General features: G+C 43.8%; 9 protein-coding genes and 1 long non-coding RNA gene across 17 annotated transcripts in view; 3 read left to right on the top strand and 7 right to left on the bottom strand.

Moving 5' to 3' along the window:
- Window positions 1–8,782: 8,782 nt before the first annotated feature.
- vasna (vasorin a) lies at window positions 8,783–35,120 on the bottom strand. The gene is made up of 2 exons (XM_080755730.1): window positions 34,866–35,120; window positions 8,783–11,024 (listed from the first exon to the last, which is right to left on the bottom strand). The coding sequence occupies exon 2, from the start codon at window positions 10,997–10,999 to the stop codon at window positions 8,852–8,854; it is 2,148 nt and encodes a 715-aa protein (XP_080611856.1). The 5' UTR covers window positions 11,000–11,024; window positions 34,866–35,120; the 3' UTR covers window positions 8,783–8,851.
- A 19,640-nt stretch (window positions 35,121–54,760) lies between these two features.
- LOC308336799 (beta-1,3-galactosyltransferase 5-like) lies at window positions 54,761–57,317 on the bottom strand. Of its 2 annotated transcripts, XM_080794354.1 has the most exons (3): window positions 57,155–57,317; window positions 56,304–56,392; window positions 54,761–56,062 (listed from the first exon to the last, which is right to left on the bottom strand). In XM_080794354.1, the coding sequence occupies exon 3, from the start codon at window positions 56,055–56,057 to the stop codon at window positions 55,041–55,043; it is 1,017 nt and encodes a 338-aa protein (XP_080650480.1). In that variant the 5' UTR covers window positions 56,058–56,062; window positions 56,304–56,392; window positions 57,155–57,317; the 3' UTR covers window positions 54,761–55,040. The 2 variants fall into 2 exon arrangements, with proteins under 2 accessions (XP_080650480.1, XP_080650479.1); XM_080794353.1 differs by lacking the exon at window positions 56,304–56,392.
- Window positions 57,318–75,234: 17,917 nt separating this feature from the next.
- On the bottom strand, window positions 75,235–82,163 carry LOC308336788 (beta-1,3-galactosyltransferase 5-like). Its single transcript, XM_080794344.1, has 2 exons — window positions 82,096–82,163; window positions 75,235–76,706 (listed from the first exon to the last, which is right to left on the bottom strand). Exons 1-2 carry the CDS (start codon window positions 82,140–82,142, stop codon window positions 75,545–75,547), a joined length of 1,209 nt encoding a protein of 402 aa, XP_080650470.1. The 5' UTR covers window positions 82,143–82,163; the 3' UTR covers window positions 75,235–75,544.
- Window positions 82,164–89,783: 7,620 nt separating this feature from the next.
- On the bottom strand, window positions 89,784–93,046 carry LOC308312487 (beta-1,3-galactosyltransferase 5-like; the record flags this gene model as incomplete). Its single annotated transcript, XM_080759095.1, has 2 exons — window positions 89,784–91,080; window positions 93,000–93,046. 2 exons carry the CDS (start codon window positions 93,044–93,046, stop codon window positions 89,928–89,930), a joined length of 1,200 nt encoding a protein of 399 aa, XP_080615221.1. The 3' UTR covers window positions 89,784–89,927.
- A 381-nt stretch (window positions 93,047–93,427) lies between these two features.
- On the bottom strand, window positions 93,428–94,330 carry LOC308309605. Its single transcript, XR_013963421.1, has 2 exons — window positions 94,152–94,330; window positions 93,428–94,120 (listed from the first exon to the last, which is right to left on the bottom strand). It is a non-coding gene; the product is annotated as an uncharacterized lncRNA (long non-coding RNA).
- A 5,901-nt stretch (window positions 94,331–100,231) lies between these two features.
- LOC308312486 (beta-1,3-galactosyltransferase 5-like) lies at window positions 100,232–103,861 on the bottom strand (the record flags this gene model as incomplete). Its single annotated transcript, XM_080759094.1, has 2 exons — window positions 100,232–101,507; window positions 103,815–103,861. The coding sequence occupies 2 exons, from the start codon at window positions 103,859–103,861 to the stop codon at window positions 100,232–100,234; spliced, it is 1,323 nt and encodes a 440-aa protein (XP_080615220.1).
- A 293-nt stretch (window positions 103,862–104,154) lies between these two features.
- On the bottom strand, window positions 104,155–139,247 carry glis2a (GLIS family zinc finger 2a). 2 transcript variants are annotated; one of them, XR_013963861.1, is made up of 8 exons: window positions 138,767–139,247; window positions 119,869–120,058; window positions 117,887–118,074; window positions 114,067–114,252; window positions 112,593–112,726; window positions 111,823–111,941; window positions 104,967–107,078; window positions 104,155–104,935 (listed from the first exon to the last, which is right to left on the bottom strand). XR_013963861.1 is itself a non-coding variant. In XM_080760153.1 (7 exons), exons 2-7 carry the CDS (start codon window positions 120,032–120,034, stop codon window positions 106,393–106,395), a joined length of 1,479 nt encoding a protein of 492 aa, XP_080616279.1. In that variant the 5' UTR covers window positions 120,035–120,058; window positions 138,767–139,247; the 3' UTR covers window positions 104,155–106,392. The 2 variants fall into 2 exon arrangements, 1 of the variants encoding a protein (XP_080616279.1); XM_080760153.1 differs by having other exon boundaries at window positions 104,155–107,078.
- A 23,278-nt stretch (window positions 139,248–162,525) lies between these two features.
- Window positions 162,526–170,146, top strand: LOC308313306 (transcription factor AP-4-like). 5 transcript variants are annotated; one of them, XM_080760373.1, is made up of 8 exons: window positions 162,526–162,887; window positions 165,499–165,664; window positions 166,048–166,146; window positions 166,508–166,678; window positions 167,101–167,256; window positions 167,960–167,989; window positions 168,408–168,569; window positions 169,243–170,146. In XM_080760373.1, the coding sequence occupies exons 1-8, from the start codon at window positions 162,799–162,801 to the stop codon at window positions 169,396–169,398; spliced, it is 1,029 nt and encodes a 342-aa protein (XP_080616499.1). In that variant the 5' UTR covers window positions 162,526–162,798; the 3' UTR covers window positions 169,399–170,146. The 5 variants fall into 5 exon arrangements, with proteins under 5 accessions (XP_080616499.1, XP_080616497.1, XP_080616496.1 ...); XM_080760371.1 differs by having other exon boundaries at window positions 165,499–165,703; window positions 167,963–167,989; XM_080760370.1 differs by having other exon boundaries at window positions 165,499–165,703.
- A 4,616-nt stretch (window positions 170,147–174,762) lies between these two features.
- On the top strand, window positions 174,763–197,709 carry LOC308313333 (sarcalumenin). 2 transcript variants are annotated; one of them, XM_080760416.1, is made up of 8 exons: window positions 174,763–174,843; window positions 184,888–185,910; window positions 187,478–187,579; window positions 189,481–189,576; window positions 191,376–191,492; window positions 192,462–192,695; window positions 194,672–195,021; window positions 195,545–197,709. In XM_080760416.1, the coding sequence occupies exons 1-8, from the start codon at window positions 174,783–174,785 to the stop codon at window positions 196,016–196,018; spliced, it is 2,457 nt and encodes an 818-aa protein (XP_080616542.1). In that variant the 5' UTR covers window positions 174,763–174,782; the 3' UTR covers window positions 196,019–197,709. The 2 variants fall into 2 exon arrangements, with proteins under 2 accessions (XP_080616542.1, XP_080616541.1); XM_080760415.1 differs by having other exon boundaries at window positions 187,445–187,579.
- Window positions 197,710–202,874: 5,165 nt separating this feature from the next.
- LOC308313330 (apolipoprotein(a)-like) overlaps window positions 202,875–227,500 on the top strand; it is a 114,210-nt gene continuing 89,584 nt past the window's right edge. Inside the window, exons 1-2 of the mRNA XM_080760412.1 lie at window positions 202,875–203,014; window positions 218,553–218,664. Of these exons, the coding sequence (XP_080616538.1) occupies window positions 218,592–218,664 (73 nt within the window). The 5' untranslated portion in view covers window positions 202,875–203,014; window positions 218,553–218,591. The remainder of the gene's footprint in view (window positions 203,015–218,552; window positions 218,665–227,500) is intronic.

Genomic DNA, 227,500 nt, shown 5'->3' with positions numbered 1-227,500 from the left:
AAGCAGCTGGTGATGAGTGTCATGTCGTCTTGTCTGTCTGTCCTCCAGGTGACGGGGACTGGGGACAGTGGACCAACTGGACAGACTGCACCAAGTCGTGTGGCGGAGGCGTCCGAATCCGTAGGAGAGAGTGTGAGCGTCCCATTCCGGAGGGGGACGGGAATTACTGCGAAGGCCTGGGGACTGAGGTCGTAGCCTGTAACATCGACCACTGCCCAGGTATGCAAAGACTGAATCAATCAATGAATGTATGAATGAGTGTTCAGATGCGAGAAGGCTAGTCAGAAGTTAAAGGCAGAGACGCTGGCGGTGGAAGTGTGGTGTTGGGCCGGACCATTCTGATGCACTATAAGTTCATTACTTTGGACATAAAAGGAAAAATCCTCTTTAGCATAGGTATGTATGTCACCCCTTTTCATGTGGGAGGAGTATAGGCTGCGACCGAGGCTAGTACCTGGCTGCATTCTGACCTAAAGAGTCCTGTGACAGGCCTGGACGGTTGGCTCCGCCTCCGTCTGGGCACCTAGGCTGCTGAGCCAGCCTGACGGCGTGCCGTGGGTTCGACTCCCCATCCCGATGGCCTTTGCCGCGTGTCTTCCCCCCCAATGCCCCATCTCTCTCCCCATTTCCTGTCAGTCTACTTCAACCTATAAATAAAGGCAGAAAAGGCCAAAAGAAAAATCTTACAAATAAAGGGGGGGAAAAAAAGAGTCCTGACAGGCTAAAAGAACAGCAAGCCCAGTTAAACCGGACCCGGATAACATATAGCAGAGATATGTTTTGCTGAATTACGATGAATGTACACATGCTACAGTACATTAAATAGTATATTGACCATGTTTTAAGACATACAGTATGAACTCGTATTGGCCGGCTCCTGTGTCCGGAAAATATGTATATCTCCACGATGATATTTTCTTGGTAGGAAAAGGAGCTCATTGTCTTTCTAGAAAATAACGGATACATACGGTATAGAGTTCTAAACATTTCAACCAATAGACCATAATGTTTGGGAGTAAAGCCTGGGTAGCAGCTTTGGTTTTTACTGCCTGTTGTTGTCATCAGGGGAAAATGGGCCAACATATCTGAACCATGAGCCTTCACACAATCCGGCTTTGTGATCCGGCTATTTGGTTACTGTGGAAACTACTGACTACTAACAGTGCATTTCAAAGCCAAGACTACTGGCAACGAACTGAAGACAAACTAGATAAAGTACCCCTCGGGGAAGGTCAGGTTGTTCCAAAAATGTGTTTTGCAAAAATCCACCTGTTGGTGGCGCTATAACAGGCCAATGTGAAAAGGATGGGATATATTCCTCAGCGTAGTAGGAAAGTCCATGAAAGATTTCATGTAAATTGCATGCTGCGTTCATGATTTGAGGCTTTTTGTTCCAAACGGGCCAATCCTGAAAAACTTTGAAAGCCAATGTTAGCCAATTAGGATGTAATATGAAATATCGGACAGATCCGGCTTGAACACATGACTATAGAGATAGTGTGTAACGATTTGCGGGATTTTTGGAGTAATATCAACAAATGTGTTTTTCAAAAGGCAGCCGGCCTCCTGGTGGCGCTATAACAGGCCGTTCTGGAAAGTTTGGGGCAGAGGTTCATGTTGGCATCCAGGGAGAGTGTGTGCAAAATTTGTCATTGACCGGGCTAACGGTGCCGGAGTTTAGCTGTACACAGACGGACGGACAGACACACACACATACCGGTACACACACAGACGGATGGACGGACCCACACACACACACACACACGGACGGAGTGCAAAACATACTCTCTCCCCATGCCTTCGGCCTGGGGAGACACTAAGGTGAACAACTTTAGTGGCTGAGTGGCAGTGGCTCAGGAGGTCCCCAGTTCCATCTCCTCCAGGCCTAGTGTTAAGACACTGATCCACAACCATCCCTGGGTGCTGTTCAATCGTTGCCTTTTGCTCCTAATAGTTAAGATGGGTTAAATGCACACAATCAATTCCAGGCATGTACAGTACTCCACCACTTAACGTTTTAGCGAATAACTCTTGGCTTGTATGATAAAAAATATTTTAGTCCCTGGACATTTACCGCATTAAAGCCATAGACATACTGTAGTCCTCAACATAAAACAGTTTCTCAATACATAACCAATTTAGTGACATTGTAACTCCACCCACCCAAGGTTCTTTCTTTGGGTCTTTCACCCTCATGTGACGAGAGGAAATCAATCATCTTGCATGATTACTGTACATGATACTGACCAGGATACTGACATAGTGACTTTTACTTTTATTGTGTACAGTATGTAATCACACAAAGCACAATTTGTGTTATATATTTTTTTATCAGTCACAATATTGGGAAGTTTAAAGGCAGATGAAAAACAAGCAGACAATTGTAAGGTTTGTCACCTGAAAGTTTTAATTCAAATTGCGGTAATTATTCCAAACCAAATGGTCAGTATGCAATGTGTACTGTGGGCTACACATGCCCAGACCACTGGTATGGTCCTTTAATACATTTGTACTGTTTGTTTTGTAGCCTAATGTGATGTGACCCACAATGTAAGTTAACTTATAATGGGCGCCCGGCCCAGCCGCCCACTGGCCTAGTTGTCCAGGCGCATGCAGCCACATATAGGCTCTGGCCTGACAGCACGTCGCGTGTTCAAGTCCCGTTTAACCCATTCTGACCGGGCACCCATTTTGGTGTTAGCATCATGTTATGCTTTAGCTATTGAAAAATAGCAGATCTACAAGCTCATAGCGCGCCACCGAGTGGCGCGCTACGAGCTTGTAGGTCTGCTATTTTTGAAAAATTCGAAGAACGACTGACATTTTTAGAATCTGATCTCAGGTCAGAATGGGTTCATCAGACCAGTGTGTGTCCCGTGGAAACCTCGTATGAATCTGATCTCAGGTCAGAATGGGTTAAGTAGCCAGAGGAAAAAATACAGTAATCTTGTCCTTTGGAAAGTGTAGTGAGTAAGATTTTCCACTGGCTATTCTTGTCTATATATAAAATACAGCAAATTCACCTTTTCCACAAACCCATATGACGTCACAAAGTCATCATTGTGTGTGAGGTTTTTGTGTGATGGGAGGTACTGAAGGATAATCAACTCTTGTTGTTGTTGGAGGTCATGTGCCTCTATGACTAAACTTTCGTAACGGCACATTAGCCCTGATTCCTCAAGTCCAAAAGTAAGATGACATGTTGTTTTTTTTACTGACCGACCGTGTCGGATCATTTGTGGTTTAATGTCATGTCGTTTATATATATATTACTGTACCGGTCCAGGGATATGAGCACCCAAAGTACAGTATGTGCAGAGTTTGGGTTATGCACTGCAGCACAGTTAAGTATATCAGGGATTGAAAGTATTTACTTTAGCGTGTAATTGGGGGGTAGTGGAAAAACGGTTGTCGCTGTTGGCAATGGCATAATTAGCATAATTATGCTAATGTCAAATGTCCGTGTGCAAATTCAGATCAATTAGCCCTTCAGTAAATCCCACCCCCAAAAAGCGATTGTCCAATCAATGCCAATCCAAATAGTTTAGCAACGGTTGCTATGCTGGTCAAGCTGGTTCTTCGCTGCTAACGTGCCTATTGGACAAGGATGGGTTGTGTGGGAGGGACTTAGTGAAGGGCTGCCACTGAGGAGAAATCAGGACAGAGATAATATTGGGTGCGTTTGGAAATGCGCACCGGGAGGCGGGAGCGCACTCGCCTATATAGTTTGCATTGCACAGTGCGTTCAGTGAGCTATTTCTGAACGCGCCCATTATTTAAAAAACAATTGAATTGGATCTTTGGATTCCAGATCCATATAAGAACGGCGTGGCTCCAATGAAGATGTTAAACTTCAGTGATCTATGAAGTCTGACTTTCAAAAAAGAATGCATGGAGGTGATTTTTTGGGGGCTGCCCTAAGGTTCGACCTCCTGTTAGTTCGACCGCGTTGCTCCCGTGCTTGCGGTTAGGTTTAGGCGTTGCTCCCGTGCTTGCGGTTAGGGTTAGGGTTAGGGTTAGAGATATGGTTAGTAATGGTCGATCTAACGGGAGGTCGAACCAATGACATGTTACCGATTCTTTGCCGTGCTGGGCTGGCAGTGTACACAACAAATCTGACACTTTATCGGTCAGGTGGTTTGCGAGATAACACCTGGGCAATCACACGAAGACACACACACACCCAACCCTCAGAGAGTAGAATATCAGGGGTAGAGAAAGTGAAGATAAAAAGTGAGAAATAGCAGATCTACAAGATCACTATTTCTTAAAGTTTATTTTCCCCCTAATTTATTAAATGTATTTAATTTTATGAATTTATTTATGTAATGTCAAACATTAGAAAAAAAAAAGTTCTAATTTTATTTAAATTTATGAAACATATTTTGTATACTAATGATTCAAAACAAAATGTAGGAAACAAAAAATAAAGGGATTTACTCACGACCCATAAAAATGGGTCTTGATCCCCTGAATATAGTAATGTTTTTAAAAAATAATACATTTTTAAAACAGTATGCACACATTTTCACATTGGGTCTTTTAATACTCATTTTCAACTCAGCATCAATCATACACGAGTACACATAAACAACTGACTTCTTAAACAAACAAGAACATAAAAAAGACAAAAGGTTTCCCAAAATAAACAGGGGAAGGTAATAAGTATATTGAAAATATTTCAAATATTTCCTGTCCCTCTAGCTCTCCAAAGCTGTGCAGGAAGTCTTCCAGTTGATATATAGAGTGAGAGCAGATCAATGAACATCTGGAATCTATGTTGTTTATACTGGAACATTGACAGAAAAGTACAAAATAATGAAGCCAGCAAAAGAACGATGAACAGTTGATATTGGCCTGTAGTGCATTCAATTATAAAACGAATAATAATATACTGTCAAGATAGACAAACACACCCCTGTCCACACACAGCACGCACGCACGCAGTAAAATACTGAGTTTTTTCTTTTTCTTTTCTGTTTAGTTTTTTTTACTCTGTGTACAAATGTGACCAAATAGACCCGTTGGTTCCATTTGTACCTCAGAGTTATACATTTATACACTCATTTAACACTGATACTTTTACTGTGTACTGCACATACACACACACACACACACACACACACACATGCACGCTCAATCATGCATACCTGTACATCCGTAGACACATGGCACACAACTTTTTGCCTGTAAGATAAGAGAACTGCAACCGTGTTAATTTTTGTTAGGAACACTGTCAAAGTTCATATTGCATCATGTATTACTTTCTTTTCACTCGTCGTCTCAAGTGGCTCTGTGGTTTTCTCCTGCCAAACCAAAGAGGCTCTATTGTCCTTTTATTTATGTCATACTGTGAAACGTGAAAAAATAAACTGTCTTATGTACCAATTTCACCGACATGGATTTGTGCGCATATATCGTGCTTGATTAGAACCACTGTCATTTATGTGATAAGAAAAAGAAGCACAAAGTAAACACTAACATTTTGTGACTTTCCCAGCCCCAGGCAGGAACGGTGGATAATTACAACTGAACAACAGAGCATTACGTCTGTGTGCTTTTCATAGTCTGGTTGGTTGCAAGCAAGCAAAACCGTCCACAAACACACAGCCAAGAATCCGTACACAATAGCCTACACTGAGGTAGGATGCATGAATTGGATGAAAACAAATCACTTAAGGGAAAGCGCACGCATGAGCCAGAACAGGACAGAGAGAGGAAAAAGCGAACATGATAAACTACTGGGACTGTTGCTTACGGACGCCTCTGGTCAGGGTTTGATTTGCTGAGTGAGCTGGGGATCCATGCCTCTGCTTTCGATATCCCACCGTCTGGTCGTTCATTTTTTATCACCAGTGGGGATAGGTTTTAACCCTGCTTGTGGTCGGACTGAATTGCTTTACCTTTTGGGAAATGTACAGCTTGTCTGATGTGTTTGATAATATCACAATTTAACATTTGAATGAACCCATTTAGGACGGGAAGCCCTTTTGGGGTTTTTACCCTGCAAAACAGGAACCCATTTTTGTGTTCTTGTTGCTATGGCTACGGTGTAATTTCTTAAATACGTTTTTCAGAAAACACAGTCAGGATTTAGAAGGCGTTTTTGCATCGACCTCAGTCCTAAATGGGTTAAGAATAAATTATGTTAACCTCGTTAACGCTGACATCCCAATTTTGTATAGTATAGTGAAAATAGCCGCTCTACAAGCTCACAACTTCAGCTAATCAGCTAATTTTGTGTCAAACAAGTAGCCTATTAATTAAGTGGTGTATGCCCCCCGTTTTTTCTTACTTTGTTTACAAATGGAACGCTGGTTGTGGTCTGCAGTGGCTGGAGGAAATGACTGCCTGCAAGTCACTAACACATAGAGTACATTTACTTTGAAGCTTTTTGAACTTGCTTGAACTTTGACATAAGTTGTGTGCTGCTTTAATGCCTCTGGTTTGGTGGCGACGGGTCTTTGAGTTTGAGCACCGTTTTAGAGCTCTGGTGCTAAAAAAACCCCACGTCTGAGGTTTGTCTTAACCATGCCCTTATGCAGCTCTGTCTGGGAGGTTATAGAGCCCATTGTCTTAACCATGCCCTTATGCAGCTCTGTCTGGGAGGTTATAGAGCCCATTGTCTTAACCATGCCCTTATGCAGCTCTGTCTGGGAGGTTGGAGCCCATTGTCTTAACCATGCCCTTATGCAGCTCTGTCTACTCTGGGAGGTTAGAGCCCATTGTCTTAACCATGCCCTTATGCAGCTCTGTCTGGGAGGTTAGAGCCCATTGTCTTAACCATGCCCTTATGCAGCTCTGTCTACTCTGGGAGGTTAGAGCCCATTGTCTTTAACCATGCCCCTATGCAGCTCTGTCTACTCTGGGAGGTTAGAGGCCAGTCTCTGCATGATTGTGTTCACTTAGTCTTAGTGGCTTGATTGGCATCTTCAAGCAGTTTGGACTAAAGGTAGATACATGAATGAAGAAAGAAGTCTGCACACAGGCTCTGCTCCGTGAATGGCCTTCATCAGGTGATGTAGGCCGTTCACGGCCGAAACGTGTTTTAAATAAAACAAAACACCACTGGAGCAGAGCCTGTGTGCGGACTTCTTTCATGTGTTGAAGGCACCCAATTTCCTATTTGACATGGAGCACCGAAGTCTGACGTCCATATTGGTAGAGGTCACTAAGTCCACAGGTTCATGTACTTTTTATTTGCATTGTAATAATCTCCATAGGGGGATTTTTAGATCGCCTCATATAAGAACTGCGTTTGAAAAGGAAACAAATCTGCCTCACTCATATGGATATTAAGTATCACCAGACTTAGAGAAAAAGCTAATGTTACTGCTGCTGAATTAGTCACATTTTCGCTAGAAACAGACTGTATCAAATAATATGTCGGACTGAGTGCCGTGAACGATACAGAGACACCTCCCTGACAATATCGCAGAGACAGATCATTTATTTTTGGACCACAATTCTTATATGAGACGATTTTAAGATGACCCCATGTTATTCTCCATGGAGAAAAACGTCCATGGACCAGGGGATGAGCGAGTGACTTTGACTTCGGCGCTCCATAGAAGACATTTGTTTTGACCCTTTCTCTCTGTGCAATGAAATTAAAATGAGACTTTTCTGAATGGATCTAATGGATATATTTACAACAATCCATTCAATGGTGACTTAGTTTGAACGAGGGAACAACAATTCATAACACATCCACATTAGTAACAATAACAACACTGAAAATAGAGCGAATACCATATACATGATAAAAAAAGAAATACAGAAAGTCATCACAGATATGTCATATCATAACACAGCCTGCACGTACTGTAGTATCACAGCAAAACAAGAAAGGAAAAAGACACTATGCAAGCCAAAGGTATAGAGTCCATTCTCAATGTCTCTTCATTAAGTTCATTTCATTCATTTATCTTTCACAGCAAATGTATCTTCCATAATGGTTTGTGATAAATTTTACACATCCCCCCCCCTATCTTGGTGCCGAGCCAAAGTGCAAAGCACAGTTCAGTTTAAGAAAGGAAAGCATGCAACTCTTGTTGTAATACTCCGTACAAAGGTTTTTACGATATGCTGTACCTGTGTTGCATGGCCAATGATTAGTAAAATAACCAGTTGCAGGGTTTTGTATCTTGTTGTAGCTTCTCACAGAACCATTATAACCATTTTTATAACAGTTATTGATTCAGACTCTGAAGAAAATAATCTCTTTTTCAGTGCAGTTTTCCCCCATTTGGACAGTTGAGAAAACGTGTTTTGTACCAAGACATGTGGCACAGTTGGATCTACGCACATGTCCTTTCATGTCACTGTTTTCATTTATTTCACTGCCATCCCCTCCAGCTTCATAGTCCAGCCTCTAAGTCTAAGACACACACACGCACGCACGCACGCACACGGACACACACACACACACACACACACACACACACACACACACACACACACACACACACACACACACACACACACTCTGTCTCTCCCAAATCCTGCGAACAGGATTGCAGCTCATTCAAATGCAGTTCATCGACGAAGTAACTTAAAAAAAAAAAGTTGAGAATTACATGTCAATGCAAAAAGGCACTTCCATTTTGCTGCTACTTAGACCCTTGTTGATGATTGCACTTAGTTTAAATACTTGGTTGGGATGTTCCCCCCCAATGCCCCCATCAGATTCATCTGGACGACTTCAAAAAAGCATCACTTTATTATCCGATTATATGAACCTTTGGGTGGCAGGGGCGGGGGGGGGGGGGGGGGGGGGGGGTTGTCTGTGACCTCGGCTCCAACATGAGAGTCCACTCGACCACATCTTTCAAAGTTAGTGCATGGAGTCTTAGAAATAAGAAGGTTTCAAGGCCCCTACGTTATTATTCGATGTCGAATGTTCTTGCATAAGCGGAACCTCATATTCTAAGCCCCCGTTGGGTTGAGAGGGGAGGGGCGCTGCCTGGGGCGTGTGACAGCGCTCGATGTCTTTCTGCTTGTGGGGTAGAGTCCCGTTCCCTCCGTTCTCCATGCTGGCCTTGACTCCCTCCAGCTCCATGGGGTCCGGCTCGGCCGGGCCCAGCTCCAGCTCCATGTCCGCTTTGGCCCGCCTTCTCCTCCGCAGGCAGACGACCGCCCCGGCGACCACCGCCACGCCCAGCACCAGGGCCAGCGCGGCCAGCGCAGGGACCAGGGTGTAGTTCAGCTGGCCCGGGTCGTCGATGGCCCAGGGCTCCGAAGACGTGGCCTGGACCCCTGCGGTGCGAGCCTCCGTACACGACCCCGCTTCCACGGAGCCGTTGTTAGCCCGGGAGTTGATTCGCTCGCCCAGCGGACTGGCGCAGACGGAGTACGTGCAATTGGGTCGCAGGCCTCGCAGGGTGTACTCTGGGTAGGACGCCGGGACACTGAGGAACATGGGCCGGCGGTCGGGCCCCGAGAGGTTGCGGTACGTCAGCCTGATGCCGCGTATGTGGGGTCTCGTCTCGATGAAGCGGTGCAGGTCGAGGAGGATGGAAGTGGAGGTCACCTGGCGAGAGCTGATGGCGTCGGGTTCCAGCGTCGTCATCAGGGAAACCTCAGAGAGTTCTGTCGCGGATGGTTTTGGCGGCTCAGGGATGTCCTCCACATTCTCACAGTAGAGGCCAGAGGTCCTCGGATCACACATGCAGACCAGCTGACCCAGGGGGTCGAAGCGGCACGTGCCACCATTGAGACAGATGTTTGGCGGGCACATATATTCCTCATGCTCTCTGTTGGTGGAGCTAGGGGAGGCTGGTGGCATTGGTGGAAGTGGGTGGTTGTCTGCTTTGGAAGGAGGGTTGTCACTGGGCGGAGGGATGGCATTCGTACGGGTGGTCTCTGGGGAGGTGGTGGGCTGTGGGGGCACAGGAGTGCTCTCCTCCCCATGAGAGCTGCTCAGCACCGTTGTTGTAGGCGGGCACCCAAAGTCCTTTTGCTCCAATTCCGCCAGCATCTTGCCAGCGTTGACTGGGGGGAAGTGGCATCTGGTTTCCTCAGGTCTCCCAAGATCCACAGTCTTGTCCTTCAGCCAGACGGGAAACCAGGCCAGAGAACACAGGCAGTTGAAGGGATTCTCGGCTGCTGTCAGGTGTCCCAACTTGGGGAAGGTCTGGAAGAAACCTTGGGGAAATCCTTGGAGGTTTAGTCCACTCAGGTCCAACTCCTGGAGTCCCACCAGCTTCTGGAAGTCCTCTGTCCTGAGCTCCCCAAGGGGGTTGGCAGCGAGGCTGAGCCTGATCAGGCCCTTCACGGCTCCATGTTTCAGAGCCTGGGGGATCTCCACCAGCTGGTTTTGGGAAATATCCAGATCATGGAGGTTCCCCAGGGAAGCCATCAGATCTTCATCCAAGTAGGTGAGCCCCAGAGAGGCCACTTTGAGGGACTCGAGGTGGGGGGTCTGGAGGTCGGACGGGCCTAGGGCTGGCAGGTTGTTGGAGCTGAGGTCCAGAAGTAGAAGCTTGGGGAGCTGGAGGGCTGGCAGTGAGGTCAGCTGGTTCTGTTGGAGCTTGAGCTCCAGCAGCATGTCCAGACTCTCGAAAGCCTCCGAATGGATGCTCTGGATGCGGTTGGCGTGAAGATACAACCTCTCCAGCTGCACCAGCCCCGAGAAACAGTCCTTGGAAACATGGGTGATGTAGTTCGAAGACAAGTCCAAGTTCTTCAGCGTGGACAGCGTCTCGAACACGCCGTCCGGAACCTCCGTCAGTTCGTTCTGACTCAGGTCCAGCAGCTCCAGCTCCTCCAGGCCCGTGAAGTCGTCTCTCACCAGCGTGTCGATGCCGTTCTGGAACACGTAGAGCTGGCGGGTGGCGGCGGGGAGGCCGCGGGGAACCGTGGGGGAGCGCCGCTGGATGCAGAAGATGGAGTCCTGGGCCATGCAGGAGCAGTCCGCCGGGCAGTCACTGGACCACACCACGCCCGAGGAGAGGAGCAGCAGGAGGAGGATGGGAGGGAGCAGAACAAAGGGTGGCATGGTGGTGGTCTCAGCCTGGAAGCCTCTGAAAGTGAAAGAAAAGAGGGAAACGGTGAATATTAACCATTGCAATGTTAAATTTCAATTACTTTATACTTTATGGTATGCACCATAGTGTCCCATAGCTCTGCACTGTGGGAGTTGCTACTTTTCTTGAAACTTTGAAACATTTAGAATAATCTTTTAAGAATTAACGTCATTAAAAGGAAATCATTAAATGTATAGGGACAGTAGGGATTATGATTGAACAGTTCGTAAAATCATGATTTATTCACTTTTCGAATTGGATTTTATTGATTGATTGATTTATTGCCCACTCAAACATTGTAAACGTTCTAAACGAGCACACACCTCCGCTCTCTGCTTGGCAAAGGCACAACAGCAGAGCCCACCCAGTATGACCTAATCTGGGGTAAGTGAGAAGCGTGTTCTGCCTCTTCCCTGTGTTTATGGCACAGTCTCCAGCCCGTGAAACCCAGTCTCAGTTAAAATGGCTGGACACCCACAGCCACACAGTTACTACATACAAACATTGTGTACACACACACACACACACACACACACACACACACACACACACACACACACACACTCAATCACATCCGCAGTCACATTTACTCGCCCACACACGTTAGCAAACACATGGGCGCCATATACAGGAAATTAGAGAAAGGGGGAGAGAGGGAGAGCAAGAAAGAAAGAAAGAAAGAGGAAATTAAGTAAGTTAACAAAGTGTTTACATTCGATTGATCTCTATGGACTTGCGTACATCCAATGGCTTATATCTGGCACTATGAAGAATTCATAACACTCAACTCAAAAGAAAACAGTGTGAAAGGCTTTAGCCCGCTCTTAAACTCAGCGATAGCGAATCAGTGTTGGAATAATAAACAGGCCTTGCATGAGGACTTTTACTTCTGACTCTTACCCAGACTCGACGTTTCCAAACAGCACTGGACATATTTAGGCTAAACTGAAGCTAGCTTTGATCACACCTCATTTGAGGAGCGCCTGCAGGTCGATCTCCTTCCAGTTTCTCATCTCAATAACTGGCGACATTAAGAAAAGTCTCTCTTAGTGATGCACCGAATATTCGGCCGCAGAAAATATTCGGCAGAAAATGGCTAAAAATGCATTTTCGGCCTATTCGGTTTCGGCCCGAATAGGCAGAAAATATATCACCGAATAGTGTATGCAATTAATGCATTCAAAAGAGCTGAATAAATGTTTTATGGACCCATAATAGTGATTATTATTTAAGTTAAGTTTTGCCATAACCATTTATTTTGCCATAAATCAGGTAGCTTTAAGGTACGGCCATGACAGCAATGGTAGGAAAAAAGATATATAATATTAATCATATTCGGATATTCGGTATTCGGTTTTCGGCCAACTGTTTCCTATATTCGGTATTCGGTTTCGGCCAAGAATTTCCCTTTCGGTGCATCCCTCGAGGCGTCACCTAAATATCTACGTTGTAATGTTATATTATGGGACCAACTGGAGTGTACAAGTGTAACCCAATGGACCAGGTCTACCGGTATTTGGTTACAACTGTAGAATGTTGGAGTTACCAGTGGATAAGTGAACAATGCGTTACAGTTCCACGTGAATGCAGACAGAGGTAATTCTAAACGGTTCAAATGAGGTTTTGTATATATCTGATGGAAAGCAATGGATTCAGGTCAAGAAACCCTTTGAATGTAATTGGCGAGGCAAACTTCTACCCTATCTCCTCTCCACGGAAAGACTCGAGGTCTCGTCCTATCGGGACCGCATCTCATTTCTGATTAAGACCTGGTTGTGGACACTCACTCCTATTCTGGAGATGGGTTGAAATTTCACTTGGACAAGGCTGTGGTTTAGTCTTGGCCTAATGTGCAACACATTTATGCACGCATGCACAAACACGCAAGCACACAAATGCCCACACATGTATAAAGGTCAGCAATGGCTCAGGAGGAGGTAGAGGAGGTAGCTTCTTCTAGTGAATACACGTTTCTTTAATGGTATATGTTATATGTTCATACGATAGCTAACAGTTATACTGATGTGGTTGTAGTTGGTCTACCTGCTTTATTGAGAAATGTACCTGTGGTCGGGGAGGACCACTACTGGTTGACCACAGGAGTCTCAAAAGGCAATAATACCCTCTAGGCCTAAATGGCCTTTCCGTATAAGATCACCAGGCATAGCGGGACATGGGTTCGAATCCTAACAGAAATATATGTACACAGTAAAATCCTAAGAGTTGATTTATCCGTTTGTAACTCTAAATGTGAACAAATGTAACCTCCATTTGGTTACATTTGTTCACTCTCGAGTTAAATGAACACTGCGAATTTGAATGCGTGTACAGATACTAAGTGATTTGAATTACAAGCATGACAGCGCTCTGTCACTCAGCCTCTCCTCTCTCCCTTTCATTCCACTGTCTTCCTCCTCTCTCTCTCTCTCTCTCTCTCTCTCTCTCTGACCTGCTCTGTGTCCATATGAACCCTGTGCTCCAGCTCTCCCCCTGTTGCCCTTTCCAAGACTCCCGGGGTGGAAGTTGAAGAGAGAAACCCGAGATGTTTCATTAAAGCCAGGAGCGTACCTCCGGCCCCATGCCTCCTAAACCCCCCCCACCACCCACCCCTTTCCTTCTCCCCTGTCTCCTCCATTCATCTCCCTCTCCCTCATAACCCACAGAGAGCCTGATCTGAGCTGGCCCAGCATGGCTGGAATTTGCAATATCCCTCGAAAATCCATCTTCATCAAGAGCAAGAAAAAAAAGAGTATAGGGGAAGCTGGGGCCAGGTGATGTGTGTGTGTGTGTGTGTGTGTGTGTGTGTGTGTGTGTGTGTGTGTGTGTGTGTGTGTGTGTGTGTGTGTGTGTGTGTGTGTGTGTGTGTGTGTGTGTGTGTGTGTGTGTGTGTGTGTGTGTGTGTGTGTGTGTGTGTGTGTGTGTGTGTGTGTGTGTGTGTGTGTGTGTGTGTGTGTGTGTGTGTGTGTGTGTGTGTGTGTGTGTGTGTGTGTGTGTGTGTGTGTGTGTGTGTGTGTGTGTGTGTGTGTGTGTGTGTGTGTGTGTGTGTGTGTGTGTGTGTGTGTGTGTGTGTGTGTGTGTGTGTGTGTGTGTGTGTGTGTGTGTGTGTGTGTGTGTGTGTGTGTGTGTGTGTGTGTGTGTGTGTGTGTGTGTGTGTGTGTGTGTGTGTGTGTGTGTGTGTGTGTGTGTGTGTGTGTGTGTGTGTGTGTGTGTGTGTGTGTGTGTGTGTGTGTGTGTGTGTGTGTGTGTGTGCGTGCGCGCGCGCTGATCATCAGGTTACATGCTGTAGCCATGACATGTTACGGAACAGATTTAAAGGACCAGACCATTGATATGTGCTTATACATTGTCACATAGCTTACAGTACATATACATCTTGACCATTTCTCTCAAAATTGATATTTAAATGACTTAATTGTTTTAGAGTAATGCAGTAATTTTAGATAAAATAAACAGCATAGTAGTGATTACCTATACCGTATAGCGCTAACTATAACTAATGTCTTATAGCATGTTTTTCCACACTGTTTCAAGGTGTTACAGGTGTTACAGTACATGTGTCGGTACAGTAGTGTGTCTGTGGAAGTGTGTCGGAGTGTTTCTGAGTGTGCGCGGTTACTTCCAGGTGCCGCCTATAGCCACTACGCTGATTGCTGGGTGGCAATCCTCGACCCTTCCCATGATTGGTTGGGGTTTCTTACTTAAGGCCTCTACATAGTCCGTTTTGTTCCTTGCGTGGGGGAGTCAAACGGATTACGTTCGACTCTGCAAGGCACTTTAAGGGCACCAAACACCTTTGTTAGTACTTTGTTAGTACTTGGATATGGTGTCCCCTATAGCTGCTCGCTTGCCATGATTGACTTGTTCCATTTCTGATTTTTTATACTTTGCCATTCCCTCCTTCAGTTACCATTTCTGAAGGTATACAATGTTGTCATGCTGATGTTGATAAGTTGATTGTTTGACTTGCTACCAAGAAGTTTGACTCACCTTGATTCCCAACCACAACTCTGTTGTGGGTATTGTTTAGACTAGAGCTACTGGTGCCAGGTTTTTGTAAAAGCAACCTTTTGATGTAGTTTAGATTAGAGCAGTTATAGATTAGATTAGAGTTCTATTTTTTTATTTGGTGAATCGTGATGTAGTTTAGATTAGATTAAAGTTCTATAGTTTTTTATTTTGTGTTGGTTAGAGGTTTAGAAGAAGGTACCGGTATATCGCTTTGGTTTAAAATCATGTTTAAATTAATTGAAAATTATTTATTTGTAAAAGCAAAAAAGAAACAAGTCAATACGAGACAGACTTGTCAAAACAATCTCTTTATGATGGTGCGATTCTGTTTTCTTGTTCTTTTGTTTGTTTTGTTCATTTGAGAAATGGTAATACCAGTTTCAGATTGTCAATTACTTTTGGATTAACAGCCGAGTGTTAAAAGCCAGCAGGCATACACCTGTGGCGTTGAACTTAACAAAGGCAACACAACCTCAGAGTCACCGAGCCAGTTTGTCTGATCAGCTAGAAGGACATTTGTACAAGTAATCTCAGTTTTTATCATCACTATTATTCTCACAAAGCCAAACACACACATGTGTGCGTGCACAGTGCACACACACACACCCACAGCCGGCTCGAGCGCGAGCACACACACACACACACGCACACGCACACGCACACACAAACAGCTTGTTTGCAGCATGTGAGTCAGAGAATTCTGGTTATGATTGATAGGGAATTCAAAGGAGACACATGGCGTCTTTTGTTTGGAGCACGTCTTGGTTTAAAGGCACACTTACGCCCTGAAGGGCATCCGGAATACTGTTTGTACGAAGTCCAAATAATAGGCAAACTTGTTTATTCTTTCGTTATTCTCTTTATTATTGGTTTTAGGGTGTCTTTGTTGGCATGTCACTGTAGACTGGCAGTGAATAGAATCAGTATAGTATGAACAAATGGGCTGTGTTTCAGAAAAGAAAGAAGATGAAAGAAAGAATAGTGGGAATGACAGGAAGAATGAGTGAAATGAAAAAAAGGGGGAGAAAAAGAGAGATACACAAGAGTTAAAAAGGAAATGATTCACCATACGTAGATAGCTGCAAAGTTTCCGTTTGTGAATTTCCACAGGCAATTTGGCTTCGCTTTAGACATATTTTTCCCGTACAAGCCTAAGATTAACGTGAAGTGATGACAGATTTAATTTCTGCTTGACAGGCCAACTGCTCTTTTGGACTGCGTGAGCATACTGCAGTCTGCTCTGCAACTGTTACTTCAGAAACACGTGCCGCAAGAGTTGGATTGTGCACGGTAAGATTAGTTCTTTAACGGTTTGGAACAGGCAAACACAAGGGCATCCTGGAGGCATGGCAGGCCAAATGCAGTGCCTGCGTAGCCAATATGACGGCAATTTCTTCACCCACTCATCTGTGTGCATCCCAGATTTTAACAACCTGACGGGTACAGTTATGGTACTGACTGTACAGTACACTGACTGTACATGCGCTAGAAAAGAGAAATAGGTTGAGATCCATTGCTAAATTGAAGGGATGTTTGTTGGCTGTACAACAAACATACGCAACAGAATGAAGACCTGAATAAAAAATACTTCTGGAACTTTGGTGAGGGAAGTTATTATTACAATTCCTTAGGTCTTCAGAGGATAACTGAAAAGCGTGGAAATAATTAACACACGATAGAGGAAAAATAGACCAGTAAACCGCTATAGTTATTAGGTTACGCCTCACCCTCATAATGAGGCGAGCCTGTGTTGTTCTTGAGCATGTGCTCATCTGCAGACAACAAATCATAGTATCATGCCTACGTGTACGCAGCTAACATAATCATTCAATTTAGGGCCAATCAGGCCAATTTCACAAGCTCTGTCCCTTTTTTTGTTTGTTATTAGATTCTATATTTGCTCTCTCCTTTGTATTATGGGTGCCCCGGTCTGCCCACAATGCCTATCTGGGACAGATCAGTCTACTCTGCACCCGTGCATATTAGTCTGGTGTAAATGTCGGCGATTGACAAGAGAGCCTCTGGTCAGTCTAATGACATGTGGAGCCATTACATTTGATATGGATTTATAGTCCCAAGTTATGCTGAGGACACATCAAGAGGAGCTGTTAAATACAGTATGGGTGCCTTGGCTCTTCTACAAAGACACAAACATCTGGAATACTTCAGTTATTTGTATGAATATAGATAAGGCCATGTGATGACAGAAAAACTCTGTCGACACACTGGTGATATGAAACAGGTACTGTGCAGTGTACTGTACACTGCAACAGCCCAAAGAAATGCTAAGCACAGCACATGTGCATTTCCACACACACACGCACATGCATGTACAACGTTGCACACGCGCACACATTCGTGCACAGATTCTTCTGCGGTCAAAATGTATGCGCAGTTAATACTTCCACAACACAGCTGGATTCTGTTACCCACAATTCTCTGCAGCCATCTCTCACCATGACATGGGGAGCCCCACATAAACTTTTGTCCTCTTTCTTGATAGTAGAGAGAGAGAGAGAGAGAGGGAGAGGCTGAGGGAGCAACAGAGAGTGAAGTGTCACAAATTAAGTCACAAATTAGCTGAGGACTACCTCCATTCAACCAAACCAGTGTACAGTAAGCCAGTGATGATCCTGGGACATGACAGACGTGTGAAGTGAAACTCACACAATCACAGTAACTATAGAGGACCAATGCAAGTAGCAACATGACATAAAAGACTGTCTCATACTGTACACTCTCAAAGACATATGTCAATTTCAATACAACCGTTTGTATAGTTTGTATCAAAGAGCCTAAGTTGAGTCTACAGTATATGTAATATATCTTTTTAACACACAGAAAGAACTGTAGAAAACGGTGTTAAATTAATCATCTAGCCTGCCAGACACGTAGCTACATTATCCAGGGGTTTATATTCTTTAATCCATGTTTTGATCCGATCGTATCGTTTAGCCACCGTTCGTTGGCACAACAGTCCAAGTGGGACAGTGGCCGGCCGTGGCCATTTTGAAGATGCACGCGCATTCACTTGCATTCAATGGTCCGCGTTCAAATGCCTGTATCTCCAAATCGGCGCAATGAATGTCGTTTTCAACGGCCGACAGCAGGCGCTGTGATACTTGTGGCCGGGTTAGAGCGCACCGAGCGAGAGAACATGCAGTTACAGATATTTGGCTCTTCAAAATAAGTGTTAAGCGCGATAAAACCTTGGCAATGCGCGATTTAATGCTGGTGGCAAGACTGTTAAGATTGTTAGATGCTTACATGGTGAGGTGTGCATGGGGATGTGAAAATCCCCTGCTTGGAGAAAATGGTCCTTCATCAGAGCTACAACAACACAGGGGAATACCACAAACCTTCAACATTTTACTATGTCATTAATATACCTTAGTTGTTGTGTGGAAATAATAAAAAGCCCCCCCCCCCATTTTGTGTTGCCTAGAACTGGTCTGAAACGTGCAGTAACATTATGAAGTACATCTTTATGTACTTCATAATGTTACTGCACGCTTCAGACCTCCAGTTCTAGGCCCCTTTTCCCCCTTTTATCTCATCACATATCTCAGGGCTGAGTTTTGAAACTTCAAAACAACTCCTACTCTTGGAAGGAAAAGAAAGAGAATGAGGTGTGAGCGGAGTACTGTATGTCAGGAGATGGAGTGCATCTCAATGGTTGGTTGCATGGGTCTCACTCATGGCGCTTGTAAGACACTTTGGAATGGATAAAAGCATGCTGGAAATGGTGGAGGAAAGTCTGGTGAGAGAGCGGAGCAAACGTGTGAGTTGATGGAGGAGGAAGGTAGTGGTGGGGAGAATTTATTGTATATAGGAGGGAGGGCAGAGAGAAAAGATATGGAGGTTTGAGCAGCGCAAAGAGAAAGGGTCGTAAATCGTGTCGGAAAGTGGGTCTATAAGGAGATTACTTCACTTTTATGCAGAGCAACGGGGACATGATTCACTGGTACAACCGCCACTGCACCCCCAGCCGCCCGTCAAACTCCCCAAAGTGGAATATCCCATTACGCCTTGCCTATGAAGATTAGCTCGTACAAACACTTTAACAACTTAAACCTGCATTAAGAAGAGTTTAACCCCAAAAAACCTAGAGCTATAAGATTCTGCGAGCAAAGCTTGCAATCTGATATTTAGAGCCGTTGCCGTTGAGTGGCAAGAACTGAGTAAGTACAGGCATGGGCAGATTCACAGCACACGCACAAACGCACGCACACGTGCACAGTATACACACATGCATAAACAAGAACACACACGCACAAGCACCCCCTCCACACACACACACACACACACACACACACACACACACACAGTAAAGACATTCTCCAAGGCCTTGCGACAACTATTGACCTTTATTCTTGGGGCCCTGCAGCAAATCCATCAACAACACATTCCACACTATTACCACAGCAGTACAACTCTGACACGCTCCGGCAGAAACCTAACTCGGCAAGGCAGACGCTAAGCTGCTCCGCGCCACACGCCCAGAACCCTGTATCCTACGGTTAGGGTGACATGCACACGCACGCACGCACGCACGCACGCACGCACACAGCAATGTACAGGTATAATATAAACACCAACGGCATCATGACACAAACACATACAGCACAGGCATATCATCAAAACCAGATTCAAGGATTTCAGACAAGTGTTTTACAAGTTAACCACTTATGTATAAGCTCTGTATTCTTTTTTTTAGCTACAATGACATCACAGCCCTATGTGCGAATAGGGGAAGGAAATAAATGTCAAATGGAGGTGTATTTCTGGCTCTCTATTTGGCTCAGGAGCTTCATGTGAAATGGATTGTTGGGAGATCCCGTCTTCATTTGTCATGTTGCTGACAGCCGAGTGGTTAAGGAACGTATCACATAGGCTCTGGAAAAAGAAAAGCATGGCAGTGCAGGGCCCTGCAACATGAAAAATGAAGACCGGATCTCCCAACAATCCATTTTACAAGCTCTTGAGCCAAATAAAAAGCCAGAAATCCATCTCCATTTAACGTTGATTTCCTTCCCCTATTCTCACGTACTAGGGCTGTGACTGTATACAATCCGTTTTCCTGGGCGTCTTTATGTATACTAATGTGTGGTTTTAGTGATATTTTAGATTTTAGCAGCTCACTTTCTTCCTGGACTACATGTTGTCCCTGTAAGACAGCCCTCCCCCTATCCACAAGGAGGAGCAGTGCACCAAAGCCAGGGCTCAAGATTAACGGCGTCCCGACGTCCCGGGGACTGTAAAATATCTATTTGGGACGTAAATGTATCTCATCCGGGACGGTTTCGGGACGAGAGGAGTTTTTACACTGAAAATGCGCATTTCGTGTGCAGCCATGAGCAGCATGAGAATTTGCCGTGCCGTCAAACAAAGCTCTGTCGGACCAAACTAGTATGCCTCAGGCTCCCGTTGACAACAACAACAACGCACACACTACATTCACCCAACGGAATCATAGGAATTATATTGCTTTTGCCCCGTGGATGAGACATTTAGATTGAAAAACTATCGGTTGGAAGCGTGGATAAGACCATGGTTGTGTGCCACAGAAAGGTCCCATGGGGCTACACTACACCAACGTTTAACGTTAGCTTCCATGCTAGGCTTGCTAGCTGGCATCGACATTAAATAATATGTTGGTATAATCATCTGAAGCAACAGATGTTTTATAATGCTCAGATTGTTCTGGAATTGCTGCCCCAACACTGTGGAGTGCACACCCCAAAACCAAAACGCTCTCATTCCACAGTTTTTATTGATTGTATTTATTATTATTATTTATTGATCCTTCGTCTTAGTATTCCTCCTAATAAAGTTGTTTTTATTTGTTTTCTCATGCCAACCATGTAATAGACATTTGAGTATTCATATACCTGCATTGCTGCACGTTATCTGTTGGTCTTGATCAATAGCCTACACCAAAATAACAAAATCCATTTGAAAATAAAAATCACTGTTCTCAGGTCGAATATTGATATGCGATTAAAATGTGATTAATTTAGATTAATTAATTACAAGGCCTCTGATTAATTCGATTAACATTTTTAACCAAGCCCTATTTTTCATCTGGGAGCATTTTGACTAAATCAGTCTATCTACAGAAGAAACATGAAGCCAAACAATTAATGTACTGCATGTATTCAATACATGCAGTACATTATTTGTTTGGCTTAATTGTATTTCTATTACAATAGGAATACTGTAACTGCCGGGGACACTTGTTGGTTTTAACTTCAATTATTTTGTTTGAAGTTGATTTGTTTTATTTACTTTACTTTGGTATATACTTATTTTTGACACTTGTATGTTTGGTTTACCTTTATTTTATTAATTTCACAATTTGAGTGGTGCTTTTTGTAAAAAAAAATCCCGGGACGGTATACATTTACTTCGGGACGGTTCAAATAGTATTTTGGGACGGTTCCGGGACGGTGGTGAAAAAAGTTAGTCTTGAGCCCTGACCAAAGCATTATGGGAATTGTAGTTCAGGAAAGAAGTGAGCTAAAATCTAAATTATCTAAAACCACATATTACCCACATAAAGACCCCAGTAAAGTGTTCTAAATCTTCTAAACGTCATCTTTTTTTTTCTAAAAGGATGAAGTGTGGTTAATGTGGTTAAGTGTCAGTGTTTGGAGATGTCAGAACGAGGCAGGCGGGGACAAAGGCTTCAGAGGAGCCAAGCACGTCGAACCGTAAATTAGGCTTCGCGGAGTGCGAGTCGCACACACACCTGGCTCACGTTACCCCGTCTGTCTGCACTCTGCGGGCCCCCTCCTCCAGGAATGGAAACATGCAGAAGGAGGGAGAGGAGGGGGCGAAGGAGGGCACCGGGGCGGTAGTGCAGGGAAATGGTAATAGCTGAAGGGAGAAGGGAGGAGAGCAGTGGAATAAAAGCAGAAGGAAAAGTAGAGCAATGGGAGTTAAACATAGGAGGCGGACAGAGGGGAAATGAGGAATGGATGATGGGGGGGGAAACTGAGTCAAAGGAGGGAAGTTGTGGGGGTTGTGTGTGTGATGTCAGTCAGACTGTCAGACCAGAGCTTGATCAGCGAGAGAGGAGGTGGAGGGAGGGAAAGGAAAAGGATGGGATATAGTGAGCAATAACCTGAACACACTGATCGATGCGTACGCTGACACGTTGTCAGCGCAACAATGGCAAGCACATAGCACAACACAAAGGGCTGCGTCATCAGCTTGCCTTTTACTAAATATATGTCGTGAATCAAATAGAAACACTCATGCTATAAATATGTGAGTGTATTGTACTTATTGCGCACACACGCACACTCGGTACTACATACTGTACATAACCTAGCCCGTTGTATCATTACATTTCGTAGGCAAGTCAAAGACGAACTAATCATATGGTGCCAGACAGTGTGTCTCTGCATTCCACACTGCAGTGTGGCATTAAATATGTTTAATCCTTTCTGAGGTATCTGAAGAATCTTCATTTGAGACTTATAGCATTTCTTAATTTCACTTCCCTCTTCCCCTTCTTTACGCATCTCCTCTCTTAACCCTTCCTCCCTCCCTCCCACCCCCTCCTCATCCTCTCCCTCTCCTGTAGTGTTGACAGCTTTCGCCTGGGGCTCACTGCTCAGTGCTCATCTCTGTCAGCTTTTTGACAGTCAAGAGAGACAGATCGGGTCTTTTATCTGCCAGGGGCACGAATAACACAACCTGTACATTCATGGTCTTTAGGTGCACCAGACAGACGGGGGAGGATACGGGAGAGAGACAACAAATATAAAAGTGTGTGACATAATGTGACACTTTCGCAGCAAAGGAACTCATCAAATACAGCAACTGCCGAGTGGAGCATCAGTTCAGATAAACAAGATGTATTAAAATAAATAGTCTAAAAGCCTCAATAACATAAGGCAATGCTGCTCCTTATTCTCACATTGATATTACATCTTAAAAGCCCCCAAATGATGTAAAAATGTTACTTAAAACACATACTGTACTGTACTGTATTGTGAAATAACAAAGTACCATTGTTTTCAAACAGAAAGCAAGTGGAAAATGTGGCCTAATGGTGGCACTAGACTAGAGGAATAGCCATAGATGGAGTCCCCAACATCATCCGAGAAGGATGAAGGTGCACAGCGAATTCCCTTTTTTTTTTAAAGATAATCTATCTTGTTGGTAGTACTAAAGTGTTGCACAGACAGACAGACAGACGCCTGTCATGATTTAACACCAGGGCAGATTAAGTGAACACTTTTGGCCCGCATGGCAGTCCTGTAGACGCCTGAGTTGTTTTAGTGAATGGCTCTGGTATGATAGAGATGCCAGCTATGTTGGCACTGAATGTGGAAATTCAGCATTTAATTCATATCAAGTATCTCACGATTGCGCTCAGACGTTTTTACTGAGTTAGTACATTTCTTACGGGTCGATTTGTAGAGTTCGCTGAGGATGTAAATGCCAGTGTGTGTGCGCGTAATAATGCGCGTTTAGTTTAACCATGATCATCCCACAATAATTATTCATGAAGCTCCATGCAGATGCACAACATATGAAGATGAAATACACTACAGAATACCATGCATGACACTGTGATGAAGATGAGGTGCTGTTTTTGAATGGTTCATTAGTGTAACATGTAAGTACATGTTTTAAGCGAAGATTGTGTTTGTGTTCGTCTGAGTGTGTGTGCCCACGCCCCCTTGTGTGTGTGTGTGTGTGTGTGTGTGTGTGTGTGTGTGTGTGTGTTTTCGCGTGTGTGTGCATGTGCACCCACAGCTGTGTGGCATTTAGAATTACCTGTTTATCAACTCGAAGTGATAAAAGACATGTTGACAACAGTGAAGCGACATGAACTTTAGTGTGTGTGTGTGTGTGTGTGTGTGTGTGTGTGTGTGTGTGTGTGTGTGTGTGTGTGTGTGTGTGTGTGTGTGTGTGTGTGTGTGTGTGTGTGTGTGTGTGTGTGTGTGTGTGTGTGTGTGTGTGTGTGTGTGTGTGTGTGTGTGTGTGTGTGTGTGTGTGTGTGTGTGTGTGTGTGTGTTCGTGTTCTGAGCTACAGGCCAGTTCTGTCTTTCATCAGTTGGAAATGAGCATGTCTCCTCCATTCAGCTACAGGTGTGCCAGCAGCAGATTGCCACACACACACACACACTTCCCCGATAATTTCTATTCTGTCAGGACTAGATTGGGTAGTCCTAGTGAGTAAGAACAACAAACAAAACATTCTAATAGATGTTTTTATAATCGACTATAATCGATTAGTCTGACTAACCACTTAAGCCCTGTATTATACTTTGTTGCACAATGGTGCCGTGCAAAAAGAGTACTACTAAACTAAAAGCTCACAACCCGTTGCATCACAACGTGTTCTGAGCTTGTAGATCTTCCATTTTCACAATTTCTTTAAAATACTCATTTATTCATCGTAATTGACAAAGTATATGGTGACTCTGATTTGATGTCATTGCCCAGCCCAAGTAAGAAGTAAGGACTACATTGCCCAGCCCAAGTAATAAGGAAGGACTACATGAAGGAGCTTACAGTGTAAAGGAAGGTACCTGTAAGGGCTCAACTGCATACCATGTACATCCCATCTTAGTTGTAAGACTAAGGTGTGTCTGAACGAGTTCCTAAGTGAGCTCAAGTTTAAAAACGAGCAACGCGGCAGCAGTCAAAGTCATTCTCCTTATTGCGTCTGCACTGGGCCCAGTATTAAAGCCTAATGTAGCCTTGTTCTGCATACTCAGACACACACACACGTGTTGTGAGCTTGTAGATCAGAATATCCTCCTATTATGACATGGCCAGAATAGAGATGCTATAGGGTTAACCCGGCATTGGGCTAGACGCTATAGACAGTGTGGAGAGATTTACTGCACAGACCTGGCAGGAAGACACACACACACACACCTCTTATCAATAACAAATGAGTTAGCCATCAGTAAAGTTTAGTGACTTTCCTGTGTGTGTGTGTGTGTGTGTGTGTGTGTGTGTGTGTGTGTGTGTGTGTGTGTGTGTGTGTGTGTGTGTGTGTGTGCATGTGATGGACGAGGAGAGGGGAGGTGAGAGGCGAGTGGCTTACTGAGCCTCTACTGTTTACTCTATCACATATCTGTTTACTTAAACTCCTGACAGACCCCTGAAAGTAAACACACACACACACACACACACACACACACACACACACACACACACACACACACACACATTTGTCTCTGTTAGAAGAAGAATCAATTAGTTGAAACTGAACTGGAGCTTTGTGTTTTGGTTGGTAAATCCAATGATCTGTACTGGGTTTGTTCCAAAAACAAACAGGCTTTGTCCAGAGACAAAGGCCTCATTGAGCTATAGGACCAGAGGACCTGACATTGAGCTGTTTGTGGTGCCGATACCATCATTCATCTCCTGTCTTTCTGAATATTATGGAGACACCACCACATGCATGCAAACACATTTTCTTTCCTGTTCAGACACACTGAAGAACAGACTTGTGGCATGCAGAGGTAAAAATCACATCTTTTTCTAATTAGAACTGGTTCCGTTCTAGATTATTTATTGGAACCTTGGTGCTTTCACGGAACCAGCCTTTTTGGTTCCAGTTCCGAACCAACATCTATACACAAAACGTCTCGTTGCACTGCTGCACAGACGTGCCTATGATGACACTGACAGTTGTAAGTCAACACATGCAGCAAAAAGTACATATTCACTTTCACATCTTTGTTGAAAATGTAGGTTATATATTTGAACTCAAAACGGTTTTGAGTTGACTTTAACTCAAAATTAGCTTCAGCGACGTCCAGCCAATTTCAGCAGAGCCGTATAGCTAGGTCGCGTCACGCTGTTGAGTGAGCGTAAAATGTATCACGTTGTGACCAATGCCAATGTTATGTTGCAGGAGAAGCGGCTCACGTTACCCTTTAACAAAGCCCTTAGCATCATCGCCAGTTCGAACGAGGGTCAAGGGTCACATTTAAACACCAAGAAAGCGTGGTTTCATGGCAGATCAGCAGCAGGGCAGAACAAGGCTCCGTGGAGTGTAACTGGACACTGAGGGTGGAAGACGGAGAGGCCATCACACGCTTCACTGGAGACTAGGTGTTGACACACGGCTAAGGAACGAGCCACAGGCTCCTCTGGGTGTTTGGGAAGGAACTGATGTTGTTGTGTTTTTGTAAGGGTGGTGGAGGGTGGGTGTACAGCACGCACGCACGCACCACACACACTCACACACACAAGGACATTCCTACTGAATGAGCCCATTAGATTGTGTGCAGATAACTTGATTAAAGTGGTTTTGTCTTGGAAGATAAATATAGATATTTTACAGAAATAGAGCAGCCTGCTGACATCATTACAACATGGAACTGAACGTTAGGTGTGCAACAGTTAATCAACCTATATTCAATAATGTAATCAGTTCATTTAAAATGTAATAGATTTAAATTAAATCGCTAATGGACAATTATTTTACAAATCAAAACTTTTCAGTATATTTATGAATACAATAGCCTGAAGCTAACGTGTTACGTTTCTGGTCTAGAGGGGCAGGTCGCGCATGAGTTTTGCTCACGCCCTGACTGGTTCACCGATCTGTCCGTCAGCCCCGGCCCCTCCTCTCCCCCCTAGTGCAGCGCTACTATACGTCACATAATTTGGAGCGACCTTCCAACCTGGAAGGGTTGACTCCCACTTCTAGACCAGAGCGGCCAATGCGTTTCCCCAGGCTTTCATTTTTTGCACGGACGAAAATGAAAGCCTGGGTACCGAGGCTATGAATACAGTAGATGGTCCTCAGATACCGAAAGCTACTACAAGTTGTGTGAATGATTGTGAACATTTCAATTATTCTACAAATGTACTGTTGCTCGAACCAACCATGTGTAGTTTGTACGAGTTACATTTAAATGATTCTAAGAATATTGCTGGCACCAACCATGTACTGTACATTAAGGTACATTCATAATCACATAGCCCACAAGTCCTTCCTGCAGCCATTCAAATGATATTGTATAATATTATAACAATGGCAAATATTAAATCCAGAAACGCATGCATGATTGTTAATGCAATCTTCAATCCTCATATCAATCATATTACTTGCAAATTATGAAAATTCAGCATGTGTTCCTGATACATCAGTTTGGTCCATATATCTGCCATTATTTAACTTTTTTTGGATCTGCATCAGACCCAAGAATCTGGCTTTGGTTATAGGCTCTGTAAAGATTTCATTCAAAACACTAACCATCTTGTCTAGATGGCCAAATGTGTTCAAATGACTGGATAATTGCCCACTATAGTCTGACTAGTCTAGCCTTTATCAGAGGGCTTGTCCGCCATTCCTCCAGCTGACTGGCCCGGGGCAGGCTATGGGCTGCATGCTTGTCTTGGCTCAGGAGAGTGGCTGTCTGTGTTGTTGGAATGTCTTGGTTTAGCGGAGCGCCATTGCTAATGTAGTGCGCCATCACTGTATAGACATGAGGAAATGAATACTGCTTTTTCTCTAAAGCTGCGCCCTTTTTTATATCATTCATATTGCTTTATTAATGTCTTGCGGCCATGGTCTATCTTGCTTGCTCTTGCTCTCTCTCTCTCTCTCTCTCTCTCTCTCTCTCTCTCTCTCTCTCTCTAAAGCATACACAAGCAACCCCCCCTCCCCACACACACACAAACACACACACACGCGTGTGCGCGTGCCAACACACACACGCACAATCTCCCACGCGCAATCTCACGCCTGATTCCTTCCTCCCCCGCTGTTGCGTTTAAAATGCTGTGGCAGCAGAACTTTGATCCCTCTGCCATCTCTTTGAAGTGGCTGTTGAGTTTCATCTGTGAACAAGATGTCCAAATTAAAAAGACCACAAGCTCGCCCACAGCCACGCTTTGCTTTAGCCCCGACCAGGGAGTGGATTCAGTGGGCAGAGGAAGTGAAAATGTGCCGAGTCAAGTGTAGGGGAAATTAAAACGCAGGAAGAATTGAAGTCTCTACGGTGTGACATTAGTGTAGTATAGGTTCTAAACGGATTGCTAAAGCTTGATGTTTATACATCTCTTATGTTTTGAATGATTGTACTGATTGTACTGTGTGTGTATAGTGGCCTTTACCTTCCCCTGTGCACCTTCAAATCACAGGTTTATCTAAGTTGTCCATTCACTTGACTGGCCTCCCTTTTCTGCGGCCAATATTCAGCAAAAAAAAATTGCAGACCTACGCGTAGCATTTTGTGAGCTTTTAGAACGGCTATTATCAGTTAATATAGTGTGAAAACGGGAGAGGGGAGGGTCTAGTATAAATCCCTGGGGGACTCACCTATGGTTACATTGATTCTAGTTTGATTCTAGTTTAAAAGATGACAGTGAAACTCCTGAACACGCTGCAGCACGTTGGCTTCGCTAGAGGCCTGTCGTGTGTGTTTGGGTTGTTGTGGTCTAAAAACATGGTCAGACGGTTGCTGTCATCAGGCTGAGTGTCTCATGTGACATGCCTGGGGATTGGATGTTTACAGCTATAGACCCCAACTGATTTATTAGTCTGACAATTTTAGTGGCTGATATCCTTATCACAGTTATATCGGTACTGGCATACACACCATTACACCATGCTGCCAAACATGAAAACTTTCAGCTTGGGGTCATTTAGAAATTGCTCTCTCTCTCTGTGTGTGTGTGTGTGTGTGTGTGTGTGTGTGTGTGTGTGTGTGTGTGTGTGTGTGTGCGCGTGCATGCGTGTGTGCATGGTAGTGAAGGAGCAACTGAGCACTCAGCTTGCCACTGCTTCATCTTCTGCTGCCGTTCATCCACTGCAGGAATCCATACGAGGTCCACTAGTATTTCCCTCGACACCAAATATCTTTGCCAAACATAGCGGATCTACAAGCTCACAAAGCGTTGTGTTGCAATGCGTTGTGAGCTTGTGAATTGGCTACTGTATGTTCACCCCAGAATAGGGACGTCAGTGTTCACGTTGCAAGTCTAGAGATCATCAGCACAATAAATAAATCTGTATGTCTAGATAGGAGTATGGGCCGATGTTGGTGTGGGTCAGGTTCTAAAACTATATAAAGGTCATGTTTGCTGTATTAGGGTTCAAGTCAGGCCAGGCCAGGGTCGTGAAGGAGCAACTGAGCACTCAGCTTGCCACTGACTTTATCTTCTGCTGCCGTTCATTATAGAGACCACGCTAGCAAAATCCACACTGTCACTTTAACTCTGAAAGACTCTCCGTACTTAACTGCATTCATCTCTAAGCTGCGTGAGCCAAAACCACAGCAAAACAGCTCCACCTCTACTGTAGATGTCTCTCCCTCCCTGACCCCCCCTCCTCTCTCTCTCTCTCTCTCTCTCTCTCTCTCTCTCCTGGTCACTGTTCCTTCTGCCTCATCACTTCCTATAGCCTCCAGATTGACTGGTCGTGTGAACACCCCACCACCCCTCCTCCCCCCCTTTGACTTCTGACCTCTTAATCCCCTGCCAACTGCAGGGAGGCCTCCAGTCCAGAGGTGACTCTAAGCGTGTGTGTGTGTGTGTGTGTGTGTGTGTGTGTGTGTGTGTGTGTGTGTGTGTGTGTGTGTGTGTGTGTGTGTGTGTGTGTGTGTGTGTGTGTGTGTGTGTGTGTGTGTGTGTGTGTGTGTGTGTGTGTGTGTGTGCGCGCGGTACATCATGCTGCACATATTATCTAACTACATTGGTAGAAGAAAAGCATGCCAGGCTACACATTGGCTACCAATAAAAACAAAATAAGCAATTAAAAGGACGCTGATATCGATGATTAGCACGAACATCTGTACTGTACTGATACAAACCACCATGCACACACATACAAACTTAAACAGAGTGTGTGTGTGTGTGTGTGTGTGCGTGCGTGCGTGCACTTGTAAAAGGAACACGATCTGATGCCGACGACACACAGCTAGTATGTAAAGTAGCGCCTCAGGCCAGTAACCTGTCTTCCATCCAGATGCATAAATTCACAATACGTTGTACACGAGCTGGAACTCGGTGCACGTGTGCGTCCATTGTAACCCTTAGGCCTGGATCCCTTCAGTCAGTCAAATGGCTGCTCTCATCTTCTTTTGTACAACAGATCTGAAGCCCAAACGTTGGCCCTTTGAAGTCAGTCTGTCTGTCTGTATGTCTGTCTGTCTCAACCTCTGGTGTGTGTGTGTGTGTGTGGGGGGGGGTGTGTGTGTGTGTGTGTGTGTGTGTGTGTGTGTGTGTGTGTGTGTGTGTGTGTGTGTGTGTGTGTGTGTGTGTGTGTGTGTGTGTGTGTGTGTGAGAGTATGGCCTAGCCCTAGAATATGTGCCCTGGGGGGGGGGGGGGGAGAGAGGTGTGGGCACTGTGGGGGCCTCTAATAGATGTAGTTTAGGGAGGTGGGGTTTCCTTAATCTGATAAATCCTCCCTCCCATTGCCTCAGGTAAAGATTACGGCTGACTGCTTTAGGGAGAGGATGGGAGGGGGCTTCAGCTATCCACTGCATAGCATACAGCTCAGGTGTCAATACATGAAAGCATGCATTATAAACCTTTATACTCTCTATTGTTTGGGTAGAACAAACACTGTAAATACTTGAGAAAACATGAGGCTACCACTTATGTTATCTTGGATAGATTATCAAGAGATAATGTGTAAAGGGAAAAGGGCATTTATAGACCCCTGAGGTCCCAGGTCAACTAAGCATAGGGTTTAAGTGCTTTTGAGTGATATATCTACATTTTTAGGACGTTCAATAATAATAATAAATACATAACTATAAAGATGCAATCCTGGGGAATTGCGAGTAAGCTAAGGCTGCACAATATATCGCTGTTGTATCGTTATAGAGGTATATGAACATGCACAATGTCAGTATCGCAAAAAGGCATGGGTATATCGCAATATGATATACCATCAATATATCGTTGACATGTCGTGGTGATATTGACTTGTTATTATGCAGTTTTTTGAATAATGTTTGGTTTTAATGTTGCAGCACTTAAAATATAGATGATGACATTTTAAGGGTAATATCGTGTATCGATATCGCAAATATTTGGCAATTTCCATAAATACTGAGATATGAAATGTTTTCCATATCGTGCGGCCTTCTAGTTCATAGTTCACATATGTGATGTCACCGTATATTGTCCAATCATAGGGGGCAAAAAGGTGCCTTCAATTAGGTAGGTCAGAGGAGAGGAAAATAGACCAATAACAATAGCCTGTTTGGCAGACGACACTAATAATAATAATTATAATAACATGTACCTCTAGAGTATTTCTCTAGTCTAGAGTCTAGACTAGAGAAATTGTGTATGAAGAGGTTACGTCTGGAATAAGGTCATCTTTCCCATATCGAGACCTGGAATTTGCCTCATGAAATCTGATCACAGGTCTGCTATTAAGACACTTCCTCTGCTCCCACGTCTCCTGCTAGAACAGAGGAATGTTATGAAGAGTCTATATGTGTCACGCTCTATGCCTTCCTACCGAAGCGCTGTGTTTATACAACACATTCAGGGAGGGGGGGTTATTTAACAACCCCCTGCATGGGCTAGCCGAGGGGTCCGTCTGTAAACGGCTCCCTCGGGATCCTCGTTGACAAAACGTGGGTTCACGAGCATGCTAACTCATTTAGTTAGTTGTGTATATTTTAGGCAAGAGTGTCGATAAACCCCATAACATTTTTTACGGTAACTTCGAAAACAGACACCAACCCAGTGAATTCACATTTTAGAGATACTTCTCCTCTTCAGTCATTACCATAGATTGAATGCTGTTCACCCACGACACACCCACGACGTCCATACATTCGCTAACATCAGCCAAATTCACAATCTAGTCACCGCAAACCTATAAGACCTACAATTAGACAGCAGGGCCATCAAAGAAGCACGACTTTTTACACGATAACAGGCAGCTTAAAAGCAGGGCACCACTAACAAACCAGAGGAAATACTATTGCCGTTTAGTAGTTATCATGTAGTTAGTATAGGCCATGTTGTACAGGGTTACAGTGACCCTGTTTTGTCTGGAGGGGTCCAAATACTGTGGATCTGGTCACGGGTGAGTCAGCTCTGTGCAGCCTAAACCTAGAGTTATTGTTATACTTTGTCTATCTACAAGTTCCCAACGTGTGGCAGACTCGCAGATGTGACGCTTTGTGAGCTTTTGTGTCGGCTATTAGGGCACGTATAGCGCCGTCATACGCGGAGCACAAATGGGGCATAATCATGAGTGTACGCTGCAGAATGATTTAGCAGCAGCAGTCAGAGGCTGGACACTGGGCGTCTGCACATCTGCAAGCTCCCCACTTCCTTAAATGTTCCCGATTCAGCCCTGTATCCCCCCTACACACACACACACACTACACATGCAGCTGCAACACAGCCACAGTCATGACGAGAGAGAGAGAGAGATATTGGGGAAATATTGGGAGAGAGAGGGACAAAGGGGAGAGCAGTGGAAAAACAGCAGAGCCAGAGGAGCTAATCAGAGGAGGTCTAACAGCAAACCAAGGAGGGCTGAGAGAAGAATAGGAATATGGCGCAACGGTCCATCACAGAAAAGTGGGCCGGAAAATAAGTTGAACAGACACACCTTAACAGAGAGAGAGAGAGGACAGCAATTGGTGCAATGGTTAAACACTTTTGCTTTAGGCTATTTCTGCACTTTTCCAAAATGTCAAAATGATAAGGTCGTGGTGAAGGATAAAGGACTCAAAACGGGGAAAACAAAAGGAAAACTTAACTGGCCCAGGGCCCTCAGGTCTCCTCCTTTCCCCACCCCTAAACTGAATCTCTTTGAGTTTGTAGATTGTCTATGAGTTTGCAGATAGACTATGAGTTTGTAGATTGACTATGAGTTTGTAGATTGTCTATGAGTTTGTAGATTGTCTATGAGTTTGTAGATTGACTATGAGTTTGTAGATTGTCTATGAGTTTGTAGATTGACTATGAGTTTGTAGATTGACTATGAGTTTGTAGATTGACTATGAGTTTGTAGATAGACTATGAGTTTGTAGATTGTCTATGAGTTTGTAGATTGTCTATGAGTTTGTAGATTGTCTATGATTCACCTACTGTATGACATAGCCAGAAGGGTTCATGCATCGTGCTATATGGAAATCTGAATATATGCACACACACACACGCACACGCACACACACACACACACACACACACACACACACACACACACAGAGAGAGGAAGGGAGGGAAAGGGGGGGTGGTATAGAGGAGAGTAAACACCACAGGGCTAAGCCCTACTAAGAGGAAGGGTCTTTACCTATCGTCGCTGATAACAACTGAAATCTCTCTTACTCACACACACACACATGCAGGCACTCACACACGCACACATGCACGCCACGCATGCAAACACACACACACACACACACACACACACATACACATGCATATACGCTCACAACACACACTGATACAATCCTCTTCACTGTGCACCTCTTAACTTCCTTCAGAGGGTTATTAACTCCTTGATTGGGGAGCTCTGCTGCTTCGGGGTCCAACCCTCATTTAGTTGTCATGGTGGCATGACCCAAACACTTATTAGATGACCCTTGGGATTAGTCCAAGCTGGAAACGGGGGGAGCCGGGGTCAGGCCTTGATCTGGGAGTGCTCGCTACGCTGCAGCATCTCACCCAACCTTAATTAAATTGCTGAGACACCGAGTCAGGAATGTTTGCTTTGCTCTCTTGTACACAGGCCATCCTTCTGAATCTCTTTGCTTTTCCCATACATACACCGTCAAATCATTTACTGTCTGGGTTACAGATGGATAAATGAATGGTCCGTGACATTCAGCATGCAGTGTTTTGATATAGCTAGCCATTTGATAACAAAAATGAATACTTTATAAATATATTTACGTTACAATAAAACGTATAGGCTATAATAGGAGCCGATCCTTTCATTTTGCTTTGAATCATTTTTGTTATAAAAACATGGTGATATCTCAACTTAAGTTCAACTATGTGTGCCCATGATTATTTTTTGAATAGTTGTATAGCCAACTTTGAATAAGCTTTTCCAAAAGATAAACCCTCAAAGAGCAAGGCAAACAAACCCCGTTTTCTATCGGTGAGATAGCTGCCTCTAATCCGATACAAACTCGGGATAAAGCAATTGGCAACAACAACAACGATAAGATCTAATCCTATATTTCCACATATCTTCTGCACTCGTCTCGAACCACTACCTATCTCTCTCTTTCTCTTTCTCTTTGCACCCCCTGTGTCCTGTCCTGTCGCCGGTAAACTGTGACCAGTGACCCACTGCTATATATTTCGCCAGCAGGGTAAAAGGAATGCAAGAAAAAGACGAATAATCAACCAACCACTGTAAGATCTCCACACTATAGATACAGCAAGCTTTCATCCGATCATCAGGGAAGTTTATAGCGCTGACTAAAATATGATTGATCAAAATCTATTAAGGCTGTATTATGCTCTAAAGATCCATGCGTCTCTAAGGACTAAGGAGCATTATCATTGCCAGTTAATTAATTAGGCTAATTTATAGACCAATTAATAGATCATTACTGACACGCTTTACATTGATAATCTCTCATAATTCCAGGCTTCTCCGGCGGCAGATGACTCTGTCTACTGTTACTGCACAGCCTATAGTTTATTGAACTTGTTACTTGTCAATTTCATTATGTTATAATAGGCCTATATGGCTTTAAAACGGTTATTGGCGCGCTGAGCAACCTGTAGTGCAGGTCTCGTATGTGACCATGCTTGCACTTCATGCAGTCTGAGAATAAAACCCTTCGCTAATGAAACAGATCAGATGCATTGGTAGGTTAAAGTCATACTCTTGTTTAACTTACCCTGGCAAAGTAAACCCAAGTCGCGCTCTGTCTCCCTTATCCGCTCTTTTATCCACTTTATTGGCGTGTCGCGGAGCCCAAGTCTTTCAGCTTGTTGCAGTAGTGCATCCACAAAGTGTAGTCAAGGTATGTTTCAACGCAAAGCAATGCATGCATTCACTCCGCCGTTCTGTCTCTGTCTGCCAGCGAGCGAACGAAGAGGCGAGACGTGTGCGTAAGTAAGGTCTGAGCCACCGAGGCGCGCATGGATAGACTTTCAACAATAGCGCTTTTTGAAGGACAGGAGGAGGCTTGCCCTTTAAAAAAGTTCACAAGTGGGAGGTGCGAGGCGCGCGCGAGAGCGCGGAGCTGTGCGCGTGACCGTAGCTTACTGCACCTGCAAAAATATATGACTAGGGAATATTATATTATCATTGTGTATCATCACTGCAGGAAAGATGGAGTCATCACTGTTTCTTTCTTGAGTTAATATTAATTACTTTTGCACCTATACTATGACTGACAGTGTCAGTTCTGAAAATAATTGTATGTGTGTATCTTATTGCCAGCTACTTCATGGATACCTGCTATAGCCTTGTTCGGATTTTGCTTCTAAAATTGTTCTAGAATACATAGGCCTAGTAGGCCTATACATAATGCATATAGGCTACAGTGACATATACATAAAAGCTTGACAATTAACTGCTATATCCCACAATTATCCCAGAATGCTGTGATTTGAAATGAATGGGAGCCAGAAGGACGCATTGATTTAATTGTGGTTTGAAAATCATAACTTGCAGAGATTTGAAGCTTGCCTGAGATGGGCAATGCAAAACATAACTTCATGGCACAATTACTATTTTTTTTCCTGTGTTGCATTGTTGCATTTTCACTCATTTTAAACTACAGATTGATTTGACACAAAAATAGCCCCTGAGGCAATTAGTGATTTATGAATGAAATTCAAACATCCAACTCCATGACTTCTCAATGATGTTTAGCCAACACTGACTAAATTATTTTAATATGGATAAAATATAAAGAAACGCAAAACGAATAAAGCCAGTTTATGCAGTATTGTAGAAAAATATATGCAATGACATGCATGGTCATAAAAATACCACCACTTAACCACTTAATCATCACCTATTTTCCCTCTATACACCAAATCTCTTCTACAAACTACAATCTACAAACTGCTATATAGCTTATAGTACTCACGCCAGAGTAGGTAATTCATGACCATTGTTCATATGGTATCAATCATTGAGTATAGCCTATACCGGTACTTAAAATGACAAAGAAATAAAAGTTTATGTAACTCCAAACGTGGACAAGAAATAAAAAAATAATTGCTCCAGTGATTAGAAATTGATTATTCAAAATATGCTCCTCACTGACTTAACATTGTACGCTGAAAAAAGCTCTCGAAGTCACTCTTTTAGTAGGGCCTACATAAACAAACACAAACAAAGTTGATTCAGACAAAAACTCTGGCTTTAGAGCTGTTTCAGCGTATACAATGTGGTCTTGCACTTAAGCTGCTAGGATTTCGTTTTCAATGTAACATTTAGGCTTATATACAGTCTTGAGAAGGGAGATGTGAAATTAAACCGTGGACATACGTGTCTTCAAAAACCACACTGAAACCTGATATTCACAGGTTAGTCTCTCTAGGTCGTCCTCAGACGAGCCCTCCATCGTCGTTTCCAGTCATCCCGGTTCTCCATACATCTGGCCAGTTCGTTGGTACTTTGCGCTCCTGCGTCGTTCTTGAGTACATCCACGTATGTTAGCGTTGGACGTCCTCGTGACCGGTGCCCGTGTGTTGGTTCCCACAGCACTAGTTTACTGGCTGGCAGCTCTTGGTGTCTTTGGCAGTGTCCTGCTAGTCTCATTCTCCTGGCTGCTATTTTCTGGGTCACCCTTGGCATTCCATCATACAGAGTTGTGTTTGTAACATGTGTGCTCTTATTGATGTTGAGTACTGCCCGCAACATTCTGGTGTAGCACCCATCGAGAGACTTCTGCAGGGTTGGCTTCAAGGTCCAGCATTCACTGCCATATAGGAGGACGGACTCTACCGTTGCGTAGAAGAAGCTGAGTTTGGTTTGACAGGGGAGGTTGGAGTTCCATACGCTGGCCATGCCGTTTAGGGCCCTCCATGCAAGGGCCTTCCTCACTTTCAGGTCTTGTTCGGTGGAGTTGACCCATGAGCCCAGGTACTTGAAGTCATTGACTTCCTTCAAAGCAGTGCCTTCTGTTGTTGTTAGAGGTGGATGCTCTGATGGGATGTTATAAGTGATAACTTGAGTTTTCTTGGCATTCAGCCGGAGGCCAACCTTGGCACATTCTGACTCCACCCTGGTCAGGAGCTCCTGCGCTTGTTCCACGTGGTCAGAGAGCAGGCTGATGTCGTCCGCGTAGTCCAAGTCTGTCAGGACTACTGTTGGGTGTCGCCTCGACCTCCTTGGTGTTATGGTGAGGCCAAGGTCCTGCTCTCGTCCATTGATGGCCTTCCTCAACGCGTAGTCCAGGACTATGACGAAGAGGAAGGGGGCTAGGGTGTCTCCTTGCAGTACTCCAGCCACGATGTTAAACTCCTCACTGTTGCCATCTGGAGTCAACACCTTGGCCCTTGTTCCTGCGTACATGGTTTCTATTGCCCGGAGTAAGTTGGGAGGGACACCGTAGGCCTTAAGGATCTTCATCATCGTTCCTCTGTGTATCGAGTCAAATGCTTTCTTGAAGTCGATAAAACACAACACGGCAGTCAGGTTGTTCCTTTTGACCTCCTCAATGATTCTCCTTAGGGCCAAGATCTGGGCCACGGTAGTTCTCCCTTCTCGAAAACCGTTTTGGTTCTCCCTCAGATGAGGGTCGATGGCATGCCTTATCCGGTTCAGGATCATACGGTTGTAGACCTTTGCGGTGATGCATGTCAGGCTGATGCCTCGGTAGTTGTCTGGCTTCGAGAGGTCCCCAGCCTTAGGCACAGGGATGATGTTGGACAGAGACCAAATGTCAGGCTGCTTGCCGTTTAGCAAGGCGAGGTTACAGAACTGTAGGATGTCAGTCAGTCCCCCCCCCCCCCACACACACACACACACACACGCACACGCACACGCACACGCACACGCACACGCACACGCACACACACACACACGCGCACACACACATCTATATCAGTATAGTATTGTGGGCAGTCAGACAGGCCGTTGCATGTGCCTAATAAAGTCCTATAAAGGCCTGTCCTGTTGCTATATCTATATTCTGCATTGCTTAAGGTCTGCTGTTGCTATCTATTCTCACACACCATAAACCCACAGAGAACAGGTTCACTGATGAGTGTCGATGGGTGAATAGAGAGATAGGAAGGGATTCTAACTATTAGCACCTGACCTGCAACGTCGTGCTAACTAAAGACTCTACCATGTGCTCTTTTTATTAGGGCAGGAAGTCAGGGATAAATTATTAAGCAGCACACCTGCATATTAATTGATACCTTATACCACCACCATTACATGTCTTTCTCTCTCTCTCACAGAGAATAAAAGCAGTTGAGAGGAGTTGACACAAATGGATTTGGGATCATATGTTCACAAATATATGTCACATGCACGTACATACATTCACTGCACATGTACTGCACACTAATGTTGCTACACGACTCCACTGTCTGCTTGCTATAACAACCAACCACTATTACTACTATACTACTACACAGTCAAATCCTAAAATCCCCAGGATTAAATTAATTCAGCTCTGAGACAAATTTGTACAATCTCTGACAAACCAGTAAGACGCCATGAGGGCGAGAAGCGCTATAACAACAGAGCTTCTTAATACGGCACAGTTGAGAAGCTGGAGTTAAACTATTTATCTGGTGTCAGTGAGGTCAGATGTAGAGTTGTTGGCCGGCTCCATACATTCAGATCTAGTATGTCAAACCATGTATGGATATCCAGGGTTTGATCAGGTCAGTGTTCTGATCTTCATAATTATGGAGACCCAGGTGACGATAGTCAGCTCCACATAATATGTGGAGCTGACTATCGTCACCTGGGTCAAGTTGGTACAACACATGGATCTCCATATTATGGAGATCCATGTGTCGTACCAACTTGGTTCATTTGCAAGTCTGACTCGCGTATAGCGGCAACCACAGTGGTCGGACTGACAACCAATAAGATCTAAGGGTCTCCATGATGTCACGAGTTGTGATCATATATGGGGGCGTGATGTCACGAGGTGTGACCATATATATGGTCCTTGGAATTGTGATGTCATGAGGCATGACATCACATGTCATGAGGCATGACATCACCCATGCATGGGTGACGCAAAGAACGAGAACGGGAAATGCAGGTTTTCATAGTAAATGCGACCTACACCTACTGTGTGTGTGTGTGTGTGTGTGTGTGTGTGTGTGTGTGTGTGTGTTTATGTGCGTTTATGTGTGTGTACATGCGTGCGCATGCATACGTGCGTGCAGTGTGCACATGTGTGTATGGCTTATTTAAAAATGCAGTATTCAGTACATAGCCTACTTAGTTGCCTTCTATTAATTAGTTGCCTTCTATTACTGCAAGTGTGTATCGCATTTCTGTAGGTATTATTTGGGTGTGTTTGGGTGCATATATGTGCATGTGTGTTTGTGAGAGTGTGTATGGAACGTTGTTCCACACGTTGTGTGGAACTTGTGGAAGATAAAGACAGCTGCGCACCTCAATGTAGTTGGACATTGAGATTATGATGGATCTCAACCTTTTCTGGATCAGGGCCAAGTTAAAAATCTCAGAAGTGTCCACCCATCTGAAGTTCCTATTTATCGCATGTGAATTTATTTTACAGGGGCCCACTTAACATATCCCTACAGTCCACCAGTGGGCCCTGGCCCACAGGTAGGTGCGGCAGTGGCTCAGGGGTAGAGTGACCGGATAGGCAACCGCAAGGTTCCCAGTTCAAACCCGGGCTCCCCCAGAGTTGTGTCCTTGAGCAAGACTCTGAACCCCTAATTGCTCCCGATGTGCAGATTGATGCCTTGCATGGTTTCCTCTGGCATCGGTGGTGTGCGAATGGGTGAATGTAATGCACAGTCTCTGTAAAGCGCCTTGGATAAAGGCACTATATAAATGTACCATTTTAAGGAATCACTGTTCTAGATGAACAGAAGTGGTGTTTTGACAAGCCTTTAAATTCTTCATAATTATTGTTTTTTGTCATGTTCTCCTTACGGCGGGGCTCCACCGGGCGCGTGTGACGCACGTCAAAAAACGAACCGGGGCAATTTTAAAGCGGTCACCGAACGCAACGCATCGCAGGCAGTGGAGCCACCCTTCATCGATTAAAAAGGGAACATTCAGTGACGGTGACGGAGACGCAACGCTGGCGCGTCCAGTGGAGCCCGGCGTTAGACTGAAAGCAGTAAAACTAAACTGAATTATGTGGAAAAATCTTGGAATCAGTGGACAGCCTAAATCAGTCATTTATGACATCGTCGGTTGTCTGTGAGGTGTCGATGATGTTCTTCAACATTACAAAATTGTAATAAATATATATTTTTTGGGAAACAAATAGAGGAAGTAGCCCATACAGTATGTCTGTGACGGTGACCTAACGGTGATGTTGTGTACTGTGTGTACGCATGCATTTAGTTCAATTACATATGACACTCTTTCATACAGAGCATCGTAACAATACAATGCAACAGCAAAGTGAGCTTATTATTCAAAACAACATTAGCTGTAATATTGAAATTGTGAAGGGTTAAGATTGTTAGGGTTACTGTGTGTGTGTGTGTGTGTGTGTGTGTGTGTGTGTGTGTGTGTGCATGCGCGCAAATCGATTTTATTGCCACATCACAGGTTTGCAGGTGTATAAGCCTGTTAACATGCAAACAGGTAAGTGTTTGCAGTGTCAGTGTGTACACTGACAGTGTGTATGTTGTGTGTGATCTGGGGTTAAAAAAGAGGAACAGATTCTGACAGGAGTGCGGGAAGCTAACAGAGACCCAGCTGGGCTCGATCGCCATGTTTAAACTTCTCCTTTACAATCGGGTGTTAACGTAGGACTTTCTCACAGAGGCGTGGTGTGAAACTGAAAGCCTTCACTTTGGAGTGCCTTTGGCTTAAACCACTTGAACCCAGGCACCCCTATTCTGGGGGGAGATTAGCAGAAATTAGGTAAACTTGTAGATTCGGTGATGAGAGATAAACGACGAGTGGGCAAAGTACAGAGTCAATTCAGGTCAACTTTACTAAGTAGGCTACCTGTATAAGTATTAGTACAATAGTACAACTTATTGGAGGACAATGTGTTCATTGCCCGCATAGTTCACATGAATCCTGTGACGTCCTGTGTAAATGACACAACCACTTTCCAACGTGTTCTGTATATGCGATCGAGGAATTGTGGTTATTAAACCACCGACTGACTGTCAATGCAGAACCAACAGTGATGACTTAGCACTATCCAGAAGGCCTATAGAGCGCCGCACTCCTGTCCCGCCCCCTTTCACCACGACGCCAGGCCCAGGGAATAGTTCCCAATGCATTTTTCCCATAGAAATTTAAAAACGTATTTATTTACACCAACAAACACAATATTTTGGACCAAACAAATAATTACAAAGAAGAAAAACAAACAAAAAACAAAAAGTTGTTGTAACCTGCTGTTTTCTTCTTCTTTCTAATTATTTGTTCAGCCCGTAAGATTGTGTTTGTTGTTGTCATGATTTGTCACGACGTGCAGGCGTAAACGTCTTTAAATAAATACTTTCTGAAAATTCTATGAGGAAAATGAACGGGGATTTCTTTTCCGGGTCTCTCTCTCTCGGGGCGGGACGCTCTATAGGGTGCAATCAGGATTCGAACCTGGGCCTGCCACATGACGCGGGAAACATCTATATACCGCTCAACCAAAAGGGAATCCACTGTAGGCCAGCGGAGATAGTAGGTTTATGAAGTTATGGCAGGGCTGCTCTGTTACAGTCGCCCCCTTTGACCTCAGGCCACCGGGGAAACCCGGTCCGGGTCACGGCACCAATGTATCACCCAGAATTTAAACGTGGGTCGTTTCCCTACGTGGGAAACCAAAACATCTATACCGCTCATGCAAAGGGAAACCTATCGTCAGCCAGCGGAAATATTAGGCTTATGAATTAGAGTCGCTCTATTACGGTTCTCAAAGTGGGGTTAGGTTTAAATATAATCCCTATTCTTGAAAATAGCTGTAATTTTAAAATATGTTCACAACAAGACCATGCGACACATTGTCATTGTGATTTTATAGATTGATTATTTTCATAAAATGTTGAAATATCTAGACAAATCTTCTGGTGTTCCCCCCTGGCACAAAATCTTTCCAAATGGGGGTGCGTGGCCAAATACATACTGTATCAATGTTGGGGGTCTCAATGTTTGAGAACCACAGCACTACATGTGTCATGTTGTTGCGACAACAGTGAACATGCATGGAACCCATGTGTTTACATAATTTGCAAGCACCGCAGAAATGCACAACACATACTGATTGAAAATAGATGGGCTGAGGGCTAAGCATGGCTCCCCAGAACTTGACCACCAAAGGAGGGCTGTAGTTTGAAGTGGGAATGCTTCACAGTCTGAGTGTTTATGTGAATCACACAGCCGGGGCTGGGGAAGAGGTTGACCCCTCACAGACCTCCCCAACATAACGGAAATGGCTTTCCTCCAAGACTTTTCCCCTCCTCTCTTCGCATATATCCCCTACTCCCCCCCCCCCCGGCCCTCCCTCACTTGTTGTTTCACAGGAACGTAAACACCACAGAAACTTAAATGGAGCGAATGTTTGCGTCCATGTGCATTTATACCTGTAAACCCTGCAGCATATATACGCTGTGTACGCGCGTGCATATTTGTCTGCATGCGTCCTGGTGCATCTGCATGAGTCCATGTGTTTTACATGTGTACTGTACACCACATGCATTTTACAACATTAAGGCCCTTGCCAAGGTTCCTTTAATGATGTTTGGGAGACCGTGGACTAAGAGCTAAATTGCCCCGGTGCAGGGGAAAACATGAAACAGCACATTGGAATTCAGGACTGGAGTTATTCTCCCCAGGGGAGGAGGCAGTAAGACACAGCGTTTGGTCCTGAGCCAGGAACATTATAGTCTACAAGACCATCTTTATTCACTCTCTATATCTCTACCCCTGTGTGTGTGTGTGTGTGTGTGTGTGTGTGTGTGTGTGTGTGTGTGTGTGTGCGCGCCTCTTTCTATTTATCTATACATCTGTTTTATGACAACGAATGCAATGGAGGAAAAAGTACTCCAAAATAAATGTCCTTTACTTAAATAAATAATAAATAATAAATAATAATAGTACAAAAAATGTACCATTGTCAACAAAATATACTTATATTATATACTATTTTAGTTGTTATGCAGAATGTCCCATTAAAAAAAGTGTAAGTCTTTTAAAGATCGCAACTGCACAATGTGTTGTGAGGTTTTGGATCAACTGTTTTCAAACCAACAAAGTATAAAATAAGTAAAATAATGTTGTAATATCTGCAAAGTAACTTGCAACTCAAGTTTTCAAATAATTATAGTGATTTTTTTAAAGTACAATATTTACCTCTGAGATGTAGTGGAGTATATAAGTATAAAGCATTTGACAATGGACATGACCATGCATTTGTATTTACGTACAGTACTTAGTAAATGTACATACCGGTAGTTACATTCCGCAGACAATGAGATGAAGCATTCTAGAAGCCCTTCTTGACCTCTGACCTTCCCTTCATCGTCTTCTCTCTCCTGCTGTATGCATCATCTGTCTCATGTTAGTATATATACAGTACACGCTCTGTGTCTGTTGATCCCATCATCTTTACACCTCTGTGTGTGTGTGTGTGTGTGTGTGTGTGTGTGTGTGTGTGTGTGTGTGCGTGTGCGTGTGCGGAGTGCCTCCCCTCAGTAACAGTAGTATTAATAGAACTGCGCTGGTAATGAAGTTACCACCTGCACCCTGTCACAGCCGGAACTAATACATTTTCACACACACACACACACACACACACACACACACACACACACACAAACCCACGCACACACACACACACAGAGGACACAGATATTCACACACAAGGCCAGAAAGGGCACGTACAGCTGCAGTAATGTGTGTGTGACAGCGTGGGAGAGGCAGCTCTAGAGAGCAGAAGGGAAGAAGGGTGTAGGCGTGAGGGGTCGTCTCTCTGGTCTTTATGTCCTCATGCCAGAGCCCCACTCACACCTCCACACCACCCCGTGCTCTCTAGTCTAACCTAACGTGCCCAGGGGAGAGAGAGAGCCCATGCAGCAGACGGAAGTCAGAATTAAGAATAACTTTTATTATTGTCACATCACAGGTTTAAAGGTGGTTGCACAGCGGCCGCGTTTTTCGGAAAACCCGATGAAGAAACGAGGCAGCGGTGGCCGAACGGTTTGCGGAGCGGTCTTGATATCGTGAAGGTCGCTATAGTTCGTATCCCCGGACCGGCACGTTAAAATTACCACCGCTGAAGTGCCCTTGAGCAAGGCATTGAACCTCTACCAAAAAAGCCCACTGTTTTCTTTTTCTTTCTTTTTTCAAACATTAAAAGTCCATAGACTTCGTCATTTCTGAAAGCCAGACGTTGGAGTAGCGACCCTCAAAAAAAATAAGAGGGGGAGGTACAGTATTTACACATAGATAGGCACACAGTGTACAGAAACAATGACGCATCAAAGGCATGGTTCTTCAACAGGGGGTCAGGGACCCCCCAAGTGGGTCCTCAGAGCTACTAAAGAGGGACAGTCCTTTTTTTCCCTTTAACCACTTGAACCTTAGGACCCTTTTTGTGGGCCGGGGAACATTGCAAATAGCCGATTCACATGTTCACAACGTGCCGAGCTGTGACGCCTTGTGAGCTTGTATATTGGCTATTCAACAAAAAACATGAATTTACACAACAGTGATGATTGTTATTAAGCTATGAAATCAATGGAAAAAGTTGCATATAATTTAAATATAATTAATATTATGTATATTGTCGTATAACAAGGAATAGGCTACAGTAAGTTTAGGCTTGAGATAAATTTATGCAAAGTATCATTGTTGTCCTTCAGAAATCTTGTGTCTCCCTATTTTTTATTTATTAATACATTAATTCTATTGGTCATTACTACTTAAGCTCTATTTTGATTTGATATTTAATTGTATGAAAAGTAGCAAAGATAGCCGAGCTACAAGCTCATATTGCGCGTCGACAAGTTGTGAGCTTTTGCAAAAGGTTGGCTATTTTTGCTGTTTTGTATAAAATCCTGGTGGTGCAGACAGAAAAAGGGAGTAAAGAATGGGGAACGTGAGAGGGAGGAGAAGGACAACAGAAACAAGAGAAAGTGAGAGGATAGGGAACTTGACAGAATGAGAGAGGGGAGGTGGTACATGTCAATGTGACCACCATGGGAAACCATGTTCGGCCTGGGATACAGACACTGTAGTTGTTAGCCTGCATCACAGTGTTGTTGTTTTGTTTTCACACGGCCTTCAACCTCACTGTGTGTGAACTACAAACGAAACGTCATCATGTTAATGACCTTTCTGTACGCAGTCAGCAGCACCTGCGATGGACCTCCCAATGTATCCATGAATGGACCATTGTGTAAAGCGCTTTGAGTAGGCAGTGGCACGTATTATAGTGCATAGAAAAGCACTATAAAAATGCAATCCATTATTATTATTATTATTATTATTATTATGGACTGCAGTCTGTGAGTGAGTGAGAGAATGAGAAAGTGAGCAAACAAAAACATGAATGAATGAATGAGAATCCCACCTGCTAAATGAACAAATGAATGTTGATGGTATAGGATTCGCAACATTTTACCACCTGTGTCCAGTTGATTCACCAATCACCACCGCGAACAAACAACAAGGTGGAATTGGGAAAGAACCCAATGTTCCACGGGATCCAGTGTAATTGTTACACTGGAACTACGAGCTATAGTTAATCATACTTCTCATTGGTTAAATATTCAGAGACACACCACTCAGTTCACACGGGTGTGATTTTTTCCTATGGATCTGTGTGATAAAAACAGACAGCTTTCTCACTTTTCCTCTTGAGCCACACAGGTTTAATTGTTTTTAATTTTCTGTTTATCATAACCTCATTTCTTTATCATAACCTCATTTCATACTCAACATTCCCTCCGTATTCAGTCATTATCCAACAGTTTGCGGTTTAACTATGCCGGCTAAGTTAGTGTTGGGATATTTCGCACCTCTTAAATAAGCACCATTACTTTAAGAGTGTGCAGGGGCTGTGCTCATGCAGCAAGGTCACGGAGTGACAAGTAAGATTGTTAGTATATAGTGTGGGGAAAAAGAGTGCCAGGTCAGAATTCTCCAGGGACGACACGCGTCGGCACTGTGCTTCGAGGGGCCCTTCGATCTGCGGACTGATATGATCGAATCTGATTCGTGATGTATACAGGTCGTATCTGCTTTCATATGTGTATTTGCTGTTCATATGTATATCACATGACCATTCAATTTGAGATAATTATGGGCAATCAATAAATGCCAGATCGTGTGAATCCATGATTTTGAGTGTACAGCCTGTTTATTGGACTATTAGATAACCCTCTCACAGGATGGCGCAACATTAGCAATCAGTTGATCTTGGCTTGTTCTACAGTTATATTCATTCATTTCAGTTCATAATTTGGACAGAGACAATGGGTTGGTCAAACATACTTTTATTCCTTTCAAAGTCCAACAGTTTGACAACATAGTAATGATAACTCAAACACCCACTACTCACACCATCCTCATTTCCTGGTCAAAGTTTCACAAAAGAGTCACTACTGAATCCACTGCTCCTTTTATAGGTGGAGGATTAAATTGGGTTGCACCATGTTGCAGGGGTGCATGGGTCTGGTAATACATACTCATTTAGTATGATTACAATGAAAGGGTTGTTTAAGACCTGGTTTGTTGATTACTTTGGTATTGACAAATATACTGTAAATGTTGGGAAATGTTTTCTGTGTTGCATGTTCACTAGATTTGTAAGTGAATGCTTTGGGGAAACCTGTCTCTAGACAGATGGTATGGGCCAATAGTCAGAGGCCTGGGTTTGAGTTGATGTAGTCAGTCCATGGTGAGACATGGAGGGAGAGAGGGGCACAGAGAAGCTCTGCCCTAGGACAGTGTATAGGGACTGGTAATGTCCACACTGGATGCTTGAATTTAAGCATGTCATTTAAGTTTGTTATGTTCATTTTATTTGGAAGTTATCTTTTATTTTTGTGAAAAATATTTTCCTGAGGCATTTCTTTGGAACATTCTTTTTGGAAACCTTTGAAGAAATAAACCTTTGGCAACGATGGAGATCTTTTGGTATGTCATCTTTCTGTGCACCTAGCCCTCATCAAACAGACTCATTTACAATCTGACCTCTGGATCCCCTCCATTATCTCTCTCTTATCAGTATGTCAGTGTCTTCCTGCCCTCTTTGAACCATATAGTGCCACTACACTGCACTTAAGTCTTTAATCTTGTACTCAGCCGTTACATTTTTGTCCTAAATCGTGTTGGGGAGAAATATTTGGGCTGAATATGAAATAAAAAATCACACCCGTGTGAAGTGAGTGGTGCAACTCCATGTGGGGGGGTCATCCAGACCCTCAGGAACGCGCCCAGGGGGCCAGGCCGGTTCCGGCGTGCCACCCCACGTCCAAAACGGTTGAGAAATGACAGTTACCGTGTGGGGGTCCCTATACTGTACTGTACTGTCTGGCACACCCAAAATCATCATATACAGTTAATATGTGCGTGTATGTTTGTGTGTGTGTGTTAGGTTGCGCACAGGTGGTGGAAAAACAACCATGCTGTTTTCATGCTCAGACCCAGCCAGCCACCCACACACATAGCTCCGTAAGGGAGTGGATGCAACACTCAAAAATAATACTGGCACTGCAGAGCAGTAAATGGTATCCTATAACAATAATAATTGCCCTACAAAGTAATGTGGTGTCAGCACAAATGTTCAAGATTCAAAGGTTTTATTTGTCTGTCTCTGGTTTTATAAATATTGAACCAGTTAAACATCAAGCTTGTGATCTAATAACTACACTACATCCAATCGTAAGACATATAAGTTATAGTGCTGCACGATTCTTGCTCAAATATGAATCTCAATTTTCCTCCACAAGAATTGAGGTCATGCAAATGTGTATTGTCTGTCTGTAGTTGAAGAACATTACTACATTCACAGTGTGGAACCTGGAGGCAACTACTGTGGCTTTAAACAGACATCAAAGCAGGAGGGCTTAAAGTCTCTGTCTGGTAGCAAAAACATAAGAGTATTACTACAATGAATTGGACAGCCAGCTGGTGCTGCACCATTCTGGCTCAACTTTAGAAATGAGATTACAAAGGTGTCTGAATCTATAGATCTCTGTCTTTTTGTGATTCATTGTGCAGCACTAATAAGTTATAGTAATAATGTTTCACAATATTTGAACATCAAAGGCTACAAGAACTAACTTCAATGTATGTACTAACAATAGGCCTATCTTTGGTTAGGAATAGGATTTTTAACTTTCAGGGCTCAGGGCAGTTGGTCTTTGTCTTTGTTGGCCCAGAATAAGTTCTGGCCCTGGTCAGACCTGGCTCAAACATACGTAAAATGCTAAATGTCTGAACACTGTAAGTGTTAAGTCCCACCTAACTGGGGCTTAGTAAGTTTAAAACTATCTAGCTGACTGTACAGCATAGGCAATTGTATACACTGTAAATCCCTGGAACATGTGACGCGTTTAAACCTAAACACCATGTGTTTAATAATAAAATGCCAAGTGTTTATTAATATTCATACAATACAGTAGAACACGAGTTCACTCAAACACCTCACGAGAACACCTAGTGTTCAAATTCTAAACACCTATATGACTGACTTTGATTGTAAAAACTAAACACGTTTATGTGTTTAAAAAGTGTTACAGGGATTAAACATGTTCTTCTGTTTATAATCTAAACACTGTGACACGTTTAAAAAGTGTTACAAATTATGTGTTTAAAACTGTTTAAAACCTAAACGCTTGGGTTTAGTATATGTTATCAGACTAACCCACTCCACTGTCTTCTTTTTCTCATGTCTGTAAACTCAGCCTTCATCAAATCCACCCGTCTTACCTCTCCTTCTTTCTGTACCTCCTCTTCCACTGCTTGTCTCATGTGTGTGTGGCTGTGTGAATATTTATGGGCTGGTGAATGGAGAGAGATAAGATGAAACCCAGAGCCTGCCCTCTAGTTCTCCCAGCGTCTGCAACCCTTAAATCACTAGTGTGCGTGCGTTCGCAATTTGAGTTGACTGCAGTTTAACATGGTGGGGGTTAAGATTAGTGTTAGACAGGCACTTTCAACCTGGTGTCCCTATTTTCGACAAATGACGATCAACAATCTCACGTACGCTTGAAATTTGGCTATTTTCACTGTGCTACACCATCATCATACGACATTTATAAATGTATGTTAAGGATAGGGGGTGGGGAAAGTGTGCAAGTCAAACATGTCTCCAAATAGTGAGTGCGTGCGTGCGTGTGCGTGTGTGTGTGTGTGTGTGTGTGTGTGTGTGTGTGTGTGTGTGTGTGTGTGTGTGTGTGTGTGTGTGTGTGTGTGTGTGTGTGTGTGTGTGTGTGCTCGTGCGTGCGACCGTGCATGTGACAGCCTCCTCTCCTAGGCTCTGACCGTGCTATTGCATATCTTCCACCAGTTGCTCCATCATTGCTGGAGACACAATAAAAGTATATGAAAGAAAACATGAAACGACAATTAATGGTCATTTCATTTTCTCTGCCACTTCCCACTTCTCTCCCCCTCTGTCTTACCAGACTTTCCCCCGTAGTTTTCCCATATCATCCATCAACTGGTCACGGTTTCTATCCTCTAATAGACCATTGATGGTGAGGTTGTGCAGAACCACAGAGTCTGTTGTGTCTACATGGTGACCTATAGACGGGGTGGGGTGCAGGGTGTGCTGTAGACTGGCTCTGTGTCTCCGTCTCTGTACATGTCACGAAGACGCGGCCGCACAATGTTTATGAATCCGCGGAGGGTGACAGAGAGGACAGCCGGGCTGCAGGAGAGAGAGGAGGCTGATGGAAAAGGGGAGTGTGGGCCGGTGGTGTGTAGTTAGTAGAGGATGCCATATAGGGCAACACCTGGTCTGAATTTTTGTGCGTGCGTGCGTGCGTGCGTGCGTGCGTGGCCGTGAAATTAGCCATGATAATAACTAATGGAGCACTCCCAAATCACATCTCCCAAATTAAGTAGTTAGCTCCATGAAAGAAGTACCATATGAGGTTAAGTAGATTGGATGTTTACTGTATGTTCCTGCTAGATACAGTACTACTGTATGACTCTGGCCACCCATGTCCTCGAAACAGGCGTTGTGCTTTCATGGTGGAACAAAATATGATTATTATACAATTATTTTTATTTCCATGGTATATTTGCACATGCAAAGAATTTGTTGCATACTAGGTATGTCCTGATGTCTGAAGTCAGATTTAATCTTAAATCACACACTTTGGAGTTACAGCACACTTTCTCTGCCCCACACAGAACACCAAGTAAGAAGACGCATCCCACCTGACAGCTTGGCGTACGGACGGTACGGCTTAATATGTGGCACCTGCAGCCTGGGAGTGGAGTAGGATGAAGGCTCTCTGACGTCCTCCCGGTGGGGGCTCCTCACTGGTGGTAGGTGAGTCAGTTGCCAGTAGGATATACATAACAGCAGTGCCAGGCCAGCACACAATATGTGTGGGGAGGAATCAATTGGCATAATGACAAAATTATGGGAGAAAATGTGGTAAAAAGGAAAAACAAAACCTTTAGACCAGCCCCAGGCAGACAGGGCACGGGAAGTGGGGTGCTGAGTGCGCTGCAACAGAGGTCTGGTGAAAACTTTAGGTGATTGTTTGTTTTGAGTAATATGGCTGTCTGTTTGGAACCTTTGTAACAGGTACGGTGTGACACAGGTGTGTTCACATTTGAGAGCATGTTGCAAACTCATTTAATAAACTATTGCCCGGTTGGATAAATTCATGGAGAAAGGGAAGGCACTTTCTCCCAAATATGTTTATTGCTGCTGCTGCCTTGCAGAAATGGGTTGTGTATGTGTAATCATGGACCATCTAGCCTCTGTGATTTGCATAATACATAGGCTCTTTAATTACAATACAAAGTAGCTGTAAAATCCAACACTGTTGGTGAGCTTGTGTGTGTGTGTGTGTGTGTGTGTGTGTGTGTGTGTGTGTGTGTGTGTGTGTGTGTGTGTGTGTGTGTGTGTGTGTGTGTGTGTGTGTGTGTGTGTGTGTGTGTGTGTGTGTGTGTGTGTCAGAGAGAGAGGGTCAGAGGGAGAGAGAGAGTAGAGTGGGGCAAATACACCATCTGGTGGTCACAGACGGTACAGACTGTTGTGTTGGAATGTTGGTGTTCACCGCCACTTAAAATCCAATCCATAATAGAATTTATAGAACAAGACACAATCAAATAATTCTAACAGTCAACTTCATCGTATCATTTCTTTAGAAATCCAAATGTTTAATGATGGTTCAAAGATGGTCAAATTAAGTAGTAGGCCTATAGACAAATTTACATAAAAGCACAATAAAATAGCATTCAGTAGGCATAGTCAAGTAAAATTCAGAGACATGAATCTGATGGACAGACTGACAGGTTTTGCAGATTTTCATAGTAATCTGCGACCTGGGTCGTAATAATTTACAAAAACCTTAAAACATTTTCGCTTACAGTTACAGTACGACATGCCTAAAATAGTGAATTCGGCTAAAAAGCATGACACTGATACTGAACATTTTTTAAAGGTAAAAAGGAAGTAACAACATATCCATTTAAATCAAACAGACATTCCTGTGGAGTGCACAGGCAAATTAAATGTATATTGGCTGTTTGCATGTGGCAATCTTATCTGGCGATTTTGGATCAATGAGCTCAGGTTGTGAGCTTATCTTAGACTTTAGCTGATGTTAGATCGCCCTCTTGAGGAGAGAAGACCAAATCAACAACTGCAGGGGAGAATCTGGATTTGGACTACCCCGTTTTGTTAGAATAAGCACATTTTTGGTAACAAGAAAATATCTAACATCTTCTCTTACCCAATAATATTTCAAATGAAAGCAATGCTAATTAATTATGGAAAGGTTTGAAGTTATTTTAGGCCATTTGAATGTAAAGGACCACTTTTCAACCTCATATAATTGGTCCTCACTAATAATCATGATAAAATAGCACAATTTCTGTGTCTATGTCTCCTGTGGGCAGTTCAGAAACCCGTCCACCAGTGGCATCATCGATGGGAAACTGCAGGCTTTCTATTCCTGAAAAGTTGCAATGCGAAAATGGAAGCCATCGTGCTCACGATGATAAAAATCTAAATAAAATAAGAAATCTGCCTATCACTGGTGGACAGGTTTCTGAACTGCCCACAGGCCTCCTATGAGACACAGAGTGGTCCATTGCCTACTTATGCCTACAATTCCATTCTATTCAGACCCAGGGAGATGCAAAACACATCATTTGTTTTTGACATTTAAACAGTATTCAGTCTGTATACAATCAATCTTATTAAAATAAATATATACCGGTAATTAATAACGTTTTGTATAGTTGCATATGACAATATAATAATGTCCTTATGGCCACAAGAACAAACAACTGCAGAGAATACAATTAGACATTTTCAGTCTCAACCATTAGATAAGGTAAATCATTAACCGTCCCCATATTTCATCAAACATCTTTTGTTTATTCTTGTATAAGTACATTTTGTTTCCAGAGGAAGGCACATGGATATCTCCCTAAACCACTGAGCAATACTAGGTTTGCCTATCTTTTAAGCTATAGCCCTTTTGGCTTGTAGTAAGCGTAAATCTATAAATCTTTGTTCACTAAGCTGTATCTTATGGCCATGTGGGTAAAGACCTAATAGAAACAGTTTAGGGTCAAGCTCAACAATATCTCAAGGTTCAAGGTTCAACTTTATTGTCAACAATACCAGTTACAGGGTAAAAGGCATGTGGAATTAATTGTGCGTTAAAAGACCATACAACAGCTCCAGTCTAGTGTCAAATACTAAGTGCAGGTTAAAACTAACATCTCTAAACAACTACTGAAACTACTTTTCGAAAGTGATATCTTCTGAATCTCCCTCCTTACTTCTTCCCAGAATTCTTTCACTCATGGGCAGACAATTGAAAAGTGTACCTTTGTTATTACCACATCTGATACAAGTATCTGGAATATCTACACTAAATTTATTTAATTTCTCTGGCGTGATATAGACCCTCGTCAGCCAATTATATTGCAATAGTTTTAACCGAGTGTTACCTGTCTGAGATTGAGTCTCCATACAGGCTGAGCTCCACTCTTCCAATGTCAATTCCTCTTGTAAATCAGCCTTCCATGCGTTACATTTTGATTCTGAGGTTTCAGGAGAGAATTCTACTAACATAAAAAAAAATCAGATATGATGCCCCTATTAAAGTGATTTCGGATAAGCTCTTTCTCTATTATTGTCAGAGGAGAGAGTGTCAAAGAGTTCACCTGTTTAACCCTTATAAAGCTTCTGAGTTGTAAATACTTAAAGAAGTGTGTACGAGGTAAATTGTATTTAACAACTAATTCATCAAAAGAGAGTAGATTCCCCCTTTTGTCAAAAACATTCTTCCATCTCTTTTTCGTCCCATATCTTAAAGCCCCCATCCGCCCTACCTGGGGTGAAATATCCATTTCCCCAAATTGGGTTGAATCGAAAACTGGGTTTAATCATGTTTTTAACAATAGGATTAGCTGTATATCTTTTCAGTTTTTTTACACGAATTGGAGTAAAGATATTCGGGCAGCGCGCGGGAGCTTCAAAGAGTAGGATTCAATATTTCTCCATGTAGGAGATCCCTCCTCTGTATGATAGAAAATTATAGTTCTCAACTGAGCCGCCCAATAGTACCATAACATTATTAGGGCACTTTAGCCCTCCCCTATCGTTTAGTTTTAGTTTAGTTTATTCGCACAATAAAAACAGTACAAAATAAATCTTTAAACAAAGGAGCAGCTCAGCAGATGGAGCCAAATAGTGAGAAGAGCTAGCTATTCTTATAAATTTATTTTGAATAATTAATAATTTGTGTAAATTGGATGGATATGTACTTGCCCAAACAATATAGCAATACATGAGATATGGATAAATCAAACTGTAATAAAGGGTTGAGACAAGCCTGATGAACCAGGCCCCTAATTATTCTGATGATACCAAATGATCTTGAAACTGTGTTGTTTACTGTATGTATGTGTTCTTTCCAAGACAATTTTTCATCCACCAGGATTCCTAGGAACTTGGTGAATGAAACTTTTTGAAAATGTCTATCTCACCAATAGATCTCTATGATGACAGTATTTTTAGTTTTTTTCTCACAAAAACTATAACATTTATCGCAAGGTAAATATAACGGAGATAAACGGAGCCCGATTATTCCAAATAAAATTACGAAACAAAATGTCCATTTTAGTAAAGAAACCGTCAGTAGGCGACAAGGGGATATTCTTAAACAAATACCAAACAGTTTAGGGAGTGTGTTCATTTTGAGGATATTTATTCTACATACAAGTGAAATTGGAAGGCTTGACCATCTGTCCAACGCTTCAGTCAGAGATTAAAATAGGGTAAAATAGGGTAAAATAGAGTTTATAGTTAAGGGACGCAATAAAACAACGACCTCTGCATTCACAGGATGCACTACTGTACTGTTTTTTATTCTAGTTTATTTTTTATAAAAAAAGAATATAACCACATTATAACCATATAAAATGCTAGTTTAGGGACAATCTGAATACCCAAATAGGTCAATTTGTCTACCGTTAATTCTAAAGTGACTTGTCTACCGTTCTAAAGCAAGTGAATTGCTTAAGCTCCATAAGCCCTGGTATTGACTGTTCCAATTTTTTTTAGAAAAAGAATAAACAATAAAAACAAGAGGGGATAAAGTAAAGTCTTTGTGACTTTTCTGGTTTCATCCTCTAAGTAACGTTTGTATTGACCTGTACCTTCCTTGGACTGTACCCATTCTGCAATCTGTTAATACAATCAATCAATCAATCAAAAGTAACAGGGGGCACCAGACTCCCTGTTCTTCTCCCAATAACCCATCATCTGTGGGATGCTCGTTGTTGTGACAGCAATCACTTTTGAAAGAGTACATCGGCTCAGGGCAAAGATAGGGTTGACAATGAACATAGACTTATTGGGGGGGTCCGTGGGGGAGATCCCCAGTCTTTTCAGGCACATCCCAAGGTAGGCATCTTCAATGTAGATGGGCTTCATTTGAGGGGCGACCCCCAGAATCTTTCCAGGGAGGTCAAGAGACATGACATAGCTCATACCCAGAGGATAGGGGGGATACTCTGACTCTGGGAACACCTCTTCTGGCAGGTAGAACTTATTGTTGGGGTTTCTCAGAACCGGACTGTGCCACCACACCAAGCCGGTCATGTAATTCTGTTGGGGAGTGCCGGGGTCCGCCAGCAGCTTCACTAAGTTCTGGGCATTAAGGAACATGTCCGAGTCGATTTTCATGACGAAGGCGGCGCGGGAACAGCGCGCGGTCAGCCACTCCAGCATCACCATGGTCTTGATGGTCAGGTTGTGGTAGCTGTCCTGGAAGTCACTCTGGATCAGGTCGTGGTGCAGGAGGCTCTCTTGCTTGAGGTTCTCCTGCTGCTGCGGTGCTCCTGCTCCACTGGGGAGGCCAGTCAGGAAGACGGTCTGAACAAGTTTACCTTCAACCGTTGTCTCTTTGCCCCATGTCTTCCGGACTGCGTCCCGAGCTGCCGTGTTGCTAGGCGCCACCGGAACTATCAGGATAACAAACGGGGTCTTGGTCTTGCATACCTCTGTGTCGTCCATGCTGAATTTGTAGTCACGTGGATAAGCTACGTGATACGGACCAGGAGTGGCGAGACTGCCAGGGGACGTGTCCTGTTCCTTATTGGGCCCTACTACCCTGGTGTCTTTTGGTTTGGCATGGTTGACATAGGCGAGGAAGAAGATGACCACTGCAACCAGGAGGCACAACATTCTACGTCTTGTAAAAAGGTGTTTCCTCCACGTGTCCATGGGATCTGAATTGAACGATATAAAAAAAAGTCATAATCTAAAACTAGATACTTCCATGTTCCTTTTTCAATAATGCAGTTTAAAGGACCTATATAACATAAAATCTAATTTTTTCTATTTTTTTGGTGAGCTTCCCTGTGTATTTTCCATCCCCACAAATATGCAATTTTGAACAATCAGGATTTCTCATCATATTGGGGTTTTTATGGAACTGCTCAACTGATGTAGTCGTATTTGTCACCCTACTTTGTATAATTCCTCCCTCTCTTCAGTCTTCAGTTCCAAATTTGCATTTCCACTTTGTTTACAATGTCCGCCATTGTTGATCTTCCAAGCTGGCATGGAATGGAAACAAGCCTGTGTTTATCTAGCGTCAGTATTATAATGACTCAAATATTAAATAAGTTGGTTATATCAGAGTGGTGATTGAGGCTCAAACCATTAGAAATAAGTTTGAAGGACATAGACAATATGTTTTTAAATATGAAAAACTGTTTTAAAATTCATGTTATAGCTGCTTTAAATAGACAAGCGCAACACATACAATATAATTATAGAATTATAAATGCAATATGATGCAATGATGCAGGGTCATAAATAATCAAGTTCATGTCTGTCCTACAAATTCTGATTAGAAACATAGCGAATCAGGGAAAAGGAAAACGCTAGCCCCCTCCCACACCTTTGCCCTTCTCGCACTAAGCTTGAATTGCACCTTTCTATAAAACTAAATTTGTTGTATATTTATGGAACATAACCTACTGTGAAGTGGTTCACACAAAGTTCACCTAACTTTGCTACTACAGGGAAAACATGCACATGTACTCTTTTTTCACTCTATAGTCTATCCCTTTGTTTGCTGTGTTTGCTGTTTGATGTTAATCGAACTAAGCAATTTGACTGATTTTAAAGCAGGCTGAAGCGCAAGTTTAGTCTCTTTAGTCCTAGGCTACATCCACATTGACTATTTAAGCATGAATCAACTTCTCTTAATAGTGTAGGCTAAGGCTTTCTCCTGCCACCAGAACAGAGAAGAGATTAGCTATTTCATTTGACAAAGGAAATCATAGGTAGGAATTGGAAACCTTTCTGCTTACCTGGCTGCCTGCCTGTCACCTTTGTGGTGCTGTCATTCACGCTGTTTAAAAAGGAGCTTCATTATTCATTGTCCAGATAGATAGACATACAATGCATAGACATTAGCTTAGCTAGCTAGTAATACTACACACACAGCCTTTACGTAGAACAGCCATTGTCCACACTTCCCACCTGTAACCACCCACAGGTTGAGCACTCCCTTTTCTCCATGGCAACCGTGTGTGTGTGTGTGTGTGTGTGTGTGTGTGTGTGTGTGTGTGTGTGTGTGTGTGTGGCCTGCATGCCTGTACGAGCGCATTTGTGTGTAAATACCCACATTGGGTGGGCTCTAGATCAGATACAGATCAGGCATTCAAATGCTAATCTGGTGGTTTCTTTTCACCTGCCAGGTAGGGTATGCATAGTACTGTACTCTGCAATAGGCTACTTGTTCACAATGAGAAAGAGTAGCCAGATGACATGCGCTTCTGTTTATAATCTAAAAAACACTGACACGTTTTAAAAAGTGTTACAAAAAGTTGGAGACGGAAGCATTCTGACATGCTCACAGTATTTCAGCTGGGGTCTTCATGTGTAAGCAGCTGGTTAAACAGGTTTTCTGCACTTACCGTATCTGAAGTCAGTTTCAGGAAGGAAGCAAAGCACACACACAAGAAGCCCCAGTACCTCAATAGTGTCAAACGTTGATAGATTCTCTGTTTGTGCTAACATCCCATTAGCCTTTGGGCCTACGGCACAAGAAACCAGCCAAACCAGATCAGCTTTGCAACTGCTCGTTTGTTTTAAGTTAATAATTTCAAGTGGTTTTCAGGCACGTCTTAAAAAGTATGGTATTCCAAATAATAGCTTACACTCTGTCTTATCTCTCCAAAGCCTGATTTCTACACAGTGTCTGTACTGTGACTGCAAGTTCTCTGCTCTTCTGGTAAAAGGTTTAAAAACGACCTTCTGCTTTTGCTGTAGTCGGTTGTTTAAGTTTTCCTTTTCTTTTCTTTGCAACACTATTTTGAACAAGGAGATTGCCCGCTAAATAGTGCAACACATATAAATATTTTAGGGTGGTTGACACAATGACACAGTAGGCCTTTAGGTGCTCACTGGCTAGAGTCAATCACTGATGAAAACATAGATGTCTCTTGGGTGACAGTAGCCCAGGGCCGACTGTAGTCTGGCCCACTAGGGTGGTGACAGTAGCCCAGGGCCGGTTGTAGTCTGGCCCACTAGGGTGGTGACAGTAGCCCAGGGCCGACTGTAGCCTGGCCCACTAGGGTGGTGACAGTAGCCCAGGGCTGGCTGTATAGGCCCACTAGGGTGGTGACAGTAGCCCAGGGCCGACTGTAGCCTGGCCCACTAGGGTGGTGACAGTAGCCCAGGGCCGGCTGTAGCCTGGCCCACTAGGGTGACAGTAGCCCAGGGCCGGCTGTAGCCTGGCCCACTAGGGTGGTGACAGTAGCCCAGGGCCGACTGTAGTCTGGCCCACTAGGGTGGTGACAGTAGCCCAGGGCCGGTTGTAGTCTGGCCCACTATGGTGGTGACAGTAGCCCAGGGCCGACTGTAGCCTGGCCCACTAGGGTGGTGACAGTAGCCCAGGGCCGACTGTAGCCTGGCCCACTAGGGTGGTGACAGTAGCCCAGGGCCGACTGTAGCCTGGCCCACTAGGGTGGTGACAGTAGCCCAGGGCCGGCTGTAGCCTGGCCCACTAGGGTGACAGTAGCCCAGGGCCGGCTGTAGCCTGGCCCACTAGGGTGGTGACAGTAGCCCAGGGCCGACTGTAGTCTGGCCCACTAGGGTGGTGACAGTAGCCCAGGGCCGGTTGTAGTCTGGCCCACTAGGGTGGTGACAGTAGCCCAGGGCCGACTGTAGCCTGGCCCACTAGGGTGGTGACAGTAGCCCAGGGCCGACTGTAGCCTGGCCCACTAGGGTGGTGACAGTAGCCCAGGGCCGACTGTAGTCTGGCCCACTAGGGTGGTGACAGTAGCCCAGGGCCGGCTGTAGCCTGGCCCACTAGGGTGGTGACAGTAGCCCAGGGCCGGCTGTAGTCTGGCCCACTAGGGTGACAGTAGCCCAGGGCCGGCTGTAGTCTGGCCCACTAGGATGGTGACAGTAGCCCAGGGCCGGCTGTATAGGCCCACTAGGGTGGTGACAGTAGCCCAGGGCCGACTGTAGCCTGGCCCACTAGGGTGGTGACAGTAGCCCAGGGCCGACTGTAGTCTGGCCCACTAGGGTGGTGACAGTAGCCCAGGGCCGGCTGTAGTCTGGCCCACTAGGGTGGTGACAGTAGCCCAAGGCCGGCTGTAGTGTGGCCCACTGGGGTGACAGTAGCCCAGGGCCGGCTGTATAGGCCCACTAGGGTGGTGACAGTAGCCCAGGGCCGACTGTAGTCTGGCCCACTAGGGTGGTGACAGTAGCCCAGGGCCGGCTGTATAGGCCCACTAGGGTGACAGTAGCCCAGGGCCGGCTGTAGCCTGGCCCACTAGGGTGACAGTAGCCCAGGGCCGACTGTAGCCTGGCCCACTAGGGTGGTGACAGTAGCCCAGGGCCGGCTGTATAGGCCCACTAGGGTGGTGACAGTAGCCCAGGGCCGGCTGTAGCCTGGCCCACTAGGGTGGTGACAGTAGCCCAGGGCCGGCTGTATAGGCCCACTAGGGTGGTGACAGTAGCCCAGGGCCGGCTGTAGCCTGGCCCACTAGGGTGGTGACAGTAGCCCAGGGCCGGCTGTATAGGCCCACTAGGGTGGTGACAGTAGCCCAGGGCCGGCTGTAGCCTGGCCCACTAGGGTGACAGTAGCCCAGGGCCGACTGTAGCCTGGCCCACTAGGGTGGTGACAGTAGCCCAGGGCCGACTGTAGCCTGGCCCACTAGGGTGGTGACAGTAGCCCAGGGCCGGCTGTAGTCTGGCCCACTAGGGTGGTGACAGTAGCCCAGGGCCAGCTGTAGCCTGGCCCACTAGGGTGGTGACAGTAGCCCAGGGCCGGCTGTAGCCTGGCCCAATAGGGTGACAGTAGCCCAGGGCCGGCTGTAGCCTGGCCCACTAGGGTGGTGACAGTAGCCCAGGGCCGGGCTTTTAATGCAGATGATTAAAGTACAGTGTCCTTTGTCCTTTATGCTTTTATATTGTTTATGCAGTACATATTAATCTGTCCAACAGCAACACAGTTACCTAAAAGATGATCGTCCGTGCGAACTTCATTCCATTCACTGCAATAAAAGTCTTGCTTCTCTGCCGTCCTTTGACCATGCACTGATATTCACAGTTTGACGTATGACAGTTAATACAATTAACAATTACTTTATTACAGTAGTTTGGCCACATACACACACACACACACACACACACACACACACACACACACACACACACACACCATAACCTTTGATTGGGTGGGCAGGACACACAGAGTCTGTACAAACATATAGACTCTGTCACACATACTCCCTAATTAGAAGACAACCATGTCAGATGTCGGAGATAAGCAAATAGTTACAACCCTCAGCCTGACACAATCTATCATGAATGAAAATATATTGACAGGATACATGAATTTATCAGGAGGATGCATGGATGCTTTGCAGCGTTTACTCAGAATGAGTTGTCACTGAAATAGCGGCTTCATATCAATGAATGAGGTTAGTCGAGGTTAGTCGTGGCCGGTTTAACCCATTTAGGCCTGATAGTGTGGTACGAGGTGTATTTCCGTAGGATTTTTTTGCTAAAAGTGATTTTTTTGCCTTTTTGGCTTTCATAGGGACCAAACTGTCAGAAAATGATGGGGTTCAAATTTTCCCGACCCCCACCCCTTATTTGGGGGGTCATATATTTTGGGACCTCCCATAATATTACGCCAGACAATTAATGTCCGATTTTCATAATATTAGGGTTGTTTTATAGGTTTTTAAATATTCTGAGTTGATTTATTATTATTACACTTTGAAAGTAGCCAGAATAATCTTTTCTGACTTTAGGTTGGGGTCTTTCTTCACCGGGACCCCCCGGACTCATCTCAGTACTCATTACATTCCTCGCTCTGCTCCTGTTCCAGAACAATGTCAAATTAGATAATACTTAAAGCATTAAAAGCTTTTGTAGCTGGGCACTGATTACAAAAATGAGTAGTAGTTGTTGTATTATAGTGTTCTGATACTTGGTGCTGTGTTCGGATACTGTTAGAGCACGCTGAAGGCCGCTGCTGGCAGGCAATGATTGTGATGTCTAGTCTGTGACGTCATTAGGACATGAAGTATCCAAACTATATATGCTGCTGTAAGGGTAATAAACCTTGTGAACGTTTTGATGTGACCAAGTCTCGTGTCATGTTAATCTTCTCCCGGGCCGGCCTGTCTGTCTGTCCGCCGCCGAACCATGGAAATGCCAACCGGGTCGTCACACACCAGAACCAGACGAGGGTCCAATACGTAAAATACAGTTGATCATAACAGTAGTTAATACAGGGGGTCTTCCACAGGGGGCCGGGACTAGTTTTTCCCCTATTCTTGCACCCATATATACAGATTTGCAAGTATTTCGAATAGTATTAGAATATCTTGCGTTTATGTAAAGTACTTTGATAGTTTATTAGTACTAGTCCATACCCGGGGATATGCACACTTAAAGTATTTGCAGACTTTGGGTTATGTGCTGTGTATACTGTATGCATTACATTTGTATTTCTGAACATCCAGAGAAAGAAGAAAGTAGTAGTAGAAACACACCATTTAGGTGAATGAGTTTCACGGAGCTTTATGAGTCACTGAACGGTATGTTGCCATCACTGTCTCTCTGTAAGGGAATGTACAGGGGTAGTGCGTGCGTGAAGTAAATTAAACTTCACAGGCAATGAGGCAACGTGAGACGGAATGCTTACCTGTTGCGTTAGTGGTGGACTGTTTGTTGCACGGGCAGCAACGCAAGTGCGACGCTTACGCTTTGTATCGCAGCTCCCAGAAAGTGATGGTCGTTTTCTTCGTGGCATGTTGTTTGTTGTATCTATGTAGTCATTGTGTGGAATGTCGATGGGTAGGCTACTGTTAGGTGGAATGTCCGTGCGAAGGACAGCAGCCAGAGGGGAGGGGCGTGACTCCTGAGGTGGTGTGAAGCAGATCAGCGAGTTTGGACATCCAACAGGGGGTTGGATGCGCGCGCGCACCCACACTGTGAAGGCCATAGTACTGTAAATATGACATGAATATGAATGCAAAGTAGCGGTCCATGTGTGGACAGGCTACCTGTCGCCGCGGTGCATGGTGAGATGTGTGCAAACCGTGTAGTTTATCAGGAGAAGACTACCAAACGATGCAACACGCACACACACAGTCAGCGGCGCCAAATTGTATAGGGCACAATTTGTTGTGTTGCAGCGCTAGCTAGAGGAAGCATGCCAGTGGGGTACCGGTGAGAACGGTGGCCTGTGATGCAGGTGTCGCCAAGGGACGCAGGTGTGTGAGGGTGCGAGGTGAATTCACTAATAAATGAATGTTGCATCCTTTGGTATTCTTCTCCTGATAAACTACACGGTTTGCACACATCTCACCATGCACAACGGCGACAGGTAGCCTGTCCACACATGGACCGCTACTTTGCATTCATATTCATGTCATATTGACAGTACAATACCCATTTGTGCATTTTTTAATCCACTAATAAATTCATTATAAATCATTAATGTGCGAAATTGGAAAAAGGGCTCCATTAAGACCTCCATATAATTATGGTCCATGCCTGTGTGAAAAGTGGGAGTGATTGGGCCAGCCAATGTTGAGATAAAGTGCTTATAGCGCTGGCAGGGACATTCAGACAGACATTCAGACATTCGCTGAATTTTAGTATGATTAGTATGATGATGATGATGATGATGATGATGATGATTCTACCATTATTGTTGACAGATGTTACTGCAGGTAATAAAGGTATTGCAACTTCTCACTTTGGGCACGCAGAATGTGTCCATTTATTTCACACACTGCACTCACACTAACAACACACACACACACACACACACACACACACACACACACACACACACACACATACATACACATACACATACACATACACACACACACACCTATCCTCTTAAAGAGCCCATGGTCAATTATGCCTACAATACATTATTTGCAGGATCTATTCATCTTCGTCATCATCATCTTGAATGTCCTCCCTAATAGTGTTGGGACCGTACCCAAGTTCCCTCAGCCCTATGTTCCCTCAGGCCTATGTTCCCTCAGCCCTATATGTTCCCTCAGCCCTATATGTTCCCTCAGCCCTATGTTCCCTCATTCCAAAACAGAGGGGGGGGGGGGGGGGGGGGGGGGGGGGCTGTAAGGCATCGATTATACTATAATGCTACCCATACAGTAGTTCACCCTGCAGCAACAGAACACATTACAGATACCAAGTTACAGCAATGACACTACATGGGGTCTAGTCTATCTACTTTGTTATAGCAAATGCTCCACAACAACACAGTGAAACAGTGAACAGTGAAACATTCCTTACACAGTACTTAATTATCTGTTTTGAATCTCAGGTATGTTTCCATTGCATAGTTGTCTCATCAACCTAGAGTACACACCTTAATGAACTGACACCAACTATTTAAGCTACGTTGACAAACACAAAACTAGTTTAGCTTGTAGAACATCCTGTCTCCTCATGTCCCCAAGTAACACTGTCCTCTGAAAGGCCATCTGCAATAACCTAATATTAAGTATACTGCGCACCCATTCACCTTTGCAGCTAAGTGTCCCTTTCTCGGACTGCAACTGTAGCCTACTTACTGTATAAGACAGAAGACCCATTTATTGAAATCCCAAACATGGAATATACTTGGACCATGCATTATGCCACATATAATGCCTGTCTGGACGGCCACCTGCCAGTATACAGTGGATAACTTCCCAGTCTTTCTGGGTAAGTTGGGTGACTATATATCTATTTTTACCCTGAAATCCCAATTTTGGGCCTGTCATTATAGGCTAAGAAGAAAGGACAATTGCTGATCTACAAGGTCACAACATGCCGTAATGTGTTGTGAGCTTGTAGATCAGCTTTTCCCCAAAAATAAGTTTTGATAAATGACTTATTTTAAAATGTGTAGCGCAGTGGAATAGAGTAGACACTATGACACGTCAAGAGTCAATTAGTACTATAGGCTATACATTTGTGTTCTGGTAATATCATTGATCACTTGTTTTGCATGTCCGTGGCAAAAATAAAATATTAATGGAAATGTCCATCACATTCACAAGCTGGCAAGGTGATTTCCCCGGGTGCAGATAGCTGCTGTATTATCATGGTTATTGGTGGTGGTGGTGGCAATATTAATAATTTTAGTCTGAATATATCAAATCCTGTTTTGAGGATCACACAAGAATAGCATCACTTTATGGACAAAATAACACCCAAAAGGGTTCATAATTTCAGTCTGCTTGAGGTGTAATGCAGCTTTAAACAAAATAGCAGACAGTGGCACTGGTACATATCTGAACTCATCTTCTCACAGTGCGTGTCAACCACATAGCCGACATTTCTCAGCTTCAATTATGTTTTTCATACCAATTGTTGCACAGAAGCATCATGGTTTTGTTATGCGTACACACCCATGGTACTGTGCCAAGAGAACTCATAAATCAAACGCATGCAGTACACGCAGTCAAGTTGTCTACAGTCTACCGATGTTAACCATCTCAAACCCACACCCTAACCTCCCACGGGGAAGCACACCTAAACTGCGGTCATCCTGTTCAAGAGCGTTCATTTGGGCAAGATAGTCGAGCATATTTAAGGAGATCACGAGCAAAGAAATACTTGATGAGTTCCTCTAAGGATGACAAGTAGCCCTCCCAGTCACCTGACCGACAACAGAAAGACAAAGAGAAAAGAGAAAGACAGCAGCAGCCTGGCTGATCTTTATTTAGCAGCAATATTTGCTACACTTGGGTCTGAGGCACCTTACTTTGAAAATAGCTGATCTACAAGCTCAAACTACAACCTTGTAGATCAGCTATTGTTGGCTAAAGTTCTCCTTGGAAAAGGGATGCTATGGTTCAAGTGGTTTAATGTAAAAAAAAGAAAAAAAGTTCCTATCCCACAATGATTTGGTGGGCCCCTGTATAGTAACTCTGAGGACCCCCTAGGGGTCATGGGCCCCCTGTGGAAGACCCCTGGTATTGGCTACTACCATTTTTTTTATATCAGAGCCCAGCTACAAATACTTTTATGCTTAATTTATGATCTAATTTGATAATATTCTGGAGCAGGAGCAGAGCGAGGAATGTAATGAGAACTGGAATAGGCCCAGGGGTCAGTCCGGGAGGTCCCAGGTGAGGAAACACCCCTACCAAAAGTAAAAAAAAGATTCTTCTGATCACTTTAAAAGTTTAAGAAATCAACTCAGAATGTTTTAAAACATACAAAATAATTCTAATATTATGAAAATCGGACATTAACTGGCTGGCATACTGTTCTGGGAGGTCCCAAATAGATGACCCCCCCAGAAACGGGGTGGGGGTCGGGAAAATTTGAACCCCATCATTTTCTCATAGTTTGGACTCTATAGAACCAAGATCTGTAAAAAAAAAAATCAATTTTAGCACAAAAATCCTACGGGAGCTGTTTTTTTGACGCCTCGTACCACACTAATAGGCTACTTGTTCACAATGAGAAGGAGTAGCCAGATGACTCAGTGCAATCATGGCATGTAAACATGCGCTTCTGTTTATAATCTAAAAAACACTGACACGTTTAAAAAGTGTTACAAATAAGTTGGAGACGGAAGCATTCCGACATGCTCACAGTATTTCAGCTGGGGTCTTCATGTGTAAGCAGCTGGTTAAACAGGTTTTCTGCACTTACCTTATCTGAAGTCAGTTTCAGGAAGTTTGGCTAAATACAAGCACATCTACAAGCTCATCTAATATTTATTATTATTATGCTGTTAGTTATTATTATTATTAGTAGCTGTCACGTTTTATACTGTGTGTACAGGCCCAGGTTGCCTATATATATTTTTATATAAGTATTACTGCGTGTGTTTCTATTCTATAGTGAAACCCTTTTCCGGTGGTCTTGAGACCTGAACCAATTTTGTGTTTTAATGTTTATATTTAGTTATTATTTTCTATTTAGAGCGAGTGCATGTGTTCATATCCCGTTATGATTGAACATAACTTGATTTAAGAGGAGTGTTTACAGCTAGGCTCCAAGGCGCATGCGCGAACTGCGTGGAACAAGGGTCAGTACCGTCAGTGGTCAGTTTCCGAGTGTATTTCGTCTGATCTGGATGCCTTTTGTTTTAATTACCTGCTGCTGCTTTAACTGCTTTTTAACTGCTACCACTGCTTTTGCTGCTACCGGGTTTGGCTTATTTACGTCACTAAACAAAGTTCAGTTTAATTTAGCTCATGTGTGTTTATGTTGTGAATGTGTGAGTGAAATAAATGTAACAAAACTAGTGATTGAGTTGCCTCGGTGGTGTTGCTTGCTAGCCTGCGGTGTAGAGTATTTGCCGAGTAGTTTAACATTGTCCCAGACAGATGATCGCCTCGACGGAGGGCTAAAATTATTAGATTACGATTGAGTCTAGTGATTTCCGTACAGTAATTAAAACAGTGGCCAGCCCGTGTGAAGAGAGCGCACGGCAGGACAGTGTTTAGCATCATCTCGCCGCCATTAGCCTCTTATCGGAGAGAGAGGATTGCGGTCGAGACAAAGGAAGGTGCTATCAGCTTTGCCCGGAGGAGCGAGGCCAGGTCGTGTTTTCCAACAAACCACGAGGAGCGCGTGGAGTTGGAACGCAACAGCGACGTTGGTACGGAGTGAAGCGCGGATCACGTCAACGGAGCCAACGGCAGCCCTTGTCGGACTAGTGGACGGGAGTCGGGAGTGAACGGAGCCGCTACCGTTTCAAACAACCCCAGTCAACTGGCTGATCGACGGCGCTCAAAAGCAACAAAGCATTCATCAAAAATAAAGTTCATGGTTGTTGTGCTTGTGACTGTTAGGCGATCGGCATAGGATAAGCCGTTTGCTGTTTGTTCTTTGCCAAAGCTAACGTTGCTATGCTAGAAGCTATCCAATACATTGACATTGCTACCTTGATGAAGCTAACTTTGCTATGCTACGAAGCTAACGCCGCTACGTTGTGATGGATCTAAGCTAACCTGCTAAAGTGCATTTTTCTACCGTGGAAGTTGTCGGTGCATTGACTTTTATTAGTGTATCATGCCGGGTTGCACAGCTCATTGACTTTTCTTGATACCGTGCCAAGTTAGACGTACTGCTTGTCACTAAAGCTACTGCTAGATAGGCCTACTAGGTAGCTGCTTTGCATGTAAACAAGTCCGCGAACCGGAAACGCCGACCGGATACGGAGCCGCAAACCGGAAGCAGCGATTGGGAACCCGGATACAACGGTAAGACAACGGGAGTACGTGTGCCGTCCAAATAGGTCCGTCGTGCAACTACTACCAATTGACTAGGGTTCCTACCAACGTTTGATTTTGGTTCCTACCAACGTTTTTCATCTTTTTTGTTCCTATTAAAAGCCTCATCATGTTGATGGATGTGTTGGGGGACCTTAAAGACAGCCGAGCGCAGGCAGAGGCAATGTTTAACAAGAGGGCTGATGCTGTTTCACATATGATGAAGAGACTAAGTGTGAACGATTTAAAGGCTGAACATTATGCACTTAAGCATGATTATGAAGAATTCATGCATGCCAGTTTCAAATGCTGTGCTTCAATGGAGGACTCTCCTGTTTCATCTCAGGACATTGGGGAGGAGAGGGCTAGGTTGGATGACAGAACCTCAAAGTTTTTTGACATTGACTTTAAAATCAAGGAAACTTTGTGGAACAAGCATGTCTCCAACCAATTCTATTCCCATGGAGACAATGTCAGGAGCTTTGTTGAGCTGCTCGAGCAGCAGTGCGCCCAGGGAGGAGGAGTCTCTTCTGGGGAGTATGCATCATTGCGGAATCAAATGGAGTGCAAGGTAGCATGTCTGGAGGAGTTTGGACTAACTTGGGCACCTTTGGTTCATGATGACAATGTTGTTGACTTGGACAGATGCTGCATGGAGTACAAGGAGAGGGCAGAGGTGGCTTTACGAGCGTTGGGGAAGAGGATTGTCGTGAACCCCTCTGGTCAGTGGGAGAGCAATGTGAGTGTTGGGGACAGCTATGAGTCATGTGGCGACAATGAGAGTCGTGTTACCATGGTCCGGGAGACAGACGGCTCGAGATCATCTAGTCCCCAAGGCAAGCAGGCTGATTTAGCCATGGGAGCAAGTGGAGGCGGACTAGCTACTGGGACAACGCAGAGCGGTCCAGACCCGCCATCTCAAGCACTGAAGCGAGAGCCGTCTCCGCCGCCGGGGCTAGACACTAGCACCCTGCTGCATCGGCCGCTTCCGGACCTGCCATCTCAAGCACCGAAGCGAGAGCCGTTCTCGGGGCTAGACACAAGTACCCCACTGCATCGGCCGCTTCCTCCATCGCTAGGCTACGGCGACCATCGGTCTCAGCAGCAGCAAGGAGCGTCGGTTTCATATCCAGGCTACGCTGACTCACATCCAACGCAGCAGAGAGCAGCGTTTGCTACAAGACAAGAGCAGCATGGAGCGCCTGCTTTGAGACAAGACTACGGTGACCTTCGTGTTCAGCAGCAGCATGGAGTGTTTGCTTCATCACGAGACTACGGTGACCGTCGTTCTCAAGAGCAACATGGAGCGCCTGCTTCGAGACAAGACTACGGTGACCTTCGTGTTCAGCAGCAGCATGGAGTGCTTGCTTCATCACGAGACTACGGTGACCGTCGTTCTCAGCAGCAGCATGGAGCGCCCACGTCGTTGCAAGCCTACGGTGGGGCTCGTTCGAAGCTACTATCAAGAGCGTTTGTGGGGCAACCGGACAGTAACCCTCATGGGTCTAATTCTCCGTTTGTCGCGCCACCAAGGGATGGCGGAGTGAGGCAGTCTACCACTGCGTCCATGAACGTTTCAGGTGCTTCTTCCCGTTCGATGGGGGCAGTAGCGCCGAGGTTAGCGCTTGCACCACTGAGTTTGCCCAAGTTCAGTGGGGACAGAAGGAGCTACTACCGCTGGAAGGATAACTGGAATAACCTGCAGTCCTTGGCTGAGCCATCGGGCTCTCGTGAGTTACGGTTGTTTCACCTGCTGGACAGTATCGCCGATGCAGTGAAGAACGAGCTCAGACTGTTTTATTGTCGTGATGCAGAAGATGTTTTCCGTGCTCTGGAGGATAGGTATGGAGACGTTTCGCATATCGCTGATGACATCATTATGGAGTTACAAGAATTGCCAGTGGTGCGCAGCAACCAGCCAAGGGAGGCATTACAACTAATCCAGACCGTGGAGAGGGCGTTGTGTGACCTCACAGACTTGCGTTGTGAAGATGCGATTAACAACCAGTTGGTGGTCCGAGCACTCGAGGGGAAGTTACCGCCCAGTATGCAGGAGCGGTGGCTCTTATTTCGGTGCGACGCAATTAACAATGTCACCACACGGAATCGGTTTGATAAACTATTGCGATTCCTGCGTGATCAGAAGACCGTTTTGACACAACAGGAGCAGTTGCAGGCCATGAGACCGGCATCCACCAGGGGGGGTGAGCCGCAGGGCCGCAGCAAGCCGGGTGATAAAGCAGGGGACAGAGGGCAAGAGAGGCGTGCATTCACTAAAGCAACGGTGAACGAGACCAGGAGCAACTCTTCTCAGGTTCTTTGCGACATGTGTGGAAAGGCCGGCCATACTGGACTATATCGCTGCAAGTCGTTTCGAGATGCCAGTGCGGTGGATAAGAGGGCCCAGGCAAAAAAGGCAAAAGCTTGTTTTAAATGTCTGGATATCCATGACGGGCTGTGCAAGAGAGACTTTTTGTGTCGTAAGGACGATTGCAAGAGGGGTAATACTCCCGTGGACCACCACTACATGTTGTGCCTTAAGCCACGGGCAGATAGGAGCTCTGCACCTGAAGACACTGCAAAGGTCGGGGTTGAGGGGGATCAAGGGAGAGATCCTCGGGGACCGACAAGGCAGCAGGAGGCCATCTTTGCGAAGTTGGGCCTTACACCAGAGCAGATGGCTGGAGTTCGTGAGGCGGTGACGAACAGGGTGTCTACTGCAGTATGTGCGGGAACAGGACTCGTGGACAGTAGTGGGCTAAAAGAGCACCCAGTACTCATGATGATGGTTGATGTCACGACCAAGAGAGGGGACTGGCTGGGTGCCCTAATTGATCTTGCCTCCGACACCAATTATGTAACTCACCAGGCAGCAGAGAAGCTGGGGCTATTGGGTGAGCCCGTCACACTGATCGTGCGTGGTGTGGGTGGAATGGAGTCAAAGGTTGACACAAAGAGATACATTGTGAGCCTGAAAGTGGAGATGAAGAAGGGTTCTTTGCAGGCTCACGAGATGATCTGCTATGGGCTTGACGAAATCGCCAGAATAGACTATACAGTGGACTCTGAGCGCTTGGAGAAGTTCTTTCCGGCTGTAGTCAAGCCGGGGGAACTGAGACGTCCGCAGGAAGTGCAGCTGCTGATTAGTGCCCGGGAAGGTCGTCTGGTGCCTCAACGGTTGAAGAGGTGTGGTGACCTGGTCCTCTGGGACGGTCCGTTGGGAAAGACTGTCAGCGGCGTGCATCCTGAACTGTCCGAGGGCGTGGAGGTGACTGCACGACAGGCATCGACTCATTTTGCTTGGTCTATGCGGGCAGAGGCTGTGAGAGTCGAGGCCCGGAGCAGAGTCAACCTCCCTGAGCAGAGCTGTGTGGAGGTTAAGACTGCTGCAAGCAACGCTGAGGTCATCAAGTGGCTGCAACGGGACAGTATCGACGTGGCCTGTGATCCTGTGTGCGGTCGTTGCAGGAGGTGCGCTCTTGGAGGGAAAGAGATGTCCCTGGCAGACGAGAAGGAGCTCGAGATCATTGGATTGACCGTCATAACAAGCAACGCTCACAGCGACAAGTCCCACCGGGGACTGGGATGCGAAATATCCGTGGATCTGGTCATGAGAGGAGCTTCTCCTGTAGAGCTGGATGGAGTTTCGATGTGGCGGAGAGGCCCCAGGTTCCTGTCCCTGCCAGTGGAGAGTTGGCCCATAAAGTCAGCGACGGAGGTTGCCTCCGAGTCTAGGGAGAGCGCCAGTGTGCTGCAGAGGAAGGCGTTCACTGCTGTCGTGACTAGAGAGCAGGCATTGATGTTGGTTGCACCATCTTCCCCGGTTGGTGGCGTGGAGTTGTCACCAGGGACAACTACAGGGTCTTCTTCTGCAAATTCCAGTGTTGGTGTGGGAAGACTTTGGGGGGCGCTTCTCGTGGATCGGATGGACCTGACGAGATGCAATACCAAACTTTGTGACGTGGTGGGTTACGTCTGCAGAGCAGTACAGATCTGGTTACACAGCAGGACCGGCAATCACGAGCGGTGGGAGGCGAGGCTCACAATCCAGGAGGGTAAGATGGCGTACCAAGACTTATGCCGTGCTGCCCAAACTGGCATGTCCTTCCCCACAACTACTCTGAACCTGCTCAGTGTGTGTAAGCAGGTGATCGACTCATGTCTGCACTGCTGGAAGAGGGCAGACAAGCGGTCGACTCAGGTGATGGGCGTTCTTCCTACGGTGCGTACAAATCTGGCGGTTCCTTTCCAGTACACCACACTGGATTTGTTTGGGCCTTATATGGTCAGGGACGTGGTGAAGCGACGCGCCAAGGAGATGGTCTGGGGCGACCAGGGAGTCGTCCAAAGGAAGGCGGCAGAGGCTGGGACTGACTGGGCCGGGGAGTTCAGCCCAGCAGACTCACCCCATCAGTTGGTCTCAGGTGAAGAAGGACGGGGGGTCATGTTCATCTACCATCCTCCATAGGGACGTGAGGAGGCTGGTAGTACTGATACCAGTGGAGGATCAACCGTAGTTGAGTCCTCACGAGGGTGCCCAAAAGACTTTCGCTGCTAAAAAACTTTCAGCTGTTTACTTTTTTACCTTTTTTACCCAAATGGATTTACGTTCAGCTGTTCTCTTTTTTACCTTTTTTACCCAAACAGACTTTTGAGTGTCTTTGTTTTGAGTTTGTTTAAAATGTGTGTATGACCTAAGTGGGAGGTTGTGTCTAAGTGGGAGGTTGTGTAGCCTACTTGGATCACGTGATCCGTAGCCTAAGTGGGAGGTGTCACGTTTTATACTGTGTGTACAGGCCCAGGTTGCCTATATATATTTTTATATAAGTATTACTGCGTGTGTTTCTATTCTATAGTGAAACCCTTTTCCGGTGGTCTTGAGACCTGAACCAATTTTGTGTTTTAATGTTTATATTTAGTTATTATTTTCTATTTAGATGCATGTGTTCATATCCCGTTATGATTGAACATAACTTGATTTAAGAGGAGTGTTTACAGCTAGGCTCCAAGGCGCATGCGCGAACTGCGTGGAACAAGGGTCAGTACCGTCAGTGGTCAGTTTCCGAGTGTACTTCGTCTGATCTGGATGCCTTTTGTTTTAATTACCTGCTGCTGCTTTAACTGCTTTTTAACTGCTACCACTGCTTTTGCTGCTACCGGGTTTGGCTTATTTACGTCACTAAACAAAGTTCAGTTTAATTTAGCTCATGTGTGTTTATGTTGTGAATGTGTGAGTGAAATAAATGTAACAAAACTAGTGATTGAGTTGCCTCGGTGGTGTTGCTTGCTAGCCTGCGGTGTAGAGTATTTGCCGAGTAGTTTAACATTGTCCCAGACAGATGATCGCCTCGACGGAGGGCTAAAATTATTAGATTACGATTGAGTCTAGTGATTTCCGTACAGTAGCCTAGTAGTAGTAGTAACATACAGTTGAGAAGAAGTTCACATGCTTGATCAACAATATTAAGTTTGACACTCACCGACTGTATATTGACCTTTTTCTTACAGCCCATAGTGCATTGCGTTTGCAAACTGGCAACATACAAACTTATGCATGCACACAGTGTGCATAAGTTCATCTTTCTCTTGCTGTGTTGCCAGTTTTGCAAGAGAAACAAGTGGCCAGGTCTATGAAAACAAGCACAAATGAAAATAGCTGATCTAAAAGCTCACAGCGACACATTGTGAGGTTGTACATCCGTTATTTAAAAACACATTGAGAATAAATCGAAATATTTTGAATATTTTTAAAACATGAAAAAAAAAGGCACAAAAGATGTATATAATATAATATATATTAATCTGGGGTTCCTTGATATGAAGAAATGTGGAAGCAAGCCCAAATACGGTAAGCAACTACTGTACACTTTAGAATCAAGCCCAAAAAAAAACATTCACCACTACCAATAATGTATTTGCAAGTGACTTTACAGAAATAACAAGTCAAAGGTTGCTTATAATAAGCAGACATGGCAACACGGCCTGAAGGAAGCAAAGCACACACACAAGAAGCCCCAGTACCTTGGCGGGGGAAAAGGTGGATAGATTCTCTGTTTGTGCTAACATCCCATTAGCCTTTGGGCCTCCGGCTCAAGAAACCAGACAAACCAGATCAGCTTTGCAACTGCTCGTTTGTGGAGAACAAACATATGGACATATCCACATACTAGTGAAACTACTGCTGCCGATGTGAAAACATCGTAAAACTGAATTACATGGCCGTTTAAGACTGATATGAGGTTAGTCGAGGTTAGTCGTGGCCGGTTTAACCCATTTAGGCCTGACCTCGAAATGTAATAAAATTCTTCTAAATCCTCCAGTTTTCTGAAGAAAAAAAATAGTAGACCTACAATCTCATAGCGCGCCACCGAGTGGAGCCCTATGAGATTGTAGAGAGACTGTAGAGCTTGTAGATCTGCTATTTTTCAATAGCTAAATTATAACATAATGTTTAAAACACACCCAAAATGGGGTAAACTGTGAACGAGAATAAATAAAGATCAAATTGACACGTGATTGAAACGTACACGTGATACAGAATTATAACAAAGTATAATACAAAATTGTCACATTAAAAAAACAATTCCATTCAACATCATTTTATTGCAAAACATTGTGCCCACTTGTTCACAGGTCATACATAAAAATAAAATCCCACAATTCATGGGAAAGTGCACGCAGATATAAACTTTGGTTTAATATACAATGTGCATCCATCAGTCAGACAGACACCATATTGTAGAGGACTCTACAATGTGGGTATTTAGGTATGTACTTATTTCAAGCAGGATTCCTTCATTAGCCACGTTCAGTAGTTTGCAACTTCTCTGAACATTTGTTAATAAATACCAATATTCAGATTCAGATTCAAAACATAAATAAATTAAAGACAAATGTTTTGAGCTAACAATCCAGCTTCCTGGAATATCCCTGAGTCTTGAGTTGTAAATATGAAATAATAGTTGTAAACAGTGGTCAGGGGGAGGTCAAAGGCAGTCGGGCTGGTTAGAGAAGCAATGATAAAATAAATAAAAACAAACAGTCCTTTTATCACACAAATTGTAATGTCAGTTAACTACAGAAAAACTGACACAAAATAAATACTTGAATGTAGTTGAACCCAAACAAATATTAAAGTCCATAGACTTGGTTGGCACAAATTACATCTTACTTTACCCTAAACAAACATTAAAGTCCATAGACTTTGGCTGGGAAAGGAAATTAGGCTCTCAACAAACATTAAAAGTCCATAGACTTGGCTGGCCTATGACGTAAGTTCAGAAAGCCATGCTTTGTCAGAAATGTACTTAAAGCATGTATAGTTCACAACTCTCCAACACTGCCAGGTGTGAACTATGAAAGTAGGTCTGTAATGTTCTGTTTTGTGTCACCAAACCTGTTCTCAGACCAGCCATTTGCCCTACAACTCGTAGTGACTTGTGCACAGTGGTGTTTTAGGTCTCAGCTGCGTTCGCTTCCCGCGTTTGCGCGTCTTACTGGTATACTTACTGAAACCAAGTGTAAAATGACTTATACTGGATCTCTTGTCCCTTCCTAACATTAGTTTTTATTTGTTGATGAAATTGTCAATATATTTAGTCTCAGTTTTTGTCAGTGGAAACAGGTAGTCGACGAACATTTTTCCTTACTTCCTTCCTCTCACACATTACCGATTCTAGCTGTACAATAGACCTTTAAAAACAAGATAAAATATAAAAAATACTATACTACAATTCTGGCCTGGCCACCTGTACCTGGACTGACTGTGTTAGCATAATGCAGTATGCGTAATGTAGTTTGAACTATATGTCTGCTTGTCCTTTGCCCATATTAGATCCCTGACCTGTCATCAATTAGAAATCATAGTGCTGATGTCATAGACTGGCCTCCAACTAAGTACTTTGGTAAATCATGAACAACCTCTCACTAGTAAATATGTCATATGTATCTCACCCATGAATGCATGCACCGTTAGCAAGGTGGTCCAGGTTTCTTCAAGTCTGTCCAGTAGTTCAACAGCTGCTCTGGGGTGTTAAGAATGTAGGTAATGATTTTGGAGAATTCACAACGATTGTAGGCTATAGTAGTATCGTTATAAACCTTAAACTGCCAGGGTTCTGGAGGAGAGGTCAGTGAAAGTCCCAGCTTTTTCATGCACACGCCAATATAGGCATCCTCTATATTAAAGAACTTTATTTCCTTTGAGATCTCCACATATTTCGCAGGGAGGTCGTTGGAGAACACGTAGCCCATACCCATCGCGTAGGTTGGGTAGGTGTCATCTGGGTACATCTCCTTTGGGACGTACCACTTGGAGTCCCTGGAGCGCACGACCGGTCTGTTCCACATCATGTATCCTGTCAGGTAGTTCCGCTTGGGGAAACCAGGCGTTTGCAACATGCTCACCAGGTTGCCAATGTTCAGGAACATGTCTGAGTCTATCTTCATAGCATATTCTGCCATGGGGCAGCGCGTGGCTAGCCAGTCCATTATCACCATGGTCTTGATGGTTAAATTGATGTAAGTGTCCATGAAGTCACTCTGGATCAGGTCATGGTGCTGCAGGTTCTCCTGTCTGACTTTGTCCTGCTGCTGCTCGGCGTTCGCTCCCCCTGGTAGACCGAGCACGAAAATAGTCTTAACCATTGCGCCGAGAACTGGGGACTCACTAGCCCATGTCTTCCGGATGGCATCCCGCGCTGCCACGTCAGCGGGTGCAACCGGCACCATCAGCACCAGGAAAGGGGGCTCGGTCTCACAGGCCGTTGTATCGTCCATGATGTAACGGTAGTTGGGGGCATAGGCTAAGTGGTACTGAAACGGTCGCACAGTAGTCCTCCTGTCAATGTCTGTGCTGGTCAGGGGAGCCTCCGTCACTACATGAGTGGTCAGGGGAGCCTCCATCACTACATGAGTTTCATCATGATAAGTAGCATTTGGATTTTGTGAATTGTTTCTATTGACCAACCTGTGGTACAGCACATGGGATGGAAAGCTCTGCCACCAGGTCAAAGAGCTGCTGTATCCAGCGTAGTAGATGATCAACATGGAAAGCGTCCCGAGGAGGAGCAGGAGTTTGAACCCAGTACGATACGAACGTCTCCTCTGGCGGTGTAGGGACTCCACACCATGACTGAATCATGAAACACAAGGAGAACATGTCATTATGGCATTATAACAAACATAGTCCGTGAGCCATGTAGCGTTGGTTGGTAGTGGTATATACCATCTTCTGAGGGGCTCATAGTGATTTTTGGCCAGGTGCATCTCTAGAGTTAGAAGATATGTGATAGCATTGCACCAGTGCTAGCTATTGGTGTGTTGTCTTGCATTATAACACTACCAGAAAATGATACTAGTTCAATAGCCTACATGAAAATAATATTACTTACTGGTTTGGGATAGTGAGTATAGTGAATTAGTTTGGCACAAGGGGAAAGTGGGAAAGTGAATGGGTTAGCCATAGACGTGCTTACGTGCTTTGCATGTAAACAACTGTTTACTGCTGCAATGGTGATATTCATGTAGGACAAGGGGTAATTGGGTCAGTTTACTCTTTACCATTACCTACATTGTAGGTAATGGTACAATTAAACGTGTAATGACAAAGAGGGTGACCATCTCTAAGGCCTCTAGAAGTCTCCATCTAATCCCTTGGGCTGGTGGGTGAAGATCCATCGAGTCGCAGGCGATGATTGATTGATTGGTTATTAATATGCTTATGCAGATAAATGTGTCGTCTGAGTCAGGCAGCTGAGGCTTTATCATTACACTATGCATTACTTACACACACTAAATGTAGTTTATTGAATTTCACAATCCATTTAACATCCAGTGCCACCTGGTGGACACCAGTTTTGGTCCTCGATGCCACGAAGCCCATTATAAGTAAAAGAAAGAATTTGTAATTCTATTGTGCATGTAATGTGCATTGTGCATATCATCACCTGAACACCAGATTAGAGGAAATGACTTTGACTCTGTGGTATATTAATGTTCATAATGGTGGAGGATATACCAGGCAGGTTGTATAAAAAAGAGAGGGTCCAGGCAGTGTCCTTTTCTTTCTCATGTTGAGTTTATTTGAGAACACCAATGAGCTTGCCACAATCATGACCAAACAGGACCCAATATTCTCTGAGAAGCCCCGTTCGTCCTACCACGAGGCTCCTATATACTGAGTCTCACACATCCAATCCCGTGCATGTGTATAGATTTGTATAGGTGTCAGATGTATTACCCAGGCCTTTGTTCTAAACACCTCCTGGCTCCCTGACCTGCTTGACTCTCGTCCGGCCAGATGCCATATTAATATATAGACCTTCTGCCCTGGGTCACTATTTGGAACATAGCCTGTGTCATAATTCACCAACCCAACAAAAGGTCTTTGTTCTAGTGATCCTCCGGACTCTCTGTTCGTATGTCAGTAAACTCCCTAGTATCAGCTTCTCACATCATGGCTTATTTAATGTGACATACCTATATCCTTCACCTAACCGACAATTTCTACTAGATGTGAACTACATGTCATATCAATCAGGTCTTATGTTGTGGATGTAAGTACAGGTGTCCTATATGTGTATTCATGACTTGATCAAACAATTATAACATACTAAAGATGAAAGGCTCTCTCTCTCTCTCCAAAGGGGAAAAGCCTAGGGCAGGGGGTGGTTATGGTCTCTTCTGCATACCCACTTTGAGTTCCTCCCGCTGTTTTAGTTGGAGGCAGTCAGATTACTGGGTCTCTCCCCATATCTATCCCAGAGTGTGTCCCCAACTCTATTTATCTATATATATATGTGCCTACTGTATAATGCCTATATGTCTGGGCGCCAATACACAACAACTCTCTCTCTTGTTGTAGCTGCAGGGCACAATTGATACTGTATAGCCTTTCCTCCACTGCTCATTCAGCCACTATCCATGTACAGTACCTGAAAAACCAGTTAGTAGCCTAGCTAATAGTATAAGCATGCCTATATAGTTATCCAGGCATTCATAAAAAATAATCACATCAGACAATGTTAGTTATCCAGGCATTCATCCAAAAGAATCACATCAGACAATGTTAGTTATCCAGGCATTCATCAAAATAATCACATCAGACAATGTTAGTTATCCAGGCATTCATCCAAAAGAATCACATCAGACAATGTTGTCTGCTCTCTCTACTTTTTAATGTTTTTAAAAGGCTTATTTGCCTCTTTTTAATATGTCTATTGTTTTAAACCGTGAAGCACCTCCATGAGTTGTGGAGAACAGGATTTTTCTCCCCCGTATGCCTAGTGTAAATTGTAAAGTATATTGTGGAAGACAATAAAAGTGGATTCTGAAATGAGCCTATCCAGTGGCCTCGTAGTAAGCTTGTAGCCTATAGTTCTTCTATTATCTGACTTCAGCGACATGATATCAGAAGTGCATTAGTCGGCCTGTTTTGTTTAGTTTGTTTTTGTGGGATACACAAATGAAATGAAGGAAACAACTTCATAGGATAATTAGGCCTATAATTTTTTGACAGGTGCATAGGCTATATAGGCAATTGCAAGTTAAACTTAAGAAATTAAATACAGTTGCTATAGGGCTATATAGGGCCCTATAGCAAATGTAATTTAACAATTTAAATATTTTAACAGCACAATAACACACGGCATGATCACATGACCAGATAGGCTATTCTAACTTCTGGTTAATCTTATCTGCGAGTAGCCGTTTGTTGTTGTCAACATTATACAGTTACACGCCTTGTGAAGCAAGTCAAAGTCCTCACCTTTTCTTTTCCGTCCCACCACCAGAACCGTTCCCTTCCTCCTCCATTGCTATTGTTCCTGCCCCCAGCAGACGCTATAGGTCTTTAACCTAGAACTGGAGAGACTGGATTGGTCCGATGTGCTCAGGAGCTCACTAGTCGAAGAAGCATGGCTTGGCTTTAAAACCAAATTTACAACAGTACTAAACAACATGGCTCCTCTGAGAACCATCAGGGTCAAAACCCGCTCGGAGCCATGGATGAATTCGGACATACTGACTGCAATGAAAGCCAGAGACAACAAATGCTCTGAACTTCTTAAATGCAAGTCCAAGCTAGCCAAGCGCTTCGACAGTGATCTCCAAACCAAACTGTGCATCCTTAAAACCCAATGTAACAAGCTAAGAAACGGTGTAATTGCCATGACCAAATCAGCCAAAAGTAACTTTATCAATGATAAAGCCGAGGAAATCAAAAACAATCCTCGGGAGCTCTGGAAGCTACTAAACAACCAACTAGGCTGTGGTCAGAAACTTAAAACCAGGTTTACTAACATAAACATCAAATCAAATAACACCCTCATCACTGACAAGGTTGATGTAGCCAATCACTTGAACATCTTCTTTACAAACATTGCAACAATGCTGGTTAACAAACTGCCCTCCCACTCTGGGCGTTTTGGTGTAGAGCACATCAAAGGCTTCTACAAAAACCTAGGTGTTTGTAAAGATGATTTTAAAATGACAATGGTAACAACTGAGGAGGTACTTAAGAAACTGAGTGCCCTCCAACCCCACAAGGCCACTGGCCATGACAATATTCCCTCCAAATTTCTCAGAGACTCAGCCATTTCCATAGCTCCAGTCATCACCCACATAGTTAACCTCTCCATCAAACAAGGACAGGTCCCCAGAGATTTTAAACTGGCCAAAGTAACCCCCCTGTACAAAAAAGGGAGTAAATTAGAACCCGGCAACTACCGCCCTATTTCTATTCTAAGCTCCATCTCGAAAGTGATGGAAAAAATAGTCTATGAACAGGTTGAAAAGTATCTTGCCACTAATAAATTGTTGTACGAGTTCCAATCTGGTTTCAGAACATCCCACTCCACTGACACATGCCTTCTCTATTTGAGCGACCACATCAAACACGAGGTGGATGCTGGAAAATACTGCGGCATGGTCATGCTGGACCTCCAAAAGGCTTTTGACACCGTGAACCACTCCATACTGGTTAACAAGCTTAAAGCTATTGGTTTTGATAGCACATCAGTGAGCTGGATGCAATCCTACCTGGAGGGGAGAGAACAGATGGTGGAAGTGAACGGAACACTGTCCCCCCCCCCCTCCCAGTGAGCTGTGGCGTCCCACAAGGAAGCATACTAGGGCCTTTACTGTTCCTAATATATGTAAACGACATGACTTCAGCTTGTGACTGCAACTTGTTCCTGTTCGCAGACGACTCAGCACTGCTGGTCTCGGACAGGAACAAACTGCAGGTTGAAAAGACCCTCAGCTCTGAACTCGGTAGAATCTGCACCTGACTCGCTGATAACAAACTATCCTTACCTGGGAAAAACTGAATCCATTCTCTTCGGATCAAATAGTAATCTCAAAAAGGCAGATGGCTTCTTGGTTAGAGTTGGTGATGATATTATCACACGGAAGGATCAAATTACCTACCTAGGTTCCATCCTGGAGGCCAATCTTTCCGGTGATAAGATGGCCACCAACGTAATCAAAAAAGTCAATCAAAGAACAAGATTCCTCTACAGGATCTCCTCACTGGTCGACAAAAACTCCTGTGCATGTAATGTGCATTGTGCATATCATCACCTGAACACCAGATTAGAGGAAATGACTTTGACTCTCTCTCTTGTTGTAGCTGCAGGGCACAATTGATACTGTATAGCCTTTCCTCCACTGCTCATTCAGCCACTATCCATGTACAGTACCTGAAAAACCAGTTAGTAGCCTAGCTAATAGTATAAGCATGCCTATATAGTTACCCAGGCATTCATAAAAAATAATCACATCAGACAATGTTAGTTATCCAGGCATTCATCCAAAAGAATCACATCAGACAATGTTAGTTATCCAGGCATTCATCAAAATAATCACATCAGACAATGTTAGTTATCCAGGCATTCATCCAAAAGAATCACATCAGACAATGTTGTCTGCTCTCTCTACTTTTTAATGTTTTTAAAAGGCTTATTTGCCTCTTTTTAATATGTCTATTGTTTTAAACCGTGAAGCACCTCCATGAGTTGTGGAGAACAGGATTTTTCTCCCCCGTATGCCTAGTGTAAATTGTAAAGTATATTGTGGAAGTGACAATAAAAGTGGATTCTGAAATGAGCCTATCCAGTGGCCTCGTAGTAAGCTTGTAGCCTATAGTTCTTCTATTATCTGACTTCAGCGACATGATATCAGAAGTGCATCAGTCGGCCTGTTTTGTTTTTGTGGGATACACAAATGAAATGAAGGAAACAACTTCATAGGATAATTAGGCCTATCATTTTTTGACAGGTGCATAGGCTATACAGGCAATTGCAAGTTAAACTTAAGAAATTAAATACAGTTGCTATAGGGCTATATAGGGCCCTATAGCAAATGTAATTTAACAATTTAAATATTTTAACAGCACAATAACGCTATTGATCACATGACCAGATAGGCTATTCTAACTTCTGGTTAATCTTATCTGCGAGTATAGCCGTTTGTTTTCAACATTATACAGTTACACGCCTTGTGAAGCAAGTCAAAGTCCTCACCTTTTCTGTTCCGTCCCACCACCAGAACCGTTCCCTTCCTCCTCCATTGCTATTGTTCCTGCCCCCAGCAGACGCTATAGGTCTTGTAGTGGCACTCCGTCTAAATGTTCTTTCAAAATGTACCACTTGGTGGAGTAGACCTCACAAAAACACAAAACAGTAGTTGTACGCAAACGACAGGACAAAAATAACTTTTCATCAAAAGGTTTTACTGGGAAAAAACACCAAAAATTACAGAGTCCAATGTATGGTCAAAAAACTGTGTTGCTTCCTTCTGTGTCTGACTCCAACTGACTACAAGACTGTGACATCAAACAGAAATACACACAGGTGCCTCAAACGGGTCCAAATTAGCTCCCAATAACATCAAAGGACAATTAGGTCACACTCAGAACAGGTCAGCTAGACCTTTGTAAACACACACATGACACTCATGAGATGCAATCAAATAACCAGCATAGCATGTAGTACTCGATCAGTTTGTTCCTTGGCTCCATGTTATCTTTGACTTTGATCTCAGGATCATCTTGAAGGGTTTCTTTCATTTGAGCAGGTTGAAACGAGTCTGTGCAGTCGAAGACCACTCGTATCCTTCTCCTTTTAGGGTGATGCACCTATTGTTGCGGTATGTAGACCATGGTGCAGTCAAAACGACTTGGTTGATCGGCTGGAACTTGAACGGCGCAGCCTTTGCCATTAATGGTGTTCTTGAAGCCGTTGCAGTGGGACTTCCTCTTGAGCTTTCTAAGCAAACTGACTGTACGCTGCTCCACCACGTGGCTAGTAGGCATTTGGAGCTTTGCGTTCTTGAGCGGCAATTCAATGCTGCAATGTGAATTCTCAAAGGTTGTGGTTTTGTGCACAGCCTCTCCTTTGTTGTAGCTGCGTTCTGGTAAATCAACAGTACACTCTTGGACCTGCAGCTTCTCAATCTCCATCACAGAGATTCTGTTCAGTGAATAATGAGGTTTTTTCCCTCTGTCACTCGGTTCCTTCCTTAAAGGCCCATTCACGACCCAGCCGATGGCAGTCTTCACAGCATATGGTCGTCCCTTTTGACCATTGATAACGTGCCATGGCTCCATTGCTTGTGGACAATTCGCTCCAATAAGTAGGCCAACGTCTGCTTCTAATTCTGGCAGGCGTACTTTGTTGAGATACGGCCACTTCTGGATATCAGATTGCCTCGGTATGTTTTCAGGGTGAACAGGTATGTAGCTGTGGGTGTACACCTTCGGAAGCTCAATATACTTGTTCTCTTCTAGCCCACATATTTCAAGATCCAATATCACAAAACTGCTCAGGAGTTTCTGTTCTTCAGGCGTGTCTTGGCCCATGGTGCTGAGAAGTACTTGGGTTGGCTTCCCCTTTACGTTCAGTTTCTTTTGCAGAGCTTCTGTGCAGAACGTTCCGGTGCTTCCCGGATCAATGAACGCGTACGTTTCCACATACTTGTCACTCTTTCTTGACTTGACCTTCACCGGTACTATTGACAGGACACATTCAAGTTCTCCGGCCCCTGTGACGTTACAGGATTCTTGTGTGACAGAAACTTGTGCACAAACTTCACTTCCCTGTGCACCGTCATTCTTTTCAGGCGAAGCTTCACGTGAGACCGAAACTTCTCTTTCTGTGTGTAGAATGTCTGGATGCTTTAATTTGCATTCGATACACTCTGCTCTTTTCTTGCAGAATTTGAACATATGTCCATAAGTTAAGCACCCGAAACATAAGCCCTTTGACTTCAAGAACTCCACACGTTCTCTGTGTGGCTGCTTCTTGATCTTGTTGCATGAAGCTAGTGTGTGACCTTCCTGGCAGTACAAACACGGCTTCTCAAAAGCATTCACTGTTTTGCTTGTTCTTTCTGGCTTCCAAGATGTTCCTTGAGGCTGCTCATTGTCATCTGAAACGTTGGTTGCGAAACTACTTCCACGAAATTCTCTCTTCACAGGAGGTCTTTCTCTTTGATCATTCTGTCCAGCCGTGACTGGGCGGCTGTCTGGTATATTACCAAAGAGGGGATCTGTAGCTACTTTAGCTTGCCGGTCAATGTATCTGACCAAATCCGCAAACCTCGCTCTTCTGCCCTGCCGCTCTTTGACATCGTAGGCTACATCACGCCAGCGTTCTTTCATTCTGTATGGCAGTTTAGACACCACCGTTCGCAGGTTGGTTGGGTTGTCCATCTCTTCCAAATAGTCTATGTCTTCCATAGTGTTGTGACATCCAATTAAAATGTCCTTTACCGCTCTGTTCTCAACATGTGGTCACCGGGTGTACAAATGGACCCTTACGGGTCTGTAACTCAGAGAATGTACAAATGAGAATTTTTACAGTGTAGATTGGGGTCCCAGAGATGAAAAATAAAATGATAATAAATGGGGCACCTTGGCCTAATAGAGCGCCGCAGTCCCCGCCCCCTTTCAGAAAGCGAGTGGCCCAGGAAGTGAAAGCCCCATGCATTCTGCCATCGGCACTTTTAATATAATTTATTTAAAGACGGTTACGCCGCGGACAAAGCCAATTCGGATCGTGACGAATCATGACAATGAACACAATATTTTGGGCCGATCAAATAATTTATAAGACGAAAAATAAAACAAATAGTGTTGTCTCCTGACTTTCTTTTCTTCTTTCTAATGATTTGATCGTCCCAAAATATTGTGTTCATTGTCATGATTCGTCACGATCCGAATTGGCTTTGTCCGCGGCGTAACCGTCTTTAAATAAATTATATTAAAAGTGCCGATGGCAGAATGCATGGGGCTTTCACTTCCTGGGCCACTCGCTTTTCTGAAAGGGGGCGGGGACTGCGGCGCTCTATAGGCACATTAAACTGGGAGTGCTTGAGTTGAGATGAAAAATAATCAATGCTTTACCGTGAGAAAAAACAACAATCGGAACAAAGGCTGATGATCATGATGATCACCTGCAACTAACACATTGGTAACTAATCTGTGCCAGAGAATATGTCTCAGAAGAGCAGTTAATTCTTCCACAAAGGCTTGTCATTATCATGTTTTCTGTTTGCTCTGAAACCACGTGAATGGTGTCAGGTTTACTTCTGCCTGACAACTGGTTTGTGTGTTAGCTCATACTGAACTACAGTAAATAGTCTGCCTGCAGGTCAAACGACACAAGCCATCATACTAAATCCACAATGAGCTCTTGGTAAAACAGTATGCTTTTAATAAGCAGTATAAATCAAATATTACTGTACGGGTATTGCTAATGACATATTTTCTATATAATATAGAAGATGTCTGACTAAGTGACTGGGCCTGTGTGCAGTCAGTACTAGTACACACACACACGTACGCTCTAGGTATTTTGTCTGAAGTCAGATTTAATCTTAGATCACACACTTTGGAGTTACAGCACATTACTGCAGTGTTTGACTTTCTCTGCCCCACACAGAACACCAAGTAAGAAGACGCATCCCACCTGACAGCTTGGCGTACGGACGGTACGGCTTAATATGTGGCACCTGCAGCCTGGGAGTGGAGTAGGATGAAGGCTCTCTGACGTCCTCCCGGTGGGGGCTCCTCACTGGTGGTAGGTGAGTCAGTAGCCAGTAGGATATACATAACAGCAGTGCCAGGCCAGCACACAATATGTGTGGGGAGGAATCAATTGGCATAATGACAAAATTATGGAGAAAATGTGGGAAAAAGGAAAAACATAGTCACCTTTAGACCAGCCCCAGGCAGACAGGGCACGGGAAGTGGGGTGCTGAGTGCGCTGCAACAGAGGTCTGGTGAAAACTTTAGTTGATTGTTTGTTTTGACTTTTGAGTAATATGGCTGTCTGTTTGGAACCTTTGTAACAGGTACGGTGTGACACAGGTGTGTTCACATTTGAGAGCATGTTGCAAACTCATTTAATAAACTATTGACCGGTTGGATAAATTCATGGAGAAAGGGAAGGCACTTTCTCCCAAATATGTTTATTGCTGCTGCTGCCTTGCAGAAATGGGTTGTGTATGTGTAATCATGGACCATCTAGCCTCTGTGATTTGCATAATACACAGTCTCTTTAATTACAATACAAAGTAGCTGTAAAATCCAACACTGTTGGTGTGTGTGTGTGTGTGTGTGTGTGTGTGTGTGTGTGTGTGTGTGTGTGTGTGTGTGTGTGTGTGTGTGTGTGTGTGTGTGTGTGTGTGTGTGTGTGTGTGTGTGTGTGTGTGTGTGTGTGTGTGTGTGTGTGTGTGTGTGTGTGTGTGTGTGTGTGTGTGTGTGTGTGTGTGTGTGTCAGAGAGAGAGGGTCAGAGGGAGAGAGAGCGTAGAGTGGGGAAAATCCACCATCTGGTGGTCACAGACGGTACAGACTGTTGTGTTGGAATGTTGGTGTTCACCGCCACTTAAAATCCATAATAGAATTTATAGAACAAGACACAATCAAATAATTCTAACAGTCAACTTCATCGTGTCATTTCTTTAGAAATCCAAATGTTTAATGATGGTTTAAAGATGGTCAAATTAAGTAGTAGGCCTATAGACAAATTTACATAAAAGCACAATACATTAGCATTCAGTAGGCATATAGTCAAGTAAAATTCAGAGACATGAATCTGTTGTCGGATGGACAGACTGACAGGTTTTGCAGATTTTCATAGTAATCTGCAAACTGGGTCGTTTTAGAATTTTTGAATATGCAAGACAGACACAAAAGACAAACAAACAGAGGACAGAAACATCAACAGTAAAAAACTGAGTAAAAACAAAAGACAAAAAAAAAAAAAGAAACAAGAGGTCATGGGATGTACAACAACAACAATACATATTACAGATTTTTCCATTCCTTACATTCAATGACAACCGGAAAGACACCGCCCATATTCACTCTACATCCACCCCCCCAGCTAAGTACTCTGTCCATTTCTCCCATCTTCTTTCACCCAGCTCTTTTTGCAGTCTTAAAGAATAGGTCATCTGTTCTAGGTGATGTAGTTGTTTCACAATGTTGATAAATAGGTCGGCAGTAGGACAGTTCTTTTGTAACCAGCTTTTTTGCTTGCTAGTAGTAGAATCTTAAGTAAGTAGGACTCATCCCGATTTAGCCAGTCTGGTAGTTGTCCTAGGTACAAAGATGTGAATGTATCATCTATTCTAAAACCCATAATGTTTGAGATAAGTGTTGTCACTTCCTTCCAAAATGGTTGAATTACAGGACAAGACCAAAAGACATGTGCATGATCAACCACTGTATCTCCACATTCTCTCCAACAGTCCATATGGTTGCCAGTCTGTTTGGACTTCTGTTTTGGAGTAATAAAGAAGCGAATCTGTTTTTTCCAACAAAAGTCTCTCCAAGTCAAGGAATTAGTGGTCGTTGATTGCGTTTCCCATATATTCATCCATACTTCATCACTTATATCAATGCCCAACTCTTTTTCCCATCGCTCTTTCACATATATTGTAGAGTCCTTTTTCAACGACATAAGTCCATTATATAGTTTACTTACAAGACCCCTGTTGCTTCCTGAGCCATAAGCATTTGTAAATACAGTGATTAGGCTTGTTGGTGCCATTGTTTATACCTATTGTCTAATACTACTGGTATGAAGTCAGGGTCATATGCTGGCCAATTTAAAAGTTTTGCCTCCCTCTGAAGCTGGGAGCGTTTAACAACTTCCAGCCATATTTTGAACGATACATTTACCCACTGACTCCTTGTCTGAAACATTCCTTTCTCTCTGTCAGTGCAACCTAATAGTGACTGTATTGGTACATCCATCAGGGATAACTCTATGCTTTTTGGCCGCTTAAGACTGATATGAGGTTAGTCGTGGCCGGTTTAACCCATTTAATAAAATTCTTCTAAATCCTCCAGTTTTCACGATTAAAAAAATTTAGCAGACCTACAATCTCATAGAGCGCCACCGAGTGGAGCCCTATGAGATTGTAGACTCGAGAGATTGTAGAGCTTGTAGATCTGCTATTTTTCAATAGCTAAATTATAACATAATGTTTAAAACACACCCAAAATGGGGTAAACTGTGAACGAGAATAAATAAAGATCAAATTGACACGTGATTGAAACGTACACGTGATACAGAATTATAACAAAGTATAATACAAAATTGTCACATTAAAAAAACAATTCCATTCAACATAATTTTATTGCAAAACATTGTGCCCACTTGTTCACAGGTCATACATAAAAATAAAATCCCACAATTCATGGGAAAGTGCACGCAGATATCAACTTTGGTTTAATATACAATGTGCATCCATCAGTCAGACACCTGGCTTCCATATTGTAGAGGACTCTACAATGTGGGTTTTTATGTATGTATTTATTTCAAGCAGGATTCCTTCATTAGCCACGTTCAGTAGTTTGCAACTTCTCTGAACATTTGTTAATAAATACCAATATTCAGATTCATAAATAAATTAAAGACAAATGTTTTGAGCTAACAATCCAGCTTCCTGGAATATCCCTGAGTCTTGAGTTGTAAATATGAAATAATAGTTGTAAACAGTGGTCAGGGGGAGGTCAAAGGCAGTCGGGCTGGTTAGAGAAGCAATGATAAAATAAATAAAAACAAACAGTCCTTTTATCACACAAATTGTAATGTCAGTTAACTACAGAAAAACGGACACAAAAGAAATACTTGAATGTAGTTGAACCCAAACAAATATTAAAGTCCATAGACTTGGTTGGCACATATTACATCTTACTTTACCCTAAACAAACATTAAAGTCCATAGACTTTGGCTGGGAAAGGAAATTAGGCTCTCAACAAACATTAAAAGTCCATAGACTTGGCTGGCCTATGACGTAAGTTCAGAAAGCCATGCTTTGTCAGAAATGTACTTAAAGCATGTATAGTTCACAACTCTCCAACACTGGCAGGTGTGAACTATGAAAGTAGGTCTGTAATGTTCTGTTTTGTGTCGCCAAACCTGTTCTCAGACCAGCCATTTGACCTACAACTCGTAGTGACTTGTGCACAGTGGTGTTTTAGTCGTAGTCTCTTGAAATAGTTTTCATTTTAGTCACCTGGAATGTCTTGGTGTTAGTGTAGTTTTAGTCGACTAAAAAAATATCATAGGATTTTTAGTCGACTAAATCTCCAGTTGATTTAGTCGGCTAAAATGTGTTTTGGCGAGCCTTGATGCTGTCGTAATGACTGTTTGTTGCGAACGCAGTGATTGCGAACGCTGTGAGCACTTACTATGAGACCTAGCAGATCATGTCTGTCTGTGTGTCTGTCTGTCCCGCTATCCAAATATGGAGTGTGTTGCATCAGCAATCACTCAGCTCCATATATGGGCACAAAAGGGGCCAGGTCCACATATACAGTAACAGCGGGACAGACAGACAGACATGATCTGCAGGGTCTCAGCTGCGTTCGCTTCCCGCGTTTGCGCGTCTTACTGGTATACTTACTGAAACCAAGTGTAAAATGACTTATACTGGATCTCTTGTCCCTTCCTAACATTAGTTTTTATTTGTTGATGAAATTGTCAATATATTTAGTCTCAGTTTTAGTCAGTGGAAACAGGTAGTCGACGAAAAAAATTCCTTACTTCCTTCCTCTCACACATTACCGATTCTAGCTGTACAATAGACCTATAAAAAATACTATACTACAATTCTGGCCTGGCCCCCTGTACCTGGACTGACTGTGTTAGCATAATGCAGTATGCGTAATGTAGTTTGAACTATATGTCTGCTTGTCCTTTGCCCATATTAGATCCCTGACCTGTCATCAATTAGAAATCATAGTGCTGATGTCATAGACAGTACTTTGGTAAATCATGAACAACCTCTCACTAGTAAATATGTCATATGTATCTCACCCATGAATGCATGCACCGTTAGCAAGGTGGTCCAGGTTTCTTCAAGTCTGTCCAGTAGTTCAACAGCTGCTGTGGGGAGTTAAGAATGTAGGTAATGATTTTGGAGTATTCACAACGATTGTAGGCTGTGTTATAAGCCTTAAACTGCCAGGGGTTTGGAGGCGAGGTCAGTGAAAGTCCCAGCTTTTTCATGCACATGCCAATATAGGCATCCTCTATATTAAAGGGCTTTATTTCCTTTGAGATCTCCACATATTTCGCAGGGAGGTCGTTGGAGAACACGTAGCCCATACCCAGCGTGTAGGTTGGGTAGGTGTCATCTGGGTACATCTCCTTTGGGACGTACCACTTGGAGTCCCTGGAGCGCACGACCGGTCTGTTCCACATCATGTATCCTGTCAGGTAGTTCTGCTTGGGGAAACCAGGCGTTTGCAACATGCTCACCAGGTTGCCAATGTTCAGGAACATGTCTGAGTCTATCTTCATAGCATATTCTGCCATGGGGCAGCGCGTGGCTAGCCAGTCCATTATCACCATGGTCTTGATGGTTAAATTGAGGTAAGTGTCCATGAAGTCACTCTGGATCAGGTCATGGTGCTGCAGGTTCTCCTGTCTGACTTTGTCCTGCTGCTGCTCGGCGTTCGCTCCCCCTGGTAGACCGAGCACGAAAATAGTCTTAACCATTGCGCCGAGAACTGGGGACTCACTAGCCCATGTCTTCCGGATGGCATCCCGCGCTGCCACGTCAGCGGGTGCAACCGGCACCATCAGCACCAGGAAAGGGGGCTCGGTCTCACAGGCCGTTGTATCGTCCATGATGTAACGGTAGTTGGGGGCATAGGCTAAGTGGTACTGAAACGGTCGCACAGTAGTCCTCCTGTCAATGTCTGTGCTGGTCAGGGGAGCCTCCGCCACTACATGAGTGGTCAGGGGAGCCTCCGTCACTACATGAATTTCATCATGATAAGTAGCATTTGGATTTTGTGAATTGTTTGTATTGATCAACCTGTGGTACGGCACATGGGAGGGAAAGCTCTCCCACCAGGTCAAAGAGCTGCTGTATCGAGCGTAGTAGATGATCAACATGGAAAGCGTCCCGAGGAGGAGCAGGAGTTTGAACCCAGTACGATACGAAGGTTTCCTCTGGCGGTGTAGGGACTCCACACCATGACTGAATCATGAAACACAAGGAGAACATGTCATTATGGCATTATAACAAACATAGTCCGTGAGCCATGTAGCGTTGGTTGGTAGTGGTATACCATGATCTTCTGAGGGGCTCATAGTGATTTTTGGCCAGGTGCATCTCTAGAGTTAGAAAATATGTGATAGCATTGCACCAGTGCTAGCTATTGGTGTGTTGTCTTGCATTATAACACTACCAGAAAATGATACTAGTTCAATAGCCTACATGAAAATAATATTACTTACTGGTTTGGGATAGTGAGTATAGTGAATTAGTTTGGCACAAGGGGAAAGTGGGAAAGTGAATGGGTTAGCCATAGACGTGCTTACGTGCTTTGCATGTAAACAACTGTTTACTGCTGCAATGGTGATATTCATGTATCAAGGGGTAATTGGGTCAGTTTACTCTTTACCATTACCTACATTGTAGGTAATGGTACAATTAAACGTGTAATGACAAAGAGGGTGACCATCTCTAAGGCCTCTAGAAGTCTCCATCTAATCCCGTGGGCTGGTGGGTGAAGATCCATACATATGCCAACACACAGTGATGAACTAGTTGCAACTGAAAAACTTGCAGCTTGAGCGTGCAACAAGTTGTGATTGGTGCATCAGTGTGGACAAACCTGACCAGGTCAATATTCTATCCAAAAGCAGGCAGGCTCTATTAGCTCAATGGCAAAAATGTCAGCACTTGCATTGGAAAACGGGTGCAAATCCATGGCTAGAAGATGAAGGTTACAGATATAAGATATACAGTATGCCACTCACTAGATTAATTGTATAGCTGCAGGGCACAATTGATACTGTATAGCCTTTCCTTCACTGCTCATTCAGCCACTATTCATGTACAGTACCTGAAAAACCAGTTAGTAGCCTAGCTAATAGTATAAGCATGCCTATATAGTTATCCAGGCATTCATAACAAATAATCACATCAGACAATGTTAGTTATCCAGGCATTCATCCAAAAGAATCACATCAGACAATGTTAGTTATCCAGGCATTCATCAAAATAATCACATCAGACAATGTTAGTTATCCAGGCATTCATCAAAATAATCACATCAGACAATGTTAGTTATCCAGGCATTCATCCAAAATAATCACATCAGACAATGTTAGTTATCCAGGCATTCATCAAAATAATCACATCAGACAATGTTAGTTATCCAGGCATTCATCCAAAAGAATCACATCAGACAATGTTAGTTATCCAGGCATTCATCCAAAATAATCATATCAGACAATGTTAGTTATCCAGGCATTCATCCAAAAGAATCACATCAGACAATGTTGTCTGCTCTCTCTACTTTTTAATGTTTTTAAAAGGCTTTGCCTCTTTTTAACATGTCTATTGTTTTAAACCGTGAAGCACCATGAGTTGTGGAGAACAGGTTTTTCTCCCCTGTATGCCTATAGTGTAAATTGTAAAGTATATTGTGGAAGTGACAATAAAAGTGGATTCTGAAATGAGCCTATCCAGTGGCCTCGTAGTAAGCTTGTAGCCTATAGTTCTTCTATTATCTGACTTCAGCGACATGATATCAGAAGTGCATTAGTCGGCCTGTTTTGTTTAGTTTGTTTTTGTGGGATACACAAATGAAATGAAGGAAACAACTTCATAGGATAATTAGGCCTATAATTTTTTGACAGGTGCATAGGCTATATAGGCAATTGCAAGTTAAACTTAAGAAATTAAATACAGTTGCTATAGGGCTATATAGGGCCCTATAGCAAATGTAATTTAACAATTTAAATATTTTAACAGCACAATAACACACGGCATGATCACATGACCAGATAGGCTATTCTAACTTCTGGTTAATCTTATCTGCGAGTAGCCGTTTGTTGTTGTCAACATTATACAGTTACACGCCTTGTGAAGCAAGTCAAAGTCCTCACCTTTTCTGTTCCGTCCCACCACCAGAACCGTTCCCTTCCTCCTCCATTGCTATTGTTCCTGCCCCCAGCAGACGCTGGGTCTGTATGAGGGCATGAGCCTTTAGTCAAAGTGTTATGCGTGTTACAGGTGTGTTCCTCTCCTGAACAAGACTGGGTGGGTACAAGCCGGGAGAGGAACTGAGAGAAACTGACAGATATAAGGGGTAATGTTTAGTCATTGTCATGACTATTATGGGAGGGGTGTGGCTGAAGAATGCACCTGCCCCCCCATCCACGCACACACATAGTTACAGTAGGTAGACACAGAGAGACCATGAAGAGAGCATACAATGCTGCTTTTGCATTTCTTTTCGCTTTTATTGACAGAGTTATTGTCAACGTCATCAACTTTAATGACATCCATGAAAACAGAAGTAGTTGCCTTGATGTACAAATAACATCTCTTGTCAACTGTTAAAATGTAACGTCTAAAACATAGTAAATTGTACATTTATAAACTTACATTTGTGTACCTTTTATTTGTATGCTGCGTGTGAATTTTTCACACATGTGTAATGATGCAACTTGCAAGGCACTTAGACACATTTGAAATACTGATTATGATAGAATACCTCAATGTGCAAAAGGAATATAAGACAAAACAGATACTGGCCAAATCTGGCCATTGTCATGAAGACCGCTTTCTTAACATCTTCTTTAGTTGAGCGTTGAGTGTAGTGATAGTGAAATACTATTGTAATGAGACACACAGTCTGTCTGTCAGTTTGTCGCTTTGTCTGTATGTAATGGCACTCCGCAACTATGCACACCACTAGGTTGCCTTGAGTTACTTGATTTGGCAAAAATAAATCACTAACAGACAGTTATCTTCAGCAAATGTATACACATAAATATCTATACACATTTTTGTCTATGTTCTTCCACCTTGAATGTAGCTCTTGGCTGGATTTATTTTCGTTTATATGAACCAAGTTAAACTAATTTCCAAGATGGCATTGTGCAGGTCCTCATTGAACCTTTGTCACTGGAAAAACTTATAGGCACTGAGAAAAACTTGTTCCAAACCACTTCACCCACTACACATGATGTGACGTACTTGACTTCTTGATGAGTAGAAAATACTGTATATACTGTACTGTAATACATGTATACATACATGTATAAAATGTCCTTTACCACTCTGTTCTCAACATGTGGTCACCAGGTGTACAAATGGACCCTTACGGGTCTGTAACTCAGAGAATGTACAAATGAGAATTTTTACAGTGTAGATTGGGGTCCCAGAGATGAAAAATAAAATGATAATAAATGGGGCACCTTGGCCTAATAGGCACATTTACAATTTACAATTTACAATTTAGCAGACGCTCTTAATCCAGAGCGACTTACATTAAGCAAGAACAAAAAAGCATGGGTATACATCACATAAAAACATTTATCATGAAACATGCGTAAGCTAAGAAAGTAACAGTGGAATATCTATAATGAAACTATACATATAAGCTATACATCTATACTACTATGCTATACATATGTACTATGACGTGCTATGACAATAGCACATACAATGCACTTATGCTGTCTACATAACATGCTATAAGTCTGTATCAAATGCTATCTAAGTCTACAGAATTGCTATCTAAGGGGGTGGGGTAAGTGCTATGGGCCATGATGGAGTCTGAAAAGGTGGGTTTTCAGACTACGGCGGAAGATTGGGAGTGATGCTGCAGTTCTGACTGCAATGGGAAGTGCATTCCACAGTTTTGGAGCCAGAAGGGAGAAGAGTTTGGGACGTGTGGAGTGTTGTCCCGGCGTTTTTAGTGAGGGTTCTCTGCGTTGGCTGATCTGAGTGAGCGGGAGGGTTTGTAGGGTTCGATCATACTTGCAAGATATGGGGGAGCCATACCTTTGGTTGCTTTGAATGCCAGCATCAGAGTTTTGTATTCTGTGCGGGCAGCGACCGGGAGCCAGTGGAGGGAACGGAGCAGGGGGGAGACATGTGAGAATTTTGGCTGGTTGAAGACCAAGCGAGCTGCGGCATTTTGGATCAGCTGGAGAGGTTTAAGTGCACATGGTAGGCCAGTAAGGAGGGAGTTACAATAGTCAAGTTTTGACAAGACTGTTGTCTGGATTAGGAGCTGGGCTGATTCCTGGGTGAGGAACGGTCTAATTCGTCGTATGTTATAGAGTGTGAACCTACAGGATCGAGTGACAGCTGTGATGTGACTCCCACATTAAACTGGGAGTGCTTGAGTTGAGATGAAAAATAATCAATGCTTTACCGTGAGAAAAAACAACAATCAGAACAAAGGCTGATGATCATGATGATCACCTGCAACTAACACATTGGTAACTAATCTGTGCCAGAGAATATGTCTCAGAAGAGCAGTTAATTCTTCCACAAAAGCTTGTCATTATCATGTTTTCTGTTTGCTCTGAAACCACGTGAATGGTGTCAGGTTTACTTCTGCCTGACAACTGGTTTGTGTGTTAGCTCATACTGAACTACAGTAAATAGTCTGCCTGCAGGTCAAACGACACAAGCCATCATACTAAATCCACAATGAGCTCTTGGTAAAACAGTATGCTTTTAATAAGCAGTATAAATCAAATATTACTGTACGGGTATTGCTAATGACATCTTTTCTATAATATAGAAGATGTCTGACTAAGTGACTGGGCCTGTGTGCAGTCAGTACTAGTACACACACACACACACACACACACACACACACACACACACACACACACTCTAGGTATGTCTTAGATCACACACTTTGGAGTTACAGCACATTACTGCAGTGTTTGACTTTCTCTGCCCCACACAGAACACCAAGTAAGAAGACGCATCCCACCTGACAGCTTGGCGTACGGACGGTACGGCTTAATATGTGGCACCTGCAGCCTGGGAGTGGAGTAGGATGAAGGCTCTCTGACGTCCTCCCGGTGGGGGCTCCTCACTGGTGGTAGGTGAGTCAGTTGCCAGTAGGATATACATAACCGCAGTGCCAGGCCAGCACACAATATGTGTGGGGAGGAATCAATTGGCATAATGACAAAATTATGGGAGAAAATGTGGTAAAAAGGAAAAACATAGTCACAGGCAGACAGGGCACGGGAAGTGGGGTGCTGCTGCAACAGAGGTCTGGTGAAAACTTTAGTTGATTGTTTGTTTTGACTTTTGAGTAATATGGCTGTCTGTTTGGAACCTTTGTAACAGGTACGGTGTGACACAGGTGTGTTCACATTTGAGAGCATGTTGCAAACTCATTTAATAAACTATTGCCCGGTTGGATAAATTCATGGAGAAAGGGAAGGCACTTTCTCCCAAATATGTTTATTGCTGCTGCTGCCTTGCAGAAATGGGCTGTGTATGTGTAATCATGGACCATCTAGCCTCTGTGATTTGCATAATACACAGGCTCTTTAATTACAATACAAAGTAGCTGTAAAATCCAACACTGTGTGTGTGTGTGTGTGTGTGTGTGTGTGTGTGTGTGTGTGTGTGTGTGTGTGTGTGTGTGTGTGTGTGTGTGTGTGTGTGTGTGTGTGTGTGTGTGTGTGTGTGTGTGTGTGTGTGTCAGAGAGAGAGGGTCAGAGGGAGAGAGAGAGTAGAGTGGGGCAAATACACCATCTGGTGGTCACAGACGGTACAGACTGTTGTGTTGGAATGTTGGTGTTCACCGCCACTTCAAATCCATAATAGAATTTATAGAACAAGACACAATCAAATAATTCTAACAGTCAATTTCATCGTGTCATTTCTTTAGAAATCCAAATGTTTAATGATGGTTCAAAGATGGTCAAATGAAGTAGTAGGCCTATAGACAAATTTACATAAAAGCACAATACATTAGCATTCAGTAGGCATAGTCAAGTAAAATTCAGAGACATGAATCTGTTGTCAGATGGACAGACTGACAGGTTTTGCAGATTTTCATAGTAATCTGCAAACTGGGTCGTTTTAGAATTTTTTAATATGCAAGACAGACACAAAAGACAAACAAACAGAGGACAGAAACATCAACAGTAAAAAACTGAGTAAAAACAAAAGACAAAAAAAAAGAAAAGAAACAAGAGGTCATGGGATGTACAACAACAACAATACATATTACAGATTTTTCCATTCCTTACATTCAATGACAACCGGAAAGACACCGCCCATATTCACTCCACATCCACCCCCCCAGCTAAGTACTCTGTCCATTTCTCCCATCTTCTTTCACCCAGCTCTTTTTGCAGTCTTAAAGAATAGGTCATCTGTTCTAGGTGATGTAGTTGTTTCACAATGTTGATAAATAGGTCGGCAGTGGGACAGTTCTTTTGTAACCAGCTTTTTTGCTTGCTAGTAGTAGAATCTTAAGTAAGTAGGACTCATCCCGATTTAGCCAGTCTGGTAGTTGTCCTAGGTACAAAGATGTGAATGTATCATCTATTCTAAAACCCATAATGTTTGAGATAAGTGTTGTCACTTCCTTCCAAAATGGTTGAATTACAGGACAAGACCAAAAGACATGTGCATGATCAACCACTGTATCTCCACATTCTCTCCAACAGTCCATATGGTTGCCAGTCTGTTTGGACTTCTGTTTTGGAGTAATAAAGAAGCGAATCTGTTTTTTCCAACAAAAGTCTCTCCAAGTCAAGGAATTAGTGGTCGTTGATTGCGTTTCCCATATATTCATCCATACTTCATCACTTATATCAATGCCCAACTCTTTTTCCCATCGCTCTTTCACATATATTGTAGAGTCCTTTTTCAACGACATAAGTCCATTATATAGTTTACTTACAAGACCCCTGTTGCTTCCTGAGCCATAAGCATTTGTAAATACAGTGATTAGGCTTGTTGGTGCCATTGTTTATACCTATTGTCTAATACTACTGGTATGAAGTCAGGGTCATATGCTGGCCAATTTAAAAGTTTTGCCTCCCTCTGAAGCTGGGAGCGTTTAACAACTTCCAGCCATATTTTGAACGATACATTTACCCACTGACTCCTTGTCTGAAACATTCCTTTCTCTCTGTCAGTGCAACCTAATAGTGACTGTATTGGTACATCCATCAGGGATAACTCTATGCTTTTTGGCCGCTTAACCCATTGATGCCTGAGGCCGAATCTGGGAACGCCTTCTAGGGCCTGACCTAAGGTTTCTGAAAACCTTCAAATTCTGATGATTTAAAAAAAAAATAGTTATGTTGCTACATGTATAGCAATAGCTGATGAGACACAGAGAGCACGGCCGGCATCAAGGGTAGAACAACGTATACGTTGCACCAGGCGTCAATGGGTTAAGACTGATATGAGGTTAGTCGTGGCCGGTTTAACCCATTTAATAAAATTCTTCTAAATCCTCCAGTTTTCACGATTAAAAAAAATTAGCAGACCTACAATCTCATAGAGCGCCACCGAGTGGAGCCCTATGAGATTGTAGACTCGAGAGATTGTAGAGCTTGTAGATCTGCTATTTTTCAATAGCTAAATTATAACATAATGTTTAAAACACACCCAAAATGGGGTAAACTGTGAACGAGAATAAATAAAGATCAAATTGACACGTGATTGAAACGTACACGTGATACAGAATTATAACAAAGTATAATACAAAATTGTCACATTAAAAAAACAATTCCATTCAACATCATTTTATTGCAAAACATTGTGCCAACTTGTTCACAGGTCATACATAAAAATAAAATCCCACAATTCATGGGAAAGTGCACGCAGATATCAACTTTGGTTTAATATACAATGTGCATCCATCAGTCAGACACCATATTGTAGAGGACTCTACAATGTGGGTATTTAGGTATGTATTTATTTCAAGCAGGATTCCTTCATTAGCCACGTTCAGTAGTTTGCAACTTCTCTGAACATTTGTTAATAAATACCAATATTCAGATTCAGATTCAAAACATAAATAAATTAAAGACAAATGTTTTGAGCTAACAATCCAGCTTCCTGGAATATCCCTGAGTCTTGAGTTGTAAATATGAAATAATAGTTGTAAACAGTGGTCAGGGGGAGGTCAAAGGCAGTCGGGCTGGTTAGAGAAGCAATGATAAAATAAAATAAAACAAACAAGTCCTTTTATCACACAAATTGTAATGTCAGTTAACTACAGAAAAACGGACACAAAATAAATACTTGAATGTAGTTGAACCCAAACAAATATTAAAGTCCATAGACTTGGTTGGCACAAATTACATCTTACTTTACCCTAAACAAACATTAAAGTCCATAGACTTTGGCTGGCCTATGACGTAAGTTCAGAAAGCCATGCTTTGTCAGAAATGTACTTAAAGCATGTATAGTTCACAACTCTCCAACACTGCCAGGTGTGAACTATGAAAGTAGGTCTGTAATGTTCTGTTTTGTGTCGCCAAACCTGTTCTCAGACCAGCCATTTGCCCTACAACTCGTAGTGACTTGTGCACAGTGGTGTTTTAGTCCTAGTCTCTTGAATAGTTTTCATTTTAGTCACCTGGAATGTCTTAGTGTTAGTGTAGTTTTAGTCGACTAAATATCATAGGATTTTTAGTCGACTAAATCTACAGTTGATTTAGTCGGCTAAAATGTGTTTTGGTGAGCCTTGATGACGTCGTAATGACTGTTTGTTGCGAACGCAGTGAGCACTTACTATGAGACCTAGCAGATCATGTCTGTCTGTGTGTCTGTCTGTCCCGCTATCCAAATATGGAGTGTGTTGCATCAGCAATCACTCAGCTCAATATATGGGCACAAAAGGGGCCAGGTCCACATATACAGTAACAGCGGGACAGACACACAGACAGACAGACATGATCTGCAGGGTCTCACCTGCGTTCGCTTCCCGCGTTTGCGCGTCTTACTGGTATACTTACTGAAACCAAGTGTAAAATGACTTATACTGGATCTCTTGTCCCTTCCTAACATTAGTTTTTATTTGTTGATGAAATTGTCAATATATTTAGTCTCAGTTTTAGTCAGTGGAAACAGGTAATCGACTAAATCTTTTCCTTACTTCCTTCCTCTCACACATTACCGATTCTAGCTGTACAATAGACCTTTAAAAACAAGATAAAATATAAAAATACTATACTACAATTCTGGCCTGGCCACCTGTACCTGGACTGACTGTGTTAGCATAATGTAGTATGCGTAATGTAGTTTGAACTATATGTCTGGTTGTCCTTTGCCCATATTAGATCCCTGACCTGTCATCAATTAGAAATCATAGTGCTGATGTCCACTAGGACCACCATGAGATACATGGTGGTCCAGGTTTCTTCAAGTCTGTCCAGTAGTTCAACAGCTGCTGTGGGGAGTTAAGAATGTAGGTAATGATTTTGGAGTATTCACAACGATTGTAGGCTGTGTTATAAGCCTTAAACTGCCAGGGTTTTGGAGGAGAGGTCGGTGAAAGTCCCAGCTTTTTCATGCACACGCCAATATAGGCATCCTCTATATTAAAGGGCTTTATTTCCTTTGAGATCTCCACATATTTCGCAGGGAGGTCATTGGAGAACACGTAGCCCATACCCAGCGTGTAGGTTGGGTAGGTGTCATCTGGGTACATCTCCTTTGGGACGTACCACTTGGAGTCCCTGGAGTGCACGACCGGTCTGTTCCACATCATGTATCCTGTCAGGTAGTTCCGCTTGGGGAAACCAGGCGTTTGCAACATGCTCACCAGATTGCCAATGTTCAGGAACATGTCTGAGTCTATCTTCATAGCATATTCTGCCTTGGGGCAGCGCGTGGCTAGCCAGTCCATTATCACCATGGTCTTGATGGTTAAATTGAGGTAAGTGTCCATGAAGTCACTCTGGATCAGGTCATGGTGCTGCAGGTTCTCCTGTCTGACGTTGTCCTGCTGCTGCTCGGCGCTCGCTCCCCCTGGTAGACCGAGCACGAAAATAGTCTTAACCATTGCGCCGAGAACTGGGGACTCACTAGCCCATGTCTTCCGGATGGCATCCCGCGCTGCCACGCCAGCGGGTGCAACCGGCACCATCAGCACCAGGAAAGGGGGCTCGGTCTCACAGGCCGTTGTATCGTCCATGATGTAACGGTAGTTGGGGGCATAGGCTAAGTGGTACTGAAACGGTCGCACAGTAGTCCTCCTGTCAATGTCTGTGCTGGTCAGGGGAGCCTCCGTCACTACATGAGTGGTCAGGGGAGCCTCCGTCACTACATGAGTGGTCAGGGGAGCCTCCGTCACTACATGAGTTTCATCATGATAAGTAGCATTTGGATTTTGGGAATTGGTTCTATTGATGGTCAGGGGAGCCTCCGTCACTACATGAGTTTCAGCTTGATAAGTGCCTGGAGGATTTTGGGAATTGTTTCTATTGATCAAGCTGTGGTCCAGCACATGTGATGGAAAGCTCTCCCACCAGGTCAAAGAGCTGCTGTATCGAGCGTAGTAGATGATCAACATGGAAAGCGTCCCGAGGAGGAGCAGGAGTTTGAACCCAGTACGATACGAAGGTTTCCTCTGGCGGTGTAGGGACTCCACACCATGACTGAATCATGAAACACAAGGAGAACATGTCATTATGGCATTATAACAAACATAGTCCGTGAGCCATGTAGCGTTGGTTGGTAGTGGTATACCATGATCTTCTGAGGGGCTCATAGTGATTTTTGGCAAGGTGCATCTCTAGAGTTAGAAGATATGTGATAGCATTGCACCAGTGCTAGCTATTGGTGTGTTGTCTTGCATTATAACACTACCAGAAAATGATACTAGTTCAATAGCCTACATGAAAATAATATTACTTACTGGTTTGGGATAGTGAGTATAGTGAATTAGTTTGGCACAAGGGGAAAGTGGGAAAGTGAATGGGTTAGCCATAGACGTGCTTACGTGCTTTGCATGTAAACAACTGTTTACTGCTGCAATGGTGATATTCATGTAGGACAAGGGGTAATTGGGTCAGTTTACTCTTTACCATTACCTACATTGTAGGTAATGGTACAATTAAACGTGTAATGACAAAGAGGGTGATCATCTCTAAGGCCTCTAGAAGTCTCCATCTAATCCCTTGGGCTGGTGGGTGAAGATCCATCGAGTCACAGGCGCGGAGAACATATGCCCACACACAGTGATGCGTTACACATACGTTCTGGAGTAATATATTACAGTAGGACAGTATATCTATGTATGACGTCCCTAGTAGATTATGGAAACCAAGATAAGAACAGAATGATCAGGAACACGCTTGCATCTCATATCATATTGTCAGTCCCTCTGATGCAGTACTATAGACAATCATCATGTTATGGTTATCAATATGCTTATGCAGATAAATGTGTCATCTGAGTCAGGCAGCTGAGGCTTTATCATTACACTATGCATTACTTACACACACTAAATGTAGTTTTTTGAATTTCACAATCCATTTAACATCCAGCGCCACCTGGTGGACACCAGTTTTGGTCCTCGATGCCACGAAGCCCATTATAAGTAAAAGAAATAATTTGTAATTCTATTGTGCATATCATCACCTGAACACCAGATTAGAGGAAATTTCGAAATCTGGATGAAGTAAAAAAGTCACATACTCGTGCTCATTTACACAGGTACACAGGTACACGGACATTGCTGGTTGTAGGAGTGGTTGCACCACTCAAAAAAATATATATATTTATTTATTTTCAAAAAGGCGTCCAAAGACGCCATTGGCACTGAAGGGGTTTTAATTTGAATCCGTGTATGTAAACATCTCTCACACAACTAGTTTCAAGTTGCAACTGAAAAACTTGCAGCTTGAGCGTGCAACAAGTTGTGATTGGTGCATCAGTGTGGACAAACCTGACCAGGTCAATATTCTATCCAAAAGCAGGCAGGCTCTATTGGCTCAATGGCAAAAATGTCAGCACTTGCATTGGAAAACGGGTGCAAATCCATGGCTAGAAGATGAAGGTTACAGATATAAGATATACAGTATGCCACTCACTAGATTAATTGTATAGCTGCAGGGCACAATTGATACTGTATAGCCTTTCCTTCACTGCTCATTCAGCCACTATCCATGTACAGTACCTGAAAAACCAGTTAGTATCCTAGCTAATAGTATAAGCATGCCTATATAGTTATCCAGGCATTCATAAAAAATAATCACATCAGACAATGTTAGTTATCCAGGCATTCATCCAAAAGAATCACATCAGACAATGTTAGTTATCCAGGCATTCATCCAAAAGAATCACATCAGACAATGTTGTCTGCTCTCTCTACTTTTTAATGTTTTTAAAAGGCTTATTTGCCTCTTTTTAATATGTCTATTGTTTTAAACCGTGAGGCACCATGAGTTGTGGAGAACAGGATTTTTCTCCCCCGTATGCCTAGTGTAAATTGTAAAGTATATTGTGGAAGTGACGATAAAAGTGGATTCTGAAATTAGCCTATCCAGTTGCCTCGTAGTAAGCTTGTAGCCTATAGTTCTTCTATTATCTGACTTCAGCGACATGATATCAGAAGTGCATTAGTCGTTTTGTTTAGTTTGTTTTTGTGGGATACACAAATGAAATGAAGGAAACAACTTCATAGGATAATTAGGCCTATCATTTTTTGACAGGTGCATAGGCTATATAGGCAATTGCAAGTTAAACTTAAGAAATTAAATACAGTTGCTATAGGGCTATATAGGGCCCTATAGCAAATGTAATTTAACAATTTAAATATTTTAACACCACAATAACGCACGGCATGATCACATGACCAGATAGGCTATTCTAACTTCTGGTTAATCTTATCTGCGAGTAGCCGTTTGTTGTTGTCAACATTATACAGTTACACGCCTTGTGAAGCAAGTCAAAGTCCTCACCTTTTCTGTTCCGTCCCACCACCAGAACCGTTCCCTTCCTCCTCCATTGCTATTGTTCCTGCCCCCAGCAGACGCTGGGTCTGTATGAGGGCATGAGCCTTTAGTCAAAGTGTTATGCGTGTTACAGGTGTGTTCCTCTCCTGAACAAGACTGGGTGGGTTCAAGCCGGGAGAGGAACTGAGAGAAACTGACAGATATAAGGGGTAATGTTTAGTCATTGTCATGACTATTATGGGAGGGGTGTGGCTGAAGAATGCACCTGCCCCCCATCCACGCACACACACAGTTACAGTAGGTAGACACAGAGAGACCATAAAGAGAGCATACAATGCTGCTTTTGCATTTCTTTTCGCTTTTATTGACAGAGTTATTGTCAACGTCATCAACTTTAATGACATCCATGAAAACAGAAGTAGTTGCCTTGATGTACAAATAACATCTCTTGTCAACTGTTAAAATGTAACGTCTAAAACATAGTAAATTGTACATTTATAAACTTACATTTGTGTACCTTTATTTGTATGCTGCGTGTGAATTCCATTCACACATGTGTAATGATGCAACTTGCAAGGCACTTAGACACATTTGAAATACTGATTATGATAGAATACCTCAATGTGCAAAAGGAATATAAGACAAAACAGATACTGGCCAAATCTGGCCATTGTCATGAAGACCGCTTTCTTAACATCTTCTTTAGTTGAGCGTTGAGTGTAGTGATAGTGAAATACTATTGTAATGAGACACACAGTCTGTCTGTCAGTTTGTCGCTATGTCTGTATGTAATGGCACTCCGCAACTATGCACACCACTAGGTTGCCTTGTGTTACTTGATTTGGCAAAAAGAAATCACTAACAGACAGTTATCTTCAGCAAATGTATACACATAAATATCTATACACATTTTTGTCTATGTTCTTCCACCTTGAATGTAGCTCTTGGCTGGATTTATTTTCGTTTATATGAACCAAGTTAAACTAATTTCCAAGATGGCATTGTGCAGGTCCTCATTGAACCTTTGTCACTGGAAAAACTTATAGGCACTGAGAAAAACTTGTTCCAAACCACTTCACCCACTACACATGATGTGACGTACTTGACTTCTTGATGAGTAGAAAATACTGTATATACTGTACTGTAATACATGTATACATACATGTATAAAATGTCCTTTACCACTCTGTTCTCAACATGTGGTCACCAGGTGTACAAATGGACCCTTACGGGTCTGTAACTCAGAGAATGTACAAATGAGAATTTTTTACAGTGTAGATTGGGGTCCCAGAGATGAAAAATAAAATGATAATAAATGGGGCACCTTGGCCTATAATAGGCACATTAAACTGGGAGTGCTTGAGTTGAGATGAAAAATAATCAATGCTTTACCGTGAGAAAAAACAACAATCAGAACAAAGGCTGATGATCACCTGCAACTAACAGATTGGTAACTAATCTGTGCCAGAGAATATGTCTCAGAAGAGCAGTTAATTCTTCCACAAAGGCTTGTCATTATCATGTTTTCTGTTTGCTCTGAAACCACGTGAATGGTGTCAGGTTTACCTCTGCCTGACAACTGGTTTGTGTGTTAGCTCATACTGAACTACAGTAAATAGTCTGCCTGCAGGTCAAACGACACAAGCCATCATACTACATCCACAATGAGCTCTTGGTAAAACAGTATGCTTTTAATAAGCAGTATAAATCAAATATTACTGTACGGGTATTGCTAATGACATCTTTTCTATAATATAGAAGATGTCTGACTAAGTGACTGGGCCTGTGTGCAGTCAGTACTAGTACTTGTCAATGGCAAAGCGACTGTATGCAATACTAAAGCATAATGGAGATTAGAAAGTACCATAAAGCATGATACTTTAGTCTTGTTCACTGGACAATCAAGACAAGTCTTGAATAAATGAAAAATGGTATTGAACGATCTACCCCTTATTCCACCTTCACTGTCAAGCAAAGTCAGGAAGCTTGAATTTGTTTTGTTGCGACTAGTTGCATTGCTGCGGTCTGGGCTTTTGTGCCAATAGAGCACAAATGGGAACCTCAGAGGTTAGTGGAGACTGATTAGCAAACAGTGAGTTTACTAAACATCATAAAACTAGCTGTTTCTGTTGTAGCCTGAAGAATCCAAGTGAAAACCATAACCCCTTATTGCTTAACAGTGCCCGTGATAAAGGATAGATGTAGTCGAAGCATAACATAAAGGTGCAGGATTGGAAAGCATTGAGGAATCGAGGATAAAGCATAAAGGCTTTTTAAACCTTGAGACAATTTGGGACGTGAATTGCACAAATAAGACGTTTTTACTAGTGTTCATTGACTGTACATGACCAGCCCATTACTGGGCTGGAATGATTGAAGTGCTCTCTTTATGGCTTTAAGGACCCATACATCTGTGCCAATAACGCTTAGGTCAGTTCAAACCTCCTTCATCTCCGTACCTGGACACACACACACACACACACACACACACACACACACACACATGCACGCTCGTGCGCACACGCACACACACGCACACCCCACTCCCTGGATCAAAGCATCGTGAAACCTGTCAGCACTAGCTCTAGCTAACGACAGCTGGTTTAAGGAGCAATGCCCCGGGGGGCACCACGACCCAAGACAGGGGTCCACCCCGTCTTTCCCCTATGCCTGAGGAAAGGTTCAGCGCCTCCCCCTCGCTCTCCACCTCCCCTTCCTCCGCCTCCTGCTCACCCTCCACCTTGCTGCCCCTTCCCAGTCGCCCCAAGCCCAGAGCTCCCAGGCCTAGCATGGAGGCGGCGGAGAGTCCAAACGGCAGCAACGGGGAGTCACACATGCCCAGCACTCCGCCACTTCCTCCGCCGCCGCCCAGTGAGAACAGCGAGGCCCCGTGGTGGCCCAAGGCTCTGGCGTGGCAGAGGGCGGAGATGGGCAGGGACGTCCCCATGCCCCCCAGGAGCGTGGCGGCTCCCCCGGGGATGATGATGTGCGCACCGCTCAGGTAGGGCAGCTCAACGGCTCCCTGGAGACCCTGTAGACCCAGGCCCGCCGCCAGCCTGCCCGGGGAGCCGTGCTCCTGGGCCACAAAGTGTCCGTGAGCCTTGATGTGCTTGCGCAGGGAGCTGGGGTCCGTGTAGCGCTTCAGGCAGCCGGCCATCTTGCAGTAGTACGGCTTGTCCACGTAGTGGGTGCGCGTGTGCTTGAAGCGGTCGCTGGAGTTGGAGTAGCGTTTGCTGCATCCCTCGTAGGGACAGATGTAGGGCTTCTCTCCTGCAGAGACAGAGAGGAGAGAACAGTTGACCGTCTGTATTCATAGCGTAAATTGCTGATCTACAAGGTGATAACGCGTCACACTGCAATATGTGGTGAGCTTGTAGATCTGCTATTTAGTATATGTTTCATAGTTTTATTGCAATAATAATGTGTTTGCCACAAAATGTACAACCTGGCTGCATTGTGTGACTGAATACTGCGTCCGTCTCTAGACAACCTGGCTGCATTGTGTGACTGAATACTGCGTCCGTCTCTAGACAACCTGGCTGCATTGTGTGTTACTGAATACTGCGTCCGTCTCTAGACAACCTGGCTGCATTGTGTGACTGAATACTGCGTCCGTCTCTAGACAACCTGGCTGCATTGTGTGACTGAATACTGCGTCCGTCTCTAGACAACCTGGCTGCATTGTGTGACTGAATACTGCGTCCGTCTCTAGACAAAGTAGACACGCCCCGCCTGCCTCTGATTGGCCTACCGACACTGCCCGTCTTACCAGACTTTCCTCCGAGTGGTGACACTGACGCGAGGTTACTCCGTGGTGGGAAATAAATATGACTCAGTGTTGGCATTGCCTTGGGGGGTAATAATGAACTATTCTGTCCATATCGGGATGCAACTCGAACGGAGCCGAGTCGGCTCTGGCGGACTTTGCAACGCTCGGCACGGCAACTCGCTGCTACCACCTTGATAAAACAAATGATTTATTGTATAATATTATGTAATCACTATTCATTGATTCACTGGTATAGGCCTACCAAAACCCATTTAAAAAAAAAAAGGTTCTCAGAACTTCTCACTGTTCTCAGGTCGAATATTGATATGCGATTAAAATGCGATGTATTGATAATTAATAGAATCTGGAGCCAGCAACTCTACATCTGACCTCAAACCTCAAACCCTTAGATCTCCATACATGGAGCTGACCTGTTCTGACATACTGGTACTACCTGTATATGCTGTATTGTATATTACATTCCTTATTTCTCCACTCCTACACCTTTGTTTCATGTTATGCTATGACTAACTTTGATCTCTTCAGATCTCATGCTTATCTGGACTTCTATTTACTCGTGCAGGCTGTGTAAATCCTGTTGCAGAAGGCTTGGCATAGATTCATATTATGTACTAATACTACTACCATTAATTAATCCTTTATTGACACACGTCAGAGCTGTTATCTTAATTGTTAATTAAACACTTTTCAACTGAATTGTATCTAATCTACAGCTATGACACAATCATCCAGGATGTCCTGTATCCTTATTATGGGCACACTCCTCACTGGCGCTCCCTCCTCTTGAGAAGGAGCCGTCCTTCTCTCGGCTCCTCTCTCTCTCCCTTCTGTCTCTCTCCCCTTCTGTCTCTCTCCCCCTCTATCTAAAATTCAAAGTCAAAGTCGTACGATTTGTCTCACACGTTACCGCAGTGAAATTTGTTCTCCGCATTTGACCCATCTCTCTTAGAGCAGTGAGCCGCAGCCAAGGAGCGGTGAGCTGCAGCCGTGCCGCGCTCGGGAATCATTTGATTAGTTGATTTGACCCCCCCAATACAATCCAACCCTTTGATGCTGCCAAGCAGGGAGACATTGGGTCCCATTTTTACAGTCTTTGGTATGACCCGGCCGGGGATCGAACCCTGACCTCGCAGTTTCAGGGCGGACACTGGGACACTGTCGGAATGACACACCTTCCAGCCAATGTCCGACGTGGCATTGGTCGCGTTCTCCAATTTTGTGGTCATTTTGATTTGGTCATTTGATTCAGGCCAGGTGTGACTGCACACTGCAAACAGAATCAGCCGTCCTCCATCCCAACTTACTCTTGGGTGTGAGAGTGAGTTGCTTTTAGTGATTAAAGGATTTAGGGAGCTTTCCCTACTCTGAACCAAATTGTTTGTTTAATGCCTGCGGGTATTCAGAGAGAGAGCATTGCATCAGTCGGTTTGCGTAGTTTCGGCTTTAGGTCATAACTGATGAGAGATGCAACTGAATGTTGACGTTCCCTCAGCCCTATGTTCCCTCAGCCCTATGTTCCCTCAGCCCTATGTTCCCTCAGCCCTATGTTCCCTCAGCCCTATATGTTCCCTCAGCCCTATATGTTCCCTCAGCCCTATGTTCCCTCAGCCCTATGTTCCCTCAGCCCTATGTTCCCTCAGCCCTATGTTCCCTCAGCCCTATGTTCCCTCAGCCCTATGTTCCCTCAGCCCTATGCTCCCTCAGCCCTATGCTCCCTCAGCCCTATGCTCCCTCAGCCCTATGTTCCCTCAGCCCTATGCTCTCTCAGCCAGTTCCCTCATTCCCTCATTCCTAAATGTTCCCTCTAGTGGGGGCTGGTGGTGATTTAGGGTGGGTAGCATTATAGTATAATGATACCCATAGTTCACCCTGCAGCAACAGCATCACATTGCAGATACCAAGTTACAGCAATGACACTACTGGGGTCTAGTCTATCTACTTTGTTATAGCAAATGCTCCACAAAAACACAGTGAACCCCAGTGAATGTTGTTCGTATGTCCGTATATATATTTTTTAATATTCACAATTTTAAATATATAGTGTCAGGATGACAATTGGTGGTATTGTATGTGATATCGGTACCACATTTGGTATGTGTGACTCAAGTCAACTGTATGACCACAGTGGAAAAGAACATGGCATGACATAATTGTTAAAGAGGGCAGAACTGGACAAGTAAATAGTTATATTTTTTGTCAGTTGAGAGAAAGTGTTTCAAAGTGTCACTGTCAAATTACAACAACTAAATCATAATAACACTCAACAACAAGCATAATTCCTGGAAACCCTTTGATCCAGAGACGACCTCCTCAGCTCTGATCAAGGTTGGGCACCCTAATCAAACTACTATTGTGACACTGCATTCCTTTAAATTAAGGTGTAGTAAACAGTATCACACCTTAATTGACACAACTATTCAAGCTACGTTGACAGACACAAAACTAGTTTCGCTTGTAGAACTTGTCTTGAAAGGCCACCTGCAATAACCTAATATGAGTAGTAAAGTATACTGCGCACCCATTCACCTTTGTAGCTACCCCGTGTGGGTAACCCTTCATTTTATGGTACGGTAATTACCAGGTAATTACCAGGTAACTACATGGCAATAGTATGTTTTACTTTATAATATATAATAATAAATATATAATAATTTACTGTATAATTACCTGGTAATTACATGGAACTTACCATGGTGAATGACCCACTGTTGCCAGGTAATTACCAAGTATCTTCCTGACAACTACCTAGTAATTACCCTGTATTTAACTTATACTCTGGGAAATGCTCAGATTAAAAACCTATGGAAGTTCCTTTAAGGACAGTTCCGTGAGTTCTGGTATTCTCTTGTTTAACAGGTTCTTCCCAGACCGTGCACCCGATAAAATGCTCAGAGACATTGAGGTGAATTGCAGTCGTGCCTGCTTCCTTGATTTTGATGCGTGGTGACAACGCCTACTGACAAAATATGTAGGAGGAGGAGCAACAAGTGTGTTTTGGACAAAATACAAAATGGCGGGAAATCAATCTGAAAATGGGCGTGGCCTATATGGTGAGATGCGTCATGACTCAAGGAATCCAGGGATAAATGAATGTAACCTATGTTTCAAGAGTTATAAGCCAAAACGTAAAGTGGGCTGTTATAGCGCCACCATGAGGCCGACCGATATAATTATAAGTTAATTAATTTTTAGTAATTATTATGAACCTATTATTATGACGAGACAAGTCAAAAAAGACGAGACGACCTGTTTTGGGGGGAAATGGTGCCATCTAATGGCTAAAAGCGAGACTTTTTCCAGCCAATTTCATTGGGAAAGAAATGCTGTCTGTATTACACTTATTACACTATTATACTTATTACACTAATATACTTATTACACTATTACATTTGTTACACTTGCACTTATCGGATTGAGGGAACATATAGGGCTGAGGGAACATAGGGTCTGTTTTGGAATGAGGGAACATGGGCTGAGGGAACATAGGGTCTGTTTTGGAATGAGGGAACATGGGCTGAGGGAACATAGGGCTAAGGGAACATAGGCAGCATATTCCCATCCCCGCTGATAATCGTAATACATGATGATCATGTGTTAGGGGCGAAAAATCACGGTACTGTGAGTGTGTGTGTGTGTGTGTGTGTGTGTGTGTTTCATTCTTGAAATGGCCTGCACCTTTGACTCTAGCTTAGAGGAAGCCTTTATGACTAAGGTCATTAAGTACCAGCCGCTCCTCCAGACCATCATTGAACTAGGCTATAGGTGCAATCTATATGTGTTTATCTTCGGCAGCCTAGGACATGTACACAGTTTGGTCGTAAGAGGCTTCCAACAACTTGGGATGCCAAAAAAAGCAGCCAAACGGCTTGCGAAATTCTGTGCAATATCTTCCACTATCGGTAGCCGCCAAATATGGCGAAGACGCTGTTACCTGTACCCCTGAAGGGTGTGTGGGTATTTGTTCGGGATTTGCTGACTGCATTCTGTACGGCACCTTGTAAATATTTGTGTCCTTGTATTTGTATCTCTTATGTGGACATAGATAAATGATTAAAATGTGTGTGTGTGTGTGTGTGTGTGTGTGTGTGTGTGTGTGTGTGTGTGTGTGTGTGTGTGTGTGTGTGTGTGTGTGTGTGTGTGTGTGTGTGTGTGTGTGTGTGTGTGTGTGTGTGTGTGTGTGTGTGTGTGTGTGTGTGTGTGTGATTGGTGGTGTAACGAGCGCACCTGTGTGTGAGCGTGTGTGTATCTTGAGGTTCTCCAGCCGTGAGAAGCTCTTGTTACACGTGGGACAGTGGTGCGGCTTCTCATTGGTGTGCGTGCGGATGTGGATCAGCATTTTATACCTGGAAAAAACATGACAGATAACACGTTATATTTTTTCTTATTTATCAATAAAAAAAATAATCTAATCAAAGTAAGTAAATCACCAATGACGCACACGTAATTTATTCAAAGTGTACCAACAGTCTATAACTGTCTAGGTGTTCTCAACGTTTTTGGCCAGCGGACCCTCGAAAATGCTTTGGCCATGTCTCGTCTCGCGACCCCCCTCCCCACCACCAATAAAAATTGAGTAAATATAATAATAGAGAAAATACCAGTTTATGCATGCACTGTGTGTAAACTCTAAATTTCCATTTTTTTTTTCTTCTCTTGGGGGGGAGGGGGGGGGGGGTGCACTTACTAAATAACTTACTAAATCACTTACTAAATCACTTAAGCCCGGCCTATACTACAAATAGTTGTTGAATATATTGGCTCACTAATACAGCATAATTTGTATTATTAGCCAATAGCACAATTAGGAGTGAAATGCTGTTGCATTCCAGTACCAGAATTCTTATCTGACCACTCTGTTACTCATCTTGGCCAAAGGTATTCCTTGGAACAAAAACGCAGAACTTTTAACACATGAGGAAATCTAGCAGGTGACTAAGAGGTGGAGGTGGACATACACGTAGTAGTAGTATTAGTATAGTTTAAGGCCCGCCTACCTGGCGTTGAAGCCCCTCCCATTGCGAGCACAACCTTCCCACTGGCAGCAGTACCCAGAATCCTTTTCAGGCTTGACATGGAAGTCGTTGATGTGATCAACCAGGTCCTGCAGTGAGTCAAACTGCAGATGGCACTAGAGGACAGACACACAGGGAGGAGAGACACAGGGGAACAGGCAGGTAGAGCTTAGAGCAGTGGCTCTCAACCATGTGGGTCGGCACTTCATTTAGGGACTTTTAAGACCTTTTTAATATATAAGAAAGAAAGAAAGAAGAAAATACAATTATTGCATCAAAAGTAATCTACTGAACAAACTATAAAAACTGGTCAAACATTGGGAAAACTGTCAAATGATACGGTATAAAGCTAAGAATTGTGAAAATAGTTGCTCTACAACAAGCTCACAACCAATGTGAGGCGTTGTGAACTTGTGAGCTTGCATATCGGCTATTTTCACAATATCCGAGTCAAACAAAATGTCATGCTTCAACTCCTACAAGTGTTTGTCAGTGTGGGGGGTCCCCAGTTCAAATATGATTACTTTTGGGGGGTCCCCAGTTCAAATATGATTACTTTTGGGGGGTCCCCAGTTCAAATATGATTACTTTTGGGGGTCCCCAGTTCAAATATGATTACTTTCGGGGGGTCCCCAGTTCAAATATGATTACTTTTGGGGGTCCCCAGTTAAAATATGATTACTTTTGGGGGTCCCCGGTTCAAATATGATTCTTTTGGGGGTCCCCAGTTCAAATATGATTACTTTTGGGCGGTCCACTGGGTCAAATATGATTATTTTGGGGGGTCCACCGGTTCAAATATGATTATTTTGGGGGGTCACGGCCTGAAAAAGTTGAGAACCACTGGACTGTATGGTGATTTATACTTGGTCATACTGTACATACTAAAGATCTCAACATCTTTACTCTGTGTTTGATCTAAACTCTGCTGTCAAACTGTCAACCCTAAATAACCTATAACTATATGGCAGATGCAAAAAGAACAGATTTTCGTGTTGGCGAATGGCGAGCAAAACTGTTGGTTGATGCAAGGCTATTATAGTTTAGCATTTTTAATAAATGTTTTGTTTTTTATTTCATTTTTACATTTTATTTATATACAAAGAGAGGGCTTAGTTTTACTTTAATTTGTATTTGTTTTAGCGTTAGCGCTTTAGTTTTTTTTTATTGTATTATGGGGCGTTTAAATAATGAAGATCCCGCACAGGCGCACAGTCTCCACTTACATCTAATTATGTTATTACATTACCATCTAAACGACCTTCATCAGGTATCTCCTACCTCTGCATTTAACCCTTAAACGCACAATATTTTATTTAGATAAAAAAAGTATTTGAATAGTTTTATTATTATAGTGTTGATTTAACAAACACAAACATTAAATGCCATTGACAATGAATGGAGAATTTACGTTATATGTAGACGAGCGAGTGATTTTATACTTATATGCCCTTACCTTCATCCAGTGGCAGGCCAGCTGCTCATCAGATTGGGGCTCCGGTGAAGCTCTCTTCTCACTTTTCTGACCAATGAACATGGAAGGGGAGAAGTTGTATCCTGCTGGGCTACCAATAGGCATGTAGAACTGATAGCCCTGCGGCGAGGACCTACCCTCTGGGTAACGAGCAGCATGGGATGAATCCTAAACCAGAGGAGAGAACAATTGTGAGATCAAATCAATTGTTACTTGAGCCATCTTAACCCATTCTGACCTGAGATCAGATTCATACGAGGTTTCCACTGGACACACACTGGTCTGATTAACCCATTCTGACCTGAGATCAGATTTAAAAAATGTCAGTCGTTCTTCGATTTTTCAAAAATAGCAGACCTACAAGCTCGTAGCGCGCCACGCTATGAGCTTGTAGATCTGCTATTTTTCAATAGTTAAAGCACAACATAATGCTAACACCAAAATGGGTTCCCGTTCAGAATGGGTTAAGTTATACATTGTTTATTCAGTGTATAACTCAGTATATGTACTGTATGTAATATTAAGTTAAAGGTGGTGTAATTGTTGCTGTTAAATATTGAGTGTTATTAGGGTTAAACGGCTCAATATCCCCAAACACTTTAGTAGAAAAGCTGGAAAAAGACTCGCACTAACACGTCATAAAATGCCAAATTTAAAAGATGCTGGTCAGAGTGCCTTTACTGACTGAGCAGAGCGCTTTAAAAGTTGAGAGTATTTCAGAGATTTCAGAAATGCGCTTAAGGACTGCTTTTTATCAGCTGTCCGATCACGGTTGTATACGTAGTGTACAACAGCTCGTCTGAGCTGATCGTCTCTAACACTATCGGCCACTGAGGTAGTCACACACACACACACACACACACACACACACCGGACCACCACCAGCGTCCCTCCTCTTCTGCCTAACAAAAACAGTTGACCGATTATTAAGACAAATGAATCGTATTAGCAATTCATCGTGGAGTGTTTGACTGTACTCTGTTGCCGTTTTTACATTTATGTCTATTAAACTATTCAATTAATCATCAATCAAGAGTTGTATTCTATTGAAGGCAGACCATATGTCACTGATTCAACATTAATAAGCTGGCAGGAGTGTCCACAGCTTCACAGTCCAGACAGAGCAAGCCAGCGGCCATGTCACGGGGAGGAGAAACACAGACACACTCAATGTGTTCAATAAACTCATATTAAAGTCCATTTCAGTCCAACCTGTGACTTACCCTGTCCCTTCTTTTATCTTATTTCTTTCACTAGAACAAGTGCTCTACTAGACAGCTGTTCTGTTTCACGACACGCGCCAGAGATTAAAATATCTTACTCTGTGCCACACTGATTATCAGGTCTGCTCGGCAGCTCGTCGAGGCAAAGAAATGCAGTGATTCTCAACTCTTTTAAATTTCAAGGACCCTCAGTTTGATATGCATTATTAGGCCATTTGACCCCCGTTTGTTTATCTCTGGACCCCAAACTGCACTATAAAATCATCAGTGTTAATTTAACACGCACTGAAAGACAGACAGACAGACAGACAGACAGACAGACAGACAGACAGACAGACAGACAGAGAGACCTCGTCTAGGTGGATCAGCCTCTATACTGTAGGTGCAAAGCCGTACAATTGTGAACAATTAGCTGGACCCTTAATTCAAATCTCCTTACGACAGGGTTTTCTTCAGTTCCATTATGCCTGATGTACTGTATACTATACAGTATGTATTTTTCATGCTCACAACGCATGCTGCTGCAATGAGTTGTGAGCTTTTACATGGGCTATTCGGCTAAAGTATAAATCATGATTTAGTAGACAAAGTGGAAATTAAATACTGAACCCTAGCAAGTAACAATATATAAGCGTCATTCTCAGTCTACTCGTTGAGTGCCATAGGAAGACTCAATGTTATAAGGGTAGGTAACCCTTGAAACAACTGATCTTCCCAAGTATATAGGAATTGTGTTTCTGTGACTGTCTCTGCATCACCTGGGCAGTGGGCACTGGTCTATCTGTATGGTCTCTAGTGTGTCTCTCCCTCTCTCTCTCTCTCTCGCAGTATGTGTCTCAATGTTTCTATGCTTCAACCTCGACAAAGAAGCCCTCTGTTTAATATTTGCCTTCAAGCATGGTCACAATTCGATTAAGTCATCATAATCACTAGGTAATTGTGTGTGCAGACACCGCACTGGCAAATTAGATTCACTCCCAATTCCCCAAATCAGCTCTTCAGACTTGATAAAGACGAGTGCAGTCCATTTAGTGACAATGAGTCCCTAGTTTACTCTGAAAGGACTGTGGGCATGCCTATCCCATTCTGACCTGAGATCAGATTCATACGAGGTTTCCACTGGACACACACTGGTCTGATTTAACCCATTCTGACCCGAGATCAGATTCTAAAAATGTCAGTCGTTCTTCGATTTTTCAAAAATAGCAGACCTACAAGCTCGTAGCGCGCCACTCGGTGGCGCGCTATGAGCTTGTAGATCTGTTATTTTTCAATAGCTAAAGCATAACATGATGCTAACACGAAAATGGGTTCCCGGTCAGAATGGGCTATTCACAAGATTCCCTGACAACGTGGCTACACATGAAGGTACATGCACAGCACATGCACACAATTTGACGCAAATACATGCAGAGCCATTATTCACACATACACAGATTTCTGTGTATGTGTGAACATTAACAGCTCACAGGCATACAACTAGCCTGTATCGATGGATACCACCATGAACGATGCCAAGGACATTACAGCTTTTAAATAGACGTGTATAATAACCTTGCAACCTTCAAGCACTTTAAGTGCTATAGAACCATTGGCCAGTTCTTTTGGACATACTCCTTTTCTTAACACTGCTGCTTTTTTATATTAATCCTTTTTTCCCTAGTTGTTGGGTTGTGTGTGTGTGTGTGTGTGTGTGTGTGTGTGTGTGTGTGTGTGTGTGTGTGTGTGTGTGTGTGTGTGCGTGTGCATGTGTGTGTGTGTACACACACACACAGAGAGACTAAATCTATCGCGAGTTCGCGACCACAGAAATGGCGACCACTTGTACATTCTTTGAATGTACAAGAATGTACATTCTTTGAATGTACAAGTGAGTGACTAGAAGTACTGTTTCATGGGGGTTTGTTGTCAAATATTTTCAGGCTTGGCGTACAGAAAGAGAGACAAGGTTCTAAAACTAAAATGTGGATCGACCCGACTGGAGATGGTTTTCATTTTAAAACTCTGTTTTTCAATGAAAACATCGTAGTGCAGATGTAGCCTTTTAGTTACATAGCTTAAAGGGGAATTTCACCATTATTTCATGTGAACCGTATCATTCTATTGTCACGACTCAGAGGACATAGCATTGCTTAATACTCTCTACTGACCTCTACTAACCCACAGTAAAACTCATGTCAGTCTTATGTAGACTGCCGGTGATTTTCCAGTCCGAGCTCTCGTCACACGGAACACATTGGTTTTATGGTTTTATGTCAGATTAAAAAATAATATGACTTTATAAATAGTGTGTAGTCTATAGGAAGGTCCGTTTAAGAAAAGAATATTGCTGCTGCTGACCCCATTTGCACTCTGTGTGTTCCTTGAAGTTAGCTGGCACTTATTTAAATATGCTCTGAGAATGCTCTCCGGTGGCCAGACTCTGTGCGACGGTCTCTTCTAACCTCTCTGCAATGTTTGAAATCGCAGTGCCTCGCTCGGCCCCCTTTAATCACATTTTACATTATCAGTCCAACCTGGGACTTCAGACAGTGTTTACGTCTATTCTATTTTATTTTCATGGAAAGAAGTGGACTCACCCGAGACAACAGCTGGGGGAGCGGGCTGCCACTGCTGTGGATGGACTCCCGGGGGGAGTAGGGGGAGGGAGAGGAGGGGGAGGATGGGGTGGGGGAGGAGGCGTGGTGTGAGGAGGGGGACATGCTGAGGTCCATAGCTGGGGGAGTGTAGCAGGACCCGGGTCGCTCAAGAGAGGGGGACTGGGAATCTGGAGAGAGGAACATTCAAAACAAACATCAACCCTGGGGTACCTTATATTGGTTATGTTATTATAATTCAATTCAATTCAAAGGGCTTCATTGGCATGAGAAAACGTATACGTTTACATTGACCAAGCAAAAAGTGGAACAATACAATCAAAACAAAATGTTGAAAGTCAGAATACCGAGATCACTCGATGCAGATAGTGCAGGTATACAGTACACACAAAACCTTAGTCTTTTAGTTGTAGAAGTCAACATAGAATCCAAACTTTCCAACATCTTTAATACGATAGACCAGCTATTTTGGTGACCGGTTCTACACTGAAGAATAAATATGGCTTTAAAACGGCTTCATCTCATGACAAATCTTCAGCCTGTAGACTAGAGGCATACTGTACATACAGTACTGTAGACATTGAGCACATGAAGTGGAATCAATCATACACATTGACACAGTTTGTTCATGGTAGTCGCTGCCTGTCAACAGATGTCAACTCAAGGTTGTTTTTAACCCCGGCATCCATATTGTGGGGGGGAATAAAACCTGAAAATAGAGCAAAAACAGAAAAGTCCCTAGTATAGACTAGAGCACTGAGGGAATACGGTCAACCAAGTAGGGTATAAGTGGATAAGCCAGGTAAATGAGGACGTCGTGTCGAGTAACCAGACGAATTGCATCTAAATGTCTAAATTCAATGTAGTAGCTTTAACCCATTCTGGGCGGGCACCCATTTTGGTGTTTGCACTATGTTATGCTTTAGCTATTGAAAAATAGCAGATCTACAAGCTCATAGCGCGCCACCGAGTGGCGCGCTACGAGCTTGTAGGTCTGCTATTTTTGAAAAATCAAAGAACGACTGACATTTTTAGAATCTGATCTCAGGTCAGAATGGGTTCATCAGACCAGTGTGTGTCCAGTGGAAACCTCGTATAGAATCTGATCTCAGGTCAGAATGGGTTAAAAATCCGCTTAGTGTTTCTCTCTTGTTCCAGCCTCTACATTTAGGATTTAGACGTATCGGCAGGCGTAGCTCTCCAGTCGTCTGGCTGTGCGAGACTACTAAGGAGGATGCATCATAATAGCAGAATAACAGAATCATGCTCCACTCATTTATGCTTGGCACTGACAGAACTTGGAGGAGAAAGTGTTGCACTTTGAGGCCAGGAGAGAGAGAGACAGACGGCATTCAGTGATTTCATTACCGCATCTTTTGGGGGAGTGCATGTGTTAGGAGAGAAGCAGCTTATAAAAGTAAGGTACCATTCCTGCGATAGTCTGAGTGAGAACATGTCCTTTAAAGGAAGAAAGGGTGAAATAGGTGTGTGTGTGTGTGTGTGTGTGTGTGTGTGTGTGTGTGTGTGTGTGTGTGTGTGTGCGACCGTGCGTGCGCACAAATGTACATATTTGTGCGTCGTGTGAAAGTACAGTACAATGCATGCATGAGTGCATGTATGCATGTAACTAATAATAATAATAATAATAATATATACGATTTATATAGCGCTTTTCTAGGTACCCAAAGTCGCTTTACAGAAAGAGTACAGACATATTTATTAGAAAACTATTTAAAAAGGTTTAAAAGGTTAAAAACTAGAAATCAAAATCAAAAGAAGGACAAACAAGAAGGGGTGTGTCAGTGTGTGTGTGGGGGGGTTATGTAGGGAAAGCCAGTTTGAAAAGGTGGGTTTTGAGTGTGCTTTTGAACATTTCGAGGGTGGGGGCAGCTCTGTCTCGCCAGGCTATTGCTTTAGCTACAGTGTGTACAGTAAAAGCGCAGCATTTAGAAAGAATCACGTACCTGGGGAAGACGGTGGCGAGGGGAAGGTTGTCCGCAGTAGGCGTGGGCGCATGGCGCTCAGGGGGGCGCAGATGGACGAGGACCAACTCCTCTTCCCTAACCGCATCCTCCCGTTGGTCCTCCCTGATGGTAGCTTCAGATCCAGTGGCTCGTCCAGTGACAGCATGACTGCGCCGTTAATTCCAACCTCCTTCATGGGGACAGTGGAGTGGTTAATAATATCCATATTCAAAAGTCGGAAAAAGTGTGCACACTTAATTTGTCAGTACAGAAATGAAAAATGAAATGAAAAAAACAAACTCTATATGCGACGCGGCGTGCTATTTTCGCTCTGAATGCAGGTAGAGATGTCTGGTAGTATCACATGGGGCTGCATCACAATAAAAGTATAGGCATAGTGTGTTGAGTCCACGACAGGAGATAAGATACTGTATATGTATGAAATGCCTTCATATAAATCGGTATCGCCGGTATCGGACATCCCTAAACACGGAGTGTTCCTAGAAATGTATGGACAAATTGCTGATTTTAAGAGCTAGCTAAAGAAAAAAAAAGGTAACCATATAAACGCAGATGATGAGGAACGGGACTTTGAAAAGAAAACTTCAAAACAACATGAATAATATGTATTTAACTATTTATACGAGGTCATCGTTTCCCAATTGGATTTTAAACGGTGGAATTCAGCGGAACGGCATTTCCTGGGAAATGTGCAAGTGGAAGAATAGCTTTGCTCCAGAACCCATACGGGTCAAACCATCTCAGACGCTGCTCCAGAACCCATACGGGTCAAACCGAGTCTCCAGGACTGGGCTGACCCCATACACTGTACCCCCCCCCCCCCCTCTCTCACACACACACACACACACACACACACTTATATCTCCCTCTCTCTCTATGGCTTTTTAGTTTGAGACCCAAAAGAGAAATTAGATATCTCCCCGGTACACAAACTAGAGAAAATAGCCGATCTACAAGATCACAATGTGACGCATCATGACACGTTGCAAGCTTGTAGATCTACTATTTTCACTCCTTCTTAAAAGTAAAAATAATAATAGTGATAACAAAAAAAAGGAAATGTCTTTGATATTGTTTATGTACGTATGAAGTCCTTTTTGTGTGTTTTTTTTTCTGATAAAACAACCGAATGGATCCCGAACCCAGTGTTTGGGAACTACTACTGCTCTAAGTAGTCCTCAAGTCTCGTATGCATGCTAAACACTAGAGGAAGTCCCTCCCCTGTCTCACAGCAGGGCGAGAGATGCCTGATCTGTCAATCAAAAGGTTGGAGTCTTAACCCATTTAGACCTGAGGACGATTCTACAAATGCCTTCTAAATCCTGACAGCTTTCTGAAAAACCTGTCAAGGACCCCCAAAAATATATGTAATTGCCCGCCGATCTGAAAATATGTTGTTCCAGGCATCCCCTCAAAGGCAAAGATTTGAGTTATAAACTTTCGCTCTGAAAGAATATATTCAAACATTTGGGCCAAATTTTCACGAATAAATAGCAGACCTACAAGCTCGTAGCACGGCACTCGGTGCCGCACTATGAGCTTGTAGATCTGCTATTTTTCAACAGCTAAAGTACAACATAATTCTTAAAACACCAAAAGGGGTTCCCGCCCCAAAATGGGTTAAGGCATAATCAGTGTACTGTAAAGCCTGTTGCGTCAATGAGCCGACCAACCTACCGCAGGGCGTACCAGGGGTTCCACCAGGAAACAAAGAAATGTAACACCGGTCTGACATTGACATCAGAGCTACTAGGTTACTTTCAGGTAATGTAAAACTGCTGCTGTGTGAAGGGTGGGAAATTCACAACCGCCAGCCAAAAGCTGGTCAAGAAAGAAAAAATAAAACCCATGTGGCTATAGTAAAGTTGTCTGCTCTAATTTGGCCAACAGTTATTTGTTCTAAAGATTTGTGGCACAGTGACAGGTGAATTTTGGGATGGAAAAATGTCACCAATAATGTTGAGCCATTAATGTTGAGCGTGAGTCATACCCTCAGGCGAGGACTGTTGGCGATGACGTCACGAGGCATAAACCCATCTAATTATGATCTATATATGGGAGTTTATGGATGTTTTGTTGCCTCACGTGCTGGAAGACGAATTACCTCGCTCTTCATTAACCACGGTTACTGGATAAAGTAACCTTTCGTTAGTTGCCCTGACTCATTTGATGCACTATAGGACCAATATTTAACAATTATGAAAATTATGAAAAGTACAAATATAATGTCCTGTAGGTAGTTTTATACTGCAAGTTTTATACTGCAAATCCAAATACTTAACCAAATACTGTTAATATTGGTTTCAATTCATTTTAATTGTTGTTTTTTTTCCTAAAAAAATCTTCTAATTTCTTGTCCCCCCCTGGCCCCCACACGCGTCTTCGAGTACCATGAAAAGCTCTATACAAGTCCCAGATATTATTGTTAGTGTGTTTTAGAGACTTGGAGAAATGATTTACTGTAAACTCTACATACATTACATTCTTTAAGCACAGAGTTGCCATCGTGGCTTCTAAATGAGAGCTGCAGGGAGAAACCAGAGAAACATTATCAATTATCATGTGGGCTTTTCACCACAATCTGCATTTTTGTGGTGTGTCTTAATTGGAGCTACATCTTAACAAAACTGTGTCGTATTTTTCCACTCATATATAGCAGCGATGCCGTCCGGTGGTCTGGGTGAGGCATGGAGGAAGAATCTAGCGTTTAGTGTGAGTCAAACTCACAGGTTCCTCTTAGACCAGTGACTCAAGACTCAGATAGAAACACCTTCACAGGTTCAAACAGGGAAGCAAAGGTTGTGACTAGAGTCTGACCGACACCGTAGTCTGGCTGATATATCTGAAATGATCAGATTTTTAACCAATTTCAACTTTAGGGGGAACCCCACCCCCACCCAATATATACTGAATATGTAACATATTATATATATTTATTTATTTATTTTGCCTGTAAATCAAATCTTTTGACATCAAATCAAAATTGTACAAATTGTTTCGATACTTTTTTGTTTTTGTTTCTTTGTTTCTTTTGTCTTTTCTGTTTAAAATATGGGTCAGAACAATTGGTTTTGGGTGGTCTTTGGTCTAGTTCTATAGTGGTCTGGTTCTATAGCCTCCAAAATCGAGATCGGCATCGAACCCCAAACCGGTCTGGCTCCAGCGGAAAAACCCTGCGCGGGTTCAAACGGGGAGGCCGCGACTAGGGTTGTGGAACGCAGGTCCTTCTTGGACTCAGTGAACTGGACTTATAGCCAAACCTGTCGGGAAGTGCACGGCAATTACAAACAGGATCCCCGATATAATACGAAGCAGAGGCTAAACCACAATGAAGTCAGTGTTTAAGTTCCTCTTGCCGGCGTGCCAACTCGCCACACAGTGGTTTCACATTCCACAGAAACCCTAATCGAGTTCTCACGCACGCACGTCTTCGGCTGTATTCGGGGGTATTCTGGAAGGCACGCACATACGGGACCATATGTATGGAGGCACGCACATACGGGGCAGATGCACACCAGGAGGCGTGCACAGAGAGACATTACACCACACGTGAGCGAGCCCCCCCGCAACACCCCCCCCCCTCGGCTTTCACTCAATGACCTCTGCTTGGGCAGTATGCCCAGACCCTCTTATGGATCCCCGACCGCCTAGGAAAACACTCACACTTATGCAAACACACACGCGCGCACACACGCACACACACACACACACACACACACACACACACATAAACACGCATGCATGTGCGCGCGTGCAGCACACACACACACACACACACACACACACGTGCGTGTGTATATACAGTATGTGGACACACTCACTTTCAGCTAGTCACATACAGGCACACATTTGAAACACATTGCGGCACTGGACCTTTTTCATACGTTTACAGCAAAGTACAGACACATACACACGTGTGTGTGTGTGCACGCGCGCACACACACACACACACACACACACAGTGACACCCCCTCAGGCGTATCATCACACACACCCTACAGATGAGAGATTCTTTCCTCCTTAGACAGGAAACCTTCGTTTCCACGGCGCCCTGAGCTGGCCTCCCCTCCCCACGTGCCTCTCCCTTGTCCTCTTTTACTCCCTCCCTCTCCCTCTCAAGTCCCTACCTCTCTCTCTCTCTCTCTCTCTCTCTCTCTTCTTCTCATTCCTCTGGACCGTGGCTTTCCTCTCTCCCAGTGCTCCACCACTACATACCTCCCCTCTGCATCTGTGTTCTCCTCTCCTCTCCTCTCCTCTCCTTCCCTCCCTGACAGCCCACTGTGTTCTCCTCTCCTCCCCTCCCCTCCCTGACAGCCCACTGTGTTCTCCTCTCCTCTCCTTCCCTCCCTGACAGCCCACTGTGTTCTCCTCTCCTCTCCTCCCCTCCCTGACAGCCCACTGTGTTCTCCTCTCCTCTCCTTCCCTCCCTGACAGTCCACTGTGTTGCTATAGTGCAGTAACAAAGTACATACTATTACTTGGGTACGGACGGTAAATTGTTTTAGTACAGTGTCTGTATTTTACTTGAATATTTGCATTTTCGGATACTTGTGACTTTCACTCCACTACATACATTTCAAAGACAAATGTACTTTTGACTCCACTACATTTCTAGGAAAGGAAAAGATAGATTATGAATTAAGAAACTAAGCCGTATTTCAAATATAGGGAACTAGACGATTTACAAGCTCACAATTTAAGAAATTATTTTGAAAAAATTACGAATTTGTATCTACTGGTATTAAATTCATGAAAAAAATGCTTTTTTATTGTTTTGAAATAATAATTAAAAACAAAACATTTAATGAAGGGATATTTATTTATTATGTCCTGACCCACTGTTATATATATATAGCACATATAGTGGGTTTAGAACCTCCCATTTTGCGGCCACCCAACCCACTATACATAATGCGGGTGGAGGTATTACCCGTGGACGTGTTGATGCTATCTTGTCCACACAGGTTTAGGACAGACCTCAGACCAGCCGCAATGCCAATTCTGTTTGATAGAACGTGTAATAGAGCGCCGCAGGCCCGCCCCCTTTCAGAAAAGCGAGTGGCCCAGGAAATGAAACCCCAATGCATTCTCCCATCGGCACTTCTAATATAATTTATTTAAAGACGGTTACGCCGCGGACAAAGCCAACTCGGATCGTGACGAATCATGACAATGAACACAATGTTTTGGGCCGATCAAATCATTAGAAAGAAGAAAAGAAAGCCAGGAGACAACACTATTTGTTTTGTTTTTCGTCTTATAAATTATTTGATCGGCCCAAAACATTGTGTTCATTGTCATGATTCGTCACGATCCGAGTTGGCTTTGTCCGCGGCGTAACCGTCTTTAAAAGTCATTCAGCCAATCACAATTTGCATTCTCACTTTTCCGTCTTCACTTTTGTCTTCAATGTTTGTGTTTACACAAACACGGAAAGCTGGGCATAGGAGGGGCAAGGGCCCCTCAAAAATATAATTTATGGGATTTGGGGGTTTTCAGGCATGAAGGGGTTAATATGCATTCATTAATAATGCATTAATCAAATATAATGTGCAATATCCACATTCATAAACACTGTAGAAAGAACATTTGATGCATTCAGAGTAGACCAAGTATTTTTGCATTCAATAATATAAAGCTTTATTTTGGGGGATTTGTTTGTGTTTCGGGCATTAAAGGCTTAATTAAAAAAAATGCTCAAGGGATATCAATGGGCATCCTCTTGATTATTGTTAAGAGGTGACCCCAAGCTACGAGAATCAGTTGAGATAAAAAACTTTATTTCACCCCCACGGCTCCCAGACTACCCCACACACACACACACACACACACACACACACACACACACACATGTGCATATGTGCACATGTGCATACAAAATTGCACAATTGTGGGCGTGTAGAATAGATAATTTAGAAGTACTTTAGAAATATAAATTGACTTGTCTTTTAGTTCTACCCTTGTCCATTAGTCCCTCCCTGGCATTTTAGTATAGTTTTTATTTGTTGTTGACAAAATTGTCAGTATATTTAGTCATAGTTTTAGTCATCGAAGCTCATTTTTATAGTATTTGTTTTATAGTTTTCATCCCTGAAAAAAGGTCGTCGACGAATATTTTAGTTTTAGTCAACAAAAACAACACTGCATGGTGATTGGTTTCAGTATTGTAACGCCCAAACTATGCCTACATGCATAATGTAACGGGTAGCGGAGGTGTTTTAGGGATTTAGGCTGTGGCACAAGATAGCAACTTTTACGGGGGAACACCTCTTGTGCAAATGACGGATGTAGTGTCTCTGATGCAAGATGGTGCAAGATAGCATTTGTCTCGTTGAGTTCTTTGCCCACCACGTACCATCTGTTGCACCACCTCTCCCATGAACTCTCCTGTGCTTCTCCTGCGGTTGTGGAGCAGGAGCCATCTTGTGTGTTACATTACGGCTAATCCTTTACGGTATAGGTATATAGCAGCACACACAGCAAAGTCCTGTGTTCATTTAACCAATTTTAGGCGGGAAACCCTTTTGGTCGATACCATTACGTTATACTTTAGCTATTAAAAAATAGCAGATCTACAAGCTCATAGCGCGCCACCGAGTGGCACGCTACGAGCTTGTAGGTCTGCTATTTTTGAAAAACCGAAGAACGACTGACATAGAAACATAGCTTTTTCAGAAAACTGTCATTTTCAAACAGGCATTTTTAGAATCTGATCTCAGGTCAGAATGGGTTAACTCTGAAAGTGTCAGCATGGACGTAACACAGGTCTCCTGTTGGAACCGAATCCGGGGACAGTGCAATGACGCGGTCTGTGTACTGTCCGGTAATCTACCTGCTTGCCCTATAACTCAGTCACATCTAACTGAAAACACAACCCTGGTTGGAGGAAAAGATAGACTACCTAATGTTTCAATATAATGACTAAAGTCAGGTATAGGCGCTAACGACCACAGGTTTACTGTATGCTGATTTAGCAATCAAAAGACAAACAAAAGACAAAAACATGAATAATGGTAGAGAATCGTTCGTTTGGACATTTTTAAGGTGGGTTTGTTAAGTGCTTTTTGGGGAGAGGGGGCGTTAAGATTGTGCTCCGAAAATAGCAGATATACAAGCTCACAAACGAATCGCATCCTCAATGCCTTGCATGTGAACTTGTATAGGTCAGCTATTTTCAGCATGTGACACTGTCGTATACCGTGAAGTATAAATGAGATAAATGAAGGACTTTGTGATGGGTTAGAATATGAGGAGATTCCCATGCAGGGACAGGGCTGTGGTGTTACCCCAGGATCAGTGAGGAGATTCCCATGCAGGGACAGGGCTGTGGTGTTACCCCAGGATCAGTGCCCGCTCCTTGTTTTGTTTTATTTTGTTTTGGACTCCCTTGATCTTCCCATCCCATACATCCTTATAACTCATTCTGAACGGGAACCCATTTTGGTGTTGGCATCATGTTATGCTTTAGCTATTGAAAAATAGCAGATCTACAAGCTCATAGCGCGCCACCGAGTGGCGCGCTACAAGCTTGTAGGTCTGCTATTTTTGTAAAAATCGAAGAACGACTGACATTTTTAGAATCTGATCTCAGGTCAGAATGGGTTCATCAGACCAGTGTGTGTCCAGTGGAAACCTCGTATGAATCTGATCTCAGGTCAGAATGGGATAAGGTATTACGCAATGCCTCTGCAGCGGCACAAAAAATGACAGGAGTCCTTGTTTTTGTGGCCTGGCAGGGGGCGGGGCACTCTCCAACAAAGACAAAAGAGGAAAATTGTAAAAAGTAAAAAACAAAACAAAAACAAGAAACTGAAAGACGGCTGGAAGGACTGCATGGGAACCAAGACGCTAAAGATCACACTTGTGTGAAGTGAGGGGCGCCTCACTCCTTTAAACAAACATGGTACTCTAAAGTTTAGAGTACGATGTTTGTTTAAAGGAGTGGTTGTTTAGAGTCCATAGACTTGGCCACCACTCTGTTTGTTTAAAGGAGTGGTTGTTTAGAGTCTAAACAACCATTAGAGATCCATAGACTTGTTTAAAGTGCTCTAAACAAACATTAGAAAAAGTCCCTAGACTTGACGTAATGTCTGAAAGCTCAAGACTCAAAATATAATAATTCATGTGAAAGAAAGAGAGAGGTGGGAGGAGGAGTTGTGCCAAGAGGGAAAGAACAAGGACGGAGGGAGGGAGGGAGGGAGGCAAGGAGAGAGAGGCATGAAGGGAACAGCAGGGGAGACCTCTTACCTAGCCACCCATGGACAATAGCCAGTAACCACAGACCCTCAGGCACTGCAGGGAGTGATGGAGAGAGCGAAGAAAACAAACGCTGCTATATCAAACTTAACCAGATACTGTACATGCAAGGTAGAAATAATCCAGGCATGAATAGAGGAACACTTGGTTTAATTATCGATACCAATTTATTTCAGAAACCATATAGCAGGGGGGGGGGGGGGGGGGGGTTTCCATGATGGCCCACGGGGTAATGAAACTCACCCAGCACACAATGTTCTTTAATGGTGAGGGGAAGGAAAAATATGTTTTCTGTGCCGTTTCTTTTTTTTTCCCTCTTTTTTTTAACATCTTTTCTTTTGTGGCAACAAAATGACACAAATGAAAAAAAGAAAGACCAACAGGTGCCAAATGGCACACAAGATAAAGGAGAGAGGTAGAGTGCATGAAAGAGAGAGAGAGAGAGAGAGACAGAGAGACAGAGTGAAAGAGGAGTGTGGGAGTTAGCGCGTGGGCTCTCTCTCCCATTCCTCTCCCATTATTTGTTGCTCTGTTCTCCTCCCTCTCTCTCTCTCTCTCTCCCCTCAGCAGTGCAATGTCTCTCTCTCTCTCTCCTCAGCAGTGCAATGTGATGCAACTCTCAAGCCCCGGTCTGCAATCGTTGCTGATAGTGCCTGCAGCGTGTCTCACACTGACACTGGCGTCTTCACTACTTAACTGTTTGGTTAAGAGGGGGGGGGGGGGGGGGGGATGCTGCAAGTACCAAGACAGGGTGTTTTTATCGCTCCATTTTCAAAAAACTATTTTCTTTGCCTTTCTTTCTGTTCCTACTGAACACTGGGGATGTCACTGTGTACGCCTCCCCGAGTGTGATTGAATTCTCAGAAACCAACAACACACTGACTATAGACACTGAAGAGAAGTCAGTTTGTTGTCTTTCAGTGCAGCTGGAGCCAATCATTATTTAATCAGGTTTTGCTTAAGTTAAAACCTGAGCCCATAGCTCTCAGTTACTTACACCCCCATAAGGGGCCATTTGGAACCCCCTCAAGGAACGATGAGGGTCCCTCCCTGGACCACAAGTTGAGACCCACCGATATAGCAGAGTGTTTCCAGGCAAAGTCGTCAAAGTCGTACGATTTGTCTCACACGTCACCGCAGTGAAATTTGTTCTCCGCATTTGACCCATCTCTTGGAGCGGTGAGCCGCAGCCAAGGAGCGGTGAGATGCAGCGTGCGCCGCGCTCGGGAATCATTTGATTAGTAGATTTGACCCCCCCCAATCCAACCCTTTGATGACCAGAGTGCCAAGCAGGGTCTTTGGTATGACCCGGCCGGGAATCGAACCCCGACCTCCCAGTTTCAGGGCGGACACTCTAACTCTGGTCAGTGGCCTCGTCAGTGTGAGCACAATATCAGCACCCAGACCCAATTTCTTTGCAATATGGCTGCTGTGCATATAGAGCACATAACAAGCTTCTAGGTACAGTCCCAGGCAGCACTGCCAAGTCAACATATGAGTAGTGTGGCTTGGGTAGATGTGTGTACTGGCAGGCTAGCTGATGGTAGGTGTGGCGTGCCACCGACCGCAGCAATCAATCTCCCTGGTCTTCTAGTGCATTGTTGCCTGGCTGATACTGACAATAAGCCACTACTACCGACAGTATTTAATCTCCAGAGTCTGCCCAGGGATATACAGTAATGCTCAAAGCTTCTCTGTTTAGCTTCCCAGACAGATTTCATGGTGCATGTGCGTGTGCGTGTGCGTGTGTGTGTGTGTGTGTGTGTGTGTGTGTGTGTGTGTGTGTGTGTGTGTGTGTGTGTGTGTTTGCGTGTGTGACAGGAATTGGCAAAATCCCTCAGCTTGGCATATCAGGATTATGACACATGGAGCGTTTGGGTGGAAGCTGGGGGTGAGAGCACCAGATGTGAGGAGAGAGACACATTCTTCTTGGGTAGAGTCTATGGACGAGTTAAGACTGTGTGTGTGTGTGTGTGTGTGTGTGTGTGTGTGTGTGTGTGTGTGATATCCATGCATTGTTGTATATATCTCACATCTTCCAACTCACCTGTCAACCCCCCCCCCCCCCAAAACACACACACACACACACACACACACACACACACACACACGCGCGCACAGTATGTGTCGTTCTACTCACATCACTTCCTGGACGTACATGCCACATGATACCATCACATGTATTGTTACCCATTTCATCACTTAAACCCTACTTGGAGCTTTGGGTGCATGGGTAGGCTATAGTATATATACCCAGTGTACATGTCCAAGTGTCCAAATAATTTACTTCGTTGTGCTGGGGTCCATGTGGTTATTTAAACTCACCCTAACCCTAAAGACCTACAGCCTACACAAACACCATGACATGATTTAGAGTTTAGAATCTTTAGACTATGCTATGGGGAGAGGGTATGTGGAGGTTGGGGGACTCCCTTGTTTGCTGAGCCTGGGAGTCGATGGACGCTGATGGGGACGTTGTTTATATATAACTCTATGGACGACTAGACCGCGACGGAGGCACCGCCGTCTCAAGGCAACTTGAGCCACGTGACGTGAGACGCCACCGAGCGAGCCAAAGCCAGTGATTTGCCGTGTAGAACGTTGCGAAGTTCGCTTTAAGCCGACTCAGGGCCGGTCGAGTTGTGACCCGATAGGCAGAGAATAGTAAATAATGTTCTGGCGAGAGCGTTTTTTCCCTGTAACCCCGCCCTACTAGTAGTAGCCGGCGTTGTAAAACAATTAAAGGGGGTGTCAGTGATTTCAGTCAAAAACCCTTAGGTTTCGTTTTTGCCTTGGGACACAAGCTTTCATCCAATCAGGATACAGAACAAAAACGAAACCTAAGGTTTTTTGACCCCCAGGGGTTAACTGGGGACAGGGAGGAACTCCTTATATGGTCAGCACACTCTATAGTAGAGAGGATTATCACAACAAAACAAAAAAATAAGTGATATTTGAATTAAGTGAAATCGCTGACTCTACCTTTAAGCGTCCCATCAGTGCCCATCAACTCCCAGGCTCCGCAATTAAGGGAGTCCCGTGGAGGTTGGTATGACTTTACAGGGAGGCAACCAGAGACCTAGAGGATAGCCCCACCTAAACATGGCTTACCTACCGTTTGTCATTTGTGAGATGCGGTTTATCCATGTCTAGCTCTGGAAATATTCAGATTCTTCTTGCTTAGATTTTTACAGTGACTGGTTTGAGTATTTGGGTTTATAAGAATACTTTACAAACCATTTCTGGGACTAATCCATAGCCATAATGATAAAATATAAAGGAAGGAGGCAAAATATTTAAGTAGCCACAGCAATCGGTGCCTGTGGCCGTGGGAGACTAGCAGTGTGAAAGAATGCTATACTTATTATTATTATTATTATTATTATACATGCGTATCTGTTTTGCAATCTATTGAATAATGATAGTATTTCAAAATGTCAATACTTTTACTTCTACTCCACTACACCTCAGAGGCAATTATTTGAAAACTTTAGTTACTAGTTAGTTACTTTGGAGATTTTGATTATTATTAGAAAACATACATTTACTGTACAACTTCAGCCCTATTTAAACTTTGGCTATAATGTGACACGTTGTGAGCTTGTAGATTCTTCTATTTTCAAAACCTTTTTTAGACATGATAACTTGTGAAAAGGGACATTCTGACATCTCATCAAGTATCAAGTACTTTTACTTTTGGTGCTTGGTAAAGCATATTTTGATGACAATACTTTTGCACTCAAGTACATTTTGATTACTATAGGCTTTTACTTGTTACATTGTAATTTCTGCTTTGCACTATTGATATACTGTACTTTGCCCCCATCCTCTTTTCATTCTCATTCTCTCTTTGTCCTAAGCTTTCTCCTCCTCCCGGACCTCATGCATGGCCTCCCATCTCTTGATAGCTCCACTCCACCGGTCCGACACCGGCCTTTCTCTCATGCCCCCCCCCCCGTCCGCGAGCCGCCACCACCACCACCCCCACCCCCAAACCCCACCACCGCTTGGCAAGCAGACAAAGTCAACACAAATACTACTCCACTCCTCTGCTGCTCTACTTCCACCTTTCACTCCCTACATCCCTCTCTCTCCTGTCTTCACTCTGTCAGTCTGCAAACCCCACCCTGCTGCTTTCATCCAAACCGCCTCCCTCTCTATGCACACGGGGAGAGAGAGAGAGAGAGAGAGAGAGAGAGAGAAAGTTGGAGAAAAACAAAGATATCAGATGAGAGGTACCACCAGGGATACCGAGAAATGTGAGATTGTTTTAAACAAGTTCTATTTTATACTTTGTCGTATACGATGGGGTCAAGCAGGTAACAGAGTGGTGGAGGGGGGGGGGGGGGGGGGGGGGGCGGGTGGCGTTGAGAGAATGATAGTAAATACAAGATAAAAACAAAAGGGGAGGACGCCTCTCTCGTTATAAAATCTGAGCATAGGAAAACGTCAGTGAGTGGTAGGAGGGAGAGAGAGAGAGAGAGAGCTTTGAACCATCATTGTCAGGAATTCATTTCCCTAGACAGAGCCAGACCCACAGCAGTCTGCATCCCAGAATTCTCTCTCTCCTTCTCCCCTTCTTTCTTTCTGTCTGTCTCTCTCTCATTCTTGTGCTCTGTCATCCAGACCTCAAACACACAAACATATGCGCCTCACATTCCTATGTGCAGAGTAGATTCACCCAATTTGTTTCCACTGCAAAATAGTACTTACGTGTGCGTGCATGCGTGCGTGCGTGTCTGTGTGTGTCTGCATAAGTGCACATATACTTGTGTGTGTGTATGTACGTACGTACGTACGTGTGCATGTGTGGCCCACGTGAGCCAAGCCAGTAAATAATAACCAGTCCCAGCTGTACTGTATGCAGTACTTTCAGTCTCCCTGCATAGCTAAGCGTTGCTGTCGGGCAGAAAACCTCTTATCTCTATATTTTAACTTTTCGGGGTTTTTTCATAAATGAATGTCATATACTTCATCATACAGTGAGTGTCGCTCAACGGTAGTGAGCTGGGCGTTGTGAGCCTGTAGATCGACTATTGTCACTTCTTTTAATCGTTTTTGTTTTATAATAATAAAAAGGAAACATTTGGACATACAAGGTTTCCACCCGACACCAACGATAGGCAAAGAAATGGAGGGAGAAGGAGGAGAGACAGAGAGAGAGAGAGAGAGAGGTTGAAGAAATCGCAGCTCCAACTGAATACTTGAATAAGGAGGAGGAGACAGGCACGCAACAGACAGTAAAACAATAACTTTGGGACAGATATTAACAGAGACTGGCAGCACAACTACTGTATGCCACAGGCAGTATACCCAGCTAAAACCAGAGCATAAAAAAAATGCAACCCCATATTATACTCTCAGAGTTAAATCAACAACACTTCAGATTCTTGCTTCGCCGTGAGCTGCCACCCTGCATGAAACAATTTAATAAAACACCAAATGGGTTTGAGTGGAGGGTTTCACTATTGCATGACCTAAAAATGGTAACGTGGAGGCATTTCTGCCCCGGGGGGAAATCACAGTGCAGGTGAACAAACATTGCAACACTTCCTCCTTCAGATTCTTTTAACTCTTACTTTAAAGTAAGTGCTATAAGTGATCATTCCCAGCTATTTGCAGAATGTGGTGCTTTAACTTATGCAACATTTTCTTCACCCTCAACTTTGGAATTCTGCGCGTGACAGCATGTATAGCCGTAGCCTAAATGGGGTTAAAAGGTGTAAGGTTTTCCCCACCACTTAGCAAAGCGAAAGATTACAACTACAAGATAAGAGAAGAACAGACAGACAGACAGACAGACAGACAGACAGACAGACAGACAGACAGACAGACAGACAGACAGACAGACGGGAGGGGTGGTAGAGTCGGGAATGGTATAAGTAAGTTGGGAACAGTGGAAAACTTTGCAGGGAGTTTCGCCACCATGCAACAGGCCAACGTCAGAGAGATGAAATGAGAACAGGGACTGCGGATGATGATGAAAAAGGAGGCAAGAGCTGACAGTCTGTCCTTTGTTCCGCTGAGCCGGGCCTGGGGAGGGAGCGAGGTGGACGCGGTCCATTTCTACAAGCCTACACCCTGCTCCTGACGGCCGACTCCTTCTTCTTTGCACTCGTATTTCCCTCCTTTTTCCCCGAGACATAATTTTTTTCTTCCTCTCATATCCTGTTTTTCTCCCTTTATGCCTTCTTTTTTTCTTTTCCACTCCCTCTCTTGACTTTTTTTTTTTTTCCGAGGAGGTCAGTATTTTGTTTGAGGTTCTCGCGGCCCCTAGAAAAATGCCCCGTCTTCCGATACAGCGAGACCCCCGAGGTGAGAGGGAGCGAGACGTTAAGAGGAGAGTATGGGAGTGTTAACCCTCATGGTTTATAATTCATCGCACAGCAATGGTTTGCGTGTCGAATGTAGCCGATACACAAGCTCACGATGTGTGGCATCGCAGTTCAGTGCCAAGCTTTGTGAGCTTGTAGATCTGCTGCTTTTGTAGAATAGATTAAGCCAGTGGTTCTCAAACATTTTATACATTGAGATTCTTTATTAGGAATAATTAACCCCTTGAGATGCAGCGTCTTGTTTTAGAGGGGGGCCTAAATCCCATCTTAAAAGTGTTGTGACATGGATCCCCAGAAGAGATGATTGTGTTAAAAGCTTTATAAATTAGCATTTTCAGAAGATTAAAAAAGGTTCAAAAAGCAGATCTACTATTTTTTCTAATTTTTGTTCGCATCGTGAGCTTGTAGATCGGCTATTTTTGAAATGAGTACTAAAGTACTAAATTGGGTTAAAGTGGTTAAACTGATCTTACGCCATGCGTTAACTAATTGGCCTGGGGACTCCCTGGAACCAACGCAAGGACCCCTGGGGGTCCCCGGACCCCACTTTAAGCATTAGGGAGGAAGAGAGAGCGAGAAGAAGAGGTGGTGGTTGGGGTGGGGGCGGTTCGTGGTAAGGTCCGCGGAATTCTGTCTGTGTTTGTTTTGGAAATGAACACACGGGTGCATGGCTCTCGAGAGGATAATGGAAAAGAGAAGAAGGAAGAAGGGAACGTTTGTGTGTGTGTGTGTGTGTGTGTGTGTGTGTGTGTGTGTGTGTGTGTGTGTGTGTGTGTGTGCTCCCACAGGTAGCTGCCACATGCTCACAGTAAAATTAATTCAATGTTCATTGAACTCTGAGGACAGTGGACCTCATGTAAATTAACACTGAGGAGGATTTTATGTGACTGACACAAGGCCTATCTGAGTGTGTGTGTGTGCGTGTGTGTCTGTTCATTGTTGTTGAATGTGCATGCGAGATAATCCTGCGCTGGCACAACCAGGTATATGTTTCTGTGTGCGCACGGCCGTGCGTGCATGCCTCCCTGTCTATGTATGTGCGTGCATGCCTCCCTGTCTATGCATGTGCGTGCATACCTCCCTGTCTATGCATGTGCGTTTGGAAATGGTTGCAGGCTAAATAATATGTGGCTGCAGTTGTTTTGTTCTTTCAGCGTGTATGTAAAACAGCAAAGAAGACAGAGATGGGGAGAGGGGGTGCAGGAGGAGGAGGAGGAGGACGTGAATGAGAAATTCCTAGGATGGGAGAGGGGGGGAGGACCAGGGAGCCGGTGGTTAGTTAGCGGTTGGAGTCTAAGAAGAGAAAAATGAATGCCTGGTCCAGGGCTGGGCCCAAGCACGACACCACAGCCAGCCAGCCAGACCCAGCCGGGGAGAGGAGAGGAGAGGAGAGGAGAGGAGAGGAGAGGAGAGGAGAGGAGAGGAGAGGAGAGGAGAGGAGAGGAGAGGAGAGGAGAGGCCAAAGTATAAGGCCTTCTCCTTCCCTCCAATGGCAGCTCCACCCTCCTCCCCCCGCATGGGGGCCCGTTACTCTTGCCTCTCTGCTGCAGGGGAGACATGGGGAGTGGTGGGGTTTTTTTTTACGGCTGGGCTGAACCCACTGAACTCTCATGTACAAACACCAGAGAAAGTAGTGAGACAACAGGGCTTATGCCCCTTGCAGCCACACAAGGGCCTTCAGTGGGAGTTTTAAGGCCTTGCTGCACCCGAGGAGAATATCTACGGCCCGGGGGCGATATGACTTTAAATCAATATCAGGCTTATTTCAAACGTTTTGCCTCGATTGCGATGAATGAATTATTAAATAGGAAATTGTGATAGCACACAATTTTTGTACGCTATCATTATGCAACGCAGGATATTTAGTCGGAAAGAATATATATTTGTGTCAATTTGTTGGTATATGTAAGGGGAGGGACCTGCCTTTCGATTAATCGATTAACCTACATAAACAGGATTAAGTTGGTTATTGGTACTAAATATTGGTTTTGATATATTTTCAGTTAATTGCCCGCAGCCTTCTTCACCATTAGTCTGACCCGTCGGACCGTTCCTTACCTGGGAGTTTTACATGCACCCACTGAGGGTTATGTGCTTTGCATTGCATTGCATTGTGGGTGAAAACCATCAGCAGAATCATGTCTATATAGTAGTATACAGGTAGTCTAATATTCTGATAGTTATCACTGCTATATGAAGTGTTTGTTCAGTAACAGGGGTCTCTCAATCTCTTTAGATCTGCCATAGCTTCAGTCAGTTTGTATTATTATATTTTTATCATATTTATTCTCTTTCTTTCTTTTTCATTGTGGGGAGGGCGATGCAAAAAAACACCATGCTTTTACACACACACACACACACACACACACACACACACACACACACACACACACACACACACACACACAACACACATGCACACACAGAGCAGGCCTCCCACCCTGTCCCTCCCTTCGGAACAGACAGTGTGTGGGTGGATTTGAGAACAGAGAGGGGGGGGGGTACATATGACTGTAACTGTAACGGGCCGACACACCCCAAAAACAACACAGGAAAAGTGAGCTAGGCTCTGAAAACCCCTTCAAGAGTCCATCCGTGAGTGAGTGAGTGTGTGAGTTTGTCCACCTTCAGGAAACGGGCCTGATGCAACAGCACTGCAACCTGCATATCAAAGCTGTCGGGCAGAAACCTCTTATCTCCATATTTTAACTTTTTTGTTTTATTTTTTTTCCATAAATCAACGCCCTACTTTGTCACACAAAACTTTTAGCAAAATAGGCCGATCTATATTAAAGCTCAAAAGGCGGCATATTGAAAAGTTTTTAGCTTGTAGATTTTTGTTACTTTGAATTTGAATTAAGTAGGTTTTGGACATAATATGAGGTTTCCACCCGACAGCAACGACATCACAGCTGTGGAATCCCAGAGAAAATAACTTCTTTACTTCCAGTAAAAAAACTAACTTTTCAGTCTCTTTAGAACAGTGGTTCCAATTTTTCCCGTGATTCTGAGAGTGTACAAATTAACTGTCAGAGTTAAAGGCCTGTACAGTACATTTGTACTGTACACCCTCTCAGACTTAAATGGCTATACCTGTACAGGTTGGAACCTCAGGAACCACTGCTTTAGAATTGTATTGTTTTCAGATATAGATCTGTGCTTTTGTGATTTAATTTGGCCCTTTAGACTCAGAAAACTTGCCGTATAGCCTATACTGGAAGTAAACCCTATTTTGTTCAAACGAAAGCAGGGAAATCACCAAGATTCAAGATGCAAGGTTGTTCAGTGACTGTAGAGAAAGTGTTTGGGGAGCCTTTAGCCTGATTTATACTTTGTCGTAAAACGGTGTTTTGCGGGTCATGAGTTTATAGATTTGCTACTTCAGGTGTGCAACACTGTCCTATGACAGAGCATAAATCATTAGGTTATTATCCATGAGGGAGGGGCAGGAATGGATTTAAGTGTGTGTGTGTGTGTGTGTGTGTGTGTGTGTGTGTGTGTGCGCGCCTGCGTGTGTGTGTGTGCGTGTGCATGTGCTTTGATGCGTGAGACTCAAATAGCCTAGAGTAGACTCACCTCACCTGCACCTAATCCATATAACGTGCTTTCTGAGTCAGACTAGCCTATATACAGTGATGCTCTTGAAATGCATGTCAGCCACACTCACAGACAGACAGAAACAATATTGTCACTGATCAAACCATGACAGTTTCTGGAGCCATTAATTAATTAATGGCTCCAGAAACTGTCACCTGGCTGGCAGTCACCCCTAAGTTACAACGGCCACACACACACAGACACCTGATCAATAATTTCACCCAAATGTACAGATGCAGTTAGTCAAATGTATCACAAATGTTCGCACAAACTTTCATAGGAGAATCTGGTATGTGTAGGTATGTGTGGACATTATTCATTACGGTATAGGCCTATATTATCCTCCATAAGATGACATGATTATAATATATGCATAGACAACCTGCACACAGTGCAGCCTACAGTATACACAGACACATGTATGCACAGATTGCACACACAAACACATGGTCACACAACTCAGTAGGCCTATAGGACGTCATGCATTATAAGCCTTTATGCGTAGGCCTACTACGTGTTGTATCAACACGCATGTCTATGCCTGCCTTAATGACAGTTGTGCTGTTCTATAGCTCTGCATAAAGACAGACAGACAGACAGACAGACAGAGCTAAACAAAAACGCCCCGGTTTAATGTAAATCTGCGTTTAGCCTACAGACAAACCAGATCAACGGGGCTATATGTTTACCTTGTGTAATAGACAGTCTCCACTCAAGCAGTTCTGGGGATAGTCGCGTCCTCTCCACAACCGTCACTTCTCACATACGCCTGGCACAGATTTGCTATTCAAGCGAGTTTGTACGTGTCTTCTCCCGGAACCATCGCAGATAGTTGTCCTTTGAAATCGGCTGATAAAAAATATACGGCGATTTTTTTTGTTTTTGTTTGTTTTCATCCAATCCACGCCGCAAAGAAACGTTTTACCGGTATGTTTACTGTTTCTACGAACTGTAGTGCCTTTTGCGAATAATCGTCAGTTTTCAGTGACATATGAAACCGAAAACGTCGTCTAGTACATTAACGATGGGCTAAGTAAACTTGTTTTGACAAGACTGATAGGAAAAAAATGTTGTAAAAAATATCTGTTAAATGCTGTAGCATATTTCAAATTCCTAGTAAAAAAAGAGAGATATATGCTTGGAGGTGCATCGCCCAGTTGCGACGCTAGTCAACTGGGTCTTCAGTGGGCGGCCAGTCTGTATGGAGAGAGAGAGAGAGGGGGAGAGGGGGAGAGGGGGGAGGGAGAGAGAGAGAGAGAGATGCCAGCATACAGATGCACCTCCTCTTAACTTCCAGCTGTTGACTCTCATGAAGGGATTGTGCTCGCTCTCTCCCTGTGTAGCCTACTAAAGTACAATAATAAACATTTTTAGATCTCAACAGGTTGTTGCATCATTCACAACAGCACCACACTGACACACATGGACGTGTCATATGGACAACAACACCAATTTACCATGGCTGTCAGGCAGGGTGCCAGTCAGTCCACCCACTCCCCAGCTCCCCTCTCTCAGCCTGCCAACTTAATGTCCATCAAAGGCCCTATATTATTCAGTTTATGCATGCAGTAAATGTTTCCAATATAATAGTACAACAGTGGTGCTTTTAGTGGACAATTGGGTTGAGAGAAATTTTTATTTCACATATATGTAGAATGGGTACATTCAGTGTATGGTTTATAATGTGTATAGGCTACAATCAAATGTAAGCATACAATCAAATTCAGAATTGTTTTATTGACTAGAGGACATTCAGTTGACAAATTACAGAATATAAACAATTTAAACAGTAATACAAAATGAGAAATTCTATAACTGTGAGACATGTACAGTAATGTTCTTTGTGAAGTTTGTTATAGAAATCTGTAGATGAGCACTTATACATAGTTGAAACATCAATAATGAGACAGACACAATTCAGAGTTTCAGAGTATTGGAATAGAATGTATTCGAATACGGAGACAGCAGTGAAGCGTTTACAATGGAACACCGTACTGACTCAACACATCTCAGTCAGGTTTCAGCTTAAATACATTATTACCCCCCACCCCAGGGGTGGGTGGGTCTTGTACACATGACATCAGAGACCTCCAGACCACACATGTCACAGGTCACAGAAAACAGAAAACATGGCTTGGTTTATGACGTCCTTAAATGTACAAGCATTCCACATTTCCTTGACAGTTCCCCCATTTATTCATTTAAGAACTCAAAACCAATATCACAACTCTCCGGACGTAGAAGTAGGCGAAACGACCCTGAAATCACATATCAGGTAAAAAAATTCCTACAAGGCTCTCTTTAAGTCTATCAGAGCAACCGCCCTCAGGCCTACGTTACACAGTGCCACCACAGTTTTATAACAACAAACAAGGCGAAGCCGTCCGCTCAGAACTGTCCACCTGCACACTTGACAGTGTGCTGCAGGCGTCACATGGTTAAAACTGCACAGAGCAATCCAAACCGACAGTCTTGTAGCTCCCGCACAGGGCTCAAACACAAAGCACTAGGCTATTGCACATCTCATCCACAAGCTCAGCTTGCAGATTGTCCATCTTTGACCGAACAGCTGCAAACGTCACAGCTTTCCAAAGACCGGAAATTGTCACCGCACAGGCGACGCAGCATCATTCTTCCGAAGCACATGATGAGTCCAGAGTGCCAACAGCACTTATCCCTCATTTAGGAAACCAGCGTGGAGACGTTCGCGGATAGCAGACTAGCCACGCCTCATTATCATAATATCTGAAAACTAAAGGAAACCAGTGTTATACACAAAGGAAATACATATCAATAACCTAACTTAAACTAAACGGAGCCGGGGCATAAGCGTACAGGGCATTCTGTTTCCGCAGGAGCAGTTACAACAAAATCCCTTTCTATTTCTTCAATTGTATCAGTCCTAGTTGGGCCTGGAACTTAAATGCATCACTCAACCATATTGTTCTCCCGTTCAGCCCGAATAACATACAGGCACAATAATTAACAGGCACATTATTATCTTGTATTATCTTGGCATAATAAACTTTACCAGCCTACACCCATTCGGTATCAAATCTAATCATGAATCATGAATCTAATTCATTTATTCAATTAACCCGACTCCGCACAGTAATTCTGAACTTAGGACCTTGTACCGCAATCACCAAATACTGTAGGGTGCATGATTCTGAAATATGACACCCCACATATTATTGATACTTAGCCGTGTCGCCAGATCCACTTCGCAATTTAAGTCATGTTTTTCCCAAACCGACTCTTCTCATTATTGGAGCTGGAAAAAACATACTGACAAACCATTTGTGAAAACCCCTACCCTACCTAGTCACATTACCACTAATTCGAATGTTTGATGGTGGACTCAATACTTTGTAATATGACGGGAATATGATAAATTATATCAACATGGACACATGTATATACTGTATCAGTCAGCTGTTACTTTATAGACGGTTGGTTTCCTACCTGTAAGTTGCAATTAACTAAAGCTCTTTCTCTCAGAGTTATGTACGTAGTCAGCCTGCAAAAACAGAACCTTTTTACTGAGGTGCAATTAAAGTCCTCAGGGGTCTGCGCGAACTTCTTTTCACCTTAACTACAGCTGTCTACCAGCTGACCTCAGCTAACATTCCCACGTCCCTATATATGGCATCATTCAAACAATTGTTGTTCCGCACTAATAGACCATATGACTACAATATAACATACACCAGGTAAAACATGCTATCAGAACATCAAAATGTTACATTTTTACTCATGTAATACTCACAGATTTGACTTCCAAAATCCATGATACTTTTCTCCTGTAAACACAGCAAGAATTTCCGGCGCGCATGCACAATTTCAATTTCAATTCCTGTTAGTCATTTCATTAGTAAATCATGCCACAAAAGTATGAATCTGGACCGCCTCCACCTTGAACCTAAAAAGAAAACCTGGATCAGAACATTCATACAGGAAACATATTACCACAATCGTAGTATTATACCCTAAATACTTTTGTTTATTCGAGGCGTCCCTCGAAATAAACACCTTAACCCAGATCTAAAACAACCAGACACTTACACAGAAAGTCACCCTTCCATGCAGCCTTCCCCCTCTCCACAAGGAGAGGAAGTGCAATAAAGCATTATGGCCTTTGTAGAAATTCCCCAATCCAGTCAAACCACTGCACTGTGTGATTGTCATGTACCAGACCTTTTCCATATGTCCACCAGAACCCGCGTTCCAAAAAATACCCTATGAATAATATCTTCGTCCTATTGTGAATACCCCATTAGCACTGCATCAAAGTTCACAAATTATACTCACATTAATAGTTTAATCAAAACTACACAGGAACACTAATTTTTAGTGCACGCGCATCTCGAGAGCTCAATTTCCCTGCTTTCCTGGGACATAATATTATTTTCCTAGCTCGATTTCCCTATCTTCCTGGGACGTAATATTATTTTCCTATATTTCCCTATGCTGCCTATGAAAATAGTTACTCAAAGTTATAATGACATCTATGTTGTCATGTTGTCAGTGTCTTTTCTCTCTCTTCCTGCTCACACCCCCATTTATTTACTTATTTAAATGACGACTGTATTGCGTTCTCGTGGATATAGTCCATAATTTCATATTTGCAAAACAAATGGCTGGGCTACTTTCCGCTGTACTGTACTCTTACTGTACTGACATTAAATTGAATCTCACCTCATCTCATCTATGACACATTTTCCCTTGAATTCACTGGTTTTGCAGACATACCACAATATAGCTTCAATCAAAACCATCATGTATCATTACAAATACTATACTATTTCAAATCAATTGTTATTTAACAACACTATGCCTGCAATACACTGTACTTACATCCTAATTACTCATCTAACCGATCTAATCTGTAGAGATTTGAGTCTACATCTCTATAGACTTCACCTCACATGACTGTATAGAATCTTAACTGTCCATCTTCTTATTTAATGAGCATATCACTGCACACACATGCTGAAGTGATTCACGATCGATCACTTATCTAATACTTCACTTATCTAATACTACACTATTGAACTCCACTCATTTACATTAGTATTGTAGTATTTGACCTGCTGAGCACCCGATCATAGTATCTTATATACAAGTGAAAAGGTGTACCCATACTCATTCTTCATGCTCTATCTCCGACCGAACCACACTTTCACCACACATCTCTATATGCAAAATAAATTCGCCACCCTCCCCGAACTGACATAGCCTATTTTTTAGCCCTTCAAGTTTCTTATTTACTCTGCAAATATTACTTTTATGAAAATCACGATCGAGCCAGCAGATAAACGGGTGCCACAACACGCCGAGAAACAAGGAATTTAACCACGCTACTTGCATACACTGCAACTCGCTTACAATTCGCAAACCTGGCAACACTGCCTGCCTCTTACGTCACCAGCTCTGTTCCTCCTGGCCTCCGTAGTCCGTCGCGCTCACAATCTGTCGCAGCCATCTTGCTTTTCTTTTGGATGGGCGAGTGGACATTTAATGCTAATAAATTAATTATAGGTCCAGCAAGCAAATCATGATGGTCTGATTGTGCTCAATAGGTCACAATAACATTCCGAAATTAGGTGTTGTGTTTTGTATGGCATTTTCCCCAGTAGTAGTTGCATATCTATCTCAGCTTTTGCCTGATAGCACACATGCTAACGTCAGCAGCCATAGCAACATACAGTGTGCGCAGACATAACATGAGTTGTTTACAACACAAACACACGGCCTTTTAACCACGCAATACACACAACAGCTCGGGAGTTATTAAACCGAACGTGGACGCTGTTTCAGTGTTACATTTGCTGCGCATATCGGAATAATTGTAACGGCATGCATGATAAATGTAACAACGCTAAAAAACACCATTAAACATATCGTTTTCAGCTTAAAGCTATTACATTTCATTGAAGCAACTCCTTAGCATTGTTTTCATACCATGGATGTGATAAGAAAATGTATCAAACATAAGGGAAATATTAAATAGTATCGGGTGTACCAGTACCAGTTTGGCCATTTCTTTTTTTTCAATGGGGCAATACATTGATTAAACAAACGTTTGATTGATTGAGTTGTACAACGTTATACAACCCTAAACTAATTTCAGAATACACTACACGATACAATACCATTTCAGAACATATAATATTGGCCAATATGTCAAATATGTAAATATTACATATAATGGCATTGAATGGAAGCGGACCATTTGTAACACATGTTACAAATGACCCGCTTTTGCAAGTTTTCTTTGCAGTTGCTTACAGACCAGAATGAACGTGAATTCCGTCTAAACACGATGCAAACTAATGAAGAACATAAGCATGAACACATCCATGTGGATTTTTATTCACCAACACCAAAGACAAAAATTGTACCACACATATACTCCAGGTGTAAAATTAGACGCATTTTGAAGGTAAACACTTCAAACTTCAAACTCCTGGCCACGTAGAGTACGTTGCTGTACACATACTGACGCGATGGCGTCATGGTGGCGTTGACCAATCAAGATATAACGTCCATGTTACAACCGTGAAGCGTTACAACCTTGGCGGCTCTCCCCTACATTTGTTACTAACATTAGGTTGTGGCGAAGTAGACACGTGGCCAGCAGATACTGTGTTTTGGACAAACAGGCTAGGTATTGGTGTTGATTTGGGTCAACTGGACAAACAGCGTGGTGTTGTTTTGTGTCTGTGTTTGTGTTGGAGCGCCTCAGTGTGGCCGTACAGGTCATGTGCAACCTCTTCCACAGAGAGATGGAGACACTAAATCTCAGCTGGACAAACATGTTTGCATGCATGCATCGCTGCCTTGCATGCTGTGTGCTACTGTTGAGTCTGTCACTTACTTTGACTGATTTATGGCATTGTCTTTCTGTTAAAATCCAACTATGTTAATTTAAGAACTCTGGGCATATAGGTCATTGTTTATTCACTGTGCACACGTGTAGCCTATTGTATGTCAGACTGTATGTCTGTCCCACAGTCACAATCCTTTAGTACTTAGGCTGTGGAAATATTCAGGACAAAACAATGGTACATTTCCAATAACCCATTCGTTACTACATGTGGAGTCAACTCCCGCCATTTATTTCTTCCCATAGTGCGTGGCAAAGTCGCTCTGGGATGAGTGCGCGCGTAGCGCGCACGAAATTCTAGTGTATTTACATTCATAACAACCTAAATAACCGGCACTAACTTCTGTGTACAGAAGGACGTGGTTTTGTTTGTTTCCTTGACCATGTTGTAAACTAAGTCATAAACATTCTAATAGCGCTAGGCCAGCTGTTTTCCCTATGCTTTGTCAAGTCAAGATCCTGGTCAAACCAAAGTCATATATCCTGGGGCACAAGATTTACAAACCCTTCTTACTATTTTTTCAAATATGCATCTGTCAATTCTCACCAACCCTCTCACCATCACTACAGAGAGAGAGAATACAGTTCCTGCTAGCCACAGAAATCAGCATATGACGCGGAAGATCACACCCATAGTTTCCGAGGTCTCACAAAATCAGATGTCGAAAACATATTCCCCATGTTGTCGCAGATGTCGAAACCATATCCTCTATGTTGTCGTAGGAGTCAGGAACAGCTCTGCCTTGCATTGAACCCATCCTTTTCAAGCTCCATGGGGTGCCCAACCCATCTCTTAGTACCGTTCAGTGTCTCAAAGTCTCAAAGTTCAATGCAACAATCACACTTTCCCACAGTGTGACCTGGAAAAATCAACCCAGTATGCAGCTTGTAGCGGCCCTGTACCCCACTCAAGGTAACAGATCAAGAGTAGGTTTACTTTGACAGATGCATATGTTTTGCACAACTGCAAACAACTATATTCTAAATTTTCACAATCATAGCTGCTATTACTCTAATATATCATATTTGATGTAGGCCTATGTGATGTATTGCCATACTTTTTTATTCTTACCTACTGTAAGTCGCTCTAGATTCTAAGATCGAGCGCTAAATGCCTAATTTGTAAATTGCATTCCAGTTTTCTCTGAATTTCCTTAGATCTTTGCAGAAGATGTCACCTAAATCAATCATCGTCACAATATTCTTATTTGCCAATCAGTGACTAGTTGTTAGCCTGCGTCAGGCCTAAAGAAAGTCCTTAAAAGCTAACATGTTATCCTCGATAAATGCAATCTTTTTTACATGCACATACAGTACATATACCACTATTTATTGTGCCTGTGTCACAAACATACTGTATCAACAACTGACAACCTATTTCCAAATCTGTTAAGGAATTCACACATCTACATCTACATGATCAGGTCTCTGGCTCAAATACCACAAAACTAACTTTTCCCTTACTCTATATAGGTGGGGCCTTGGGGCACACTTTTACGGTCATGCTCCTTATAATCTCCAGCTCGTGGCCTTGTGGTTAGTGTGTCCGCCCTAAGACTGGGAGGTCGGGGCTCAATACCTGGCCGGGTCATACCAAGACTCTAAAAATGGGACCCAGTGCCTCCCTGCTTGACACTCAGCATCAAGGGTTAGATCGGGGGTCCCTGCGACATACGTACTAGCGTCATCTATACTATACTACTACGTCCAGGGGTGTACTTCTACATCAAGCTGCCTCACACTACAGAAACAGGAGATAGGATCCTGCCCTATGAGCCTCATGGCTCGCCAAGGCTACTTACTCCCTATAATCTCACTGGTAAACCTCTCGGGTTATTCATATTTAACATTACAAATAACAAATGACAGTTACAAAGTAACTTTGGGAAGTAACCCTTTAGCCTTTACATTCTTAATAGGGAACACAACTAACTTTGGTCAATTCTTGTCTACGGATGGGTTTTACCCTGCGGTTCACTTTCCTCCTCTCCTGCCTGTAACATGAGCCATGTCACACAGAGGAGCAATAGACAGTAAACTAGTTGCAAGGGGTAATCATCTCACAAAACAGCATGACCCCAGGCTAGCAACACTAATTCTTACCTCTTCATTACTAATCTGACTACATTTCAACAAAATGCTTGTAGAACTGCTATTTTTAAAACTCTTGTCTTATCACTATATCAAACTCATCATCTCAAATTGTAATTACTGTTTACTGTCCTAATAATCTCCTTAAAAGAGAATATAATCCGGGCCCCATATTTTCTACTACTTCTGTAATATTTTTCCATTCAGTTTTATCTTAAAACAGTTTATATTCTGCTTTTCTCGATCTGTCTTCAATTTAAACAACCAATTGCCTCGTGCGTATATCTTACTACACTAACTGACACACTGTCCAATATACTATTAAGCAGACGCTCTCAATCCAGAGCGGTTTACAAGAATGTCCAGACAACTCGCGTATATTTCAGAGAACAGGAGATAGCCTCCTATAATTGCATTCGGCTCTTAACTAACTAACTAACATTAATCAGGGCATGGCCTTTTTAGATTTATATTTTAACCTACGTCAGGTGAGAATATTTGCTCCATATTACTGCTTGGGGAACTTACATGCAATTTACCCAATTAACAAAAACAATGTTAGACCATGAGCTGATCAGAATGAGGCAATACACTATTTTAACAATAGTGATTATAGCTACCATTTTTCATAAAGGCTTAACCCCACACTATAAATTATATAGTGAAGTCAATAGACGAGGCTATTGTATGGTCACTATTATACCTAAATTACTTCTTAGCTCCACGTTCTGACACAGCTCGTCCACAATGCATTTAACTATTAAAAGAACAATGCCCACTATATGTGTTACGAATATGGTTTAAGGAAATCTGTAGATTTCTGCTCCTTCTACAACTATTTGCCTATAAACATGTCACACCATGGTGTCCAAAAACCATTCCAGTAAGGCCTGTGCAGCACCTTAACTTTTGCTCAATGAGCAACAGCTGGGTTCACATGTCACAATGTGGTCAGATATTTTCACTCCAAAGCACTACCTATAGTATTAATATTTTTCCTCATCATACACGTACACGTTTGATCTGATCACTCTTCAGACACACAGTATGTGTTTTAGCATAACTTTCTATACTTTTCCCATTCCCCCTCTAGAGGATTATGACACTTCATATAGAATGGATTCATCTATATCCAGTTACATTAAGTATTAGTTCCATACCTATCTTCACTTTAGGCTCCAGGCTGTTAACTATTTAACACCACTTTTCACAATGACCTCTCACACTCCTTTTCTTCTCATTCTGTCTGCCTCTCTCTCTTACACACACACACATACAGGCAGACCATTCAGCACTCATCAGTTTGTCATGACATTCACATCCATACATAGCGCTTCAAAATTATTTTATGCTCTTGCTAGCAACGGGACCCATAAGGCGAGGATTATAACCTCCCTTCTTAGTAGCTACGAATTTAGGCAAGACAATTTGTCTCCCATAGGCCAAACACTCACAGACATACACTACACGTAGGACAAACACACACACAGCTAGCTTTTTCGTTGCTTCATACACAACAGGATATCCTAGGCAGGACTTCTTCGTCCCCCTCTTTAGACAGCAGCCAACGTAATGAACGATTCATTGAATAGACTACTTTATCAAGAATACTTTGACCCCACACACATAAAATAATTATATGATGTAGTTAACAGATTAAACTGTTATAGGCTCACTATTTCATCAAGATTTTAAGTCATTCAACCAACCAAACACTGTTCCTCAGTCTCTCATATGCACACATGAAAGGCAAAACCTCACAGTTTCCCTCTTTAAATATAGGTAATCTCTAAAGATGCCTATCGTGATCACAACCAAATCATCACTAATACTCCAAAATTCCGAATAGCTCAACTCAGCACAAACACCAAACAGATTCCATGTACTCACGGCGCGAAGTTTGGCCAACAGCAACAGACAGCAGTAGCCACTCCACTCTCCCTCCTGTAGGCCAACACCCCCGCAGCATAGCACCTTTATCACCGGTAGGAACCTCCAACATGTTATAGAAATCTGTAGATGAGCACTTATACATAGTTGAAACATCAATAATGAGACAGACACAATTCAGAGTTTCAGAGTATTGGAATAGAATGTATTCGAATACGGAGACAGCAGTGAAGCGTTTACAATGGAACACCGTACTGACTCAACACATCTCAGTCAGGTTTCAGCTTAAATACATTATTACCCCCCACCCCAGGGGTGGGTGGGTCTTGTACACATGACATCAGAGACCTCCAGACCACACATGTCACAGGTCACAGAAAACAGAAAACATGGCTTGGTTTATGACGTCCTTAAATGTACAAGCATTCCACATTTCCTTGACAAGTTGTAGGCAGTCGAGGAGGCTTGGGAACCACCTATGCTGCTCATTGGCGTCTCCTGACCCAGCTGGTGGTTGTTCCTCATTAAAGCCCAAGAAGAATTAGTTCTGCATGCAGCCTCTTATTTGGGCATTACGCCCCGACCATCTCCAGGACTCAGGAGCACATGCACCTGTACAGCACATATAAACAGGCAACAATAACTGTACAGTACAACAGTACATGCCACACCAGCTGGACCCCGAATATACCCATGCCCGAGTAAAAGATGAGTGGGTGGTCGATGATGCGATAAGACGGGTGCAGCAGGCATCTCTATAGTCACCCCCCTATCAGTCACAAAAGAGAGCAATCATCGTACATCAATCATGACATAACATGTCGATTTGCTCAGACAAATGACGTAAATTCTCCATTCATTGTCAATGGGAATTTAACCCAGCAAGCACGGTCGGGACCTGGAAGAATTAGTGACTGGATTGGGGTCAAACCAAGACTAGTCAGATGTGGCCCAGAATATCACCTGATTTCAACCAACATCAATTCTGCTCACTAAGACGAATGTCCTTGGATGAATCAGAGAGTGAGATCGAGGCCAGATCAACTTAAGTCATATCATAACTAGTCAGATCTGGCCCAGAATAAGCTACCGGTATATATTATTTCAACTGGTGAAGATGTCCTGGAAATGGCGTAAAGATCATCATGACGTCATTTGGCTTGCTGGGAATATTTGTATTGGCCAAAAATAGCCAATTTGCTCGTCCACATATATGACGTAAATTCTCCATTCATTGTGAACGGGAATTTAATGTTTGTGCAAGACGAAAATCTAGTAGTAGCTGAACGCCCCTCAGAAATAGCCGATCTACAAGCTTGCAATGCATCACAAGCTTGTAGATCTGCCTTTTGGGGCGAATGTTCCCCCCAGAATAGGGAAGCTACAGGCTCAAGTGGTTGAACTGTGACCTGAACAGCATCCAGTCCCACACGGCCTCATTGACACAGGAGTTTCTCTTAGTGGTCCAACCTCAGACCCTGGCTGACACCCACAACTCTCTGTTCCAGTTTTGTCCACCGACATTGAAACAGACTCAATCTATGACCGGGCAGGGAGCATGCCCTGGTGAGAGGAAAGGGGTCTCTGGATAGCTGTAAGATCCTGAACCACAAGTTGTGGCTGGCTGGCATAAAAATGTGTGCATCATTTATTTTTTGTATTTGACAGGGACAATGCTCATTAATGTCAGTAATTAAATGTCAGTTTTCACATGTAATTTCCATCTGTAGTCCCTGAGTAGGATCTTCAAAATGATGAAAAAACTATCCCTACAAAAACAACTTTTTTTTGTTGGATCTACTCAGTTCAAGACCTACTTCTACACTCTTGCTTTTAGTTGATCTTTTAAATTCCTTGTTATTTATGTCCTCACTGTACTGCATTACTGCTATTATTTTAATGTTTTATGCCTTATTGCTTTTCTTTTCTTTTTTTTCTCCATTGCTCTATAAAGCACTTTGAGCTGCATTTCATGTCATGAAAGGTGCTATACAAATAAATATTATTATTATTATTATTAGTTCCTGAGGAGCCATTGTGATTGTACTCAGGGCCTGCCTCTATCAGGGCTTATGCATAGCCCTTCTGTGTTGGTGAGGGAGGAGAGTAAGGTGACAATCTAAGACCATAGTGGGGGTGTTAAGATATGCTCTTAATTGTAACCTATAAGAGGCAAACTTATTATTATTTTGGTGCTTGTTAATGAGGAATTGAACACTGATCAGTGCCACCTGCGAGTGGGTGTGATGTGATTATGGGTGTGTCAAGTATTCAATAAAAAGCCTCACTTGCTGTCCTGTGTGGAGCTGTGAAACATGAGCTGTCTGTGTCCGTCTCATCTATTTGATTTCCCTCGTATGGTGCTATTACAGTGATGGTCTACTCTACATGCTGGGGCTGTGATATACTTTGTTTATCACTAACCATGCCAGCATGCAGTTTTGGGTTTGTGCTTACATCCACGGCAGCAGCCAGAGAACACACTGTTACATCACCCTAGCCAGCTGATAAGGAGACCGTGATGCCAGTCCAACCAGAAGAGGGTCCTGACTCCTGGCCAACATACCCAAGAACTGAAGTGTGGTCTATACCTCAACGACCTCCTCGCCCATGCAACAGACTTTGAGGGGGCTTTGAGTGGCGAGACTGGTGGGTCGTCTCCATGGTAACACTGATCTCAACAACCCTGAGAAGAGGTTGAGTGTCATCACTGCCAGCGTGTGGTAGAACAGAGTATGTGTAAATGACCCATGGCACTGTGTGTCATACTTTTATTTTGAAAGGTTTTTTGGTTTGAGTTCAGTGTGTGGCCTAGAGCCTGGTAATTTCCACTGGGGGTTGCATTGATTAGGTATTGCACTCACCTGGCTGCTCAGGATCAGATCAAGGAAATGTTTAAGGAAGCAGCAGCAACAGTTTCATATCTTAGCACCCAGCTAGAACGGGAACAAGGTATTGTGTTTGTGTTTTATTTTCTGTGCAATTACTTTGGAGATGTTTATATTAGGAGAGAAGGTGTCATTTAAACATTGTGATTATTACTTGCGCAAGCAGAGTGCGCAAGTAATCATTTCGCTTGGTCTCTTCGAAGTGAAGCCAAGTTTTCTTCAACCGTAAGTCTGTGCCTGGTTTGCTGGGACTAGTTACAAGTTACAACATTACGTCATATACACACCATGTACTCTCTCAAGGATGACGTAATGTTGTAACTGGTCCCAGCAAACCAGGCACAGACTTACGGTTGAAAAAAACTTGGCTTCACTTTTTGGAACCAAGTAACCACAGTATACTGCTAATCAAATTACAACTACATACTCTGTATGTAGTTGTAATGTGATTTGTAATTTGTATATCTGTGCCTGGTCTGCTGGGACCAGACTACACAGATGACCATATCTCTTACGTCATCACTGAGAGCTAGTCATACATATACACACCATGTACTCTGGTCCCAGTTCTCAACGATGACGTAATGTTGTAACTGGTCCCAGCAAACCAGGCACAGACTTACGGTTGAAAAAAACTTGGCTTCACTTTTTGGAACCAAGTAACCACGGTATACTGCTAATCAAATTACAACTACATACTCTGTATGTAGTTGTAATGTGATTTGTAATTTGTACATCTGTGTCTGGTCTGCTGGGACCAGACTACACAGATGACCATATCTCTTACGTCATCACTGAGAGCTAGTCATACATATACACACCGTGTACTCTGGTCCCAGCTCTCAACGATGACGTAATGTTGTAACTGGTCCCAGCAAACCAGGCACAGACTTACGGTTGAAAAAAACTTGGCTTCACTTTTTGGAACCAAGTAACCACGGTATACTGCTAATCAAATTACAACTACATACTCTGTATGTAGTTGTAATGTGATTTGTAATTTGTAAATCTGTGTCTGGTCTGCTGGGACCAGACTACACAGATGACCATATCTCTTACGTCATCACTGAGAGCTAGTCATACATATACACACCGTGTACTCTGGTCCCACTCTCAACGATGACGTAATGTGGTATCTGGTGGGACCAGATTACACAGATGACCATTTCTCTTACGTCATCACTGAGAGCTAGTCATACATATACACACACCATGTACTCTGGTCCCAGCTCTCAACGATGACGTAATGTGGTAACTGGTCCCAGCAAACCAGGCACAGACTTACCGTTGAAAAAAACTTGGCTGTCACTTTTTGGAACCAAGTAACCACAGTATACTGCTAATCAAATTACAACTACATACTCTGTATGAGAGCCCACGGTAATACACACCATGTACTCTGGTCCCAGCTCTCAACGATGACGTAATGTGGTATCTGGTTAACAAATCCAACTACAGATTTCGGAAGTATTTTAGATCATGTATATTTCAACAAATTTGAAAGTATTATTACAGAAATTGAAGTTAGAGACACATATTACTCTGATCATGATTTAGTATTAATATCACTATAGTACAAAATGAAATACATTTAAAACAATTGACAATTTACAATAAGTAATAAAATAATTATACTGTATAATATATTTTAATTCAGTTTATATACCTTTTTTTTCATCACATATCAATGATTCATTTTTCTGTAAAAAAGTAGTTAGGTAGCAAATAGTTACACGTAATCTATTTATACAAGTGAGAAGTTGTACCCATACTCATTCTTTGTGCTCTATCTCCGACCGAACCACACTTTTACCACACATCTCTATATGCAAAATAAATTCGCCACGCTCCCCGAACTGACATAGCCTATTTTTTTGCCGTTCAAGTGTCTCATTTACTCTGCAAATATTACTTTTATGAAACACGCTGTTATTGCTCAACGTCAACAGCCTACGTCACAATCGTCATGTTGGCGTCTACCAAAATCGTCATGTTGGCGTCTACTACGCCAACTACGTTCACTTAATGGGGCCAGTCTTTCACAGTGACACACATGTTACATGAACCACGCGCCCGGGATGGTTTCTACCCCTCAATGTCGTATTTGCTGCGCCCTACGCTGTTGCCACAACACAAGGAATTTAACCACGCTACTTGCATACACTGCAACTCGCTTACAATTCGCAAACCTGGCAACACTGCCCTCTCTTACCAGCCCCGCCCCCACACTAGCTTGACAATGTCATCTCGCGCAGCACAGAATCTGATCTCGCGCAGGACATTGATGAGAGACAGAAGGAACAGGAGAGATTATACGATCGCTATTTCGCTTATTCCATCTAAATCTCTTTATTTACAAAAAAAATGACTCGACGATTCCCTTAGTTACATCAACATTGTTCTTTGTCAATAATCGGATTGGGCCAAAATATCACCCTTACACCGATCACTTTGCCTATTTTCGCCACACAGCCAATTTACTTCCGCGAGCGGCCGGGCCATTCCGCCCATGCGAATGCATGGAGAAAAAAAAGAGACGAAAATCCAACTGTATCGGAGCAGTGCCACACACACACACACACACACACACACACACACACAGAGAGGAGTTGGCCAGCATCTTAGCAGACATCACAAAGAAATCGATCTGTCCAACGACGATGGTACAAAGACAACAACACAGCCAACTATATTCTTATAGAGAAAAGCTCTCAGCTAATTCGCCCCGTGCAAAACAATTAACGCACGGAGTTGCGGTCTGCATAGCTGCAGACATGCGACCACTATCAGTGGTGGCAAACGCTGGCTTTCAATATTTAATGAGAGTTGCAGAACAGCAGAACCACGTTACAAAATGCCATGCAGGTCACACATGTTTTCACTCCTAAAATGTATACAACTAATAATACATGTGAAACGTTGGCCGTTAAAATCGTTTGGTGTAAAAGATCGTCAAATATATGGCCGTTAGTACTGTTAATTCAACATCCGGTGAGGGGAGGATACGGATTGTGTATGGAAATCAGCGCATACAGTGGGTGGGCTTTAGACCGGATGTAAGCCACATCCATTAAATGTACACTAAATAGAAATAGTATAAAATACTGCATAAAATGGTGTAGCCTACTGCAGCTATTTATAACCAGGTAGTGTATAAGTGAAATTACACACTTAAATTAGTATTTAATACTTGAACTAACAACAGATGGGTCTATATACTATTTGTCTTTTCTTCTTTTTTCTTTCATTTACTTACTTAGAGCTTAACAAGAATGTTACAAGTCATCTCATCTTAAAGAAACATTTAAAAAATGTTAGGGCATAAAACCCAAAGGTGTTAAACCTTTTCTTATTCTCATTCTGATTTGTTATTTATAGCAAATAAATGTGACTTATTGGGAAACAAGTGTTTTTCTTTACAAACCAAGATATTGGCCTAAATTATAATGAATATAGCCCTCAATGCTGAAAAAGAAGGTTTTAAAAAAATAGATTGAAAAAATTTAATCAAACATCGAAGCAAATCGTGAGCTTCAAATCGAACATTGAATTGAATCGTGGACTAGGCGAATCGTGATAGCGAATCGAACATCGAATCGAATCGTGAGCTGCAAATCCAAAATTGAATTGAATCGTGGACTAGGCGAATCGTGACAGCCCTAATGTATACATACGCCTGCACGCACACACACGCACATGCACGCCTGTAAGGCCCCCCCCACACACACACACACACCAACATGCGATTCATTAAATAACTATTTCTCCGCACGCGCGCACACAACATTATTCACGTGAAGCCTACAGGGAATTACAGACGGAATGTATATACACACACACACACACACACAGTCCCGGCTCACATGCTTAGAATTTATAGATGCGCAATTTTGGGATTATTTTTGTACATTGAAAAAATATTGGGGGTCCTTTGCTCTTGCCATGACAATGTTTGAGAACCACTGCTCTAAAACAATATTAGACAAAGTTTGAGACACAAACACATTGCTCTCTCTCTCTCTCTCTTCTCCTTTTGTATAAATTAAATAGGCCTATTCATGATTCTGCTTATAGAGAAGTAGCCTATGTTAGTTTGTTTTATGGACTTGAGAGCTACTTTCAAAACGACCAGCTCAACATACCCACCAAATAAAACTATCATCCCATTGCTGCAAATAGTGACAAAATGTAATTGAGGGGCCTTTCATATAGGCTACATATAAGACAAACGCACATGGAATGGGAAATAGAGGGGGGACAATGCAAATCGTAGGCTTTTATTTTTGTTGGTATTTGACTTTGCTACTGATGATTGTAAGCAACAACAAGTATTGCATTGTGTGTTTGAGCTGACAGGCCCTTTTTGATGTCAATCACTCAAGTCATTTCAGTTCATCTAAAGCGGAAGATGCAAAAATCGTTTTTTTATTAAAATTATATATATTTTTACTGCCATGTCATGTGGTCTACCTGCAAAGCCTTTGTAGATCGTGATCTACCATTTGGGCACCACTTAACGTCAGATCAGGGGTTTTTGTCGGCCAGCGCCAACAATGCTCCCCGAAAGCATAATCGCAGCAAATACCGGGCAGTGTGTATGAGCCTTAACATGTTGACTACACTACACTACACATAATAACTAATAACCCGTTTTCAGCTTAAAGCAATTATATTTCATTGAAGCAACTCCTTAGCATTGTTTTCATACCATGGATGTGATAAGAAAATATCAAACATAAGGGAAATATTAAATAGTATCGGGTGTACCAGTTTGGCCTTTTCTTTTTTTTCAATGGGGCAATACATTGATTAAACAAACGTTTGATTGATTGAGTTGTACAATGTTATACAACCCTAAACTACTTTTCGAATACACTACACAATACAATACAATTTCAGAACATATAATATTGGCCAATATGTCAAATATGTAAATATTACATATCCCATTGAATGGAAGCGGACCATTTGTAACACATTTTCTTTGCAGTTGCTTACAGACCAGAATGAACGTGAATTCCGTCTAAACACCATGCAAACTAATGAAGAACATAAGCATGAACACATCCATGTGGATTTTTATTCACCAACACCAAAGACAAAAATTGTAGCACACATATACTCCAGGTGTAAAATTATACGCATTTTGAAGGTAAACACTTCAAACTTCCTGGGCACGTAGAGTACGTTGCTGTACACATACTGACGCCATGGCGTCATGGTGGCGTTGACCAATCAAGATATAACGTCCATGTTACAACCGTGAAGCGTTACAACCTTGGCGGCTCTCCCCTACATTTGTTACTAACATTAGGTTGTGGCGAAGTAGAAACGTGGCCAGCAGATACTGTGTTTTGGACAAACAGGCTAGGTATTGGTGTTGATTTGGGTCAACTGGACAAACAGCGTGGTGTTGTTTTGTGTCTGTGTTTGTGTTGGAGCGCCTCAGTGTGGCCGTACAGGTCATGTGCAACCTCTTCCACAGAGAGATGGAGACACTAAATCTCAGCTGGACAAACATGTTTGCATGCATGCATCGCTGCCTTGCATGCTGTGTGCTACTGTTGAGTCTGTCACTTACTTTGACTGATTTATGGCATTGTCTTTCTGTTCAAATCCAACTATGTTAATTTAAGAAATCTGGGCATATAGGTCATTGTTTCTTCACTGTGCACACGTGTAGCCTATTGTATGTCAGACTGTATGTCTGTCCCACAGTCACAATCCTTTAGTAATTAGGCTGTGGAAATATTCACGACAAAACAATGGTACATTTCCAATAACCCATCCGTTACTACATGTGGAGTCAACTCCCGCCATTTCTTTCTTCCCATAGTGCGTGGCGAAGTAGCTCTGGGATGAGTGCGCGCGAAGCGCGCACGAAATTCTAGTGATTATACATTTCAAACGTTCCTTCACAGAGATACTGAGATGTGATAGTTTCCAGCGGTCGAAAGTACTTGCGCGCTCTGCTTGCGCACTAGTAGGCCATTTATGGCCTACTAGTGTGCAACAAGCAAGTATGCACTCGGCAGAGTGCAGTTCTAGTTTATAATTTATGTTTGTATGTTGTAAGAGCTCATTTTTTCTTGTTTATTTTCCTATAGTTCTTACGTGTCTGTCCAAAAAAGGTGTTTCAACAATGAAAATTAAAACCTTCTGGAAACATCAGTACGCTTCACCAGCTACAGTATGGCCGACAATTCTGCTGCCTGCTGGAAATGAAGGGGACAGAGTCATCCCCACAACCCCTGAGGCCATAGACACCAAGATACTACAGAGAGAATGGGGTAAGTTTATTTGTATAGTACATTTCAACAAGATGACAATTCTAAGTGCTTTACACAAAACATTAAGACACAGAGCATTAAAACAGTGCACACAGTACTGTGCACACAAATAATTTACACAATAAAAGGACATTTGAATACAGTGTTTTGCACAAATCTGCCTCCTGGTGGCACTATACCAGGCCCATGTTCAGCTGTGTGGCATCCAGTGAATGTGTTTGCAGAGTTTGGCTGCGACTAAGCCAATGGTGCCAGAGATTAGCTGTCCACAGACGGACACACACGGACGGACGGGGTGCAAAACATACTCTCCCCAGAGTCCCCATGCCTTCGGCCTTGTGGAGACAATGACAGATTCATGAAAAAACTCTAATAAACTAGAAAAGGTGCCCCTCGAGGCACAGGTCTCCACCAGGGCAGGTCAGGTTGTGGCCTCCTGATGGCGCTATAATAGGCCAATGTGAAAAGGGTGCCATTTATTCTTATGCCTTTGATGGCAATTGGATGATTTGAGGCATTTTATTCCAAAAATGTGATTGCAAAAATCCACCTGTTGGTGGCGCTTTCACAGGCCAATGTGAAAAGGGTGGGATATATTCCTCAGCCTAGTGGGAAAGTACGTGAAAGATTTCACGTAAATTGCACGCTGCGTTCATGATTTGAGGCTTTTTGTTCAAAACGGACCAGTCCTGCAAACTTTGAAAGCCAATGTTAGCCAATTAGGATGGAATATGAAATATCGGATACATCCGGCTTGAACACATGACTATAGAGTGTGTAACGAATTGGGTTAGGGTTTTTCAAAAGTCGGCCTCCTAGGGGCCATTCTGGAAAAGTTCATCGTTGGCATCCAGGGAGTGTGCGTGCAAAGTTTGGCATCGACTGGGTTAACGGTGCCGGAGATTAGCTGGTAATGGACAGACGGAAGGACAGACACACGGACGGACGGAATGCAAAACATACTCTCCCCCATGCCTTCGGCCTGGTGAAGACAATTAAAATAACTGACGGCTGTAGCAGAACTGCATGCAGTCCTCCATTAGGAGCAACTAGCATCATGGGAGGATATTGAGAACTCCATTGAGCCATGCATGCTGTAGATATGCATTCTCTGCCATCTAGTGGTCAGAGGACAGAACATACAGACGTCCCTATTTTAGCCTCCATTCACTGTTAATATATTAAAGATTTGACTACTTACTTACAAAGCACTGCCCCTTCTACTGATCAGAACTTTTAACTATTTATGGGCCAGCCCAGAGGCACTGGTATAGTCAACCTCACGATTTTATTTTGTATTGTATTGACACCAAACTCGCTACAAACACCAATTTCTCGCTTGGCAAGTTCATGTGTTCTCTTTGGTGTCTAAGGTTGTGACTGTGAGTTTAAGTTCAAGGTTATATCAAATGTCCATACTAAAGCCTACTCAGACACTCTCTCTTTCAGTGTGCTACGACTTTTAAAACCCTGCAAAAGATTTAACACTTCCATTTGCTTAATTGGTTATATTTCTTCTCACTAAATCCATGCACTGAACAGTAGATGTACTGGATTATGATTTAATGTAAGTTACTGTTAATGCACCTTTTGGCTTCTTAAGCAATCAATCTTTATTTTTTTTAAAGTATATTTATTGGTTTTAACAGACATTATACAACAAGAACATAATAACAAACAAGAAAAAGAAAAACAGCTCAGGCACAACACTATTAAATAAAAAAAATGGAATATACAATAAAAAGATGGAATATACAAAGACAAGGCAAGAACAATGAACCATAATGGCAATAAGTGGCTATTGATAGACTCCCATTCAGGAAATGCATACATACTGTACTGTATATATATTAAAAACACAGTCATCATAGGCACCAAATCATTACAGTGAGAGTAGACCCATGCATACTACTAGAAAATCAATCTTTATTAAATAACACATATGACATCCCGCGTTGTCACCTGTTGTCTATAGATGAAGTACACAACTTCCCAGGATTTTATCTTTACGTTTACATGCAACCCTGGTGATTGCCCAAGTCATTGTGTGAAGCCATCTCTGGGTTCTCACTTATCAAGATTATGGTTGTCTGATGAGTTCTGGCTGATGCAGAATAGACATACTTATGCTTACAGAAGCCATCACGCTGTGATAATTATAAATATTTGATTTCAAATATATTTAACATATTATAGTTTTCTTTCTTCCCACAAGGAACTATGCCTTCCCGTGCATGACAATAAAACATCAAACATACAGAGGAGTAGGTCCAGTCAGATACCAGCCTTCCTCACCAACTGGCCAGCCCAGTTGGTGGCGCTACAGCGATCTTTAGTTTTGACATTTGAAAATCCATAAGTCAATAATACATGCTAACTTAATATAGGCCCCTGGAATGTCCAGATGCTTTGAGGTGGTCAGAATTGGTCAGGTTAATTTAGCTAAATGTGTTGTAGTTTTTATCACCTTCTAGTAGCTATTAAAATACTTAATATAGTCCAGTTTAGCGCAACCCTGAAGCCGCACCATCCCTATTTCTCTGAGTAGCTCAACATGATCACGACATGCCATTGGGTCTAAAAGTGGTGAGTTCAAGACATGATGATGCAGAATTAACTTGTTATACACAGGCATTGTGCTGTGTGACATTTTAGAAACGGGAGTTTAAAGGATAACTTTTTCAACCATGTTTAGGTTCATTCATGTTCCTAAACCATTCATGTTTAGGTTGTTATTAGAGAAAGTAAACGGTGAGTGTTTTTCTGAATCTTCTGATCCATCATTAGTTTTCATTCAGCATTGACTCTTTGCAGTGCAGTATTATTATTATTTAACCTTTATCCAAGCAAGACATTAAGAACAAATTCTTACTTACAATGGTGGCCTGACAAAAGGTCAAAAAGTCTCTTGAGGGAAGGTGAAAAACAAAGAAAGTTGAAATGTTAAAACAAAGCAAGCACCACACATTCAACACACCCACTACTTAAAATATGATCAAAGAAGTATTACATATACCGTGAATGACATGCAGTTTAGTACACAAGCATAATGCAGGTATCATGGTATACTATACTATAGCAGACAACAGAATTGTCCAATATATACAATAAAACAAAACAAAAGTAGAATATTACACAAGCAGTAGGACAAACATGTAAAACAACAGCAGGTTGATTCCAGGCTCTGGAATCAGCTGCATGTATCAATGACAATTTGTATCACTTTCTTACTGTTTTATAGCATTTTGTGTGTTCTTTCTTTCTACTGTTCATTTGAACTTTTATTTCATTGTTTATTTAAAGTACTTTGCAACTCTGTATAATGCTATAGGCTGACAAATAGGCCTATTATACTATTATAGGCTATTATTATTATTACCGTAATAATATTAAGCCTACATGCAGACTGCATGCAATGGTGGAAAGTAACAAGCTCAAGCTTGTAGATCTGCTATTTCAAAACAATTTGTATACATTTGCACTGCATAATGAGTAAGCTACTTTACTACCCACTGTAGCTACTTAAAGTAAATACTTTTATACTTTTACAGTGGAAAGCCTGCACACAATGTCACTTTTACAGTATTTGGAATACTAGACATTTACTTTATTTCTACATTATAGAATACTGAAATGACTTTTAGTAAGTCAAATGTCAGTACTTCTTCCACTACTGACTGCATGTAGCTATTGCTTGCAGGACCTTAGCATAGTTATATGGACCTTAGCCAGGCACCAACAATAATAATCACTTCCATTTAGTGCAGTTGTTTCCTGTGTGTGGGTGGGTGTGTGTGGTGGAGCGTGCATGTGTGTAGACAGAGAAAGGAAACAAATACAATGGTCGCTTACTAACCAACAGTCACCAATAGTTAACCATTTAATGCAAAAAAGAATGAGACCAAGGAACTCTATTAGAAAAGTAAAAAGCCTTTTGGCTAATGCAAGATTAAAATGCCTTCCTGTGTCACCCTGAGACATTTGTGTATGTATTTATTATATTAAAAATGTATTATGACACTTGCGTTGGCAATGTAAAATTATGTATTGTCATGCCAATAAAGCCCATTTAAATGTAATTATTATTAGTTTAGTTTAAAAAAAATTGTTGTCAAAAATTCTATTAATAATTTGCCTAATTGAATGTTTCATGAAAAAAAAGCACGACAATGTTAATAACAATAGTACTCTATTATTATTATTACGCTGGATGATGCGACATTTCACGGTTCAGTCTGATACAACGTGTGGTGTGTTGTTATTACATTGTTCTTTGTGTTGTGTCTGCTTTGGCGTTGTGGAAAACAGCCTCTGGGGTCGCGCCTTGATTCCAACCAGCTGTTTCCCGCCTCGAGACAGATCAGCTGCAAACACACACGGAGAGTAGGCGGAGGCACGGAGCCACACACACAGCAGAGGGAAGACCCCAGCCATCAGCTGTGTGTGGAGCAACACAACCTTTTACTTACAACTCTCTATCTTTTTTTGAACTGCGATTTCTCCCGAACACGCGGTAATAGTATTGAGAGTTTTTACTATGTACCACTAATAGGCGTAGAAGCGAGGTGACGACTTGGATCCGACCGTTTTTGTTAGTACACCCAAGAAGGGGATCGGACTCGGGAGAGGGGAAAACAAACAACACGGACTTCTTCAGAAGCTTCTTTGAAAGCATGGAATACTTCATGATGCCGACCGAGAAGATTCCCTCACTTCAGCAGTTCAAGAAATCCGAGAAGGACGTGATCGGAGGGCTCTGCAGGTGTGCTCCCCGTGTTTGTGTTTTTTTGTTGTTGTGCGTGTTAAAAGTATGTGACACACACCACGCAGCAACGCATGGCCCGATGGTGGTCTCAGACAGTAGTGATCATCGTGTGTGCGTGGTGGTGGTTGGTTGGAGGTAGCATCTCCGGCTAGCTGTGTTAGCGCCTCTCTCACTAGAGAACATGGTTGTAGCAACACGCAGCAGCAGCTCCGCATGCCAATTGCCAGCTATTAGGTTAGCTGCCTGCACACTGCAGACTGACTCGGTGCTACGATGTTTTTCATAAAATACCAATAAACCCTCGACCCAACGGACACGTCGGATGCGTGTCCATTTATATCACTATTAAAATAAAAAAAACAGCATACACGTCAAAACCATACATTTATGGGCACTTCAGCACCAACCACGTGGTTGGTTACTACCGTGCTGCTGCCCACCCGTCGCCCTGCGTCTGTAGAGCCAACCATGGTGTTTAATCACGATGTTTACGGTGAAAACGCTCTCCCCCGGAGCCCCGGTCGTTTATGCGTATATTCGACTGAAAGTTGATCGTCCTTTCGATCACCGTGCACGCTGGTATGCGTGTTTGCGAGTAGTTAGCTTAGCCACGCGGGGCTAACTCGTGTATCCCGCAGCCATGCTGCTTGTTGTGTCGTGTGCCGTAATTAGCATTTAGCTTTTAGCCAGTTAAACATCACGTCCCAAAACACGGCGCGCGGGTTTTACTGGCGCAGCTGGATTTCTTTTACGGGTCTTTTTACGATACGAGTGGCTTCATTTAGACGTATTGCAACAACACTGCGTCCGCGAACACATAACGTGTTCTTTCAGAACTGGGCCAGTTTGAACACGGTATTTACCAGACTGAGCCAGTTGACGTCGTGCTCGCCTCGCTCGGAGAAAGCATTGTTCTCCATGCCAGAGCCAGAAGGGTGGCCTACTGCTGCTGCCTGTCTGTCTGGTGTCAGCTTCCACTGCTGCTGCTACTGTGTTGTAGCCCTGGCTCGTGAAGTTGACTACTTCACTGCTCTACCTTTTGTTACTCACTGACATTACATGATTTCACTCACTGAACGCACTGTTTAGGTAGATTAACTGACTGTACTACCGGACTGGTTTAGTTACTTTCATTGACTGGACTGGTTTAGACTGTAGTGTTTATGTATTTACGATTATTATCTCACTGACTGTAGTGCGGGTAGTTCCCTGACTGGAGTATTATGATGATCTCACTTGACTCTAGTGTTGGTTTTTGATTGAATACTTTTATTAACAGTTTGCACTTTGCAGTATAGATGTAACTACACTTATACAATAATGCTAAAAGGTTAACATCCAATTGATTAAATTACATACGGTATTAATATTTTGCGAACCGTAGACTATTAATACTGTTGATACAATAATGGAGGATAATAACACTGCTAAAAGGATAACACACAAAGCCACAAGGGACAGGGTTACTTGGTAGTTAGTTACACTGACTGGTTGAAGAGACATGTGTGAAGTGACAAGACTGGTGCCCACTGCCTTAACAGTTAGAAAACTGATGCACAGACAGTTATTATACAATAATGCTAATAGGATAATAACAAAAAAAGCCATGAGGGTTGGTACGCTGAATGGTTGGAAGAGGGATGTGATGTGACAAGACTGGTGCACTGCCCTGCAAACTAATAACTATGCCATGGTGTATGTCATGTGCAGATACATTAGGGAGTTCATGTCAGGATAAAGACTGAACGTTGTAGAATTAATATTCCACTTGGGATTTCAGGGCCAGCTTGTGTTGGAACTTGGTCCTCAGATTCAAATGTTGAGATGATGTGCTGAGCTCAGAAAAAATAGTTTACTGATAAAACGGTCCAGACTCCTGATATATTTTACACAATCTTTTGAAAAACGCAATTGCTTTGTTTCAAACTTGGATGCCTTATTCCATGTTTTACGTTTGTGTCAATGGCACAAAATGACCTATGAAGTAGAGATGATGTGAAAGGCCTGATGTGCCCTTTCCTTTACCATGACAAGTCTTGGTTAGTTCTTGCTATATAGAGGGCAGAGAGTTCATGCAAACTCACAAGACCTTCAAGTGATTAGACTGAGGAATGTAGAAGGTCAGTACTAAACCATGCCAAATTTCCAGGTTAAAGGTTACCTTGTTTTAAAGGAAGTGTGCCACATTAAAGTTCTATTTTTACTATGGCTTTAGCACATGTTGCAATGTATTCTGCTGGATGGGTAAAATTATGTTCTAGTTAGTATCCCTAGCTTGTAAAGGTTCCTTACAATAACTACTTGGACAGTTCAAAGCCTGTATATCTTATGGAAATTAACATAACTCAACGATTCTTGTGCCAATGTCTACAGATTATAATGTATATCGGAAGTAAACCCGCTCATGCAGAGTGAGTGTTTTACAGGACTTGGTGGTTAAAAAAATAATTCTTATCCCACTGTTCTTTGAGTCACAGATCACATTTCTTATAAGCGAATGCATGGGACATCACTAAAAGGCAACATAAAAATGAATGCATGAGAGAAAATGTTCTATGTCCTATTCCCACCTACATGAAGACCAACTCATGTCTCCCCTCTCCTTCAGCCTCGCCAATATCCCACTCAGTCCGGAGACGGCCCAAGATCAGGAGAGGCGTATTCGCCGTGAGATCGCCAACAGCAACGAGCGGCGACGCATGCAGAGCATCAACGCAGGTTTCCAGTCGCTCAAAACACTCCTTCCCCACACAGATGGAGAGAAACTCAGCAAGGTGACTCACATACACACAGATGGAGAAAAACTCAGCAAGGTGACTCACATACACACAATTTTCATCAGATTTTACGTTTGATTTTTGTCTATCTGCGTGTAGGCATCATTTGTTACTTAAACTCTGGCATGTAAACATTTATTTTTGTTCTACAACGTAGAGCAAATACAAGAGGGGGGCCTAGTAGAGCCCTTGGCAATACGGTCAACCAATAATTAAAATGCATTTTATTAAATATGTTATTAATAAGGTGGTTATATAGCTCAGTGTCTGTCTTGAGGCAACTATTACCAAGACAGTTACATGTGATTGTTTGTGTGCATAGGCTTTGAACTAGACTTGTGTCTTGACTTGCTTCTCAACTGTGGATTATTTCCTGCTAGGCGGCCATCTTGCAGCAGACATCAGACTACATTTTCACCTTGGAACAGGAGAAAACACAGCTGCTGCAGCAGAACAATCAACTCAAACGGTTCATCCAGGTAAAGGCCTATTCATAGTCTGGATTTTCGGTGGTGGGGTGACCACCGCTCCGGTGGTGAGCTGACCACCGGAGCTGAAATAACGTTGAGCGGTGGTGAGTAAAAACAGAGAGAAGGGCTGGGGCGGTGGCGGTGGTTTGCTCTTCACCGTGGCTCGTGACGTCATGTTGTAGTTCGGTGGTCACCTAACCACCGAAAATCCAGACTATGTATGAGCCTTTAATGTCTTACCTCTTAGCTACATGTGTCCAGTTCAGATTGAGTAGTAGGGTATCTCACTACATAGTTTTACACCATGTGGTGAACTACAGAGTGTAGACATGCACCCTGACACCACTCCACCCTGATGTTGGTCCTACAGGAATTCAGTGGCTCATCACCTAAAAGGAGGCGAGCGGAGGAGAAGGACGAAGGCATCGGCTCTCCAGATGCGCTGGAGGAGGAGAAGGGGGAGGAGCTTAGGAGGGAGATGCTCGAGCTCCGACAGCAACTTGACAAGGAGCGCTCGGCACGCATGCTGCTCGAGGAACAGGTGAGCAGGACGGGCGATGGTGGGGGAGACGAGAAGGATGTGAAAACCATAGGTCATGTAGGAGATATTTCATTGGCCGCTGCTGGTCATTAGAGTGATTCATCAACGGTATGGTTGCCATGTTGCCTCCAGATACATGTATGCCCCGTGTTAGTTGGAACTTGCTGGATTGTCAAATGGTTTTCAAGTGGTTTGGTTTGAAAATGGTTGGAAAAAAGCAACACGTTTTAGTCTCTGATGCGTATATACAACTCTGGCATATTTATTTCACTTATGGCAAGTTTTGCTCAGTCAATGTAATATTATTGTTCCATCCATAAGCCAATTGTATTTTATGTCGATGCATGCAAACTGGATGGAACAGAATGGGAACGTTATAAATAAATAAATACTAATGCATACATCCATACATGTTCCTCCAGGTGCGTTCTTTGGACAACCACCTGCATCCGGAACGTCTGAAGGTCATCACCAAACAGGTGCAGGAGGAACAAGCCCACCTCCAGAGTCAGACTCTACTACGACTGCAGCAGATCCACGACCAGCAGGCCAACAACAGGCACACACACAGTCCACAGGTCAGTACACACACACACACGCACACACACACACACACACACACACACACTCACACACTCACACACAGTCCACAGGTCAGTACACACACACACACACACACACACACACACACTACTGTAGACCCACACACAAAATACATGGGTCGTAGGCTAAGCAGTTCTATAACATCATTTTAACACATAAGCATTCAATACATTTTAGAGCTACACACCACTTGAATCTTAGACGAACCAAAATGTCAGATTTTCTAACATAATATGGTAAATAAATTAAATTAAATATTATTGGCATTGCAGCCAATATCCACACTAGGCATCAATTAAGCCCCGCCCCACCCATAATAGCAAAATGAAAATACATGTCCCCAAGTATAAGAAACATTTTGATGTTACATAAAAGACAAAGACTTAACAGGTGATGTTTACACAACAGAAGAATGGCAGCAAATGAAATGTGTGTGCTTCTTCCTTGGGCTCCTTGAGGAGAAATGTCTAAATTCATGCCACCTAAAAACGTTCCTATTGCTTTCATGACGCATGGTAATTACAGGTCACATGTTGACCACTTTCTATTGAACCAGACCAGCACTAGGAGGTGTTAAAAGTAAACGCTGTTAATATAAACAAAACTAAAAAACACTCCTCGTCTGGCATCTCTATAAGATGTCATAACTAGTTTTCTATCTTGATCTTTTCTTGACAGCAGAAGGATGATCTCCTTGCCATGGCTGAGGTACGTCTTGTGTGGAAATATAATTTTGTATCTACAAACCTTTTCAGTGTGCTGTTACATAGTGCTGCCACATGAGAAGTCTACATACACGTAGATAAAATGACCACCAGACATGCACAAACTCCCACACTGTTCCCTCTCCCATTTGAAAAAATACTGTAGTTATTTTATTTTGATTTTTTTTTTAATCAATTCAAAATAAACTGTTTTTGTTTGAACTGAGTTGACTTTAGCACAAGACGAATATCGGCTTCACATGTGTGAAGCTGATTCATTTATGTATTCATAAATGTACAGTATCGCAGTTATGAAACAACAGGACAGATACCGAAAATATTTCCCCTCACAAATCAGGCCAGGTTATATCAAGTATGCCAACAAGCCTCACATATAAAAACGTGTCTGTTTTCTGTTTCAGGTGCTGGCCCTGACCACTGTCCCCGCCCCCACAAACCATCCCACAGTCATTGTCCCCGCTCCAACGCTAAACCAGCAAGCGCATCATCACGTCACCGTGGTTACCATGAGCCCTGCCAGCACTGTGTCGACATCTCGACAAAACCTGGATACCATCGTACAGGTGCATTTCTATGTACTTCAAAGTTACTGTGTAGGAATAAATACACAAACAGGACGGAATAAACACTGTCTTTGGTCATTAATGATACAAATCTAAACATTCATCAGCCTTTACTTATTTTTGCCTAGAATACATTCTGAAAGGGTAAGAATGAAAGAACCATCCATTGGTTTAAAATCAAGTTGACATTGTTGGCATATCACAATATGAGAACATAACATTAATCGGCTGGCTCAGACTACTACACTAAGCGCTGTTGTGATAATGGTGATGGGCCTGATGGCACAGTACAAACACCAGCTTACTGCTAGCAAGCTATAATGAATCTGGGTGAAATGAAGCAGTCAATGTTGGCCAATAAAATATGTACTTCCTGTAAATGTTCACAGGGTGAATACAATAGTACCAATAAAATTGATAATGTCTGAGAAGAACATTTTAATCCCACACACTGACTTCACTTACAGCATAATAGCTGACATCAAAATGTGCTTTCTTCAATGCCCTCTATTGTAAGTGAAGACAGCGCAGGATTTCTTCTTGTTCACTCAACGCCCCTGTCCTGTTCAACAGGTGTGCAAAAGGAAGGAAGGAAGAAATTCCCCCACAAGAGAACCCAAATAGCCAGGTGGAGTGTTTTGACAGCGTTACTTTTGCCTTCTGCCCCCTACAGGCCATCCAGCACATTGAGCGCACTCAGGAGAGGAGGGCCAGTGCAGAGGAGGAGCAGAGACGTGCGGTCATTGTAAGCCCCTCCCACATGGCCATGGATACTGCATGCTCAGACACAGACACTGACACGGAGGGGGAGGACTGCTCGATGAACTGATCCATCCTTTGGACGGACACACGCCCAGCAGAGCAGAGAGACAAGGTGACAAAGACTTGTGTTCCATCACACCCCACTTTTAAGCTGTCAATAATGGAGCGTATACACACACACACACACACCGCCCAGACTTTACCAATACCTACCCACTGTAAAGAGTAATTGACGGTTTATTATTTTTTTTGTTTTAAGAAACATGTCTTTGGCATTATCCAAAGTACCCAAAACCAGTGGTTAAGCTCTCAGTCAACGATGTACTGTAAAAGTTAACAAACATAGGATAAACATTTTAGAGGCTTGTATTCTGATGTCCCGACAGGTCCTCCACAGCCATGAGATTGCTTTATTCTCTCGCATGATTGTGTGAATTATGGTCCTTGTTCAGGGCAGACAAGAAACTTGAAAGTCTTGGCATGTAAAAGCTATTGGCCGTCCTTAAACCTTTTAATTTTTATGCGTTTTGCTTAAAACAATCACAGCTCCCTCGCGTCCATACTGACAGTATTATTTGTTCTATGAATTTCTAAACATCAACATGTGCTGGAGAGTTGAATGTAACAACATAACAAGCAAGCAGCTCTCTCAAAGGGACGAGGGGTTGTACTTATTTCATATTTTTTTATACGTGCTACCTTTTTTAGTATCACTGGTCAGCAAAACTGGCTAAAGCTCATAGTGTAAATGTAACTTGGGGACAAACCCAAGCATAATTTGAATTGGTGAATTATGAATGTTGGGGGGGAGGGGTGGGGGGGGATGCTGTTTGGAATTGGCCCTTAATGAATAAGCTGTTGCACAGTTTACATGGGAAACAATGGAGCCCTCTATTTTTAAAGTTGCGTGTTGTCTAAATTGTTGAATATAGAGGTGATCATTTTAATTATTTCGTTCACAAAGAGGTGACTGAGGCCTTCTATGTATGAATGAATGGATTCTGGTCATTCTGTATAGTCAAGCATGGCTTCATGGTCCGATTCTACTCTAATGTCATTGGCTGGAGACAAAGATGGTGTGTGTGTGGTCAATTATGAGCTGTATCATCGACCAGGGCTGCACAATTAATCATATGATTTTATGCTTATGAAATGGTGAAACCAGGCAATTCAGACATCTATTTGGTCAGCTGTTGGACCATGCCCTTATCTCCTCATGCTTACACATGTAACCAGAAGATTGTACAACCCACCTCTCCATTCTGCAAGGTCAATACACTCAGGCTATATACATACCGTAATATGTAATGGCTTATGACACCCATATTCAAAATGAGCAACAAAGACATTAAGGAAAATATAAAAACAATTTTGTTACACCAAAAACCATATTTCTTTTAATTTCAGTATTGACAATAAATGTTCTAGATTATCACTTGAGCCTTAATTGTGCAGCCCCTATAAATACACTGTGATTGGTAGGAAATGGAAGTATGTTTTTAGTTTTGTAGTCATTTCAAATCTTTTGCATTTGAATGTTATACGGCATAATAGAAATACACAACTTCTATTGTCAGTACACACGGCAATACTTGAGTTTACCGGCTGGACAATATACAGTATCCATATTGTTGGTGGTTCCTGGTTTTAAGCATTTACGCCTGCTTTTATACAGTAAAAAACCTTTGAATTTTTTTTTGTCAATATCGCCCACGCCCAACCCTTTAATCCACCAGGAGTCACCTGGGCAAAACTTTTAATCCCTATCCCAGTGGTTCAGATTTGGATTTTGGCTGTTAAAGATATTTGCTTCATCAAACTTCTTATTGACATAATGTTTGCTGAGGGGGTTTTGAACTACCCCAAATCTGAACCTGATCCACTCATTTGAAGGCCCACACATTTATTTTAAACTCTCGGGCCTTGGGTACTGTGTATAGAGTGCTTAAGTATGTTCTTAGGGGTCAGAGCTGTAAGAAGAAAAAACTTTAGCAGTTCCCAGTCCCTTAACCACTTTCACCCTGGCATTTACATTTTGGTCATGTTCTAATAGGGGGGAAAAAACAGGTGCAGTACGTTGTCATTGGTCCGACAAATGACAACCCGCCTCATCTCCTAACCTAACCATAACCGCAAGCACGAGAGCAGACGCTAATGCCCTGTCTGAATTACATGCGGTCCCCCAAAAAAAAACGTTTTCAAAATGGCAGATCTACAAGCTGAAAGAAATAGGGAAAACTCAGCTCCACTGGTTTCTACAAGCTCACAGTGACATCGGGTTGTGAACTTGTAGATGGGCTACTTTTGCCGTTGTGGGATGAAATATAGATCAAAAGGGGCAAAAATAGCCAATCTGTATACGTATACGTGCTTTGAATACGTAGCACATGTTTGGGGGGGGGAAAATGACATGTTTGGATAACTGTAACCTAATCTTATACCCAAAATGGGGATGGCTGGTTGAACAGTGGTTAATGTCAGCTCTTAGTGGCACCTCGTCCACACGGGGCCCCACTTCTGTTATTTGTTCTTAAACACTTAAACCCTCCATACGTGGTAAAGTAATACTTAGTTGAACGGAGTTGGCCGCCCTACACCAATAATTCTCTTTGTCGAAATCAGCGATCCACAAACTCACAACACGTTCTGTTAAGTTGATTTAAGGACAAAGAATTCTGAGCTTGTAGATCTGCTCTAACCTGACTCCGCCAGATCTGCTCTCTCTCCCCAGATTAGGGATGCTAGGATTCAAGTGGTTACATTTCGGCGACTATGCACTGGAGTCGGTCATGTATATGCAATTCTTTGTCCATATATATATATATATATATATATATATATATATATATATATATATACATATCACAAAGTGGTGAAATTTAGTTGTTCTTTGTACATCGTACATCCATGTAAATTACTTGACATGCTTACAACAAAGAATGTAGTTTCTATTTTAAACTAAAGGTGCTCTTTTGTGAACGTGATGCTCTTCTGCATAGTGGGCCGATTATGCTTCCTCCATCATTAGGGTTTAGGAAATCTCAAGTATGGGGAAACATTAGGTTAGGATCATTACCAGTCATTGAAAAGGTTTAGTTGAATTGTCCAGAAAGTGTTTTTGTCGTGGACACACGACTGCATGATTTACAGTATATGGCTGTCTATCAGCAGCACAGTCCTTTCACATGCTGGGGAATTTGGTGTGAAGAATAATCTTCAGCAATAATCACGTCTGTTGACGGTCACATTCCCTGGTTGCAATTAGCGTAATCATATTTACCAATGAACGAAATCCGCAAATCAGTCCAGGAAACACAGCCTGGCTTTAAATATGTGGAATATTTGGGAATCATAAAGTGATAATGCTAATGATGAAAGAAAAGGACAGGTGGCATCCGAACAGAAGTGAAAATAGTGAAAATAGCACATCTATAGCTCACAGTGCATCGCAGTGTGAGCTCGCAGGTCGTCTGTTTTCCAATAGCTGAAGTGTAAAATAGGGCTCAAGTGGTTAATTCTAAACGTGTCCAAAACAGTTGTCCATACATTTGTAATGGAATGCCATTTGCTAATGCAAAGACAAAGGTTTTGTCGGACTGAAACAGGTGTCATGCACTGAACCAGAAATGGCCCTCTCTCTGCCAGCTTGCCAAGTTTGTCCCCTCCACGTTGTTACTTATGTTGTTTTGGGAACTGGACTGGAATCTCTCTTTGAAGCGAATTCTGTTTTGCTCCGTTTGATATTCAATGACTTGATGCTGTAAAACATTCCATTTTTGGACTCTTTGTATCTGTCTTTTGTCTCATCCTTTGTTCTGTTGCCAGTTGAGGCATTTCACCACGGTTGGCTATGTTCTTGAGAAATGTGTGCTTTTGTTTGATGGGTAATTTTGTCCCGTTTTATTCTTTTTTTTTATATATATATCTATACAAGTTTTGCCATGACTGACTCATTCTACAGGAAATTGTTTTGTGTTTTGAGAGAAAATTCTTCATTCTGTACTAGTGACATCCAAATTAAGTGAATGATATTTCCCAGTGGGGAAAGTCTGTTAATGTTTTTGTCTGTAAAAAAAAATGTTTTTTATCGAGGTCCTGGATGTTTTTACTGACTGATATTAAGCCCAGACTTGTGTTATTATAGTAGATCTATATTTGACAGATGTTTTTTTGTGTGTTAACCTTTGAGGCTGAGGCTTGATATCAGTCAGATAAACGCTCGTCTCTTAAATGTGTACATTATATTGCAGCACTGCTGTCTTTCGGTGACATTTGATTATATGAAGCACTTGCTGTTCTTTATCCCCCTAAATGAAACAGATTTTTACATTTTTAAAAGAAAGCTCTTTGTGTATGAACTGAATACTTGTTATTTTTCTGTTGCTTTTCCTCTGTCTTCATTTATCTTTCCTGTCATCCCATTTGCCATTTTTGATGACATCCTTATTTTTTATTTGTTTGTCAGTCCAGGTTGTTGAGAAGCTGTTATATTTTGTTTATAAAAACTTGGGTGAACAGGCCTTTGTAAACACGAAAGAAAAAAAAACAATAAAATTTGTACGTTGTTTTTTATAACTCTGTTTCTTGCTGTTGCATTGATTTCACTCCACTCTAATCGTACCCTTTTTCTCCACTGGGCGGCAGTGTTTAGAGAGAGACTTTTAAGCCTGATTTATACTTAGTTCCACACGTGTGTCCAGTTGTCAACGCACCAAAAATAGCCGATCTGCAAGCCCACAACTCGTCACGCCACAGATGCGTTCCGGGCTTGCATGTCATCTATTTTTGGTGCGCCTCGCCTACACGAAACAAAGTATCAGGGCATTAGTATTCAATTTACAAAGAAGAACTTTTGTGTAGTTTCGGATTCGTGTTTCGGATTTATGATGATCCCCGGTGACCCTTAAAAGACCCCCTTTCAATCTCCTAAACGCTTGGTTTAGGAGGTGGTGACGGCTCATTTAAACCATGTTTTAAAATATTTTATACACTGGAATTGAGATAGACTTGTATATGTAAAGAGAATAACCTCACTACACTTGTACTTTTCTACGTTTACAGTAAAATAATAGTGTTCATTTAACCATTTGTACAGGTTATATTTTGGTTACATTGTACACTCGGAGCATACGTTTCATGGTTCAAACAGGTCTTTATACTTGACCTGTACATTAAAAATCCACATCACAAAAATCCAGATTTCCTGATTGCAGTTCTAAAGTAACTGACAGTTTGACTGTAATATATCAGATGGATGCTGTAGTTTTGCCCTGTTCTCATAACCTCTCATCAGACAGGCAACTTGTTGGTTGACACACAATGGCTGCCATGGATGCAGCTGCTGTGGCCCCACCTCCACTGGCATGCCCTTTGACCTTTTGCGGAGAGAGTGGGGGGGCGGGGGGGTATATATATAAGTGTGAGATTGGGGGAAGGTCCCTGGCAGCCAAAATGAAGGCTCTGCTGTGTGTGTGTGGCTTGTTCTTCTCCCTGCTGGCTCTGACCACTGCAGGTAAGGACAATGTCAAATCTTTAAATGTTTTTATTTGTTTAATTTGTGCTGCACATTGAGAGTTACCCTAGTTGGATCCTCGGTTATTCAAGTGGATACAATAATATTATATATACGGGTATATATCATTGCTGTCGCTCTCTTTCTCTCTCTCTCTCTCTATATATATATATATATATATATATATATATATATATATATGTTTGTCATACAAACTTTTGTAATTTAAGCATGTCACATCGCTGTGCATTTTGAGCTTGTAGATCTGTTTATTTGAATCCTCAAAGTTTTGGACATATGAGTTTTCCATCAGACGGCAATGATATGGTTTTATGTATGGAATGGAAGGGGAATGATGATGCTGAGGTTTATCATTGAGGCAGCAGAGGGCTATTATCAGTGATGCTATCAAACAATCTATCTGAAGCTTGGGTTGACTGGCAACATAGTGACTTAAACGTACCCAACGAGTCTATACTTTGTATACAATATTTGTGTGTGTACATTGTTAATAGTCGAGTTGAGGGCTGAATTGTCAGCATGGTATATATGCATCGCAAAGTTCCAGTGCAAATAGGCAATATTTGTGTCTACACTATAGTACACATTGTTGTTTTTAAAATGTATTTAATTATGTTAAATATTTGTTGATGGAGCCAATAAATATGGGCACCACATTAAATGTCCATGTAAATGTAGGCATTGAAACGACTTAACCCATTCTGACCTGAGATCAGATTCATACGAGGTTTCCACTGAACACACACTGGTCTGATTAACCCATTCTGACCTGAGATCAGATTCTAAAAATGTCAGTCGCTCTTCGATTTTTCAAAAATAGCAGACCTACAAGCTCGTAGCGCGCCACTCGGTGGCGCGCTATGAGCTTGTAGATCTGCTATTTTTCAATAGCTAAAGCATAACATGATGCTAACACCAAAATGGGTGCCCGGTCAGAATGGGTTAAAACTGCGAGATGAGAGTAAATGGTTGTCAACAAACGACAGGGGGAATGGTCATGTAATAGCTTGCCAAGAAGAAACAATAGAAACTAGGATATCAGGTAAACATACCTAGCATCTGTCTAAACGACATGTTATCTAAATATAACATTGTTAGCATTAGTGGTCAACAGGAGGTGTTTGTAGGGGCTGTAAGTTGAGATGTCAGAGCAGAGGTGTGACACCAGCTGAAGGAAGCTTGCCCCATGCTTATTCTTTCTTATTGCCTGGAGGAGAGAGAGAGAAGTGAGGATGTTGTGATGGGCCCCTAAAATAATTGACAAAACACTACGATTTTAATGATAATTTAACATTAATATAAAATATATGCATACCGGTATATTATATACCGGTGTGTATATAAAAAAGAATCACTATTTTATTCTTTTACTTGATTTCTTTGTGATACTGATAAAATAAATGTTAGTTTCACTGATCCAAGCCGGAGGCTGTGTGGTTCAGATGAATGGGCCTCTAGGAGGCTGTGTGGTCAGATGAATGGGCCTCTAGGAGGCTGTGTGGTCAGATGAATGGGCCTCTAGGAGGCTGTGTGGTCAGATGAATGGGCCTCTAGGAGGCTGTGTGGTCAGATGAATGGGCCTCTAGGAGGCTGTGTGGTCAGATGAATGGGCCTCTAGGAGGCTGTGTGGTCAGATGAATGGGCCTCTAGGAGGCTGTGTGGTCAGATGAATGGGCCTCTAGGAGGCTGTGTGGTCAGATGAATGGGCCTCTAGGAGGCTGTGTGGTCAGATGAATGGGCCTCTAGGAGGCTGTGTGGTCAGATGAATGGGCCTCTAGGAGGCTGTGTGGTCAGATGAATGGGCCTCTAGGAGGCTGTGTGGTCAGATGAATGGGCCTCTAGGAGGCTGTGTGGTCAGATGAATGGGCCTCTAGGAGGCTGTGTGGTCAGATGAATGGGCCTCTAGGAGGCTGTGTGGTCAGATGAATGGGCCTCTAGGAGGCTGTGTGGTCAGATGAATGGGCCTCTAGGAGGCTGTGTGGTCAGATGAATGGGCCTCTAGGAGGCTGTGTGGTCAGATGAATGGGCCTCTAGGAGGCTGTGTGGTCAGATGAATGGGCCTCTAGGAGGCTGTGTGGTCAGATGAATGGGCCTCTAGGAGGCTGTGTGGTCAGATGAATGGGCCTCTAGGAGGCTGTGTGGTCAGATGAATGAAGCCGGTCAGATGAATGGGCCGCAAACGCTTTACAGGTTTTCAAGTGGGCCCTGATCCAGAAAGAAAAACACTCATCTAACTGATTAGAATGATTTGGACTAGATATATAGACTAGAGTCACTCTCTTTGGCCAGTTGACGGAAATCCTTTTAGTGGTCTACCAATCAAACCCAACAACGTGAATTAAAATTGATATAAAATCAAGTATAATGCATATTGGTTTTTCTTTTTTACTGATAAGGTTCAACCTTGTCTGACCTTGCATAGATTGTCAGTGGGCCTTTCCGGCTTCCATAGTCAGGTGTTAGGCCTTAGCCGTAGTAACCGGATACTATGGACACCAAAACCAGGGTCTGATACTCATCGCTTTAGGACTCGCTCACTGTGAGGATTACACACTGTCAGCAGTGGTATGTACATCACGCCTACACATACTATTCCCAAACACACATGCTGTAGATGCAGTTACACACATCAAAGGTACCGTGCAGTCTGCTCTGCAGACATTACACAACAGTATATTGTGCGTCTCACTCGCAACATAGTTTACAATGGAGATCATTACACCACATTGAATGTATTCATCATGTGTCACTGTGCGTGCCGTCAGATTTCTCTCTCCTGTCCTCACATCTGATAATATGCTCCATGGGCTCAACAGCCAAGCAGGCGGCAAGGGGAAGCCCCGGCTAAAACCGGGAAAGGTTGTGGGTGGCTAAGCTGGGACGCGTCATAATGAATCCCACGACCAGCTCTAGGATAGAGCCGTCTGATTGGCTCCCGGACAGGCATAGTTTTACTGAAGCTAGGGTTAAAATTAGGTCTAGGTATAGTTTTAGTTTTACTGGGGTTAGGTTTAGGGTTAGGTTTTTTAGGCATAGTTTTTACTGAGGTTAGTTTTAGGCATATTTGCAAAAACGAGAACTGCATGTCAATCACAGCGGCTACTGCCCAATCACATCAGGGTTTGCCTAGAGTTGCGATCCATAATAACGCCCCGGGACAGTAGCCTGCGTCCGGTTGGACAGCTGAGTGCTCCTGCTTCATAACAATTGAACCCGTGCATGCCTATTGTGGTCACGTCATAGTAGTATTTCACATAGTATTCTGTGAAAATAGGCGATCTGCAAAGCTCACAACACGTTGCATCGCCACGTGTTGTGTGAGTGTGAGTTGTGTTGTTTTCGGCGAAGAGATTTGGTGTAGTGTAGAGTGATCAAAGGAGTGGACCAAAGATAGAGCCCTGGGGTCAACAAAGTATTATAATAGGGATTAGGTATGAGAGTTCAGTCAGTGGTAGTGATGAAACTACATACTGTATGTCTGTGTACTGTGTGTATAGACTGTATGTCTATACACTGTATGTCACTCACGCCCCGTTCCCTTCCTTTAGTCTTCCAAGTCTCAGCATGAGAAATAATAATCATGTAGTATATCATCGGCATGAGATAATTGAGATATGGCATTTAAAATAATGCAGATGAAGATGGTGTGACTGTTGTTTTTATTTTATATTAGTTTTATTTGCCAAGAACATATTACAGTATAGTACTACTTCACATCTCTGTAATTTGTGCTGTGCATTTAACCCAGTGGTTTGGAGCAGTGGGTGGTGCACAGGGAGCAGTCAGACCAGTGGGTGCATGGTGCACACACAGGGACCAGTCAGACCAGTGGGTGCATGGTGCACAGGGATCAGTCAGACCAGTGGGTGGTGCACAGTGACCAGTCAGACCAGTGGGTGGTGCACAGGGATCAGTCAGACCAGTGGGTGGTGCACAGGGACCAGTCAGACCAGTGGGTGGTGCACAGGGATCAGTCAGACCAGTGGGTGGTGCACAGGGATCAGTCAGACCAGTGGGTGGTGCACAGGGATCAGTCAGACCAGTGGGTGGTGCACAGGGATCAGTCAGACCAGTGGGTGGTGCACAGGGATCAGTCAGACCAGTGGGTGGTGCACAGGGATCAGTCAGACCAGTGGGTGGTGCACAGGGATCAGTCAGACCAGTGGGTGGTGCACAGTGACCAGTCAGACCAGTGGGTGGTGCACAGGGATCAGTCAGACCAGTGGGTGGTGCACAGTGACCAGTCAGACCAGTGGGTGGTGCACAGTGACCAGTCAGACCAGTGGGTGGTGCACAGGGACCAGTCAGACCAGTGGGTGGTGCACAGTGACCAGTCAGACCAGTGGGTGGTGCACAGGGACCAGTCAGACCAGTGGGTGCATGGTGCACAGGGACCAGTCAGACCAGTGGGTGGTGCACAGGGACCAGTCAGACCAGTGGGTGGTGCACAGGGACCAGTCAGACCAGTGGGTGGTGCACAGGGACCAGTCAGACCAGTGCATGGTGCACAGGGACCAGTCAGACCAGTGGGTGGTGCACAGGGATCAGTTAGACCAGTGGGTGGTGCACAGGGACCAGTCAGACCAGTGGGTGCATGGTGCACAGAGACCAGTCAGACCAGTGGGTGGTGCACAGGGATCAGTCAGACCAGTGGGTGGTGCACAGAGACCAGTCAGACCAGTGGGTGGTGCACAGAGACCAGTCAGACCAGTGGGTGGGTGGTGCACAGGGATCAGTCAGACCAGTGGGTGGTGCACAGGGATCAGTCAGACCAGTGGGTGGTGCACAGGGACCAGTCAGACCAGTGGGTGGTGCACAGGGACCAGTCAGACCAGTGGGTGCATGGTGCACAGGGATCAGTCAGACCAGTGGGTGGTGCACAGGGACCAGTCAGACCAGTGGGTGGTGCACAGGGATCAGTCAGACCAGTGGGTGGTGCACATGGATCAGTCAGACCAGTGGGTGGTGCACAGGGACCAGTCAGACCAGTGGGTGGTGCACAGGGACCAGTCAGACCAGTGGGTGGTGCACATGGATCAGTCAGACCAGTGGGTGGTGCACAGGGACCAGTCAGACCAGTGGGTGGTGCACAGTGACCAGTCAGACCAGTGGGTGGTGCACATGGATCAGTCAGACCAGTGGGTGGTGCACAGGGACCAGTCAGACCAGTGGGTGGTGCACAGTGACCAGTCAGACCAGTGGGTGGTGCACATGGATCAGTCAGACCAGTGGGTGGTGCACATGGATCAGTCAGACCAGTGGGTGGTGCACATGGATCAGTCAGACCAGTGGGTGGTGCACATGGATCAGTCAGACCAGTGGGTGGTGCACATGGATCAGTCAGACCAGTGGGTGGTGCACAGGGATCAGTCAGACCAGTGGGTGCATGGTGCACAGTGACCAGTCAGACCAGTGGGTGGTGCACATGGATCAGTCAGACCAGTGGGTGGTGCACATGGATCAGTCAGACCAGTGGGTGGTGCACATGGATCAGTCAGACCAGTGGGTGGTGCACATGGATCAGTCAGACCAGTGGGTGGTGCACATGGATCAGTCAGACCAGTGGGTGGTGCACAGGGATCAGTCAGACCAGTGGGTGCATGGTGCACAGTGACCAGTCAGACCAGTGGGTGGTGCACAGGGATCAGTCAGACCAGTGGGTGCATGGTGCACAGAGACCAGTCAGACCAGTGGGTGCATGGTGCTCAGGGACCAGTCAGACTCAAGGACACTCCAACACGTTGCCAGGAGGAGCCCAAATCGAACGGGGGGGACCTTCCGATTCCCAGGCGACTCCTCCGCCGCCTCCTCCGCATGCCGCCGGTGCCCTCCTATCTTTACTAATCCATCTAATTCAGGAGAATGCTTTTAGCATATAGTTCAGCTGTGTGGTCATTCATCACAGGAGCTGTCGAGTGCAGGTTCAGTTGCAGATTCAAATCTGGGGAAGAGACAATAAGATATTGTTCTGTCTGTCTTAAATGACAAATAACATGAAGTGTAAGATGATAATAGAATGTGCATATGATAAGAGATGTGCGTATATATTGTTCTATTGTATGTTTCATTTCACATTTATCCCATTCTGACGTGTGCGAGCCATGCTTATTTGCTTGACATTAGCTTAAACCTTAAGTGGTTTCATAATGTACTTTTGTACGTTTGGTTCCCGGGCCCCTTCCTGGAATTGTAGTGGAGTCAAGAAGAGTACAGTATTTCTCTTGAAATGTAGTGGAGTGGAAGTCATAAGTTTCCCAAAATACAAACACTCAAGTAAAGTACCTAACACTATATATACCTAAGTACAGTACTCAAATGTACTTTGTTACTGTCCAGCAGTGCCCATTGCAGGGTGCATGTGCAACAACGCTGTCATGACAATCACAGGGAGGGCAGGTGTCAGTCATTCTTCATGAAAGCAGGAGTGGAATTATCCCTCCTTCTTGTCACCCCCTGACTCATTGTGGGTCTATTTCTGACTTTGAGGACCGACCAGCAGCACCAGCCCAGAGACATGGGGCACCTGTCCCTCTCCGTCCTGTCCCTGCTGCAGTGTGCTCTGCTGGGCTTAGCTGCAACTATCACAGTGACCCCGGGGGGCAGGAGAACCACATTACACAACTAATAGCCTTCCTGCAATAAGCTTGCAGAGGAAGTTATTTGGATAGTTTGTGATAATGCCTTTCTTATTAATAAGGCCGTGTGTGTGTGTGTGTGTGTGTGTGTGTGTGTGTGTGTGTGTGTGCGTGTGTGTGTGTGTGTGTGTGTGTGTGTGTGTGTGTATAGAGTTTTTTCAAGTTTGCGCATCCACTATTGTTTGTGTTCAAGACATTTCTTGTAAAATGTGAATGCTGTGTGTGTGTGTGTGTGTGTGTGTGTGTGTTGGGAGAGACGAGAAAGATTGATAAAGAGCGGGGGAGACGCGCTGTGCGCTCTGATCAAGACGGTTATTTTTTTAATTAATTAGAAACAAATGGTCCGAATGTTCACTCGAAAATTCCTGCCGAAGTTCGAGTCCTAAAATAAGGGCTAGGGTACAGCCATAGTGTGTGTGTGTGTGTGTGTGTGTGTGTGTGTGCGCACGGGCAGACTGTGTGTGCGCACGGGCAGACTGCGTGTGTGCACGTGGGTGGCAGGGCTTCTTAAAAAGTTGTTAAAAAGAGAGTTAAAACAGTCATCACTTATCATTTCCATGTGGAGATGTCTCACTTTTTGCGCACTATCCATTCCCATGATTCTAACTAAGTTAACTGTAATTTAATTTGGCTACAAATGCAGACTAAAAAGATACCTTGAACAGCCAACTAACTCTTGGCATGCAGGGTTTCAGTCTGGCGTCTTGATTTAGACTTAATACAATCATTCATCATCATCACCGTATTTGACCATTTGGCAATGACTGTTGGCCAAGCCATATGCTAACTTACATGCAGATAGTGTAGACTACTACAGCTATTAATTAATTCGCCATTCAAATAATTGCAGTTATAATAAATAAGCAGTTGAAGATGGATGGATGGCCTGACCTCGAAATTAAAAACAAATCTTCTAAATCCTCCAGTTTTCTGAAATAAATATTTTCATGATTTTTCAAAAATAGCAGACCTATTTTTCAATAACAAAATTGTTATAACATAATGTTTAAAACGCCAAAAGGGGTTCCCTCCCAAAATGGGTTACATTTTTCCCTCATATGGAGTAATCTGCACTATATGGATTCCACTACTTAACTCAAGTAAAATAACAAATAAATAATACATTTAGTAAATTCCTCCTTATTAATTTAACCCAGAGAACGTGAAAATGGACGTCCATTCCATCCACTTTTACACTGTTAGCTAAGTGAACACTGAGGATTTTTCAGGGCAGGTATACATAACGGAACCTGTACAAAGTTGCTGAACATTTACTGCTTCCCCTCATTAAAAATAAGCATGACGTAAGCTCCACCCCGTTATGTAATGTTATGTTTGTTAGCATCAGTAACCCAACATCACCGGCACACTCAAGAGTCTTGGCTCCCCCGTGTGTTTGGGTTATGGAACGTACCATCCTGTGACACTATTTGGGCACCGTTCCAAACAGCGCAGGAAATACTTAGACCCCACCGACAGATGACGCTTGATAATGATAACAAGCCCCTTGTCACCCAATCCCTTGACACTAATCTAGATCTTTCTCTCAGGAAAGTGCACCCATGGTACGCTTAAGCCTGGCTGAAACATGTTCTATAAGTTAAGGTCTATGAGCCTCGGCCAGCACTAAATGCCAAGGGTCAGAGAAACGACTGTGGGGCTAATTTTAGAAGTCCTAATGCCAAATTGATCTGTGAAATTAACACAATATCGGATACATAATGAAGTCGTTAGTAGAGTAGATACCGTCTTCAGGGTGGTCTCTTCTTTGAGCTTATCAATCATCTTTCTCCAAGCCAATGAAAGGTGAATCTGTCATGATGATATGATTCGCCCTTAGTCAAAGCTTAAGGGGAGGACATAAAAGAGAATGTCTGTTCAGCCGATTGACCGTCATGTCCTCTCCTTGTCCTGCTCTGCTGACCAAGCCTCGAAAACCCTCTGCTTTATAGAGGACCTTGTCTGAGTTCCTATTACAAAAGTATCCTGGTTTATCAAGCTCATACAGAACATTGGATTCTTCTAGGCCAGCTTTGTTATAATAAGCCTTAATCTGACGCTCACTGATATACATGCCAAATCCAGAACAGACTATTCAGAGATAATATAATGTCCAGATCATGCATCAAAATGCATCGTTTGTTTGTGAGACAGACCAGATGGAATGGGTGGTTAAAGGCTGTGTCCTGTGTGTTGTCAATGCTGGCAAGACGGCATCAGTAGGTGCCAGACACAGAGGTGACGAACAGCATCGTCAGACCCCAGAATAGGGGAGCGAGGCCGTCACAGAGAATGGTGGAGAAAAGGAAGAGTACATTGAGTTCTGCTATCACCAGGGACAGCCAGAGGAGTGTTAAGCTCTCGCTCCAGCCCATTGGGCCAATCTTGGCCTGGGATTCTTTGCATGTGGTCTCACGCAGTGAGCCACTTATTAGACAGTGACTGACCATTAGATAGATACGATAGATAGATAGATGGATAGATAGATAGATAGATAGGCTCACCGCACACAAACTACAGAAACACAAGGCCATAGCCTTGTGTTGCTCTTACATTATGGTTGCTCGTGTGTGTGTGTGTGTGTGTGTGTGTGTGTGTGTGTGTGAAAAATCAGTCAGCTGTCTGTCAATGATATGTAACTACAACTGTATACGTTTTTCAAATCAGCGTAGCCTACTGTAATATTAATATTAAGATGAACTGATAAGCATGCACATATTGATCAGTGTCAATACGTAGACATTGTTAGAAGCACACTGTGGTTCTGATCATCACAAGAACAGTCTTTCTTTACACACAATAGTGCTTTGGGACATCTCTATATCACTAGTCTATAATCATATGTGAGTTTTACCTCTGCAGCACAGCATCCTTTTCAAGGTTTGGGCAACATGACACCATGGTCAAGCTGTCCCCACAGCTGTCCTGCTCTTCTTTTAGGGTAATCTACGCAGAAATGTACATCTCTAATTAATATGCTCAGTTTGCTCACCCTCAGCGGGTCCCTGACTAAGCATTGCCATGCAAGGACGTGAAATATGAATCTATATGCTGAGACGGTGTCAAATATTTCATCTGATGTGGTCCCATCCGCGATGCGTTGTGAGCTTATTGATCGGCTATTTTCAGCATGCGGCACCGACCCTTGTTACAACGATGTACCAAGTTCTGCAGAATGAATGATGTACGAAAGCATTAGGAGCATACAGCGAGATAAAAGTGTGGGTTTTGGTTTTCGCTGTAGCAGTGAATGATCACTATTGCTTTTTGCTCCTGAGGTACAACATCTTATGCAAAACAAACAATACATATTGAATGGATTGTCCTTAATGTTAGAGGTGTTCAGATCAAATAAAAAACAAATAGGATTTCTCTCGTCTCTTCTCAGATCTGCTAGCAGAGGATGAGGAGCCTCTGATGCATCTGCAGGTCCAGCAGAAAGAGGTGGAGCTGTTCCCGTGTGGATGTGACCCTGTGGAGGAGCGTGCGAGCCAGAGCACCTCCAATGACACGCCGGCCCCGGAGGTGCCCGTGTGCCAGCCCTGTGCGGCCCCGGCGGCGGTGGCTGCAGCTGCAGCAGATGAAGAGGAGCAAGAGGACGATAAGGAAAAAGCAGCTCCCATCGAGGAGGTAGCGAGCCACGAGGAAGAGGAGCCTGCGAACGAAGACGCCCCTGAGGAGGACACCGAGGTCGCCGAGCAGGAGGCAGTGGCAGAGGAAGGAGCCACCGAGGAGGAGGTAGTGGCTGAAGAGCAGGCAGCTGAGGAGGACGTCGTTGAGGAGGTCGCAGCTGAGGAGGTAGTAGCCGCAGAGGAGCTGATAAGCGCTGCTTTGGAGGAAGAAGCTGTCGTAGAGTATACTGAGGAAGAGGAGGCCGCTGTCGTTGAAGAAGAGGTGGCTGAACCTGAGCCAGAGGCAGAAGCTGAACCCCTGCAGGAGCTTCCGGAGCCAGAACAGGAATCTGCAGACCCAGAACCAGAGGTGATTCTACAGTCTGAGTCAGAGGTGGCTCCCGACGCGGAAGTCATTCCAGAGCCAGAGGTGATTCCAGAACCAGAGGTTGTTCCAGAAGTCGAGCCGGAGCCTGCTGTGGAGGAGGCCAGTGTAGAACATGCAGAGGTGGTGGAGTCCGTTGAAGAGGCAGCCAGTGTGGCAGAGGAGACACCTGTCGTTGAGGAGGTGGCACCTGTCGTAGAGGAGGTGGCACCTGTCGTGGAGGAGGTGGCACCTGTCGTGGAGGAGGTGGCACCTGTCGTAGAGGAGGTGGCACCTGTCGTAGAGGAGGTGGCACCTGTCGTGGAGGAGGTGGCACCTGACGTAGAGGAGGTGGCACCTGTCGTAGAGGAGGTGGCAGATGTCGTAGAGGAGGTCACAGTGGAGGATGTGCCTGCAGAGGAGATGCCACACAAAGGTACTGCAGGGAAAAGTAAATAAAACATCACGTGAGTTAGATACATAGATGGATGTAGTGTCAACTCAGATTATAGACCTGTCCAGTTGCTTTGGCAGACTGTCCCTTTGACACTGATCTTACAATCCAGTTGACCTTAAAATGCCGTCAGTAACAGTAATTAAGTAGTTTGACTCCTATCAAATTTGTTCTATTTCTTGCACACTCCCGTCTACACCAGTGTTTCCCAAAGTGGGGTCTGGGGACTCCCAGGGGTCCTTGAAGGAGTTCCAAGGGGGTCCCCAATGATAGTTTGGAACCAAATGGACCCTTATGCTGTAACTCTGAGAGTGTACAAATAACGATTCCATTTGTACACTCTCAGAGTTAGAATTAACATTGATTTTAAAATATAAATTGTGGGTCCCAGAGACAGAAATGTCATTACATCAGGGTCCGTAGACTAATTCATGTCAAACTGGGGGTCCTTGAAATTAAACGGGTTGATAATCACTGCTAGAGCTGTAAACATCTTCTCTTATGGGGGTCCCTGCAATGCCTGCATATCTTTTCAAATGGGTTCCGCAGGCTAATTAGTGTCAATTTGGGGGTCCTTGACATGAAAATGTTTGGGAAGCGCTGGTCTACACCACCCCCTCTCGCTCTCTCCTATCCATCTCTCTTTCTGCTCTCCCCTCTATCCACCCCCTCTGTCTCTCTCTCTCTCTCTCTCTCTCTCTCTCTCTCTCTCTCTCTCTCTCTCTCTCCGTGCCATACCTCGCTGAACATGACACCATGCTTGTGGCCAAAGGGGTCATCAGGCATAACCTTTCGTACAGAAATAAGCAGACCAAAATAGAGGAGGAAACATGGAGGGACATGGTGATGTACAGTAACTATAACTGTATGCGGTCACTGTGCTCAGCACAGATGAATCGCTAACTCAGAGCTCTCAGGAAATCAATTAGTACCCAGGGAAACATTTTGTTTGTTTTTCTATACATGTCAGCTGTGTTTTCACTCATCACCCCCCCCCCCCCCCCCCCCCCCCCCCCGGCAGCAATAATAGAATGGAACAATTCTTTGGGCAAATATATCATGAGTGACTGTGGTTAACAAGCTATATGTCATAGAATAACAATTGCATAGAGAGCATTGTGTGCACATCTCTTGCCTGTATTTAGGCGTTCAGGTGCTGGACGTCAAGGCATCAAGACAAACATCAAGGAGGAAGAAGACACATCCGCACACTTGTTTCTAGAGCTCCACAAGAGACTTACTTTATTAATTTAATGGCAAGAAATGCAACGTTTCGAACCTTTATAGGTCTTCATCAGGAAAGTGTGCCTGATGAACAGCTATACCTAAAGGGTCGAAACGTTGCGTTTTTTTGCAGATGTTTCTTCTTCTTCCTCATAGAATAACAATGTGTCAATTTCAGCTGTTTGTGTGAATGATGCTTTCTGCTAATCTTATTTTAATGCATGTCAGAGTAGTCTTTATTAACGGCCTCTGCAGTTGACTGACTGACTGACTCTCTGTCCCCTCCAATCAGCACCTGTGGAGAAGAAAGTGTCCCTCCAATCAGCACCTGTGGAGAAGAAAGGGTCCCGGCCAGCATTGAGGGACCGCTCCCACATTGACGAAACCCTGAGACTAGCTAGTGATGAGCACTCTGCAGAGTTCTCAGGTACGGAACATGCATGGGCGACGGCAAGTTCAAATACACATGTACACAAACACAAGCACACATGCCTCTAAATATTCAGAATATGTATACATTTGTATGTATCAATTTGAAGCTCTGAGAGTGTCCAAATGTAACTAAATTTATCTCCCTGAGAGATAAATTAATTTGGCATTTTGTTGTGATGACTGCTGTAAACAAAAGAACTATGGCCTCCGGCTCATGAGTGACGGTAGGAAAGAAAGAAAGAATCCACATGTGTTTGCATGTGAATGAAGGAGTGTTTGAGGCAGCCGCGGGGAGTGAAGAAATTTACTGAAAATTGTTTCATGATGTCCATTAGACTCGAGGTCTGGCACGTGTGTGTGTCTGTGTGTGTGTGTGTGTGTGTGTGTGTGTGTGTGTGTGTGTGTGTGTGTGTGTGTGTGTGTGTGTGTGTGTGTGTGTGTGTGTGTGTGTGTGTGTGTGTGTGTGTGTGTCACGTGTCTTGCGGCAGGTGATTAATCAGTGTAAATTTGAAAATGAAAAGCTCTTTGTTCCCAAAATCCAGATATTTTAGCATTACAGCACAGTACTGATGTGTGACAAAATCATTCAATTTATATATAGAACACACTGATTAAATCTGAAGCCTTCGTAATAAGAAAAGGCTTTTTCAGCTTCACATTCAAACTGTAGACTAAATATTGGCTAAAACATATTTTGATATTGGTTCGATAAGATAACGATCAATCCATTACAAATCTGTATGATGGAATGCCAAGGGTGAGACAGAAAATAGCAGCCAGGAGAATGAGACTAGCAGGACACTGCCAAAGACACCAAGAGCTGCCAGGAGAATGAGACTAGCAGGACACTGTCACAGACACCAGGAGAATGAGACTAGCAGGACACTGTCACAGACACCAGGAGAATGAGACTAGCAAGACACTGCCAAAGACACCAAGAGAATGAGACTATAGCAGGACACTGCAAAAGACACCAGGAGAATGAGACTAGCAGGACACTGCCAAAGACACCAAGAGAATGAGACTAGCAGGACACTGCCAAAGACACCAGGAGAATGAGACTATAGCAGGACACTAGCCACAGACACCAGGAGAATGAGACTAGCAGGACACTGCCAAAGACACCAGGAGAATGAGACTATAGCAGGACACTGCCACAGACACCAGGAGAATGAGACTAGCAGGACACTGCCAAAGACACCAAGAGAATGAGACTAGCAGGACACTGCCAAAGACACCAGGAGAATGAGACTATAGCAGGACACTGCCAAAGACACCAGGAGAATGAGACTATAGCAGGACACTGCCAAAGACACCAGGAGAATGAGACTATAGCAGGACACTGTCACAGACACCAGGAGAATGAGACTAGCAGGACACTGTCACAGACACCAGGAGAATGAGACTAGCAGGACACTGTCACAGACACCAAGATAATGAGACTAGCAGGACACTGTCACAGACACCAGGAGAATGAGACTAGCAGGACACTGCCAAAGACACCAAGAGCTGCCAGCCAGCTAACTAGTGCTGTGGAACCAACACACGGGCACCGGTCACGAGGACATCCCACATTAACATATAGTGGATGTACTCAAGAACGACGCAGGAGCGCAGAGCACCAACGAGCTGGCCGGATGTATGGAGAACCCACCAACGATGGAGGGCTCGTCCTAGAGAGAGCATCAGCATCTGTAATATTGCCAAATATTGCCTAAATAAGTCAGACATATTCACACTAGCTAACCTTGACATCTCTCTCTCTCTCTATCTCTCTCTGTCTCTCTCCCTCCCTCTCTCTCTCCTCCTTCCTTGATCCCCCCCCCCCCCCCTCTCTCTTCCTCTCCCCCCTCTCTCTCTTCCTTCCTCCCCCCCCCCCCCTCTTTCTCTCTCCAGCTGCTATGAAGAAGCTGGTGAACATATACCACACAACCATCAAGCCATTGGAAGAGGTCTACAAATACAATGAACTGAGGCAACACCAGGTCACAGGTAACTCCACTTCTTTGGGGATAACAAAGAACTCCTCATAGAGTCACTGTACCATAAGTGAAATGACTGCAAATCAGTTCTTTTCAGTGAGCAACACTCATACAAGGGAATTATAAAACAGGCTTTATTTAGTGTGTTGTCTTTAGTTTGTTTTAACCCAACTGGACAATGCAGGTGTCAACAAGGAAGTTGTCAGAGAAACGTTTAGGTCTGTCTGTGTCTGTCTTTACTTTGTAGTAGCCTACGACCACTGTGTTGTAACTGTGTGCCAAACCACATAATGTACTGCATGTATATGTAATACATGTGTTGTTGTTTTACAACACATGATACAGCTGTTATCCACCTAAAACCACTACATACATACAGTACATACTAACCAGTAAGACGCGCAAACGCGGGAAGCGAACGCAGCTCGTACATATTTGGGTTTTGGACGTATAGCTGCTTTGGGGACTCCTTATATGGTTATGGCTGAGTCATGGTGACGTAATCACACAGCTCCATATATGGGCACAAAAGCGGGACAGACAGACAGACAGACAGACACACAGACAGACATGATCTGCTAGGTCTCATAGTAAGTGCTCATTGCGTTCGCAATAAACAAATTAACCACTTAAGCCTGATTTATACTTTGGCTACTTTATAAATACTACAGCGGTGCCCGTTGGGCACTGGCCTACTTAATTGGAACGATGCAAGTTCGAAATGGATGCCCCACCCTGATATTATGTCTGTGTCCCTTTTATGCCCGACATCAGAATGATGTCAGATTTCTGTATGTATCTGTCCCTTTATTCCTATATATGGAGTTCTGTGTCAGGCATGCCCAAATTTGGAGTGTTGGGATGTCAGAACAGGCCAGCTTGTGGAGTTCTGTGTCAGGCATGCCCAAATATGGAGTGTTGTGAGGTCAGAACAGGACCCTGGGCAGGGGAGCTGTCCAGAGCCCGGGCAGAGGCCTTTTTGAGGCGCTTCTGGACAACCGTTGGTTGGTCCGACCAACTCGACACCGGGCACTGCACCCCCTGTGGTGGTGTGGAACGCGTGTGTCGATTTTGAAGTCGGTGGGGCGAACGGTTCTCGAGTTACGTGGATTACACACAGACAAACGTATAGAGACAGACGTATAGAGACTTGAAAATGTTCACCTAAAAGGATATGCCCAAAATAGGGGGAGAGTTATTAGGATTAGCTAAGGTTGTACACTGTAAATGAATCAGACCAAACATTCGGAGAAAAGCCAAATGAACATTGTACAACCCTTGGAAACAAAATGGTTTTCATCACTGGAGGGCAATGACTGTGGACCGGTATTAGTCTATTATAATGGAGCAGGAGGGAATCAGGACAGAAACTGTGAAATGTGCGCCCCCTTGTGGTACAAGATGATAGGACATTTTAGACACTGGTATCATGGTACTCAGGCCTACATACATACAGAGTGAGTATACCTGTAGTAATATCTCGAGACAGACTGTTGACTCTGTCAAATTCAAGGAAAAGAGGGCACTGTTTTTTCTTTATTTCTTGACGAAGGGTTTTCAGATTGCTGTACAGTGTACATATGATGTGGTATTGATGTACTGTGTGTGTGTGTGTGTGTGTGTGTGTGTGTGTGTGTGTGTGTGTGTGTGTGTGTGTGTGTGTGTGTGTGTGTGTGTGCGCGTGTGTTTGCCTGCGTGCCTGCCTGCCTGCCTGCCTGCGTGCGTGCGTGTTTGTCTGCGTGCCTGCCTGCCTGCGTGCGTACATGTCTGGTCTGACTCTATCTCCTCTGTCTCTGTGTATTCTTGCAGATGGTGAGATCACCTCCAAGCCCATGGTTCTGTTTCTTGGGCCTTGGAGTGTCGGCAAGTCCTCCATGATCAACTACCTGCTGGGTCTCCATGGCACCAGCCACGAGCTCTACACGGGTAAGGGACGCTAGCCCCTCCATTTAATTTGTGTACTCATCACATTCAGTAGTCATTCATTTGTGAAAACAGACACAGACAAATAGCATATACAGAGTATAGGCTATTTATTGATTGATTGTTAATACTTTATTAACAGGCTTTGGGCCAAGCCCCTATAGGGCCTAGGCTTGTTTCCATTGTGGTCCTCTGTATAATATCGGAATCGGTCAGAATCGGTATCTGCAGATATGACCCTGCAAATAATCGGATATCGGTCATCGTTTTTATAATCGTGGACTCCTAATGATGATGCATGTTCACTATTCTGTTGGTTCCAAGTGTAACCCTTATCATGTACTGTATGTGTCATCATGTTTCATCACAGGGTGGTGGTGGCTCAGGGGTAGAGTGGCTGGATGGTAACCGCAAGGTTGCTAGTTCAAACCCTGTGGGCTCCCCCAGAGTTAGTGTTGAAGTGTCCTTGACACTGAACCCCTGTGTGAAATTTGTGAATGGGTGAATGTAATGCACAATCAACGTAAAGCGCCTTGGATAAAGGCACTACATAAATTTTATCATTTTATCATTCTTAATATATCAGTTAGGCAGACAGTATGAAGCAATCTACTATAGTCTTCAGTCTGTCTGACCAATAAACACAAATTGTTTCACGTTTACCACCCGCGACCAAACTCTTTGTGGCTCTGCTATTTTGGACAGACAATAATTTATTGATACACAATAAGAATCTTGCATATCACTGCATAGTATTGAAATGCAAGGACGGCTCATAATAATAATATAGACCTTTCTACACAAAAAAAAGGCCCTATATATGTGTCATCATAAAAATGCCACAATTTGTGTGTAACACATTTCTAGTCGTTCTCAACTTAAATCCAGCAATCAATCAAGTAATCCATACATATTATATGTCAATTTAAACGAGTGCCTCTGTCTCCCGTATGTTCCCACTCTTTCCATCAGGTGCTGAGCCGACCACCTCGGAGTACACGGTCGTTATGCACGGCGAGAAGTTCCGCAGCATCGACGGTGTTGTCATGGCGGCAGACAGCTCGCGCTCCTTCTCGCCCCTGGAGCAGTTTGGCCAGGGCTTCCTGGAGAAGCTGGTGGGCATAGAGATGCCTCACAAGCTGCTGGAGAGAGTCACGTTTGTTGACACACCCGGCATCATTGAGAACCGCAAGCAGCAGGAGAGAGGTGGGACACTGGAGGGAGGATGCATGGTTTAACCACGTGACTCACTTGACTTAAAACGAGCTTTTGCTCGTCTTGTAAAATACCTTTTTTTATGCAGAATGTTTAACAATCATTCAACTCTTGAGTGTGTGATGAAACCAAATATGGTCCATTTGATTTCAATTTACACTCTCAAGAGTTAAAGATCTATAAAGGGTCCATTTAGTTACCAACTCTCCATCATTTAGCATGGGGACCTCCTGGAACCCCCTCAAGGACCACTGGTGGTCCCTGGACCACTGGTTGAGAGCACCATAGCACACTAGACATAATTTGGCCGTTGGGGAAAACTAATTGACTTAAAGCCATTCTGAACGGGAACCCATTTTGGTGTTGGCATCATGTTATGCTTTAGCTATTGAAAAATAGCAGATCTACAAGCTCATAGCGCGCCACCGAGTGGCGCGCTACGAGCTTGTAGGTCTGCTATTTTTGAAAAATCGAAGAACGACTGACATTTTTAGAATCTGATCTCAGGTCAGAATGGGTTAATCAGACCAGTGTGTGTCCAGTGGAAACCTCGTATGAATCTGATCTCAGGTCAGAATGGGTTAAAGCCTATACAGTATACACTTTATTGACTGGAATCCCCAGGGGTCCGTCTCCACTTTTTTGCCCTCTACACCAAATGTCTTCGCCGAAAATAGCTGTTTTACTGAAGCTCACGAGACAAGTTGTGCCTTGTTGTGAGCTTGTAGATCGGCTATTTTTGCCGAATGTTCTCCTGTTTTTGCCGATTGTTCGCCTATTATGACATGCCCAGAATAGGGACACTAGGGTTTGTTCAGTTATTGTGGTTAAGCTGCTGTAGTTATATACTGTAGATATAGATACTGTAGGCATATACTGTATACAGAAGAATTGGACTATTTGAGACCTGGAAATTAAGTTGCAAAATCTGAATTTGCTGTGAGACTTGACCTACTTTCGGAATGATGCATTATAATGGGCTGTATTTTGCGTGTCTTAAGTACCAGGTCTTATTCCCTAACTTGAGTAAACTAAAGACCTCAAGGCGTGATCAATGCCATTTGGCTATTCTGAGTGGCCAAAGAGCATTGATCACGCCTCCAGGTCTTTAGTTTACTCAAGTTAGGGAATAAGACCTGGTACTTAAGACACGCAAAATACAGCCCTTTAACCCATTGATGCCTGGTGCAACCTATACGCTGTTCTACCTTTGATGCCGGCGCGCTCTCTGTGTCTCATCAGCTATTGCTATACATTTAGCAACATAACAATTTATTTATTTTTTATCCGATTTTGAAGGATTTCAGAAAACTTAGGTCAGGCCCTAGAAGGCATTCCCAGATTCGGCCTCAGGCATCAATGGGTTAAGTCTTAGCTTGACTTGAAAGCACAACATTGATCCGTTTTGATCCAGTAACACCCCAGAGCAATACCAAATTCACTATCACAGACCTAGTTTTGCCTCCAGCATTTGTTTGAGACTTTGGTAACTGATTGGTGAGGATAGTCGATGTTGGGGATGGGCAGAGGTATAGACCTGAGACTTCTAATCAAAATTAGGATTTTGGATTTGACTTTTCTCTCAAATTACTTGAGGCTTGACTTGGACTTACTTAATAGAATTACTTTAGATATTGCTTGGACTTGCACTGATGAATGTGCTTGTTCCACACAAACAGCACACTCGCAGTGTCTCTCTTAGTTAATAAAAAATACGGCACAGCCATAGGGTCTCTCTTAGTTTACACACACACACACACACACGCACACACGCACACGCACACGCACACGCACACGCAGACAGACAGACAGACAGACACAGACACAGACACACACACACACACACACACACACACACACACACACACACACACACACACACACACACACACACACACACACACACACACACACACTGTACTCAACATTCATTCTCTAAACCTGACTCACATTGTTTCCCTATGCAGGCTACCCCTACAATGAAGTGTGCCAGTGGTTCATCGACCGCGCCGACCTCATCGTCCTGGTGTTCGACCCCACCAAGCTGGACGTGGGCGCGGAGCTGGCGACGCTCTTCAAGCAGATGAAGGGCCGCGAGTCCCAGATCCGGATCATCTTCAACAAGGCCGACAGCCTGACCACCCAGAACCTGATGAGAGTGTACGGAGCCCTGTTCTGGAGCATGGCTCCCCTGATCAACGTCACGGAGCCTCCGCGCGTGTACGTCAGCTCCTTCTGGCCCCTGGACTACGCCCGAGACAGCAGCCGAGAGCTCTTCAAGAAGGAAGAGACGTCCCTGCTGGAGGACCTCAACCAGGTCTGTCTTGACTTGAGATGTTCAGCAAATGAGATGGTGATCGCTGACAGTGGGGGAATACACTCAAATGTACACTCTGAGCAATTCTCTAGTACAATAGTCTAGTTGTGGTGCCGGCTAAATATGGTCCACATCCTGCAGAGCAGCTATACACATGTTTGAATTGTACGATGCACTGTATATTTTCAGTAAAATACATTTTCATTCTGGGATCGAAATTGTATCTACGTATATACATCATGGCATTATCAGTGTCACAGCAGCTTGAGTTATCTTATGCCATTGTAAAACTGACTGCTCCACAACCACATTGGATGACCATAATGTCAAATGGCTAGCTATAGAGGTCGCAAGAAAAGGACATTTGTAACTTGTGAACTGGAACCCTTTCACATTATATTCATCTGATCTGAGTCTCGCATATCATGCCAGCTATATGTGAATATTTAAAATGATTTTTCCATTTTTTTTAAAAATACAAACAAACTAACAAAACAAATGTTATGCATGTTATCACATCCAGATGATTGAGAACCAGCTGGAGAACAAGATCGCTTTCGTCCGACAGCACGCCATCCGTGTCCGAATCCACGCCCTGCTGGTGGACCGCTACGTCCAGACCTACAACGACAAGCTGGGCTGGTTCGGCGACCCGTACGAGGTGTTCCACGACATCGTCTCCGACCCGGACAAGTACTACATCTTCAAGTCCATTCTTGCCAAGACCAACATCAGCAAGTTTGACTTGCCTGACAAGGAGGTCTACCAGGACTTCTTCGGAGTCAATCCGATTGCTGGCTTCAAGCCGCTGTCCTCCCAGTGCAGTTGGTTCGGCGGGTGTCTGCTTGGAAACATAGAGAAGGCCATCACGGCGCAGCTCCCAGCTCTTCTGAGCAGCGTGAACAGGACCCCGAACGTGCCCACACCCGCCAAGGCTGCTCCAGCACCTCCGCCCCCACTCCCTGAGAAACCCAAGAACCACTGGCGAAGGCAGTGAGATGGAGTCAAAGAGAGAGGAGAGGAGAGAGAAACCTAGGAGGAGAGGCGAACATTCAGTAGATGGCAGTATTAGCCAGAAGCTTTCTTTAGTGATGGCTCCTGACACTGTGTTTGTCTGGACTGGACATGTGGGGCTGAGAAGAGCAAAGCATATTATATGAAAGAGCAGACCTGGGTCAAGCAGTATTTGCATATAAATCATACAATTTGATTCAGACTGTACAGAGTACCACTACCAGAGAGTGATTAGAGTTGATCAAATCACTGCCTGGAGCTGTCGATCATAGACTCATAACTTGATTTTCCAGAAATAATTGCAGTGTTGTTTAAACCTCCTGGAACTTGATATTGCTTAGTAAGCCCTAACTATCGGTAACCTAAGTGAGATGCTTCAAACCATGAAAAGTATTTGCAAATACTATTTGACCCAAATGTAGTACAGGGTATGGAAAAGGAGACATGAAAGTCCATTATTTTTGGATGCAAATAAATGCAAAAAAATATAAAACCAAAATCTATGGATGGAAAAGTCAGACATCCTTTATCAGCAATTATGTGAATTAAACCAAATAATGTATATGAACCTGTTGATTTTCTTGATGTTAGTTTGCTAGTTTGTATTTTTATTTATTCACGTTTTCTCTTTAAGCATAGCGACGTGAAAAGCAGCAGTGGTTTTCTCTGAGCTCTAATACTGCCACTCTAATGTCTTCTGTGTTTGTAGGTTGAACCACTAAACCTATTCAGTGAAAATAGACGATATACAAGAGCTACAAGCTACAAGTAGATCAGCTATTTTTCATCAAAGAAATGAGGGGGAAAAAGGAGGGGGCTTGAGTGACTCAGGGCAATGAAGTATATGGTTTACTCACAGTGAGCTCACAGCATGAGCTATTGAGCGCACAATGCTCATGTTGTGAGCTTGTAGATCAGATACTTTTGAAATACTTTTGTTCTGTTGTTGCCACTCATGCCTGCCTCATATTTTATCTTCCCATATAAGCTACAGTGGGACTTTTTCAGAAGGTACATTTTTCAAGGAGGTAGGATGTTTATTCCAAAGCTGGATCGGGCCCTTGACTAGAATGATGTTTCCATAGCTGTTTTTACGCAGCAATATTTTATATCTGACCATAGACTAAATAAGAGCAAAATGTGTGAAACTCTGTGAATACTGTCAATACGCCTTTATCAAAATGTGTCTACAGTAACATTAATTTCTATTAGGCTACATTTTGTTTGTATTCGAAGCAAAGTGATATTTTACTCGACCAAGACTACCTGAAATACAGCAGCATGAGACTGACTGAATCCATCTGTGTCTGTACCGTATACTCTTGAAGTAGGTCTCATCTTTCGATCGTAACATTCAAGCCATGTAAGATTGCATTTGTAAATTTGGTGCCAGTGTGACTTTGCGCTTTCCATGTTGCTTCTGCCAGTTTACCTTAAAACATAGTGCTGCGTGCCGTGTGTGAGCAGTTGTTTTCAGTGCAGTGCCTGTGAGCAGTGATATAACATGTTTGTCATACATTATAGCCTACTGTATGCTCACTGCCTGTGAGCAGTGATATGAAATGTTTCTCATACATAGAGCCTACTGTATGCTCACTGCTCACTTGTGACTGTGATGTTGTGTAGGATGTTGTGCCACTTGTTGAGTAAACAATAAAAACCTCCCAGGCTGTATATCCTTTAGATGTACATTATTTGAGCATGGTTTATAGTTACAGTACCTTGAAAAATACAATGCAATTGCAAGGTTTATAGGACACATTGCTTTACACCCTCAGTCATTTACATGACAGTAGCCTAGGCTACATGTACAATCAGACATTGATTGGACCATGGGCGGAATTGCGGAATTGTGGAAATGGGAATTGCGGGAATTGCGGAAATGGAAATTGCGGTAATTGCGGAAATTGCAGAAATTGCGGAAATGGAAATTGCGGAAATGGAAATTGCGGAAATTGCGAAATTGCGGAAATTGCAGAAAAAACACTCTGACATTTGTGGACTCTTGTGGAAAATAGCCTATACACGAACCACACAGTCATAACATAACAACAGTCCAACCATTTTCTCTGCCCCGTGTCCTCTTCAGTCCTCCCATAGTTTCCCCCAAAAACATTCTCAAAGAAGGCCTCTGATAGTGTGTACAAACTACAAAGACGCTAACGCACACCACAGTCCTAGTGGTGCCGGTCCATGGGAGAGAACTGCAATAGCCAGAGTGCCAATACTTTATTAGGACACAGCAGGTAAGACAAATTAATCTATGTCGACTCGTCCCATATTCTATATCTAGGCATGAACATGCCTATAGTCTACATATAGACATAATATAAGAACAATGGTTAACAGATTAACCACATGAACCCTATGTGTCCCTGTTCTGGGGGAAATCCTGTAAATATAGCAGGTCTAAAAGCTCACAACTGGTGTCGTACTTGGGCCCCAGGGATATATTATAGAATGAAGGTAGCCTATAGGCTATAGAATGAACACACATGACACATGATTACAAAGTTAATGTTAATTGACATTTAAATATATCACAGGACAGCACACACATGCACACCTACTCATAAGAATAACCTACACTTGCAGAGTGAACTGGACTCTGTTACTGGAGAGGAATTGTCACCATTTCACATTTACCATTTGAAGGGGATGCCATTCTGACAAACTTACAATAGTTACAATTGGCCACCAGGAGGCACTCCCACTAAATATGTTAATTTTCAGATGTCTGAACTGTTGGACATTTGAAGTTTGCTAATAACTAGTTGGTTTTAATATACTTATTTATTTATTTATTTATTTATTTATTCATATTTATTAATAACAGTATTTAATACTGTTTTTATTAGGCATTTTGTATATGACATAACTGCAGAATATCATTGACAGATAATGAGTAATGAGTGTTCCAAATACAATACATAATAAAATAGGTATATAAATGTAATTAAACAGTTAAACAGTGACAAATGTTAACAGAAAAACAAAACAAATACAACAGGACAGATACTCTTGCTCTGAAACTTTCCCAACAAGTTGTTGTAAATCAACTGAATTACAGACATTTTTCTTTTTAAAGTGTGCTTTGGAAAATTGTCGAAAATAATCTAGTGTGCAGCACTTGACCCTCAGACATAAAACAGAAACAAAATATGGATATCAAATACTCAAATAGCCTAATAATTAACCATATGCATCTTGAAATAGAGATGTTCCAACATTTTCACTGTGTACCGACGTAAGCATAGAGTAATAACTAATAAGGGACGTCTCTAAAGGTCCCTATGGTCCTTACCTTAATGTTTCCAAGACGCCAAGTTCTACATTTTAATTCTAGCCCAAAAGTGTGCGTGCGTGCTCGTCCCCGCCACAAGCCTCTGCGTGCGCGCCCCACCCAGATCCCCCTCCCCTCTATTTTGTGACTGCAGCTCACTTTGGATTGGAAATTGGATTGGAAAAACTGGAGGAAATTCCCAACCTAAACTCAGCGAGAGGAGCAGCCTACAGTGAGTGTGTCCGCTCACAAGTTACAACGCAGGAAATACGGCCTGGGAAAAGTTTGGAGGCTTTTTGGACACGGGGGGGGGGGGGGGGAGTATATATCTGACATTCTGGATGCGTTTTTCATGCCTTCATGGTTTGGAGCAGTTGTTTTTGGTGTCGGGCGGTTTATTCTGGCAGAACTAAAGTTGAACATATAATAGTCTACGCACTCAAGAGTTCTACGTCGCTGGAGTGATTATTTAAAGAGTTTTTTTAGCCCGATACTTGATTTGATCATCACTATTTATAGACTCGCCTATTCCGGGGCTGTTCTTGGTAGCTTTATGTTTTTGCTAACTGTGCGTAACAAGTTAGTGACACTCCCAACAGAAGCCAATCTAAGATAATATCCATGGTCAGTATTTTCAGCACTTCTCTTTCGATCCAGACGTGGTCAAATTACAACCTCGCCACCCCCGACGTCTTGGAAGAAGGGGAATAAACGGTGGAGATCCGGACAGGGAGTTCAGGAAAAGACGTGGTTGGATCCGTGGGACAGGCCCGCCTGTTGCACCGAGCGGACCGAGCGACCACGCACCGTCCTCTTGTCATTTCGGACGTCGTGGTGGACCGACACGGCTCCATAATATTCATTCAAATTTAGAACATTAATGCTCAACAAAGAAGTGGGTGAAGAGGAAAGACGTATGGGTTGAAACAGCTTTGACTCATGCCTGACAGACGGAGAGAGAGAGGGGAAAGGAACAGGGGGCTGACTGTAAAATGGACCGAGTGTGTTGAGTAGATAAGGGGGGACGCTGTAACTTTTGCAGCCATTTGTTTGGCCGTTGGAAATGCGTCCTGAAAACAACCGTGGGTGGCTCAACAAGTTGTCACAGCCCAGCGAACCACTGGTCTTAAACATTAAGTAGGCTGTTTTTACGCAAGATAAATTAGGTCCCCAAACCCCCCCTCCCACCCCCCTTTTTTTCAACGCCAGACTTTTTTTTCCTGACGTAAGCTGTCACTGTCAGCGGTAGAATAAACAGTGTGCAGCCAGAGGAGAGGATTTCAGGCAGTGAAGCGGCGTTCGCATGGGCGTTTATTATTCCATGGTTACAACAAGCCCCTTTTCCGAGAAGAATGTTCCTTTCTGGAGGGAGAAAGCGTAATGACGGTGTATTTGTATCCGCAGCTGGAGACAAACGAGGGGCTCGAACCGGACAGCTCAAGAGCCTCCGAAGAAGAAGAAGAAGAAGTCCGTGGAATGTGAGTACTGACGTAATACCGGGGTCGGATAATGAACTACTCAAGAAGCTGGAACGGCCAGTTTCATATTGAGTGAGTGTGCAGCAGGGCTACCTTGTGCGTAGTAACGACGTCTCTACTGTGCGCACATTCATGCAGTTTGCTCATTCCAACAAACACCTCTCAGCAGCTCTCCCCCCTGCCTTCTCACTGTGCCAGATGCGCGCACACACCGCGCCCCCACACAACCCGCCTGATCGCCTGCCAGCCACAGCCACCGCCACCAGGCATCATTAAAAGAAGACATTATTAGTGCATGCTCCCTCCGCCCCGCTCCACCAGTACAATATGGCCACTCTGCAACAACACCGGCAGCTTGTCATGCATGGGCATGGCACCGAAGTGAGCTGCGACTCCAGCGGGGATGGAGCTGTGACGGTGCGGATTGCCAACAGTGCGCCGCACGTGCACCACCAACAGCAGTATCACCACGAGCCGCTACGGACTACCAACAGTGGTGGAGGCGGCAGCTATGGGGCTGTGAATAAAGTGAACCCTGCAGGCCCACACAAATACAGCATATCGTCCAGTTGCAGCTCTGGTGAGTCTGGGATGAGACCGTCTTTCATGACCACTGTGCGCCCCCAGAGGAAAGTGCCACCGCTCTTTGAACGCTCCTCCGCCCAGTGCTGGGACCCCAAGTTCGACTCTTCCATCTTGGAGGAGGCGTGCCGAGAGCGATGCTTCCCCCAGACCCAGCGGCGGTTCCGCTACGTCCTGTTCTACCTGGCGGTGGCGGCCGTCCTTTGGGGCGTGTACTTCGGCGTCAACAGCGAGCGCTGTGACCCCGTGACCTTCCTTGTCCCCACATCAGCCTTTGTCCTGCTGCTTGTGCTGCTGTTTTGCTTTACTTTAACCCACCTCTACACACTCCTGTACAACCAGGCCTCCTTGCTCTTGATCGTCTTGACATTTGCCATTACCTTAGCTCCACAGATCCAGACCGCAGGCTATTCTGACCTGGAATGGGCCTGGCGTCAGAATTCCACCTATCCAACCCCAGACAAGGCCCCCTGCATTTCCCCCGTGGGCACATTCTCCCTGTGTACAGAAGTACTGTTGTTGCTGTACAGTGTTCTCCATGTCCGTATGTATGCCTCTGTGCTACTGGGGCTCCTGTACTCTGTGTTATTTGAGACCTTGGGGTGGCTGCCACTGCTCCAGAGGACATATGACAGTACCGGATCGGTAGGAGGTGGGTCCGGTTCTGACTGGGACGGAGACACCCTTCACTGGCTGGTGCCCGCTAAAGCCCTGCTCCACCTCTGCGCTCATGTCATTGGCATCCACCTGTTCATCATGTCGGAGGTGCGATCGCGCAGCACCTTCCTCAAAGTGGGCCAGGCCATCATGCACGGCAAGGACCTGGAGGTGGAGAAGGCCCTGAAGGAACGCATGATCCATTCGGTCATGCCCCGGAGGGTGGCGGACGAGCTGATGAAGCAGGGCGACGACGAGGGCGGCGGAGAGAACTCTGGCAAGCGTTACTCCACCGGGGCCTGCTCGGCATCGGCCGTGTCAGTGGGCGGAGGAGGAGGAGGTGGCGGAGGATCGTCATCCAACGCAGCCAGCCCCAAGAACCACCACCATCACAAGCGCAAGAAAACATCCATCCCCCGGGGCCAGATCATCTTCAGGCCCTTCAACATGAAACGCATGGAGTCCGTCAGCATCCTGTTCGCCGACATCGTGGGCTTCACCAGGATGTCCGCCAATAAGACGGCGCCTGCCCTGGTGGGCCTCCTCAACGACCTGTTTGGGCGCTTCGACCGCCTCTGCGAGCTCACCTGCTGCGAGAAGATCAGCACCCTGGGCGACTGCTACTACTGCGTGGCCGGCTGCCCGGAGCCCAGGCCGGACCACGCCTACTGCTGCGTGGAGATGGGCCTGGGCATGATCCAGGCCATCGAGCAGTTCTGCCAGGAGACGTGCGAGACGGTGGACATGCGCGTGGGCGTCCACACGGGCACGGTGCTGTGCGGCATCCTGGGGATGAAGCGCTTCAAGTTCGACGTGTGGTCCAACGACGTCAACCTGGCCAACCTGATGGAGCAGCTGGGCGTGGCGGGCAAGGTCCACCTGTCCGAGGCCACGGCGCGCTTCCTGGACGACCGCTACCAGAGGGAGGACGGGAGGGTGTCCGAGAGGGCAGGGCAGAGCGTGATGGAGAAACTGAAGGGTAAGACCTCACCTCTGAATTCTTAACCCATTCTGACCTGAGATCAGATTCATACGAGGTTTCCACTGGACACACACACTGGTCTGATTAACCCGTTCTGACCTGAGATCAGATTCTAAAAATGTCAGTCGTTCTTCGATTTTTCAAAAATAGCAGACCTACAAGCTCGTAGCGCGCCACTCGGTGGCGCGCTACGAGCTTGTAGATCTGCTATTTTTCAATAGCTAAAGCACGACATGATGCTGACACCAAAAATGGGTTCCCGTTCAGAATGGGTTAAACACGGTCAGTGAAAAAGTTCACAGCGTGTCGCGTTGTAGCTTGTAGATTGGCTATTTTCGGCAAAGATATTTAGTGCAGCGAAAATAGGAAGGGCCTAGTATAGAGCCTTGTGAGACTCCGGACAGATATTTTAGGCTTTTTATGGATGAATTATGAGCTATAAGGTGGATGACTTGCATATTGTGTTTTGAGATTAAGTGGTCAGCTGGACTGTCAAGTGTCTTTGGGTTAATGATTTTTTTTGTTTTCATTTAAAGTATTACGTTTCCGCGGTCAATCATTCATTTTAAATTAGTTGTCAACAAACTCAAACATGTCACATTTGTTTATAAAGCACTCAACAGGTTAATCGCAGAATGCCTTATAGAGCAAAGGGCACATTCGTATGGAGATTGTAACGAGAAAATAAAGAAATTTCAGTTTAGTAAGGTTTCCATGCAAATTAACCATTTAAGCCCTATCTCAACATAGCAAAAATAGCCAAGCTTGTATTGCTATTTTTGAACATATTTTTATTTGAGATTCAAAGTGCAAACACAAACTTTGTCCTACACACAAACATTAATTGCCATTGACAATGAATGGACAATTTTGAGTGTTTCTGTAAACACAAACATTGCGTAACACAAACATTGAAGACGAAGGTGAGGACGCAAATTCTGATTGGCTGGAATGAGATGATGTATGATAATATACGATGATAATCACACAGGTGTGATTCTTTTTTTAACTGCATGAACCCTGGCATCCCTATTCTGGGCCTCGCATTCAGTCATAATGGGCAGATCTACAAGCTCACAATGCATCACATTGTGACCGGCTGTGATCAGCTACTTTTGGCAAAGACATGTATAACTGAGCGAAAACAGGAGGCAGCCTATTATAGAGGCCTTGTGAATACGGCGTATGTATTTGATTTATGTCGTTAACATTTGCCTATAAATAGGTTAAAGTAATTAAATAATAAAGAGAAATAAAGAGAAATGGGGAGAGACGCCGTTTAACCCATTCTGACCTGAGATCAGATTCAAACGAGGTTTCCACTGGACACACACCGGTCTGATTAACCCATTCTGACCTGAGATCAGATTCTAAAAATGTCAGTCGCTCTTCGATTTTTCAAAAATAGCAGACCTACAAGCTCGTAGCGCGCCACTCGGTGGCGCGCTATGAGCTTGTAGATCTGCTATTTTTCAATAGCTAAAGCATAACATGATGCTAACACCGAATTTGGTTCCCGGTCAGAATGGGTTAAGTCGTTAACATTTGCCTATAAATAGGTTAAAGTTAATTCGTTTAAAGTTAACTGTCTGTGTGAGTGTACCACTACGATAACACCAGGGCATCTAGTCATGCGAACTCACGGTCATTAAATCATTGCTTGCCGAGACATCATCTAAGTATGTCATATGACCAGTTGATCCTGTTGACAGCCATGTCACGACGGAAGGAATACCCACATGAGGTTGCCAGATCAAAAGATTATGGCAATAAGAGAATAGTTGCTTGGTTTGTGTAGATTGGACTATTGGAGGTCATACTGTGGTCAGTAACAGTGTACTACAGTACAACTTGTGAACTTGATATGATGTACAGTAGCAGAGCTGCAAATAATGCATTTAAATTTGCTTCCAAAATTCTCTTATTTTTCATTCAGCACCTCTATCCAAGTGCAATGTGCTGTAAATGTATTCTCTCATCAATGTTGCATTGGTGCAGTCAGAGATGTATTCATTTCATACAAGGCCCTGTAAGGCTACAGGGCCTTGTAAGGAGTGTAAGATATTATATGATAGTAGATACATATCACTGTGTATACAAGTATCACCTGACTCCATTCATCTATTGTAGAGATATATTTACCTAAGGTTAATGCATACTTTGATGCTAAATGTTTGTCAACGACTTGCGTTGATTAACCAAATGAACCCGACTCTATACCCGAGTGAACATTTGGCAAAAATAGTCGCACTAGCTTTGTTGGCTTACTGTTTTTGAAGAAATTGAAAGAAAGAAAAACTGTCCATGCTGGACAGTTTTCTGTCTGACGACGTTACCTTTTGGCGTTTGCCTTTTGTTAACCTACAGTATAGTTAATGAATGCAGGTCCAGTATGTATATGTATACTTTATATAAACTTATGCTAGTGTGTGTATTACAGGTAATACATTATCTCCTACTATGCGATGTATCAGCATAATGTGTTAGATTGGCACACGTCTTTCTGTTAATAGATAGACCTTTTTTTTTATTGATCCCGGGGGAAATTCAGTTGTCATAGCAACGCCACAGTAAACAGACGCATCCGTTTGCTGCGGTTTACTGTCTTTTAAAAGGACTCATCACTCATCAGGGGATGATCGTTGGAGTAGGGAATTCCTCCTGGGCCATCTAATGTTAGGTCTCCTATCGTCGGTCCTTATGGCGGGCCTCACAGAGACAGCACTTCTATGCATGTCCACTGTTGCCTATTTCAGGATTGACAAGCACTTGCAGAGTGACACATTGACACGTTTTTTCTCAAAGCCGACACCTCAACATTTTGTCTTCATCTGCCGCTTTTTGTTGCTCCTCACTTGTTGTGCTTTCTCTCTCTCTCTCTCTCTCTCTCTCTCTCTTTATCATCAGTTTTTGTGGTTTGAACTTGAGCTTCATTATTTGCATTTCTCCATCCGCCACTTCATATGTCATCAAGCTCACAGTGAGCTGCATCGCGATGCATTTTGAACTGGTATATCATCTTATCGTAACTTAACCCATTCTGACCTGAGATCAGATTCATACGATGTTTCCACTGGACACACACTGGTCTGATGAACCCATTCTGACCTGAGATCAGATTTAAAAAAATGTCAGTCGTTCTTCGATTTTTCAAAAATAGCAGACCTACAAGCTCGTAGCGCGCCACTCGGTGGCGCGCTATGAGCTTGTAGATCTGCTATTTTTCAATAGCTAAAGCATAACATGATGCTATAACACCAAAATGGGTGCCCGGTCAGAATGGGTTAAGCACGCGATGCTGTCATACGGCAGAGCATAAACCATAGCATCAGACACTACTAACTTACCAGTTCCTCAACTCTACTTCTGTCTGTCTCAACTGGCTTCTTCGTTATGTCCTCTCTTCCTCTCATCCTGTATGTTTTCCTCTATGCTGTTTCCCTGTCTGTCTCCTCTTCTCTTCTTCTCCTCTCTCAGATCACCTGTCACTTGCATGTGGCCTGTTGCCCCTGTTGTGTAACACCGTTTCATAGCGCTGCTGCCGGTCTGAGTCACGCAGCTTTGCTGTGGATCACACACAGCACAGCAACCCGTCCACCTGAAAGCCGGTCTTCAAGTTTTTCCTTCCCTCTATTTTTCTTTCTTTCTTTCTAACTCCTCTCCGCTCCCTTAGAAAGACGCGCGCACGCATGTACACACAGTCACACACACACAAGCGAGCACACACACACACACACACACACACACACACACACACACACACACACACACACACACACACACACACACACACACACACCATATCTGTATATCTCTGAGCAAATACAAGTACATGTTCATTATTTGTTTCAGCATTACTGTTTTGTTTGTTGGACATTCAATATATTACTGTGTGTTGTGTGTACACAGTGAATACTGTGTTTGACAACTGTAATCAAATGGTTACATTTGTAGGTTACACTCCCAGAGGAGCTTGGACACCTACCAAACGAACACTGCACTTTTAACCTGTTCTCCTAAGTCCTGATCCTGTGGATGGCTAACACCCCCCCCCCCCCCCCCCCACACACACACATCTGTGCATCTGTCACATTGCTGCTGGCCACTCCTAGACTTGTCCCTCTCCATCGGTGTGTGCCAGTGTTTATCTTTCATCCAATCTCTCTTTTCCAGTCCAGTTAGTGCCATCTAGCTCTCCGTCAAAGAACATAAACACACTCGTATTTCACTGCAGGTGGTGAGGGCTGCAGTTTGTGTCCTGCCCTTTTCAGGTTTTTTTTTGTTTAGCCGGGTCTTTATATCCTGCCTGTATCTGTATCTGCTGTGTTAATGCCTTTTTAAGCCTGATTTATACCCTGTCGTACTCCCGTTGTGGAGTATTGTTACTTGGGGAAACGAGGTCGTGGAGTTCTCAGGCTTTTGTGTGCGCCTGTGTGTGTTTGTGTGTGTGTGATTGTGAGTGTATTTGTGCGTGCGTGTGTGTTCGTGTGTGTGCATGTATGGGAGGCAGCCAGCCCAGCGGCGTATATGCATGTGCGTGCACACGTGAGAGAGTGTCTATTTTTAGACGTGTATAAATAGGTACTTTACGAACGAGGGTTTATTCATGACGGTGTGGCACCATTCAGGTTGATAAGTATTTGGTGGCGGTGCAGTTTAAAGCCTTGAACCTTGAACCACTGCTCCATTTGGTACAAGCTGGCACATCGTGCATGTACGTGCGCGTGCGTGTATGTGCATGTGCATGCGCGGCGCGTGCATAGATTTAGTCTGGAGTAAATCAGATATGCCACTTAAATATGCAGCGGGAAAAGGTAAAAATGTCACAACAATCAGCCCAGCCTCACTATAGGCTGAACCTGAACGCCGCGCCCCCCTCGCCTCACAATTCATTCTGCGTTCTACCTCCTCCTGTAGTGGGAGGAGTCACTGACACTTTAGCAGCGGAACGTCCCTGTTTCTTCTGACGAAGATTTGAAATATCCACCAGGTTGGCTTTTCAGTTGCATCATGGTTGAATGGTCTCACACACTTACTGCATGCTATACATAGCATGTAAATTGTGTTGGAGGCAGCATTCGTAGACGTCGAGTCACACCGGGGCTCCACTGGGCGCGTCAGCGTCGCGTCTCTCCGTCACCGCCGGGGAATGTTCCCTTTTTAATCGATGAAGGGTGGCTCCACTGCCCGCGTTGCGTTGCGTTGCCTTGCGTGACTGCATTAAAATTGCCCCGGTTCGTCTTTTTGACGCAACGCGCCCGGTGGAGCCCCGGTGTCAGACATAGACCAGATGAGGTCAGATAAGACTGATGTTGATGATGCTTTGGTAATTGTTGTCTCTTTGCCTCGGTGGTCATGGGGTCATAAATGTGTTTTCAGCGTCAGGTGTCATGAACACAACCAAACGTGACAAAATATATTTAAAGTCAAGTATTTTCTGGCTATTGACTATATGTTGCACTAAGACTTCCGTTGTGCTTTTTTATATATATTTTAAGTGGTGCAACCACTTCTACATCCAGCTTTGTCCACCTGTGTACCTGTGTACCTGTGTCTTTGAGCACGAGTATGTTACTCATTTATACCAGTAGGGGGCGCCAGAAACAGAGAGAGGGGTAGTGCTTTGTCTCTAATGAGAGAGAGAGAGAGAGAGAGGGGAGTTGCACCACTTGGTTCACACAGGTGTGATTTTTTATCAATGTGCAGGAAGAGGAGACGAATGGAGACGAGGGGAGCAGTAGAGACACCTGAATAACCCATTCTGACCGGGAACCCGTTTTGGTGTCAGCATCATGTTATCAAGATTCAAGATTCAAGATTATTTTATTGCCATTTCAACAGAGTTGATAGGAATTTGTCTTCGTGACATTCATTGCAGTAACGGGGGAAAGAGACAACAATTAGAACTACACAGCTGCAGCCATTCTTCGGCGCTGCTCATTAGCTTCCTTGCATCAGAAAGAAAAAGAGATAGGGTGGAGGGGGGGGGGCATGGAGTGGGTATAGACAGAGAGGGGAGGGGGGGGATGAAGACATCATAACACATACAGTTGCATTGTGTAGGCACGGAAACTTGGATGGGGGGTATGTTTGGGGGTCGGGGGGGCATGGGTGGGTGCGGGGAGCGAGGCAGGGTTTGGGTTGGGGTGTTGACAGAGAGGGAGGGGGGGGGGTGGGGGGCATACATCACATCACATTACAATTGTCATTTTATCGTGCAGGCACAGAGTCACTTGGATGGGGGTGGGGCGGGTTTTAGGTCTGGGCAACAAAAAAAGCACTACACGCACGCCACCCCTCTGGATGGAGGGGCTGCGTGCGCGTAGGAAAAAAATGCAGCACAACCGGAACAGCACAGGTGGGGGTTGCAGGGTGGATAGGGTGAAGGCGGCAGTGTGGTGCGAATGTGTGTGAAATGTCTTGTTAGTTCATTGTTTATGTCTGTGTATCCTGAGCGGCCCTCACGGATCTGTGTCCCAGGGTCACGTAATCTCAAAGTCCAGATAGTGGGAGGCAAACACAGCTAGCTGTGGAGACAGCGGCCTTGGTTCTCTTTAGCTATTGAAAAACAGCAGATCTACAAGCTCATAGCGCGCCACCGAGTGGCGCGCTACGAGCTTGTAGGTCTGCTATTTTTGAAAAATTGAAGAACGACTGACATTTTTAGAATCTGATCCCAGGTCAGAATGGGTTCATCAGACCAGTGTGTGTCCAGTGGAAACCTCGTATGAATCTGATCTCAGGTCAGAATGGGATGATTCACTGTCGGATCATAATTGAGACGATCCTCGCGGTTGAATGATGAGCGACTGCGTTTCTGTAAAACAAAAGGAAGCAGAGTGAAGTGAATCCCAAGTGTCCTGGGCTGGCCACTTAACCCATATATCCTGGTATATATATAAAAAGAAAAATCTGCCTAATGATGTCACTGGAGGACGGTTTCTAAACTGCCCACGGCCCTCCTATGAGACACAGACTGAGTAGGAAAAAATCGTGCCATTTTCTCATGATTATTTATTAGTGACCTATTATATGAAAATAGTTTGAAAAGTGGTGAAAAAACAGTGCACACATAACTGTCATTCACTGTAGCTATCATGAGTGATCTATTCATCTGACACATGGCATTTTAAACACAATGCTCCCATCTAGTGGACACTGAACTGCAAGTACAGGCGTCAGAGCTTAAGGAATAAAGGCAGCCATCTCTACAACACTTATTGCATGAATTACATACATTTAAACTCTATGATGGTATTATTGACCATTTTGAATTGTAATGGATCCATTTAGTATAGTGTACAAACCCACCTATACGCCAACGCACTTTCATTTGTGAAAGAGTTTATTTTATTAGATTTTTTGTTAAAAGAAAGAAAAAGGGGGTTTCCCCCACCCCACCCCACAGGTTGAACAGCGAAACAGATACAGGGTTACAATACATTAAAAAAAATTCATAATAGTAATAATAATAATAATAAGAAGAAGAAGAATAATAGTAAATAAGGTGAGACAGAGGGAAGGTTCAGTCTTCATAAAGTGAAAATAGTGGATTTCCATCCATTATGTTCGAAAAATAATGGATTTCCATCCATTATGTTCGATTGGTGGAAGCTCAGGGCAATTTGGCAGGTATGAATGACTTATCCCGCATTGTGACGTAGTTGGCACAGAGGATATGTGGTAGCAGTGCAGCACGAGTTGGAGGTAGCATCTCACCCTCCAAGTTCTTTGACCGAAATAGTTCCTATCTGAGTAATGGCAAGGTTGTTGGACCTTTTGGACTATAAACACGGCATGCAAAATGCTCCAATGACTCCAATGGTGATGGAAGCTTGCCGTTAACAAGCTCAGGAGGAATGGAACCCATTCCAAGGTCCTTGAAGCAGTTAATGGCAGGATCATCATCATCATCAAACCTCAAGTAGGCATTGACCCATGTCTTCTTGGATATTCCAACTAATTTTCCTCCCCAGTCAGCACCAGAAAAATTGTGTATACGCCCAGGAAGAATGTCATTTCTTGCCCCATCTGACACAAGCACTGATGAAACCAGACTCTTCAATGGTGTGTTCTCTTTGAACAGATTGCCTCCACAATGCAACTCAATCAATTTAGATTGCTTGAGATAGTGTTGTAGTCGAGACCACCTAAAGCGAGACCAAGACAAGACCAAGACCTAGGAGGGTCGAGACCAAGACCAAGACCAATAGCGATGCGAGCCTATGGGGCCGAGACCAAGACCAAGACCAAGACCTGGAGGGTCGAGACCGAGACCAAGACCAAGACCGCTGCTAGCCTAGGGGGCCGAGACCAAGACCAAGACCAAGACCTGGAGGGTCGAGACCGAGACCAAGACCAATAGCGATGCGAGCCTATGGGGCCGAGACCAAGACCAAGACCTGGAGGGTCGAGACCAAGACCAAGACCAAGACCGATGCGAGCCTAGGGGGCAGAGACCAAGACCTAGGAGGGTCGAGACCAAGACTGCCGCGAGGCGAGACCGAGTCAAGACCAAGACTATTTTTCCCTCTTCCTGACATCTCAGAGTATGATTTTCCACAAAACTTGCACTTTGCACTGTGCTTTTCCCCCCCATTATCCTTGCAAATGTAATTTTTGTGTTCCACAAAGCCAAACCTTATAACAGCTGAATTAGCCGACATCTTATTGACCAGTACATTTGTTGTTCCCCCAAATTAAACCATGTGCATTGCGCATGCACTGAATTAACCTGTGAACTGTGACCTCACCTGTCACACTGTCCGTCACTGTCAGTTTGACAGTTTCCGACCAAAACCTTTCAGATTAATGGCTATGGGCTATGGCTCACCTTCAAATTAAAACAATAGTTTATTAGTTGGTTTTGGTTGCTGCTGTTTGAGCCTTTTAGTAAATAAATCGGTAGTGAACCAACAATGTCAATGAGGCATGCATGCACGTTATACAACAAAGGATTGTTTTTATGATCGTTTTTATTATAGCCTGACAAGACATGATCACATAAGGTGGACGATGGATGGATTTTAGTTTACTTTAGGTATAGATGTAACGTCAGGTAGGTGGTGGTTCTTTACTCTTCTCATGATGAAACTAAACCGAGGCGATGCTTCATAGTTCATACATACATATGTCAAGGTCGCGCTGCACGGCTGCAGTGCAACGCGTTGTGATAGTTGTAGATTGGCTATTTTCAGATCAGTATTCAGATCACCGCTCAACCTCGTTTATTAAAACGACTACAGGCTACAAGTTACAACTTACAACACAAAAAGAAAGCTTGCAGTCTTGCACTGTTGGTAGAATATATTGAAATGAAAATGCCAGGCTGTATGCCGGGCGCTGCATGCGTATTGCCGTCAATGCCGTGCGTAACTCTCCGCCTCCCGGCCGACACTTTATTTATTTAAGCCCATTGCCTGAGGCTGATATAATTTCATGATAGAATGATCATAATAACATCAACATGTGCTCTTCTTTGGACCTGTATGAACGTCATGCAGCGCTGTTCTCCTTAACAGCTGTCTTTAATTCATTAATGTGAATGGGCTCCCACTCTCAGTCCTTGCGATCGGGTTGATATAATAGAACGTTTTGCATCTCGTCTCGAGTGGTCTCGGTGGGGGAAGAGACCCGAGACAATAAGTCCGAGACCAAGACAAGACCAAGACAAATGAGGCGCAAGACCGAGACGAGACCACAAGACAAAAAAGGCGAGAAGCGCGAGACCGAGACAAGACCAAGACAAATGAGAGGCGAGACCGAGACGAGACCACAAGACAAAAAAAGGCGAGAAGTGCGAGACCGAGACAAGACCAAGACAAATGAGGCGCGAGACCGAGACGAGACCACAAGACAAAAAAAGGCGAGAAGCGCGAGACCGAGACAAGACCGAGACCACGAAAATTTGGTCTCGAGACCGGTCTCGAGACGAGACCATGTCTCGAGAACTACAACACTAGCTTGAGAGCATTTTCTCTTGACCTCAATGCAATCTCTCCTGAGAGCTGACTATCACCATTACATCACCTAATCAACATGAGATAGACTTTAATAGACTATGTGACAATCAGGTATAGTCTGGTGACCACCGGAGAGACGGGTGGCAGCCGGAATGTAGACGGCCCCAGCCTGTGTCCTCCGTGAGGAGGTGAGCAGTGTGGGTTAGGGCCCCAGCCTGTGTCCTCCGTGAGGAGGTGAGCAGTGTGGGTTAGCGCCCCAGCCTGTGTCCTCCATGAGGAGGTGAGCAGTGTGGGTTAGGGCCCCAGCCTGTGTCCTCTGTGAGGAGGTGAGCAGTGTGGGTTAGGGCCCCAGCCTGTGTCCTCCAGGGTGAGCAGTGTGGGTTAACGCCCCAGCCTGTGTCCTCCAGGGTGAGCAGTGTGGGTTAGGGCCCCAGCCTGTGTCCTCCAGGGTGAGCAGTGTGGGTTAGGGCCCCAGCCTGTGTCCTCCGTGAGGAGGTGAGTAGTGTGGGTTAGGGCCCCAGCCTGTGTCCTCCGTGAGGAGGTGAGCAGTGTGGGTTAGGGCCCCAGCCTGTGTCCTCCGTGAGGAGGTGAGCAGTGTGGGTTGGCGCCCCAGCCTGTGTCCTCTGTGAGGAGGTGAGCAGTGTGGGTTAGGGCCCCAGCCTGTGTCCTCCATGAGGAGGTGAGCAGTGTGGGTTAGCGCCCCAGCCTGTGTCTTCCATGAGGAGGTGAGCAGTGTGGGTTAGCGCCCCAGCCTGTGTCCTCCATGAGGAGGTGAGCAGTGTGGGTTAGCGCCCCAGCCTGTGTCTTCCATGAGGAGGTGAGCAGTGTGGGTTAGGGCCCCAGCCTGTGTCCTCCGTGAGGAGGAAGCCCAACAACCCTCTGTGAGGCCTTTAGGAGGGCCATTATAGTCAACCACTCCTGAATGCAGTGCTGGGAGTCTGGTGCAACGCACAGGTCCTGGCCTGGGCCTGGTGAGACGTAGGAGGGGCCCGGTCAGGAGTCAACCCACAGAGCCAGATTTTGGTTCTCCCAGTCCCGGCAGAGTAGTTCCGGAGTAACTGGATTGTGTGGCCTTGCTCATTCCCTGATGGACTCATCGAGGGTAGAGCTACTGGGACGTAAGTGGGGATTTGATCAACCCCGGCTGGGTCTCCTGAGTGAGGGGTATGATGTTGGAAGACCCGAAACCCTGTTGACCTCAGGATACATCACTGAAGATACGTCCCAGGTGTATCCATGCCATGTATTTTTAGGTATATTAGTGCCCCTCACTTCACACGGGTGTGATTTTTATTTAAGAAGAAAAAAAGAATACTATATTTAATCAGAGCTTATAATGTATGCATTAATATCTGTTCACAATTCTGTCTGTCTGTCTGTCTGTCGGTCGTCAAGGTACAGCATGAAGACAACACACACAAACATAATCAATACTGGCCCAAAAGATTATCTTTTGAACTGCAGCCCCCCCACCCTCTTGCGAGCACACACACACACACACACACACACACACACACACACCAAACTGACCTCCGACCCAATAGGGTAAAGCAGCGGTTGCTAAGGGAGGGATGTCTTGGCCGGTAACGGGACATCTTTGCAGAGTTTGCGCTGCGTAAAATGTCCCTTCTCCGTCTCCAACTGTGTTCAGCTCCTCACCCGCCACGCACATTGTTTGCTTCATTGCCTTTATTTACTGCGGATTGCATTCACACCTGCACCGAATCCTAATCAAGTGCGATTGGAAGCGAAGCGAAACCCCCGTTTCTGCTCGGGAGTAGAATGCGGTTCTTTGATACGCATTAGGATTCGAATGAGCCTTCACACCTGCCAAACGAAGTGCACTTTCTGATAAACGGCATGGGATTCGTTTTTATCGCAGCAAAGCTTTCTGGTATGAATGTCACCTATATGTCATCACATGGTGGTTCCGTGGCTCAAATGGTTCTGAGAGGCTAAATGTCATCACATGGTGGTTCCGTGGCTCAAATGGGTCTGAGAGGCTAAATGTCATCACATGGTGGTTCCGTGGCTCAAATGGGCCTCGATATGAAAAATGTTGAAAACCACTGATCTAGACTATAAAATATGCCAATCAATCAAACAATGAGTCTAATCTAGAGTGCTGATTTCATCACGGCTCACACAGTAGTAGGTCATGAGACAGTGTGTGTGTGTGTGTGTGTGTGTGTGTGGTGTCACCTGCACCTTTGACCCCGTCCTTGTGCTGGAGGGGATATATATCCTTGTGGTAGACTAGACTGGACTGGAATATAAAAAGAAAAATCTGCCTAATGATGTCACTGGAGGACGGTTTCTAAACTGCCCACGGCCCTCCTATGAGACAAAGACTGAGTAGGAAAAAATCGTGCCATTTTCTCATGATTATTTATTAGTGACCTATTATATGAAAATAGTTTGAAAAGTGGTGAAAAAACAGTGCACACATAACTGTCATTCACTGTTGCTATCATGAGTGATCTATTCATCTGACACATGGCATTTTAAACAATGCTCCCATCTAGTGGACACTGAACTGCAAGTACAGGCGTCAGAGCTTAAGGAATAAAGGCAGCCATCTCTACTACACTTATTGCATGAATTACATACATTTAAACTCTATGATGGTATTATTGACCATTTTGAATTGTAATGGATCCATTTAGTATAGTGTACAAACCCACCTATACGCCAACGCACTTTCATTTGTGAAAGAGTTTATTTTATTAGATTATTTGTTAAAAGAAAGAAAAAGGGGGTTTCCCCCACCCCACCCCACAGGTTGAACAGCGAAACAGATACAGGGTTACAATACATTAAAAAAAAATCATAATAATAAGAAGAAGAAGAATAATAATAGTAAATAAGGCGAGACAGAGGGAAGGTTCAGTCTTCATAAAGTGAAAATAGTGGATTTCCATCCATTATGTTCGAAAAATAATGGATTTCCATCCATTATGTTCGATTGGTGGAAGCTCAGGGCAATTTGGCAGGTATGAATGACTTATCCCGCATTGTGACGTAGTTGGCACAGAGGATATGTGGTAGCAGTGCAGCACGAGTTGGAGGTAGCATCTCACCCTCCAAGTTCTTTGACCGAAATAGTTCCTATCTGAGTAATGGCAAGGTTGTTGGACCTTTTCGACTATAAACACGGCATGCAAAATGCTCCAATGACTCCAATGGTGATGGAAGCTTGCCGTTAACAAGCTCAGGAGGAATGGAACCCATTCCAAGGTCCTTGAAGCAGTTAATGGCAGGATCATCATCATCAAACCTCAAGTAGGCATTGACCCATGTCTTCTTGGATATTCCAACTAATTTTCCTCCCCAGTCAGCACCAGAAAAATTGTGTATACGCCCAGGAAGAATGTCATTTCTTGCCCCATCTGACACAAGCACTGATGAAACCAGACTCTTCAATGGTGTGTTCTCTTTGAACAGATTGCCTCCACAATGCAACTCAATCAATTTAGATTGCTTGAGAGCATTTTCTCTTGACCTCAATGCAATCTCTCCTGAGAGCTGACTATCACCATTACATCACCTAATCAACATGAGATAGACTTTAATAGACTATGTGACAATCAGGTATAGTCTGGTGACCACCGGAGAGACGGGTGGCAGCCGGAATGTAGACGGCCCCAGCCTGTGTCCTCCGTGAGGAGGTGAGCAGTGTGGGTTAGGGCCCCAGCCTGTGTCCTCCAGGGTGAGCAGTGTGGGTTAGGGCCCCAGCCTGTGTCCTCCGTGAGGAGGTGAGCAGTGTGGGTTAGGGCCCCAGCCTGTGTCCTCTGTGAGGAGGTGAGCAGTGTGGGTTAGCGCCCCAGCCTGTGTCCTCTGTGAGGAGGTGAGCAGTGTGGGTTAGGGCCCCAGCCTGTGTCCTCCATGAGGAGGTGAGTAGTGTGAGTTAGCGCCCCAGCCTGTGTCCTCTGTGAGGAGGTGAGCAGTGTGGGTTAGCGCCCCAGCCTGTGTCCTCTGTGAGGAGGAAGCCCAACAAACCTCTGTGAGGCCTTTAGGAAGGCCATTATAGTCAACCACTCCTGAATGCAGTGCCTGGTGCTGGGAGTCTGGTGCAACGCACAGGTCCTGGGCCTGGTGAGACGTAGGAGGGGCCCGGTCAGGAGTCAACCCACAGAGCCAGATTTTGGTTCTCCCAGTCCCGGCAGAGTAGTTCCGGAGTAACTGGATTGTGTGGCCTTGCTCATTCCCTGATGGACTGATGGAGGGTAGCTACTGGGACGTAAGTGGGGATTTGATCAACCCCGGCTGGGTCTCCTGAGTGAGGGGTATGATGTTGGAAGACCCGAAACCCCGTTGACCTCAGGATACATCACTGAAGATACGTCCCAGGTGTATCCATGCCATGTATTTTTAGGTATATTAGTGCCCCTCACTTCACACGGGTGTGATTTTTATTTAAGAAGAAAAAAAGAATACTATATTTAATCAGAGCTTATAATGTATGCATTAATATCTGTTCACAATTCTGTCTGTCTGTCTGTCTGTCTGTCTGTCTGTCTGTCTGTCTGTCTGTCTGTCTGTCTGTCTGTCTGTCTGTCGTCAAGGTACAGCATGAAGACAACACACACAAACATAATCAATACTGGCCCAAAAGATTATCTTTTGAACTGCAGCCCCCCCACCCTCTTGCGAGCACACACACACACACACACACACACACACACACCAAACTGACCTCCGACCCAATAGGGTAAAGCAGCGGTTGCTAAGGGAGGGATGTCTTGGCCGGTAACGGGACATCTTTGCAGAGTTTGCGCTGCGTAAAATGTCCCTTCTCCGTCTCCAACTGTGTTCAGCTCCTCACCCGCCACGCACATTGTTTGCTTCATTGCCTTTATTTACTGCGGATTGCATTCACACCTGCACCGAATCCTAATCAAGTGCGATTGGAAGCGAAGCGAAACCCCCGTTTCTGCTCGGGAGTAGAATGCGGTTCTTTGATACGCATTAGGATTCGAATGAGCCTTCACACCTGCCAAACGAAGTGCACTTTCTGACAAACGGCATGGGATTCGTTTTTATCGCAGCAAAGCTTTCTGGTATGAATGTCACCTATATGTCATCACATGGTGGTTCTGTGGCTCAAATGGGTCTGAGAGGCTAAATGTCATCACATGGTGGTTCCGTGGCTCAAATGGGTCTGAGAGGCTAAATGTCATCACATGGTGGTTCCGTGGCTCAAATGGGTCTGAGAGGCTAAATGTCATCACATGGTGGTTCCGTGGCTCAAATGGGTCTGAGAGGCTAAATGTCATCACATGGTGGTTCCGTGGCTCAAATGGGCCTCGATATGAAAAATGTTGAAAACCACTGATCTAGACTATAAAATATGCCAATCAATCAAACAATGAGTCTAATCTAGAGTGCTGATTTCATCACGGCTCACACAGTAGTAGGTCATGAGACAGTGTGTGTGTGTGTGTGTGTGTGTGTGTGTGTGTGGTGTCACCTGCACCTTTGACCCCGTCCTTGTGCTGGAGGGGATATATATCCTTGTGGTAGACTAGACTGGACTCCTAATGCAGTCAGTCCCTCTCTCTCTGCTCTCCCAGGTTGACGTGCGGACAGGCTGATTGACAGGCTGTGCAGAGATGCGTGTGTTAACAGCGTTGGCTCTTCTCTTCACATCATGGCTGCTCTCTCTGAACTCACTGAAGGCTGAAGGTAAGGAATAAAGAACTACTCACATGTTTAATGACGTTCATTTTTCATTTATTTGTATTTTTATTTGAGGTTTCGCTACGAGCTTGTAGGTCTGCTATTTTTGAAAAATCGTTATGACATAGCTTTTTCAGAAAACTGTCAGGATGTAGAAGACATTTTTTTTAATCTGATCTCAGGTCAGAATGGGTTAAATTTGAAAACTCTATCAAATCTACGAGCTTGTAGGTCTGCTATTTTTGAAAAATCGAAGAACCACTGACATAGAAACGCAGCTTTTTCAGAAAACTGTCAGGATGCAGAAGACATTTTTAGAATCTGATCTCAGGTCAGAATGGGTTAAAAGTTCAGGTTTTATGGGTGCAACTGAGCTCAGAAAACCGTCATAATGTAGACGAGCAAGTCGGCTCTCGTCCTACACACACATTACGTTAAATTCCCATCCACAATGAATGGAGAATGTATGTCATATGTGTCAAGAGCGCCCCTCACTTCACACAGGTGTGATTTGTTTTAGAAAGAATCCAAATCTACAAAGTATAACTACAAATAAATGTAGTGCAGTAAAAGTGCAATATTTAGATCTGAGATGCAGTGGAGTAGAAGTAAAAGTATTGGAAATTGAAAATGCTCAAAACTACAAACACCTTAAAATTGTACTTAAGCACAGTACTTAAGTAAATGTACTTTACACCACTGTGAAGAAATCATTCTTTTATTTACTATTTAATTTGAGTTTTTTCGCTGTTTGTTCTGAAACGCCAGTGTCCTGTTTTAGAATGATGTCATGATGTGTTAAGGGTAGGGCTATTTGAAAATAGCAGATCTACAAGCTCACCATGTGTCACAATGTGAGGCCTTGTGAGCATTGTAGATCGGCTTTTTTCAAAAGATTGCATTTTGAAAACTTGAAACGGGACATTTCTGCACTTTTACTCTTGGTTCTTTAAAGTGTTAGATCAGATGTGTGGACTAGATTAATAGACTACTTTATTAATCTATATCATTAATCTAGTGGTTCTAAAGGTATTCATTGATTGGTTGAGTGAGTCCCGTGGTGGGAGTTCTGATTGGTTGAGTCCCGTGGTGGGAGTTCTGCTCTGGTTTTGGTGAATATTAAGTAGTTCTGGTGGTGGGGGGGGGTTTGGGGTTCCCTCATTGAAAAAAGATCACACCCGTGTGAAGTGAGTGGTGCAACTCCGTGTGGGGGCCCCCCGGAAGTTCCAGAACCACAGGACCAAGGCCCGGTTCCGGAGAGCCGCCCCACGTCCGAAACGGTAGAGAAATGACAGAGTTACCGTGTGGGGGTCCCTCTACTGTACTGTACTGTACTGTACTGTACTGTACTGTACTGTACTGTACTGTACTGGCACACCCGAAATCACCATGTATATACAGTTAATATGTGCATGTGGGTTTGTGTGTGTTAGGTTGCGCACAGGTGTCTGTCTGTCTGTCTGTCTGTCTGTCTGTCTGTCTGTCTGCCTGCCTGCCTGCCTGCCTGTCTGCCTGTCTGCCTGCCTGTCTGTCTGTCTGTCGTGTGGACTGTATGGATTGGATAGATGATCAGATGATAATATATAATCTTTATTCCTTGGATAAATCCCTGTTCTGAGTCTTCTGACTCCTGTTTGATTGATTGATTGAGATATTTATTAACAGTTTGCAGAATTACAGTAGGCTACATTTCAAGCACAAACTCAATACAAAGACTGTTAACTGTGAGTGGACGACCCAATTAAGCATTACACTTGTTTACAACAGGGTCCACATTGTTCAATTCATCAAAACATTTATAGACGTACAAATAGATAGACGTACAAATAAATAGTCTATGTAGTTAAAGAACAGAACAGGAATTCATCATAAAGGAAGCAAAAAGGGAAAAGAAAAATATACAGTGAGGGGAAAAAGGGGGGGGGGGGGGGTGATTCAGCTTTTACGGGGGGCAGTTTCGAATTGCATGCAGCCTGTGTCATACATGGTACGGTAGCTATATTTGTTAAGTTATGCGTTATGCATAGTTCTGCAGCTTAACGTTGCATTCGGAGAAAACACGGAGATGTAATCCATTTAGCCAAGCCTGGCATATTTTATTGTAAGGGCTCCCTCCCACACATCAGTACTGTCTCACGGTGACAGACCCAATACTACTGAATGAACTGCTCCACACACGGGTAGTAGTCATGTGACCTGATCATGCTATAGGAGGCGTCTTGGCGCCTCCCAGTGGCACAAGCATAACATTGCACATCACATAGAACAGCGCAGTATTACATTATTGATTGATTGATTGAAATCTTTATTAACAGTTTGCAGAATTACAGTACATTTCAAGCACAAACTCAATACAAAGACTGTTAACTGTGAGTGGACGACCCAATTAAGCCTTACACTTGTTTACAACAGGGTCCACATTGTTCAATTCATCAAAACATTTAGAGACAAACAAATAGACACTTCTATGTAGTTAAAGAACAGAACAGGAATTCATCATATAGGAAGTGAAAAGGGAAAAAAATATATATACAGTGAGGGGAACAGGGGGATAAAAGAAAAGAAAACGAAAGACAGAGTGTAGGGCGCCTGCACACAACACCATGCGTTGATGCCATGTGTGCATATGTGCAGGCACCCAACACCACGTCCATACAAAAACATAGTACAATCCAGATAAAAATTCAGCTTTTACAGAGGCCAGTTTCGAATTGCAGCCATCCGTAGGTGCCCTTTGAGAGCAGTTTTGAAGGAGCCAAGGGATTCACATGTCTTAATGACTGTTGGTAGGGTGTTCCACATTTTGGTCGCATAGGAGCGAAAAGAATTTAGTCCCTTGTTAGTGCCGAATCTGGGTTGTACATGGTTTGTTGCATTCCCTCTGGTGTTGTGGGTGTGGACTTCGTTTACATTAAGGAAGTATTTAGACAGGTACATGGGTATCTTGGTGGTGTATCTAATCTTGTGGACCAGACCCATTGCAAGATGCTGTACTCTGTCGTCGACCCTAAGCCATCCCAGCCTGTCAAAGTGGGCAGGGGTGAGGTGGGTTCGGGGGGTGAGGCCAAGTAGGAGCCTGACCAGTTTGTTTTGGGAGGTCTGGAGCCTTGTTTTAAGGGCCTTTGAGGTGCTGTGGTACCAGGAGGTGGATGCATAGTCAAAGAAACCTTGTACAAGGGCTCCTGTTAAGGTCTTCAAGGTGTTTTTGTCGACCAGTGAGGAGATCCTGTAGAGGAATCTTGTTCTTTGATTGACTTTTTTGATTACGTTGGTGGCCATCTTATCACCGGAAAGATTGGCCTCCAGGATGGAACCTAGGTAGGTAATTTGATCCTTCCGTGTGATAATATCATCACCAACTCTAACCAAGAAGCCATCTGCCTTTTTGAGATTACTATTTGATCCGAAGAGAATGGATTCAGTTTTTCCCAGGTGTAAGGATAGTTTGTTATCAGCGAGCCAGGTGCAGATTCTACCGAGTTCAGAGCTGAGGGTCTTTTCAACCTGCAGTTTGTTCCTGTCCGAGACCAGCAGTGCTGAGTCGTCTGCGAACAGGAACAAGTTGCAGTCACAAGCTGAAGTCATGTCGTTTACATATATTAGGAACAGTAAAGGCCCTAGTATGCTTCCTTGTGGGACGCCACAGCTCACTGGGAGGGGGGGGGACAGTGTTCCGTTCACTTCCACCATCTGTTCTCTCCCCTCCAGGTAGGATTGCATCCAGCTCACTGATGTGCTATCAAAACCAATAGCTTTAAGCTTGTTAACCAGTATGGAGTGGTTCACGGTGTCAAAAGCCTTTTGGAGGTCCAGCATGACCATGCCGCAGTATTTTCCAGCATCCACCTCGTGTTTGATGTGGTCGCTCAAATAGAGAAGGCATGTGTCAGTGGAGTGGGATGTTCTGAAACCAGATTGGAACTCGTACAACAATTTATTAGTGGCAAGATACTTTTCAACCTGTTCATAGACTATTTTTTCCATCACTTTCGAGATGGAGCTTAGAATAGAAATAGGGCGGTAGTTGCCGGGTTCTAATTTACTCCCTTTTTTGTACAGGGGGGTTACTTTGGCCAGTTTAAAATCTCTGGGGACCTGTCCTTGTTTGATGGAGAGGTTAACTATGTGGGTGATGACTGGAGCTATGGAAATGGCTGAGTCTCTGAGAAATTTGGAGGGAATATTGTCATGGCCAGTGGCCTTGTGGGGTTGGAGGGCACTCAGTTTCTTAAGTACCTCCTCAGTTGTTACCATTGTCATTTTAAAATCATCTTTACAAACACCTAGGTTTTTGTAGAAGCCTTTGATGTGCTCTACACCAAAACGCCCAGAGTGGGAGGGCAGTTTGTTAACCAGCATTGTTGCAATGTTTGTAAAGAAGATGTTCAAGTGATTGGCTACATCAACCTTGTCAGTGATGAGGGTGTTATTTGATTTGATGTTTATGTTAGTAAACCTGGTTTTAAGTTTCTGACCACAGCCTAGTTGGTTGTTTAGTAGCTTCCAGAGCTCCCGAGGATTGTTTTTGATTTCCTCGGCTTTATCATTGATAAAGTTACTTTTGGCTGATTTGGTCATGGCAATTACACCGTTTCTTAGCTTGTTACATTGGGTTTTAAGGATGCACAGTTTGGTTTGGAGATCACTGTCGAAGCGCTTGGCTAGCTTGGATTTGCATTTAAGAAGTTCAGAGCATTTGTTGTCTCTGGCTTTCATTGCAGTCAGTATGTCCGAATTCATCCATGGCTCCGAGCGGGTTTTGACCCTGATGGTTCTCAGAGGAGCCATGTTATTTAGTACTGTTGTAAATTTGGTTTTAAAGCCAAGCCATGCTTCTTCGACTAGTGAGCTCCTGAGCACATCGGACCAATCCAGTCTCTCCAGTTCTAGGTTAAAGGCCTCACTAGAGTAGGTTTTGAGGTCCCTAGATATGACTGTTTTGTGACAGTCAAATTTTAGTTTCTGTATTTTGCGGGTACAGAAAATCATAAAATGATCACTGAGCCCACATACAATAACCCCTTTCTTGGAGATTCTGGATTTGTCCGAGGTCAGAATGAGATCAATGACAGTTTGAGTAGAATCACACACTCTTGTGGGTTGGGTAATTAGCTGGCTGAAACCATGCAGATCACAGAGCCGACTAAACGATTTAAACACAGGCACTTCCTTACGATGCATGTCCGTATTCCAGTCGCCAATCAGGATTTTCTCTACAGATTCCTCCCCAGCTAAGCACCCCTCAAGAATATCATAGAACCCGTGCTGATCAGGCGGTCTATAGACGGTGCCAACTAGTACTGATTTAGCATTTTTGAAAATTAATTCAACCCACACAGTTTCAATTTCATCATGCTGTAATTCAGTACGAGTAACATATTCAGTGTCTTTGTGAATATACATGCACACGCCACCACCATGCCTGTTTCTGTCGTTCCTAATGACAGTATAGTTTTCTATTTCTATCTCTGGGTCCTTAGTGGACTCGTCCAGTTTAGTTTCAGAAAAACACAGGATGTTTGCCTTACCGTTTTGAAATAGATGTCTGATCTCTGCCAGTTTGCGATTGAGGCTATTCACATTCAAATGAAACAGATGAAGGCCGTTGGTTTCGACGATTGTGTTAATTTCGTCGGTGTTGAAATAGTCTGAGGTGTGAATGTGGATGGGCGGTGGAATTTCCGTGGCTGAGGTGTGAGTGGGGAGGGGCGGTGGAATGTCAAAGCCATTGTCCTTGTCCTCAGTAGCCCTGGATTGACTGGGGGTGTGGGGGAGGGGGGGGTGTTCCTCGGTTTCGATCACAGCCGCTGAGTTGGCTTCAGCAAACATAACGCCCGCGGTGAAATAAGGGGGTCCGCTGGCGTTGGTTGTATGCTGTGGGGGAGAGGCTGGAGAGCGTTCCCAGGCTGATCTTGGAGTTGCGTCCGTGGTCAAGTCCATGGAGGCGGCGCTCTGGAAGCCGTGGCGCGTTGCGATGGAAACGGCTGTGGCTTGCGGAAGTAGCTCTTGCTGTAGGAGCAGTCTCGCTTGTGAGACCGCTTGTGATCGTGTAACCGGTCCAGGATTGAAATGAATGTCTCCCGATAGCAACAGGCATAAAATAATCACAGTTCTGCGATCCATTTTGCCAGTCGGGGGCTTGTACTTGCGATTCGGGTTCGCTGTTAACAGGCCATGAATCGCCGCCGACCCAAAAGAAATGTGTTTGCATTCCAAACCATTTAGGAGGAAAAAATCGCTGTGAAACTCCTCTGCTTCGTTTCCGTATCGTTCCATCTCTTCTTGGTGTAAACTCCATGTTGAATTAAAGCATGCGTCCGTAATCCATAGGATGAAGAATAGGTAAAAGGCGGAACAAGTTGAAAACATAGCTACCGGTTCTTGGTTGGAGAGAGCTCCTGGGAATGCGACTGCTCAGGTCGAATGCTCGAGTCTTACCTGCCAGGTGCGCCGTTGTCATTATACAAGTGAGGACGTGTATCCCATCAAATCTCAACAATATTAGCCCAATGTTGCTGTTATTCTATAAAACTTTTGGACCTTGTGCGCTGTGTGTGTGTGTGTGTGTGTGTGTGTGTGTGTGTGTGTGTGTGTGTGTGTGTGTGTGTGTGTGTGTGTGTGTGTGTGTGTGTGTGTGTGCACGCATGCACGCGGAGAGAGACGCAGAGATAGAGAGAGAGAGAGAGAGAGAGAGCATCCTACACGTGAGATGTCAAAATGAATTGGAATAAAAACTCCTGTAGGACTCGACTCCTAGTCGGCGACCAACCGTTTAGTGTGAAAGCCACAACGACATAATAATGACGGTCGATTTAAAACAAAGAAAAGACTCCTCCTGACGACGTCGACTCTGTGGGGGCTATGGGGCTACAGCCCCCATGAAGAATTAAATAGCCCCTTTTAGCCCCCATGAAGATCTTCGTGGACATTTTATATTTATACATTACAGATTTTCTGGGAATTATTGACCCTCTGTGACTCTGTCACAGTCGCAAACTATTTACACATGCTCTGAAATTCCGAAAATGTGAACCTTTGCGCCAGCTGTTCAGAGGTGTTAAAAGTACTCAAATGCTAATCGGGTTTCTTTTGTTTTCACCTAGCCAGGTATTATATATGCCTACAGTACAGTGCCCATAGGCGGCGGGTGTGTAAAGGCTAGGGAAGGCTTAGCCTTCCCAAACATTATGCTGGGTATTTTTTTAAATATATATATAATATATGTGCGCAGCATTATATAGAAGGCTATTGTGTGTGTAGTGTGTGTGTGTGTTGTTGCTGCTCCCTGGTGATCGGGTAGGTAGGCTATACAGCAACTGGCCTAATCAGCATATGATTGGCTACTATTGGTATGTCTGTAAACCTCGTCCGCTTCCAGTCGCTTTGTAGCAAACAGTAGCGCGCGCTGGTTTGTTTTGGGAAACAACAAAACGCAAAATGTATTTTCCAAGGCAAAGATAAAGTAATTCAGAAGAAGAAGCTGTGACTCGGCTGTCAGAACTCAGCACCGCCACCGCACGGTTCACAGTTCACACCACTGCAGCAACACTGACACGTTCAGCGGAGTGGCTGCTGTCTCTGTGCCGTCTGTGAAGAGCCATGAGCCGCGACTCCCGGGAGGAGCAGCAACACCGCCGGGTAATCTAAACAGACTATAGTGAGACTACACAGTAGCCTCCACACTGACTCGAGAAAAGACCCATATCGTCCAAAATAGGCTAATCAGTCGTTGTCTGTGTATAGGCTAATTCATTGGTAAAAGTATGCTAAATAACTCATTTTTAGACCATTTGGGAAATAAATAAATCTGCGGCGGCGGCCTCGCGGAGTCCCCCCCCAACGCAATTCTGTAGCCTACCCAAAGTACCAGTGAAAACATCAACTTATTTTTTTCCACCGCTGCGGGGGGGGGGGGGGGGGGGAGGCGGGGCTGCGGGGAGGCGGGGCTGCGGGTAGCCCCCATGAGGATCATCAGAACTCTTCGGGTCTGCCTCCTGTAGTCGGTGGTGTCAACATGGTGATTTTATTTACCACGGAACGTGTCGCGCACGCGCGCACGTGCACGCGCGTGCATGTGCACATCGCATCGCGCCATGCACACAGAACACAGTGTTGTTTTTGGCAGCAAATTTCTATTTTAGTTTAGTCATATAGTCTTTGGACTGAAACTTCATTTAGTTTTAGTCACATTTTAGTCACCTGGAATGTCTTAGTGCTAGTCTAGTTTTAGTCGACTAAATGTCATAAGATTTTAGTCGACTAAAATGTATTTCGGCGGGTCTTGATGCCGTCTTAATGAGTGTTTTTACACTTGCTGAAAATAGCTGATCTACAAGCTCACAACGCGTCGCAACGCAACCAAGTGTAAAATGACTTATACTGGATCTCTTGTCCACTAGTCCCTTCCTAACATTTTAGTCTAGTTTTTATTTGTCTACGAAATTGTCAGTATATTTAGTCTTAGTTTTAGTCGCCGTAGCTTTAGTTTTCATTTAGTTTCCATTTGTTTTTGTCAGTGAAAAAAGGTAGTCGACGAACATTTTTCGTCTTAGTTTTAGTCGACGAAAACAACACTGGTGATGCAACCACTCCAAGGAACAGCAATGTCCGTGTTCACCTATATGTATATGTGTGGCCATGAGCACCAGTATATGACTATGAGTACCAGTAGGGGCGCTGTTTGCCAGAACAGCCCTCAGCCCTTGCCCCTCCCCCTTGTCCCTACATAATGAGTGTTTTAACCCTATAGCCCTAGCCCCTCCCCCTTCCCCCTACATAATGAGTGTTTTAACCCTATCGCCCTCAGCTCCTCCCCCTTCCCCCTACATAATGAGTGTTTTAA

This window comes from Protomyctophum bolini (genome assembly GCF_963924005.1).
Source record: "Protomyctophum bolini genome assembly, chromosome: 3".
Classification (NCBI taxonomy): Eukaryota; Metazoa; Chordata; class Actinopteri; order Myctophiformes; family Myctophidae; genus Protomyctophum; species Protomyctophum bolini.
This window is presented reverse-complemented; position numbering and strand designations above follow the sequence as displayed.

What these genes read in the sequence shown, in the direction of transcription:
- glis2a (XM_080760153.1), bottom strand. Translation starts at nt 120,034, where the DNA reads ATGCTGTCACTGGACGAGCCACTGGATCTGAAGCTACCATCAGGGAGG. An exon ending in TGGCCTGCCACTGGATGAAG is followed by an intron (nt 112,727 to 114,066) that starts GTAAGGGCATAT and finishes TCTGTCCTCTAG; the next exon opens with TGCCATCTGCAGTTTGACTC. An exon ending in GGGAGGGGCTTCAACGCCAG is followed by an intron (nt 111,942 to 112,592) that starts GTAGGCGGGCCT and finishes TGTTTTTTCCAG; the next exon opens with GTATAAAATGCTGATCCACA.
- vasna (XM_080755730.1), bottom strand. Translation starts at nt 10,999, where the DNA reads ATGCCACCCTTTGTTCTGCTCCCTCCCATCCTCCTCCTGCTGCTCCTC.
- LOC308336788 (XM_080794344.1), bottom strand. Translation starts at nt 82,142, where the DNA reads ATGGAGGAGGAAGGGAACGGTTCTGGTGGTGGGACGGAACAGAAAAG. An exon ending in GGTGGGACGGAACAGAAAAG is followed by an intron (nt 76,707 to 82,095) that starts GTGAGGACTTTG and finishes TTCATGATTCAG; the next exon opens with TCATGGTGTGGAGTCCCTAC.
- LOC308336799 (XM_080794354.1), bottom strand. Translation starts at nt 56,057, where the DNA reads ATGGACACGTGGAGGAAACACCTTTTTACAAGACGTAGAATGTTGTGC.
- LOC308313306 (XM_080760370.1), top strand. Translation starts at nt 162,799, where the DNA reads ATGGAATACTTCATGATGCCGACCGAGAAGATTCCCTCACTTCAGCAG. An exon ending in ATGGAGAAAAACTCAGCAAG is followed by an intron (nt 165,704 to 166,047) that starts GTGACTCACATA and finishes ATTTCCTGCTAG; the next exon opens with GCGGCCATCTTGCAGCAGAC. An exon ending in GCATGCTGCTCGAGGAACAG is followed by an intron (nt 166,679 to 167,100) that starts GTGAGCAGGACG and finishes ATGTTCCTCCAG; the next exon opens with GTGCGTTCTTTGGACAACCA.
- LOC308313333 (XM_080760415.1), top strand. Translation starts at nt 174,783, where the DNA reads ATGAAGGCTCTGCTGTGTGTGTGTGGCTTGTTCTTCTCCCTGCTGGCT. An exon ending in GCTGGCTCTGACCACTGCAG is followed by an intron (nt 174,844 to 184,887) that starts GTAAGGACAATG and finishes GTCTCTTCTCAG; the next exon opens with ATCTGCTAGCAGAGGATGAG. An exon ending in GCACTCTGCAGAGTTCTCAG is followed by an intron (nt 187,580 to 189,480) that starts GTACGGAACATG and finishes TTCTCTCTCCAG; the next exon opens with CTGCTATGAAGAAGCTGGTG.